The sequence below is a fragment of the Amblyomma americanum genome, chromosome 4, assembly GCF_052857255.1.
Source record: "Amblyomma americanum isolate KBUSLIRL-KWMA chromosome 4, ASM5285725v1, whole genome shotgun sequence".
Lineage (NCBI taxonomy): Eukaryota > Metazoa > Arthropoda > Arachnida > Ixodida > Ixodidae > Amblyomma > Amblyomma americanum.
Window position 1 is genome coordinate 135,660,772 of NC_135500.1, and position 288,358 is coordinate 135,949,129.

Here is a 288,358-nt window from a genome sequence, read left to right on the forward strand (position 1 = left end):
GTGAAGAACGCAATCAAAACAGGTTTTTGCAGTTGGACACCAACGCCCCGAACATGAGAGGCTGAGGTGTCCACTGGCCGAGGGAGCCAGTTGTGCGCCTTTGCTTTCGTGAAAATGAACGGCCTCGATCTACAACGTTGTCAACGGCAATGAACCCAAAGAACGCCGGCGGCTCACTTGGTTTGGTTTTTGGTTGTTTTGTTTTTGAGGAAAGGAAATGGAGCAGTAACTGCCTCAGATATCTCGATGGAAACCCGTACCGCGCTGTAAGTGAAGGGATAAAGGAGGGAGCGGAAGAAGAAAGGAAGAAAGAAGAACTTGAAAATTGGATTCTATAGGCAAGGCGCAGCGGCGGAACACCTGTAACTCGTGCAACTAGTGCTGCATGCGCAGTAGTGACTAGCGACGCTTACCCGAAATGCGCTGCTGATTAGCCTAACGTAGCTTTCGCTGCAAAAAGCTTCACTACGCTTGGTAAAACAGTCGGCGCGTAGGCCGGAGAATGACCTTGAACGACCTTTAGCGTAACCACCTTAGCAGTGTGTTACCATATGTGGTAAGTTATGTTGTCGAACCCTTGACCACTGACCTTGGCCCATGACCTTCAGTTAACTTTTGACCTTTGACATTGGGTGACCTTTGGGTTCACCATTGACCTTAAGAACATACGATGGGGGTGTCGTAAGACCATGTGATACCACCTCATAGCCACATGGTCGTGGGTATACTAGGTGTTTCAGGGAAGGCGACCACTCGTTTTAAAAATAGGGTTTTTGAGATATACAGAAGCTTTTTCCGGCATAGTATGCCAGCGTTAGCGGACGTCAAAAAACAGGCGCATCACCTTTTTAAATAGCTAAGAGATTAACTAAATTCTAATAGTGTACTTTTTAACTATTACCAATTAACACCTGATTGCAATCAGATATTTGTAGCCGGTCGTTATCAGCCATATCAGTTTTTAGAATTTCGAAAACGCCATTACTCTCGCCGCTGTGGCACGACAAGATTTGGCTACATCGTACTAAAATACATGCACTTTCGAAAAGTAAGCAGGCACAGCAAACCCTCCAGTGGTAACTAGTCGAAATAGCCAAATTTTATCGTGCCACAGCGACGAAAGTAATGGCGTTTTCGAAATTCAAATAACTTATATGGCTATTACCAACGGCCGGCTACAAATCTCTAATTACAATCAGGTGCCTATTGGTAGTAGTTAAAAAGTTAACTATTAGAATTCAGTTAATCACTTAGTTAAGATGATTCTTCTGTTTTTTTGACGTCCGCGAACGCTCATATTACTATGCCGCAAATTCCTTCTCGTTACTTCAAAAACGTTATTTTTAAAAATTAGTGATCACCTTCCCTAAAACACCTGGTATATAGAACTGCTGTCGCGAGCGAGTAGCGGAGCTGCCGTGGACGAGCCTCAGACGCTTAGCAAGCGTGCTTGCTTTTCGCTGAATTCCAGGCTTAGCCAAGATGGATGGAAACAACTTTTATTAGACGAAAAAAATTTTCCAGGGTGGTCCCCTGCTGGTCCAGGAGTCCACGGGCTTGTGGACCAGTAGGGGACCACCACTGCCAACATTTATTTTTTTAAAGCGAAAGCTGTACTACTACCCTCCGCAGCTTCTTTGCCGTGTGCGCGAGTTTGACCTTGAACCGAGGAGAAACCACGCTACAGCTATGACGTCACTCAGCCGCCGCCGCCGCCACCGCCACCGCCGCCGAAATCCAGCGCTCGCCTCTGGCCGTCGGCGTTCATTGTGTTCATCCTGCTTGGCGTTGACAACGTTCGACTCCGATGGTTTTGAGGAAAGTCAGTAGACGCCTCAATCGCACTTTGAGGTCGTCGTCATCACGCTTAACACGAACGCTCGATTGCGCGTCCGGCACTGAATTTACAGCCCCTGAACGCTGGACGCTGAGTCGGAGGCCATGCTTCACGGCGTGTTTGCGGCATTTGGAGACAGCTCGTGCCCAGCTTCCACCCTGACATTGTCTCAAACCCAACGGCCGACCCCCAGCGGCGCTATTGTCAGTGGAAGACACGCGCTCGAGCGTTCGCGTTAAACGTGCTGACTGTGGTACGTGGCGGTGCTGAGAGAGATGTGGGCTGCATGCACTATATAGCGTTGACGACGCTGAGGCAGACACGCGGCACAGCAGCAATAGGACGACGCGTTCATTGGGTGGCCAACCTCCCGCGATCAACTATTTAACTGCCATCTGCCAGGGTGGTAGGGTGGGCGCGCAGCTTATCCAGTGTGGGAACCCACTCAACGTTACAGACTCCAAGCCGCGTCTAGTTGCCCGACACACCACAGCTTTCGCTCTGTAACCAGGTTCAGAAGTTGATAAACCGCAGCTAACTTTTATGCGTTTCGCCTCCATCGGAACGCCTGCCCCGCGGCCGTAATGAGACCTGGATCCTATGGCTGAGTAAAACAGAGGCCTAACTACTTAAGTCACCGAAAAATTGGTATTTATACTCGAAATTTATACACAAAATTTTAAATTCTTGCTCTCCGTTCTGCCAGCCAACACCAAAAAAATTCGAATGTCATTTTGCTTACGTCGTAAGGTCGGCCTGTGTGAGGGGAAAAGGCCCCCAGCAGGTTCGAGCGTCCTCCGAGGTGGGGCCCCGGAGGATCCAAGAAAGTCGTCCCAGACCGTGCACGTCCGTAGATGTAACAAAAATGGTTTACTTAATATAGGAGAGCAGTCACTGATGAGTATGGAGCTGTGCGGCCGAGGGTCGAGGAGTGGCTCCGGTGTGAGGTTCCGCGGCCCGTCGCCGGAAAGGCGCCGGGGCCAGGTACCTCGCAGGGTTGTTCTTCCTGCGGCCGGAAGCCGGGCGCGGAGCACCAGCACCGGTGGCGCTGACGACGCACCAGAAAGGTGACGGCCGCCCAGGTCTGGGCACCCGGGCACGGCCAGGAAGGCACCCTTTCACGGCAGGGGGTCCCAGCCACGGGACGGCAGGCACGATCCCACAGCAAGGCCGGCAGGATCTCCGGGCAGGCAGCACCTGCCTGTTCCCGGCACGGCGCCCGCACTCCGAGGCAGCGAGCGACAGGCAGGAGACACGAGACAGCAGGCTCCTGGTTGAGCAGAACTGGGCGAGGACGGCTTCCCCAGGCCTGGTCACCCGGGTTCAGGAAGCCGTTCAGCCGTGACCTCGCCTGCTCCGTTGCCCGAGCTCGTCTCCTCGTGCCGTTCGCGCCGCGCCCCGCGTCTCACTTCCTTTTCTTCACCTTGCTTCTCCCGCCTGAGCGAGCGTCAGGCCGCCGCTAGAGCTGAGGGCGCTGGTGGCGCATCACAAATATGCCCCCCCTTTGAGAAGTTTTTTTTTTTCCGAAAAAAAAAAAAACTTGCACCAAGCACTGGTCGGCGGACTGCACCACACCACACTGAACACTTTCCCACGAGCACCACCGTTCACTGGCTGTCATGTTGCACACACACAAAACACACAACAAAAATGTAACTACACAGGCACCACCAAAGGAAGTTCACACAAAAAGATTGGTTACCCGACCAGTCAATAGAACGTCACAGCGATAGAGTTCTCACAGGGTCATGACCGGCTTAAATAATCTGCATCAACGTTATCAGAGCCTTTAATATGTTCAACCCGGAAAGTATATTCCTGTAGCACCAGACTCCATCGTAGCACACGGCTATTTAAATGCTTCGCCTGCGTCAAGTATTGAAGGGGCTGATGATCTGTCTGGATAGTAAAAGTGCGACCATACAAGAAAATATGAAATTTGCCGACCGCCCAGATTAGTACTAAGCATTCTCGTTCGATGGCGGAATAGTGTGTTTCGCGCTGAAGCAGCTGCCTGCTGGCATACGCCACAGGATGAAGCGTACCGTTGTGTTCTTGCAAAAGAACTGCACCTAGACCCTTCCCAGAGGCGTCGGTACGGAGAATGAACTCCTTTGCGAGATCAGGCGCCCGCACAACTGGTCGGGAGGCAAGAGCTTGTTTCAAGGTTTCGAATGCCTTTTCGCACTCGGGAGTCCAATGCACATGATTACTCTCTGCTTTCCGTGTAAGTTCAACCAAAGGCTGGGCCTTGGCAGCGTAGTGAGGTATTAAGCCCCGGTAGTACCCAGCCAAACCTAGAAAAGACCTAACCTGCTTCTTAGTTTCCGGTTTAGGTGCCTGTTCCAATTTGGTGACAATTGACTCTATTGGGCGAATCACTCCCTCACCCAACAAATGTCCCAAGAAGACCACGCGGCTCATACCAAGCTCGCATTTTTGAGGTTTTACTGTGAGGCCTGCCTGTCTGATACGCCTGAACAATTCTCGGAGAGTATTCAAGTGCTCCTCCCACGTCGAGGTAGCCACCAAGACGTCATCTATGTAATGGACCACAATAGGTAGACCTGCCAGAAGGCTTCTCATAAGGCGGGTAAAAATTGCGGACGCGGTCTTAATTCCAAAGGGCATGAAGGCGAACTGATAGTGGCCTGATTGGGTGGAAAATGCTGTAACTGGCCTGGACGCAGTACTGAGTGGCACTTGCCAATAACCTTTGGTGAGATCTAGTTTTGAAAAAAAAAACGTATTGGTGCCGACCTCGGCAAACATAACAGCAGTCCTTGGAATGGGCTCGCCATCGTCCACCAATATGCTATTAATCCGACGAAAGTCAATGCATGCACGATACGTTTTGTCAGGTTTCTTAACTAAGACAAGTGGAGAGTTGTAAGGGGAATGGGAGCGTTCTACAACCCCAAGCCTCAACATGTCTGCTACCTCCTTCTCGACAACCTCACGCAAAGCAAATGGTAATGGATACTGCGGGGTGTTGACAGGCGCACTCGTCGTTAATTCCAAGTGGCACTCAATTAAATTAGTATGGCCCGGAACCTCTGAAAAAAATGTCGCGGTGAGCCTCCAGCAATCTATCTAGTGCGGCTAACTGCGTCTCATTCAAAGTTTGAGCTCGCTTGATAGCTCCAATCCCAGGACCAGGATTCGCACTGAAGGTTGGCACTGGAGTTTCTGCCTCCACTTCCTCAACGACCACGAACGATGACGCTTGGAGGGCATTCACTGGCTGGCGTTCTTCATAGCGTTTCAACATGTTTATGTGAAACAACTTTTTGCTGGGGCCCACGTCAAGCCAGTAATCGACTTCGTTCTTTTTGCCGGTGACCGCAAAAGGGCCTTTCCAATGCATGATGAGCTTGTTATGAGAAGCGGGTAGAAGGATTAGCGCTCGATCACCAACCTTCAGTTTCCTATTAGAGGCGCGCCTATCGTGGTACATCTTCTGTGACCTCTGCGCCCTCATTAAATTTTGGTGTGCGAGCTGCAGCGTGCCTTCTAGACGCTCCCTCAGATCTAGCACATAACCATACGTTGTCCTGACAGTGTCAGACAGGTTTCCGGCTGTCCAGAGCTCTTTTAGAATGGTAACTGGCCCTCGGACTTGGCGACCGTAGATGAGCTCAAATGGGGAAAACCCCAGGCTAGCTTGCGGTGCTTCTCTGTAGGCGAAGAGCAGTGGAGCAAGATAACGGTCCCATGCCTTGGGGTGTTCTTGGCACAACTTCTGTAGCATGCTCTTCAAGGTCCCATTAAACCGCTCCACAAGCCCGTTGCACATAGGATGGTATGGTGTCGAACTTAAATGTTTTATAGCTAGCAAATCGTTCACTTCTCGCATAAGTGCAGATGTGAAACACGAAGCCCGATCACAAAGGACCTCCAGTGGGAACCCAATACGGGAGAACATCTCGAGAAGGCCTTCCGCCACAGTGGCTGAATCGATGGCAGGAAGGGCTACCGCATCGGGATACCTGGTGGCAAAATCCACCAACGTGAGGATGTATCGGTTCCCTCTAGATGAGGTTGGAGTCAAAGGTCCAATGATGTCCACCGCCACCCGCTCAAAAGGTGTGGAAATAATAGGCATACGTCCTAATGGAGCGTTGCCCAGCTTTCCTTTCGGCACAGTCCGCTGACAGGCGTCGCATGACTTCACAAACCTTTTGATGTCGGCTTGTACCCCTGGTCAGTAGAAGTCACCCAGTACTCTCGCCGTAGTTTTCTTTACACCCTGATGACCGGCAAGAGCACTCTCATGCGCCTGCACAAGGACCTGATGGCGCAAGCTCTTCGGAACCACCGCCTGTTCAATCGTTTTGCCAGGGCACACTTGATACGTCCGGAACAATACGCCGTCAACCACATGGAAGGTGTGGGAGGACTCGGCTTTGCCGGGAAAGGTTGTCCCCAGTTTCTTCCGACACAGGTCTAAGCTAGTGTCCTCTTCTTGTTTCTTGCGGAACGCCAGGCGAGACACGTGGACCGCGCTCTGAGAGAGATCCAAGATAGTCTCCCAAGCTTTCGCCGCCACAGCTGTGCAAGGAGCGTTGGCCTGCGTAGCCGGTGCAGAATTGGTCCCCTGGTCCGCCGAGACTGATGAACAATTATTCGAGTTCTCCAAGAAAGGAACACGTGCACCCGGGACATTGCCAATTAACACGTCGTACAAAGGCGTCGGTAAGCACCTTGCAATAGCCTTGCCCGTAAAGTACGGTGATGTGACGACCACCTCCGCCTCAGGAGCTTCTATGGTGGAACCATCCGCCAAAAGCAATGTCGCTCTTTTCCCAGTATAAGCTGCCTCGGGCACGAGGGCCTGGCGTACGACGATGCTGTTACTTCCAGTGTCCCGTAGCACTGACACTCTTTGTCCAAACACTTCCCCGTGCACCACCGGCATGCTGGCAATCGGTGGAGAGGGTCTGTGAACAGGATCTGCCGCTTGGACATCTAAACGCTCTCTTCCCGGCTGTGAATCCGGGCAAGAACCTTGGGGTGACATGAAACATGCGGATGTCTCCCGGTCACTTGAACTGCAGCGCCGGCATGATTGTAAGTCGTGTCCAGACTTGCGGCAGAATGTGCAATATGGGGCCTTCGGCTTCGAACGGCAATCGGAAGACCTGTGTCCGACCTTCTCGCAGATGAAACATCGAATTTGTGACTTGGGATTAGGAACCGTGATTGTAGGCTTCACTGAACTCTGCTCACTCCGGTCTTTGAAAGTTGCAAGGTTATTCTGTCTCTGAGCCTCCAGGAAATGGTCGGCGGCCTCAACAATCTTTTCAACCTTTTTACAATCCCTTTCTCGTAGAAACAATACTAAACGATTGTGGCAGTTGCTTATAAACTGCTCAGCAACAATCATATCGCGCACCACCTCAAAGGTGCGGCCTTCTCCCCGCATTTCTACCCAGCGGTCAAAGAAACTGAAAAGCCTCGTGGCGTACTGGGAGGCTGTCTCGTCATCGTGAGGCTTGCTCTGCCGAAATCTCTCCCTATAGCCTTCAGCGGTAAAACGAAATCTTCGTAGCAGGGCAAGTTTCGCTTTCTCATAATCCATGGAGTCCTCTGGAGATAGCCGACCAAAGACTCTAAGAGCTTCCCCGCCGAGACAGAGGCTCAAAGCCGTGGCCCACTTCTCCTTCGGCCACCCTTGCCCTGTGGCGACATGTTCAAAACGCTTCAAATACGCGTCCAAATCATCTCGTGCCTCATTAAACGTTGGTATCAGGCCATGTGGGCTAATGGGAAAAACGGTTGAAGCACTACGCTCCGCACTTTCAGTGTTTGGATTAGGAGGAGGATTTTCTCTTTCTGATAGTTTAACTCGAAGCTGTAAATTCTGCGCTTCTCGCTCTAAGTTCTGTGCTTCGAGCTCCAAACGCCGCTTTGTGGCTTCCCGATCCGCAGCTCTCTCCTCTCGTGCCTTGCTCAATCCCTCCTCTACCCACTCGCGCAACTCGCGTCCCTGCAAACCCAGGCGCTCTCCTACCGCGAGAAAATCTGCAGCACTCATTCTGTCTTATGAACTCTGTTAACTGGTAAACGCTGCTCGGCCTGGTCCTGTCGCGGACGCCAAATTTGTGAGGGGAAAAGGCCCCCAGCTGGTTCGAGCGTCCTCCGAGGTGGGGCCCCGGAGGATCCAGAAAAGTCGTCCCAGACCGTGCACGTCCGTAGATGTAACAAAAATGGTTTACTTAATATAGGAGAGCAGTCACTGATGAGTATGGAGCTGTGCGGCCGAGGGTCGAGGAGTGGCTCCGGTGTGAGGTTCCGCGGCCCGTCGCCGGAAAGGCGCCGGGGCCAGGTACCTCCGCAGGGTTGTTCTTCCTGCGGCCGGAAGCCGGGCGCGGAGCACCAGCACCGGTGGCGCTGACGACGCACCAGAAAGGTGACGGCCGCCCAGGTCTGGGCACCCGGGCACGGCCAGGAAGGCACCCTTTCACGGCAGGGGGTCCCAGCCACGGGACGGCAGGCACGATCCCACAGCAAGGCCGGCAGGATCTCCGGGCAGGCAGCACCTGCCTGTTCCCGGCACGGCGCCCGCACTCCGAGGCAGCGAGCGACAGGCAGGAGACACGAGACAGCAGGCTCCTGGTTGAGCAGAACTGGGCGAGGACGGCTTCCCCAGGCCTGGTCACCCGGGTTCAGGAAGCCGTTCAGCCGTGACCTCGCCTGCTCCGTTGCTCGAGCTCGTCTCCTCGTGCCGTTCGCGCCGCGCCCCGCGTCTCACTTCCTTTTCTTCACCTTGCTTCTCCCGCCTGAGCGAGCGTCAGGCCGCCGCTAGAGCTGAGGGCGCTGGTGGCGCATCACAGCCTGGTTGTTTGGCGCCGTCGACTGTTGCAGCGTTGGGGTGTGCCGGAGGAACAGACGTCGTCGGCGTGAACGCTCTAGGCGAAGGATTAGCCCGGCTGGAAGACGCTCCACTGCGGAGCCGCAAGTGCGAAAGAGGGCTTCAGAACAGGTACAAAGCCGGCGGAGTCTCTTCCCAGTCGTTGGACGTTCCCCCAGAGCCGGGTCAGAACACACCGCCAGAGCACGGGCTGGAGTCCTGCTGTCCACGAATCGTTCGATCTCTCTCCCCTCGGCTACACGAGCGCAAAGTTGTTGATGATGATGATGTCCTGAGGCTTAATGGCGCATTGTTGTTAGCCTTACAAAAGAGTGACTAATTATTATTATTATTATTAGCCTATCAAAAGATGGCACATACCCACACTGGGGGATCGGCCAAGAATCGGGTGGCTATTCACCTGAACGCAGTTAACAAAAAGGAAAAGCACGTGGAAGCGCAACACCGGTGAATTCTTCCTCATGAACAGAAAAGGGATGAGAGTTTTGATTTCAGAATTATCAGAATAATAATAAAGAGAGGGATTAAATAATAATGATTAAGTCAAAATGTAATAATTGATAGAAAAAAAAATTGGAACACTTAGCAAGGCAGTCGGTGAGATTCTATCAGGAAATTTAGAACAGCGGTACAAACAGATCTGTGGCTGAACCCAAATGTGGTGGCGCCAAATGATAGCAAGAGCGGGCTGCTCAAACTAAGGTCGAGATGCTGCAAGGGTTCCTCCAGCAACCTTTTTCTCAGAGAGTTGAATTGGCGACAATACAGCGAAAAATGTTCTATAGATTCAGGCTCACGGCAAAATGCACAAAGGGTAGAGAGCGCCAAACCCGACTTGTGTAAATAGAAATTTAGATGGGGGATGCGGCAGCGCAGCCTCGTCAGTGATACTTCAAGCTGCCGAGAGCAACAAATTTTCCTGTTCCAATAATATTTAAGGTGCTCATAATCCGCCGATGTTAAAAGTGATGTGTCTTGCGTGCTTAAAAACGCACGTCGCCGAAATCTAGATGCTGTAATATAGGCTGTAGCCGGGATGATTGGCAACACGGGGCCGCTGAGGGAAGCCTTTGCGAGATTGTCAGCAATCCCATTTACTGTCACACTGCTGTGACCGGGAACCCATACTAAATGAACAAGGCTCAAATGCGGAGGAAGTAGGGATAAGAAAGTTGTTAAAATGGGACCGTCAACATGTGCAGCGAGGGACGAACACAAAGATAAAGAATCAGTAATTACTGTAACTGCTGTAATAGAGGCGTCTAGCTTGCGTAGAGCAAGTACACTGCTAGAAACTGTGCTTGAAAAATAGAGGTGAAATCTGGAAGGCGCAGTGAAAAGGACCAGTCTAAATGCGAGCAAAATATTCCCACACCTGCTTTTTCATTGCATTGCGATGCGTCAGTGGCAATTGCTATATCTGTAGGTAGGGTCCTCAGATGATCTTCTAGTCGACCATTTAGAATACTCGGCGGCAAATGTTTTGCATTTTTTGGGAATATGTCGTCGAAAATAATGTGGATAGCGGGCCAATTGCGAAGCGCAGGAAGGATATCATGAATGTTTACATCTAAAGACTGAAGTAATCTTTGCACAAACACTACTTGAGGGGAATTGAAACGAGACCAGAGGACACCAAAAAAGGAGGCCGGCTGACAATAGAAAATGCTTTGGGAACGGTGGAAATGGGATACATAGATACTGAGGTAAGTTTGCACAGTTAAAAATTGAAGTCGTGATAAGAGAGGCGGAATGCGGGCTTCAAGGTACAGCACATTGGTAGCCCTCAAATTTTGGAAGGCCGAGGCACATCCGAAGTGCTTCTCTCTCTAAAAGGACGACAGGACGAAGTTTATATGTAGCCGAGCCTGAAAACAGCACTGATCCAAATTCTAAAATTGGCCTGACATACATTATGTAGATCATTAATTGCGCATCTCTGCGCATGCCGTACCGGTGGTGACAATCTCCGTAACATGCCCACGGCACGATCCCCTTTCGACGCGACATGATCAATGTGAGGTCGCCAGGTGAGTTTGTTGTCATAAATGACCCCTAGGTATTTTAGGGATTGAACCTGCGGTATTATTTTTAACTGGCAAGTGAGAGAGACCACTACAGGAGTGTATAGAGGGAAAACAAGGGTGGCGCACTTGCCAACATTCAACTTCAGGTGTAATGCGCTCAACCAGTGCTCAAGTGTATTCAAATATGACTGCAACAGACCATACAGGGAATGTATATCCGGCGCAGCAGCAAAAAAACGCAATGTCGTCCGCATAGACGTAAGTGCGTACATGGTGGTGGAAAAGAATTGAGCTCAACAGAATATTAAAGAGCACAGGAGAAAGAACAGCTCCTTGCGGTACACCTCGCGTTTGTCTGTACCTCTCTGAATGAACATCATTATTGACGCAATAGAATTCCCTGTCATAAAGAAATGCAGATATTCATGCAACTATATAATCTGGAAATTGAAGAGACTGTAGCCTATGTATCAGGACTGAGTGTTCTACACTGTCGTAAGCTTTGGCGACGTCTAACGTAACCAAAGCCGCGACCAGACGTTGACGACGAGCAAGGAGAATTCTGCTCTCAAGATCAGCATGTACATTCCATATCGAACACCGTGGCCGGAACCCGAGTTGGCACGGGCGGAATATAGTTTTGCGGTCCACAATGGCTGACACCCGAATTAGTAACACCATTTCTATCAACTTTACCGCGTTCGATGTTAAAGAAATTGGCCTAATATTATCCAATTCATAGCCTCTACCCTGATTTTTTAAGTAAAGGGATCACCTTGGACAGCTTCCACTCAGAAGGTATCCAAGCGTTTTTGAGAAAGTAGTTTATTAGGTGCAATAAGGAGTTGGGAGACTCTTCAAAGAGAATCTTGAGCATCTTTGTAGGAGCAGCAGCTGGCAATCTCTGGACAACTTGTGAAAGCTCTGATAGATTTACTTGTGAGGCATTATCATTTGGCACGACTGGTGCAAACAACAATGGTCGCATAGGTAGTAAAGACGAGAACCGCTTTTGCAGGCCTGTGGCTATTAATTCAACCGCCTGGATAGCTTCTACAGGTGACATAACTAATGACTGAAAATTATGAGAGGACATGAGCTGTTTCCTAGACCGTAGAAAACCGAATAGTGCACGTCGGTTGCCCACCTTTGAAAGATAATCGAAGTGTTCTGAGTCATATTTTTCCTTTGCGCGAGAAACTGTGCGTTTAAAGGTGGCTGCAATAAATTTATAATCACTCCAGTTATTCGGACATTGGTTATGAAGAAGCTTTTTCCATGCTGCCTTCCTCCGCCTGTAATCTCTTGTACAGTCCGCATTCCACCAGTTAGAAGAATTCCCTTTTGTTCGCCTCACCAGGAACTCCGGCTTTTTACGGCTTTCCTCAATAGCCAGACATATGCTTGCTGACTGGTGGACCTCGGCGATGTTAGACACTGGAGCAAGGGCAGAGCGCAACGCCGTCTGAAATCTGTCATAATTTACATGTGACCGCAACTGAGAAGACGCCGGAGTTACACGACATATGATATCAAAATGAATAGGTATATATGGTCACTTGAGCTGCCGCTATCAACAGTCGACCAATTCGTTACGCCAATTCCAGGACTAATGAACGTGAGATCTAAAACAGATTGAGTGTGTGAGCGAAGATGAGTGGTCGATCCTGAATTTAAGCACATCAGGTTGGGATTAGAAACCCAGTCCCAAAGGCGCTTGCCACATGTATTAGTCCTAAAACACCACGACACATGGTGAGAATTGAAGTCCCCAGCCACGAGAACTGGGTTTTTACAGTTAGCGAGTAACAAGTCCAGAGGTCTAACATCCTGGACTCCATTGGGGAAATAACAATTTGCTATTGAAAATGGAGAGCACCCAGGAAGTACAAAGTCTAGTGCCAAAATCGCACAGTCAGGAGACATTTGTTGAAAAGATACCATAGCTCTGTAGCAAAATTTTGAAGAGACTAAAGTTAGTAAACCCCCTCCTCTTGACTGGCGATCTAGGCGAAATGAACGGTAATTTTTTATATGAAAATGTTTGTCGGTTGAAAGCCACGTTTCTTGCAGAATTATGACATCCGGATTTAGCATTAAGAGCCTCATGTCGCAGAAAAGCCGGTGCCGTCGGTGTCGGCAGCGTTGGCCGTGAGCGAAAAATTCCAGAAGCATTAATAAATAAAGGCGAGTAGGAAATTGGTATTAATAAATAAAGCCGAGTAGGAAATTGGTCGAGTTGGGGAATAGAGCCAGGGCCTCCGGAGTACGAGTCGAGCACACTAACCACTCCGCCACGCCAGCTCGATGGTTCGGAAAGAACAGAGGCGCGTCTAGTGAATACGTTGTTGTCTTGGGTGCATTATCTTCCCTTACGGCGTGGTTTGGAGGTCCACCGAGATATGTGTGACAGGCGTTATTACAGCGAGAGCTTTACTGGCTGTGAACATTGCGATTTCGCCGTGGCGGTGCTCCGAGGAGGCACATGACGTCACAACGCGCGCCTCGCCGCGAATAATAATAATAATAATTGGTTTTGGGGGAAAGGAAATGGCGCAGTATCTGTCTCATATATCGTTGGACACCTGAACCGCGCCGTAAGGGAAGGGATAAAGGAGGGAGTGAAAGAAGAAAGGAAGAAAGAGGTGCCGTAGTGGAGGGCTCCGGAATAATTTCGACCACCTGGGGGAACTTTAACGTGCACTGACATCGCACAGCACATGGGCGCCTTAGCGTTTTTCCTCCATAAAGACGCAGCCGCCGCGGTCGGGTTCGAACTCCTCGCCGCGAATATTTTTTTTCTCGCTCCCTGATCACTACTGCGCATGCGCCACTAGTAGCACCGAGCCACAGGAGCCACAGGGGTTCCGCCGCTGCGCAACGCCGCGCCTTTCCTCCAAATCCAACTTTAATAATAATAATTATAACAGTTTTCTCTTTATTCTTTCCCTCCCTACTTTATCCCTTCCTTTACGGCGCGGTTGGTTCGTGTGTCCACCGAGATATGTGAGACGGTTACTGTGGGCCATTTCCTTTCCTCAAAAACCAAACAAAACAAGTGAGCCGACGGCGTTCATCGAGTTCATTGGCGTTGACAACTTTGCAAAGGCCGTTCATTTTCACGAAAGGAAAGGCGCACAACCGGCTCCGTGGGTCAGTGGAGACCTCAATCTCGCTTTCATGTACGTGGCGTTGATGTGCAACTGCAAAAGCCTGCTTTGATTGCTTACCGCACATTGGATAGGCAGCGCGCCCTCCCTGCCCCACTGGGAGGTGGCATGTAGGTAATGGTTGATCGCAAGAGATCGATCACCAGATGAACGCTGCGGCCTAGCTATTGCTGCAGTGCCGCATGTCAACCACAACGCTGTCAGCGCTAATGCATTCAGGCCACATCTCTCTCACCACCGCCACATGTATCGCATCGCGAATGAGGCGTCCGCATATCCAGGGAGCCAGTTATGCGCCCTTCCTTCCTTCAAAGCCATCGCTGCCTAGAACATTGTCAACGCCAACGGCAATGAAGACAGTGAACGCCGACATCTTTAACTTTGGATATCCTGGATTAGCTCAGCTAATCCACATTATTTTTCCTTTCCTTAAAACCAATTTTATTTTTAATTCTCTTGCCTTACGGCGCGGTTCGGCTGTCCACCAATATATGGTTCCTTTCCTTAAATTGACCGGGCAAGGCGTCGTGCCGAACGGACAGTGGCGTTCCGTGGAACCCTCGGCAACGTTGCAACACGTTGTCGCGTCCTGCTCTTAAATACGAAGCTTAAGCGTCCTCCAATTTTCTGGCCACTTTTTGACTTTCCCGTCTTGAAAAAATTGAAAATTGGTTTTTAGGCAAAGGAAATGGCGCAGTATCTGTCTCATCGGCTGACACCTGAGCCGCGCCGTAAGGGAAGGGATAAAGGAGGGAGTGAAAGACGAAAGGAAGAAAGAGGTGCCGTAGTGGAGGGCTCCGGAATAACTTCGACCACCTGGGGATCTTTAACGTGCACTGACATCGCGCAGTACACAGGCGCCTTAGCGTTTCGCCTCCATCGAAACGCAGCCGCCGTGGTCGGGTGGGTTTCGATGGAGGCTAAACGCTAAGGCACCCGTGTGCTGTGCGATGTCAGTGCACGTGAAAGACTTCTTCCCTTTATTCTTCCCTTTATCTTTATTCCAAAGCCCCACAAGCCTATTACTCTAGAAAACATCCGCCCCATTACTCTTACACCCTGTCTAGGCAAGGTCTTCGAGCACATCACCCTAGAAAACATCCGCCCCATTACTCTTACATCCTGTCTAGCCAAGGTCTTCGAGCACATAATTCTTGCTCGGCTAACAACGTACTATATGGAAGATAACCACCTTTTCCCCCCCACAGTATGCTCGGCTTTCGTGCGCATCTATCTGCGCAGGACGCCCTACTTCAAATTACGCATGACGTGCTTGATGATACCATCCTACACCACACTAAAGCAGTTGACCTCACCAAGGCAGTTGACCTCACCAAGGCATTTGACAGAATTCGACACGATGCCATCTTACGGGAGCTGCAGGCTCTACGGGTAGGCCCTAACCTACAATTACGCTCGCGCCTTTCTCTCGGGTCGAACTGCCTCCCTGCACATAGATCAGATTACCAATTTATACACTTGGAGAGCTCGGAACCCCTCAAGGGGCGGTCCTTCCTCCTCTTTTCTTTAACGTTGCTCACATCCCCCTAGCTCACAAACTGTCTCTAAACACACGCCTAAAGCATACCCTGTACGCTGATGATATTACCACATGGACCACTTATGGCTCTCACGGGGAAATTGAGGAAACTCTTCAGTTAGCAGCAGACACCATCTCCTCTCCCGCGTCATCCATCGGGCTCGAATGTTCCCCCTCTAAGTCCCCGCTCTTCCTAATTAGGCCTAAAACTGGCGCTAACTCGCCCACCTAATCGGTTTGAAAGGATCCCCACTCCCCATCACACCTGCCTTACACATCCTTGGCCTCCACTTGCAGGATTCTGGACGAAATGAACACACCCGTAAAAGACTCATGGCCTCCACGCAATCCGTGTTGCACCATCAACGCCGAGTATCCTCCCTTAACAAGGGTTTAGACGAAGCGGACAACATGAAAGTAGTGCATGCATTTACGCTTAGCTGCATTCTATACGTAACCCCATATCTCAAATTGAACTGCATGGAAACCGAACGCGTGAACGCCATGATCCGCCTTGCGACTAAGGCACCTAAACCTACCTCGTAGCACCAACACAGCCAAACTCCTTGCACTAGGCATGCATAACACCATTCAGGAACTAGTTGACGCGCACCTTCAGACACAGTACCTTAAGCTTGCCACGAGCGCCACTGGCCGCCATATACTCTCTTCCCTTCGCATCAACATACCAGCTAACCAGTCAACCCTTATAGCCATCCCTCGACACATCCATACACCTCTCGTTGTGAAACCCCTTCCTCGAAACTCCATCCCGCCCCGCCGTGGTGGCTCAGTGGTTAGGGCGCTCGACTACTTATCCGGAGTTCCCGGGTTCGAACCCGACCGCACGGCTGCGTTTTTACGGAGGCGAAACGCTAAGGCGTCCGTGTGCTGCGCGATGTCAGTGCATGTTAAGATCCCCAGGTGGTCGAAATTATTCCGGCGCCCTCCACTACGGCATCTCTTTCTTCTTTTCTCACTCGAACGGTTACGCAACGACCCAAACACTTACTACGCAGACGCAACTCCCTACCCCTTGAGGCTGAGAGCATTTGCTGCTGTTGTTACTAGAGGGAACCAAGCAGTCACGTCGGCTACGATCCGCACCAAGAGCACGGCCGTGGCCGAAGCGGCAGCCATAGCACTAGCCATACGAGCGGCAGAGGGCAAGAGGCAATCTGCACGTGTTCTCACAGATTCGCAAGAAGCTTGCCGACTGTTTCTCAGGGGCGCCCTCCCTCGGATCGTCCTAGGCATACTAGGAACCAACCTTCGATACGATCACATCATCACATGGTGCCCCGCTCACGAAGGTGTACAGGGGAAACGAACGGGCGGACCGCCTGGATCGAGGACTAATTTTCCGAGCCGCGGACGCATCGACCCGGGAGGAATACCTCACACCTAAGTTGCCGCAAGGTATCCGCGACAGCCAAAGACGCGCCAAGCAGATAATGGCGCCACCCCACCCTAAACTCACACTCTGGCAATCCAGGGACAGGAGTCGCCTACAAAACAACGCATATCCCAACATACACGCGCTCAGAAAAATACACCCGTCCCAATACGATGACTGCTGTCCTTAGTGCGGCGACACACCAACCCTCAAACACATCACTTGGCATTGCAAACAAAGACCAGCAGAGGGAAACTCACCCGTCGTCACACACAACGAATTTGAAAGGTCGTGGGATTCGCGACTCGCCCGGCAGGACCTGGGAAGCCAGCAGGCAACATTGGACCATGCCGAACGAGCAGCTAGAGCCAGTGGGGTCGTGGAATAGGGGCTTCACCCGCAAGAACATCAGTCTGTTGTTGTTGTTGTCCACATACCATGGCACATGCCCACATAGGGGTATTGGCCAAGAATTGGGGGGCACAGAGAGTTTTTGAGGTAAATAATTCCTGGACGAAATTAAAATGAATGGTAAGGACGGAAGAAGTAAACAAAAAGGAACAACGAAATGAAACGGGGAATGCGGAACGCACCCAGGAGATCGAGACTGATGTTAATAGCCAAGTAGTTAAATGGTAATGATAATTGTAAGAATAAAAACAATATTGAAAAATAAAAAAATAACAAGGTAGCCGTCTTGATTCCATTAAAAACTTTTGCACGGCAGTAAAAACAGACTTGTGGCTGTACTCAAGTATGATGGCTCCAAACGACATTAAGACTGGCCTGTTCAAACAAAGGCCAAGCTGTTGTAGAGGTTTCTCTAAAAACCGTCTTCGCATCATGGTGTACCGGCGACAAAAAAAAAAAAAAAGGTCGCAGACGGGATTAAGCGCCAACCCAGACCTGTGCAAATAAATATTTAAGGGTGGGATCCGGCAGCGGAGCCTTGATAGAGATACCTCAACCTGCCGTGAATGGCATGATTGCCTGCTCCACGAATACCTCAGGTGCAGGTAATCATCAGATCTTAAAAGAGATCCAGTTGTTATTCTTAACAAATTTTGTCGCCGGAACCTCGCTGCTGTGATATACGCTGTAGCCGGAACGATAGGTAGCACGGGGCCATTGAGGGACGCCTTTGCCAGGCAGTCCGCAACTTCTTTGGCTGTCAGACCGCTGACCTGGCACCCATATCATATGAACAAGGCTCAAATGCGGAGGCAGTAAGGAATGGAAGGTGCTTAGAATTGGCGAATCTACAGCCGAAGCAAGGGACGAACACAAAGGAAGAGAGTCTGTAATGACAGCCACTTAAGAGAAAGCTGGCTCTACGTTTGCGAAGAGCAAGCACCACCGTCAGAAACTCCGCTTGGAAAATTGGGGTGCAGTCGGGAAGCCGCACAGAAAAAGACCAATATAGAAGCGGGAAATATATTCCCGCCCCTGCCCTTTCATCACATTGGGAGGCGTCATTAGATATATATCGTTAAGGTAATATGTAGGATTTGTAAAATGCCTTCTAATAATCCATTTAAAATGCGGGGAGGCAAATGCTTAGCGTTTTTCGGGAAAATGTCATCACAGAAAATTTCTAGAGTACCCACTGTTTTTTGTCGGGAGGATGTTATACGAAAGAACATTTAAAGGTTCAAGCAATGTTTGTACCATAACTACCGGCGGGGTACGAAATCTAGGCCAGTGGACTCCAAAAAAGGAAGTCGGCTGGCAACAAAAAGAAGACAATGAGCGATGTAAATCTTATTCATATATCCTTAGGTACGTCTGAAGTTAGGAATTGAAATCTAGATGATAAAGGAGGAATACGGGCTTCAAGATAAAGCACGTTATTGGCCACATATTTGGGGAGGCCAAGGCACAACCGAAGCGCTTTCCGCTCCAAAAGAACGAGCGGGCGAGTTTTGTAAGCAGCCGTACCAGAAGACAGCACAGATCCTAATTCTAAAATTGGTCAGACATACAAAACATATATCAGCAAAAGTGCATCTCTCCGCATTCCAGACCGGGGATTACTTAATCTACGCCACATGCACACAGCACGAGCCCCTTTCGCTGCGACATGGTCAATGTGGGAGCGCCATGTGAGGCTGTCATCATAAATGAGACCAAGATATTTTCATGACTTTACTTGAGGAATATTTTGTCGCTGGTAACTGAGAGACAGATGAACAGGATCTTTCATTTGAAAAATAAGTACAGCGCACTTGTTTACATGCAAGGTGAGATGTAAGTCACACAATCAACTTTCAAGCAAATTCAGGTATGATTGCAGGCGCACATAGAGAGATTTAATGTCAGCTGCAGCTGTGAAAAATGAAATGTCGTCCACATAGACGAACGTGCGAATGTTTTGATGGCTGGGAATGGAGCTCATTAGAATATTAAAGAGCACAGGCGACAAGACTGCCCCTTGTGGAACACCTCTGGATTGTTTATATCCCAGAATTCACACCATTTAGTATAAAAAAAACTGTCTGTTTTCAAGGAACGCAGATATCCACGAAAGTAAGTAATTCTGAAACTGCAGAGTATATAATCTTTGCAATAATATGTAGTGTTCTACGGTGTCATAAGCTTTGGCTACATCTAATGTCACCAACGCAGCTTGCATTTTTTTGGTGCCGCGCAAGACGAATGCGACTCTCAAGATCGGTGTGAGCATTCCATATGGAACATATTTGACGGAAACCAATTTGACAGGGACCAAGGATATTATTACGGTCCACAAACTCCGAAACACGTAGGAGTATGACCCTTTCAATTAACTTAACCATGTTTGATGTCAATGAAATGGGTCTAATGTTATCCAGAGAATAGCCACCACCATTGTTTTTAGGTAAAGGGATCATTTTTGCGATTTTCCACTCAGGAGAAATCCATGCATGTTTGAAAAATTAACCAGCTGCAATAAGGATGTAGGGGACTCATCAGATAGGATCCTTAACATTTTTGATGTTACCCTATCAGGGCCAGGAGCAGCAGTTGGTAACCTCAATGCTATCGGGGAAAGCTCGGGAAGGGTAATAGGGAAGGGGGGGGGGGGGGGGCATGCTGAAACTGGTCCACGGACGTCACAAACGCGGAGCGCAAAGGAAGTACAGAGGCGAAACGCTGCTCTAATCCTTTGGCAATTGTCTCAACTGTTTCTATTGCTTCTTGCGTGGTCAAAACACATGAGGGTGAATTTTCTGAAACCGGAATCTTTTTCCGCGATCTTAAGAAACCGAAAAGCGCGCGACGATTTCCTGATTTTGATAGGAAATCAAAATGCTCGGATTCATAATTTTCTTTCGCTTGTGAGACTGTGCGTTTAAAAGTAGCCGTAATGAACTTATAATCATGCCAATTTTTTGGTCACTGATTGTGTAGGAGCTTCTTCTATGCAGCCTTTTTCTGCGTCTGTAATCCCGCGAGCAATCTGCATTCCACCATCTAGCTGAAGTGTTCCCTCTTGGTGTACGTACCAAAAATTCGGACTTATTTCGGCATTCCTCAATGGCCAAGCATATGCCTTTTGCTGTATGTTCTTCAGCAGAATGGAGGAAGAAGACGAAGAAGAGAGCTGTCGGGCTCTGCCAATCTATCAGACTACATACTATTACCACTCCTTTTCCCTTCAAAACTTTCCTGTATCCAGTAATTAACCGCCTGTGTCTTGGCCACTCCCCCGTAGTGGGTATGTGCCAGCAACGTCTGAGGCCTTCCTTCCTTCCTTCCTTCCTTCCTTCCTTCCTTCCTTCCTTCCTTCCTTCCTTCCTTCCTTCCTTCCTTCCTTCCTTCCTTCCTTCCTTCCTTCCTTCCTTCCTTCCTTCCTTCCTTCCTTCCTTCCTTCCTTCCTTCCTTCCTTCCTTCCTTCCTTCCTTCCTTCCTTCCTTCCTTCCTTCCTTCCTTCCTTCCTTCCTTTGCCCGCTCGTCTCTGCCACTCTTTGTGAAGGATTTCTCATCGGTGCTGCACATTTCTGTTCAGATAAGCTGCACTGCTACATCCTGGTATGATTCCTGCGGCGGGTGCGGCTCCGCCGGTGCCGCACCCTGGCTCAACACCTGATTGTTCACCTGGCATTCCGTCAGGCCTAACTCAGCAGGCCATACCTGCTGTGCAAGCCCTACCTGCTGCCTCAAGCCTGGTGTCTTACAACCACTCTTCTGCTCTAGCTGCATCAGGACCAGGATTTCCAGATCCTCATGGACAACGAATTCCTGATGCTTACAACTCAAGCCGTGATCTGCCACTATACCTTCAATCTTCTACTATCATCTACATGGAAACTACTGCGAAGTCCGGAGAAGGGTCTGAGAGATTTATTCCAGTGCCTTCAAAGCGCCGTCGCGGCTCAAAGTGGTCACTTATGAATGCAGATATTCCGCATGTACCTCAAACTCCTAAGCACAACCTTACGGTTGTCATCAAGCCACTGGATTCCGTGTACCGCATTACCTGCGTTAATCCACTGTCATTGAGACAATGTTTAGAATCTGTGGCTCCAGACGGCGTTCTTCAAGTTCGTTCCAACGAGCGCCTAAACCTTCTGGCAGTTGACACCCGTGAAGCGCACGCAACTGAACGCCTCTTGCAAATAACAAGCATAGCTGGAATTGCAGTTCAAGTCTATACGAGCCTCGCCCCAGCAACTGCGGCGTGGGTGTCATTAAGGGTGTCCCCCTGGATCTCTCTCAATCAGATATCTACTCAGCGATGCTACAGAGAGCTCCGATTAAATCCGTCCGCCGACTTGGAAACTCACAAAATATTCGCATTGACAGAATCTGCTCCGCAATACGTGATTCTCGATTATCTGCACGAAATATCGATTTTCAAGTCAACAAGTGAAGGTGACACAGCTCTGCATGAAATATCTCGCGGAGTCCCTCAGGGGCGGGGGGGGGGGGGATATTAAGTCCCACCCTTTACATTATCTCACTTGTTGGCTTGGAAAAATGCTTGCGTCCTACAGTTGAAATCTCCCTTTACGCCGATGACATCTGTATATGGTGTTCCGGACGCAACAGGCGCATTGTGCATGCCCGATTACAGATGGCAATAGGTTGCATATAATCGTTTTTAAGTAAGCGCGGTCTCGTCATGTCGTCAGATAAAAGCTCAGCAATAGCATTTTCGGGGCGCGATCTTTCACGCTACGTGCTGAAAGCTTCTGGTACCCCAATACCATACGTTACAAGCCTTCCTAGCGGTGACATTTGACAGGCCACTGTCATGGTCCGCACATGTACAACAGCTTAAAATCAAGCTCTGCTCTTACGCCTCTATCCTTCCGTATGCTCTCCAGCACCAGAAAAGGATGCTCTACACCTCCATTACTACGGCTCTATGGTGCCCTGTGTGAAGGCCTCCTACGCTACAGTCTCCTAGCTCTTCAGGGTATCTCACAAACAAATATCAAACTCCTTGAAACTATGCAAGCTAAGGCCTTGAGAATCTGCCTCGGTTTTCTCAAGACCACCTCCACAGTGGTTACTCTATCAGAGAGCAGACGTCTATCTGCATCAGTACTACTAATCCAGGAGTTGCTTCGTGCCCAGATGCGGTTCTTGGCTCGTGTACCACACCATCCACTCGCAGCGCACTGCATAGAGGAAGTTTCTGACATTCTCCCACTACAATACAAGCGCCCTGTCACGACCTCCTCCCCACCTTGGAGGTACACAGCATGGTAAATCAAGACAACGGTTTCTGGCATCAAAAGAAAAACAACTACCCCCTGTCCTGCACTTAAATATTTTGCCCTTGAACACATTTATGGATGCTACAGTGCGTACCGTCACATCTACACTGATGGATCTATCACATCCGTCTCATCAGCGATTGACGTCTGGGTTCCGTCAACGCGCACCACAATTTCGGCGCTACTCAGTCATCGCACCTCGACTACTGCTACCGAGCTGGCTGCTCTGTGAGCAGCATTCACTTACATTCTTCAACGACCCCCAACAGCGTGGGCTATTTTCAGTGACTCTCGGGCTGCATTACAATCCATAAAGTCATCAGGATGCCTTCAAGAGCTGATCATCGATGACTTAAACAGATTCCACTCCGAGGCCTGTGAGCTTGGTCATCGTGTTGTGTTGCAGTGGTTACCCGCTCGCTGTGGCCTTGCCGGCAACGATCACGCTGACGGTGCGGCGAGGTCGGCGCATGGCGACACCACCTTGCTCCTACCTATACCGTTTTCTCGCAGTGATGGCGCGAGACTTCTAGCTACAAAATCCTGGCATACGCAACGCTCTTTGTGGTGCGATCCGGAACATCAATACAGACCCCTTCTTCGTATTGACCCCACTTGTGACTTCCGCATGCCACGCAATATAACTAGACGTGATCAAAATTGCCTCCACCGAATTCGCCTGGACGTTGCCTTCACTAAATTCTATTTACATAAAATTGGTACAATAAATAGTTCTCTGTGTCCCACATGTGGTGTGCCTGAGGATCTGCAACATTTGATCTCCCGCTTCAAACGCTTCAACAATCATCGCACGAAACTTTCAAGTGCTTTAGGACTCCGACAGGATGGTCCCGTGCTCATCGAGCATGTCCTTGGACCCTGGAGGAACGCGGCTTCGGGTGTGCGCGGGACAAAGGCATTTTTAGTGTTTTTAAGAGACACGGTGTGGAGTTCGCTGACCTTTCCGCGAACTCGTTGGTCTTGTGTTTGCAAGGGAGGCCGCTGCAGTGGGGTCGGAAGTCGCCAACAAAGGGACCCGTCCCGTCCCGGCCTCCCCTGCTTGCGGCGGACGTCCTTATCTCCTCCGCGCGGTCACGGGCATAACCCGTCTGAAGAAGCCTAACCATGTACAGGTGTCGACAGGTGTGCGTTGTCAAGGGGTTGCTGAGGCTTCGGGAATGCACGAGATACGGCTGAGTATTAGCCGAGTGACCGGAAACCCACTATTACCGTAACGACTGTCTTCTTCTCTTTCGGTGTGTTCTGCAAACAACTTTAGTGATCGTCTCGTCGGAATATGTTAGTCGCGTGTGCGAAAGAGATAGGAAAGTGGTAACGGCTGGACCATGGGTGCCGTGGGTGAGGGTGGTCGCGTTTGTGCTGTTTGTGTATTTTGATTGCAACCTCTCATTTCCCTAATGTTTAATCAGCACTCTTTCCCCAATGTGTGATTAGTTGGCGGAAACCTTATTTTCCTTTCCCTGACCACTGATTGGTGAGGTGTGTCGCTTGTAATCTTATTGGTGGCTGTCCCCGCTAAAGGCGGAGACAGAGGGTTTAAAAACAAGCGCACTGGGTTGAACGGGGGCTGAATTCGTCTGATCAACGGTTTAGTTATGTAGTTTTCTCCTTGCTTTGTTTATTCTCGTTTTATTTATGTTGTAAATAAATAGTTAACCTTCTCCTTGCTTAGAGTAACGTGAATGTTTGCGAATTAGAACCACCGGGTCATCAAGAAACCCCGATTACATCATCAACAAGGTGTTTCCTCTCATCACCACCTGAAAGGGGAAACTCAACTGGCGCAGTGGACAGGATCGCAACGTCTTTCTACTCGAGGCATTGGACGGAAGGTGAGAACAAATGGGTGGACAAGCTAGAGAGCTGTTTGTCCTAAAGTTGAAAATGCGAAGCTGCGTCGAAAGACCGACGTCGAGAGCTTCAGGTTCACGGGTCGAGTTCGAGAGGACGTCGGAGGCTCAAGTCAGCGAGGAGCTGAAGGGCCGGGCAACGACAAGCCATCGAGGGTTCTAGTCAGCGAGTTGCTGAAAAGAACCAGGCATCCACCTCGAAAGGGTTTGAGTCAGTGAGCTGCTGAAAATAACCAAGCGTCCACATCGAACATGTTGAGTACCAAGCGACCAAATAATACGAGGCAGAAGTCAGCGAGCTGCTGAGAGATCCAGGGCTCAAGTCGTCCGCATCGAGGAGCCAGTCGTCATCACTGAGGACGACGAGATCGCCGGGGCAGAGAGCAACCAGTAAGGTAGGAGACCTTTCTGCTTTCTCCGAATTCACCATGTCGGTGTAGTGTTTAGTGCTAGAAACGGTAGCACAGAAAACAGAGATGGCTGCCATACGGCATGATCGGGAGGGCATGATGCGACGCGTTGAGCAGGAGGAGGCAGAAACGCTGAGTGAAATTGACAATTTGAATCTCCAAATTGAGCTGGAAACGAGAAAATTCGCACAAATGCAGAGGAAATTAAGGCAGGGGACGAAAGTCGATAGCGAGGTCTTATTCGCCGCAGTTCAATGTTTTAACTGCATGAAATTTGGGCATTCGATGATTGAGTGTCCAAAAAAGCAAGAACAAGATATTCCCGCTGTGAGAAGAGAGGTGTGCGAGCTAGTAGCTCAGGTGGAGATACCGGCGCCTGATAAACCAAGTTCCCAGTCGGAGATGGCTGTTGATAAGGTCAGTCAACCAGATGGGGTGGACGATCTGGCATGCCGCAACTTGGCATCCGAAGGTCAAAATTCTGAAGCCTGTGTGGATTCAGGGACCGAAATAACAAAACGGGAATGTGTGGTTCTCCAAAGAGCACAAGCTGATCTAACGTTGTGTGGCGTGCCAGAACAGAGCGCTGAAGACATAGAGGCGTTTGTCACACCTGTGAAGCACGCGCTGTCAGAGCGAGCAGATAGAGCTGACCCAGGAGGCGTAGGAGTGGACTTCTCGTAAACAAGAGTTCAGCATTGTGCAAGAGCAGGTCAGAGCTAACTCTGAAGCAGCGGGAACGCGCGAGGAAGAGGTAAATCAGGATCTGATAGCGGACACATTCCTTGCAGGTGATTGTAAGCTGGCTACCAAAGATGAGTTCATTAGCCAGCTGGAGCTTACACTGTGCGCAGCGACAGCAGATGTAGCTGTAGGTGTAGGGAAGTTGATAACACTTGAGACACCCGCGCTGCTAGAGCAGGCAGAAATGGTGCAGCTGCAGGAAGGAAATGAGAAAGCTGATGTCAAAGAGCATTTCAAAATTCCGCACGAATCTGTTAGCGACAAACTTGAGGCTTCAGTAGAGCTTCAGGCTGATCCGCAAGATGCAAATGTTTATGCAGCAGATTGGGAGTTAACAGCGACAGCTGAAGAGAGTTTCACAGCAGGTAGGGAACTCCGAGATTCGGATACTGCATTCATACCTGCAAGTCTAAACATGAAGCATAATACCTCATTGCCAGAAGCGCAGAACCAAGCTGGTCAAGGTAATTGTGGGACAAGAATGCTTGAGGAGATTGTTTTCCTTCATGAGAACATCGGCTGCAAGATCTGCAAACAGCTAGCCTCACCTAAAACCCGATGTGAAGCTGCACGTGAAGCAGCAAATCTGAGACCTAACTTTAGTGTGAGATTCAGAGAACGGGAGAATGCAGACGCGATGACAGCAGCAATCTTTCTGGACTTCAGTGAGCTGGTAAGCTCTGTCGATCTTGAAGAAGGTGACAATGCAGATCCGAAAGCGGCGACAGCCTTTGCAACCGGCGATGTGCCGGATTATTCGAAATGTAGAGCCAATCTGGTTGACAAAGCTAAAAAGAAACATGAGCTTCTGTTTCGAGATGTAGGCGGCTAGAAATCATTTCTGCCAATTTGGTGCACCGATCTGACATGGTGGATTCCGGAATGTGCAGATTGGTGTCCTAACCCTGTGTGCACGGAACGAATTGAGGCTGTGTTGTGTGTGCGCAGTGCTGCTTGGAACCTTGTGGCCGGACTTTTATGTCACACTGACAGCAAGTGTCCACGTGGCATTCTTGGTTGGGAGGTGTGGAGTTCGCTGACCTTTCCGCGAACTCGTTGGTCTTGTGTTCGCAAGGGAAGCCGCTGCAGTGGGGTCGGAAGTCCCCAACAAAGGGACCCGTCCCGTCCCGGCCTGGCCCTGCTTGCGGCGGACGTCCTTATCTCCTCGGCGCGGTCACGGGCATAGCCTGCCTGAATAAGCCTAACCATGAACAGGTGTCGACAGGTGTGCGTTGTCAAGGGGTTGCTGAGGCTTCGGGAATGCACGAGATACGGCTGAGTATTAGCCAAGTGACCGGAAACCCACTATTACTGTAACGACTGTCTTCTTCTCTTTCGGTGTGTTCTGTAAACAACTTTAGTGATCGTCTCATCGGTATATGTTTGTCGCGTGTGCGAAAGAGATAGGAAAGTGGTAACGGCTGGGCCGTGGGTGCCATGGGAGAGGGTGGTTGCGTTTGTGCTGTTTGTGTATTTTGATTGCAACCTCTCATTTCCCTAATGTTTAATCAGCACTCTTTCCCCAATCTGTGATTAGTTGGCGGAAACCTTATTTTCCTTTCCCTGACCACTGATTGGTGAGGTGTGTCGCTTGTAATCTTATTGGTGGCTGTCCCCGCTAAAGGCGGAGACAGAGAGTTTAAAAACAAGCGCACTGGGTTGAACGGGGGCTGAATTCGTCTCATCAACGGTTTAGTCATGTATTTTTCTCCTTGCTTTGTTTCTTCTCGTTTTATTTATATTGTAAATAAATAGTTAACTTTCTCCTTGCTTCGAGTAACGTGAATGTTTGCGAGTAGAACCACCGGGTCATCAAGAAACCCCGATTTCATCATCAACAAGGTGTTTCCTCTCATCACCACCTGAAGGGGGAAACTCAGCTCACGGGTTTTGTGGACATTTCTTGACAATTTTGTGTCTGCGTGTGTGTTTGTGAGTGCGTAAGTGTGCTTGATTTCACCATTCACCCTTTCTTTTTCTCTTTTCCTTTTCTTTTCATCATCCTTTTCTCTACCCTTCTCTTCTTTCACCCTCATCTGGAGTAGCATGCCAGGCCGACAACCAGGCAGACATCTCCTATTCCATTAAATTTCTCTTCCTTCCTTCCTTCCTTCCTTCCTTCCTTCCCTTCCTTCCTTCCTTCCTTCCTTCCTTCCTTCCTTCCTTCCTTCCTTCCTTCCTTCCTTCCTTCCTTCCTTCCTTCCTTCCTTCCTTCCTTCCTTCCTTCCTTCCTTCCTTCCTTCCTTCAGCAGAATTAACCGCTGAACCAAGAGTGGAGCGCAAAGAGGACTGAAACTGGTCATAGCTTTTATATGACCTCAGCTGAGAGCACGCCGGAGTTAAGCGGCAATTAACATCATAAACTATAGGTATGTGATCGCTAGATGTTCCACAATCCACTGTCGACCAATTGAGTACAGGAACACTAGGGCTGGTGAAAGTTAAATCTAACACAGATCGAATTTGTGCGCGGAGAAATGTGGCCTGAATTCATACACGAAAGGTTTTTATCAGTAACCCAAAACTAAAGGCGCTTACCACAGAAATCTGTCCTAAAGCCCCACGACACATGAGAATTAAAATCACCGGCCAAGAGAATTGACTTCTGACAATTAAGAAGCAGGAGATCTAGCAGCTGATATCCTGCACACCGCAAGGAAAATAAACATTTACTAATGAAAACGGATAGCACCCTGGCATTTCAAAGTCTAAAGCCAATAACTCACAGTCTATAATAGAGGACTGAAAAGTAATCTTAACCCTGTGACAAAATTTAGAAGAAACTAGTATGAGTAAGCCCCCTCCTCTTGACGATCTTGTCGAAATGAAGAATAATTTTGCAAATGGAAGTGTTTTTCAGAGGTAAGCCAAGTTTCTTGTAAAATAATTGTCTGGATTATGTTGAGATATAAGGTACAGCAAGTCTGTTGAAGCCGAAAGAACTGACCGACAGTTCCACTGGAGAACTCTTAACACCCCTATGATTGAGAAATCCGGGCAGCAGCAACTGCCTGCCCTAAAATAGTTTCTTTCGGCTTAGAGCCAATCTCTTGCTTTTTTGATTTCGGCTGAGGATGTGAAGAAGAAGGGTCAGACATGGGGGATCCACTGCGTTTGAGGATTTGCGTGTCCGAATCCACAATCTCTGCATCATTAATAATTTGATCATTATCTGAATTAGTGGACCGAGGAAGTGGAGAAACAGCAGTAACTTGATCTTGGGGCTGAGAGTGCTCAGGCAAAGAGTGTTGGGTCATTAACGAAGGCATGGCTGACATGGCAGAAGTCATTCCAATTTGCATGGCCTGGGTAATCTGCGTTGCCAGAGCATTAGATATGCACTCTGTGACAGTGGACACTATCGTGTCAGCTATCTTAGCCATAGAGGTTTCCACAGCAGGCACTATTGCCCGAGAGAAAGACGAATCTAGTGTCACTCCTGAACGGGCTGACACACCTGCATAGCCGTGAGCTCTCTCTTTAATTTCTGATATTGCCTCGCGCCGCGAACAGCGTTTGCGGTCGGTTATGTCTAGAATTTGCAATTCATCATCCTGAGAAGGACAATTCATGGAATTTGCAGCATGAGATCCACCACAAAGGCAACACTTCTCGTTTTGATCAGAGCATAAATTTGCTGGATGGTCATTGCCGCATTTGCAATAGCGCAAGGTGGACTTGCAGCCACGAGCACTATGGCCATATCGCCAGCAATTGCTGCACTGCAGTGACTTAGAGGGAAGGGGATCTACACGGAAGATTAGGGGCCATGCTTTTATTTCTGAGGCGGCAGGCAGTACCCGCAAAAGTGGCAATAACCGTTTCTGTTGGCACCAGCTCATTGTTCGCCTCCCGGCTACAGCGATACACAGCAACAACACCCGCTGCAGAGCGAAGGTCGAGGGTCTCAACTGGAGACAAGAGTCCACACCGCGAACCAAACCTTTTGTACAGGTCAGATGAGATGGAACGAAGCTGTTAAGAAAACAGAACCAAAAGATGAGCAGTTTAGAAGATCCTTTACGCACGACAGGTCTGGTGAACGGCACAGAATCCCGCCACGTTCAAACTGTCTTACCTCGGTGATTGCCTCATAAAGAGAAGTGACCGACTGGAGAGCAGCTCGAACAGGCCCTGGATTGTACCACCATTGTAGCACCACCATCCTTTGGCACCGGCGCCACAGGAATGCCGCGGACGCCGGAGCGTTGAAAAGCTTCTAGAGGCATCTCATGAGGTGGTAGGGAAGCCGACCAGGGGGACCTCCCCTGGCCGGGAGACTGCGTAGACATTACCTGTGATTTAGAAACTCACCGCGTGCGTTATCCACACAAGAGAAAAGGTGCAAAGGCACAGGGGGAAAAGGAAGAAAGGACCAGCAGCCCAATACTTAGCCAATCCCTCTATTTCAATAAAATGTCTGCTATTTCAATAAAATGTGTATTCCTCCTCCTCCTCATTCTTCTTTTCTTCTTTCATTCCTTCCTTCATCCCTTCCCTTACGGTTATGTCTAGATATATGAGAAAGATACTGCGCAATTTCCTTCCCCCAAAACCAATTATTATTATTAGTAGTGGCAGGTTGAAAATTGAAAATTGGTTTTTGGGGAAAGGAAATGGCGCAGTATCTGTCTCGCATATCGGCGGACACCTGAACCGCGCCGTTAGGGAAGGGATAAAGGAGGGAGTGAAAGAAGAAAGGAAGAAAAATGTGCCGTAGTGGAGGGCTGCGGAATAATTTAGACCACCTGGTGGTCTTTAACATGCACTGACATCGCACAGCACACGGGCGCGTTAGCTCTGCTACTGATTCGCAGTTCCCGGGTTCGGCCCCACCGCGGTGGCTCAGTGGTTAGGGCGCTCGACTACTGATCCGGAGTTCCCGGGCTCGAACCCGACCGCGGCGGCTGCGTTTTTATGGAGGAAAAACGCTAAGGCGCCCGTGTGCTGTGCGATGGTCAGTGCACGTTGAAGATCCCCAGGTGGTCGAAATTATTCCGGAGCCCTCCACTACGGCACCTCTCTCTTCCTTTCTTCTTTCACTCCCTCCTTTACCCTTCCCTTACGGCGCGGTTCAGGTGTCCAACGATATATGAGACAGATACTGCGCCATTTCCTTTCCCCCCAAAACCAATTTTTATTATTCCCAGGTTCGAACCCGATCGCGGCGGCAGCGTTTCGATGGAGACGAATAATAATAATAATAATAATAATAATAATAATAATAATAATAATAATAATAATAATAATAATAATAATAATAATAATAATAATAATAATTGGTTTCTGCAGAAAGAAAGAGGTGCCGTAGTGGAGGGCTCCGGAATAATTTCGACAACCTGGGGATCTTTAACGTGCACTGACATCGCACAGCACACGGGCGCCTTAGCATTTTTCCTCCATAAAAACGCAGCCGCCGCGGTCTCGTTCGAAGCGACTTTATAATGTGCACAATTTTGTGCATACCACCTGGAAGGGTCAATTATGACAAGAACTACGTTGGGTACAGATTCATAATCGCGTCGTGATTCGAAAGACAACATTGTGTTATTATTAGTGTGGACTACAGAAAACAACGTGCACTGTAACATGGTTCACTCCAACTTATTTCACTGGAAGCATGATGCTGCCTTGTCTTATTTTCAAAATATTGTTTTATTTAAGAAAGCTTAAGTGCGTTCACATTACGCGTCATCTTCTTTTCAATAAAAATGCAGGATCTTGGGACCTGTTTATGCATTTCCGTTTTCAGTTTCTTGGAATAAAACTATCTAATGATATGCATGGTTCCATACACAGTTTATGAGGAAAGGACACATTCTATCCCTTGTATAATATGCGTCATCGATCCTCGTCCTGTAAGCTTCGATCAAAAGAGAGCATCAATCGCCATTCAATTTACTTGTCATAATCATCGTCATCAATCAAGTTACCCCTTTTGCACGACAAAGATACCTCCCAATTATCGCCGATTAGCCCTGTCCTCCAGCTGCCTGCCATCTTCCTTCAGCAAAATAATAATGCTATAGCGTAAGCACATACATTCCGAAAAAAAAAACAAAAAAAAACTGACGTGTGTCACGAAATTTACTGATAGGTTGAGAGAGGTCCTGTTACCTTGTGACCTCATCACAACCTGCCCACCGTGCCAGGATGCTCACGGGGGAAATAAATTAATGGCCTGTTGAAAGAAGTCGCGGGCCTACCGACGTCATCGCAACTTGCCCATGGAAGAAAGAAGAAAAGCAAGAAAGAGAAGAAACGACAAAAAGAAACACCAAAGTACCAACAATGCAGATCTCTAATTCTACCGCATTCCACTTTTAAGATGCGTTAAGTGTCCCCAATTTTTTTATCTTATCACCCCACCTGCATTTCTGACACGCTTGCTGACATTTCCCTCTCCTCGGAATTCACTGCGTCCCCTGACAGACAATCGGTTAGCTGCATGTTCTCAGCATTACATGTCCGCGGTGTTAGTCTACTACTGAATGATTCCTTCTTGTTAAATGTATACAGATAGAGCTCGTGCATTACAGGCGGCTCCAATTTGAAAGGGAACACATAATCCGAATTCAGTGTATGTTTATCAGAAAAGGGTTGTAGCGCCTAAAAAGACAACACATTAGCAAGCGAGACGGGACAGGCGCTGTTGTACGATTGGCTGCAATGCATATGTTTTTCCCAGAACTCTGCGAACATTGCCGGCGTGAAACATCAGTCCTTCAGGCGGCTCGCCACCCAAACTAGTGAATTCCTGTGTCAAAGGACGTTGCCAGTGTTATCAAAAAGAGTTGAAAGAAAAAACGAAGACAGCAGCATGGCGCTCAGGATTCTGGGTGTATAAGCATCCCGGAAAAAAAAATGCCCCTGTCCCGTCTCGCTTGATAATGTGTTGTCTTTTTCGGCGCTACAATCCTTTTCTGGAAACATGCACCAACTAGCCCCCCAACAGGTATTACTCAATCGATGATTGCTCCATACGCTGCAGGAGAGGAAAACACAATATTTATTTTCTTTGCTCTAAATAGTTTTCCGGATAATCCCCGTGAGAAATTATCAACTGCAGTATAAAGTTAAATTAAATTACATTGGTTGTTGGGGAGAGGAAATGGCGCAGTATCTGCCTCACATCTTGGCGGACACCTGAGCAGCGCCGTAAGGGAAGGGGTATAGGAGGGACTGAGAGAAGAAAGGAAGGAAGAGGTGCGGTAGTGGAGGGCTCCGGAATAATTTCGACCACCTGGGGATCTTTAACGTCCACTGACATCGCACAGCACACGCGCACCTTTTGCGTTTCTCCTCCATAAAACGCAGCCGCCCGCGGTCGGGTTCGAACCCAGGAACTCCGGATCAGTAGTCGAGCGCCCTAACCACTGAGCCACCGCGGCAGAAACCCGTTCTCGTGTGCAGACCGACTGTTCCGTTGCGTATAGGAACTGCGTATACGTATACGCGCAAACGCGGCATTTATAGAGGAGCGTTCGTAATGAGCCATCTGGGATAGATAGAAGGAAAGAGAATACGCATGTATGGAACAACAAATCCGAGGTTATGACGCCAGGATAGTCCTGAGCGCTCAACAACAGGTTCCTGGTATGTGAAGAAAAGCATGGGGGGGGGGGGGGGGGGCGGATAGAATGAGCCGGTTGGCCCCACGAAATCAGTGGGCAGTTTCGAGCAGGGATCTGTGACAGGGAGTGGGAAAGGGTGGTTTTTTTGTGTGACGGCAGTCCCAAGAATTTGTGAGTGTTATAAGAGTATGTAGCGCAGTATCTGCAGCGGCTACTTGCGCTCTTTAGAGAATGCACGATTTTCACCACATTATAAGGAAGTATATTACGGAGAGAATCGAGCATGCTCTAAAGAATGGAGGAAGCCTAAATGCTGTCATTAGTAAATTTATCATTGAAAAAAAATCAAATGTACGCAAGTTGGAGGGCGATGCCATTACCAACATGAATAGTATAATTAAAGTAGCCAGATTTCTACACAGGTCAGTATACAGTATAGCGGCCGTAATCAGGGCGCCAATGACGGAGGCAGTGTAGTGGACGATGTGGACATCCCGCTGGTAACGAAAGAGGAACTAAAGAAATCGTTAAAAGCAATGCAAATGGAAGAAAGCAGCTGGCGAGGACCAGGTAAATGTAGATCTGTCGAAGGACGGTCGGGAGATTGTGCTACAATAACTTACCGCCCTGTATACGCATTGCCACACGACCTCGGGCGTACCGGTATTTTTAAAGTGCGCTAACACTAAATTAACCCATCACGATATCGCAACATCAAGAATTTGAAAAACTACGGACCAAAGAGCTTACTGCAAGGTATACCCACTACCTGCAAGGTGTTTAATAAAGTAATGTTCAATAAAATCAGAGCAACCTTAGACTTCAAACAACCAAAGGATCAGGGTGGCTTTCATAAAAGCAACTCGACGATAGACCATATATATTATCACCATCAATCAGGTGATATAGAAATTGCTTATAATATAACAAACCCCCCCTATATATATATATATATATATATATATATATATATATATATATATATATATATATATATATATATATATATATATATATATATATATATATATATATATATATATCCTTCATAGATTACGAGGGAAAATTTGACTCAGTCGCAACGACAGCAGTGATGCAGCCTTCCTCCTGGAGTGGACGTAATTAGGCTGGTGATGACGGGTTGCAACGGGGGTGCCCGGAGTTTAGCTGTAGATCGCTCGCCACGTGCACGGGTTGGTGAGGAGGGCCCGAACTAGAGCTTCTTGCCTGAGTACGCGCTGCCCTGGCATGATTAGGAAGGGGCGAGTGCGGGAACGCGCACAGGTGGAGTCGCTGCTCCTGAAGATGGTCTTGCGTTGACCCCAGAGGAGGTTTTAGTACGTTTGAGAGCCATATCCCTCGAGCCGTGGGAGGGATGGAGCTGAAACAGGGTCGCAGGTCAAATCACATGTCCCCGCTCCTTCCTTGAAACCGTAGAATATGACACGGACTCAACAGGATGGTGCCTTCCGGAGTGGACTTCGTTATATTGTGAGTGAATCGTATGGATTGTGGCACTGCAATAGCCTATGTTCTACTGTGACTGAATACGTGCATAGATGGCGACTTCTGGAGTGGACTTTCATGTGAACTGTGTGGATTGATTGTGTGCGGGAGAGAATGTGTGCTACTATAAGAAACTGTGCGCATAGCGGGGCAGATGCGACAGGCTTTAGGACATTAATAACATAGAAGGGACGCTACGGTGGAGCAATTGTCGGCAGATAAAGCAAGGCTAACCCCACCTGTAGCATTCAACACCTCAACTCAACTCAACTCAACTCAACAGGATGGTGGCGCTGAGGCGGGGTTGGGTCTGGAAATGCTGTCTGAGTGATGTGTCAGTGAGAATCACGAATGGTAACAAGTCCAGGGTTCTTGCACGTCAGTTTTAATCGTGCGGCAACTGTGGACTATGGTAAGGTACTCTTATGGAAATATTGAAGGTAATGGCCCATCCTTCCGATGCTACGATGCTACGCATTCCGCAGAAAAAAAATAACAATGAAGCACTCACCTGGATAACAGTAACATGACTGTAGCTTTTTTTGTCGTAGCCAACTGACGCCATTTATAAGCAGCCGATAGCGAGCAGCACGTAACTGAATTGGAATATTTTCACTTGTAATTCAGAGAAAACTAAAGGCTCACGTCAAATGGTGCGCGCAGATGATGATACCGACTGGCTTAAGCTTGCTACTCGCTGCAGAGTCTGACGTATAAAATACCTTCTGCGCTCGCACCGAAAACTTTTGAGGGGCATAGGATTGGATTGAAATACATTTATTTCGTCATAAAAGGCGAAATTCAGATGATGGATTGGATTGCAAAACATTTGTTTCGCCAGAAGGAAAAATGCAGATAGTCCGTGCTAGGTGGCTATCAGTTAACGGCTAACAGCGACCTGAGTAGCCCATTCAACAGTCCGTGTTTGAACGCCCAGGTTTCAGCAGACCAACAAGGTCTCGCATTGCTCGAGACTAGGAACTTGTATTAGAGATTCCGGAGGCGGCTCCTCTTCCCATTTCCACAATATGTGATCGTATGGGGCTATTTCGCCACATACTGTACGTTCCGGGTCGTAATCTCCAGGATAGAATCACCGGGAGATGTAGATGATAGTTGCATTGCAAAACGTTTTAGTTCAGTTCAGTTCAGGATAACTTCATTGCCGTCCATGTAGAGGCCCCTCCGCTCCCTAATAATAATAATAATAATAATAATAATAATAATAATAATAATAATAATAATAATAATAATAATAATAATAATAATAATAATAATAATAATAATAACTGGTTTTGGGGGAAAGGAAATGGCGCAGTATCTGTCTCATATATCGTTGGACACCTGAACCGCGCCGTAAGGGAAGGGATAAAGGAGGGAGTGAAAGAGGAAAGGAAGAGAGAGGTGCCGTAGTGGAGGGCTCCGGGATAATTTCGACCACCTGGGGATCTTTAACGTGCACTGACATCGCACAGCACACGGGCGCCTTAGCGTTTTGCCTCCATAAAAACGCAGCCGCCGCGGTCGGGTTCGAACCGCTCCCTCAGTCAGAACATTTATTCAGTGCTGTACCAAACATTCAAATTTCACGCGGTAATTTTTGATGCTCAGCGGCGTGCTCCACGCGGTGGCAGCCGCACAAACTAATAGCGCTTGTCCTGTCTTCCTGGGCTTGATAGTCACCATGTTCTTATAAGCGTACACTGCACACATGACCCCGCATAGCGTACTTACACAGTTCACAGTCGCATAGATAGGAGATTAGGTTATTCATATTATCCAGGTGTACTGAGAAGAAAAAAAAAGATGATCATCAAGAAGTAGCAGACGAAGAAGAAAAAGGCGTCCTCTATAGAAAAATTACCCTGCGGACCATCAAATGTCGGGCTTGACGTCCCGTCTGTTCTCCGTCAGGTAGTTACACGCAGTGACCGAACGCTCCGCGAGTTCTACCTTGAACGATTAATAACTGGACGCCCCACTCCAGTTGTAACCTACACAGTGCTGTGCGCGCGTGTGATTTAATTCCTCTTAAATGAACTAATCACGCGCACAACCTGGACACATTACTTATTGTGTAAATAGTTTGTACATGTTACTTCTCCCCCTGTCCTCTATTCCTGTCCCCTCACCTCTTTCATTTCATTTCTCCATTCTGCCTGCTGTCCTTTATTTCCGCTGCCCCAGCTCAGGTGCTTCAGTATCGATGGCAGATGCCGGGGCTAGCAAAAATCTTTTCCTTCTTTTTTACTATTATTTTTAATAAAATCACCACCACCACCATCAAATGTGCTGCGAGTTTCATCGCGACCGAAACTTACCTCGGCCCGCCCACCCTGTCTAGTCGAGTAACGATCGACTGTGCGACTGCACGCGCCGCCGTGCGATCGAACGACAAGCAACGGAAGAGCTGGTACTATATACTCTGAACAGAAAGGAATAAGAAGGCAGTAAGGTGTCCGCTAGCGCCCTCTCTATTATATAAAAGGAAGTGCGAGAGGAAGCTCGAAAACTGTGCTTATTCTGTCCACAGGTTCAAACTCTTCAGCTGGAACCCACGTAAGCGATTCAGGTTTAAGCTCACCTGGACAACAAAGAAGAAACGTTTTCCGTTCGAAAAAAAAACGACAGAACTGTGTCGAAAATACGAAAAAACATCCTGTAGTTTTGTCGTAACGACAAATGTTTCCGTTATTCGGTTGTATTTCTCTGTAGTACTGTAGATTTTCTCTAGTACTTTTCTGTAGTAACTACACAAAATGATCTCGTTAGTACAAAAATCTCTGTTGCTACTACAAGTTTTCGGTAAAAAGCATTACAGAAAATCTGTTGCGAGGACAAAAAAAATTCTGTTGTGTTTTTAGACTGCGATTTACAAGCGTAGATCTTAGCCTCCAAGAACGCATTGGTCGCAGTGAGAGAGAGTGCCAGTAGGGCAATTAACGGATTAACCTGCAAATTTTTATCCAAAACGAGGCTATAAATTTTGCGTTAGCAGCCGCTGAATGCCGCGCAAGTCTTCTGTACCTTTTTTTGGAAAGGCGCCGGTATTTATTACCATTTATTATTAGATGAAAAGACCCACTTTATGCACTAATACTGCGGTTACGAACATTCCACGCATACAAACCGGCTGGCGTTCTTATTAACGTTTCCGGCTGTTTCCTGACCTATTCGCGTTCAGATTGAATTCCGTGCGCCTCTCTCTCTCTCTCTCTCTCTCTCCTCTTTGCACCATATCATAACAACACGAGTCTCCATGGGATAATGATAACAACTATAATGATGACAGGAAAGCATACTTTTCCCCCAAAGAATAAATACTTGAAGCTCCGCCTTAAGATTACGGCGCGATTACGTTAATGGCTCCCTTCAGCGGTCTGGAGTCCTCTTTGCGTATCACTTCACCTGAGATCTGCCTACATGTTCATATATGCGGAACTGGTCATTCTCTATACTCTGCATTCATAGGTCGCAGGGATTTCTCATACCGCTCCTGTTAAGGGATGCGCCACTGCCCCGACAGGTATAGCTGTTTCGTGAAGCTTGTGAGGCCCAGAACCTCCAATCATTAATTTAACTGCCACCTACCATGATGGGCAAGTTGTGATGACGTCACAAAGTCACGTGACCAAGAAGGCAGGAGGGCCATATGCTTTTAACGCGATAGCGTTAAAGGTCCCGGTTACCCATAAAATCCGGGGTCGGCGTTGTAAGCGAAAAATCCCAAGTATGACTGGCAGGTGGTCCCCAGAGAGCAACCTAGGAGGCAGGTGGGCCACCTAAATCAGTCACGTGACCTTGCGGCGTCATCAAAACCTGCCCACCGGATAGTGAGCAAGCTGCCCACGGTGACAGGTGGTAGTTTAATCTGTCGCTCGGGAAGGTGAGCTTGGGCCGCACAAGGCCCCACCGCTGCAGGTGCACCTGCCATCGCAGGGCAGTGGCGCATTGCTTAACCGCTGCACAACTGCACCAGGAGAGGTGTGAGCACTCCCAGGTATTCAATTCAATTCGATTCGAGGTTTATTTGGTTCCTAGTAGAGTACAAAAGGGCAAAACGACTGTTTGAACCCTTAGCCAACGGCTAGAAAATGGGTCCAAGTCAGACGTGTAATTAAACAGGCGTTGTATATATGTAAAGGTATACAAACCAAAATATTCAAATTGTAAGAGGAAGAGGTACACATGTATTCACAACGGATAATATTGCATTCATGGGTAGGAGTATAAGTATATCTACATGGGAAATACACGTGATAACTGAAAACACTTATCCAGGATGTCATAATTTTTAAACATCAGAAATCAAGGAAAATAAATGTTTCTTCACTAGTGCGAAGAAATTGTGTGCAGTTTTCACTTCCAGTGGCAAGCTATTCCATATTTTTGTGCCCCTAAATTGAAGTCGCCAATCTATGTACACATTGTTTGTCGAGGGGTAAATTAAAGTTACCCTCCAACGCATTTCTGGTGGTGCAGGGTGTGGAGCAGAATAATGACGCATGGAAAGGATGGTTGTGTCAGAGGACAGCATTCAAGGTAAGGCCATATTTTTTTTCGCGAAGTATGTCAAAGGGTAATGCGCGCAATTTATGAAACCATAACCATTACTTATGAAACCATGGGTGGTCATAGCTTGAGTTTGTAATTATTCGCAAAGCTCTTTTTTGTAGCTGCCTTAGTGGTTGAAGATATGTTGTGTATCTCCATCCCCAATAGTCTATACAATATGACAAGTGGTTTTGAATAAATGCAAAATTTAACATTCTTAACACCTTATCGTCAAGATAATTTCTTGCTTGTAGTAGCGTATTAGCGTATAAGCGATAGCGTATAAGCCAGATGATAGCTTCGCGCAGAATGAGTTGATGTGCGCTTGCCACTTCAAGTGGTTGTCGATTATTATGCAAAGGTGCTTGAATGACCCAACCCTTTCAAGTTCGCAATTGTTCATTTTTATTTTAATATCTGAGGTGAATGATCTTCGCTGGGAGTGGGATTACCATGTATTTAATGTTTTCATTCACAGTGAGTTTATTTTGCGAAATCCATCGAGACAGGTTAGATAGTTCTGGATTGGTTTTGGTTTCAATTTCTTCCATATTGTCACCTGTGACTGCGAGAGCTGTGTTGTCTGCGTACATGAGTGTGTCTGCTGAATGAATGACTTGTGGTAGATCATATACGTATAATGAGAAGTTTAGTGGCCCAAGTACCGACCGCTGGGGTACCCCTGTGTGCAGCAGTGGGGGGGATGATATCACATTATTAATCGCAACTAGCTGGTGACGCTGTCTGATGTAGCTGGAGAAAAAATTTATAAGCCCGGCAACGGAAGCCATAATGCTGCAGTTTATTTAATAGGATACTGTGCTCAACTGTATCGAACGCCATTTGTGGCCAAGAAAAATAACAGCAAAAAGTTTGTTGCTATTTAGCGCAGAATTGATCAGTTTTGTGAGTGTAAGGACAGCGGTCGGAGTAGAAAATGTTGGCCGAAAGCCATGTTGCTGATGGCATATTACCTTATGTTTTTCCAAAAACTTGTGCATGCGAGTCGAAAGTATTTTTTCAAATATGTTGTCGATGATACTGAGTACTGATATCGGGCGTTAACATAAAGGGTCTGAAGATTCACCATCTTTAAATATTGGTACAACTTTGGTCGTTTTTAAGGGGTAAAGGATATGTTGAACTGAGTAATGTGTGATTAAAGATATTACCCAAAATTGGTCCCAATATGTAAATATTTTCTTTAATTATACGCACCGTTATTCTATCTATACCGGGAGCTTTGTTACCAGATAATTTTGACAGGGGCGAACACTAAATCGTCCAGTTCAATTTCATGAACGTAGAAACTGTTGCTTACGGGACTTGATAAGCACACATCAGTATTAGGACAGCTACGGCTTGCTGCTAATGAAGGGCCTATGCTGGTAAAGTAAGAATTGAAGTTTTTACGGTACCACTGGTTATATTTGTAGGGTAGTATACGTTTCATTTGAGGGTTACTTACAACTTCTTTTACAATTTGCCATACGTTTTTGGGATCACCTTTGGCACGCTCTATCAGCTGGGCACAGTACTCCTTTTTTCTAGCTCGCAGCATGGTAACAGATTTATTACAAAATATATTGAACTGGCCTGGTAATATTTATTGTGCTTGCGTTGTTTCCACTTGTGGTGCCAAAATTCTTTTCTCTTAAGTGCTTCACGAATATAATTAGCCCTCCAAGGACAGATTGGGACATTGTACGTATGACCGTGATGATACACTAAGGCTGCTGTTAATAATCGCGTGAGAAAGCATTTCAATTAAGTTCGATAGCTCTGTATTTACGTCTCTGTGGCATATGATACTCATGGTCATCGATAATATACTATTCCGTACTAAGGTGGGGTCTATTTTTGCTGAAAGTCAAGAGTCCAGCAAGTTCTTTACCAGTAGGTTTAAACGGTTTGTTATTTTATAAGCCCTACTGCGCTAACTAGCTGTCGAACCTCGAACCTCGGACATCGATGTTCCGCTCCCTTTCGCGCGCTATCGAATCGGAGGCTGTCGCAAGTTGTGACAGCTTGACAGGGCTCGGCAGTTAACGCTGGGCTGTACGGCTGGACCGGCAAAATTGTTCAATTTCGCTTACTTTGCCTCTTTGAATGTCTTCTTCGGCGCACCAAGCGCTGAGCGCTTTCGCCGCCCCTTTCGCGGGCCGTCCCAAGTCGGAAGGAGCGAGAGTGATCACGTGACAGGCGCGATTCTCTCTCTCTCTCGAACCTTTTCCCCACCCCGCCGCACTCTCGACAAACCGCCTCCTCCTCGTGGCAGCTCTCACCAGCGGCCGCTCGGCGGCAGCGGCAGCGGCGAGCAACGCTGCGCCAGTGACAGTGAACATGATGCCGTGCAGTTCGTGCTCTCTCGCCAGCTAGCAGCGCCTCCCAATGTGTCCCCAGCGCTTGTGTCGATGCACTGTTCGCCATGGTGGGTTCCTGATCGACGTTCGAAGCCGGAGTTACCGCTGATCGGCCCGAAAACACGCAACTGACGACGCGCGCCATGGATGTAGTCGGCGAGGACCAAGCGCTGCAGGCGGTCTTGGGTAAGTTCGCCTCCGCTGCCGCCGCCGCTCGCTCGCTCGCCTCCGTTGCCGCCTTTCCCCTCGCCCTCGCGTGCCCTTTCGCTCTCTCTCTCCGCCTTCTCTCTCACTCGTAACTCCGCAACTCGGCTTATCCTCCTACCTGTTGCATGTTGTTATTGCACTCTCGGCGGGGACCTCTCGATTTCCGGGGGGGAAGGAAGAGAAATGCCGGGGTTCTTTTTATCGTGCTTGCTTTTAATTCGGGCGCCCGCGAATGTTGTTCCTGTTCGCTTGGTTGCGCGTCCGTGCGCGCGCCCGTGAATCCGACGTCCGTTTCGGAAAAGTTTTCCCGAGTACCGCGCGGCTCGCGTCGCATAAACTTCCCACTTGATTCCGAACCGATGATGTCCCGGAGGTTCCGTGCGCGAATCGTCCGGCCGTTTTCGCAGCTTAATTTACCATCTCCCACGAGCGCGCTGGCCTGCGGAAGGCGTCAGCGTTTGCATGAAAAGGGGAGGGCCTCTCTATGCCGGTGCTTGCGAGCGTCGCGCCGATGTCAGCCGGTCGGCGCGGCTGGTTAGGCCTAGCGCCCGCTCTCGGCCAACATTCACGGTCATTCACATTCTTCGGCGGCAGAGGCCACCGCCGCGGTGCTGCTCGCGCCGCCGCTGCCGCTAGGCCGTGTGCCTCCTGCCTTGACTGCGTTCAGGGAACCAACGGTTTCATTCTTTCGAAGTGCTCGCGCGCGCGAAAGTACGCACCCAATTCTGCATCCGTACGTGACTGAAACACAAATCCCTACATTGCGCAGCTGCATCCTCGGATTTGAGTGATATACACGCGTTGACAAGAGCACACAGGACACTTCGCGCTGCGTCTGACTGTTCTCAACCACGCTTCTGTTGCGGTAAACGGGCGCTTTTGAACTGCTGAACGTGGCACGGCGTGTCTAAAGCAACCGTGGAATGTCAGTAACTGGTTTCTTGTTCACATCAACTGCGCCTCGAGGGAGTGACGCGCGGACAGAAAGAAGACGATGAAGAAGGGTGGCCGTGGGGCGGATGCGCCGTGTAATGTAACCACTGGGACTCGGATCGCACCGCGTGCCTTGCCGCCATCGCCACTTCCGGAAGCCGTACACCTTGTTGTCATACAGCGACGAGCGCGTGTCCCGAGCTGTGACGCAACGGACTCCTACGTCGAACCAACGTGACGGCTCACGTTCTACGACAACAGGATGAAATCGATAGGGAAGTTCTTCTCAAAGGGTGGAGGGCTCGTTTGCTTACGGAGAGTAGAAACGTGGTACGCGTTGGGCGGGATGTGGACGGTGTAAGTAGCAAGGCTGAATATGGCGTCGTGGCTCCATTGTGCGAAGGGGTGTCATATTGTCTATGCATTTACCATCGTGCTGTGCAACTTCACCGTTTGGAGACGGGGGTAAATGCGAACAACAGCGTACGTCTCACCCCTGATGAAATGCAAGCTGCCGCCATTCAGTACAAGGTTGACGCAGCTGTTACGCATAACACAGCTGGGTTTGACACGTGCTCTGGCATGATCGCGCCTTGCCACCCTGAATGCTGTCCGTGCAGTTAGCTGCGTGCTATATGCTCGCTTTAGCTTTCCAATAGCTGGCTGCAGTTCGTAGTTTATACATACTTCTGCCTTCTACTCTGGTAACAATTATAACTTTAAATGTGCTGTTGTCAGGGTCGCCGGTATACTACTTGGGGAAATCGTCACATTGACTGACGCCGCGAATTCTTGCGCTTAGCTCGCCATTTCGTGCCCGTGAAAGTTGTGTATTAATACGGCATGCAGCGTAAATTTACGCAGTCACGCCTAGACTCTCTCTGGTTATAATGTTTTTTTTTTTTTTGCTATAGGTGGGTGGGAATGACTTCGGAACAACGGGACGTGCTTCGTTTCCATTTCACTGCGCCTGTATGCGCAACTGAAGCAGCACCTTTCATTCAAACCACAGCGACTTTTTATTTCAACCCGAAGACACCGCTGTTTGCTTCTCGCATTGTTTTCTTGATTCCGTGCGAAAGACCTGCACCGTCATTGGGGATCTTGGTCAGCGGTGCAAGAGAGCGCTTTAGGAAAACATCGTGTCATCTATCGAAAAAGAAAGAACACAATGTAATGTGCGCACGGCGCGTGTGATCGCGGGTCACGCATGTTCTGCGAAGCCCCCGCGTCGGTTCTTCACGCTTTCAAAGCGAGGTGCAACTCGCCTGTCCTGGCCTCCTATCGCTGTTATTCTCGATCTGTACGCGACATATGCATTGACCCTGGCAGCGCGATTAGTATCCCGGATTTCGCGTTCTGAGATGGGCAGGGTTGGCAGAAGAACAAAGTCAAAAGAAGGGAGCGCACAATGGTTGAGTCTCGAAAACGCCTCGGGCTCATCTTAGAACGAGAGCCCGATCTGGCAAGCGCTGTGGTGGTGGCGCGCAGGAGATTTTATGACCGCCATGTTTCTTTCGGGGGGGGGGGGGGGGGGGGGGGGGTCGATTTGTCGCGACCAACCGTGCGGCCAGCAGCAGGATGTGCGTATAAAAAGTGGCGGCCCATAGGAAGAACCAACCGTCCGGTTCGTTCGACTCGTAGCTGTGACGTCAGCAGCAGGCTGCGAGGGAGGAGGAAATGCCGGGGGAAGAGGAAAGAGAAGAGCAAGCCGTGCGAAGGCAACGAAAGAGAGGAGGAGGAGGAGGAGGAGGAGGAGGAGGAGGAGGAGGGAGAGGTCAGCTGAGGGGAAAATCGTAATTGGCGGCCGCGGTGGCCAGCCAGGCCGGGTTTCGCAAGGGATTAGCAATGGCGCACAGAGGAAGATAACTCATGCACCTCGCGTTCGCTGTTCGATCGAAGTCGCCTGTTCTTTGCCTGTATTTTATATATATATATATATATATATACACACACCTGCTCACCCGATGGCTCATGCTGCCGTCTCGCGTGTGTATGTCTAGAGCGCGATGTGTGGCCCTGCTCGGTTTCAATTTAAAGAGAAAAAAAAGAGAAAAGAACGCGAAACTTAGAGTTCGACGCTGTGTCGCCTTGAATCAAGCTGTGACTTTTAGCGAGAGATAGAGAGGTGAGGTTTAATGAAGAACAGAGATTTTAGCTGGCGTCTGAAAAGTGCTGACATGCTGCTCTGTGTCGATGAGGGGCTTTGGGAGATAAAAGCAGTAGGAGTAGGATACAGAAAAAAGATTACATAAAAAATAAGCGCTCATTGGATTGTGGCGAGCGCACGTCGAAGGGGGTACAATGTCCTCCGGATGGGCTGGCAACTGCTTCAGCGTAGGGTGAATATATGACAAGGGGTGGTAAAAGAAGGTTTTAAATTTTGTCAGTGAGTACAATGTCCTCCAGACAGGAGAATGAAGGGAGCAATGCGCGCTGCTGCAGCGAGGGGGGGGGGGGGGGGGGGGAGGAAGAAGAAGTTAAAGCACGGTTCATCGATAGTGGCACTTGTGCGGCGGTCTTCATCCTGTGCTCGTGAGATGCTAGCTGGTCTGCGTAAGCTCACAATTCTGACAAAATGGGGTGCACTGTTTCAATGGAGCCGCAGCTGTCACAGTAGAGACTGTTCGCCTGACTTAAGCGGTATCGGCAGCTGTTTGTGTGTGTTAGACAAGAATATTTTGTTTTCTCTGCAGTACACCGCCTTGTTACCCCTTTAGGTTCCATAACTATTTCGCGCTCCACATGTGAACATTTTAGCCACGTTTTAAACATATCCAACTTCTTCGGACATAAATTTTGAAAACTGGAAAATTGCAAGAGATTGTTATGCAAATATCGAAGATAATAGTCCATTCTTCTGATATGTAGCAAAATATTTCTTTTAAAGTGTTTCCATCGATCGCTTCGAACAGTTAAGACTTCCATAGAAAACCAATAGGGAACACTTTTGACGATAGCAAAAACATTAATAGAAAAAAGAAACAAGACTGCCTTCGGGTGATCTGCGGATGTATTGATTGTTGTAGTGAAATCTTTTATTATCTGAAAAAATTGCGTTCATAAACGGTTCAAAAATGCTTTTGCCCAGAATCGTTGGGCATGTAAGTTTTTGTGACAGCCTTTCAGCTTCTCACAATTTCTTTCGAACTCTCATTAAAACCAGCAGTGTTTAAGCCTCAACACTGGACTGTATATACAACAACCTTGCATTTGCCACATTGTGGCCGCAGTTACTGTTGCGCCGCTAACCTGTGCTGCTATTGCTACTGCTACTATACTGCTCCATCCGTGCATTCAAGAACAATGAAAACATACATAACTTGGCAACGACACTGGTGTACTACCTCATTACAATTTATGTTCCGTAGCAGGTCGCACTTTGACCTCATGCGGTTTCTTCAGTTTATTAAGCACAGTGGGCATTTTCTTCACCTTTACTTCGTTCCCGACTGATGCTCTACTATTTACAATTCTTCGTCAACTATTCCCCGTGAATACTACTCTCGGGTTGAATTGTGAACCGTGTTGTGTGCTGCAGCCTGTTGTATACCTGTGTCGTGGAGTGTACCATGTCGTCAGTCCTTGTGCACCTTTGCTTACCGCACTTGCTGTGCGAAAAACTGGCTACTTTTTTTGATGCACTTGTGGACGTTAGCTCTCAATTTCTGCAGTTTCTGCACTTCACCTCGTATCATTTCTCTTTTTACTCTGTAATTCTAAAGTCTCTCTTTTTTTTTTAATGCGGGCAAGCCTGCGACAATTTCTGCGAACATCCGAATACGCCACTCAGTCGCTTGGGTCTGCTGAATCCGTACGTATATTTTTTTCTCAGGTACAGCTTGCCGTAACATAAAAGGGAATGCTTTTATAGCTTGCATTCAATGATTTCTCTTGAAATGTGAATGAGAAACTTACATTTGTCTTTTTGTATGTAGTTTCCTCAGGAACGCGTAACCCTTTCAAGCGAATTTTCATGTTAGGTGCAGAAGTTAGAAGTAAATTTCTCTCCCGAATGTCAGCCAAGTGTTTCCTTACGTGAAGAAGGATGGAAAGTCGGGCTAGTTGGTAACAGTTCATGGTGGGTGGAACAGCGCGAACAGACGATAGACAGCGCTTGTCTGTGTCTTTTCTTCTCGTCTATCGTCTGTTCGCGCTGTTCCACCCACCATGAATTTCCTTACGTACTGCTGTATACATGCACACATACTCTTTCCTTCAACGGCCTCGTCTGTGACTCACGGGCTATGAGTACTTTATTTTCGTGCGCGAAGCCATCATCAGCGAGTCCTCGAATCCGAACTGCCTTGTACTTCCTCCTCGAAAATCTCCCATCATTGTGACGTCATTAGTGGGTGCAAAATGGCACGCCGCGTATAGGCGGTTGTTGTCCGTGTGCACCCTGTGCGAGTCGAGGCTCGCAGACGAATTAGCAGCCCGATGCTGTCACGGTTTTGTTGACCCGCGTGGCCTTCATCGTCCTACGTACGTCACAGGTCGGTTAGTGACGTCATACGTGCAGCTCCTTGCAGTTGTAGAAGCTATGGTTTTATTTGAAGGACAGTAATACCGCTGGCTGCGAACGTCTGCTCCGCAGGTGGCGGAAATAAAAGGGGCGGGGTAGAGGAATGAGCACATAAAATAACGATACGAAGAATAGTAAGACTAGATAGCAGACAGGAATGTATTTAGAGCCGTATAGAGTAAATTCAGGCACACAACACTCGCATGAAGAAGGTAAAGCGAGAATAATTTGTCGTGCGCATGCGCCGTGTAAACAAAGTGAAATTTTATCGGGCAGCAGTTCTTTCATGCCGAAACAAATGACGCGTCCGTATACCGGCGGCTTTATACTGGGAAGCGTCGAACTTTCATGGCTGCTGACAGTGCGCGATTTAATTAGAAACAAACACGCATCAACTGAGCCACCCGCCGCGGTGGCTCAGTGGTTAGGGCGCTCGACTACTGATCGGGAGTTCCCGAGTTCGAACACGACCGCGGCGGCCGCGTTTTTATGGAGGAAAAACGCTAAGGCGCCCGTGTGCTGTGCGATGTCAATGCACGTTAAGATCCCCAGGTGGTCGAAATTATTCCGTAGCCCTCCACTACGGCAACCCTTTCTTCTTTCACTCCCTCCTTTATCCCTTCCCTTACGGCGCGGTTCAGGTGTCCAAGGATATATGAGACAGATACTGCGCCATTTCCTTTTCCAAAAAACCAGTTATTATTATTATTATTATTATTATTATTATTATTATTATTATTATTATTATTATTATTATTATTATTATTATTATTAAACTGGGCCGGCCCGTGTCCATATCTTGAAGCGTGCCGCGCCGCTTGTTGATGTAATGTTACGAAATCGAGGTTAAAGCGCTACCCACAGATGCTTGGAACGGGACTCCGTAACGGCAACGGCGCGACCTCTGACTATTTTTGCTTTACATCAAATTTACAGTACAGTTTTCGGTCCAGTTTCGTCCTTTGCCGGATTTTCTGTTGAAACGCAGCCGTGTAAGCCTCGCTCAACACTTGAACATGCCATAATACTTCGAGCTGTCGGTGCAGCTATAGAATCTTCTGGCCAATGAGTCGCTCGCATAAGCTTTAGAAAACAGTTAGCTACAAATTGTGGGTCGCAGTCTGCAAAGATTTCGCGAGCCATGTATCGTTGGAAGTGAAGCGCGAAAGTGCCCGTGCTCCTGATAATTCGGAGCTCGTTTTTAAGAGAGCCCCAGAGGTGTCCGCTGCGTCGGACTTTGCAGTGTTTCCCCCGGCTCTAGCAAATGAGCGATTTCAGAAAAGACCGTGCAAGGGGTGGATGGTCGACATCTTGGATTTGCCAAATATGTGTCATTGAATATATTACAATATAAAGGAATATTATATAGTATAATATTATATAATACAATATAATAAATTCATTGATTACTGCAAGGAAGGGATCTGCAATTATATTTGTCCACAAAAAGATTTTTGAAGCACAAAAATTCCTGATCACGAAGGTGTAGACTCCTATGCTTACGCACACTGCTGTTTTCGTTAATTCTGGTTGCAAGTAACTCATAATATATTGCATCGAGATGCCTGAAACGTTATTACAAGTCTATGACTGCTTCAGTCTGCGCCCAGTTATTTTTGGCGATTTCTATGCTTTTTTCCTTAAAATTCGCAGACCTGACGCACGGAAAGTTTTTTTTTTTTGCTATATATGGAGGCTTTTTTTTATCCTAAAGAAGAAATAAGCTATAACTTGAAACGTATGGTTGGTTGGTTGGTGTTTTGGTGAAAGGAATTGGCGCAGTATCTGTCTCATATATCGTTGGACACCTGAACCGCGCCGTAAGGGAAGGGATAAAGGAGGGAGTGAAAGAAGAAAGGAAGAAGAGGTGCCGTAGTCGAGGGCTCGGGAATAATTTCGACCACCTGGGTATTTTTAACGGGCACTGACATCCTTGAAACGTTTAACGGCAGAGTTTCATTAAGAAGAGAGCTAAACCGATGCTATTTACACCTGCGTGAATTTGACTGCGGAAATAAAGATAAAAGTCAGTGGTTCTGTCTCGCGTGAAGCACAGTAACTGAGCTCCCTTTACTACACTTGATGCTGACTGGAACGAAGAATCAGTTCGAGTAGAATTTCGCGCTTGTAATGAAGCAACCTCGACTTGACTAAGTAAGCCAGCGAGTGGCCCCTTGAAAGTACTCACAATCGCTAATTATATTACCCGCGGAAGATGCGTCGACCATTGTCCTTTGATACTTTTGTACTGATCATGAAATTTTTGCGTAACGTTTACGGGAGGGATCGACCGAGCTTCATATGCCGCCTACAGTGACCGCTCCGCGGTGCCGCGTCGACGCCTCCAGGGAGCACGGCCTTCGAGATTAGTGCAAATCAGTTCACACGTAACCTCAGAGACCACCGGTTTCGCGGTCCTATACCATAACCCCAGAAGCGTACAACATATTATGAATACACGTAATAATAATAGTAATTGGTTTTTGGGGAAAGAAAATGGCGCAGTATCTGTCTCATATATCGGCGGACACCTGAACCGCGCCGCAAGGGAAGGGATAAATTCGAACCCGACCGCGGCGGCTGCGTTTTTATGGAGGAAAAACGCTAAGGCGCCCGTGTGCTGTGCGATGTCAGTGCACGTTAAAGATCCGCAGGTGGTCGAAATTATTCCGGAGCCCTCCACTACGGCACCTAATTCTTCCTTTCTTCTTTCACTCCCTCTCTTATCCCTTCCCTTACGGCGCGGTTCAGGTGTCCAACGATATATTAGACAGATACTGCGCCATTTCCTTTCCCACAAAATCCAATTATTATTATTATTAAGGGATAAAGGAGGGAGCGAAAGAAGAAAGGAATACTGTATCATTGACTGTATCATTGCGTTCTTTCGTTCGCTTTGACATCGCGTCAATGAACTTTGGCGGTGGTTTTTATACGTTGAGGACTTTACCGGATAAAGAAAGCAACAACATCATCGCCAACAACGAAAACAAAATGCAGGGGACGTAAACAAGCAAACAAACAAAAACACGCTGTACACAAACATAAAGCAGCACTGTAGGGAGGTGGCTGAACGAAACTACCGCGCGAAGCTACTGCAGCCCTTTAATCAAGTTAATATGGGTTTGGCTGCCGCGGCATCTGTGACGAAACTAAATATTACGTGCTCCCTTTGCAAGCAGTTCGGTGTGGAAGTGATTTGATTATGGTTGTAATACAGTAATTGTTGTTATCTCGTCGTGACAAGCACTGTCTTTATACCCACCAGCTGCAGCTAAAAGCTGCCGTCACGTCAATTTTCTAGCTCAAGCGTGCTTAGCGCGAGCAACCCACGTCTAATTCGATACGCCAGTGATGGAGTCTTTGGGTGCATCTTTTGTTTGTTCGGTGATTTGTTTGTTGTTTCTCTGTTTGAAGATATAAATCTCGCACAACGATCGCTCCGACACAGAGGTAGTCCAACGTTCTAAAGACCACTACGCGTTAGACCAACTCATTATTATTAAATAATGTAGGGAGCTCCTATCGAAACTAATGTCAGGGGAGAAATGGTTTTGCACAGAAGTCGCTGGTACAATTTGGATAAATCGTTATGCATTTAGAAAAAGCAAACTAATAATAGAGTATAACTGAAGCAGAATTTTGGTTTAGCCCTTCAGTTTTTTGCAAGCATTTCTCTAAATTTACTTTCCACTCCGCATATCCTGCCATTTCGACCCTGCGTACCAACTGGTGGTCCGCATTTACGCAACCTGTTCCCTTTAGGCACTGCTCCAATTTTGGAACCCGTGAGCTACCTAATAAATAAGTAAATTGCAGAATTAAAAAAATTATAACTTTATTCTCACAACTGCGTTACGGTTGATAGATGTCACAGTTCGCTAAATTGCGCCTATTATTTAAAGTGGAGAATGGCCACCCCCAGTTTGATTAGGTTTGCCGTTTATTAAAAAAAAATAAAGACAAGGCTGGGAGTTCTCGTTCAAGCTGCGTAAAAGTTTTTGTTTATGGTGGAATTGAAGACCCACATTAAATATGACGTTTGCACGCGCCTTTTATTTCCTGAACAAAACTCAAGCGGTACTTTCGTATATCCTACGTAATGGTTTCGTGTATATATTGTGTAACCTGAGATGAGTTTATCAGTGATATCACACACATTTTTTGCACTTAATGTGTAAAGTGAAGTTCCTATTGAACGAATGTCACTTGAAGGATCTTTTCAGTCAAACCACCCAATCCCCCGCCGTAACATCGTAGCATCCGAATGCAGGTGTGTATCAGTTGTACGGATTTCAGCGAGCTGCAACTTTTAGTTCAGCGAACGTTTTGAAAACTTTGAAGTATTGCTTCCAAGTTTGAGAAGTCCTCATTTCGGCAGACTCGCGGAAATTTTCGTCCACGAAACTACGAGCACTGCGCCTTCGAAACGCGCAGCTTGAGAAAGTTAGTCGTCCACACTTTCTCTCGCGAAACTGTGCGACGTCATATCAGAACTCTGTTTCCGGTCAGTTGGTCAAATGGTCATGTTGACTTTGCAGCGTAAAACAAACAGTGACACGAAACCTGAACGAAACCTGAACAAGTCGGCGCCGGTCTTTGTCGTTCGTGTGTCTTGTATCTCGGTTTGGTTTATTTATTTATTTAATTATTTATTTATTTAGATCATACTGTTAGCCTCATCAGAGGCTGTTACAGGAAGGGGCGAAACTGAAGACCAAAAAAAATACAGGTACAAATGCAGGCATAGGGACTTAAACAAATTGAGAAAAGATATTGCCTCCACACAACAAGACAGCATTTCGAGTGACAAGGCTGCAGTACATGCTAGGAAGCATTCGGGTTTGAAATAAAAAGGTACGATGCCACAAGTGCACAAGGCAAACTGCGAAACAAAGAAGGTGTTTCTGGAAAATATTCAAACAGTAAAAATTACACTAATGAAAATGCTATATAAATAAAAAAATTCAGTCTCAGCGTACCGTATAAGCTTCAGGAGCTGCAAGGTGGTATGGTTCGCACCTGACTTCTGGCGATAGCCGTACGTGGCTGCCAAAGCACTTGATTTAGTCGGTGTCAAAGCTCCACAATAATTTCAGCAAAAGAAAGGCGCTAATTAACGCATACCTGCGGAAAGTGAAAAGCTTTGTCATTCAACAGGGTTTCATTCTGGAAAAGGTGCCACAAGCGTTGAAGAACTCGAATAGTTTACGACGGTTGACAGGATTACATGCTGCAGATGAGCAGAAAAAAAAAACTGCAGATTATCAGGTATCTTAAAAATGCACATTACGCGCGTGGAGTTTGAAGTATTTTGAAGTAAATGCCTTATGCGGACGTTTAGAACGCTGGATATTTACTTCTTTTCATCGTAATAAACCGCACTGGAATTCAGTGAATTTTCACTTACGCGAACATTTCATCAAGGTCCCCTGAAATTCGTCAAGTGGTATTTCACTCTATTCCCATCATGGCGCTGCATATGAAGGAATCCAACAGTGATCGAAACCATGGGGGCTAGAGTTGATTTATAAAATTAATGCTTTAAATTCCTTAATCCTAAGATTTGCAGCGATTCATTCTTTCATAAGCAGTTTCTGGGCTACATCGTAGATCTATCTTTGACAGTCACAATTAGGTGAATTTTACTTTTAAATACATCAAATTCTTCGCACAGTGCTGGCAGCTATGCTCAGTGTGGCCTTTTCTGTGCGCGCATTTCAGTGCGGAATTTAGAGCTCAGCTCCAGCACATGGAAATCAGAGCGGTGAGCGTGTGAGCTTCGCCCGCAGTGCGATGGTTCGCTACCACGGCGTGTTTGAGCCTGTGAGGCAGGCGTGAGACTTCTGCTTTCGAGTGTACTCGTGGAGACAGCGGCCGCCGTAACTCAGTTAACAGAGCACAGTACGCGGCATGCGGAAGTCGTGGCCCCATCCAATATGGCAAGGAAACACTCTCCAAGGGCGGCGTCTGCTGGCCTGAGATCAACTGCGCAACGACGACACCCTGGTTCTATATGCGTCCCTTCTGCCTTGGCATGCCTCGGGAACTCCTTGCTGCTAATCACCGGCGACACATGACTCCCTGATACAACTGACATATATCCTAACGCTGCTATAGCAAATGACTTCGCCTCTATGGCCTGGGTTATACGAGAAGACAACCCTTCCTTCTCAGGCGCTTATGCCTGCCACCTATACCTCAGGGTACCTCTCTTCATGCGGAACTCCTCGCGATTAGGGGAGCGTTGTCGGGGTAGCTATCTCGTTGCAGGCTTCATGGGAATCGGCGAGGATACGGACAGATTCAGTACCTAGCTGTGCAAGCTACGGACAGATTCAGTACCTAGCTGTGCAAGGAATCGGCGAGGATACGGACAGATTCAGTACCTAGCTGTGCAAGCTACGGACAGATTCAGTACCTAGCTGTGCAAGCTTGCACAGCTAGGTACTGAATCTGTCCGTAGCTTGCACAGCTAGGTACTGAATCTGTCCGTATCCTTGCCGATTCCCATGAAGCCTTCAACGAGATTGCTACCCGGGGTTCGGCAGACGCAACTGCCACAAGCATCCAGCGCGTCCTCCAACGCCACGAACGCGCGACCGAAACCGTCGTCATTAAACGGACTCCAGGTCACACGGACGAGTCAGGGGGCAATGCGGCAGCACGGCTGCTTCGGCAGGTCCACGTTTACCTGCCCGCCCTCCTTGCCTCATCCTTACTTGACCTTGGGCGTGGAATACACCACTTGCCTTGATGCACCACACACGGACCTGTCTTCGCAGCCTCAGTCATCGTCGAATGCAGGCGGCCACGTCTGCCTCACTTATTACGCGCAACACCCCTTTCACGCGATGTCAAGAGGTCTTTTTCAATAAGCTCCTCGCCCATGCGGCGTAATACGCGTCCCGTATTCTGGCTCGCTGGCGTCGCTACACAGAGGAAATGATCACGTGTCCTCACTGCACGACGCTAACGCGCGGTGGCATAGCCCACCTCCTGCGGGACTGCCCTGGCTTCGCCACCGGGCGTTCCGAGATCCGGCCCCACCGTCTGAACTATCGCTCCCTTCTAGTAACTGATTCCGATCCCCAAATGGTATTTGCTAGATATGGCTTCCTTAGTGGCCTGATCAGAGCAGTGTGAAGTGAGCGCCGACCGCCAAAACTGAAGGCTTTGTCTACTCCTCGTTACCCCCCATTCGCCTTCTTTACCCAATGGAGGACTTTCAACTCGATGCACGCGGGCGCCTTTTGCGTTTCGCCTCCCTCGAAACGCGGCCGCCGAGACCGGGTTTGTCTGTGCTGTGCGGTTTAGTGTATGTTTCTTTTAAAAAAAAAAACGTGCGCTGTTAAACGTGTAGGTGCCCACTAGGACGCCCCTGTCTCTCTTTTAATACGTTCGCTTTAGAAGGGTCTGCGCAGGCGGTAACGGCCAGCGCCGCCGGTCAGTAGTCAGTGGCAGGTGGCAACCTGCCCACCGAGCTACTAACGTACGTAGTATGCTACCTCGAGTTAGTATATATGTATACTACTTCGGATATTACGAAGTTTAGTGTGCCACCTAGGATATGACGACCTTTCCTATGCTAACCTCGGACATTACGAGCATTAATGTGTTAACCTCCGATATAACAAACTTTCGTGTGTTACCTCGGATATAACGAACCTAAGTATGCCACTTCGCATATAACGAGCTTCCGTGTCTGCACCTCGGATGTAACGAACTTCGTTGTATCTGACGTCGGATACAACGAACCCAAGCGTACCACGTCGGATATAACGAACTTTAGTGTGCTAACCTCGGATATAATGAATGTTTGGCTGCTAACGGATTCAAACGAATCACCGAGGATTGCCTGTTTTTTGATGCTTCCAAACCCTCAGCTGTATGGTAAATTACACCCGGAAGTCTAATCCTAGATGTACGCACTGTAGTACCATTGCAGATCTAGTCCACTTAGTATGGACCTGCCCTTCCTGGTTTGGTCTATAGGGGTTTAACGTGCCAAAGCGACTCAGGCTACTAGAGACGCAGTAGTGAAGGGCTCCGGGAATTTCGACCACCTGGGGTTCTTTAACGTGCACTGACATAGCACAGTACACGGGCCTCTAGAATTTCGCCTCCATCGAAATTCTACCGCCGCGGCCGGGATCGAACCCGCGTCTTTCGGGCCGGCAGCCGAGCGCCATAACTACTCAGCCACCGCGGCGGCTCCGGACCTGCCCTTCCTATAACAACCCGAATAGAAATGTAGAATCCTGGGATACCTTATTACTCGACCACGATGCGTTAGAGCAACGTAATTAGCCATCGGACTCGCTCTGACCGCCGCCGAACCCCAAGGGATTCCGGCTGACGGTTATGAGAGTGGATGGGGGTTCAGGCTAAATACTTTAGGCTAAAGGCCAAAGCTGGTAAAGACTCAGCTTAAGTGAATGGGGGTTCAGGCTTCTCCCCAGTCATTCTTGACGGGTGCGAATAAAAGTTATTTCTCTCTTTCTCCGCTCCCTTATCCCTTCCCTCACGGCGCGGTTGGGGTGCACACCGAGAAGAGAGACTGTTGCTGCGCCTTTAATTTCCTCAAAGCCAATTTTTTTTATTCTACCGCATACAAAACTTCAGTCTTATTCGTGCTCCGTAAAATAAAAAAAAATGGTTTTTGAGTAAATGAAAGGCGCAGAAACAGTCTCACTTCTCTGTGGGCACCTCAACCGCGCTGTGAGGGGATGAAGGAAGGTGAGAGTGAATGAAGAAAGAGAGAAAGAAGTGCTATAGGGGAAGGTGGTATTGGTAATAACTATTTGTCGAATATTTTAGATGACGAAGCGTGAGTGGTGTCCCCCGTCCAGGATTTCACTTTTACGGTCGGTCTGCAAGCCCACCATCTGCAGGATAGCCGTGCCCGTGGTGGTGCTGCTAAATATCTCCGGCTGTGCCATGCCAACTGCCTCTGCGTATTCTTCCCGGCTATTATGCACCCCCGTGGCGAGGAGTTTCTCCGTAGAGGTGCACATCGGGAGTCCTAGGGCTATCTTGATGCATGTTCCGATGAGGGAGTCCATTTTCCTCTTTTCTTTCGTCCGCTCTTAGATTTAGGAAGCGTGTGGCATAACACACTCGACTAAAGACCTAAGCTTGTATTAACTTTAGTAGGCTTGTGGAAGGTGATCCACATTTATTGGATGTCCCGGTAGCCGCGGCTGGTAAGCCGGCGGAGCGGGCTGTTAACGTTGCTGGTTAGGCCGGTTGCTGAAAACGTTCTGTACTGCGCGAGCGAGGTCGCGGTCCCAGCTTCATCTTCATCAGCTCCCTGGCGATGCCAGCGCCGCTGCAGGCTTTTCTCTTTACGGCCTCTACCCCTGAGGGATATTCTAAAGATGCTTAGGACTTGCGACGTGAAGGGACAAAATCTATTTGTTAGCCTTTAGTCGCGGAGGCTGCGGCCCCCTTTCCTCCAGGCCTGCGTGCCGGGGACGGGGAGTAGTAAGGGGTCTCCATTTCCGCTGGAAATAAAAGTTGTCATCCATCCATCCATACTTCGTCCAGGACTACGTTGGAGGCTGCTGCCGCTCGGACCGTGATGACCAGGTTCCTCTGGTCGTCGAGTTCAGAACTGGACACCGCCTCCTATTTGTTGCTTGTTTGTTTGTTTTTTACATTCTCAAACTGTGTGATATAAGCTTGGTTGTTCTCCGCATAGTGGGCATGCGTTCTGATATACCATTGGATGTAAAACTAAGCTGAGGGTACGTGTTTGTCTGCAAGCGTCGAATGGTGATTTCTTCTTTCGTCAAGGACTTCTGTGGTTGTCGCTATTTCATTCTCGCTAATTTAAATACTGTAATATATCATAGTACCTGATCAGCCCCTGACTTTCATTGGAGTGCCCTCTCGCAATGCCCGGCCTGCAGTCCTCGAGCGGCGGAGTGTGCCATTGTTGCCTTGTAGGGTCTCGTGTCCAGGGGCCCAGGTTGTTGCTGTTTCTGTCACCTTGCAAGTGCGACTGTTAAGAGCATACATAGGCGGCAACTTAGAGCATACATAGGCGACAACCATCCCCTCAGTTCGTTCACTTGTTCCACCCCACCCACTGCCCTACATACTCTACCACCTGCGGAGCCAGCGCCTCCGCACTCTGTTACTACATCTGGGCATGCCCATCATCCCCTCTGTGTACCGCCCATTCACACAACCACAAAACCTACTGGGAGTCTGCCCTTCTGGCTACACGAGCTGGTGAACAGCGCAAGCTGTTTGACCGGGCAAGGCTGGAGGGGAAGGCCAGAGGACTCTTGGACTGGGGAGCCTTCCCGGGGAGGTTTCAATGTTTATTGTTAAATAAAGGTTGTCATCCTCCTCCTCCTTTCCGCAGTATATTTGGCGTTTTTCTTTAGATTCCTTCTCTCATATAATTCCTACATACCTATTCTGAAACTGTCATGGTCATTAGGTTCTGGCTGGTATTGTTTGTATTGATGGCTATAGCTATTGCGATTTCCTCCGCTTCTGCCTGAGTTTCCCGCATTGTGGTACTTGTTCCTGTGTTTTTTAGCTCGTTATTTATGACTGTTATTGCCAACGCATTTTCGCCCTGATGTTCGGCTGCGTCCGTATATAAAATGTGCGGTGTGGTTTCATACGTTTCTGTAGGCACTTAGCCCTATCTTTCCTTCATCATCATCATAAGAACTTTATTATCAGAACGTTGGGACAGCCGAGTTGCTGGACATATCAGTAGGGTCATCGGTAAAGTGCAGGCTAGAGCGTGCCAAACTGAGAAGCCGTGCTCGACTTAAGGCCGTTACACCCCCGGGTTACCTTGCTACCTCAACTTATCTCACACGGCATGAGCAGACCTTCATTTATAAGATCATCGCCAATGCCGCCTACACGTCAAACATCTCCCGTAAACGGCTTACCCGCCCTCGCTGGCATCATGGGGCAATGTAGACGTCGTGAAGTGGCCGTATACTGCAGCTGCATGTGCCGTGCTGATCTGTACCACCTAGTTTGACATTGCTCCAGAATTCCACAAGGGACGCGACAACCTCTTCACCAAGCATGATTTTCCCATCGACGACGAGGAATTTCGTGCATTGACCAGAGCCGGAGCGAACGGCATATAGGAAGATATTGGCAGATATGCTAAGATAAGCTGCCTCTCCAAAGCAGTGTACAGCGTGGCTCGGCCACCCAAGACGTCCCACCATGTCCTATACTTTCCCAATACCCCAACAAGCAGCCTCTTGCCTCCTTTTCAAAATCATTCACTCATTCATCATCAGAACTAATGAGTTCATTTCCACATCAGCTCCACATGACGGGGAGGGGGTGCAACGGGCGAGTCCATTACGCAAAAAGCATGGACGTGGACTCGGCCTCGTGCGAAGTTTAGGATTGCAGTTTTGGAATAGGATACATAGCGGACTTTTGTGTTGATGATGGCGAGAACAGTGGCGTCTTCCCTTCGCTCTACGTGGTATCCGGGGCGCATATTGTAAGGCTTTGCTGCTATCTTGATATCCTTCCGAATTTCTCGTGGTATGTCTTCCTTGTTGTATCTGGTGGCTATAGCTCTGTCTGTACGCCTATCGATTTGAGCATGTTCCTTTCTGCGTGTGTTTCTGCTAGTCTTTCTCGTTGGCTGATTAGATGTTTCACCACTACTCTTCAGTATAGCCCTGATGAAGCTGCCAGAGAAAGTGAGCCACATAGGTGTAGTAAAACGTGCCTTATACGCAGGTGATTAGAGTGCAGGGTTCCTGAATAATTTCGACCACCTGGGGATCTTTAACATGCACTGACATCGCACAGCACTCGGGCGTCTAGTGTTTGTGAGCGCCGGGCCCTTAACAGTCGGTCCAATCATACCTCCCTGCACGTACTCTTTTCGAGGCAATAAAAGTCTTTCACCACCACCACGTATGCGTTTCGCCTCCATCGAAACGCGGCCGCCGCGGCGCGGTTCATTACCTCACTGCAGGAATGCGTGCGTGTTTTACCGTGCTTGGCTTCCATACGTAAACGCAGCTGGTAGTGTCACTAAACAAACCTTTATGCGCTGTTTGCGTTACGTCAGTAGTGAGAACTCACGTAGCAACAACAGTGACTCAGCGTATCGGAGCGAGCATTTGTTTTGATTTTAATTTCCATGCGGCAGTGTCACCCGCACCGGGGGAAGGCCACGGCCGGTCTGGAATGGAAAGGCGCCCTTGGGTTGTTCGATGTCAGTGCACGTTAAAGATCCCGATGTATCCGAAATTTTAATGCGGAACCATTATATCGCTCGCCAGCAGCGAACCCCGGCGGCGTTGCCCAAGAAAAGTGGTACCATAACCTCGTGACTTCACCATGGTCTCGCATGCCGTCAGCAGTAGACCATAAGATAGGAATGGGTGGTCATAGGCAATGAAGCATACATTAGAGGAGACAGTACTAGTTAGTGTTAGGTAGTTATAATGGTAGTTTTGGAATTATAAATCATGTTACTAAATGATGAGGGTCATTAATGTCAATGGCGGCATTGATAAAGGCCTTTGTGGTAAAGGCCTTTTGGTCAACGCGCACTTTAAGGTGGAGGCCTTCTAGCTGAATGGCTTCAGGGTAAGTGCATTTAGGTCAAAAGCCTTTGGGGTAAATGCGTTTAGGTCAAAGGCCTTCAGGGTTAATACATCTCAGCCACCATGGCCGCGGCCAATAAGCGGCGCAGCTTCGGCGGGTCAGGAAGCTCCGCCCCCGGCGGTGAGCCCTGAGTAGGAGCCCCGACCTTTCAGCGCGCAAAAAGTGACGAGCGGAGAGGGAAAAGTGCGAAGACGCTGAAATTCAATTTCAGACTACATATAAATCAGCTTCTGCAAAGCGCATCAAACCAATTTTTGCTACAGGATATTAGTGAAGCGGCGTCCTTTAACATTCAAGGCATACCGCAACTTTATTAGGGCCCCGTTAAGTTCCCAGCGCAAGTTCCATTACTAGTTCCATTAGGAGAAAAGTCGGTGCCATGTGCGTTAGTGCGGGTGTAATTAAGTACCAGCGATGACAAGAAAAATAGGGTGACGTCATCAAGCGGCCGTGTTACGCACACAACAAGCCGAGTGCCGGCATTTCATACAGTCCTGTACATATTCATGGCCGCCGCGGCGGCTCAGTGTTTATGGCGCTCGGCTGCTGGCCCGAGAGACGCGGGTTCGATCCCGGCCGCGGCGGTCGAATTTCAGTGGAGGCGAAATTCTAGAGGCCCGTGTAATGTGCGATGTCAGTGCATGTTAAAGAATCCCTATGTAGTCGAAATTTCCGGAGCCCTTCACTACGGCGGCCCTCATAGCCTGAATCGCTTTGGGACGTTAAACCCCCATAAACCAAACCAAACTTATTATTCGTCTATATACATATACTCGCCACTGGCCGACCTCGGTCTGACGTCATTTTACCCGACAAAATTCGTACCAAAATTGTTACTCAACGTTTTGTCGACAGCGTTCCGGGCGGTGTCATACGTTTGTCGATGCATATAGCTTACATGAGCTAGTCAAGATGGAGGCTACCCTGCGACAGGGATTCGAACCTGCGGCATGCGCGCCTTCAGTTGTATGCCTTCCCGGACTCTTTACCCCTTCATTTAAGGCCCGGAAGTTTTACTGCACTGCTAGCTTTCTGTAACGCGATAACATCTGGCGGACTCTTTAGATTTTGTATGTGGAGCTGCAAGTTCCCCCGCTTACGGCGGAAGCCTCTGCAGTTCCACTGCCACTCATCAGTTTGCTGGCGGGGAGCCATGATGTTGCGCAGCGGTTATCTATACTGGCTGTAGATAGGCAACAGACGAAGGCGTGCCTCCAGTTCACATAGTTTTTTCTATAACTCGTTGGAATGACATTGTTACCTGATTTTGGAACAGCCTGAATTCGTTGGTTAAGGCAACCACCCTATTCCTCCTTCCCTTCTCCGTTCCTTTCATATTACCCCTTCCCTTAAGGCGGGGTTGAGGTGTCCACCGAGATGTGAGACAGGTACTGCGCCATTTCCTTTTTTGTTCCTCATGCAGTGTGTCGATGACGAAGGCAGGTAGAAGCCTGTACGGTGGTTGAGGGCGATAGCGAGAACCTGTATGGGTGCGGTTTGACTGAATCGGCTACTGAAAACTCGTTTAACTAAGAAGAGTTTAAAACTAGTTGTCGAACGGGTGGCCAATAGTTGACTGCCATTATGTGCAGTGATAATGTGTTATTGCGGCGAATTTTTTATGCATTTCGATGTACTGAGTTAGCGCATAAAGGCGGGCCGCATGTGGATGGGATGTCTAGTGTAGCCTCTGCCGCAGCTACTGCCGCTATTGCGCTGCCTCCGGGATTGGCCCGGGGCTTATTAGCGCGCGCCTTTCCTTTCTATTTTTGCTCTCCTATCCTTTAACTCTCCCACTTTCAGCACGCGGCAGCGAGCGTGGCTCGGCTTGAGCCAGTAGGCAGGCCCGTACACTTTCCTTTTCTCTCTTCCTATCTGCAGCAGCAGCAGTCAGTGTACTAGTTATGTGGTTATGTGGTTAACCATGATGACGTCATTGTATAGTAATGATCATAAATAATAAACATAATATTCACACGCAATAAATCATTGCAAAGAGGAAGTTAGCCTAATTAACACTAATTTCAGATTAATTACCGTAATTAATCAGTTTATATGTATGTTTTTATAGCAACGGATAACTAGAAGTGCTAAACATGTGACGTGACATTGAGCTTCACCTTGAAACAAAATTTATCAAAATGTACGAATAACAATGGGTGAACGAATGATGTCATATCCGGTATAACACAACGTAAGTCATGTGACATAGCATGACGTCAGTCGGCGCGTTGAACAGACGCCTACCGATGCTGCTCTCGCCACAGACGGTGGTGACGTAGACGGGAATGAAGACTCAGTCGCTTCGATGAACGTCGGTGTTGGCAGCAATTGTCCGGAACGTACTCAACGGTACAGACGCCAAGCAGCCTCTAGTTGCCCGATACACCAGAACTTTCGCTGTCAAACCAGGTTCAACAGTAGTTAAACCATACCTAAATTTTCCGCACACTCGCGTCCCGTAAACTTTTGGTCGCGGTTGTGCCTGAGGGGCAGAAACGTGGAGGCTAATGAAGAAAGTTGAACTTAGAGGACAACGCAGCGAGGTAAGGAAAGGAAAATGGTAGGTGTAACGTTAAAGGGGGGTGCTAGGCTGAAGAATCAACTTTTGAACTGCTGTGCGAATTTCGATAAAACTTTCAGGGATAGTTTAGCTTCTTGTCATTAAACAATATTCTAAATTTAATTACAATAGCACAAGAAGGAAAAAAAAAGCTTATAGGTGCCGTATAGAGCAATTTGGTCTGTCAGTCTAGGAAAATGGTCATTTAGAACATAGTGGTGATATCGTTACGTGGCGGCAGGCCGGTGAATGAGACGAGATGACAGGTGGTAACAGCATGGTTTTAATGACGGACGACCTGGCGCGAGCACTCCTGCCCGCCCCACTATACAGTTCGTCGTCTTCTAGTCCCTCACAATATAAGAGTTTGTGATTAGATACCTTCTAGGTTGTTTACAGTGCAGGTTTTCGCGATGTAGTTTGGAGATGATAGTTTTCCTAACGGCTTTTTTTTTTTTCCTCCAGAAAAGTGCAGACTGAGAAAAAAAGGTTCTTTCAGTTCATGCTGTTTAGTTTTGTGGCCAAAAATAATCAATGTGCCCCGCTGCGTAGGTTGGGCCCTCCTCTTCCAACACGACAGTGCTCTGTGGCAATTGCAGTTTAGGTTTAGAGCTGTCTAGCGCCCCTGTCAGCATTCATCAAATGCTTTCCTTGGCCGTTTGGTTGGTTTTAAAGATAAACAAACAGCCAGCGCCGAACAGAGTCATAACGAGGTTTGGCTTAGCGAGACTCCGATTGGCGCGAAAACAGAGTTGGAAGGTCACGGACTGTGTTTTCGCCAATCGAATCTTCTGCTTCGGTTGCCCAGCCAATCCGCAGTTGTCACGGCCAAAAATGTTTCCGTTTTCAGTTTTTCTCGAGTGGTCGGATGTACTCTCTACGGTACATCTTCCATGACTGCAAGGCGCGAAAAACAAACTTTCTAATGTGGTGGTGGTGTAAACTTTATTAAAGCAAAGGTGTTCAGCTCATTGGGGCTCTGGGCCTCCGCACGGCCCCACCCGCGATCAAACATTCAGGCGATGGCGGATTATGACGTAGATGGCGCTGCTCGTGGCTATCTTCTGCCGATATAGTCGTCGGTTTGGAGTGCGGCCTCCCAGTCCTCCCTGCAGTGTTGAATGCTGCGAGTCCATCGGTGGAGGATCCGGCGGGCAGTCCGGAAGGATGTGGGTACGGGTGACCTTTGGGGATGTGCATTCATTCCGTGTTTGGTTTCGTGCCTGCTCGCATCTTCATAAAAAAAAAATGGCTTCCGGTTGAGCATTGCTAAGCACGAAATATTATGCGAAAGCAAGGTGGGAAAAATCCTAGTTAATTATGTTCTAGTCGAAATGAAGAAGAAGAAAGGGACATGGGCAGGGCATGTAATGCGAGGGCAAGATAACCGGTGGATATAAGTATAATAAGGGTAACGGAGTGGATGCCAAGAGAAGGCAAGTGTAGCAGGGGGTGGCAGAAAGATAGGTGGGCTGATGAGATTAGGAAGCTTGCGGAGATACGGTGGTCGCAGCCGGCACAGGACAGAGTTAACTGGAAAGAAATGTGAGAGGCCTTTGCCCTACAGTGGGCGCAGTTAAGATGATTGTGGTTATGGTGATTGCAGAAATGCTTTCTAACTGCAATTGGCTCGCCGCTAGCAGATGCACAGATATTTTTTGAATGCAGAAATATATTATTGGCCTGACTTCGCACTTTACGCGTTCGCGTCCGGATTCTGAGCCCGCTGCGAGTTTGTTGCTGATTGGGTGTCTCGCTGCCAGCATCGATTTTAAATTTCAATCTTCATTGACTTCTATACATGTGAGCTGCTTATGGCTCGAATATTCGAAAATTCTTCTTTCCGGAAATATATTTTACTGTTGCACAATGTACCATTTTACAAAGCCCACTACGCATGCGCGCGCTAACCGGAAGCAGCCAAGCCGCCGTCTTCATCATCATCATCTGCCTGACTGTCCCCACTGCAGGAAAAAGGCTTCTCCCATGTCTCTCCAGTTAACCCTGTCATTTGCCAGCTTCGCCACCGTATCCCCGCAAACCTCTTAATCTCATCCGCCCACCTAACTTTCTTCAGCCCCCTGCTACGCTTGCCTTCTCTTGGAATCCACTCCGTTATCCTTAAGGACCATCGCTTATCTTGCCTTCGCATTACATGCCCTGCCCAAGCCCATTTCTTCCTCTTGGTTCCGACTAGGAAGTCATTAACCCGCGTTTTTTCCGTCACCCACTCGGCCCGGTTCCGGTCTCTTAATGTTACGCCAATCATTTTTCTTTCCATAGCTCGCTGCGTTGAACTTGAGCTGAACCCTTTTCGTAAGCCTCCATGTTTCTGTCCCGTAGGTGAGTACCGGTAAGATACAGCTGCTGTATACTTTCTCTTGAGGGACATTGGCAAACTGCTATTCATGATCTGAGAGAACCTGCCATATGCGTCTCATCACATTCCTATTCTTATAGTTATTTCCGTCCCATGATCCGGATCAGCGGTCACTATAGATATACCTGTCCTAAGTGTATTACTTTATACCACTACCAGCACCTCGCTACCAATTGTAAACTGCTGTTCGCTTGCGAAACTGTTTAACATTACTTTGGTTTTCTGCGGGTTAACTTTAAGACCCACTGTTCTGCTGTGCCTGTCTGCTGGAAGTGGTAAAGGAATACGTCTCCTTGGGGCAGGTAGTGACGGCTGATCCGGACAATGACATCCTATTCGAAATCAAGAGGAAGAAATAGGCTTGGGCAGGGCATGTAATGCGAAGGCAAGATAACCGCTGGTCCTTAAGGGTAAGGAAGTGGATTCCAAAAGAAAGCAAGCGTAGCAGGGGGCGGCTGACGGTTAGGTGGGCGGATGAGATTAAGAAGTTTGCAGGTATATGGTGGGCGCAGCTGGTAATGGACAGGGTTAATTGGAGAGACATGGGAGAGGCCTTTGCCCTGCAGTGGTTGTAGTCAGGGTGATGATGAGGATGAGATTCGCTTGCAGTAGCTATCCTTCGCGGCGTGTAGTTGATTCAAATAAAGTAATCGAAGGCATAACTACGGGGGTTTTTCTGCGGTCGGTGCGGGCCACACCAGGTGTGTGCTCTGAGAGGCGGAGCATCTGCTTAACTTGTCTCTCGAGCCTCTGGATTTGAAGTGTTACAGGTGGCGATTAAACGCGCTTGCCCCTCACATTCTCATGTTTTGCTAGAAAAAACATTCGTGCACATGCCGGTGCATTCTTTTTCACGTGTTCAGATGATGTTTGCGTTTCATTGCCGCTTTCATTTCCTGATAATTTTTCTCAGCGTCAATCCAGGCTGTCGGCCGTGTAAATTGAAAATTGTTTTTTTGAGAAAAGAAAATGGCAAAGTAATTGTCTCCCATTTCGGTTCGTCACGTCACTAAGCGATTTTTTTTCTAGTTTTTTGTTTGTGCTCCTTTATGTACGCAAAAATAAACGACGCAACCCTTATAAAAATGGTGTATAGACAGTCTATAGACTTCTGATTGACTCTATTGCCTTCCTATAGATATATCGTTTTGTGTATTCATAGTCTATAGACAAATGTCTACTAAAAGTGTATGGCCATAAATCTATAGATTGTCTATAGACTATATATAGGATTTGTATTGCCTATGGACTATTCTTTAGGGTTTGTCTATAGAGAGTCTATGTACTTTATAGACAGAACTCTATGGACAGTCTATAGACTGTCCAAATAAATTTTTGTACGGGAAGCTTGCTTTTCTGCTGTTTCTTACAGAAACAAACGTAACTGTATAAAATCAATGAGCAGATTTTTTTCGCCATAATAATCTGTCATATTGCACAGAACAACTGCCACATTGAAGCTGCAGAACGGTCATAATTGTGCATGGTTACGATCGTACTTGTTTGCAACGTGCCAGCAGTTACCAGCCTTTTTCTCTCGCGCTGTGTACTGTCCATTAAGGAATGCTACCGCCAACGTGAGTGGCCAGGGTTAACGGCGGCAGTTCTGCCACGGTAGGCAGGTGGCAACCTGCCTACCGGCGCATATGGCAACTAAATTAATGATTTGGCGCGATATAATGCTCGGGAAGAGCAACCAGGTCTCTGTCTGTCTGTCTGTCTGTCTGTCTGTCTGTCTGTCTGTCTGTCTGTCTGTCTGTCTGTTGTTGTTGTTGTTGTTGTTGTTGTTGTTGTTGTTGTTGTTGTTGTTGTTGTTGTTGTTGTTGTTGTTGTTGTTGTTGTTGTTGCTGCTGCCAGGAAGAAAGAAAAGGAAAGTGCACAGGCCTGCTCACTGGCTCAAGCCGAGCCACAATCGCTACCACGTGCAGATAGAAGGAGAGTTGAAAGATGGGATAGAAAGACAGGATAGTAAAGACGCTCGGTATAAAGACCCAGGCCGATACCGGAGGCAGTGCAACACCGGGCCAACCGGTGGCGGAAGTGAAGCAACCTTCAAACTCTCCGCCACATTTCCAAAAATAAGTCCAATTGGGACCCGTATCAGATATTGTACGGGGTCCGGACATTCGCTCCCCCAGGATCTCACACTTCCCACCGGTGGCTGCGTTTTAAACAGTCACCTCAGAGGCGCATTGCTTAACTGCTGCACTGCTTCGCCATGAGTGGTATGAGGACTGTCCGCGATCTATGTATGTAAAGTAGAGAATGACAATGACAAATGACCAAAAGATTGCTTGCGCGGGAGGGATCTCTAATAATAATTAATAAATGGTTTTTGGGGAAAGGAAATGGCGCAGTATCTGTCTCATATATCGGCGGACACCCGAACCGCGCCGTAAGGGAAGGGATAAAGGAGGGAATAAAAGAAGAAAGGAAGAAAGAGGTGCCGTAGTGGAGGGCTCCGGAATAATTTCGACCACCTGGGGATCTTTAACGTGCACTGACATCGCAAAAGCACACGGGCGCCTTAGCGTTTTGCCTCCATAAAAACGCAGCCGCCGCGGTCGGATCTCTAATGTTTTCGCATTGCACTCTTAAGGGTCGGTTAAACGCTATGTGACGATGATAAATGAAAGAACAGTATCTGTGACTGTGAAGTAGGTCCACTCCGCGTACAGGTCGACCCCCCCCCCCTCCCTCCCTCTGTTTTCAGATGGACGTTAAAAACAAAAAAAAACGTTGAATAATAGCGGCATTATAGCGTAACCCCGATTTTTAAAAGGAAATGTGCCTTCTGAAAACGTGGTCTCATAATAGGCTAAGGTAACTCGCTGCACGAAAATTAACGGCTGTTTTGTGCTTCTTCCAAAGAGGTGTTCTCAGTGTAAACCGCTTTAACGTTTGTTGTTCTTAAAGCGGCTTAATTAATAATTGGTTTAATAATTGGTTTTTTTGGGGGAAAGGAAATGGCGCAGTATCTGTCTCATATATCGTTGGGCACCTGAACCGCGCCGTAAGGGAAGGGATGAAGGAGGGAGTGAAAGAAGAAAGAGAAATAGGAGCCGTAGTGGAGGGCTCCGGCATAATTTCGACCACCTGGGGATCTTTAACGTGCACTGACATCGCACAGCACACGGGCGCCTTAGCGTTTTTCCTAAGGCGCCCGTGTGCTGTGCGATGTCAGCGCACGTTAAAGATCCCCAGGTGGTCGAAATTATGCTTAATTTGTGGATAAGAAATTTGTGGATAAGTTCAGTAACAACGTTTAGGAACCGAGAGGCCAAATCACTGCATGTTATTGACCAATACGTGTATATCAGTCGTTGCCCTCGGTAACGACGCCGTGCTTTAAGGCTCTTGTGAGCTGTGATGTTGAATTAATATTTTCCCGGTGAACAAAGGCAGGCAGATCTTGCACGGACACCGAAGTGCTGCGCAGGATATGCACGCGGAAAATACGCAGCAAAATAAATGTAAGAAATTAAAAAAATCAATATTTAATTTCGCAAATAGCATTAAGTGCACCTGTCATTTTTCATTTTATTTATGAAAATTGTGACCAAGAAAATCGGGAATTACGCTTTCCACAAAAATTAGCGCTCATAGTAAATAGTCTTTTGCTGCAAATAATGAACGGAAAAAAAATTGTGTAACTTTTAGCGTAATAGCCCGATTTGTACCCGAATTAAATCATTGAGATTTCGGGGCGGTTTCTTTCATTGCCGGGTTGAAAAGCACAGGTGAAATAACGGGTCCCTGCGGTGAGGGGAAAGGGGGCGGAGGGGCTGCCGTCGGGGCCTATGATTCGGAGGGTCCTGTCTGTAAGAAACTCTCTGATGTAGTTGAACATGCGGACGCATGGACGAATGTCTGCCAGGTTGGTGACAACTGCGGAGTGTGCGACGTTATCAAAGGCCTTTTAGATGTCCACACCAGCCGAAACTCGAAGCTGTAAGAAAGTCTCTGTGTAGTTGAACATGCGGACGCCTGGGCGAGTGTCTGCCTGGTTGGTGACAATTGCGGAGTGTGCGACGTTATCAAAGGCCTTTTAGATGTCCACACCCGCCTAAACTCGACGCTGTGCGCTGCTTGGGAAGGGGTACAAATCATTGTAGATTTGCCGTCCGATATCTTGTGTGCATACGTGGACGCAGAAACCGACCATAGTGGGAGCGATGCAATGATTGGTATGCAGGTTCCATTCGAGGCGGGTAAGGGCCATCTTTTCCATCAGCTTCCCTAGGTAGGGAGTCATGGATATAGGTCGGAGGTTATGATAAGCGTAGAGGATTTTCAGGGTTTTGGAATCATAATTACGTGTGCCTCTTTCCATGCAGCGAGAATTTTCCCAAATCGCCAAGCAGTATTAGTGATCCAAATAAATTCATCTAGTTTCGGGTCGGGAAGGTTTAGGCGTATACCATAGGTAATTTTATTGTGGACGGGTGGTGTGTTCCGCTTAAGAGAGCGTAGAGCAGACTGAAGTCTTACTAAAATGGTCTTAGCCAGTGTATAGCCTTTTTATAGACTATTACCTTCCTGTAAATATTTGTTTTTGTCTATTCATAGTCTATAGACTGTCTATAGACAAAAGTCTACTAAAAGTGTATGGCCATAAACCTATAGATTGTCTATAGACTGCTCTTTAGGGTTTGCCTATAGAGAGTTTATAGATTTTATAGACAGAAGTCTATGGACAGTCTACAGACTGTCAAAAAAGGCTTTAGTAAGGGAGATCAGCGAACGCGAAGTCGGAATTTCTTCCTTGCTCGTTTTCTTCGTCGTTCGTGTAAGAATATCTTGCAGAGCTGGAAGATAGAGGGTGCGTAAAATTGTTTTCGGATTTGCTCAGCCAGCTCTTCTTGAGAGATGGAGAGCGCCAGCTGTAGCTTTTAAGGGTGCGCATAATGTGCCAGACTTTTGGTGTGTGGACTTCATCGATGAAGAAGAAGAAGAAGTCTTTGTTGAGTAACACAAACAAAATGTATACACAGATATTTGGACCGATAGCCAATGAGGCTAGTAAGCGGTCCAATACAAAATAACATATAGGACAGCAATCACAAACACATTGAAGAAAAACTAACTTTGTAGCCTTGCTTCCATTCCCAAAAAATGTTTCTTGCATGTCAGTTTGAAATTCCTAGCTTGCTTTATTTCAATTGGCAACGAGTTCCAAATTTTCGCTCCTGTAAATTCTATTCGTCTTTCTCCGTACGCATTATGGCCAATTGGAAGGTTAAAATTGCCATTGCTGGCTTGTCTAGTGTTGCGGACGGGAATACTGAATGCACCAAGAGGTAAGGGGTAGTTGGTATTTATAATATTATTAACCATAAGAGCTATTTTGTAATCGCGTAGGGTTGTGAATGACATGATTTGCATTGCGTCAAAAATGTTATTTTTAGAACTATTCGAAGAAGGTAATCCCATGGTTTTCAAGGCACGTTTTTGTAGTCTTAGCAATGGTGTTAAATACGTTTTGTATGTGATTCCCCATGATTCACTGCAATAACTGAGATGACTGTGACATAATGAAAAATACAGTGATCTAAGAATAGCAGGTGGAAAGTGCCGCCGTGCCTTAGCCAAGGTAAAACAACCGTACGCAATCTTTTTACACACATTGTGCACCTGTTCCTTCCAAGACAAGTGGTAGTCAAACATGACCCCAAAATATTTAAAAGAAGACACACTATCAATAACATTGTTGTCAGCACATATAGAAAAATCACTTGATTCAATACACTTTTGTTTTGAACGAAAAATAACATATTTAGTTTTTTCAGTGTTTAAAGTTAGATGATTATTACGAAACCAGGTCGAAATACGTTGGAGTTCATTGTTAATAGGATTTTCTATTGACTCAAGTGAGTTGCCAGTAAAGATAAGTGCAGTGTCATCCGCATACATCAAAATTTGAGAACACTGTATTGCATTGGGGAGGTCATTAATAAAGATTGAAAATAAAAGCGGTCCCAGAACTGACCCCTGGGGTACACCACACGTGACAGTTTGGTATGCAGACTTGAACTGTTTGAGGACAACTTGCTGCTGTCGTGAAGAAAGATAACTTTTAAAGAATTCAAGTGCCCCGCTACGCACACCATATGCTTCCAGTTTCATTAAAAGAATGGAGTGTGAGACTGTGTCGAAAGCTTTTTTGATGTCTATAAATACGCTTACAGCAACATTATGATTATGAAGAGCAGATAAGATAAGCTGTGATAGAGTAACTACATCCGTGGACGTGGACCTGCTAGAAACAAATCCGTGTTGCTGAGGACAAATAATATGATTAGCATCAAGAAAGGTTTTCAGTTGGAAAGCAATTAATTTTTCAAAAATTGTATTGACGACACTCAGTACAGATATTGGCCTGTAACTAGACGGGTTGTTAGGGTCACCAGTTTTAAATATCGGAACAACTTTTGCAACTTTTAAAGTATCGGGGTATAAGCTAAAGTGTATCGCGTGATTGAATATTCTGCACAAAGGAACACAAAACAAATCAATGTTGTCCTTGATTACCTTAGCCATTATGCCGTCTGGCCCGGCCGCTTTATTCGTGGGCATGTTCGCCACAACACTTGCAACTTCATCGCTAGTAATGTTCGAGAAACTGAATTCATTATTAATACATCGAGGTACGCCGGATGCCACTGAAGCTAAGGGAGTAGGTTGCGCACTGTTCTGACCGTAGGTTGTGAAGAACTGATTAAACTGGTCTGCAGTCTCTATTGACAAGTTGTCAGGAACGATCTGTTTTCTTTTAACTGTTCCCATAACTTCTCCTACAATCTTCCATACTTGCTTAGTGTCATTTCCTTGACGATTAACCAAATTAGTATAATACAATTTCTTTGATTTTCTCATCAGCGCCACGGATTTGTTTCTGTAATACTTAAACTGTTTCAAGTAATAAGCATTTGTTCTGTTGTTTTTGAGCTTATTGTAGTATGAATCCTTTTTTTTTCAATACTGTGAGTATTTCCTCAGTAATCCAAGGACATATGGCATGTTTATAGTTGCGCCGAGAAAACTTCAGCGTAGACTTAGTAATTGCATCGGAAACAGCAGATACGAAGTTAGCAAATTCAGTGTGAACTTCACTGTGACACAGATTTTCGAAATGAATAGATTCGAGCAAACGCCTGACATGCGCGTAGTCCACCCGTGAAAATACATTGGTATGGGTAGGGCAAGTACAATCGATACCCGACCGTGGCAAGAACAGAAAAGTTGAACAGTGATCAGCTATGTTTTGGTTACAAACACCAGCACAGGCATCCATATCACGGTTACATAAGATGTGATCAATAATTGTTGCAGACTGATGTGTAATTCTAGTGGGCACATTGATAACGTTCTTGAGGTTGAACGATTCCAGTAAGAAAATATAATCTGGACAGTCATCCTTTGATAAGTCGATATTGAAATCACCAACTATTGCTAACTGATTATTAAAAGACATCAGAGGAACCAGAATGGACTCCATATCAGATATGAACTGACTTGTGCACGTGTTTGGCGGACGATATACCACGCCTATTACGACGTCTGTCTTAAGGCGAATAAAAAGTGCTTCCGTGGTTTTAGAGCTCAGAGAGGAATCCGAGAGTTGTTGATAATCTATGCCGTTTTTTATAAAAAGAGCAACGCCACCCCCTCGTGCGGTGCTATCGCAGAGATCAAGCCAGTTGTTGATGGCTAGTTGGTCAGCGTAACCTTTGGCTACTTGCGTTAGGTCAGCGACTTTTCTTTTCCAGTGCGTGGCTATAGATCTACGTTTTGCGCCAAGCTTTTATGGCCCGGCGACGTTGAATCCATAGCCCGAGGAGGTGAATGTCAATGTATGTATAGTCGGGAGAGCGGTGAATATGACGGGTGTGTTAAGAAACGGCCTCCATAATGGCGCTATACACCAGTCTTCGTGGTCCTCGATTGAAATGGATAAGGAGCCGTGGGCCGGCCGAGCCTTGGGCCGGTTATCAAGCGTAGTGGGAGGTAAATGTGGTCCGGCTGGCCGGGAGGTTCGCTGGGAAGTACGGGTTACTTGAAGAATAGAGCGATCGCTCCCCATCGTATGGCCCGTATTATTCAATGAAGCGTCGAGGTCGTTGCGAATTCAGGAAAGGTCGCGGTTTGTGTCATATTTTGCCCCACCTCCTGGACGTGTGGCATGGACGTGTCATTCAGGAGGGTAACGTGAGGAACACTGGTAAAACCGTCGAGTTTTCGCCCCGAGGCTGAGGTCGCATCCCTATGCAGGATGTGGGCTGTTGAAGTCGCCAAGAAGGCCGAAAATAGCAGCGGTATTAGAGGCAGGGAGAGCCGTGTTAAAAGGCGGGACGCTGGTTTTAGAGTCAGAGGAAGTCCAGTGGCAGTTTAAAATCGAGATACGAATGAGTCCCCGCCGCGGTGGCTCAGTGGTTAGGGCGCTCGACTACTGATCCGGAGTTCCCGGGTTCGAACCCGACCGCGGCGGCTGCGTTTTTATGGAGGCAAAACGCTAAGGCGCCCGTGTGCTGTGCGATGTCAGTGCACGTTAAAGATCCCCAGGTGGTCGAAATTATTTCGGAGCCCTCCACTACGGCACCTATTCTTCTTTTCTTTCACTCCCTCCTTTATCCCTTCCCTTATGGCGCGGTTCAGCTGTCCAACGATATATGAGACAGATACTGCGCTATTTCCTTTCCCCAAAAACCAATTATTATTATTATTATTATAGATACGAATGACCTGATTGGTGGAATGTGTGAGGACGTGTCCCATCTTCCCGTATGAAAACGGGAAAAGAAGCTGAGACACGGACTACACGAAGTGTCGCACGCCATTCGGCGCGCTGCGGCGTTGGCACAGCTAGGCAAGGCAGCACGGTTGTGACTGCCGCCGCCCGAGCATTCTGAGGCAGCGTGGAACAGAGCGGCTTGCAGAGGGCGGTTGCCTGCGTCGGGACCCGCTCGCCTTGACCATGCCGCCGCCGCCGATGATCGAGTCTCGGCGGCTGGCGAGAGATCGGCCCACCGCTCTCTTTTTCTCGCTTGGCTGGCTGCCCCGATATTTTTTCTCCTGCCGCAGACGCGTCGGCAGTAGCGACGCTGACGTGCGCATCTACGCACGCGCAGTGGAACAAACAGCTCCCTTTATATCGCGCGGGCGGTGTCTGGTCGCCCGCGGCGGACATAACGCGCGCTTTTGAAAAGGCCAGACGCCCAGCCGCACCGGGCCTTTCTTGCACCCCTTCAATCGCGGATACACCTCCCCCTCACTGCCGCTCGTTCTCTGTTGTCATACGAGCCGTCGCGCGCATCGTGGCATTGAAAACTGCCCGAAGAGCGCTCTGGGCCGCCGCCGTAATGGACGGAAGGAAACGAGCATGCTACTATACTCTCCGAAATGGTCTTGGCTAGAGTCCCATAACTCCTAAAAAAAAAAAGTTAACAATGTGCGCCTGTTTGCGTCGGGTACCGTGTGGAGTGAAGATGACTGTAGGGTGGCTGCAGCGACTGTGGCAACCAGGGGAAACATTTAATCATGGCGCGCTTGCCTTTACAAGGACTCTATGTAAGCTCATCCGGGTGGCCGTTTATGTGACCTACGTGGAGAGCCGTATATAGTAACAAAAACAACCGCACACACACACAAAAAAAGAAAAATACGGACGGAGTGATGGCGGTTTCTGGCCTTATCGATAAGAAGAACGGGTCGGTACTTTCAGTGATGTTTTATTGGGGGCTCGCCGTAGCACAATGTTGTATTCCATTTTAACGCGGTAGCATTAAGGCCCCGTTACCAAGAAAATCGGGCGTCGGCGTTGTCGGCGTTGTGAGTGAAAATTGCGAGCATGGCTCCGGCAGGTGGTACCCAGAGAGCAACCTAGGAGGCAGGTGTGACACCTAGGTCACGTGAGCTTGCGGCATCATCACAACCTGCCCACCGGATGGCGATCAAACTGCCAACAATGGCAGGCGGCAGTTAATGAGATTATTCGCTCGGAGACAGAAACCTGGATCGCACAAGGCCCACCGCTTGGAGCACCAAGCATCGCAGGGCAGTGACGCATTGGTTAACCGCTGCACCACTGCGCCAGCAGTGACATGATGACTCCCTGGGATCTGTGGATGTAAAGGAGGGAAGGACTTTCATACATGGGGACTATACTTATTACGCAATCGCGTCATACCCTTAAGGCGGAGCCTAAGTGTCCCTCCCAGTTTTTTTTTTTTTTGTGTCCGGCTGTCATTCGAACACTCGCGTACAGCGCGCGACTCGTACACGCTTGAGCAGTACGCTTCAGTAGTGTGGGCTGATGTGTAAGTATGCGCTGACGTCTTCCGTGCTGCATGAGCTGTTCTTCGCCCACTTGACCTTCTTCCGTCGGGTCATGGCTTGCCGGCGTTCGTCTGCTTCTGGGGTTAGCGAGGAACTTGACATTCACTAAATTTCCAAAACGTTATTCCGTCCTTACCTTTTTCCGCGGTACAAAACCGCGTTTCGCTAATGGTATATTCGTAGGTAAATATTTTTTCGCGTCTCACCAAGGTGCGTGACCGCTCGTAGCAGAGTTGCAGTTCTCAGAAATAACCCGGTTTCTAATGGACACGCATTGCATGGCTTGGAACAATGAAGCTCAGTGAAATTCTTCATGACTAGTACGTCAGAGCTGGTTGTGACAAATTGCGAAGACAAAATAAAGAAAGCATAGTCTGCTCAATTTTTGTCGTAACCTAGAATGCTATTCGCATATTTCGAATGAATTAATGAATTAATTCACGCTGAAAACACGACTGCTGATGGTTTGGGCCCAGCATCCTAGTTTGATAAAAATTTGGGAACCTTCTTAACCGCTTTCTTGAGAAAGAAAATGCGATAGCTATAGGTTGCCTGCTATTATGTCTACAGTGATGGTTTGGTTTTGGTTTATGGTTTAATGGTGTATGGGGGGGGGGGGGGGGGTAACGTTCCAAAGCGACTCAGGCTATGCGAGACGCGGTAGTGAAGGGCTTCAGAAAGATCGACCTCCAGGGGTTCTTTAACGTGCACTGACATGGTACAATACACGGTCCTGTAGAATTTCAGCAGCCGAGCGCCATAACCACGTCGGCAGTGATGGTTTGGTTTATGTGGCTTAACGACCCAAAGCGACTCAAGCTATGAGGGACGACGTAGTGGTGGGCTCCAGAATAATTTCGACCACCTGGGGTTCCTTAGCGTGCAGTGACATCGCACAATGCATGGACCTCTAGCATTTGGCCTTCATCGAAATGTGACCGCCGCTGCCGGGATCGAACTCGCGTCCTTCGGGTCAGCAGCCGAGCACCATAACCACTGAGCTACCTCGGCGGCTCGGTGTCTGCGATGAGTGTCTGACGTTCTTGTGATTTTCCTGCCGAAACTCCGGTTGGAACCGGTTTCATTGCCCTTATATGGTGTGCAGTCATCACCTTCTAGAACGTTCGAGTACCTTCCATTCCATTATCATCTGAAATTATATGACTCCGATCCACTAATCCACCTTAATAAATTTTCTGGAGGAGGCCTACTTCCAAAATTTCGGGGGTTCTTTGAAATTTTTGGAAGCGGCCCAACTTCCAACTTTTGGAAGTCCACCTGCCACGGCGGGCAGGTTGCTCACAATCCGGAGGCCAGGTTGCCGCCTGCCACAATGGTAAGTTGTGATGACGTCACAAAGTTACGTGACCTCACTGGACCAATCAGTATGGCCCATTAGAGAATATTGTGATGACGCCACAGGATCACGTGACCTCTCCCGACCAGTCATGGATTCTCGTTATGGAGAAAATAAGAAGCTGCATGACGACAACCTAAATGCTATCGCATTAGTGATGGCAGCAACTAGTCACTGCCCTCTCCTCCTACAGCGTACGAAATGTCGAAGCTTGGATTATTATTATTATTATTATTCTATGAGCTAGGGCGATGGCTCTTTTACTGCGAATATAAGCTGTTCCATTGTCGCAGTTCGAAAATGGCGCCGTGTGTCTGTACCTTAGGAGAGGGAACCACCCGCAGCCGCCTCCCCATTCCATTCCCGCCCCGCCCAGATTCGCACTCCAGAGGCGCCATCCACCACCCATACGCCCAACCATACCCTGTAAAAGCACCACCCGCCACCAATCCACCTGACTCCACCCTCCACGAGACCTTCACACACGCAGCAGCTGTACGAATATGCACGAGCCACCTTCCACCCAACCCCGCTGGAAGGGGGGGCACCGCCACCCTTTACTCACGTCCCTACTCCACCACCACCCTCCAGCAGCGCCACCTGCCTCTGCACACTCGCACCCTCCAGAAACGGCTGTCTAGTGGTAGAGCATCCGCCTCGCATGCGGGAGGTGCTGGGTTCAATCGGAAATGCTGCCAGGTTCCCAACGGTTTCACATTGGGTATGAGACACGGTGTAACAGCATTTGTTAAAGTAAGAGCGTCAAAGTAATCATCAAGATTAAATCCACCTGCTTTCGCAGAATTGTCGCATCAGATGTCTGATATCGTCCTGGATTTTTTTTTATTTAGCAAATATCTTCTCTGTCACTTAAGGCTGCATGAATGAAGCTTTCAGGCGACTGTCGATATCTTTGAACACGAAGCTGACCGAAAAATTGTTCGAATAAACCGGAAGTTCGAATTATCGGTATTCCGCTTGTAAGTCTCCACTTGGCCTGATTTTTTTTTTTTACTTTCTCAGCACACTCTCTCGGCTCATTGCGAAATGGTGGTGCCTGGCATTTGAATGAGGCCTTCAGGCTACAGGCCTACGGTCTACAGCTATTTAATCACACGTGATTGTGTTGGGCTATTTCGAGGCCTTCATTGTCGTCTTTTGACTTCGTTTTACAAGCTTTTGCTGTTTCTTTTTATACGAAAAGCAAGTGGTGGATATGTTTTCGCGGCGCTAATTAACGTACGTGAAGTCCGGACTGCATTCGTTAACGGACCTCATATGGTCTTGGTCGTACAGATATGTTCCACAGGGACAGCAGTGAGGAAAGCCTGTCACCTTTCCAGCCTATCTCTCTCTCTCTCGAAGTTTTTATGAAACACGCTTATACAACGTCACGTTTTGTTGCTAAAACCACCTCTGTTTCTCTGAACTGGTTTAGCCGTACAAGACGCTGTTTCAAAGTGAAGCTGTGTCCGCTGCGTTCTGCCCAGTGCTCTCCGCCTTACGGCGAATCTGGAAAGGGCTAACGCTGTTACATAATCGCTTGGCCCGCACGACCGCGTCGACTTAGCTAAGCCCGTGTTTTTTTATATATATTTTGACCGCGGAGCTTCTTAAACATGGCGGCACCAGAACAGATTTTATTCGCACCGCTTTCGGTATTCATCCTTTTCTTTTTCTTTTTTAATTCACGCTTTTTTTTCCTTCTCGATGACCCCTAGAAGCCAGCCGTCGTCTGCACGCGTCGGTTTCGCGTTCCATCTTAACTTCACTCCGCACCACACCGGTAAGCCGGCCGCCGTTTTCATGATCTCCTTTTCCATTTCTTTTCTTTGTTATTTTTCAAGTTCATAAGCTCATTTCAAGCGGCGCGTCGTCTTTTTGCGTCGTTATGCTGTGCTGCAGACGTGGCACGTGCTCACTCGGCGAGGTGGCCATACGGATCTCGCCTGTCGATAGGCAAAGAGGCGCCCTTTGCTTTTTCTCTCCCCCTTGCCTCCTCTCGCACTGTGGCGCCTTCCGACTCAACCCGTGCCGTTCGAGCGAGCCTCTGCTCATCGCCGCGTTACATCGCGGGAGACTGCGGCGACCTGCGAGACCGCATAATGCGTTGGGAGCCCGATAGGGCAGGCACATACCCGGGCCGCGCTGCCGATGTGTGACCGGTTTCTTTTTCCTTTCGCTTTATCTCTCTCTCTCCCCTTTCTTCTTGCCACCGCATCGGATCTCAGACAGGAGTAGCGGCAGTGCGAGGGAGCAGGTCCGACGGGTCGCCGTTTCGGCGCTGGAAAAAAACTCTCTCGAACATTCTCGCTATGCGATGCAAGAAACGCCGCCGCGTGCGCGGCGATAATTTCATGTTTCCGCGACTCCACCGCCGACGATCTGGAGAAAAGATGGCGGCAACGGGGCACAGTCGTGCCCGGAATGAAAGCGCTGTAACGGTCACTACTCGCTCAGATTCCCATTCCCTCCGTCCACTCTCTCTTCCTCTCACCCAGTCTCCTCCTACCCCCCCCCCCCCTCTTCTTTTTTTTTTTGGCCAACTCCATGCTGTTTTTCCAGTCCAAAGCCATCACAAACGCAGCATTTGTGCGGTGCAATTACTTTGCTAGTGTCGCTGCCTGTGCGATTAGGCAGAGAGAGCGATGATGCAAAAACGCACCTGTGCTGTTCGATGTCAGTGCACGTTAACGGACATAAGGTGGTCGAAATAATTACCCCCACTGTAGGGTGACATTTTTATTGTTCCATTCTTTCAATCCACGGAAGCAGGAAAGCTCAGGAGAGACCCTCCCTATCGCGATTTCGCAAGGACTGCTGGGAGTCTTTGACCGACGTCGCACACAGTAGCGGCAGTAACAATAGTTGATTACTTTGCCATGAAGGATTCGATCTTGTTTTTGTTTACCCTGCGGTGAACTAGATGTTTGTAGCCTCTCGAAGTGGAACTTTGTCCACACCCGGAAGACGTCAAGGTCAAACCTAAGTGAGCTGCAAAAACGCTAATCTGAGTGCAAATGTGGTAAGGGCGATAACGAAAAGTAAGCACGCGGAAGAGGTGAAGGAGTGTGGGAAAGGGTGGCGGAGCAAGAAGGCGAGAAACCGGAGCCGTGCCAGTGAATATCTAATGCGAAGCTATTGAGAGGCTCGAGCAATGCACGGATGTCGACCGCGCAGAGTGAAATCGCGTATGGACAAGCAGCACGCAGGAGGAAGGAAATCAGACGTGGCTGAGACGAGAGCTTTATAGCGCTTTATGTGCTTTCCACGAGCGCGCTTCGATGCCCCGCGCCGCATTCAAATGCAGCCGCAGAAACCGAATGGACATGGGCGGAATAGGGCGGTTAGCGGCTATCAGCACCCAGTGATCTCATGCGGGAGGAAGGGTATACGCCAGTACTGTTGCTTGTTTCAGAGACCGCAGTCACCCGCCGCGGTGGCTCAGTGGTTAGGGCGCTCGGCTACTGATCCGGAGTTCCCGGGTTCGAACCCGACCGCGGCGGCTGCGTTTTTATGGAGGAAAAACGCTAAGGCGCCCGTGTGCTGTGCGATGTCAGTGCACGTTAAAGATCCCCAGGTGGTCGAAATTATTCCGGAGCCCTCCACTACGACACCTTCTTCCTTTCCTCTTTCACTCCCTCCCTCATCCCTTCCCTTACGGCGCGGTTCAGGTGTCCAACGATATATGAGACAGATACTGCGCCATTTCCTTTCCCCTCAAAAAACCAATTATTATTAGACCGCAGTCTGTCGTTGAAGCGCTGCTGGTTAAAAGAATCTCAGCGAGGCTGGTCTATAGCTGTTAGATCGCGGCTGCAGGTGAAACGATTTTACAAGGACAGGCTGGAACCCAGGCTTTTTTCTTAAAAGCGCTTGATCCGCGTCGTAAAGCGGTAGAAAAAAAAAAGTACCCTAATAACTCTGAAGTCGTTTTGACTGTAAAATATGCGGCGAGTTCTTGGTTGGATATTTTGCGGGGAGTAAATCGTGGTCATTGACGGATTGACTATGGAGAATATAGATACCAAAAAATACAAACATATTTGTTTGCGGCGCCTAAATAACGGTTCGGCCCCATCGTCGATGAATGGCTGCCTCTCCGTTGATGGCGTGTTGTTGTTGTTGTTAGCCTATCAAAAGATCAAAAGATAGGCTAACTAAAGATAGGTTGATGACTTGCACCGATTGAAATCTTATTTTTTCGTGTTTTTTTTTCTTTGTTGTCCTCTTCGTAGAGACCCTTCGATCCTCTTTATTGTCCGTCATCGCAGTCTTGTGGATTTCTTTTCTTTTTTTTGTATTCTTCAGTTTTACTGACCATTTTGTAGTTTCTTTCATTATTTCTTTTTTTTTGATAGGGGGAGGCAGCCTGCACAGCGCAAAAATAAATTGTATTCTAGTGGTTACTGCAGGATCTTAGGCAAATTAACTATCTAGACAACTGCTTTTTTTGTTCTTGTGGTTCGGTCTTGTCTCTAGGACACCGGTTATACGAGCGTTTCATTTTATGCAATACGATAAATTCAACGCAGTTTAATTTACACGTCAGTTAGAACAGGCGTACTTAATACTTACAGATATGTACGAAGAAGACAACCAGCCTCAGAAATGGTGGCATGTAGTTATTACTGCGTTTTAATTATACAGATTCATTAATTAATATCCAACGTTGTGTGTGCAGGGTGCGACTGTGTCTGCGAGCTGAACGCCAAAAAGTATATGCGCGTACGGGCGAAATCTTTGGACGTTACTTATAGTATTCGAGTAGACTTACATAGCGGAGATGCAAGGGCATAAAAAGTGTCCTCAAATGTGTGTGAACTGCGTGCTTCGGTACGCTGCCACGCAAGAAAAAAAATAAACGGAGTGTTACAGCAGCAGAACCACCCGTGTTATTGCGAGAGTACGCCTGGAATCCAATTGCGTTCTCTTGCGACAGCAGCATGCAGCAATGCGGTTGACCTAGACGTTCCCACGGATTTTTTTTTTTTTTCTCTGATGACCCTTCTTGGAAAAACACATAAGTATTGCGCATACGCGTTTCATCTCCATTCCGACGGTGAGGTACCAATCAATCTTCTTGCTTATTATGTCAAAACACACGCGCAAAGAAAAATAATCGAACGTAGTATTTCTTTTCCACTCGAGTCTCCTCTTGACAGTCTCAGCTAGGAAAAAAAAGAGATGAAGAGCAAAACGAACCAGTTGATTGCATTGAAGAGATAATAATGTTCAGGCTTTGTCTTCATTCCTTTCTTTTCTTTGAACCCCCCCCCCCTTCCCCCTTTATTCATAAGTTCATACGCACGCGCATACAAAAAGAATCCAACACGCGTATTTCTTTTCAACTCGCGTTACCCTTTGACTATCGGAATTATTTCGAAGTTTTGGTCTTCGTTCCTTTATTCTTTCCTCCTCCTCCTCCTCCTCCTCCTCCTCCTCCTCCTCCTCCTCCTCCTCCTCCTCCTCCCCCACAAGCCTCTTCCTCTTTCCATCGCTTTCCCTCCACCGAAGGGCGGAGCCTCTCGCTGCGGTGCAGGCGGTTGGCTTCTCCGCATGACGCCCGCGTTCTGGGAGGAAGCGCGCATTGACGGAGTCTCTTCGGAGGGGGTGTGGCATCGCGTAAACGATTTTTTCCCGAATCGCGCGGGAAGGCGCCCGAGGGCGGTGCTTGCGTCCAAGCGCCTGGGTGTTGGCCGGCGGGCGTCTGCGGCTCGCTTTCGTAAGCGCGAAGTATTTAGAAGGCGGGGTAAAGCAAGCACGTTTCAGCCAAGCTCTTGTAAAGGCTCGTCCGAAAACGGTTCGCCACCGATCGTCGAGTCAGAAAGTCAAGGAAACAATGCGCCGCCACTAATAGATCCGGAAGTCGAACCTTACACCTATCGGCTTCGACACCGATGCTATAACAGTTGGCCAACGAGCCCTCATAGCAGCGTCTCTTTTGCGTCATGAGAGCGGTAGAACGTGTTGATTAAAGGGAAAATTAATTCAACGTGGCAGAGAGCGCTTTCATACTTGTTGGGAATTTTCGCGCGCTGGAACATTTCTCTCGAACCGCAGCCGTAGTAAAGCCAATCAGGCCGACTGATGAGTCTGAATTGTTTTCTTAAGGTGTGTAATAAACGCCTGTTCTTTTGTCTCCACCTCTGCACGCTGCTGTCCAGCATTTTGTAACGAAAGAACTGTAGCGCAACCAAGACGAACACAAGAAAGGGCACACAGGACTGACGCTAAACTTCATCTAACTTTATTCACTGGCAGCGCAGCAAATATAAGGAAAAACCAGATCACGTGCGGATACCAGTTCGCACACACCACTATCAACAGAACCGTTCAAGGTATGCCATCTGCGATTTGTATAGATTCACAGACGTATCGCTAACACAATATACACCTCTCTTCCTTATATGAAATGCCTCCAGTAGTTCCCTTGCCCTAGCATCTTTGCTTCTAAGTAAGTTGTTCTAAACTATCCAGCATCTCGGTAACTTTTTTTTTCCGCAGTCGTGAGGCTTTTACCAGCGTGTTGTAGTCCGAGCACACGTTTTTGAGTTAAGTCTTGTAAGTCGTGTCCGCGTAACCACAAGTACGCCGTGAAAGGTAGTTCTCCTAACGACTGCGAAGATTCTGACTATATATAATTATAATTGGTTTTGGGGGAAAGGAAATGGCGCAGTATCTGTCTCATATATCGTTGGACATCTGAACCGCGCCGTAAGGGAAGGGATAAAGGAGGGAGTGAAGGAAGAAAGAGGTGCCGTAGTGGAGGGCTCCGGAATAATTTCGACCACCTGGGGATCTTTAACGTGCACTGACATCGCACAGCCAGCTCCGTATTCACAGTCCACCAAGGAAGGTTACCTTAGCAAGGAGGCGGGTTTTGCTTGAAACGAGACACTCGGGGCCGTTAAATTGCGCCCTGGCGAAGAAACTACGGCTTTCGAAGGAATAATTAAGCGCCCAGGCAACGAACGGGACCCTGCTGGGAGTGCGATTGGTTCGTCACTCGGTGCGATTGTTTGTCACTTTTCATACCCGCGTACGACGGCAATGTGCGCGGACCGCTTCCTCCCTCTTGAATGAGCTCGCTGGAAAGCGCTGTGGCGAAGCCAGATCAATAATAGAGAGATGCACTGGGAAAAGAATTGCAAGCAGGTATCTGAAAAAAAATATATATTGAAAGAGTGAAGGCACCCTGGAGCTACAACAATACGGAACTTAAAGTATGACTATACTTTAAGGTGGCTCAGTGTTTAACGCGATTTCAGTGCGCGTGAAAGATCCCCAGGGGGTCGAAATTATTCTGGAGCCCTGCACTACGACACCTCTCTCTTCCTTTCTTCTTTCACTCCCTCCTTTATCCCTTCCCTTACGGCGCGGTTCAGGTGTCCAACGATATATGAGACAGATACTGCGCCATTTCCTTTACCCTCCCCTCCCCTCCCCCCCCCCAAAAAAAAAAAAAGAAACAATTATTATTATGGCGCTCGGCTGCTGACCCGAAAGAGGCGGGTTCGATCCCGGCCGCGGCGGTCACATTTCGATGGAGGCGAAATTCTAGAGGCCTGTGTACTGTGCGATGTCAGTGCACGTTAAAGAACCCCAGGTGGTAAAAATTATTCCGGAGCCCTCCACTACGACACCTCTCTCTTCCTTTCTTCTTTCACTCCCTCCTTTATCCCTTCTCTTACGGCGCGGTTCAGGTGTCCAACGATATATGAGACAGATATTGCGCCATTTCCTTTGCACCCCAGCCCCCCGCAGAAAAAAACAATTATTATTATGGCGCTCGGCTGCTGACCCGAAAGAGGCGGGTTCGATCCCGGCCGCGGCGGTCACATTTCGATGGAGGCGAAATTATAGAGGCCCGTGTACTGTGCGATGTCAGTGCACGTTAAAGAACCCCAGATGGGCGAAATTTCCGGAGCCCTCCACTACGGCGTCCCTCATAGCCTGAGTCGCTCTGGGACGTTAAACCCCCATAAACCAAACCAAACTATTAGCACTGAGGTGATGGCTACTTCAGAGGCCAGACCCCCCCACTCCAACATACGAGGGGCCGCATTTTTCACAGCCGTTCGCGGGTTATAGCGATGCCTGATTTGCCAGCACTTCCGCTACCGCATATACAGCGCTATCACGATTACCAAAAGTGGTGGGCGCGGGCCACACTCTGAGCACGAATACGCCTATAGGGAGTAGAAAGGGAATAAGCTGTCTTCTAGCGCAATCCCCTCTTTAAAAGGGAGTGGGCTATAGGGGACAACTTACTCCCTTTCTAGTCCTTTCTGTTTAGAGTGGCAGCTGTCTAACATTCTTTCATGATAGCTAGACCCCTGTTTTTACAAGGCTTGGATGGTTAAACCATGTTTTGATAGCTGAGACAGGCAGAATGGGTAGGTTATAAACGCGCAAATTTTCACGTTCCTTGTACAGTCGTCGGACAGGTAGCCATATAGAAAGCAGGACGTGCGGAATTCCGGCCATTCTTTCGTGGATTCTGCGTACACCGAGGTTTAACGGGTCACGGGGCTGCGTTAAACCGAGTTATTTGTATACTGAAAAAATATGCGCAGTAACACGAGGACTAAGCCGAGAAAAACAAGGGCTAGCGCTAATTCACAACTTAAGTTTATTCCAAAAACACACACACACACACACACACACACACACACACACACACACACACACACACACACACATATATATATATATATATATATATATATATATATATATATATATATATATATATATATATATATATATATATATATATATATATATATATATATATATATATATATATATATATATACGGGAAAAAACAAAACAACATAAGAACAAGGCAATCATGATGAACATTCATCATGATCGTGACGATCATGAGTTGTTTGTAACTGTCGGTTTTCGCTCGGCGCTAGCGAAACAGGGGTAACCGGGCCGCTAGCCAACGGTGCTCCCTCCCCCCCCCCCCCCCCCCTCGCAAGGGGAGTGTGACAATAGCGCCCTCTTGGTCTCGCCGGGCACGTGACCGATCTGATGTAACGCTAGACGAACGCGTGCGATCGATCGAGCTCGGCTTCCACGTCGGCGCCGGTGTTTCTTGTCTGTGGCGACGCGTGCTATACGGCCCCTGCCAGCATTCGCTCCCTTCTCCTCACCCACCATTCGTTCCTCCTCTCCCACCACTTCCAAGCTCTGTACTTTTAGCCGACGCGGAGACGTTACCGAAAAAAACAATAGCAAAACAGTTATTTAGTTTCACAAGAAGCGATGTATGAGCTCTAAGCCAAATTGTATGCTCCATGTAACCGACTGGGATGCGATGTTCTATGCATGCTGCGCCATCTTGCTGCGTAATATTTATTAAGTGATTGGGCTTGGGCAGGACTTGTAATGCGCGGGGAAGATAACCGCTGGTCCTTAAGGGTAACGGAGTGTATTCCAAGAGAAGGCAAGCGTAGCAGGGGGCGGCAGAAAGTTAGGTGGGCGGATGAGATTAAAAAGTTTGCGGGCATAGGGTGGGCACAGCTGGTAAAGGACAGGGTTAATTGGAGAGACATGGGAGAGGCCTTTGCCTGCAGTGGGCGTAGTCAGGCTGATGATGATGATGATGAGGATGATTTATTAAGTGCAGGTCGTATGTATCTATCCTCTTATTCGATGCCCTGTCACAGCGCGTTAAGTGTGGCTGGGTGGCAGCTGCCGAAGCAGAGGGCTGGGCCAAGAATGATACCGTGACCATTACAACGACAAAGGCGGGCACCTTCCATGGGCACATGATTGATGTGTAGGGGACAATGCGCCGTCATATGCGACCGTCAGAAAGTGCACAGCAATGTTGATGAACGGCAGGGTGTTATTGTAACACGACCCACAGGTCCGTGGCACTTTTGCCATTGCGGAAATCTGCTGCATATTGCGCAAGACTTGGTTATGACTCCTCGCCGTATGCGACAGTCTAGCGGTTTTCTGCGGAATGGTCCAATAATGCTGAATTCGTGTAGGTCACCTTTCACGAGGATTTATGCATCGCCATGGTCTGTCTACATATGGTGCCCAGATAATCGACACCTGAATTGAAAAAAACAAAATCGCGTGCAATGTTGTCATATCCAAGCCCAGGAAATCTGGACAGCGTTTGTGAGCTGCCACCTCGTATTTAGAGGCCCGTGCATTGTGCGACGTCAGTGCACGTTAAAGAACCCCAGGTGGTCGAAAATATCCGGCGCCCTCCACTACTGCGCCTTTCATAGCTTGAGTCGCTTGGTAACGTTAAACCCCATAAACCAAACCAAGCTAAACTAATCACTGTTTAGGACAGCAGCGAAGCCCATCACGACAGGAACGTCTCTGCGACAAGTGTAGCAGAGCGTACAGCTTTCTTCATATTTATTTTTTGTTTTTACCGATTAATGGGCTTCATTTTGGGACCCCTTCACAACTCCAACTTTAGGAGCTCACTTCGCACGTAGTATATGGAGGCTAATACACATCACTCAGACGGACTAATTGAGTGCCGCTATCAGCGAGTGCACTTCACGTCGTGCAGTGTCACTTTTTAGCGCGGTGCTATAAGACTATGCAGAAATTCACTCGGAGCTGACGTGGCTGTGGGCAGGTAAAGCGAGCACGTGCTCAAATCTTTTAAGATTGTGCAGAAATTTACGAGCTATACTATTTTCTTCAGAACTAAAGCACCTCCTAGACGCGCCTTTTTACCAACAAAGGCAGTTGTTACAACTTTGTCCACATAATATACTGCATAATATAATACATAATATACACCGGGAAGCATATCCTGCAGCCGGGCAAGTGAAATGGCGCAATATGATGTTCAAGCATTGCAGAGACATGCCCACATAGATGTACACTGGATTACCGGATGCGTGCTGCGATCACGTATTGCTGCGGTGCCGGGTGGGACGCACACCTGCCACTGATGTTACAGGTCGCTCAATATGAGAGGGAACATGCGAGTAAGTGGCTGCGACGCTTCGCGAAGCGCTGCCGCCAAAAGCCGACGAGAATCGGCGCCAAAGACGCATGCGCAGTAAGCTTGGCCGGCTGCTCTTGTCGCGCATGCGCGTGGTGCCGCCCATTCTCTCCGGCTTTTGGCGGCAGCGCTTCGCGAAGCGCAGCGGCCGCCCACTCACGTGTTCTCTTTTATATTAGGCGGCACTGTACGTCGACGCTGATACCTCTCCGCTGTGCTGAACTCCCCCATGTCCAGCAACACGTTCCGAAGTATTCTAGCATCCTCGTTGTTCAGGCGGGCTCTATTGAGCTCTCGAAGCAGAGCTGCATCGAGCCAGCTCTGTAGTCGTGTGTTCTGCAGTCTGACAATCTGCGGTGAACCTCCGCCCATATTCAGGACCGCCGCACAGAATTCCTCCAAGACAAAAATAAAAAATAGTCCGTTTTTTAAACTCTCTTGTTACCTAAACAAGAAGCTAATCACAAGTCAGGCACGCATCCAAAGGGGGGTCCCTCCCCCCCCTCGAGCAGTGTTCTTGTTATGCACAGGCCCTGCCCGCCCCCCCCCCCCCCCCCCACCCCGGGTTTCGCCCTATACAACTGCCTTGGGCCCCTCCCGAAAAAATTTCTGGCTACGTGCCTGTCACAAGTGAAAATACAGTCTCAAGAACTTTGATGCATCTTGCTTGTTTAATACGGTCAAACATTAAACAGATTATTTCATTTACTGTTGGAATTGGTGAGCGCGGCAGCACAGGACGCCGCTGACGCCGCGCACCATGGCCCATAGTTAGCAACTACTCTTTTTTTTATTATTGTATCCTATACTATAGCCGAACGAATTGGGATCGTCAAACTCGCTGCGGGGCGAGGCGTGAAGGTATTCTTCACGTTGCCCGCCTGACAGACGCGTGTTATGCGTCACTGCAATGGTGGTGGTGGTAGTGGTTTTATTAAAAATAATAGTAAAAAGGAAGGAAAAGATTTTTGCTAGCCCCGGCATCTGCCATCGATACTGAAGCACCTGAGCTGGGGCAACGGAAATAAAGGACAGCAGGCAGAATGGAGAAATGAAATTAAAGAGGTGAGGGGACAGGAATAGAGGACAGGGGGAGAAGTAATATACACACAAACTATTTACACAATAAGAATTTTCGATTTTCTTCGCTAGAAAGTCATATATATACGTGTGCGGTAACGCTAGGAGAGTTACTGGACGCCAGTCGAGCAGTCCAGCTTGGCTTAATATTTATATTTAGCGTTCCTTTAAATGGAAGGTAGGCCACTCTTGTATCAACTGGTTGTGACTGTCTTTAGAAAATTGTGGTCAAGCAGTAAGCTTTTACTTTACGTGATACGGACAAGTCTGTACAGTCAGGGTCAAAAGTATCTGGATCGCGTGTTACTCAAACAAAGCCGGTAGCTCTGCTATCAGTTGGTGGCTGGAGACCACGCTTGTGGAGGTGAAAGGGTAAGTTTTATTCTCTCATCTCCACAAGTGTGATCTCCAGCCACCGGTTAATAGTAGAGCTATCGGCTTCGTTTGAGCAACACGTGATCCAGAGACTTTTGACCTCGACTGTTCGCGATGGGCGCTTGGCCTTGGCGAAGAATAAGTCTGCATTATTACGTATCACCATGCAGACGTATCATAACAATATCTCGTAGGTATAAGCCGAGTTTATTTGCATATCGCTGTAGCAGTTGTCCCAAGCCTACTTTACAGCGTATTGCTTCTAGCGCTGTGACCGTCGCCTTGTAAGAAAGTTATTTCGTCAACGGCCACGGGCCTGCGCCACAATTATTATGTGGGTGTCAGGCTAAGGCATTGTGTTTGGATGTTTTGATGTAACGTAATTACACGTAGCATGTAACGTAATTCATCTAGGATCACGGCGCTAAAGTCTGTATTATGTGCTATTGTCGCTTATGAAAACGGTGACAGGGTCGTCTTTGTGACGTTCGGGGCTATTTCCACCGGAAAGCACATGGTAACCACACACGACTATGTGTTACGTCGTTGACAAACCCTCGGAGCCAGGAAATGAGCTGAGCGCGCTTACGGATTAGCTGTAGTATAATTTTGTCGCGTTGTGGTTAAGTATACGGCTTCGCGAGAAAGTCTCCGCTCTAACTTCGCTGTTTCCGGCTACGTCTTGGATGATTACGTGCTGTAGCGTACTTGGTACAGCGCTACCATGTAATCAGGTTATGTTAAAACACACCGTTAACAGTGTAAGACTCAATACGGAAGGCGTTGAAGGAGCTTCTAACGGCAAGTAGTTCTCCAGGCATACGTTGGTGTGACAATCCCGAAACGCCTACGGCGGTTTCCAACACGCGTTGCAGTCGTAATTATTTCAACAATGAAATGCGGGGCGGCCGAAATGAAAAAATAAAAGCAACAGGTAAGGCGACGTAAAAACGCATACAAGAAGGGCACACACGACGCTCAGTTCTGAACGTCAACAAAAAACCGTGCGGAATAATTGCGGTGCTCGAGAAAAGCGTTATTTCCCATGCTGGCACGTCCTTCTCTGCTAATTGTTACCGCTCTTAATGGAAATTCGTGGAAGTGCGTCAAGAGTGGCGGTAGGTTGAAGAAATTCTGTCGAAGGTCGATGGGGACTCGCAGCAGATTGTGGGGGGCGCTAGGCATAAACTACTAGGAAGTGCCCTTCAGCCGCCTGCACCTCCCCGTTGTTAGTTACTCTGCCATTATGACTTACTAACGTATCATGCGCAAATGTTTCCGCCAAATCTAAAGGCGCCACTTTATTTAACGGGATCTCACTCAGCTTACCACGTACCCTGGCGGTGCACGGTTGTGCTTGCATAAGAACTTGGAGTCTTGTTTTGCGCTTTTAATTTTTCCAGAAGTTTGATTTTCCGCAAAACCGCTCAATGAAGGAATCGAGTGTTGTAATTCAAATGCCGCAATTCTAGGTGCTGCACACCAAACATAAAGAGGCAAAAATGGAGTAAGCTGTCCTTTTTACTCCCATATAGGGATGTTCGTGTTTAGAGCGTGCGAGGCTGTATACTCTAGGAAGGCCAAATGACCGCTACGCTGATATCCGTTACGGTCGTTACTTCGTTGTTTAAAGTGATATGGTGGTTTCAAGGGGGCTACTGTTTCTCGAACTTAATCCGCTGTGGTCATATCTCTTGGGCTACATACAGTAACGGCATAGACAGAAAAAAAAACTTCAAAAATTTTCAGAGCTCTTCATTCAGGTTCTTCCAAAGATGACGCGGAGTTATCTCGTTGCATGCGTTTGTTTTTTGTGTTGTAGTTTGGCCAGCCGTTTCCCAGAGGATTTAGCAGATTCGTGCGTCGATATGCTTACACCGGCAGTACCTGTGGCAAGTCGTGAAACAGTCGTGAATGTCTTACGAGTTGCAATACGAGCCATGGCCGAAACACGTACACAGGGTGGGTGAACTGTGTCCGCACTTGCTGCGTGTTGATTGTTCTGCATTGCTTTGATTGCAGCGCGCAAAGTGTATTCGCATAAACCTTTCAACTGCTTACACCTTGCGCTTATAGCGCGCTTACATTTCGGGCTGCGTTGCGCTACCCAGTAAGCCGCTTCTGTGTAATGTGGCAATCGGAAATTCCGCTGATGCTCTTCACTTTGTGTTCTTATCTATCTTATCTTTCTTATCTTATCTTATATATCTTATCTTATCGTTCTTATCTTTCTTGTGTTCTTATCTATCTCTCTTCTCTACGGGAAGTCTCATACCAAGGGGATGAAAGGTGCTGAAGTATATATACCCATACTGTAACTGCCCCGCCTTGTAAAGCCTATAGCCTTTTCCCTCTCTGGCCTTCCCATCCATCGCAACACTTCAGCTCTTTTTTTTTTTAAGCCATCTTGTGGCTGTATTTTTCTCGCCCTTCTCTTTGTTCTTCTTTATTGCGTTTTCCTCTTCTAAAAACCTGTTGCAAAAAATTTCGTGTGCTCTTGATTTGCTTTCTTGTCCCCTCCTCTTTATTTTTGTTGTTGAGGGGGGGGGGGGAAGGTGTTTGTATAGAAACAGCGGCGTTCTTGCTTCGGTAATCATCGCCTCCATTGTCTTGCGGTCGTTGTTAGGACACTGAAGAAGCGAATCAGAGCGTGTGTAAGCGCGAGCTAGAAGACGCTCTTTGGCAGAAGAAAAAAAACAAACAAGGAAGTCATGTTTGTTTCCCAGAATTGTCACTCCCCCCCCTCTCCCCGCTCCTTCAACTTTTTCTTTTTTTTTTTTTGGATGGAAAAAGAGGGGGGGGGGGGGGGTCTAATGGACAAGAGGAGCCGAGTGGGAAGCAACACCAACATTTAACGTGTAACAGCCCGCTTTTACTTTTACCAGTTATTTCTTGTTTACCGTTTACCTGGGAGGGAATAATAATAATAATAATAATAATAATAATAATAATTGTTTTTCTTAGGGGGGGAGGAAATGGCGCAGTATTTGTCTCATATATCGTTGGACACCTGAACCGCGCCGTAAGGGAAGCGATAAAGGAGGGAGTGAAAGAGGAAATAATAATAATAATAATAAAGGTGTCCAACGATACATGAGACAAATACTGCGCCATTTCCTTCCCCCCTAAGAAAAACAATTATTATTATTATTATTATTATTATTATTATTATTATTATTATTATTATTATTATTATTATTATTATTATTAAGAGGAAAGGAAGAATTAGGTGCCGTAGTGGAGGGCTCCGGAGTAATTTCGACCACCCGGGGATCTTTAACGTGCACCGACATCGCACAGCACACGGGCGCCTTAGCGTTTTTCCTCCATAAAAACGCAGCCGCCGCGGTCGGGTTCGAACCCGGGAACTCCGGATCAGTAGTCGAGCGCCCTAACCACTGAGCCACCGCGGCGGGTAAGAAGGGAATACAAAAGAGCGAATTAAAACTGATTCGAAACCGCGAATGCAATGTCTCGGATCCGTTCTTCGAGGAGATATTTAAGGGGCCTTCTGTCGAAGCACCTTTCGTCGACAGCTGCTGTTAATTCATTTGATCCCCTCTTCGAGTTGTCATATGTCGTACTGAAAGTTACAGGGGCAGCACCCCTTCGCCGTCAGTCGAGCTGCCGATAATTCAAACTCGTTTAATTCGACCTCACGCTTGGGTCCCGTGAACATCGCGATTTCTCTTTTTCATGAATGCTCCCCTTAATTCGAACTGCGCCTACTTCGAACACATTTTGGGTCGCCTTCGTTCGAGTTCCGATCGTCGAGAGCCGACTGTAGTCTGCTGTCAGAAGTTGGAGTTAAATTACACTCTAAACACGAATACACCTGTATGGGAGTAAAAAGGGAGTAAGGTGTTCCTTTCTTCCTTTCTACAAAAGGGGGTGCGCTAGAGGATGGTTTACTCTTCACTCCTTTCTGTTTAGAGTGTAGTTCGGATCAACTGCAGTCCACTTTCAAAAATAAAAGCGTAGCGCAAAAAAAGACGAGGACTCAGAAAGACAGACACGCGTACAGTCCACTGCACTGATCTCGTGTTCTTTTTCTTTTGTGAAACCCGCTGCGGTGGCTCAGTGGTTAGGGCGCTCCACTACTGATCCGGAGTTCCCGGGTTCGAACCCGACCGCGGCGGCTGCGTTTTTATGGAGGAAAAACGCTAAGGCGCCCGCGTGCTGTGCGATGTCAGTGCACGTTAAAGATCCCCAGGTGGTCGAAATTATTCCGGAGCCCTCCACTACGGCACCTCCTTCTTCCTTTCTTCTTTCACTCCCTTCCTTATCCCTTCCCTTACGGCGCGGTTCAGGTGTCCAACTATATATGAGACAGATATTGCGCCATTTCCTTTCCCCAAAAACCAATTATTTTCTTTTGTGACGCACTCTCGAGAGTGCTGTTGCTTATCCCGTGCTGACGTATCGGCCGATTGTGGAATTTATTGCCTAATGGGTACCTCTAACGAGCGCTAATCTCTAGGGCGTACGCAGTTAAGCAAGGGAAATGGAAATTACATGAAGCGACAGACATGATTGCTTGAGGGATCTTTGAAGTGGTCATAATTCCGATTTGTGTTTAATTTGTGGCTGTGGTTTCTTGTTACTTTTTGCAACTGACACGTGTTTGCACGCTTCTTACGAGTCATTTACAAGGATATATTTAGGGCCCTTTATTTTCGGGTTTTATTTTCTAAATATCGGTCGCTATTTTTTAGTTCACATTTGGGTACAAATCTGGGTTATTCAGTCAACATTTCTATAATCGGGGTTGTTTGGGCTATTTTTTTTTTCTAAGAAAGGTAATTAAAGATTAACGCTCGTTCGTACCTGGAACCTAAAGTGTTCTATTTTAGTTCACCGTGTTCCTGAACAAATGGTATTTTGCACCAAGAAGCTGTTTAAGGAATCGGATATTACTTTTTTTTTGCTCAGTTATAATTATTTCGTCTCTTTTGTTGTCATCCCCGTGGCCAGCTCATTCGGCTCTTTGCTAGGCCAGCCCTCTACACCGTAAACAATTTGATTCAGCATCGACGTTTCCTAGCAAGTCGTTTGTGGGTAGCGCCTACAGAGTGATGCCGAAGGCATGCCCGTATACAGTGGCCGCATTCTCTTTTCCTGGTTCAAGAAGGTACTTTTTGAGTTTATTCTCGCATTAAGCTACGCTTGGAATAACAGGCTCAGAAGATCTTGTAAATAATTAATAGTTACAGATAGCACAGCTCGAAATTAAGTACAATGCAACCGCCAGTTTCTGTGCGGTGTCTTTAGCTTTGTTCCCTGGCAAACTACATTGTCTTGAAGGGCCATTTTCGGATTTTCGGGTTTGACCCGACTATCAAAAATCTGCTGGAGGGGGGGGGGGCAGGAATCGGGTAAAACCGAGTTTTAGCCTGATGTCCTGACTTTATGAAACTCTGCTGCATTTAGTTTCATATCTAAGCTCTTAATGGTATCGCCCAGGTAAATTACCTATGCAAATTGTGCGGGTTTAAATAGAGCATGCAATGTATGCAGACGGTCGGCCGCCGACTTGTGCAGCCCATTCCTTTGCGTGTAGCCCATCATCGCATCACCAACATTCTGGTTATTGAAATTCGTAGCATTTTTATTTCGTAAATTTTGTGTAAATTTTATCTCTTGCAATAACGCGCATCTCATTAACCTTTTTTTTTTTTACAAAAAGGTTCCCTATTATGCGAGTAAATACGTTAACTCTCTTGTAGTGACCGTCTCTGCTAAGTCAAAATCAAAAGCGTCGCGCTGCCCAGGTCTCTTTTTCTTGATGACATTTAACTTGACTGCAGGTGTTTTGCATAAGTGTGTGTTACTTGTTTATTTCCTTATTGTCACAATCCTCTTCATTTATTCTTTAAATTTTTTTCCCCGTGTTTGTAACGCACGCCGTGGTGTTTAGAAATGGCGTCGTTCTAGTAACAAGAATTGTCGGGATAGCTGGTTCATATATACTGAACGAAAAGGGTAAACTGCGCAAAAGGGTTAAGGCGACAGAAAGGAACACACAAGACACTTGGTTCAGGCGACAGAAAGGAACACACACGACACTTAACGCAGTAAGTGTCGTGTGTGTTCCTTTATGTCGCCTTAACCCTTTCGCGCAGTTTACCCTTTTCATTCAGTGGTGGTGGTAGTGGTTTTATTAAAAATAATAGTAAAAAGGAAGGAAAAGATTTTTGCTAGCCCCGGCATCTGCCATCGATACTGAAGCACCTGAGCTGGGGCAGCGGAAATAAAGGACAGCAGGCAGAATGGAGAAATGAAATGAAAGAGGTGAGGGGACAGGAATAGAGGACAGGGGGAGAAGTAATATGTACAAACTATTTACACAATAAGTAATGTGTCCAGGTTGTGCGCGTGATTGGTTCATTTAAGAGGAATTAAATCACACACGCGCACAGCACTGTGTAGGTTACAACTGGAGTGGGGCGTACAGTTATTAATCGTTCAAGGTAGAACTCGCGGAGCGTTCGGTCACTGCGTGTAACTACCTGACGGAGAACAGACGGGACGTCAAGCCCGTGTGTTCGAGGAATGCACAGAGGCTCACCAAAGTTCGCTCACGAGTGCGCGCACTGCCCTGCGGCCACAATAGCGTCTTGATGGAGTCTGGTAGTATGCCCTGCGCCCTATAGGCCGCGAGCATATCGCGACGAGCATCGGCGAACGCGGAGCAGCGAAGGAGCAGATGTTCTAGTGTTTCCACTGCACCGCATCCGTCACACACATCACTCGTCGCGATTCCGTGACGCACCTGTCGTTCCCCGGGCCACACGCAGCCAATACGCGCGCGGAGGATCATTGCACGTTGCGACCGTGTAAGTGCGCGACAGCCGGTGACAGTGTCGATGCGCTCACCTCCCGCGATGCGTGGGTCGGGGTGCTGCTTTCGGAGATGGTTTTCATTCAGTCGTTCCAGTATTTGAGCTTTTGTCGGTTGCGGGCTTGGTTCCTACTATTTATGCTGTCACGTTTAGATATTTGCTTGCTTTTTTGTCTGCTCGATTCCTGCGCCGAGCGAAATATCGTTGCTACCAACTGGCTGCTCGTTCCCGCATTTTCAGTTTTACCAGTTTCACTTGTTTCATTCTCAAAGCTGTTTAATGAGTGCTGTAGAGGTCTGTGTCTCGACCGAAGGCAGCCGCATGACCATTAATTGAGAAAGTTGCCACATAAATGGCTCAAGTTCACAGATTGAGTCCAGTCCAGCGCGATAGAATGTTTATACGACGGGGCGTGGCGATGCGCCTCTAACCTCTTCTCTTTGTTGCGGTAAAGGCGCTGCCTACAGCAAAGTTGTGCTCACATAGAAACACGATGCCCTTTCTTTTCAGTCCCGCTGCGTTGATGTCTTATGACTTGACTTTTGTGACTAAACCGAAAAGGGTGACGCGTTCTCTGGGGCTGTAAAGTGTCCAATAAACAGCTCTCACTGTATAAGAGTTCGTTATACGGGAAATAAAAGCTTTTCCGCGACGTAGCCTTAGTTCACTCCGTGACGCTTAACAGAGCGAAGAGAGTTATCAAAGCGCCGGACATGCGTTAGCAGGCCGGTGTTACGTTTTCTTCATATATACTAAAGCTGCTTGACAGTTCGTTCCTTCCTTTCCCGGTCCTTTTTTTTCTGGTTGGTTTTCTTTGGGACATTTTTTTTTCCTCCTCATACCAGTAGCAGTATGTTTTATTTCGCCGAGGATATTTTTGCTTTCTGCATTTGCGTGTAAATTGAGTACTAGGCAGAACCGAAAGTGGTTGTACTGGCGTAGTTGCGTTTCCTTCGCTTTTTTTGTTTTGTTTTTGACATGGATATAGAAAGAGAAATCGGAGCCCGGCAGCGGCACCGGCTACTCTCCTTTTCCCGATAAGAGAAGAAACCATGCTGGAATTGGCGACACACGTCCACACAAAACGCGGCTGCAATGTTAGCACATCAGAAGTGCCAACATAAGATAGCAAAAAATGTACTATATTAGTAATTATATGCCCTAGCCACTGTAAACTGTACGGAACCCAAAAATACTGTAAATTAAGGAGAAACAATAAGCAACAACAATAACAGTAAACATAATGCATCAGACACATTATATTAATACATAAAATTGATTACCAGGGAACCCATAAGCATGTAACAATCAAGAAAACGCCCGAGAGCATGTGCCGAGACAAAGAAGAATAGAAATAACTTAAACAACATGTATAGTAATTCCAAAGGATGCCGCTGTCGTCAAGAAAATATTTCGATAGAATTGCGGCGCTTCTGTAGAGCACGCGTCGGCCATGAACCTAATAGTTTTTGGAGACTGAAAAGTATTTTATCAGGGGTAGCCTGGGCCTTCTTCAGTCGTGTCCTAAAATTGCCGTGCTCTGGACAATCCAATAATAGATTAGTAGTTACATTAAGTAGAACGTGTTGTCGGGCTAGTTGGTTCAATACTTCAGACATGGTAGTTGCGCGAAACACACACACACACACGACAGGGTACACGCAACCCTGTCGTGTGTGTGTGTGTGTGTGTGTGTGTGTGTGTGTGTGTGTGTGTGTGTGTGTGTGTGTGTGTGTGTGTGTGTGTGTGTGTGTGTGTGTGTGTGTGTGTGTGTGTGTGTGTGTGTGTGTGTGTGTGTGTGTGTGTGTGTGTGTGTGTGTGTGTGTGTGTGTGTGTGTGTGTGTGTGTGTGTGTGTGTGTGTGTGTGTGTGTGTGTGTGTGTGTGTGTGTGTGTGTGTGTGTGTGTGTGTGTGTGTGTGTGTGTGTGTGTGTGTGTGTGTGTGTGTGTGTGTGTGTGTGTGTGTGTGTGTGTGTGTGTGTGTGTGTGTGTGTGTGTGTGTGTGTGTGTGTGTGTGTGTGTGTGTGTGTGTGTGTGTGTGTGTGTGTGTGTGTGTGTGTGTGTGTGTGTTTCGTGCAACTACCATGTCTGAGGGATTCGTTACATCATCGTCATCGCTACTACATGCACGTCATGTGCTCTCTGCGTGGCCACTTCTATGTAGAAAAATGTCTCGTGTAGGCTGTTCCCAATTGTAAGCGGCGATTGAGAGTTTCCAGACTTCTTTTCGGTGATAGCTGGATCATAAACCGTAACAGGGGTCTATTCAGTAAAGGTTAGAAGTTGCATAACTTGGCTTCAGCCACATCTTTTCGCTCATAACATCTCGCGCGGTGTTTAAAAGACGGCGAATTTCACAACCCGAGAATGGCAGGTTAAACTTATACATAGTAGTATTGGCATTTGATTGCTGGGCGCTGCATCTGCCTCATTGTTTCCTGGAATAAAACAATGAATGTGCGGAAGGAGGCGGTTAAAATACGTTCTGATTACGGAGGCGGAGTTTAAGTGAGAAGAAAACCGTACGTTGTGTTCGGGGCCGGTGCCGTATATTTGTGGGCGCACACACACACTGACATGAACATGCCCCCATATACAACACATACGTCCCCTGGTAGTCGACGACGGGCGGTCAGTATTCGATATGGCTTGGTGCCGGGCATTTTGACTAATGAGGTTCACTTAGCGAGGGAGGCAGACAAGCTACGCTCACACACATCGGCTGCCATCACTTTCGGCACGTATGCGCCAGGAACGAGAGAGGTGCGGAGGATATATGTACGCCCTTTGGTCTTCCGCACCGTGGACGACGAAGTCTTTTTAGCCCTGCGCGTCGCCGTATCGACCTGTTCCACATGACAGTCGCGCATTTCAGCAACCGAGTTGTCTCCCTCAATCTCGTCATTATGCTAAATGGTGGGCGCGATGGACGTAAGATTAAAAGCAAAGCAAGAACACAAAGCACAGGGCACAGGTAAACGAGCAAGCATCTGCGAACGATTGGAAACAGCCACAGTTGTTCGCGGACGCGCCGCCTAAATTGAAAGCAGCAGCAGCAACAGCTTTTGTAAGGAGGTGGGGGGAGGGGGGGGAGGGGGAGCACGCCGCTAAAGCTTGTGGCGATAGTTTAGTCGGACGGGGAGTTTTTGCGCAGAAAAGGACACGCGTTTAGTTGTACGGGCAGCTTCGAAAGCGACTCATTTGCATTGCATGAAACACCTTCGCACTCACACAGGCGCGCACGCCGCAAAATGCAAATTTAAGCACGCCCCCTTACCTCCTCTTGCACACAGCACTGTCGAGCGCGTATGCGGACACACGCGGGTCCACTCTTTAGTAGATGGGCGTCGCGGGCATCCGATGCACGCTGCCCACGTTGACAAAACACGAGAAAAAAAAAATTAAAGGAAGCAGATTTAAAGCGCCGAAATTGTGGCTGAAGGAAGGGAGACTGCCAACTCGTATAGCCGTTTTCTGCTAAGGCTGGAAAGACAAAAGCTCCCGGTGGGAGGTGTCGAGGGTTGGGTGCCACGTGGGTTATAGTGGGGTTGGAGTGCTGCTGCTGGGCTGCTCTGCTCTCTGCCGTGAGCGCTTCAGGCCTGCTTCAGCGGCGGCGACGGCATGGGGCGGAATTGAAAAATCGAAAGCAATCATCGCTTTAGGAGAAGAATTGCTATTCTCATCTGCAACAGGCGTCCGCTGCGTTCGGCTTTCCGAGGGCATTTCGGCGGCGGCGTCAATATGACTCGGTGTAGACGCACGCACGCACGCACGCACGCACAAGTACATGCGGAATAACGAGCGAGGAGACACGCGTGTTTTGTGACGCGACGACGTCCCTGTGTGCTTTTCCGCGCACAGAGCGTCGCGTTCACTTTCCTCGCCCTTCGGGTATCGCCCTCCCCCGTCCTCCTCCTCCTTCGTGTTGTGCGCGGCGTCAAACATGTCCCCACCCCCTGTATATCCGTCAGCGCATCGCCTGCCTCTTTTGGAAGCGACCGTCGCATTGTGTGGCCCCATGAATAAATGCATGTTCGATGGACTCCGCCGGGTGTTGCCGCTCTTATCTAAAGCGATCGCGATCTATGACGCTCGCTGCTCTCAGCACGAAAAAAAAAAATGCTGTCCGAAGAGCGCCCTATGCAGGCCCTGCCGACGTGGAATGGAGTGTATAAAAATTAAAACCGTGTTCGCATGAAAAAAACAAAAAAGAATGAAAAGTGAGGGTATGTGAAGTCACGCGCTGTTCTGTCATCGGGAGTCTGATCAGCGTAATAACAGTGCCTCCCTTCAGTACGACTAGTCTATTCGTGAACGGGAAAAGGGAAAAAAAAAAAGAACGAGCTTTTGGAGGACATTACAGCGCAGTGCCAAGATGGAGAAATGCGGGAGGTCAGCGGCTCTTCTGCAGCAAAGGTGTCGTTTGAGGGGCTAAAAAACAAAGAAAAAAAGACAAAACAATACGAATGATTAAGAGAGACGATACTATACTGTTCTCGGTTTAGAATGTACGCGAAGGAGGCTTCCAAATAACCTGTTTCTAGTCTCGATCTAGACAGGGAGCATTCCTTTGTTACCGCGTGCCCCTTCTTTAAGAATGCCCTTTAAACCTATTTCGACGAGCGGTAACGCTTACAAATGAGCTATAGGTTAGCTTATGCGGGGACTAACGTTATTTGCTAGTACACGCGTTTTTATTTCGAGTGCTCTTGTGTGTGCTAGGAACCGCTCAAAAGGCACGATAAGATCAGACCATACGCCATCTTGAGTAAACTGAACGTTCGGTGACATCGCGAAAACTTTACAGATAGCAGAGCAGGTACACGCGCCCCTACACCGGGCCCTTGTCATGGAGCTGTGGCGCCGCCTAGTAGGGCGTGATTTAACACGGCTGTTTTCGGATATAACATCTGCAGTGAAGCTCCACCCACACATTCAGAGTCGACACACAGAATTCTTCCGCGAAAAAAAAGTAGTTCGTTGTTGAAGCTTCTCTTGCTACCTAAACAAGAAGCCAATCACAAGACGAAATTATAAGATAAAAAAATTCTGATGCCTCTGGCATCGGCGGCTGCGTTTTTATGGAGGAAAAACGCTAAGGCGCCCGTGTGCTGTGCGATGTCAGTGCACGTTAAAGATCCCCAGGTGGTCGAAATTATTCCGGAGCCCTCCACTACGGCACCTTCTTCTTCCTTTCCTCTTTCACTCCCTCCCTTATCCCTTCCCTTACGGCGCGGTTCAGGTGTCCAACGATATATGAGGCAGATACTGCGCCATTTCCTTTCCCGAAAAAACCAATTATTATTATGCCTCTGGCTTGTTTAGTACCAGAAGACGAAATTATAAGATCAATAATTCTGATGCATCTGCTTGTTTATATAGTCAAACGTTTTGAGGACGCGCACTCTTAACAGCTGTTGTTTTTTTTTGTTGTTGTATTTTACGTTACAGTTATTACTGCGAATTGTGGGAAGGAGGCGGCGGAAGCTATTTTAGGATCTGGTGCTTTGCTGATCGGCCGATCACGAACGTCAAAAAGAGCCTTTTTTTTTTTTAAGTCCAGCTCTGTGTGCCTTTCGATTTGGTTGGTGGGTAACAACTTTATTCAAAAGTCCTGCAGGGCTTTCGCCGACGGGGCCTTAGGTCTCCCACGTGGTGACGTCTAGGTGTTGCCTCGCCGTCGCCTCGCGGGCCTGCTGGACGGCCCAGAGTTGGTCACCGAGGCTGGGGCTGCGCAAGGCAGCGAGCGGCCCACCGCGGCGGGAGGGTTCCGGAGTTGGCACCGTCAGGGTTTTTGCTACAGTCCCAGAGCATGTGGGGTAAAGTTGCTATAGCAGTGTGGCAGACCTTGCATATATTCGTCGGGTATGTTCCGGGGTAGAGTCTGTGGTATTGCGCCGGGTTGCCTATTGATTCACCTCAATCATTCAGGTCGCTATTACGAGGGTCGTCGAATCATTTAAAATGAACGGCCATCATTGCCCAGGATCGCTTTAAAGAGAGCGCGCTCATGGACGCACAGTCGGTGAAGAATGTGAAGCAGGAGCAGGATGACTGGGAACGCACGGCACGTGCTTTGCACAATAGCGCACGTTTGCTTCCGTCGATTATCCTCTCATGGTTAAATGGCTTCCTGCCTAACTAGCTAAAATTTGCGTGCTGATTTTTTTGCCGATCCCCCAGTGTGGGTATGCGCCATCCGGCTTCTGGGCAGCTGCAGCGGCGACCGAATCGATCTAGTAGTAGAGCACCCATGTACAGGGTGTTTCACCTAAGACTTTATACAATTTTTACATATTGCTGTCAGCGGTGTAGCGCATCAGAATACATCTAAAGTGCTAACTGGCAGGCTGGTAAACTAATTCTGAATAGTTAGCGTTTTATCTATTACTGTTAGGCTCCTTAACTATTGAGAGCTGTGTAGCCTACCGTAACTAATATCTATATCAGTTTTTTTTGTAATGTCGAAAAAGCGGTTACCCTCTGCGCTGTGGCCCGACAATTTTTTACTACATCGCGCCAAAATACATGCGGTTTCGCGAAGCTTGTAGGCAAAGCAACCTCTCCAGTGCACGTAACTCGTCGAAATACCCGAAATCTGGCGGCTCCAGAAATGTTTTGCAGTCCTATAACGAAAAGAAACGGGAAAAGGAACGGATGCAGTAATTCAGCAAAGGTTTGTTTGCATAACTCGCAGACATCGATACACATACGCACTTATCGATCGCACGCTCGGTGGCACGGTCAACTCCGCGCCGGGACTGGTGCACATTTCTGGAACGCTCCGAAGGTTGATTATGAAACGTGTCGGCTGAACGAGTTTTAGCTTTGTTCCAAGTGTCGAAGGAAAAAAAAAAGGAGCCCTCAGTCGAAGCATCCTGGTATCTATAGTTGCGCTCCCCGGTTACTTGGGGCCCTGAGTCGTGCGGTCGGAAACCTTTTTCTCGTCCCCTCAATCCTCACAACAGCTGCTGGTGGCATCTAGATCTTGGAAGAGAAAAGTAGGCCCGGAGAATGACCTTGAACCGCCTTCAGCCCAAACACGTTAGTCGTGTATGACCATATGTGGTGCAGTTATGGTGTCGAACCCTTGACCCATGACCTTTTATTTGACCTTTGACATTGGGTGACCTTTGGGTTCACCTTTGACCTTAAGAACATCCAATGGGGTGATGTGAAACCACGTGATGACATCCGATTGGGGTGTCGTAAGACCATGTGATGCCACGTCATAGCCACGTGGTCGTGTCCATGGGTATATATAGAACGGCTGTCGCGAGCGTGCAGCGAAGCTGTCATGGACGAGCCTCAGACGCCTAGCGAGCGTCCTTTGCTCTTCGCTGAATTCCAGGGTTAGCCAAGTTAAGCCGCTGCCAGTTACCTGCCCCAGTTTGCCCAGGTGACCCTTTCCTGCCGCATTTTTGCGAGGGGCGCGAGTGATTCCTCCTCTCCCTCCTCCTTTCTTTCCCAGAAGGCCGCGCGTCGTCGGCTGCTGACTCCTCGCGTAGAGAAGCGGCGGGTGTCGCAACAGGTCGAGCCGCGGCTGACAGCCTCGTCGGCGCTGACAGCTCGTCTCCGGAAACGCAAAAGAGAAGGCGCTGGCCCGCGCGCGCGCGCCGCGAGCTTCCCGCGCGTGCACTGGTGGGCGGCGGGCATTGTCAGAGCTGGTGAGACAAGGTCGCCGCCGCCCATGCAACGCAGGCGCGTGTGTTTTACCTGGCTACCGCTGCGTCGCTGTGTCGCGAGGGGGAAGCTAGCTACCCTCCCAAAGGGTCGGCGTGCAGAAGACAGTGCGACGCGCCGTTCTCAAAAGAGGCACGCGCTGGAAAGTACGACAGTAATAATAATAATTAATAATAATTGGTTTTTTGGGGAAAGGAAATGGCGCAGTATCTGTCTCATATATCGTTGGACACCTGAACCGCGCCGTGAGGGAAGGGATAAAGGAGGGAGTGAAAGTAGAAAGGAAGAGAGAGGTGCCGTAGTGGAGGGCTCCGGAATAATTTCGACCACCTGGGGATCTTTAACGTGCACTGACATCGCACAGCACACGGGCGCCTTAGCGTTTTTCCTCCATAAAAACGCAGCCGCCGCGGTCGGGTTCGAACCCGGGAACTCCGGATCAGTAGTCGAGCGTCCTAACCACTGCGCCACCGCGGCGGGTAAAGTACGACAGTGGAACGCACTAATTGCGCTGCTGCGTGTTTATGAGGTGCGCACTTTGCACAAAACCGACGTTCAATGATCGTTTTGTTATTATTTTTTTTTTGAGGGGATGTTTTCATTGGCGTATCCCTCTAGCGGCCAGCAGTGGAACTACGCCTGGAATGCCGGGCCTGACTACCTCGACCGCGGCGGCTGCGTTTCGATGAAGGCGAAACGCAAAAGGCGCCCGCGTGCTGTGCGATGTCAGTGCACGTTAAAGATATCCGGGTGGTCGAAATTATTCCGAAACCATATAATGCAGCACCTCTTTCTTCCTTTCTTCTGACAGTCCCTCCGTTACCCTTCCCTTAAGGCGCGGTTCAGGTGTCCGCCGGGATGTGAGACATATACTACGCCATTTCCTTTTCTCAGAAACCAATTTTGCTGCGTTTTTATGGAGGCAAAACGCTAAAGCACCAACTCGATGGACACTTCCTACGCGTACCGGCGGAGCGCCTACGCGCACGGGCGTACGCTGGATCCTGTCTGCGCATGCGCAAAGCGCGACGCGCGCGCAGGCGCGAGCAGGGGCAGATATCTGTCCATGTCAGATATCCGCGCCTGAGCGCGCGCGCTTGCGCGCGCGTCGGATGCGGGGTCCGGTTTACAATAGGAGGACTACGGGGCTCTCGGGGACTCTTTTCTTCGTGTCTTGAGGCTCTTTCAGGTTCCTGGAAGTCTTCGCGGTTTAGGTTGTCCTTTCAGCGCCCCCCAAATCCCCTTTCATCACGCTTGAAATTCCTTCGGTCGGCTCGAGAGAGGGAACGCGCCAGCCAAGGGAGCATGGAGGTGGATGCCTTTTTTCGACGCCCGTCGCGGCGCGGCGCTGGGCGCGTAGGCGCTCCGCCGTACGCCTAGGATGTGTGCATCGAGTTGGGGCTTAAGGCGCCCGTGTGCTGTGCGATGTCAGCGCCCGTTAAAGATCCCCAGGTGGTCGAAATTATTCCGGAGCCCTCCACTACGGCACCTCTTTCTTTCACTCCCTCCTTTATCTCTTCCCTTACGGCGCGGTTCAGGTGTCCAACGATATATGAAACAGATACTGCGCCATTTCCTTTCCCCCAAAACCAATTATTATTATTATTATTATTATTATTATTATTATTATTATTATTATTATTATTATTATTATTATTATTATTATTATCACCCCCTCGCATGATTTCACCGCGAGAATTCTTTTAACGCGAACGCGATAGCGTTATATGAAGCTCGTGCCGCAGAAAAGCCGGCGTCGACGTTGTTGACCGTTGGCGTTGTAACACGAGAATCTCCAAATAAAAAAAAAGTGAGCGGGAACTGAGGCAGCGATCGAATATCGAGCGTTAACACACCTAACATAGGTCACCGGTTCGAATCCCTGCCGTGAGCTAGACTCTAACTTAACTAGTAAATCTATGCTGCACGAAACGCGAAATCGTATGCCACCACACCCGAACACAATGCGAGGAATGGTTGAGCCGCACCGCAATATTCATATCAAGATTCGTAAAGACGTGGAACTTGGGGTAGAAAGGTCGCCGGTTCAAATCTCCGCTGCGAGCTAGGCTCTAACTTAACTAGCACGTTTATGCTGCACGACTGAATATTATGACACATCCGGAACATGCTGCGGCAAACGGTTGGCCCACAAATTTTACACAAATGTCGGCACTAAGGGACCCGACTTTGCGCGTGTCAGACGGGGACATATTTATACCGGATCGACATAGTATTTTAGTTTCGAGTTGAGGTGCTCGGGCAGCACGCTGCCACCTGTCACTATTTTATTCCATTATGTAACCACCTCGGTTATATAGCAACCACTGGGTTACGATTTGCGTCATAACGCATGACGCTGAGACCCGAGCGCTCTAATACAATGTCGCTGCTGTGAAAACAACCATCTTAGATTCTATCCGTGGAATCAGATGCTCGAAACGCGACCAGTCGAGCTAACGCTCTCAAAAGCCTGTGGAGACACGGAGAATTGAACCCAGGCTTTTCAGATCGAGAGGCGAGCACGCGCAGAACACGCTACGAGAGCTCGTTGGTTCGAACTGAATAAAAAGTGGACCTAATAAATTCGTTGCGGTCTTTGGCTTTTTGAACTGATGCAAACATGAGTAATTTTGAGTATGCGAATTTTTAAGGGGGACCTGATAGCAATCGCATGCTACGCTATGAATCATTTCAATTGACTGCCATCAGCTGTGGGTCCCACGGGATCTGCTGACCTATCAAAGCCAGGCAGATTTAGCGACCCGCCTTGCGAATACAAACTCATCACCGCCTCGGCTCCTTCATTTGGACAATTTTACCCTCCTTTCATCAAGAAACGAACTCCTCCGGCGCCGCACACGTGCTCTCATCCCTCCGTGTGCGGTAACCCTCCCCCGCGGTCTTACCGGTGCAGAGAAGGTTGCGCTTAGGAGGATCCGGGTCGGGGTTGCCCTCACACCAGCCATAACTCGGAAGTGGCCTCAGTACCGAGAATTGTTTCCTCGGCCAGGGTGTCCGATATGTCACCACGAGGACATTGAGGCCGACATTCATCACTTACTGTGGGACTGCCCAGCTCTCAAGCCTACAAGGATCCGGCACCTGATGGTAGCGGGTCTTTCACAAAGCAACCCTGCTTCATACATTGCCTGGACGCAGGGACCGTACCATCGTTATCTACTGGGCTTCATCAAATCAGCTAACCTTTTTTCATTCATTTAATGTCTACTGCATCATTCATCACACCTTCACCCATCATTGATGCCCTGGGACAATAAATTTCGCTTAAAATAAAAGCTGTGGCAACGCAGCGCCATGCATGTTGTTGCGATGAAAGTAAATGCGAATAGATTGCGCTGAGGTACGATAGGTGGCGCTATGACCCTGTTCGGTTTGAGTTTGGGTTTATGGAGTTCTACGTTCCAAAGCGACTCAGGCTACGAGGGACGCCGTAGTGGAGGGCTTCGGTGATTTCGTCGACCTGGAGTTCTTTAACGTCCACTGACATCGCACAGGTGTTGTCAATTTTAATTAGGCGGGCCGGCAGACGAAACCTTTGGAGACGTCGACTGGTCCGAACGTGGAGCCCGGTGATAGCACGGCGGTTTAATTCGATAGGTTGCAGCGTGAGTGCAACCCATCGCGACCTATTCGGTCTTTAGACGGGCAGGCAGCGGTGACCGGACCTGTGTGCGTCACGACACCTGTATTTCATTTCCTGACCTTTAATGGCTCATAAAACGCCCGTTTTCAGTGAAAGTACCTTCTTCGTTGTCAGAACGCGTTAACCTTTCACCCCGCGTATGCTAAAACTTCGTCTATTAATTGGATATAAACCTGTGTTAATTGCCTGCCGTTCTATTAGCAGCAGCTTTCCAGAGCCCTCATCCGGCTTTACATCTTCACAGTATATATCCTAGAGCGTAGCAGCAAGCAACTACAGTGGAAACCCGCATATATCGAACCCGACGGGGTCGCGAAATGGTTCGATATATCGATAATTCGTTATATAAAAAGTGGCGGTTGGTAAGGTTACTTGTAATTATACAAACAAAAATACACTGTACCTAAACTTATGATGTGCTTTTTGCAGTGGCATGCCGCCTGCCGGCGTGCTGACGCACCACTCGCTAGGCATTACTAAGCTTGACCTGTTTTGCATCGCAGCCTCAGCGGACGGTTCTTTGGAACTAGCCACTGTATTTCATAAGTTGTCTAATCGCGTTACCAGTGCACTTTAAGCAGAGAAATGGCTCGTTAAAATGAAGGTACAACTGGTTCCCGCAAAGCCATCGGCAAGCTAAGCACGCCGTTAGGCTTTATAATTATGTTCGCATCATGCACCGCATCACAGCAGTGGGGAGTGGAAGAGATCGAAGGTCACCCTCATGCACACCCCGCGTTCACCTCGTCACGTGGTTTCACAGCGCTGCCAGAAGGTGCCCCAAGGCCCGGCAGCTGACCCGTCTCCGCGCGCGAGGAGTAATCCAAGTAGTAACCGAGAAAGTAGCCGTTAGGAGAAGCTTCACTTGCAGGGACGCTGCGCGCTGTTCGAAATATCGAACATCGAGCGAAAGAGTGGTTCGATATACGGCGCGACTTTCTATATGCTTTTACACAAGATTTTCAAGGGGATAATCTGTGTTCGATGTAGCCGGTAATTCGAAATATCCGGGTTTGATATATCCTGGCTCGACTGCAGTTTACTCCAATGAGCAGAAATGTTTACGATAAAACAACACTTTGGTATCGGAACTCGACTGTCTAATGGCGCAGCGATAGGGTCGCATGGTACATAGTTTTCTGCAGGCACCTTAGCTGCAGAACATGCAGGAAACAGCAAGAACCCGCTCTTCAAATCTAACTCCGCCGTAATGCCATTATTCCAGTCGTTGGTGCGCGCAGAGAAATATTATTTTTATTTCATTTTCTTAGCCCGCCCTTACGAATGTTCGTGTCTTTGTGCTTCACTTACTTTTTGTTCCGCCTGGGGGGTGGGGGGGGGGGGGGGGGGGTTAAAAGGCTAGCAAAAAGTACCTCCTTCAGGGAGCAATTCCTGAGAGGCAGTAATTACTTTTTGGCAGGAGTGTCTTTTTCGCCCGAGAAAAGGCGACACCAAGCAAGGCAGATGACGCACTAGGCAGATGACGTCATTTATATTCTGTTTGCTTTTTTTGTTTTGAGAGTATTAGAAATGTCCGCTTAAATGCTCCGGTATGGCCTTGGTGCCACCTTGCCACTACCTTGTTGGGTTTAACCTCGTTCGTGGTCTGGCAGGAACATTCTGATTCAGGTAAATAATGGCGTTGAATACTATCGCACGAACTTACGTTAAGGTGCCCACTGTCGGTAGCACACGTACCTGAGCACAGCCTCACATGCAAGAGCACAGCGCGGCCTGCTCTCTTAACTCTGCTATGTTCACCATGGTTTTCGTTCTTTTTTTTTTAATGAAAGAAGAAAACAGAAAACCTTTCGTGAACCCCAGGCAGTGCTAAGACTGGCAGCACTCATTTCAGCTTCATCCTTCTTCAGTAGGTCCTTCCAATCTTGAGTGTTTCAAAGTTTTGGTTTGGTGTTGTCCTGCGCTGGCCATGTCTTATATTGCTTGCATGACGTCTACGGTGCAGGGTCACATGACATGACATTGCCGGTGTCGCATGGTCACTTCCTGTCTGTGCATGCTCATTTCGGTTTGCGTCACATATCACTTCCTCGGGCGTTGTATAGATTCTCGTTCCGCTGCGATCCTCGTATTTTCCTTCCTCGTATTCTTTCGTTTTTGTGCTACCCCCAGTAGCAGTTCGCACTGCTGAGGTGTCGAAAGAGAGAGAAAGAAAAAAGCGTCCTAAGCCAAGCGAAAAGAGAGTCGTCACTTTTGCTTGCTCCAGTTGCCGCCAGAGCCGATTTCTGACTGTGTCGACTGCAAGTCGAAAAAAGAACGATGGAAAGAAGAAAGAGAGCTGTCCCCGAAGCGAAGCAGACGAAGCGTGCGGCGCGCACCCATGCGTCTGCGTTAATAATGCCTGACGGCGGGGAAGAGACAGAAGAGGGAAGAAAAAAAGAAAATATGCGCAGTCACACCGGGGGGGGGGGGGGGGGGGGGGGGGGGACAGCTGCGTCGAAACAAAGGCAAAGAAAGGAGGTGAACGCGTTGTGTGTGTGTGTGCATTCACGGGAAGCAATGAAGCAGAACGAACATCGTCGTAAAACGTTGTCCCGTTAGCGGCCGACTTCGGTACGCGGGTCGCAAGGCCGCGCGCTCTTCTTTTCAACGAGAAACCAAACTCTGCCTTTCTCTCCTCCTCCTCCTCTTTTGGCGAGACCATCCTGCTGCAACAGCTGTTCGCGAGAAACTACCTCGCCACACACTTTCTTTTCCGCGATCGCCGAGCAGCAGTGCGTCCTCTGGGTCTCCTTCACTCCGCTAATTCCGGTGTTTGTTTTTTTCCTCGCCAACTTTGTGCGCGCGTGTCGGGAGCAGCAGGCTTTCGTCAAGTGTCGCCGCAGCTCGTTAGAGGGCGCTTCGAGGCTCGGCGAGCGCATTGCCGTGTCCAATATCGGTCGAGCCTGTCTTTTTTTTTTTTTTCTTGGTCTGAGGAAAAACTTGGAGGCGTGAAAGTGTGAGTTCAAGCGAACAGTCGTTACGATCGAACGGTCGTTCGCTGGATGAAAAATAACTAAACATGTGGACACGCCTCTGTGCTGTCGTTTATACTGGCTGCTGCACTGGGACTTCGACGCTCTGCAGGCCTGACAAGGCGCGGACACGCCTCCTAGATCTGGCCCGAAAGCCGTGCGACGCGGCCTGTTGTGAGCTCGGGGGATTCGAGAAGGCGTACCGCGTTTTACAACAGCTCACTGATGGCTGTCAATGATGCGATGCTTTTACTAAAACAGCGCTAGCTGTTACTGGGAGGTCAGACGAAACCTCGTCGTTTTCCGGGAAATGTGAAGCCGTCCACGCTGTGACGTCTGCGCGCGGCGGATCAGCTGCCCTGTGACTCGTGGCTCGAGCTCTGCCATGGCTCATGGCGCGTGGATTGTCAGCATTATGTGTGCGTGGGCACTATGTGAAGATTCTGCTATGTGAACTATGTGAATATCCGGAGTTGGACTCCGTGTCGGATGTTGCCAGAAGCGAAGGGTCCCGTTTTAGTCTGCGACTTTGGGATCCTCGTCTGCACTATTATTGTTGATCGTATTGAGTATTACGTGTCATATTAAGAGACTGAAGCTAAAAAGAATATGTCGGAAGGATCTTGACGCACTAGTTCGCGATACCGAGAAGAGGAGAGAGAGAGAGAGAGAAACGTTTAATGCATAGAATGTCGGCCAGGTCCTCATTCCAGGAGCGCGATGGCTTTTGCCGCCGCTCTTGCCCGGTTCACTCGCGAAAGCTGGTCCTCCGAATGTGAGCTGGACAGCGCCGCATTCCAGTCCTCAGTTATTGAGTTATTGAACCTTGGTATAGCTGGGCTTTTCTGGCATGCCCATACCGTATGGTATTAGTCAGACACTTCACCGCAAAAGGCGTAGTGCGGATCATACGAATTTGGAAACCTGTAGCTGAATTTGACAGGACTTATATAGGTATTCGATTGCAATTTTCTTAAAACGACCCCTTGCTACGTGTTTAGATTTTTGTGTGGTTCAGCGTATACTTTCCTCTTTAATCTCATATGTTGGAGTAGATCCCTGTAGCTTAACAGTGGTTCAGAATAATTATGTTCTTGCGAACTACGGTGCCAGAATCGGGCAGTATGGGCCCGCGAATCCGAAGCCTGTAAAGCTGTAAAGCTTTCCTTTGCAGCCTTACGGCTGCGCTTGGGTGAATGCCAATGAGTAATTACTCCCCCATTACTAATCCGAGGCCACCGTGCGCGATAAGAGAGAGTGGAGTCAGGATGGTGCCAATTGGTTGTCTGAGCCCAATTTCATTGGTGGCTGTACGCTTAACCGCTTTGTCCATCTGTAACATCGTAGTGAGCCCAGGGTTAAGCGACCAGCTGCCCCTAGGGTTCGCAGCATCCTTCACGGTCAGATTTATTTTTTTTTTTACATACCTCTAGAGCAGATATGTTTTGCAGACTGGATTACACAACGTTTAGCACACGCGAGACTGCCGATTGCTAAACGAAATACTGGCCGAGACGTTTTCGTGTGTTTTCTTTTTTCTTACTGTCCGATAGAATCACAGACGGGATGTCTGTATGAATAATAATAATAATAATTGGTTTTTGGGGAAAGGAAATGGCGCAGTATCTGTCTCATATATCGTTGGACACCTGAACCGCGCCGTAAGGGAAGGGATAAAGGAGGGAGTGAAAGAAGAAAGGAAGAGAGAGGTGCCGTAGTGGAGGGCTCCGGAATAATTTCGACCACCTGGGGATGTTTAACGTGCACTGACATCGCACAGCACACGGGCGCCTTAGCGTTTTTCCTCCATAAAAACGCAGCCGCCGCGGTCGGGTTCGAACTCGGGTACTCCGGATCAGTAGTCGAGCGCCCTAACCACTGAGCCACCGCGGCGGGGCAAGTGTCTGTATGAATGAGCGAGTTACTCATGATGATCCACGTCTCGGTTGAGGAGCGGATACATTGACTACTGAGCGTATTTAGCTTCGAGTTCCACACGTGTTTTTTGTACGTTTATGCTTTTATGGCCGACGGTACAGAATGTGCATTTTCTGGTAACTCATGCACCACGAAAAAAAATAGCTATACTTCGTGAGGGCTACGCGCATAGTACGATAACACCGTGTGAGAAAAAGGGAACTCGCGTGAGCTAGTTTTGTACGCTGCTACTTAAGTAGTCGTTCAGCGCGGTCAAGACAGTCCTGCCGCCGCGGTGGCTCAGTGGTTATGGTACTCGGCTGCTGGCCCAAGAGACGAGGGCTCGATCCCGGCCGCGGCGGTCGGATTTAGATGGAGGCCAAATTCTAGAGGCCCGTGTGCTGTGCGATATCAGTGCACGTTAAAGAACCCCAGGGGGCCCTCCACCACGGCGTTCCTCATAGCTTGAGTCGCTCTGGGAGGTTAAACCCCATAAACCAAACCGTTTATTTTTTTCGCGTGCACATCTGCGTAGTTTGTTTTGGTTTTTTTGCGAAAAAAGTTCAGCGCCTGTGTCATCCGTGCACTTTTTTTTTTTACTGTTCTTGTTAGCACTTAACATTTTTTTTTTGTACCTGGAAGCTCACTTCACCGGCGTGCCTCTTTGCCGTGAAGCCTATCTCCTACTACTGGCGTCGCTAGTCTTTCGTACGCATGCAAATGGACAGAGACACGGACACACGCGTACATACGCTGGGACCAGGCAGCGCAGCTGCTAGGCGTTCTGGTACTGTTTAACGTTTAACGTTTGTCGTGATGTTTAGCGTCTATTATTGACATATTAGTGACTGTACGTTGTTTTCAGTACGTCGACTGTTCTGCTGGTTGTAACAAAAAGAAAAAGAAATAAAGTGCCGGTATGGTAGTGGTGGTGAAACTTCATTACCAGTGGGTGCAGTTGAGCGATGTGAAGCCCTCCCCCGCTTAAACGACGGCTGATATCCCTTGGGCAGCGGCGGCGTCTTCAGCCAGCTGGAGGAGGTTGACTGTGTCTCTCTACAGCGCTGAGCATTAGGCCTCCCAATGGTCAGAGCTGGTAATGAAGTGACTCGCGGGTAGGGACAGCGCGCAGTTCCAGATCGTATGATTTATATCGGCTTTGCTATCACAATTTTTGCATTTGTCTGAGTAGAGTCCTTCCGAATGGAGTGTGGAAACAAGAAATACAGCGGCACAGACTAACGACGTATACTTCTGATGGGTGACAATTGCTCAGGTTAAAAAAAAAAAAAGAACGACCTCTAGCTATGCTCGTCGCGATATGCTCGCGGCCTATAGGGCGCAGGGCATACTACCAGACTCCATCAAGACGCTATTGTGGCCGCAGGGCAGTGCGCGCACTCGTGAGCGAACTTTGGTGAGCCTCTGTGCATTCCTCGAACACACGGGCTTGACGTCCCGTCTGTTCTCCGTCAGGTAGTTACACGCAGTGACCGAACGCTCCGCGAGTTCTACCTTGAACGATTAATAACTGGACGCCCCACTCCAGTTGTAACCAACACAGGGCTGTGCGCGTGTGTGATTTAATTCCTCTAAAATGAACTAATCACGCGCACAACCTGGACACATTTCTTATTATGTAAATAGTTTGTACATATTACTTCTCCCCCTATCCTCTCTTCCTGTCCCCTCACCTCTTTCATTTCATTTCTCCATTCTGCTTGTTGTCCTTTATTTCCGCTGCCTCAGCTCAGGTGCTTCAGTATCGATGGCAGATGCCGAAGATAGCAAAAATGTTTTCCTTCCTTTTTACTATTATTTTTAATAAAACCACTACCACCACCACCTCTAGCTAAAAGCGGGGAATAGGGCTACTCGTGGTAAAAGAAAACGCACATCAACCACCTAAACAGTGCCAAGCTTGATGTATCTGGCTTAAAAAAAAAACAATTAAAAGAGCGCTCGATCTGACGCTGGTACCGAAGAGCTTAGTGCATGTCCGAGGTTATAATGCATGCCTCGAGACTCGAGAGCGGTGTAGAGCTCGATAAATCTTTTCGTGAAACTGGGCGTGCATGCATAGTGATAAGGAAAATGAGGTAAAAGCAGCAGTATGGGCCGGATTATATCTCGTTTGAAAACGGTGCACGACTGTCGCAGCATGGAAAAAGAAAGGTGGTACAGGCGCTAATCCACGACTAAACTAGTTTCATTGAACCAGGCGTGTATAATTGGAGTGCACAGCTCGGAAAACAGAAATATAAATTAGGCAAGAGGTTTTTCGAAGGCCTAACGCTTCCAACAATCTTATATGTTCTTTGCTATCGTTTGGAAGCCATTGCGTATTGTGTGGGAGCCTTCGTTTGAGAACGCTTGAAGCAATACCCTGACGCAGCCTTGAAAATTAAAAATTGAAAATGGTTTTTGAAGAAAGGAAATGGCGCAGTATCTGTCTCATATATCGTTGGACACCTGAACCGCGCCGTAAATGAAGGGATACAGGAGGGAGTGAAAGAAGAAAGAGGTGCCGTAGTGGAGGGCTCCGGAATAATTTCGACCACCTGGGTATCTTTAACGTGCACTGACATGGCAAAGCACACGGGCGCCTTTTGCGTTTGGCCTGCATCGAAACGTGGCCTGGTTCGAGCCCCGGAACTCCGGCTCAGTAGCCGAGCGCCCTAACCACTGATCCACCGCGGCCTTCTGATTTATTTTGGATAGAAAATTACTGGTTAATGTAGCGGCTCCTGTTGGCTTTACGTAGAACATTAAATGAACGTATTTGTTTGTGCAGGTTCGAGAACGATGTTTCCATACAGAGTACTTCTCGTTAGGTTTGTTGCATACTAGCTTCGTAACAGAGACAAAAATTGGCTGTCGGTTGGGTACACGGACATTTTTGGTACACTTACTCTTTGGTACCGGGACACTGCCCGGATTTTTAACCGAAAGCTTCACTAAGCTAGATGAAGCGGATTTCGCTGTGCGTTGCCGGTTGACCTTCAAGTGACCCGGAGGTAAACTGTGGCTATAGGCCTTACCATGTGTGGTCCATCATGGTGTTGCACCACTTGAGTTTTGACCTTTCGTTCACCGGTAGAGGGTGGTAGAGGGCGGTAGAATAGGTCGCAGCGTTCACTGGGTGACCAACCTCTTGCGATGAATCATTAATTTAACTGCCACCTGCCAGGGTGGCGGGGTGGGCGCTCTGCCTGACCAGTGTGCGGAACGCACTCAACGTTGCAAGACGCCAAGCCGCGTCTACTTGCCCGATACGCCACAGCTTTCGCTCTCTAACCACGTTCAGCAGCAGTTACACCATAGCTAATTTTTTAGGTGCGCGGATTTGCCGTGTGCACGTGATACCGGAGGCACAACGAAACGAGGCAGGTGATCCTTCTGGTCGGCTTTCCCAGCGGAAAACCGCTTGTGAAAATTTCCCTTCGGCCTTTCAGACGCCTTTAATAGTGGTCAGAATGAAAGATGATGATGATGGATTTTTATGGCGCAAGGGCGACTATGGCCAAAGAGCGCCATGGCACAAGGTATTTTTCGATTACTCAAGGTGGGTCAAAGACCCATTTCCCAAGCATTTCACCCTAAATAAGCCGAGCACCAGGCCAGGGGAAAGCTTGTACCCATTGTATCGCCGGTGGGTACCCGGCGGCACTGGGGATCGAACCCCGCACCTCCCGTATGCGAGGCGGATGCTCGACCACTCGGCTACCGCTGCGGTGGTCAGAATGAAAGAGACCGCAAACACACTGGTCATTATCGGCATAAAGCGAGCGTAGCATCAGCATGCCGAAACAAGGCCTTCGGCCGAACTCTCCGCTTTCGCCACGACTCGTTCTCGGGACAGTGGACGGGGCGCGATCGACCCCCACCCCGAGGGAAGGCGAAAGGAGAGGCTCGTGCCGAGAGAGTGGCGCGCGTCCTCTTGCACTACCTGGGGATGCGACCACGAGGGGTGGCGCGCCAGCGCGGAGACAGAAAGAAAGCGGGCGAGGCGGAAACGAGAGCGGCCAGCCCGTCGACGCCGCCCGCGCCGTGAACGGCACTCGGCCGCTGGGACAAGTCGCGGGACGAGCGCGACGCCGGCCAGCGGGGATTAGCGGCGGCCATCGGCCACCATGTGGAGGTCTGGGCGTGCCCTGGGTCCCTGAGCACCCGTCGCCCCCGGTGTTTGGGTTTGTCTCCACGGGTCAGTGTCGCCCCCTGCTCCAGAAGCAGCAGCTGCCGCCGCCACTGCGGCCCGTGGTATGTGCTCGCCGCAGCCGCACGAAGGTGAGTCGCCGTGACCGGTGCCCTGACCGGTGCCGGGACCGGTGCCGGGACCGGTGCCGTCGTTGCAGGGACGCGTTTTCGCCTAACGTGCTCCTTGGGGTAACGCCAATGGTTCCTTAAGGTACCGGACTGCATTCCAAGAGGAGAAGATCGTAGGAGGGTAAGTCAGGTAGGCGGATGGGATTAGGAAGTTTGCGGGGATTAGTTAGCCGCAGTTGGCGCGAGACAGGGTTGATTGGTCGGTTGGGGGAGCCGTTGCCCTCCAGTGGACGTACTTATATGGCTGATGCTGCTGATAATGATAGATGATGATGATGATGATGATGATGATGATGTCACCAAATAGTCGGGTTGACCTAGCCCCGTAGACACTTGGCTAGCGCAGTTAAGGATTGGCCGGTTGACTCTTCTTTAAAGTTTAATGGGAAGTCCTCTAAAAAACACTCCTTCCTTTTTCAATGATGAGAGTAGCGGGAGGAGATGTTGACGGCATCGGCCGGTGATCTGAAAATCATGACTGAGATAACTGCTCTTATCTATCTGGCTTCTGTTTTTAAGAGAGAAGATCAATAGGCTACGAGCACTCGTATCAATGAAGAGCGATGAACCATGAAAGTCGGCTTGTTACCTGTGTACTGGCCGTGTCCGTCCTGGTCTTGAGTGTGTCTGCAAGCCTCTTGAAGCGGCTGGTAGTTTGTCGTTGTGCCGTTTGTACTTGTTGTCGTTAAGTTAATCGCAGGGCACACGAGGTCCAACTTGTAATTGAGCATAGACAGCCCCAACTAATTCCACGTCTTGGAATGAACGAAACGTTGGGCGCCATAAAAAGGTGGCTTTAATATGATGAGAAGTGAGGACTCATATCTTCTTCCGCGCGTGTGGTACGCTTGAGGGGTGCTTCCGTGGTATTTTGTCGGAACACTTGCGCTGTGCAGACGCCGCTGGACAGATAAAGTGCTTGCGGTGCTTCAAGAGTTCCACCGGTCAACGCACTTCTTCGAGTGACATGCCCTCCAGTCATCTGGTGAGGTCCGCTATGTGAAGCGTAGGTACTGACAGGTGACAGTCAAGTTCAGAAGAAACTTTCCTTGTTTCGTGTGTCGCTGAGAAAAGCGCGGACACGAGATGTTTGCATCGTCAAGTGCAAGAAGACAGGCATCCGGTGGCGCTTGGGCTTGGTGATAGGTGCCCCTCAACTCAAGGAGGCTTCGTCGCCACAAACGCGGCTCGCGTGCATCTCCTACAGGCGGGTGCAACTCAGGAACAAAGCGGCTTTTCCTCGTCAAAGGACCCCCTTCTAGTCAATGGCGTCGGCCGACTCTCATCAGTCTGCTAGCATGACAATGCAGGGAGGCGCGACAGCGCAGAGAGGGTACTAACCCCGCCAATGGAGGGGGGAGGGGACTATCCCATTTCATCTGCCACTCCGTGCATTGTCGCGCTAGTAGGCTGATGAGAGTCGACTGACGCCATTGGCTTTGAGGGGGTCCCTTGACGGGGAAAATCCGCTTTGTTCTTGAGTTGTATCCGACTATAGATAATCATAGTTGTCGCTCACTCCTAGCGCAATAGCTCCGCTCTGACGCGGTCACTCGGCTTGTCCTAAGCTGTAGCGCCTTGGAATTACAGTATACCTTTGCTGGCCGGGCATAGCGCACGCGAGGTTTTGCAAAAAAAAAAAAATGCATCGACAGGCAAGCCTGTTGGGGCAGCTTGGAATCTGAAAGGCAGCGCATTGTTGGCACTTGGGAAAGTTGTAGCACTGCAGTTGTAAACAACTGAATCGAAGCAGCAAGACAAATGTTGCGCGCTTAGGGCAGCCCACAGATTTCCTGCGGCGATTACAATGCAGGGAGTGGCAGATGAAAGGGGATAGTCCCCCCCCCCCCCCCCCCCCCGCTTTGTCGAGGATACTCCTGCCTCTGCGTTGTCATGCCACTCACTGCATTGCCGTGCTACTCCCACTAGAAGGTTCATGAGAATCGGCTGACGCAGTTGGCTGCAAGGAGGTCTTTTGACGGGAAAAAGCCGCTTTTTTCTTGACCTGTATCCGACTATTGTCAAGCATATATAGACAAACACAGTTGTGCCGAACTATAGTATTGTGCATACGATGCTTGTCTTAGCGGAAGAGGTTTACACATTTGCGGGGTAATCAAACAGCATCGAAATATGGCTGGCTGTCTTCAATTCAGTCACAACTGATACTGCGTGTTTTGAAGAACCGGAGATTTTCACGGTCCGGCTAACGACTCACATACCTTCATTTCGCGTTATGCCAGTGTTAGGTTTTTGCTCGAAAAGAAGCTCGCGCGTGGCTCTCGCTTTTGCAGCGCATAAAAGCGCGCGCTAATGCGGGTGAAGACTCAGCGGTGGCTCAGTGGTTAGAGCGCTCGGCTACTGATCCGGAGTTCCCGGGTTCGAACCCGACCGCGGCGGCTGCGTTTTTATGGAGGAAAAACGTTAAGGCGCCCGTGTGCTGTGCGATGTCAGTGCACGTTAAAGATCCCCAGGTGGTCGAAATTATTCCGGAGCCCTCCACTACGGACCTATTCGTTCCTATCTTCTTTCACTCCCTCCTTTATCCCTTCCCTTACGGCGCGGTTCAGGTGTCCAACGATATATGAGACAGATACTGCGCCATTTCCTTTCCCCCAAAAACCTATTATTATTATTATTATTATTATTATTATTATTATTATTATTATTATTATTATTATTATTATTATTATACCCTACTAGCGCAAATATTAGTCCAAATGCTACACCAGCAGTCGCTTCTGGCTTCTGGCTTGCGCGCAGGCGAAAATGCTGCTGAGCTCTGTTTGTGCGAATATCGATGCTGCATTACCAATTTGTTATCGCTTCAGAACTTGGAGGGAAGTCGGCAACCATATTCCAATCGGCTTACGAAGAGCGTTTTTCGAGGAGACGCGAGAAAGACTGAAGCTAAAATGAAACGTGGAACTTTCGCGTATACTACAGCAATTGGAGACCAGCAAGGGACTTGCCGAGCCGAACGGAACAGGCGGACATGAAGGCACTGCCGTTGTGTTGAGGTCTGGGGAATTTATAGCCCGCACGGTGCGTGACAATGCAGACCGAGGTGTCAACTTCACTTCTATGTAAACGTGATGCTGTAGGCAATTTTCCTTTAACTGTGCTGCTGGAGATCTCAGCACTCGCAGGGCGCGTTGTCTGCACGTCTTTTAGCCCTTTAGGTACAGAAAGTTACTCCAACACCGCCACCATTAATCGGCAGAATGGCGGCTCGGCTACTGATCCGGAGTGCCCGGGCTCGAATCCGACCGCGGCGGCCGCGTTTCGATGGAGGCGAACTATAATAATTGGTTTTGGGGGAAAGGAAATGGCGCAGTATCTGTCTCATATATCGTTGGACACCTGAACCGCGCCGTAAGGGAAGGGATAAGGAAGGGAGTGAAAGAAGAAAAGAAGGAAGAGGTGCCCTTACGGCGCGGTTCAGGTGTCCAACGATATATGAGACAGATACTGCGTCATTTCCTTTCCACCAAAAACCAATTATTATTTAAGATAAGCGTCTAACGATGTTCGACACAGGCAGTGTTTGGCAGCTAATAATAATTATAATAATAATTGGTTTTTGGTGGAAAGGAAATGGCGCAGTATCTGTCTCATATATCGTTGGACACCTGAACCGCGCCGTAAGGGAAGGGATAAAGGAGGGAGTGAAAGAAGAGAGAAACAAATAGGTCCGTAGTGGAGGGCTCCGGAATAATTTCGACCACCTGGGGATCTTTAACGTGCACTGACATCGCACAGCACACGGGCGCCTTAGCGTTTTTCCTCCATAAAAACGCAGCCGCCGCGGTCGGGTTCGAACCCGGGAACTCCGGATCAGTAGTCGAGCGCCCTAACCACTGAGCCACTGCGGCGGGGCGTTTGGCAGCTCTCGACGACGGTTTCGGTGCCATAATCTGAAATCGTTGTCATCCCTTTTACTTCGTACCTACAAATCCGCCCTTCATCCCCCCAAGTGTACACCCACTGAGAGACTTCTACAGCCAGGGATACACAATACGACGACGGAACTGGTGGCAGCCTATCGTGTGGCTCAGTACGAGCGTCTATCAAGAACCCCAGCGGTAAGAAGTACACTGCGAGAATTTCAGATTGGATACGAATCCACACACAGTCCCGTAGGCCAGCTCCCCACCGATATACAGAAACAGCTCTTTATTAATCCCATCCCCCAAAACATGCACCCTGAACACCACGCCGCAAGGCGGAAAACGCGGGAAAAAGCACTACACAAGAACTCTTCTCAGCTCCAGGAGACAGTCTACGTCGATGTCGCGGAGTATTCTGACCAGGAAGCAGCTTTCGCGATAGGGATAGTCATCAATTCGGGAAACCCCCTTGCAGCGGCCACTGTTTAGGTCAAGCACGTGGAGGAGGCCGAGGAGGCGGCTGTCGCCCTGGCCATCGCCTCATCGGAAGCTGAATATATTCTCAGCGATTCCAAGACAGCCGTGCGAACTTTTGCGAAAGGCAGAGTCAACGCTACCACCATGTCTATTTTTGAGAGGCAGTCCAATCCAGCACCTAGCCGCCAGATTCAAATTATCTGGGTGCCTGCGCACTCGTCCCACCCGGGGAACGAAGCAGCCCACGATTTTGTCCAAAGATTCGTCAACCGGGCTGTGGCCTGCCCAAACCTGAGGTCGGCCAGGGAGCGCAGGATCACGTATCGCGACGTAACTATGCACTATCGTAATGATAGACTTAAATACCCACCCCCCGATAAGTCTTTGACCAAACCTCAGCAGGTGGCCTGGAGACAACTCCAGACAAACACTTTCCATAACCCTTATGAAAACTTCATTAGGTATCCGGGAGTATTCTCGCCCCAGCGTAAGCTATGTGGTCAAGATAAGGCCGACATAGTTCATATACTGCATGAATTTCCACGGGACGCACCGCCGATAGGACAATGCAGCGGCAACCCGATCGCGGCGGCTGCGTTTTTTCCTCCATAAAACGCTAAGGCGCCCGTGTGCTGTGCGATGTCAGTGCACGTTAAAGATCCCCAGTTGGTCGAAATTATTCCGGAGCCCTCCACTACGGCACCTCTTTCTTTCTTTCTTTCTTCTTTCACTCCCTCCTTTATCCCTTCCCTTACGGCGCGGTTCAGGTGTCCAACGATATACGAGACAGATACTGCGCCATTTCCTTTCCCCAAAAACCAATTATTATTATTATTATTATTATTATTTTTACTACTATTATTAACTTGGCAACCCGGATATTTTACGCTCTCGCTTGCCGCGGAGTCTCCAGTACTACCAGCGTATAATCTAAACAGATACAGCCTTTGTCAAAAGTTTAGAGCCCAGGGGTTTTGCGTCTAGGCCATGTAATGAGCTCCTGTATAACATTCAGAGAGCATCTACCCATCGTAATGGGCAGGGCTAGAAATCTTCTTAGCTTCAGGAGGTGTGGGACGCTGGGGGTGCATTACTAACCACACGGTGTGACTGAGAACCAAACCCCGTGGGCTCTAAACTTCTGACAAAGGCTGCACCTGGGTATTGCAGGAAAATGATGCATCTTTGTGACGCCACAGCTTAGATAAACATGGTCGCTGCGCCACTAGTAAAATGACGGCGCTTATGCTACGTTGTTAACTAAACGTGATCCAGGCGAGTAGAATGCAGGAGCTTCGTGGGCTCACGTGTTGTTCATTTGGATGTATAATGGGGTGATGAAATATCCACTGCTCGCACCGTAAGAGACGGCCTAGCGTTTATTGCCTCCTTCTCCTCCTTCTTTTTATCTTTCTACCCTCCCGGTCCTCCTTTCCATATCGTACGTTCACGTGGTAACAATGATGGTGTCCACGTTAATGCCAGTCGCGCAACCGACTCGTGCTCGATTCCTTCAATTTTCCTCTAGCCACTACTATTACCGTAACTGCCCCCAATGTGCCGGACACGTGAACAGGCGCAGCGATAGAAAATTGAGGAGGACAAGCCTGCTTGCAGAATGTTGCGTAAGGTATTTTGCTTAATGTTATCAGCGCAGTCATTTTTTAAGCTGTCTTTGCCGCAGTGCTCGAATGCGATGCAAAGAAGCTTGCATGCGCAATGACGGACGTCGACGTTCTTGTCATTCTAGTTCATTTTCGCCTTATTGACTTCTCCCTTAAGACCGCAGTTGCTTGCTTAATTCTGCCTTTTGTAATATGGTAACATGAGTAATTCATTTCAACAGAAAAAAAAGATGCCGACCAAAGGTTTGTGTCAAAACAAGACGTTTCGGCTTCCATACGGAAGCCTTGTTCACTGAAATTTATTCTAGAAGAGCGACGCTTAAACACGCTTCGATAATCGTCCCAGGCATATTGCGTAGGCTGGCGGGAGATTGCCGGTGTTACGACTAAACCTTTTTTGAGTAGTCTGAATCACCAAGGACTCGAGATGCTGGCATGAAAGCCAGTTCTTTTCTTTGGCGATAATAGAAGCCCCTTCCCGGCAAATATCATGACACTGTAATACCGACAATCTCGTAACACCGGTAATGGTAACACCGCCAGTTTCCCGCCAACCTATGCAAGATGCCTGGGACGATTATTAAAGCGCATTTAAGCGTTGCTCTTCTAGAGCAAATTTCGGTTAACAAGGCTTCCACATGGAAGCCGAAACGTCTTGTTTTGACACAAACCTTTCGTCGGCGTCTTCTTTTTTCTGTTGAAATGAATTACTTACTACCCGACCAGACGAGATTTCGTCAGACCTTAGATTTCATGTTAACATGAACATCGTTCCTTTTTTTTTTCTCCCCTTGCAGGCCGGACTGACCTCGGCGGCATTGACAACGAGGCCCTCGACTTCAGTCAGCTCGAAGACTACCTCAACAACGACAACATGTGAGCGCTGGTTCATCCTTTCTGTCCCTGGCAGTATAGCTTAAGAGCACACACACAGGAGCTGCGTCCCCGTCATTGGGAGTTGAATGCGAAATGGTGTCTAGTTTTTCAGGCTAGGCAAGGTCCCCAGCTCCTAGTGGCTGGTGTAGCTATAGCACAACCGTATCGCTGTTGTTACGCGTTGGCAAGTTAGATTAAGGATGCTTAAGCGACTCATAGAACAGCATCTGTTAAGATCTGTTTTGTAAAGATGTTGGTGAACAAACAGAAAATGCATCAAGTACAAAAAAAAGGGGGGGGGGGACGCAGCACCAAATATCCGAATGATGTGGGTATACTGGAACCCCTTTTAGATTCGGGGGTACCAGTTGGGTGGGGGGGGGGGGGGGGGGTGATACGGAGGTACTGCGTATCCCTTTTTTTTTCTGAAGTTACCCAGCTTTCCCGAACCGTTCGAGAGACTCCCGAATTTTGGCCGAACCTCCCGATTGTACGAACGCGATCTTATTTCTCTCGAGAAGTGTCCCCGACTTTGTGCGGAATAACTTTCCGCGAAAAGACTCGGTGCATGATATGTAGCCGAATCGCAATCGCTATAGCACGTGCTTGTCATCTGGCCGAAGCGACAGTCGCCGCAGAGACTACAGCTGCCGGCTAATTTTTCAGGCTTCGAAAATTTAGACATTCGTATTTTTATGACGAGCAGCCAGCTTTTCTGTCGCATTAATGCTTATGATCTATTTTTAGAAACAAGCGTAGTCCGAAAGTTCGGGTTTCTAATAAACAGCGTGTTCCCAGAGCTGTTCCCGCGATGTGGCAGCCGCCATGCTGTATTTTCTGTTGATTTGACGCGTTTCTATGAGCTTTTATGGCGCTTTTCCGGACTGTCCGTCGTCTTCATCGTGATCGTCGGGACGTGTTACGAGAAAGTGAAAGGCAGGCCGAAAGGGTTTGACTCCGGCGGCACGATGACCGCCAGAAGGCGTCAGAGAACTCACATCAGATAAAAGTAACAATGTAGTGAGTGTGCTGCAGCGGCGCCTTACGAAATTCGCGAGGTTACGCGGAATGCAGTCTGCAAGTCTGGCGCCCACTTTTGAGCGCTATTCTTTTTGGGACTGACGAAATGCATCGCTCTGTCGTGCAAACTAGACGCCGAGCGAGGACTGCAGCGCTCGCGGCCAGCCCTCTTTTGCGTGCATCGTGCGTGATAGAATGGAGTAGCAGGGTGTTTCAAAAATCGTCCTCTGTGAGTTATCGCGGCGACCTACGAGTCTTGTTCGCTGCCGTTCCTACCCCTCGCGAAACGGTCTGCAGCATGCTAACAACATAGAATATTCGAAATGTGTGTGGAATGCCACTAATGATTATGGGATTGGACATGTGACGCGTTTCATCCCGTTTTAGACCGCTGTTGTTTACCAGCTTCCATTGGCATGTGAAAAATTTACACAGGGCAGACGGGGTGCTTCATTGCTTCATTACCTCCCATCTTAAGAACACGAAAATACTGTATCCAGTTTTGCTTACATCTATCGGTACATTGTAAGAGATGTTGAAAGTGTTCGCCGCAGTTTGAAAAAAAAAAAAAAGACCGCTCTGTCACGGTGTCGCAGCCAGGTGATAAGTTATTGAAGCATTTCATATAATAAAAAAGAAACAACACCGCCTGCATCAACAATCCATTATTCATTCAAAGGCAGGAGGAAACAAGATATTCGTCTGCTACAACGGGCGACCTTGGCAGCGTGCCAGACGCTACCGCGCCTGTAGGGGCGCGACGTGTTCATGTCTTTCTGAGAGCACAGGCTGTGACAATTCGCATGGCGAAATTGGCAGCGCGCCAAGAAGCTGCGGGGCCAGTTGCAGCGTGGTGTGTTCTTGTAAAGTTTGTTTGCCGTCACACTATAGAGCTGACGCTCAAAAATTCGCGTTATAAACTCGCAACCTTCCTTCGTGTTTTGTTTATATTGTCACTTTTTGTTTTAGAGATGGCAGACGGCGTGGGAAGAGATGCGCTCAAATTTCGCATTACCGACTGCCGTAACCGTTTGTCAAGTTTGTCATTTTTTGTGTTTTGTTGCACTCATCGCATGTTCCTTTGTGTGCGTGTATAATTGATGTTTCGGGCTATCACACCCTCACTTGAGAAACAGCGCTGGCCTTATTTGTGTGAGTCGACCTCTCTGTTCCCGTCCTCCTATTTTGCACTTAATTCAGTCGCCTCCGTTTCAGTTAACTGCACCTGCTCTATTTTGTGACGCTGGCAGGTCCAGGCGCTCCCGTAGCGTTGGGAAAGGGGACGCGATCGCTTAATTTACGCACCGCTGCAGACGCAATGATCGCACTCGTCGACGCACGGCTGCAGTGACAGGAAACCACCGAGGCAAAATTGGGAAGGGAGTAGTAGGGGGGGTGACCCCTTTTTTCCCTATGCTCCTGCAGCTACTTCCAGGAAGAGCTGGTGAGCGGCGGAGAGCCACCGACGTCGGGAAAGAGGCCCTGCCTGCCCACACTACCGCCGCCGCCACCTTCGGCTGGCTCCGGCCTCGGCTCGCTGGGACCGCGCGACGTGCTGCCTTCGGTGGCCGCACTGCTGCAGAGCGCGCTTTCCCAGGCGGAGTCGACAGCAGCCGCCAGTGCTCCGCAGCCAACGGCAAACTCCAGCGCAGCGCACGGGTAAGCGAGTACGCTGTACTTCGTCAGGGAGTCTGTTTAGTGGAGGTATGGACTAGTGTTTAGTGCACGGCGGGTTAGCCGGCTGCCTGCTGCTGACACGCAGTGGCTTGGTGGGGGCGCGCACCTGCTCCTGCCCGGTGGCAGGTGCGCATGCGCAGTGGTAAACCGTGTGGTCGGGTCCTACGCTCGCGTTAGTACGTCTTCGCTAAACTAAAACGCTCTGAGAGAGTGTTTCCTGTCCGCTTACAACTCTGTTACTTGGGAAAGCTTTAGCATAGCGCATACCGTCTCCCCTCATCGCTAACCACGGTTGCCAGCCACTAGAGATTTAGCCTGCAGCAGACGTACTAGTGGAGACGTATTCCGGTTCTGGAAATACTTTAGTTTGAGCTAGTTGGTTGTAACCAGTCGCTCAAATGCGAAATGGCGCGAAGACACGAGGGCGAACAGAGACACGACTGGCGCTACCTACCAAATAAGTTTACATTTCGGATAACGCCACTAGTAAACCACACAGGAATGCGCAAATACAGTAAAAAAGAGGGTGAAAGGATAAGATGCACTCGCAAGGTAACATAAGCAGGGATTGAAATGTGGGTAACGATCCGTAAAAAAAAGAACAATTTCTTGATCTGAAAGTGACACGGAAACCAAGAAACCAAACAAAAAATAAGTTTGCCGCCCACAGTAAATGGAGAGCGCGAGGAGCGAGGCGATGGTCTACACTCCCTACAAGTTATTTCAAGCTCGTGTGGCAAAATTAGCCCCTAATTTAATTCTTCATCAGCCTGACTACGCCCACTGCATGGCAAAGAACTCTCCCATGTCTCTCCAATTAACCCTGTCCTTTGCCATCTGCCCCCACCGTATGCCCGCAAACTTCTTAATCTCATCCGCCCACCTAACCTTCTGCCGCCCCCTGCTACGCTTGCCTTCTCTTGGAATCCACTCCGTTACCCTTAAGGACCGTCGGTTACCTTGTCTTCGCATTACATGCCCTGCCCAAGCCTATTTCTTCCTCTTGATTTCGACTAGGACGTCATTAACCAGCGTTTGTTCTCTCACCCACTCTGCCCGCTTCCGGTCTTTTAACGTTACACCTATCATTTTTCTTTTCAAAGCTCGCTGCGTTATCCTTAGCTTGAGCTGAACCCTTTTCGTTAGCCTCCACGTTTCTGCCCCGTAGGTGAGTACCCGTAAGATACAGCTGTTGCATACTTTTCTCTTGAGGGATACTGGTAAACTGCCATTTATGATCTGAGAGAACCTGCCGTATACTCTCCACCCCATTCTTATACTTCTGGTTAATTCCCTCTCATAATCCGGATCAGCAATCACTACCTGTCCTAAGTATACATATTCGTTTACAAGTTCCAGCACCTCGCTACCAATTGTGAACTGCTGTTACCGTGTTGCTGAAGATGAGCTAGAGACAAATGCCGCAGCCTTAGAAGATTGTGGCAAGGCAGCTGGTGATTGTCCGGAGTTTCCGCAGTTGCGAGGGGCGCCTCCATCTTTTCGTTTTCAAAAATGAATTCAAGAATTATGTCTGTAAACGAGAGGCATTAGCAGGAAAAAATTACAAATTGTTCATTTCCTCTCCTTTATCCATAACGGTGGCCCAGCGGCTGTGCCCTCCTGCGACAGCGAGCGCGATGTCTTGGGTTTGACTCCGGCCGCGGCAGCCGCATTTCCGTATAGGTGAAATGCAAATGACGTTCATCAAATGACGTTTTCGGTGCGCAGCAAAAAATCCCAGTTGGTCGAAGTTAGTCCGGGGCTGTCAACTGCAGCGCGCCTCGTCGTCCTGTTGTCAGTTCGTCGTGAAATTTTCCTGCGCTGTGGACTCTTTCCCTGGACACTGACCACGTCTAGGGCACTCATAGCTTTGAAGCGAAGAGCTTCACTACGCTATGGTAAAGCAGTCGGCGCATTGCCCAGAGAATGACCTTGAACGACCTTCAGCCCAACCACGTTATATCCGTGTATGGTCATATGTGGTACAGTTACGGTGTCGAACCCTTGACCCCTGGCCTTGACCCATGACCTTTAACATTTGACATTGGGTGACCTTTCGGTTCAGCTTTGACCTTAAGAACATCCAATGGGATGATGTGAAGCCACGTAACATACGATGGGGGTGTCGTAAGACCATGTGGTACCACGTCATATCCACGTGGTCGTGCGTATATATAGACCAGTTGTTGCGAGCGTGTAGCGAAGCTGCCATGAACAAGCCTCAGACGCTTAGCAAGCGTGCTTGCTTTTCGCTAAATTCCAGGGTTAGCCAAGTTAAGCCGCTGCCAGTTTTTCTCCCGTGATCGCTGCGAATGAGATTAGTGCACGCCCAGTTCTTGGTCGGCTTTGCCTGAAGCGCTCTCAGGTGAAGTGGTCATGTGATGGGCCCAGTTTGACCTCCTTTATAACAGCATGTTCGTTCTTGTTTTCTCCGTTCACGACCGACGACGACGATGATGATGATGCTGACCCGTTTGTAGCGGGCAGCTACAAGCGCTGCACTGCGCGTACTTGCGCACCCTAGCGAACAAACTGCGTTGTATTTTGGTGGGCGGGAAAAGTCGCGAAAACTTTTTAATGCCACCCTGAAAAGGACGGGTTCATTGAGTAGACAGTCAAAGTCAAGCAGTAGCTCCCGACTGTTCTCTCATTCATACTTTTTAAAAATTAAAATCAAATCATAAGAGAAGTCGCACATGTGGTGAAAGTGCTGATTATAGTAACCAGCCATGGAAGAAGTATTACGAACAGTAGCAATAAAAATAGCCCTCACGTTCAGGCTGGTCATCCTGCTTCCTTTAAAAAAACGTAATCACTTTCATTTTCGTGTGTGGTGTTGCCGTTCTGTAAAGGCTTCGCATTTCCTAACCACGGTGAATAGCCGGCTGCAGCAGTTGCAGCGCCCAACGATGTGTCTGCCCCATCAACCTCGCGCAGGCACGGTTAGTTGCGTGCAGCTTGCTGGTGGGCTGTGTTTCAACTACGAGTAGTTGGGTACATCGCCGTCACCACGGCAGAAACCGGATTTCGCGCGCGTTTTTCCACGTACTAAAATTTTCGCAATACCGTTACCAAAATTGTGACTTTCGGAGTTGGTTCCGGCATATGCAACAACGATCACCTTCGATATTAGACCTTCAGCTGTTGAAAAGTTGTTAAATTAATCTCAGCTATTTAATCAGTTAGAGATAATTAAAAAATAATTCCTCCTGGTTACTCTAGGCAAGCGCTACCTCTAATGGCTGGTTGTCTAACCCTCAAAATGTGCATTTTACTAAATTATTGGCTTGCGTAGCGTGGGCTATCGTGGAAGGAACGCTAATGAGAGATCGTGATATGAAACTGAGCGAGTCTGTAAATTGTCCCTTCATCTGAAGCTTTCTCATAATAATTCTAAAACCGCCAGATGTTGCAATCTCTACTAGAGTAGCACGCCGAGAACACAGGCGCTTCCTCGCTTTGAAGGTAGGCTTCGCCACAGTTAATGTAGTATTGCGGCAAAGCTAGCTTGCGGTTTTGAACGCCGCGCTCATGTCGGGCATTTTCACGACGGATCTGTAAGATACTTCGTCAATATAGAAACGGCAACCTCAGTCGTAGTATGTCGTAACTGAGAAATCCCGGGTTCGCCTCCTCACCAATAAGAATATTTCAGGTGGGAGGGAACGGGTCGACCGGTGCAGCTGTCGATGTCACTTTCTAACAAAACTTTGCGACTAAATCTTTGTGCTCGTGCCCGCCATAGATCATATACATCCTTTACTTATTAACATTTCGTCATTAACATTTCTGGGGGAACTGTTCATAGGTAGTATAAAAGCATGAGCCCAAGGTAACAACGCAAATCACTGTTTATCTTGTAACAGCATTATTCGCGCAAAGTTTATTGAAGCTACCTGCTGGCGCTCGTGCGCATAATCTCACGACTGCTGAGTCTGGTCTTTCGAAAATGTTACTTCGGCATTATTTTAATGTTGTTTAATTTTTATATAAAAGTTTAGTGATGTTAGTAATACTTTATATAACAGTTATATTAACGTTAGAGATGTTAGAGAAAAAATGACATTCAGAACATTGTCCAAACATTTGATGACAACAAGGAAATAATATTGTTATAGCGTTTCTGTGCTATCTGTAAAGGGCAGTCGTTGCAGTCCTAAAACGCACTTGTTAAACACCGAACACGACACACAACAAACCAGTTTACTTTAAAGCATTCATTTTATTGTTCATGGAGAACGCATGGTATAAACATTGTTCTCTTTACGACGACTCCGGATAGTGCTTCTGCGAGAACTGCTGGCGACAACGCCATAACAGGAAGGCGAGCGGAAGCAGTTGCGTTACATATGGTTGCCCAGGGCGGCCCTGGTTGGCTGGGAAGCCTTGTGGTGTGAGTCTCACGACGTTGCTAATCTCGAGGGAATTCTTCGCAGAATTCAGTGACCAATATATGCTGTGAAATATTTTTACTGATTGCTTGCTCCTACTATGCAACAGCTACAATGACCATGTCACTGTACGAGTTACAATTTGTGTCCCACTTTTTACTCAGTAAATTTTAAATAAATGAATTTTATTAACAACCACCAAAAATTGGATTGAGTTGTTTCTAGTTTCTTTTGAAACTGCAGGCATTTTGTTACAGATGTGTATTTCCATCCGGAGTTTGGCCTCAACAGTTGATCTGTTTTACTCACATGTCCATTCGGTCCCGCTACCAGGAACGGAAGCCAGCAACACCAGCTTCCTGAAAGTCCACCAGACAGTGGTTCTGAGCCGCCTTTTTCTCCACCCGGAGATGGTAAGTGTGGACATCTCTTCATTTCATTTCTTTTTTGGAAAACACAAGAAAAAGAAACGCCATGTGCATTCATATCAGCGACTGCTCACTAGGTGTTATGTTGCTGTGTCCAACTTTCTTGTTTTTGAGTGTGCAATGTATTTTGCTCACCCGGACCAAACATAATAAGCTGGTGGTGGCCAACTCACTCCACAAATGTCCGTGTCTTAGAGCCACGGGTGTTTAGTGGAATTTACTATTTATGAGCTTCGATTCGACTGCAAGAGCAGATGTTTCTTGGGACATACAGCTGTTTCGTTGTTTGTTGTTCAAGCATACAAGGGCATCATTTAAACATGCATTGTTCTTCATACACCACTCAGCAGTTCGATGTTATGGAGAGGCTAGCAACATAAGTTGTCAACAGCATAGTGAAAGATGCAATTTCTGCTGCTTGACCTCTGTACAGCATATCCAGCAGAATGATTGTTTCAAGAATAGCGCCGTAAAGTAAAACCAGTATTTTCATTGAAAGTGCAGAATGTGAAAGGAATATTTGTCTAGATCAATTTATTTATGTACTGCCTGACATTATACCTGTTAAGATGTTTGGCCATTGCATATAATGGAAAATTTTGAAATGAAGCATTAAAAGGATAATGTATTTTCATAGTTGAAAAGTTTTTGAATAAACATAGGTAATAGATTTGTTGTACCCTACAAAGTTTGACAGTGCGTACCATGCAGTTATAGCCTAAAATTTACTCTACAAAATGTGTGTATGAAAACATGTAGTCATATATAGCAGTGCAAGCACAAAAAGCAAAACATTAGATTGGGCTTGGTAGACAGCATGTGAGAATGCAACTCAACTTTTTGCACTAAAGGGGAGCAAAAATGGTAAGATGGCCATTTTATGCCAGTGCATGAGTTTCTTACTACACCTCATACATACTCCTCTAGAGCACACTCACTGTACAAATGAAATCTTATGTATCTGTCACTATTTACCTGGTCACTTCAGTCTAAAATCATCAATAAATCAATGGCAATAATGCAGGTATTTATGATTACATTTACTAGTGTGAAAATAGTCAGTAATACTGCTTACAGCTGTGTTCATCGTGAGAATCGGAACCACACTTCCCTAAAAAGATTTCCAGTTTTACTTGACCTTAGAGCTTGCACTCAGGTATGGGTGCATATTTTTGAGCACGCATTCATTATTGGTACCACAGCAGCACAAGGTAAAGTTGAAACACCTTGAAAGACTCTTTGCCAGAAGGCTACGTGAGAGCTCATCTCACTTTCTTTGTTTGGCAGTCAACATGACATACTGCAATAGCAAGGCAGTGTTTTCTTGCATTGCATAACTTCAGGAATGCAGCTGCAGCTAAAAGAGGTAGGTGGTTGGATGTGGCCTTTGTAGTGAAAGCTTTCCCTTTCACTAAGTAACCCTGTAGTATCATGTGCATTGTGGAATGATTGGTGACCTCTATAGCTGCTGCAGGGATGACATGCTGCAAATCCTGAACTCATGCTTCAGATGCTCCTGCCTGCTTTTGGGGTGGGGGGAACTAAGATTGAGGTTAGGAATGGCAGATTTGGCTAGCATCAGTTGCAGTATTGAAGGCATCTCGAAGTAAAAATATATTTGCTAGTTTTCAGAAGCTTTCCTTGCTGACACCCAATCACAAGTGTCTGATGCCACATGCAAACAATTACTGCCATTCCTAATCGTTGCAACTCGTTTGTCTTGAAATGGTTGTTTCCAGCAGCGGACGGGTCGAAGGTGACAGGTGGTAACCACGCAATGCAGTCATCACCCAGCCAGAGGCAGGCAGCCTCTCATCATTCTTCGCTACATGGTGCCTACCATCTGGCCTCAGCTGCTACTGCAGTCCCTCAGCACCAGCCGCCACACCATGCTACGGTACCCCCCCTCCTCTCCCCTGTGTGCCTCGCTTGCTGTTTGAACTTTCCTGCAGTACTGCAGTACTTGTGCATACTGACAGCACAGCATAATATTCATCTAGATTTCACCAGTGGTTGGATGATGAGCATAAATAGAAAAGCGAGGATAAGGTGGTTGCGAGATGGAGTCCAGACCAATTATCTCCACTGTGAGATGATATAAACAAGGCGCAGTTATGTTTTGTACAAATTTAACTGTGTGCCACAACAATAAACATTTTTAGAAATCTCCTATTTTATTTGTCGAGATGATTGGAAAGGGAAATCTGCTGCTGCATGCACTTTACGAGTCTGATCGAAATTGCTGATAGGTGGACTATCGAGTAGTGCTGGGGTACAAGTTAACTGTGTTGAGACAGTGCATGAGAATGGACAGAATGTATAGCAACCTAAGAGCTGTTCCCCCTCCCCTTCCTTCATTTTTTTTTTCAAGTTTTTCAGCTCTAAGAACTGTCTGTAAAAAACGTGGCCAAGCCATGCATTGCCTTTAGTATGGATGAGTGCTGCCCATAACTGCTCATTTCCATAGTGTTGCAATATTACAAATGCCTCAAGGTTGTAGATACCTCTTGCAGTCTTTGGCTACTGTGCCATTGGTGCTTTGATTTTTGTATAGTTTCAAGTTGTTTCAGTACTGCTTCACTCATCTCTTATGTTCATGTTGTGAAGTGATTCGGCTGTTTTGTATGTTGTGCCTTACTACAAATGTTGGAATTCATGCGGAAACATCAGAGGCAATATTTTATCTAGCCTGTCACAAACTTGCAGTGTGAGAAGCAGGCACACTTATGTGAATTCTTTCCTTTTGCCTTGCTTTCCTCTGGATCTCTGCCTCTGCCAGCAGGCCACTGGGGGCTTCCAGCCCAGGGACCCAAGCAGCGGAGGCCTTGGCTTGCAGCTTCTGCCGGGGAACCCCACTGACAGCGAGCAGCAGTTATTAAATGCACTACCCGGCATCCTAAGCTTGCCTTCTCAACAAGGCCCTATGACGCCACTTTACAAAAGGTGCAATTCCTGTTCTTCACAGAAAATTTGTTTTTCTGCAGACTGAATACATGCAAAAATGAAGTGGTGTCCAAGACTGGATCGCCTGCTTTGAAATCTTAATTGAAATGTACAAAGCTGCATGTGATCATGAGTGCAACCTGACTGCCAACCACTTACTGATATCCTCAGTGTGTCCAACTTAGGTCTGGATGCTGTACGATTAAAGAGAATGTACTTCATATGTCTGAGGTATATCTCGGCCATCCTCATTACACTACCAACTGAAATTTAAAGTTGCCTTTTGATTACTTTTAGAAATTTCATGTGGATATGTCAGAATCTCGAAGAAATGGTTATCTTGGCACAATATGCTTGAAACAGGTACAATATATGCCTTTGGTGTACTTTTTCAACGTTTTAAGATAACCAAGTTCAAGTCAATGAGTTCATTTTCGCTCTCAGCGCAACACAAACGGGACACAAGACGAAGGCACAAGGACGAAGGTGTCCCGTTCGTGTTGCGCTGAGAGCGAAAATGAACACTTACCAACTCGCCCAAATTTCCGCCTTGCTCAAGTCAATGAGCACTTATTGTATATACATGTACTCAGCATTCAGTAATTATGGCATGTACGGCGATGCCAACTGCTCCTGTTTTCACTGCTATCATTTATGTGTGCAGCAATTTGAAATGAATTCTTCACACAAAAAACAAAGAGAAGTATTTCTTGGTTACAGTCATTGAAAAGGCTACGACTGCTGTCAGTAATGATTTTTGATGGTGAGCGAGAAAATTAGCTGTTGGTAGTTTTTATCACAGTGTTTTGCATTGTGTGTGCTTAGCCAATAAATACGAAGTGGTTAAATGGTTGGTGGTCTTCACTTTGCAGATTGTTCCTGCCAGGAGCACACATGCATGATATGGAAGACCTCAGGTGAGTCACTGTCTTCACTCATGCACCTTAAAAAAATTCTTTGGACATTTTCCATCGTGTAAGAGAGAGAGAGAGAGAGGTATATTTAAAGAGAACAGTGGAGAGGTCAAGCCTGGGGGGCCATTAGTTGGGCCACTACTCCGCACAGGGGATGGGGAGAAGAAAAAAGAAGGTTATGATGGGTGATGAGTGATGATGTGTATAAAGGAGAGATGGGAGTATATACAGGCACAGCAGGAGCTCACCTAATCACTGTCATGAATTGAGGCTCTTGTTTCACAAAAAAATGAAGTACAAGGTCCTCTGAGAGTAGCCTGCTTTTAAACATGCCAAGGAGGTGGCCAGCAGCACTCTTTCGTGCACATACACAGGGCGTACTGCGATAACATGGTTCATAATCTAAGTGATATGACAATAACAACAGTCTCAAGAGCTCGCAAGTAAAATTAAATGTAGATAGCACTGCATGAAAGTGACTAATAGTCTCAGTCTATAGGCTTGCCTGATTACGTTGAATGCCACAAGTGGTATCTTGGAAGCATGCCTGCTGGACAGAGTGCACAAGGAACACGAAGCATTTGCTTGTGAAGTTTTAAAATACCTAATGTTTGAGAAGCTTCCCATATTTCTGAGCAAGCACTGTTTCTTTACTGTTTAAAAAGAAACTAAAGGAACAAAGGGCTGAGAACATCAAACCCACGTGCCAGTTGACTGGGCAGATATTTATGGCATGAATAGAGCAAAGATGTAGTCATATACACCGAAAAGTTGTAGCTCTCTCACCACTTCAGTGCAGACAGTTAAGCAGCTGCTAACTGAGGGACGCGGACTTTGGTATGCTGCAAGTGCATGCACATCTCCACAGATGCTGCCACTGGTTTTTAAATTGCATGAAGTTGCAGTTGAATAACTGAAGTGAGTTGCGAAGCAAAATTTATTTAACAACCCATTTCAATGTATGCCACTCCATGCAGCATTGTAGTGTTGCTGTGTGCCCAGACACACAGCAACACAGATGTGTTTCTTCTTGTGTGTGGTTGGCAAGCAACAGCAGTAAACTGAGCTGTGGAGGTAGCCACAGGTCTGTGAATCATGGTTACCTGTAAATTATTTTTGTGGTACTGTACTGGAGCCCCGTCTTTATTCTTAGCAGTTAGCATTTGCAGTACAGTCACTGGCAGACACCAGTTTTTGTAGCACACTGTTTGCAGAACTTACGTGTATGCCAAATATGAATGTGATGGAGCCGAATTATTTTAACTATACACAGCGCCCCTATTCAGTGCATCCTAACACTGTGTTCTCTTTTTTTTTTCTTTCCCCTCTGCCTCGATTATACACCATCGTGGTGCACAGCAGTCGAGATGACTTCATGTGCGAACAAGTGCCAGACTGCCCTGGGAGCTCGTCCCACAAGCGGAGGAGATTGTCTGACTCGGGTCAGTCCAATGGCCTCATTCAAGTCAAGCAGGAACCAGGTACCATGCCAAACCTGCGTGTCTGGTGCTGGAATGAATTTGATACCATCTTTCATGTGTTCACATATTGTGTATCAATGATGGCTGGCAGACACAACTCTCATGATTGCAAGGAGTCAAAGTTACAGCTGAGCACAGCAGGCCATGCGTTTTGGAACAAAAGAATGTGACACATGCTAATGCAAATGGCATTTTTTTGCTGTTAAAACAGTGCTGGTTATAGGAATTCATGAAGAGCAGTTCCTTGGAAGACCTGTGAGAAGGAATTAAAGATGTTTGAACAACAAGCAGGGTTGTGATTGAATGTTTGCCAAAGTAATTCAGAGGCTGAATGGAACAAGCTCACAGGAGACAACATTAATTCTGTGAGGTCATGTTTCACTAACGAAGAGTAGACCTGTGGCAGACATTAACACATGCTGAGTTTCTCCAGCTGACGTGTTCCTCCAGCACTAGCCTCGCTTATGCCGCTTTGCAGTGCTGGTGCTGTGCCAGTAGCTGCTCTTAATAGCTAACGTAACTAAACCAGAAGCGATTGCATGCTGATTGTGTTGGAAAACAGAAGCTGAGGGAATGTGAAAGTGGCACGTCCTAAGCACTATATAACTTCCAGGAAAGAAATCGCTGTGACCTTGTGGGTACTGTATGTTTTTAGAGTAGTATACTGACGCATCGTAAATGAACACTAGCAGAGCTTTGCTAATGTTTCGACTGTGGACCAGGCTTTGTGAGAGTAACTCTGAATAGCACAACATGAAAGCTTCAGGCTACCTTCTGCGGCTGAATGAAGTTTTTTACCTCTGATTGAAAACATCTTCAGCTATGTCTAGCCTTTAACTTATTGCCCATTTACTTTACAGCTGGATCAGCAGCAGCTGTGGCAGCAGCAGCAGCGACGGCCGGCCCAGTCACATCGTCCATGCCCTATCTAGAGGATGAGGGCAGCTATGATGCCACCACAGGTGGTGGATCACTTGATGGGTCCGGCTTCGTAGACACCAACATGCAGTGCATCAAATTTCATCCCTTCCAGCCAGCCACATGGCACACACTTGCCAACAGGACATGCCAAGAGTTGTGCGTATACAAGAAACTTCTCCCTTTTATGTTTTTCAAGACAGCTGTGACTTTATTGCCGAGTCGGGAACTATTTTCATAACCAGTTTATGGGCGGCGTATTTGCCCCCCCCCCCCCCCCCCTCAAGTATGTGTTCTTGCTCGGAATAAAGATCTCTATATCTATTTTAAAAAATTACTTCTGCTGAGACTCGGTCTCATTTCGTAGTTGTTAATTGCCAATAGTAATGCAAGGAAATTATGTTATAACCAGTATTTGTTAGGTAATTCTCAAAAATATTGGTTACATTTGAAGGAGAGTGGTTAATTACAATGCCACACTAATAACACTGCATAATGTTGTACAGGCTGGCAGTGCTAAGCTCTGAAATATTTACAGTGACTTTCGCTCAAAGGGGTATGAGTTTCAGCATGGTAACACAGTATGGTTATGTGACACCACTGACACTCATGACTTGGAGAAAACATTACCGCAATTTTTATTTTGTTACTTTGGATGCGAACATGGGCACATCAGGAGATACTTTACCATGACAAACTGCAGCACGTTGCCTGAGCAGAGGATTGTCAGCACCAACGCAGCCCCATCCCATCACATTAGCAAACAGATTGTGGCCTGCTTGACAGGTTCATGCAGAGTGTAGTGAAGGCTTGTAGAGCAGTGACAAATTATAAAACACTACTGCAACACAAGAAGTGAGAGATCATTGAAGCTTTCACTATTTTCAGGAAAGGGCATGACTGTGAAAACAAGCTGTTGATAGCCCTGTTTCCGGGCGAAACCACCTATATCTTGATAGATGATCCATGCACTAGTGGCATCGAGTCATTTCTTATGTTGTTTTTATTGTGTTTTTTTTAGTCGTCATGTATTTGATCATCTGATCACCTGTTAGGAGCCCCAGTTTTGTATTAAGCATTTCCTTACTCTGTTGAGTGACAGTCATTATTTTTCAGTAAACCAAATTTATAATTATTGAAGAGTAGTCAATTTTACACTTGTTGGGGATCCAAAAAACAGTCGAAAGTTTCATAGCATCAGTCAGTGCATCTAAAGGTAGTCTTTGCAATGAAAAAGATGTCTTTTGTTGAAAATCCTAGCTTATATGAATATTTGGCCACATTTAGACATATTTAGACATAGTAAGTTAAACTTCTCTCTAGTCTCCTTTCCAGTACGTGTTTTTGTCACTCATGCATAACATGCTTTTGGTTGCAGACCACCTGTGATGTTCCAAGCAGATGCCGACAAGGGCTTCAACTACAGCAATGCAGACGATGCATTTGTATGCCAGAAAAAGAACCACTTCCAGGTCACGGTACAGGTGAAGGCTGATGGAGACCCTGCTTATGTCAAGACCCACGAGGGACAAATGCACCGAATAGATGCCTTTTACCTGCATTTCTATGGTGTCAAGGTTTGTACTGTGCTTATGTCACAAAGCTCCCAAACTTTGTGGAAGTAGTCAGGAACAAGAGAAAAACCTAGAGTATAAGTTTCATTACAATGTAGCAACCTTGAAAAACCCTCAGAGCTGTCCTTGAAACAGATGCCACCATTTTGCTCAGGATTTTTGGAAAAACGGGGAAATGGGGAGCTTTCATCCACCCCTATCTTCGTTTTCTGCCTCAGGAAAGAGGTCAACATGACACAAAATTATGAAGCGAGCAATTCCTTCACCGACAAGTGTTGAGCAAGCAGAAGACTCAGCAGCAAGCAATCGCTGCATTGTACTGAAGTAGCAAAGCCAGCTTCGAATGATGTGACACGAACTGCACAAGCACAGTAGATGGTAGACCATAAACCGGATTAGAGGCAATGGTCACAGGGGAAAAAAATCAATGCATTGTTTTGTGACTGTTTTGCATAGAAGACACACACTATGTGGAGAGGCTATGGCTGCATCAACTGGAGGTGTGGGCCTACATGAGCTTTCATATTTCAAGATTGCACCAATGGCTCGGAAAGTTTTCCGAGTATAGGGCTATGCTTGCAGAAAACAGAGGAAGCCTAGTGTGTGATATCCTAGGGCTGTCATTTATTGCAGCATGCTTTCGTGAGTGTTAACTCTTAGTGCTTTACTAGTATGGCCTTCCATGCAGTGTCCTTTGTGATATAAATATGAAAGGTCAGCTTTGGTGAATTACTTTTTCAGTTTTTAGCTAAACAATCAATGCTGTTACTCAGGGCACCTATTGTTCACTTTTAAAAGCCTATTTTCTATTTTTGTGAGCCGAAATGTCTGCCGATTTTGAAATTTCTTGGTGGCTAGACTTCTGGGTCATACTTCTTACCTACCATAAACTGTCGTTCTTTCATCGAATTGCTGGACACTACTTTAGTTTTCACTAAAAATAATTTTTTAGCCTAGCTTTTTGCCGTGCCTGGTCAGAAACCTCTATCATTTGGTGTACTGCAACCTCTTGGCTCCTTAGCACAACAATACGATCAGCTAAGGCGCCCGTGTGCTATGTGATGTCAGTGCACGTTAAAGATCCCCAGGTGGTCGAAATTATTCCGGAGCCCTCCACTATGGCACCTCTTTCTTCCTTTCTTCTTTCACTCCCTCCTTTATCCCTTCCCTTTCGGGGCCGTTCAGGTGTCCGCTGATATATGAAACAGATACTGCGCCATTTCCTTTCCCCAAAAACCAATTATATATTTAAACTCCGAAGGTATTCCTATTAACAATTGAACCTTTGCTATCTAATGGTCTGAATAATTGAAATAAAAAGGTTTTCTGTCCCTGTGTGGATATCTTATCTTCTCTGATCTGTATTTGCCTGACTCTTAATAACTGTGCCCAAAAATCTGTTGACGTTGCCCAAAAGGCTATAGCAGATTAGAAACCCAACAGTGCTTAGCATTTGTGCACTACTGACACATCCTGCTCATTTCCAAACCTCTTGCTTAGGACTGTTTAAGTGGCAGTGCATTCCACTAGAGCTCTGAAGACTGTGGCACTAAATGGGAAAACAAACGATTCATTACTAAGGAGCGTAGTGCATAGCATAAGTTGCTTTTGGAACCAAATTAAAATGCATGAGCCTGCCAAGTGGCCTCAGTGTGGCCACTGCTGCTACCGCATGCAGACAGAAGAGCTGAAATAAAGAAGGGAGAAAATCAAAAGAGAGACAGTGTCAGCAAAGCCAGGTTTTGGGGAGGGAAAAAAAAAAAAACTGTGGCTATATATCAAGAACAACAGTTTTTCTGCATTTCAGTCCATCACTAACAATTTTGTGTCTCACTGAGAGTGAACATATCTTTTGTACTTGAACCACTCTGCACATCACCTCACTTCGTGAAAACTCTCAGTAAACTTCTTGGAGCACATGTACCCAGGTGCCATTTTATTCACACTGTTGCCTTGGCCTTGTCAACATTAAGTCTATTAAAGAGGCTGTTCTTAAGTTTAACTGCATATATTTAGAAAGAACTTTTTGTTTCCTTTAAGTTCAGATTATTCTTCATGAGTACAATACATGACTGTATTTGAGTTCAGATTATGTATTCATGCAAGTGTACAACAAGCTGACTTACCTGCAACATATTCTTTGATTATGCAGATGGAGTCCCCATCACAAACCATCAAGGTGGAGCAGTCACAATCTGATCGCAGCAAAAAGCCCTTCTTCCCTCTTCCGTAAGTAGACTGTGTCAATGGGGGAAAATAGAAAGCTAGCTACAGGGCTAGGGAGTGTAGCAGAAGACACCAGACATACTTAATTATTAATGCATAGGTGTCAAATGGCAAGTGCCAAAAAATGATTTCACAAATCTTGAGGCATTTTCGGTGAGTGTGTTTGCCAAAGTGTTGCCAGTATTGTCACTGCTACATTTATGTATTTTGTTAAACATACGATGTCTGACATGATATTGAAAAAAACCTAGTTCTCATTTTATATTTCTCATAAAAATCTACAGTACTTGTTTACATTATGTTTTGCACATTAGTTACTGAAAGGTACTTAAAGAGCACGTTGATACATTAATCACAAAGGTTTGAGTAATGTGCAAGACTGTGCACATCGTAGTGATCATACTCTCTGCTCTTTAATAATGCCAAGCTAATTGTATGCTTAATGTTTCATGTGTGTAGAGTAACTAACTCCTTGTAAGAATGACAGCACTGTGAGCATTTCGCAAGCACAGTACACCTGTTTGCACTGCTACAGGGTAGACCTGAGCAAGAACCAAGTGGTGAAGCGCACAATAGGTCGCCTGCACTTTAGCGAGACCACATCCAACAACATGCGGAAGAAAGGGAAGCCCAACCCTGACCAGCGTTACTTCTACCTGGTGGTCAGCCTCTGTGCACATAGCGGTGATGCCAGCTATCCGATTGCATCACAAGCGTCTGAGCGCATTATTGTACGGGTAAGTTTGCTTTTTTGCCAAAAACTCCAGATGTCAACGACGCAACACTGTTGTTATGGTGCTGAAGTGACAGTTCTTATTAGGTCTGAAAAGGTATTTTTTCGAACAAACACACTGCAGGCCTCAAATCCTGGCCAGTTCGAAAATGACATGGAGCTGTCCTGGCAAAGAGGACTGGCACCGGACTCCATCTTTCATACGGTAAGAGCTGTAAACCTTAAATAGTGCTAACAGGCTACAGATGTGTAAATCTGCAGTTGATGGAACTACAATTTGGTGAAATGTTGCACGCAATGCAAACATCAATAGAATGTCTATTAAATTCTTGTGCTGCATCTTTTGAACTCAAGACACACCATTTTGTGCACAATGTGGTTGTTATCAAAACAGCTTCTTTCAAATCATGTGCTCTTCTTTCCTTGTTGCAGGGCCGGGTAGGGATAAACACTGACAAGCCTGATGAGCACCTGGTTGTTCATGGAAATGTGAGGCTGACAGGCCACATTGTGCAGCCGTCTGATGAACGGGCAAAGTCGGATGTCGTCGAGGTGAGCCGTGCTATTAGCAATGGTGAAAACTGAAATGTATACCTGTGCACCACAGGTGTGTTGTACCTGCTGCAAAAGCAAGACACGGTGCTTTTGCACAAACTCCCGTGGGCTTTGTTCAAGTTAACAGTGGCATGCCTTCCACACAAAACACATTCGAGTTGTGCATATCACTGCATTATCAAGGTACCACAGTACTGGCGTGTCTACAGTTTTGACGTAATGTACCGGTGAGCTGCGGAGATGAGATGCTGAGAGGACAACTTCATTCAATTTTTTTTCAATTGATGGTATGGTGCTTTGTTTTTTGGCTATGTTGATGTTCAATCAGGAGCAGTTGACTCATTTATTTCTAGAAAAACTGGATTTAGAAGTAGAACTTTTTTCTACCCACCACTTACCAAGCATTCAAACTCGTGACATCAAGACCAATAAGGGCTTTATGATCACAGTTAGGAAGTGAATGTCAGTTTAGCCTAGCCTTTTCGTGTACAAAAATCAGTCACGACATCATCACGGTTTTCTTTCAAAAATGGCAAAACCTGTATTTAATTTCCATCCTTTTCTAGCTTATAAAAAGTCTGTTTTCAGTGAAAGTAGCCCGTTTATCAAAAGAACATGGTAATCTGTCGGTACAGGGCAAACTTCTATTTGCCTGCAGTGTCCCCCTAAAAAAGCCGTGCTAACTAGCACACACTAGCTGGAATGATGGTTTCACATTTGTGGTTAGTTATGTCCTGTCAAGAAGATCATAGCACATGTCATGATGAAATTTTAGCTGCCCTAGCATGGAGGTAATCATCTGAAATGAACTCTTATGAAAACAGATCACTCACGTATTATGCACTCCTGTTACATTATGTTTAGTGCTTAAGTTTCGGTTTATGTTTTATGGGGTTTAACATCCCGAAGTGACTCAGGCTGTGAGGGATGCTGTAGTGGAAGGCTCCAGATGATTTTAATGACACGCACTGACATCGCACAGTACCTGGGTGTCTAGCACTTCGCCTCCATCGAAATGCGACCGCCACTACCGGGATTGAACTTGCATTTTTCAGTTCAGCTGCCGAGCGCCATAAACACCGAGTCACCACGGCGACTTTTGGGTCTTAAATGTTTTTTTCATGCATTGCTACAGATAGGTCATATTCAGTGCAGCATACGGCATGACTTCTGCAACCCAGAGAGTATTTCATAGATCACAGCAGTATATTGCGCTGATTTATAGCATGATTTATACCTTGCACATCCCACTAGTGCTCACTGCATTGCAAAGTTAGCTACAGCTATAGCTCAAGCATTGCAGGTCACGTTGAATGCTGTTGCACAGTCATGAACAAAAGTTAATGAGATGCGAGTTTGCAGGGAGAAATTTATTTTTGCGCAGGTCGGTAAAGCAGGTCAGTCAAGATCATAGAAAGATGATGGGACACAAGTGTTTGATATGCAAGAACAAATAGCAGCTGACTGTCAAGCGATGCAACGCAGAAATATATCTTTTTCCATGTTGTTGTATCTAGTAAGCTTTTGTCTATGTCTGTACATGTGGTCTGATGCAGTGGAGGCAAGTAATAATTATTTGAACTACTCTCTGTATTGGTGAAGCTCATGCATAACCTAATGTGGCGAGCTACAAAGGTCCATTCTGTCCTATAATTTAAGTTTTTCATGTCTTACCAGTCACTGTAGTTTCTGTTGAGCTATATTTTAATTAATAGTTCTTTCTTCATTTCTGTATTGTCTGTTTATCTAATTGTGTTTACAGCTCGACACAAAGGACCAGCTAAAAAATGTGGCGAAGATGCGTATTGTCCGCTACCGCTACATACCCGAGTTTGTGGACCAGGCGGGCCTTTCAGAAGCAACGGACACAGGCGTCTTAGCACAAGAAGTTCAACAGATCCTTCCTGATGCTGTTCGGGAAGGTGGTGACGTGGTGCTGTCCAATGGTGACTGCATCGAGAACTTCCTAGTTGTCAACAAGGTCAGCCATAGTTGTACGCCTTTCTTCAGTCCTTGTTTCCTTGTACACTGCTATCAGGATGTGCTCTGCGCTCCTGTATGTTTGGAGAAACTAGCTGCCATTACTGGAAAGCTAGTTTGACCAATAAAGCTGCAAGTAATGATTGTACACCTCCTGAAATGCATATTCGGGAAATCTATAAGTGACAGCAGTCATTCTGCAACTTGGATAGAAAGGTTTTTGACAAAATACTGGAAAAAAAGACAACTTGTTGCAGGTGGGATTTGGAATGACGGCATATAATGATGTGTGCATAATATCTCACTTGTACCTTTATTTTTGTTTCACAAAAGAGTATTCTATTACGAATTATAAATAGAACATGACTTAAAACAAGATATGAATCATCAGATTACTTCTTGTTAAACAAGCAAAGTGATGTGGTGGTTAACTTTATAAAGAATAATCCAATTATGTTTTAGGTTATTCCTATAACGCTCAAACTATGAAAATGCTCAGAGTTCTGAACTTGAGTTTGCAGGAGTGTGAAAAGAGGCCACATTTGTCAAGTTCTGTCAATATTTTTTTACTGAATTTCTTCACGTCGAAGTGCTGAAAACCAGAAGGCGCAAAGGGAGGAACCACACACGGGGTGCTCCATTTCCCTAGTCTTTACTTTGTCACGTTTTTAACACTCCGACATAAAGAATATGTGAAACCAGCTAGCTTGACAATATACATTCACAAAAACTTGGACCTTCTTAAACACATTTTTAAAGAAAATACAGAGCCTTTACGTTGCCTCCTATGATGTTTGCAATGAATGTTTAATGCTCTTCTTGCGATTTTCCTGCCAAAACTCTGGTTAAAACCAGTGCCATTGCCTTTATATGGTATGCGTGAGTCATCACCTTCTAGAATGGTTCAGTACATTCAGTTGGATTATCATATGAGATTATACTAATCTAGCCAACTGATACACCTTAATCTATTTTCTGGAGTGGGCCTACTTCTAGAATTTCAGGGGTCATTTGGAATTTTTGAGAGTGGGCCAACTTCCAAATTTTTGGGGGTCCACCTGACAAGGTGAGCAGGTATTTCTCACAATCCGGTGGCTGCCACAGTAGGCAGGTTGTTATGACATCACAGTCACGGGACCTGTCTCGACCAATCAGGATGGCCCATCAGGGCAGGTTGCAATGACATCACAAGGTCATGTGATTTCTCTAGACCAGGCAGGATGGTCCATCGTGGCAGGTTGCGATTCCATCACAAGGTCACGTGGCTTTTCTCGGCCATTCAGGGAATTTTGTTACAGAGAAACCAGAAACTGCATGATGACATCCTAAGTGCTATTGCTTTAACAGTTGCATGCACATACCTTTGCTCATGCAAGAGATTAATAATAAAAGCCAAAACTGTTCAATTACTTGGACGGAAATTCTGCGGTGAACCGTCACCGTAAATGTCATTATAGGCATGCATTTTAGATTTACTTCTTATATCATTACTTTTCCTTGTTTAAGTTCAACTCGGACTGCAGTCTCCTTTTATTAAACCTTTCTATTACTCTAGGCATACTATAGTGGGATTCTGCTGTAATTTCATCTGTGACGTGACTGCAGTAGTTTCGTTCTATTTCCTGTTTTTGCAGCTTTTTTTTGGAGGTTACACAGTTCTGTATGGTCATCTGTACGATCCCTTGTATTTCGTTTATTCTGCAGGAGCGAATTTTCATGGAGAATGTTGGAGCTGTCAAGGAGCTCTGCAAGGTGACCGACAATCTCGAGACCCGCATTGATGAACTGGAGAGGATAAATCGCAAACTCAGCAAGATCAAGCGGTTTGACAGTATCAAGTCCTGTTCCAGCAGCAACAGCACTGTTATCAGGTCAGTTGCCTGATAACAGCATTTGTTAACCATTCTTTAGGCGAATTAGAACTCTTGTGTGGGCTAGCTAGTACATGAGATTTAGGCCTATGCTCTCAGTTCTGAGAGTACACTCAGTTATATTTCATATATTCAGTATAGGAAAGGTATGCCACACGCATAAACGGGGGATTAATATATAAGTACTATTCATTGAGTTTTAATGCATACTTCCACTTGCTCTTGCCTTTTTTTTTCTATCTGCACAGTCGTGGGTCGTTCCCTTCAAGGAGGAGTGCGTTGAAAGACAGGAAAAGTCCTGAAAAACCTTTCTGCAGCAACAGATTCGTTCAAGGGACCATAATCATTCTCATACTTGTCATGGCATTCTGGTAAGTAGCAAGCCCTGCCCTGTCACATCTAAAAGTACTTTAATCATTTACTCGAAGACCATAGTGAACCATTTTTCGAAGTGGTTCATGCAGCTGGAACAGCATTTTAGGAAACCAAACAGGAATTTTTCACCCTGTAGTTCGGCCAAAAGGCAGAAGAAAGAAATGCAACTTTTTTTTTTTTAACGAAATGCTCGCATGCTTGTGAAAGCAATTTAAAGGGATGCTGAGGTCAACTTTATGCAATTTTTGTTATTAGTAACACTCGATTCTATGGCTCTTTCTGGCTATGTTGATGTTTGTCTTCAGCAGCAAAAGCCGCATTTGTTGCTGGGAAGATTGGATTTAAAAATTTTCCCACCTCCTCTCAGTTAAAAGTTGTGGTGTCAAGAACGAAAGGGACTTTATGAACACGTTTTCGGGGCAGATGACATCGCAGCCTGGCCTCAGAGATGCGTGCACAAATAACTGTCTTGTTGTCACCGCAGCTCGCCTGTGAAAACGCCTGATAGTGGCAGTACCTCTACTTCATCTTTTTTATGTTATCCAGCTTGTAAAAGCTCCGTTTTCGCTGAGAGTGGCCTCCTTGTGATTGGAATGTGGTAATCTACTGACACTGTCCAACTTAAGTTTGTCCTCAGTGTCTGTTCAAGCTAGGGGAACCTGAAGCTCTTTCTGTGACCCTTTTCTTCAAACTGTTTTCAACTTTTTATCCTTTATGGACTCTGTAGCATTGGCATGGTCTTTGTTGCACTGCTAAAGTGTCGCTATTGACCAGTTCTCATGCTCAAGAGTTGGGGAAAGAATTCTTATAAGTGCACCATCATAGCCTGATAGTCCCTCACGGCCTGAGTCGCTTTGGGACGTTAAACCCCCTAAACTAGAAAATAGAAAGGATGTGGAATGGTGACATGCAATGGTAGCATGCCTCACTGGCAGTACTGAATGAAAAAAGTGAGATCTTCAGGGGTGGAGAAATGGGCAATTTTTAAGGAAAACTGCTTCAGGTCCCATTTAACATTGCGTACAATTAATGCTTTGCTTAGTGGTATAGCTTTGTCCCAATACATACTAGCTGTGCCTATGGAGTATTCAATGAAAAGTTAAATATGTTAGTTTTAAATCTTAATTTATGTGATGGGTCTTCTTGGCTGCCTTGGCAATTTTTCGATGCCACATTCTCACATTAGTGTCTACAGCAGTATAGTTGCAATTACCTTAATTCCATCTCATCCTAGCTGTCTCATACTGACTCTACAATATGACGCAATATCACTGGCCATTCTCAAAGGAGCCACGGCCTTAATTGCAAGCAGAAGACTGAAATGCTAGTTTATAAAGGTTCTGTCGGTGACCCGGTATCTACCATGCTTTTACGACATCCCACTCTCATGTCGCTTGGTTGAAAATTAAATTTGCGTGCGATTTTCGAAGTTTCCTTTATCGTCTCACCTCCTCTATTTGGGCACTACACAAGAGAGCAAATGAGCCAGCTGTCTGCTCATTTTCGATCTTACCTAGGGCTTCCTGCATCTGTTTTATAATTGTTATATTTACAGTTTAGTACAGTTTAGATGTGTGGCACATATACCCATCTCTCATCTATGTGCCCACCAATTGTAGGATATGGCAGCCTTTTTGACAGCTGTGCGTGCTTTTGAAGCTTAAAACATAATTATGCAATGATTCTTTTGCAGCTTGGTTGCCATGGCAACACTGTATATTCTTGAATGGCAGCGAAGAACAGTTCTGGTTGCTAGCAGTCGTCACACGTGAGTACATGCAATACCGCACTCCATTGCTGAGAAATTCGTGTTGCGAATATTCAATGGCCGCTTAACCCCGTCTCAGTGGCATAGGGATGAGTGGTCATGTTGGAAGTAGTGCACATGTTTGGAACCATTTTTAAACATTTTGGAGGCCGCAGTTACTCTTATTTATGCATTTCTTGCACGTGTGAATGTTTTCAGGGTGGCAGTGAATAGCAGCAGCCAAGCTGAGCAAGGCACAAAAGGGCACAGAAACTCTGTGGACAATGCGACTAAGTACAAAGATCCTGCAGATTCAACCAAAGTTCTGCATGATGACAGTGGTAAGAAAAAGTATCTGCATAGTTATGATGAATTCAGAAGAAGGTAGTGTTCTTAACATGCAGCTGCATGGGCAGTTTGGTTTTAACTGTTCAAAGAAAATCGCCCTTGGTTAAGTTTAAGCCGCAAAACAAAGTTGGTGATAGAAAATAATGTCTTCCCCGACATATAGTATAGCAACACATGCCTGCATTTTAGCTGAGAGATACTGACACATTTGTGAACATATTTTAGGGCTGTAGTTGGTCTTAGGTCTAATAGCGCATATGGAGCACTACTGCTGACAGTAGCAGATTTTGTGATGTAGACAACAGAAATAGATGCACCAACCGTGTGAGGTACACACGTGGACTTCACAGAATAGTTTATCAAAATACTGAAGAGCTAGACCAGTGTGGGTACTATCAAAAGGCGGCAGAGAAAAAATTGAGGTAGGTTCCCATGATATCTCAAGTTATGAATACCTGGAACTTTAGCATATACCGGAATAAACATCCCACATGGCAACATGGCATGCCTGCCTTGTCACATGTTTTATCATGACCAAATTGCTGTTTTACACAGACAATCCTATGTGCATCAGCAATTGAATATTAGCATGATTATCCTTTTTTTATGTTCCAATTGGAGCAAAACATTGGGCGAATTTTTGTGCATTATGTACTTAAGCTACATCATATGCAGAAATAAAGTTTTCTGGGTGGAAACAGTCAGTGTTCTACCTCCTGCATGCACTGAAGGTGAGAAAATGGGCAAAAAATTTAGCTTTTGGAAATCTGAAGCATTTTAGCCTTCTGTCACTTTTTGGCAGTATTGGGAAAACCAGCTGACATCTGGTAAAATGCAGAACCAGGACTGTACTTGAACAGTTTTCATTACTGTGCATTACTGCTCCAAAATGCAATTTGTGCTACTTTAAAGTACAAAAAGAATATGCTGTAGCTGCTCACAACCTACATCAAAGCTCTGTTTTGCCTACTGCAAAAATTCTCCAAAACGCACTTTTTTCTCCTCCTGGGATGGCTCCGAGACACACTTTGTCAATTCCACCCATGATTACACCATTCTTGCATAACCCTAAGAATTATTTATGCTCCATTATGGTTGTTTGCTCTCAATAAGAGCTCATGGTGTCACAATTTTGAATTTTTAGCCGGCTTGCAGTGCTGCTGTGTTGTGTAATAAAGCATTGGCTGCTTTTTAATGCGATAGCATTAACGGCCTCGTTCAACAGAAAAAATTCAGGGGGGCACTTTGTTGACCTAAAGTGCGGTGAGGCGAAAGCCTTTAGTGCGGTGCTTTTGTTGCTGATTTGTGGTGAATTAAAGACTACAAAAAGCGTTTAGGCGGCATCCTTCCAGATCGGCGCACAGGAGGCATCTGGCAAGATTGCCTGGAAAGCGCTCCTCTCGAACGATGGTCACTGAATGACGTCACGCTCATCAGCCACAAGGCTTTATCATTTTCTCTGCGATGCCACCAGACTTATCTCGATTGATCGCAGCTGCGTGCAACTGCTTCCACATTGGAGGACGCTGAAGCTTCATGTTTAAGATTGGGATGTGACAGCGTGTTGCAGGGTTGCCAAGGACCAAGTAGTTCATGGAACTGGAATCCCCATTTCGCCCGCCCCATTACATACATGAGGAATGGCCCCCTGGCAACCACCCCATGCAGATGTTGTGGATGATAGGCCCAAGCCCCCCCACCATTACTTACACAGGTGGACAATTTAAGGAAAAGAAATGACACCTGTCTCACATATCTTGGTGGACAGGGAACTGCATTTGATTGACAGCTATAGTGTGACAATTTGTGGACCATTGAGGGACAAACCATGAGCCATTAAAGGCTTTGCCTTAAAATCCAGGTTGTCAATGTCAGTGCTGTCAGGGTCCGCTTGTGAGCAAAAAATCACAGGCATGGCTATGAAAGGTGGTCCCCAGAGAACAACCTATTCAACCTTATTCATAATGACATGGTACTTGGTAGCTATATGGTGGTTAATGGTAGTTAATAGATTTTTACTTGCCGATCGAAGCAAAGCTTTATATGGGCTATGGGATATGCCATATTGGTGGACTCTGGAATAATTTCATCCAGCGGAGACTTTAATGTGCTCCAAAATCCCAATACGTCAGCATTTTTGCTTTCCTGTGTGTTAAATTGTAGCTATGCTTGAAATTACATAGCATGAGCTCATCAGAACACCTTTGCAGTTTGCGCATGAAAATTCATGCAGATATGATAATGTGAAGCCTATGACCAGTAGTTTTCGCAACCACAACTCGTTAAAACAAGGGTTGTTTTCCTTGTCCACAAGCAACTTAAGGGACGAAGACAGAAATATGACCAGTAGAAGAGACGTGTAGCAAACAGCATAGAAACGTGCTGTTCACATTTTACAGCTTGTTTTCTATTCTGTGCCACTTACTGTTTACAGCAGAAGCACTGGGCTTTTCTCCACAGACATGTCATTTTCTGTAGCCATTGCTGCAGTAAGGTTTGCAATAATAATTTGCTAAGTCGTCTAGCTGCAGAGTCGTAGCAAACACTGCTACCATTTTCTAGGTCATGAGTCCATACCGTTGCAGAGCTTTTGCACAGTGCATTTGCTGCAGTGTTCTGTGCTCAGATAATATCCTTGATGTTGTGAGCTCTTTAGTGTAATGCTGGACTTAAGTTCCAGTGTGGGTCATATTCCATTCATATAACCTATACTTCCACTATTCTGTGCAGAGTCCAAACTCCCACCCACAACAAGACGAAAAGGAACAGACTCTAATAATGCAGTTCCCATACCCTCTGATTCACCACCAGTGCCAGGACCTCGATGGACGCAATCACCGACCACACCGACACCACCTATGGCCACAACTGTAGTGCCTATTCTGCAACCTAAGGTGAGGCATATGTCTGCTTGTGTCACATGCGTCCTGAGAATAGAAGGATTAAAAAAAAATGTGTAGTGCATATAATAGCAAGCCCGCTGTGGCACTTCTTAAATAGAAACTAAGCATGCGACGCTAAGAAACTAGACCTCTCCCGGCCTATGTCATCGCCTCATGTGGGGCTATTCTGATCGGCATAGCGTGTGAATTCTGTCAGCATGGTTCAGCAGGTGCAACACATACCAAGGCAACTCTAAACAGGAAAAGAATGACAGCGGAGGGATGCTCGACATGGGAAAAAACAGTTCAGGGATGAAAGTAGCTGATTTTTCCCATCGGGCCACACCCCTTTGACATTACATTGCTTATAACAGAGAGAGGTCTACTCATAAAGCAACATAGCAGTGCTAAGCAGAATAATTTCTTTAATTGAACTTGATGCACCTGCTATTCAAACACACATTTTTGTTCTCACACCCTGGGTACTAGTTCTGAGCATCAGCCATTCATGTGTGTGACAAAAACTTGCTCTAGGTTCACCCACAAACACAGCACTTAAAAGAAAAAATTAAAACTATATGCAGCTGCCCATAATTGCTGAATGTTTCGGACTACTTTTATTCGCGTGAAGTTCACCAAAAGTAACCCAAATGTTTTGCCTAATGGAAAATATGAATGCAAATGCATATATACATAACAAAAATGTTTGTTCAAAGAGTAGGCAGAGAAGTTGAAGCTTGCACAAAGAAAACATGGTGGGGATACTGCAATGGCTGACTGACATTTATGCTTAGCTCTTCCACATGACACATTCATTCCCATTTAGCATACTAGCACTAGCACAAGACATCAGTGTCTATCTCTACCGGATAATCACTAGGCGCTTGGTGAAAACTGGTGATCTGTGTCTGGCTAACCCAGTTGTTGTGATGTGTCAAGATGACCGCCAAACTCTATTTCAGGTTATCGGCACACCTCCGGATTGCTTGGATGGTGTGCTGGGATCGTGCAGTGCACATTGCTGCGTGCCCGCTATTCCAGAGTCCCAGGACAGCAATGCTCAAAGGGTGGGGCCTGCAGCTGCAAGTGCCACTGAAGCCCCTAAGTCTGCAGGTATGCAGTGTGTGTTTGTGCAGCAAACAGAGATGCATTAGTCTTGAGGTGTGGTGTTGATTCGCGCACAGTACAGAGTCCTGCCATTTGGCATTTCTTCGTAACCTTCAAATTATAGATGACATTACATTTCTAAGTAATTCAGTATAGAAATTGCAGTGCATAATTGAGGATCCAAAATTATGTGAAGTAGGATAGTAGGCTTAAAAATGGATGTGAAGAAAATAAGCGTGGTGATCAACAGTGTGGGAACTAGGAAACACAGTTCATAACAGGCAGTGTGGTATTGGAGGTAATTAGGGAGTTGTGCCAGGGAATGACACTGGCGTTAACTAAACTGGAGCTCGTTAAAGCCTATAACCAGCTTTTTTTCCAGTCTTCTTTACTTTTGTGTCCGAGTAGGCAATAAAATAAGCCAAACTTAAAAGTCTCTTTTGCAACAAAGAGGATGAAGCAGTATGCCACGACAAACACATGTCTGTTGCTTGCAGACAAGGCAAACAACAACAGCGCACCAGAGTCGCCAGAACTGTCCAAGGCGAGGCAGCCTTTGGACGACCAGCCTTTGCTGGACCACCTGGCCGACACCGGCAGCGGCCGGGTGTTTGTGGATGTGCAAGACAACAGCGCCCAGTGGGGGAAAGGAGGGGTGGTGCCCACTGCCCTTGTGCCACCCACACAGCCTTCCCTCGAACTGGGCTCCTTGGCAACGATCGTGGAAACCGATCGCGTCCAGGATGCGGAAGTAAAACGCGCTGAACACACTGACAATGGCGCTGACAGCATCGATGCACTCGCCTCCTCCCATCGCCGTTCCAAGGCCATGAGCAGCAGGAAAGGTGTGCTCATCGCTCCTTTCTTTGTCTGCTTTGTTTCATATTTATCCTTTGTCTTAGTGCATACTGGCAACTCACTTTGCATTATAAACATTGCTTTGAATGAAGGCACTGGTAAAAGCATTAAGAAATCTATTGATAAGGCTCACATCAAAATAATGCAGTCAAATGCCTTCATAAAGAAGCACTCCAGATCTCCAGTATCCTTCGTTATACAGGTCCCTTCATTGTAAAGGTCATGCACCGTATTTTATGCAATAGAGCAAGCTAAGCACATTCAGAAAAAGAAAATCTTTATTTAACATATGAATTATGCCTAATGCAAGAAGTCCCTGATTTTTTTTTTTTTGACACCTCTGGTCATGCGCCGTATTGTATGCAATAGAGTAAACTAAGCACGTTTAGCAAAAGAAAATCTTTATTTAAAATATGAATTAAAAAGATGCCTAATGAAAGAAGTCCCTAATTTTTTTTTTTCTGATACCTCATCCAATGGAATGTGCAACTGCAGCTGACCTTATCACATGGAAATTCGTGGCATGCTCCACATGGCTGGCGAAGCGTTCCATTTCAAAGACTTGGTGAACGTTTATCATAGTTGACAGGTCAACCTTGTGTTCGAGGTTTAGCAAAATTCGTTGCAGCACTCCTGTGTGGTAGTGTGCCTTGGCAGACCATATTGTGCTTTGATCTAACGGCTACTAGAGGGAAGAGCAATTTTGTGCCAAACGTGCTCCAGCACTGGGAACTTGTTATGTGCTGCACAACTGTTGACAAGGGGAATGTTGCGGTTCTGCAGCCCTATCATTTTCTCCACTTGTAAAAGGCAGTTTAAATTCTCCCCCACAGTCTTTACTGTGGACCGGTGCTCTCTATGTGCATTGCAGCTCAGTGGTGGCTGTGGAGGGCAATGGCAGCTCCGCTACATGTTCGTTGTAAAGCAACAAATCAGCCGTCAGGGACGCATCAGTTCCTTCGTTGTACAGACAAATTCATTGTAGTGGTCTTCGTTGTAGAGGCTTTCACAGTATGTATGTAAAAAAAGATAAAGAATTTGGCCGGGACATACTTAATCTTTCGTTATATAGGTCATTTTGTTGCAGAAGCGTTCTACTGTATTGCTATTGGTGTAGGACTATCCTGCACCAGCACAGGGCGCTGCAAGTTTCAGAGTCACTTTGATAACTTTTTGTGCAGAAGGAACAGGACGTTATGGCTATTTTTGCAGAGCAGAGCCATGCTTCGCAATGTTCCAGTAATTATTGTGCAGAGTTAAAATCTCTGATTCTGTCTAACTGCTTACCCAGGGGGCCACCCAGTAGTTCAGTCTCTTCGACTGCTCGAGCTGAACGTGACACTTGGCCAAGAGTACTGCAACACGCTGCAGTGTGTCCTTGGATCAGGTCCAACCTTCAGCTATTTGGTGCCTCTGTCCCGCTATATGCCTCTACAGTACGTCACTCTGCAGTTCAGGTAGGTTGGTGCACAATGACAATGAATGCAGTGAATGTCGGCAGTGTGTTTCTTTTAGTATTTATGGCTGTTCAAAAACTTTGACCCAAAGCTAGCTGCTCTAAATGGCTGGATCAAGGACCATAGTTGAATTTGTTGCATAGTACGGGCCTACTTTAGAGAGCAGTTTTCAGTACCTATGTCAGTAAAACTTTTTGACCCAAAGCTAGCTGTTCTAAATGGCTGGATCAAGGACCCTAGTTGAATTTGTTGCATAGTATGGGCCTACTTTAGAGAGCAGTTTTCAGTACCTCTGTCAGCACTGATTCTGGCAATTTATACCTTTAACTTCCTCATCTGCTGTTACATGGTATGGCAGCAAAGTTTTTCACTTGCGACACAGGTGCCCTTTGCACCAGTTGGTGCTGGTAAGTTGTACATTATCCTGCTTTGGCTTGCACAGCCTGTATATATGTTTTCATAACTGTAGTGCTTTACTAACAGCTTATATGCTCCACTGAGGTACATGTAATTTTTACTTTCAGAGTGGTGAAATTTTCTTTTTGTTTCTTTTTGCGACCACAGGTGTATCACATTATTCTTTCTTTGTGCTGAGCATTTGTATAGCATACTGTCCTGCAGTGGGTGCTGATCCCATTTAGCCTTTTCCTTTGAATATCCACTTGCATGTGCTTAGTGCACCAAGCTAAAGATGTCAAGATGTTAGCTGTGAATAAATGTTCACCCTGTTACATGAACAGCTGATCTGACATGTACTGTCAGCATTCAATGAAACAAACATAATTGAAACAAAAATGAAAATACAGAAATAATAACTTCTGGAGAGAAAATACAGGCAGAGCCCATTACTTAACACTTCCGTATAGTGGCCGTCATAACAGAGAAGTGAATATCAAGCACTCTAGATTTCAGTCTCCCTCATCTCAGGTCCTCTCGTTTTGTTGTTTGCATTGACTCTGTCTTGTTCACGTTTCATTTCACACTGACAGTACATGTTGCATGCAGCCTCACAGGCCCACACAAGATGGCGAGCTGCAGCCCTCCAGAGAAGCAGCTGGCTTGCCCAGCCCCTCTGCCAGGTCTGGAAACCCGTCCCATGGCTTCATTTTTGCCCCATGACAGGAACCACTGGTCCGAGGTGAGTGGGACACTCTTGCGTGTAAATACAGTCAAACCCACTTATAACGGCCACACATATAAGAAACGCTTGCTTATGGTGAACTCTTGCTGTTCTACCATCAAAATATACATTAGGGCAACGGCAATTCATCTCGGATATAACGAACAACTGTGGCAGCACAACTATATAGTGAAGGAAGAGGCACTGTAAACTTGGCCCTGAAGTTGAAAAACTCGTGCTTCCAGCCAGCACTGAGAGCGAGGAGCATCTCTCAGCCCCCACTACATCACCACAGAAAGAAAATAAGAAGGCGGCATTGAGACTGTCTGCCAGTCAAGCTTGCGCCGATCGCCTGCAAAGTGCACCGGCTAAGCATCCAAAGTGGAAGCAGAAGCTACTCTGCATGGCTTTGCATCAAGTAATGGCAGTTTGAATGCCTTGCTGGCCATTCTGTGGCATGCACTGCCTGTCCGTTCAGCTCCACCCTTTGAGCTGTAATCATGTACCGGCAGTGACAGATAGCATGCAGTGTAGCTGGTACATTATGCGCGAACATGCACTGCGCTGCTTTCGTCGCTGCGTGTGATCAGGAAGACAGATGACGCTGTCGAAAACAGGCGTGATCAGACTCGCGTAGATTTATAGCAACATGTTGGTGCTTAGCTGGCTGAAAGTACTTGGATGACTACATTCGTGCAGAGACATCGCAGAGCCGTGCCTTGAGGGAGCCTTTGCAGGCAAAGTACGAGCACTCCCCGACTACTAGGAATCTGATTATTGTGGTTGGCCTGGCACCAGCTGCCGTGGACACTGCCGTGTACCCCGTCCCTGTATGAGATTTTTGGCAGTCTCAGCAAGGAGAATATGACCGGCCTAGAGAGCCTGAAAAATGACATGGTAGGCTCTGCTTTCAGACGCAGATGCACATGAAGCAGCTTTTACAAAATTAATGCCACTTTTCGCAGACTTCATAACCTTGGCTGTTTTAGGGGTTGTCCACTTACTGTATACATCGGATACAATGAACGCAATCTGCGTGACTGCTAGGTTCGTTAGAAGTGTGCTCGACTGTACTATAAATGACTTGGTTTGCGTGATGACCTTGCAATTTTCACAAATGGCCCACAAGAAACAGCCAGCTTCTGTTGAAGATGGGGTGATTTTGCAAAATTCATTGCAGTCATCTCACGAAATTCGGTGTCCACCGATTATTACAAAGTTGCAGCATGGAATGACTCTTAATTGTTGGCTGTTGAGGAATGAGCTCTCTCTTTACACATGGATAATGTTGTTATATGATTTACTATAACTGCTTGTCTGACAAGCTCAAGATGCGTTGCATTAACACGCGTGCTCCTCCAAGCGCATGCACTATGCTGGAATGGAAACGATAAATAAAAGGAAAAGGTTATTTTTGTAAACAAAAAAAAATTGCAGGCCTGCTACTGTGGTTTGCCAGTACCTCATGAGCACCTCAACACACGACAGAACGTGCAGCAGACAATGCAGGCCAGATATCACTTTGCAACATTGGTGATCACTAGTCTAGCAGCCTGTTCACAAATAAATTAAAAAATTTGTCTTGAAAATATCAGCTGCGCTCAGTGAACCCATTTCAAGGAACTGTAATCTGACATGTGGCCAATAAACAGCAATAAGCAGTTTGTTCAGACATTGGGTGTCATGGCCCCTTTAATGAGTGCCGTGAATAATGCAGTGCTCTGAAACTGCATCCTTAATTTCACGTGCAGGAAGCTGCCCCATCGTGGAGGGTACCAATCGGACTTTTCCTTCAAAGCAGCTACAACTTCAGAATTCTCAAGCAAGGCGAGCACTTCGAACAGGTAAAATGCGATTGAAGTTGCTGTGGAACAAGTGGCGCAATGTAACTATAAAAGAAATTGCCATTGCAGAGACGACTAGTGCCAAAGTGTCAGTTAGACTGACTTGAAATTTCCTTCATTGCTGCCACTGTCCCTTTGTATTTCCTCTTCCATGCTGACTTTAAAGACAGGCATTACCGGTGTTTTTACATTACAGAGTTATGATGTGATACTAAGCTCAATGTCATCAATTGCCTGTAACCTAGTGAGTTTCATTATATACTTGAAACTGCAGTTAACTCCTGATAATTCAAACTAGAAGCGAACCAAGAATGCGCTTGACCTTGACAGTAATCAAGCGTCTCGTCATACAAACCAGAAGTTCAAATTAAGAGATTTTGGAATTAGCCCACTGTGCTACTATGCTTCCTCAACAGTTTCAAAGCTTTCGGCCACACCTATACAATCTTCTATCTCTGCTTAAAAAGCGTCTGGCTCACATTCTGTACTTTATGATAGTTTTCAAAGCATCCAAAAATGCGCCAGTAGTATAGCTAGAATGGCACAGTGAATTGCAATGGCTCTGTCTCTCTCACTGCAGCCCTGCAGCCTGCCAAAGAGCAAGGCTGGCGAGTTGTTCTGGGACTACAGCGTCACATTCCACAGGCACTGTGAAAAGTGAAGACAACACAATGCTTCCCGTGACTCGTTCCCACCTGAGAGCACAGTTGGGCATCTGTGCTCTGACATGGAGAATTGGGGGTGCTTGCAAACGCTAAGCCCATCACCGCACGAAGCGACAGTGGGCTGTGGTGCACAAATGACCAGGCCAGCTACAGATGGTCTCCTGACCACAGATTCATCATCCCAAGTCACCAGGCCCCAGCACCTTCTGGCTCAACCAGCTGTGCGTGCCTGTGCTGAACTTTGAAGTGCCGTCATTGTAAATAAGACTGAAGCAACCGTGCTGGAAGGTTGCGTTGTCCATATACATTCCGTCCAGACTAGCCGCACGGCGCTTGACAGGTTTCGTGGCATAAGCAGCTGCAGATCTGCATAAGAAAAAAAACTTCCTCTGTTTTTACTCACAGATGGAACGGGCACATAAGTGGCACTGCGGCCGCAGTAGTTGCACAGCTCAGCGTTGTTTCCATCCTCAGAATATGTCTGCGTGTTGCTAAAGGATGTGATGTGATGTCAGAGATTATTGCACAGATTGATGTGCAGTTTTTATGTCCTCCTGTGCCCACAGTCAGTAATTCTTTTGGACTTGGCAGTAGTTGCTGCACTAGTTCCAGAAAGTTCAGCTGCGATGCTGCGTGCCTGCAGCTTCGGTACAGGCACTGCAAATGCAGATGGACACCAGTGCTCTGTGGCCACTTCCAAAACGAACTAACTAACGTGAACCCTGTTTAGAAGCTTGACAGTCTGGGCGAGTTGGTTATGCATAAAGATACTTCTGTAGTGCAGACATAGCGAAGGGTGTGTTGTCGAGAGGACACCCACAGAAGACGATAAGATGTAGAGCTTGTGTGCCTTCTTGCCTTCACGTATTTTGCCATTTCTGCACTTGTCGCGAGCCTCGTTGTCTGCGTGATATGACATTGCTGCCGTTCCACATGTGGCTGTGTGGTATGTGCCTGTTACTGTACTTATCTGCATGTACAATCAACCCTCTTTAACTTAAAAAAAAAAAATGGATAGCATTTGCAGTGTAGCAGTCATGCATTGTTGAAGCTTATAAGCCTTCTATCTAGCAGTGTTTCACAATGCAAACTCCGCTGCACACACCAGGCACGCAATTATAAAAGGACTGCAATATAGCAGCATGGCAGCACAAGAAACGGCCGACAGCGAGCATGCCATTAACCAGACGCGGCAGTGGTGCTGCCATCACTACTACCTGTGAGAAGGAAGGTCGGAGGCATTCACTCGGCACCACGTGTTTATGCTTTCTTCATTAATTCTCCATCGCAGCTGGGCTGGCAGCAGCAGCAGCCTGCATCAACTGGGAAGTCCAGAGTGCACAAAGTACAGAGTGGCAGTGAAGGGCGCACCAGCATAAACTCGCTTGCTGGATTGCAGCATGACTTACGATCCATGCAAACCTTCAGCTCCTGGCCCTTCCAAGTTTCCACACCTCACATTTCGAGACATCCGAATGTTGTTGCGAAAGCGTTTTGAAAAAGGAGACGACAAATGCACCGAGAGCCGTTGATGCGTATTGTGCAACACAAAAAGCTTTTGACTTGGCTGGTACATCGAGGTATGAGAGTTCAGAGTTAACGGGGTTCACTAGTTATGAAAGTTCTGCATTCGACGTTCACTCGTGCCTGTTCACTCTATACTGCAGTTAATAATGCATGTATTCCAAGCCTATTTGTTGTGTATGCCAGGAGCTGTGGGGTTTTTGAGAGTCGCAACAATGCTGCAGTTATTCTAGTAGAGTTAGTGCATTACCAACAAAAGCCCAAAACCATATCTTTGGCTATCACGAGTCAGGTGGCTGGGGTTTACATGCTCATTACCAGCCTTGAAATGCATGGTCGGCGTTTTCATTGCTGCCTTGCCACACTTACACTGCAAAGAGTGCAAGCCAAGTTACAACTTGCGCTGAACTAGGCATGCTTTTTGAAGACCAAACAGGCCAGCACTAGGAGCACATACAGCACTATAAAAAGAAAATTGGTGCAGAAGTGCTGCAGTCCTTGAACTGGTGCAGTGAATGCAGCCAAGCCGAAGGGACTTAATGACTCAGCAGAATTTTTACTCATTTTAAATGAAGGCAGAACATGTTTCACTGCACTGCCAAGCTTCAAAGCTTTAGCAATGCTCAAAGCTATTCCACAGCACAAAACTTACTCACCTCACAAAAGTCGAGTAGGTGAGAACAAAGGAAATGCAATGTTGTGCAGCTACTGTAGGCAGGCTGTTCAGAGTCTATTAATAATAGCCTGTAGAGGTGCTGACAAGGCCAGATTTAAAGAAAGATCTGCAGTTAGGCAAGTCACAAAATGCTGCCAGTTGTGCGTGGCTATGATCTCTCTCTTCATGGTTTGCTCCAAGGGAAAAAAAAATGGCAGTATTTTTCCCCTGTTGTGTGGTAGACCTGGCATTCCTCTTGACCGGGGCTAGTTCATGTGTGTGCCATTGCAAAAGCCACAAATGCACATCCTTTCTTGTTCATTGTATAGCACAGTGCAATATGCCACGCCACATGTAACTCTCGCATGGGGGCAGGAGCTTGTTGGAAAATCTGCATGCACAGTTCGCGCATATGTTGTGTGGACAAACACAGCTTTGGATGTTGGAAACGGAAATGTGCGTTGTTAGTGTAAAAGAAAAAGAACATATGCTTGTGCCTCGTTCACTGGATGGCCTCTTCTTTCCTGCTCCAACATATGTGCACCCGTGAACACAGGTTATACTTTTTGGGACTGTTTTACCCATCACCGGACATATTTACATTTATGCGCGACATGACATTAGACATAGCACCTCACTGGACCAAATTGCTTATCCCTCTGTATGTGCACCCTGCCAAAATTAGCAATAATTTCACAGCATACTTTTTAATGGCCTGTGGTAAGCGGAAGCAATAATGATGTCATAAATGCTTTTTGCTGGCCTATGGAGATGGTTTGCAATAATGAAGTCGCTAGTTTTCTTCACCAAGTAAATGTCCAATCAACAAAGGCAGTTTTCTGTACCAGGGATTAGGAACGGATGGCAGAGAGCTTGGTCATTTAATCAATGTTAGTGCACTCAATGACTATGCGACACCAGACTGGCGTTGCCAACAAGTACACCCAACAAGTTTTACACTGTAGAAAAGCCTTCTTGGTCTCCGGCTCGCGTTTGCTGTGATAGTGCCTGGACCCTTGGTTTATTGCTGTTAGGGTGCCTTAACGCCTGTGCACCTCGTCAGCAAGGGTGCCGACAACTACGCCAGTTTGCTTCCTGGATGCAGTTCCATGTCAGGCGTGGAAGTCTTGGTTAAGGTTAAAATTCAGAACTCCACACTGCAGCTCTGTGCTGTACATATGGCTCCTATCGTCCACATGTAACTCTTCCCAGTGATCACGCAACCACCATGAACATGCAGCATGTCTCATGCAATCTTTGTTGTTATCAAGTGGGATGTGTATTTGTAAAACACCTCTCGGAAAGCGCATGGATTAGTTAAAAGGAAAAGCGGTAGCAGTCCTGCAGTAGGAGGACACCTGGACCATACCCTTAAGAAAGGGAGCCAAGAGTGAAAGAGGCAGATTCAAAATAATAGACGTTAACACTTGCTCTTTGGGAAATGCCCTACAGGCTCAAAGTGTTGCCACACATTGTTTTTGCATCAGTAGGCTTCAGCACAATGAAGACCTGCAGTCTCTTTTTAGTGTGTAGCACATCTAGCCACAATCGACGATGGCAGTCCAAATCGTGGTCTAAAACCTCTCTCAGTTTTGAGAAAAGGAAAGGCACATAGCTAGTTCAGTTTGTCCGTGGACAGCTCAAGTGCACCAGGAATGCCGACTAAAAGCTTGGTAACTCAAGTCTTTTAGTCAGGGCTCCTGGCGCTTGAGGCGTCCTCAGAAAAAGTGAAGCAGCTATGCACCTTTCCTTTTCTCAAAAACCAGAGAGGTTTTACACCACGAATAGGATTAGACTGGAAATAAGACTGTCTTGTTTACTTCGTGCAAGCTGCCCCTGCTCTCTCTCTCTCCTGGGCGATGGGCCCCATCCCATCCATTGTACACCTTAGCCGGCGAAAAGGCGGAATGGCCTCGTAGAATGGCGGTGCACTTCGCATCGCTATGGATGAAGCCGGGCCGTTCGGCGCAGGTTCGCCGGGCTCGGCGCGCTGAACAACGGTTACAAATGCAGCGCGAACGTGAGTCTACAGATTCTGAAGTTGCGGCTAAACGGCAGAACCTAGAAGCACAAAGAATGAGGAAACGCGCCGAGCATGCTCAGGAAACGGCTCAACACAAGAAATGTCGTCATGGAACGAAAGCCACAGCAAAGAGAAACAAACGTGCGGTCGAACCTCTAGAGCAACGAGCTGCAGTGCTGGAGCACCTACTTCGCATTTGATTAACTATGCAAATTGGCTGTAATTTTTTTTTTTTTGCCACATCCAGTTCTCTCCAGCCAATAGGTGAGTAGTGAAAGCAATAACTGGAAAAATTACTGGTCAATGTAAAACTTCCAGCAGTGGCTCCTTAACCCGTTCGTTTCCAAAGAAAAGACAGCGATTCTCAGTCCTCTCCTTGAAATATTTGCTTTAAATATGCATCAAGAGAGTGCGCCACATGCTTGGCTGGTAATTTTTGAATAATAGTTTTACACCACATGACACTAGTTGCTCACCACTTTCGAAAATGTACAGCAGGAAAAAAATTTTCTCACTAACTCTTTGGAACGTGACCATAGCGTTGCAGGAAGACTGAAGTTTCAGGGGCTCGGAAATTCATGCGCTGCTTTTTGGAGGTGAATGGCATCCTAAACTTTTATACTGAAAGCAGCGAGTGTGACTTAATATGTAAGGTGAGGATTAGGACTCGGACTCTGAGCCCAGCACTTAAGACATAGCTTGGGCTTCAGCTTGAAAATCCAAAAGCTTTCAGGGAAATAAAGTTGTGTCAATATGATGTATTTCGCTTTTTACAAGTTACATATTCTACCAAAGAGCAACTAAGAATGTGCTGTACCAAGAAAAAAGTTTGTCTCATCAAAAAGATTGTTCACGTGGCTGTCTTGCCCGAGTGCAAGAGCACCGGAAACCAGCTGCAGCTCCATCCCAAATGCATCTAGAGGCTTCTCATTGGAACCATTTTGATCACCAAATACCTCCGAATCATTGCATAGCAGAAAGCCTCACGCAAATATTTAGTACACAAAACCCAGCCAAAAACAGCAAAAGTTGTCGAGATTGCCATAAATGCTACTTCGCACTCCACACACTCGACTACTTCAATATTTCTTCACACGAAAGATATTTACTTGCTCTAGATTTAAGATTGTCTTAAAGCCAAATAAAATTAAGTTCCTCATAAAATTCCTCACTTCCGACCTTTTCAACGCAAGTTATTGCAAATCCTTTCCAGCAACCCAGGTCGTGCTGTGACCTCATGGACAGACCGTGGAAGCGAATGGGTTAATAAATGCTTCAGTCTACAACCAAACCTTAGTCATTAGCCAGACAACAGCGCTACTAATGTTATGTCCATCAGCATGTGAAGTTCACACCAAAATGTACCGGCTTGCACCATAGAAGTGGTACTCGGCTGTAAAACAAATTGAAAGACCCAGTTTCACACAACCGCACAAGAGACACAGGCGTGTCAGCTGGCTTTATTGAGGACTAAAGGTAACAATTTTTTTTTTTAATTTAGAGTGGCAGGATCACTTTGATCAAAGCAAGCCTTGGAGACTCAAGTACCTAAACCTTGCTTTTGTCAGCAACTCCAATAGAATCCATCCTCAAAACTTGTATTCTGTATTTTTTTTTTCAAAGATGAACATACATTTACATGATGGCCGGTTGAAAATAAAAATAAGTACAAATAAAAACAGGAAAATTCATTTTCCAGAGAGACAGGTACAGTTTTGATAATGTACATCCAGTCACAATAATACTATATAAATGAGGAACCTACTGCCACTTGTTCTTCAGCTTTCTTTGACACACTGTGGTAGTGGTAACACACAAAGCTTTATGTACAGGGAACCCGTGGGCGAAGGTGCAGGCAGCACACAGTTTTTAAGTAGCGAGACACCAAAACGTGTGTGTGACAGGTTTACTCTCAAAGAAACTCTATGTGCACACATATATAAGCACAAATTCTCAATGTTTCAAAACAAGACAACAAGAACAACAACTATTCTACAACACAGGGGTAGGTAGGATCTCTCTCCTCTGACACATGTGACTCAACTGCAAAATCTCTGCAAGCAACCAGTCGGGTGACTGCATTCAACTAGCTGCATTCATCTAGCTGAAGTCCCTGTCCGGGAGGGCCAGTGGTGCCACCAGGGTCCACAGGTAGAGTGCAGAGCACATCCAGCTAGACGCCATCTTGACCCACATGGAGGCATTGTTCTCAATCAGGTTCTTGGGATCATCACTTGGCCTGAAACACCACCAGAGCCACAATTGGCATGAGGAATTTGAGAGCAGTCAATAATTTGCAATATCAATGTTTGCTACATTGATGTTTTACCATATTACAGCAAGAACTGAGACCATGGGCCGCATTCCTAGTCTGCGTCATAAAAAAAAAGAGTCATAATCTACCGCAGCGGCCGCACCTGATTGGTCAAAACGCCGGAAGCGGATGTCGGTTCAGTTGCGACTGTGAGCGGCGGCAGGATGTCGGCGTGTTGCGGTTGCCGCAAGGAAGCGTCCAATGGCGCTTTTGCTCTTTTCTGACACATGAAACACTACCAATTCGAGAGAAGAAACATTCAGCCACAAGTTTAGTTGCCCATCGGATTCCACTGTAAAGGGGCAATATGAAAACTGTTTTATTTGCCCAATGGACTTCGACAAATAGAAACAATAGTTCAGATACTCTCTTCTGCACTGTAAAGGCTGGGGGTGTACTTAAAGGAGAAAATATTGTACGCAATATGCACGTCTTTTCAGTGACAGAAGGTGGCCGCTACAGCCGTCGATCGTCTGTGGTAAATAAAAGGCAGCTAGCTCATTCGTTTAACAGGGCGCTTTACATTTATCTTGAGGCTAAAAGGGAACGAATAGGAAAATTTGTGGCATGCACTCACTCACTGCACAATGCGCGCTTCTTGCCGTGCTGAACCAAGACGCTGTGACGAATTGCTGTCCGCAACATCACTGAACGTAAGTTGGCGTTGTCATCGGACGGTTGTGCAGACGGTAATTTACGTTTTCCATACCTTGCAAAAACCGCGAGATGCCGCTGTGAAGTTTTTAATTTTTCTGCAGCAAATAAATAAAAAGGATGAGATAAAAAAATCTTGCTTTGTTTCTCTTCATAATTGCGTTGGGAGACTTCGCAGACAAACTACTCATGGATTCGCCATGGTGCGAAGCGCAGACATGCCCACACTGACACCTGAAAACTAACTTGGAAGCTAACTCGCGAGCTCAAGGTAAAGCCGCACCACCGCGGCTATCGAGAGCCGTAAGGGACGCCGAAAAACCACCTCTGGCATGTCAAAAGTGTCGGTGTAGCAGCGAGTCGCTGACGACTCACCATTCGTGCGCATGAGCAGTTTCACGCTGGCAGACATTACGCACAATCATGATGCAGGACGCTTCAAAAGCTAATAGAGAGTTCTATAATAGGAAATGCACGTTTGCGCGCAGTAAACGCAAGTATTTTGCAGGTCATTATGCTTTATGTTACATCATTCAGCATACACAGACGGAATAACTACGGTGATAGTGGCGCTATCCGGTTTCAATGAAGAGAACAATTTCTACAACAAACTAGTGCTCGTTAGGCCTAGAAGCTACTGAATCGTCCAGTGAAACAGAAAACAGGCCAAGTGTATCGTTCATCCAATTTGTTATATGCAAGATAAGACTAAGCAAAAGTCCTGTACCCTGTTTATAGCCAGTTCACGTGCCAAAAAACGCAGTAACACCGAAGAGTTCACTTCGAAGCGAGAGGCTCCGCTTCAGAGCGCGCCGCCATGTTGGCTGTCCTTGAGCATCTGCTGCTAGAGGAGCGTACGCTATGTGTCTGACGTCACCGCCCGATTTCTTCGACCCTTTTCGCTGCATCCGAACCACCACATCCACTAGCGGTGTTTCGACCAATCAGGTTCGGCCGCTGCAGCAGATTATGACCCTTTTTATTATGACACAAACCCGGAATACGGACCCATCACTGTCGCCTTTGTGCCAACAAGTAGTTGTGATCATTTGTGAAAAAGAACGGCATGTTGCATCTAGCCCAGTTTCATCCACATTACAAGTATCTTTGCATTCAAAGCATCTTCAATATTTTTAAAAGTTCAGACTCTTCAGGTGAATCACTAACACCAAAGAGTGGTGCGGTAACCTTATGATAGCTTCATAGAAATATCCAAAGTCGCTTTTAGAAGCAGGACAAAAAAAAAAAAAGGAACCAGAAAGACGCATGTTCAAAATGGAGGAACAACTCACTGGAACCAGTTGGTCAGAGTCATCATGACGTAGAGCGATGACAGAGCAAACATGAAGTGGAAGAATGACCAGCTGTAGGCCACCCCTTCATCTTCATTGTCCCACACCTTGGCCTCGGCATCACCGCCAGCACTCTCATCTGTGCCAAGGCAATATGTCTCTCTAAACAATGCAACACTACGAGGACAAAGCACAGTGCCAAAAACGCCGACACTTTGAAGCGCAGAAAAAAAGAGAAGTGAAGTGACCGAAAATTACAAGTGTTTACAGTTAATAACCAAGAACCACAGCACGAAAATAAAACTAATCATGCAAGCAATGGTATCTGACTCAGCTCATTTTGCACGGAAAACAAATGAAGTAAGAGTTATGCTGTTTCGTATAATTGCTGCACAGTATGTGGAACAGGACGATGGCACAGCTTGGTTGCAGAGCCTAGAAACTAAAAGCATGCACTTGCCTCTCATGTTAATAATAACAAATAAAGGAATGAAAGCGAAAGCAACAAAGCACCCCTCTCCTTCAACAAAAAATTTGGAGAGCTAAGCTTACTGGCTTAGCACACTAATCAGCGAAAGCTGTTACAGCTTTGGTTTGAACATTTAGCCCTGTATTTGGCCATGAAATCATCAGCCATAAGAGAAAGCCTAGCCGTGCTCGTGCGACTCAGCGAAATCTGATCTGGCCATCTGTCGCCTCCCACCCTCTCTCATTTCCCTCTCCCCATAAATGTGGAGAGGAAGATTTCCCTTTCCACTTTTCCACCAGCCAACCGTGGCAGGTGGCAACCGAATTTATTTAAATTTGCTTAAATTAATTTCCACAGATTAAGTTAAATCAATTTGATAAGTAATTAAGGTTAAAAGTGTAGCACACAAAAGACGAGGACTCGGGAAGAGAGTCCTCTGTCTCTGTGTCTGCCTTTCTGAGTCCTTGTCCCTTTTGCGCTACGCTTTTACCCTTGAAATATGAACCAACAAGCCCAAGCGTCTACCCTTCGTAATAAAGGTCTTGCAGCTGACGCTATAAATTCCACGGTAGAACGCAGGGCTACATAAATGGGTGAACCAAAGCTATAACGGCTTTCAGTGTAAAAAGAATTCTGGGGACCAGCTCGAACAAGAGTAATGCAGTGCTTCCCCCGTGCAAGTGAGGCTGGTAAGAGAAAGATGAAGACAGGAAGGCAGACGCACAAGTTTCGGCTAGTGAATGAACACGGGCTTTACCTTCATTCCCCACAAGTGCTGTGGACTCTGCCCAAGTGTAGGAGAGGTAAAAAAGAGAAGAAGAAGGTGGAGAACAAGACATCAGTGAGGTGACGTGCAGGTGTCCAATGTGACTACATACTACTACACCCCCTTGAAAAAGAAAAAAAAAAATGAGGGGCAAAACCAATAGAGCTGCCTCCCTCCCTTACACTCTTTCTCTTAGGGGAAGCCCTCAAAGAGCAACTTGAAAGAAGGGAAACACAGCCAACTACGCTTGTAATGCTTGCACTTTTGGGACCCCAGTTACACACGAAACTGTCACATCCTCTTAAAACTGCCACATGCCTCTTTTTATCACAGGTACAGAGAGGGTTGCACTCGTGCTGTTGCCACTGCTTCCACTGAACCACCACAGGGTCCCACTGGAACCCTGTCTACTTGTGTCCTGTTCTGTACTCAGCTGTATACATTCAGGCTCATGCACTCTCTCTCGAGAAAATGAGGCAGAAAAACCCCAGAAAAACTTTCTGCAACTAGCCTGTGGCCTACACCTGTTTTCTGTTTCTCAAATCCAGCTTGGTAAGCAGCTAGCCTTTGCAAAAAAAATAATGCTGACAGAATCTAGTGAAATAATTCAGCATATCAACAATTTCACAACTGACTGAAACTTTGGGTTCTATGAAAGCATAAAGGTGATGAAATAAGCATAACTGAGGATTTTGCCAGAAAACATTCATTAAGCATTCCCAACAAACATTTTCAGCAGTTCTGTAAGAACCGTTCAGTTGCGGGTTTTATTTAGCCTATTCTATGCCAACTGCACTTTCGTGACACACGACACCTGTCTGATACTATTAGGTAAAGATGCTTGTAGTTCGTGTTAAAAAAAAAAATTGTTGCTGCAGTTTATCCCTGCTCTTTTCAGACTTTCTTAGAAAGCCTACATGTATAAACTTGAGTAGGCTATCTGCTTTTTTTTTTTTTTAAATCAGTCACATGAAACAACACAACAGAGCCGCAAGGACCTACTGGCAACTTGCTCCTGCGGGGTGCTAGTCCATCACATGGCACTGCTAGAGTGTGCGTTAACCAGGTATCTTTTGCACTGCATCTGTGAATAACTGCTATATGGAGGCCCCCAAACTTTTCAGGTTACCAGATTTCAGCTTAACGAGTTTGTCTTAGCTTACTGTGTATGTGACTGCCTTTCCACAACACGTTTTATCGCTGTATTTTGTTGTACTTACCTTGTAAAAAAGCAAAGCAAAGCTGAGTAAGCGAAACCCTTTCTAGCCAATGTGCAAAGAGTCTAAGGCAGTCTAAGCAACATAGGCAACAATGCGGTATGTGATGTATAGCGGTTTACCATCCTAAAGCTGCACGCGGGATGCCGTTGTGGAGGGCTTCGGATTATTAATTTCAACCACGCGAGGTTCTTTAAGGTCACTGACATTGCACAGCACATGGGCGTTTCTGCATTGCAAAACGCCACCATTGCAGCCAGGACTTGATCCCGTGGCCTTGGGCTCAGCAGCTAAAGACCAAAGGCACCAAGCCACATTAGCAAGTGCATAGGCAACTACAGAAAGAACTTGTCTTCTGAACTTACATTAGGCAGTGCGCAGCCAGGAGTAAAGCACTAAGAACTATACTGAAACTTCTCACATTTAAACGAGGATATGAAAATAATTCTTTGGCGAACAGCTATAGTACATCATGCTGATGAGTACCTGCTGAACCACGGCAAAAGTAGCAAATTTCATGCTGTAGCGCTTTGTTAACTGCAATATGACAAACGGGAGAGAGGGAGCTCTACAGCCAGCACTGCATTGTGAAGCAAAATACGCAGCACCTGGTAAAGGTAGTAAAGGTAAAGGTAGCAAGCAAAAGCAGGTGCTCCACGTACTTGTTCCGGTCTCCTTGACGAGGATCTTTTCGGACATGGTCAGCTTGCCGACTTGCGAGTTGGACGAGGTGCGGATGCTCGAGTAGAGGACGCACACGAACCACACCACCAGGCCAACGATACTCTGCGTGTCAAACTTGCTGCCCTCTTGGGTCAAGCCCAGTGACGGCTTGCACTGCTTGCCTGGGACGGGGGAATGCAAGAAGGAGAGGCACACTCATCAATGTGCAGGTGCACATTACAGAATGCCAAATCAAGAAACAAACTGAAGGCTTTCCTTAAATGCACTAGATGGAGGTGCATAAGTCTTAAATCTGAAGTAAATCCAACACATACTCGTGTATCATAAAACGCCCTCCAGTGTTCTGATGCGAAGATCACATCACCATGCCTTGAAAATGTGCTTTTTCCCTTGTGGATAAATACAAGCAGGGATAAGGTCTTACAATTCATAAGAAACCAAACAGCCCTTTAAAAAAAATATTTAGCACACAAAACACATCAAAGCACACTTTCCTTACAGCAATGACACTTTTCGGTCATTTATTTGGCTCAGCATTTGCAACCAGGGAATAAAAAAACACAGCGGGAAAACAAAATACGCTTTGCACTGCCTTAGATTCCTTCTGGTTGTATGAGCATGGCTAGGGTCGGGAATGACATTAAAGGACTGAGCATCACTGACATGGCAACAACCTAGAGCGGGGACAAGGATGCCACAAAGCACAAGTGTGCACATGACTAGGCTAACTAAATTACACGAATACATCACTCATTTCCAAAAGGTTTCTGTCACTTCCAACTGCTTAATGCCATCCCATGGCCGAAATGTGACACTTTGCTAAGAATTGTCGCGCATAATCATGTGGCCAATGTGGTTACTATACGGCAGGTCACAAAATGCGCCAACCCTTTATTTGAAGGCAGGGCTCTTTAGCAGTAGCTCCATTTTGCCTCAGCAGCTTTAGATTCAAATTTCAGTTCCAAACTCACGGCAGTGCACTGTAATTACACTAGCAAGGGGAATTCTCTTCTCCTGAAGGTGGTTTAAAGCTCTCAAGCCAAGCGTTGCATCAACAGCTGCATGACATCTAAACATAGCTGCATCAATGCAATGAACTTTGCACACTCTGATGATATTTCTCCTGTTACTGTGACATACCTAGTAATGCAGTCAGCAACTCCACAACTGCTCCCAACTATTGTCACAGTTTCAAATCTCCATTGGAAGTAGACGATTATGCACATGGATGCACAACTTCGCAACAGCAGAAAAAACTACACACACATACCTAGCATAGACAGTCGTCGCCAATATGCATAGAGAAGTTGCTGCTTTTCGTTACCAACACTTCACAGTGTTCATTTACACGGCATAACATCACACTAGATGCTGAACTCAAAGAAACCATAACTACTCCACAGAAACAGTAGCTGATAAAACACTATATACCTGTAAAAAAATTTCACCTGACATCTACGTGCAGTGCAAATTTTAGCAACAGCTGGTGTAAGGTGAAATGGCGATGCCAGTCGGCTGTTTAGTAGTAGCATTTGTGAGTACTAAACATGCACGGACATGAAGGGCAGCTTATCCATCCATCCATATTGCTCCATATGGATATGGGTAGGTCCATCTGTATGGATTACAATTACATCACGAGTAAAGTCTTTGTGTCTGGACAAGTCAGTGATTGGCATCCTGACAAATCGACATGATGGCATTGTCGTAACATGATGCGTGGCTTCACTTCATTCTGACCAATCGAAGTGAGGCACCGCACATAGTGAGTAATGACGACGAAACCAACACTGCAGAAACGGGAACAGTGGCCCTCGTGGCTGTGGGTGTAAAAACCTGCAGTGCAATGCTCAGATATTTCATGTCAAGTTCCATCTCTACTAACAGCAATTCTGTCATTTTAAGTGTAAAGAATAACAAACAATGAAGTTTTCAAGCCACTACTCCTTAGAATTGTACCCTTTAAGTAAAAAAAAAAAATGCGTACAACTCACGAACACAATCACAGTTCTGGCAAAACATCACCCAGACAACATGCCACATATCAGAGACTGGGCTATCAGCCAGAGACTCACTTGTGGAGTTGTTCATGGCAGACCAGGTGAGGTACATGATGTACAAGGTGACAGCAGAGGACTGAAGCAAGCCAGACGAAGGCTGAGCTACAGTGGGAGAAAAGGTGACACCAAGGTGCTCATCTCATATTCACGGATGAAATTCCCAGGACCTAGTTTGCTAATGAATTACACCACCACTTCACCTAAACAAATTCAGTACAGGTTACAACATAAAGCCCATGTAAACTTCCTCTCAGCTTTGGTCACTTTTGTAAATAAAACATTTTTGCACATTGTGTGCTTCAACTGGAGAACCATGCAAACATGAATATACCAGGCAGGCAACTAGGGTTCAAGCATACAGACGAAGACAGTTTGATTACACCTTAATGCAAGTGTGAAAGTGCGCAATGCTCCACCTTGCAGAAGAACAAGCATGCCAATCAAGAGATCTCTCTCCTTTAGGCTAACATCAACACAGTATTATTGCCTGACTAGATAGGTATTTACCCCAAGACAGAACTGGCGACATTATGGTGGCGCCACAAGTTACAGGACTTGCAGCATGAACAAAAGGCTTATCTACACAAATGAAACGATGCAAACAGCCAAATGTGGCATACCCTGTCAAACGCTAGAATGTAGTACTACCCTGCTAATATTTTCTCAGAACACATTTTTCTTGTTAATACTGTTTCCCCTATTTTTGCATTTTGCTGTAATTTTTGCTCCTTTTGTATTGTATTTGGCTGTTTCCTTTTTCTAGCATGTTCAAGAAATGCTAAACATGTTAATCTGCCTCCCCTCTCCTCGCCAAAGGTGCACTAAAGAGCGTTCAGTAAAAATTCGTTTTCACTATCTCGTTTTCAGGGTTTCCATGAATAGTTCAGTTGCAGACAACACAGCCACAAGTCAAGCCCACGGAAACAAAAGTATGCGTGGACTATTTTCTCTTGCAAGACACAACCTTATCACTCTGCGATGGCGAATGAAAATACTATAATTACTCTTTTTGGACACGATGTAAGCAACAGTTAGATAAAACCGCTACATATTTGTGGTTCAGAGAACATATCACCAAAACAACAAACCCTAAGCAAGCGGACTATGTTTTCTCCTCGTCTGCTGCTGCAGGGGTGATGTGCCCGACCGTCTGTTCTGGCTGAAAATACCTAGTCTGATCAACAAGCCGCACATTTTCGAAGATCACTCCGCATATTACTTCGCCAATGGCAGAACGGTAAGCCACCATGCAACTGGCTGAAAAGCCCTCCAAACGTGCTTTTCGCCATGGTACCTCCTAGTCTGCGCAGTGAGTTCAAGCAAACAAAAGGCAGGAGCCAGGACGTTTAATGCAATTACGCAGGATAATAATACGAAATTTTTATGAATGCTTGGAATGTGTAGATCGAGTTCCCGCGATAAAAAGACAAACTCAAAATCCTCTTTAGGGCACCTTTTGGGCTCTTAAGGAGAAAACAAAAGAAATAAAATTTCAGTTAGCACATTGCATGAACAGTAAGATTAATGGCAGTTCTGCTTTGTTCATGTAGCTCTGATAAATTTCCACAACCGGCACAATACAGCAAAAGTGCATTAAACAAATAATGCTGACTTACTTTCCTGGACTTTAGGCAGGATTGAAACCACAGACAGGATGACACAGATAATCAAGTTGAAGCTGATGAAGAATTTCTGAAGTGTGCAGCCTTCTCCCTGCAGAGTTGCAAGAGACATGCAATGAATGAACACTGTTTCAGCACTCAGTTGGTAGCACAATGTCTAATGTATGACAGCCTATTTAGTGTGCCAAGAAGACCACTGTGCTTCCAGCACTGTGTTCTGTTTTTTCCTGCCCAGTCCCTGCATAACAAACAATGCCAACCACAGTTACTCACGTAATTTGTGCCTGTGCATAATTTGCGCACCCCAAACTTTTTACCCGGATTTTTGAAAAAAAACTTTTACTCGAATATTTTGCGCTCCCTGCTGCGCAAGCACACCAGCATGCACGTGGGTCAGGCTTGGGAAGATTGGCACAGCCGCATCACCACGTGCGGCTGCGAAAGGCGAGTGAGTGGTGTCGAGAAAAGTCGGTGATTTGTTTTTAAATTGCTTCCGGTAAGAAAAAGTCAACTGAGCGCCGTTTACCCACTTTGCTCGCATCAGCAGTTGCTTTTCCATATGAACGACTGCGAGAGCAAGCTTGCGGTAACCTCTGAAGCGTGCATATCACCATAATCCGGAACTACCAAACCACTAGCTATTCTGTTCGCTGCTACTCAACCGGGCCGCATGCGAGGGCACCGTTTTATCGCCTTGTATCTCCATTTGCCTCTGACTGCTGCCTTTGTGTTTGTATCGTTCCTCGCGTCCTCATGCCATCACGCGGGGAGATACATAACGTAGGCCTGGGGCGAAGGCGGGAACGGGCTGAGGGGGAAGGGGGTACGGGTTGACTTATATTTGGAGTAAACTTTTTTTTTTTTTGGCCATTGAGGGGCACGGGTTGCAGGGTCAACTTATATGCACCAATATACCACACACATTCCGCACAATGACCTCTGTAGAGCTTTTTAGGACGTGTTTGCGGAATCTCCGCGTAATCTGCTCGCTCCGAATTCATTTTTAGGAAAAAAAAAAGTGCGAAAATTATGCAAGTAAATATATAGTAAAAGCTCGTTAATTTGAACTCAAAGGGGACTGGAAAATAGTCCGAATTAAGTAAAGTTCGAATTATCGAATGGGCGCTAGAATGAGCGGTCATTGCGCCCCTCCGCGCGGCAGAATCCGAAGCAGTCACATCTAGACTTGTTATTGCGAGCTAGGCGCTACTACACGTTTGTGGCGGGCGATTCTGAGAACTAAATTCATGCGGTCCAAATGGCAAATGAAATAAACTGATCAGCCAGTTGCGCGCCAGAAACAAGTACTGGAATGCATTCGCGTGAGCAGCAAGCTTTAGTGTTGGAATATAGGACGCCATTTATGTTCAAAAACATATTTATTTACGGGAAAGGGTTGTCAAAATTAAAAGTAATCAGTGATGTTCATTTGCTTGCGTATCTTCTGCTGAGACTCCATCAGCATCGTTTGCAGCTTGCCGAAGAGCTCCAGTGCAATGTCCGAGTTCTCACTCGAAAAGAAGTAGCGTGCTGCAACATCGAGCGCCGACGCTACTTCACATGCACTACACGCACTTGGCGGTGGCATAGGCTCGTCGCCGCAGTCGGACTCATCACTGTCAGCTATGCTCACCACCTGTGAGCCCTGTGGCGTCTGCTGACAGCATGCTGCCTCATTTATATTGGTGTCATTCAAGGGCTCCAACGTCTCCACACTGCTGTCCACTTAGCCCATGGCACCAACAAAAAGCATGACACCGGCACACGAACCGCCATACCGCATTGTGTACACCACGTGATCGCGACCCAGCTACCACGGCACACCGAAAACCAGGAACGGCTTGCGCCGAAGCATCGGCGGCGTGGGCGAGTGCTCCGGCAGCAAAAACCTGCTTCGGCATGCACCGGAGCACGGGCTCCACCACCTTCATGCACTCGGCTTTTTTTCTTTCCCATTTTGTTTTACACCCCTAGTAGATTTGCAGCGCATTGTACTCGCTATGGGTCAACTTTTACCTACGAGGAGCGCTGTCAGCCAGGAGCTCCTAGATTGAATTAACGATAACGGATGCCAACTTGTTCGAATTATCAGGCGTTTTCCCCCACTGTGCCTGCTGTGCTGGGACCCGGGCATGAGTTCGAATTAACCGTAAGTTCGAATTAACCGAGTTCGAATGAGTTTTTACTGTAGTACTTTGCTGCAAGAACAGTGAGCGAACAGCAGTCATGCAGCCAAATAAAATGCAGTCACAGACGACCAGATAATCAAGTCCTAAGATCTTCAATATCGCCATGTGTAGAAAGCCAAGCAACTTCTGTCGGACAACTTCGAGGCTGCAACAACCCAAACTAGTGCGACTATCTTTAAAACTCATGTTGCGAAGTGCTGGCTGGATGCAATTAAAAGCCGCCAAAACTTAAACCCACATATACGATGCCCCCTTACCTCGGTTTCTTGCAACAACTTAGCTTAGCTTAGCTGGTTTAGAAGTGTTGCACGCGGAGTCCAGGCTCAGATAATGCACTTCGAATCACTCATTTTTTTTTTCTTGTTCCAAAATCTACCTATCGTCTAATGTAAGAAAACAAGAATTATCATGTCTAGGGCCGTTTTTAAAATGTAGGCCAATATTATCTGCTCATTCAGAACTTCAACCAGGTACTTTTTGATTCCCAATGGATGCACAACAACCTTCACTAAAGACAACTTCTGAATTACATTCACCTTGTTGTGCTTTCAATGAAAGCAATGTGATGGCAAATACATATCCACAGAGATTAGCAGAGTTTGCAAAATATGTAATATAACAGGTTCTAATACCCTGTATACGTGCTCATTGAATGTGCCAGAGATGCGAGGCTAGAGTGTGCTTCACTTGCCTGTGTGTAGAAGATGTAGAACAAGACCACCCCAGCAATGGCGAGGGCATAGTGAAGCATGGTGAATGTCAGCAGGGCTGCAGAAACGTAAAAGCAAGGTTAATTACACAAAAGTACCACACGTGCAAAACCAATGTGCATGAGTTTTGCCACAAGAAACAAGAAGCGGAGGTACAGCTGTTCACGTGCTTAACCAAAATGCACAAGACACACCCCTTCTAGTGGCTTAATCAATGGTGGAAATAGCCATCAGCATTTTGGAACAGACTCTGCAGCAGGCACAATGTCAGCTTGAAGCGGCTTCCTCATGTTTTTCGGCAGGCTTCTGGCATTCAGCAAGCAAGACAAACACACAACCTCGCAGTGTTAAATACAAAAGCACCTCTTGACATGAAGGGAAAAAAAAAAAAAGCCATAGAATACTGCACAGTACATAATGTATGGAATAGAAAACTTCCGTGCACAGATATAAGCAGCAACGTAAGCACGCAAACAAAAAAGAAATTTTAGCTGCACACACAGTAGACTGCATTAATTTATCGTTTCTTCTTTTTAGCCTGTCAGATATCTGCAGCTATCCCCTCATTCTAGCTGGAGTCAAAACAGTACTGTCGCTCTCCAAGTTGCCAATGTTTTTCTTCAACATTTCACCTTAGTGTCCTGTAAATGATGCACTGTACTTTCCTCGCCATGTGGCACACCTCGGCTACAGCCTTCCTAAAAGTGGCCATACTTACATGCACTTTTTTTTTCTTTCATGAATACCTTTAGGACGAGCCACAGGGGGGTGGCAAACACATATACATTCCCTGATCCACCAAACGTTGAAACGAAGTATAGAATAATGTGCACAAGCAATAACAGATCTGAAGATAAAGCAAAATACCAATACCAGTGTTGGCGGTAACGCATTGCTTTTTTCGGTAACTTAGTACAGTACTCGTTACCATTCCAGAACTGTACCGGGTATCAAACTTACGTTAACATTTTTTGGTAACGTGAGGTGTAACGTTACTAGTTACTTTTTATTCCAACTGTCCCTCCTTCCGGCCCTTCTTCAGAAAAAAAAAAAAGCGCCTATAGTGACATTGCAAATAAGCAAAATGTACAGCTGCTCTCGACGACCTTTGTTGCATGCCAGAAAACACCTGCCCTTGACAACGCACCCATCACACACTTGCCTTCACCTGCCTCCCCTTCCCAAACCACTCACAAGCACAACTCTTTACAGAGTGGAAGCATGCCCAGCATTTTGGAACATCACATTTTTCAGAACTACTGTAAATTTGTTAAGTTCAGTGATGTTTTCTTTGTGAAGTTACAAGTGATGATGACCTGTCATTATGTGTTTAATGTCACGGTCAGTAAATGGCTTTACCATGTGCCACTGAGTTAGACGCCATCCTGTGTAACTCTAAAGGCAACTCTAGGCCACTATAACATTGCTAAGCTCCTGCACGTTTCTGCTAAGTATTTTCGTTAAATCAGGATGTAAAATCGTTGTTTGGGCTAGAAGTTTTATGTGAAATATGAGCTTTATAAGATTGTCATCGTGAGTTCTTGCAGCGAAGACACACTGATTAAAATTTATGACCATGGAGTAATGGCAAAGTAACATGCGGTACTTTATTTTGTTAACGGTAACGCGTTACCTTTCTTTTTGTAGCTAACGTAGGGCGGTAACGTGCTCCTTTTTGTTTAGTGTAACGAGTAACATATTTTGTTCTTTTTTTTTGTAATGCCTACAACACTGACCAATACTCATTATGGAGTATGATTGTTAAGAAGTTATGAGCATCTATAATTATTAGTGTTATGAGCATCTGTGTATGGACATCACATAGAAAAAACAAAGAACTGCGTGGTTTCAAAAAGAAAATAAATAATTGAAAGTATTGTTCAAACTGTTCGCCAGGCTGCTTTTGGGGTCTGTTAAAAGGGTCCACATTATTACGGGGCAAAAACTGCAGTCAGGTATTGACTGGGTAGATTGCACTGAGATTGTTCTTGTGAGGTGAAGTCCTGGCTGCATTCATTAAACAAGCTTCAAAACATATCAGAACTCCGAAAATACAGGGAACAAAAAATTTTAATTAAACCAGTTTTCCCTATATTAATAAAGAAGTCCAGACTGAATAGCATCAACAAAATGGAAAGTGCACCTTGAAATGAAAACTGAAAGCAGGCACCGAAGGACTGCCTCACTGGCTAAATGCTGTGTATCTCGAAATTCTCTAATTCTGCCTGCTCCATGTATATCTCGTCCAGTAATACCAGAGCTGTGGTGCAGCTTCTGCCAGCAACAAAAAACACAAAAGTATAAGCACAGAATGGAAACACTACAGAATCGCCATGACAGCTCAGCCCAGAATTGGGTTCGATTGCAGCTACCATATTTACGCGCATAATTAGTGCACCCTTAAATTATCACCCAAGTTTACAAAAAAACATTTTTTACTTGCATATTTTATGCACCGCGCTGCGCTAGACCACCATCACGCGTGCGGGCTCTACCCTATGGCTCTACCCAGTAGCACTCGGCTATTCCGCGTGTTTGTTCGGAAGGCTTTTTGAATCTTTTGTGCACTGGGCGTTCATGGTGGTGTCACGAGGCCGCTGTTACAATCGCGGCGGCACCAGCGGCATCGCCACTCGGAACGGCCAGCAGCGCTTCCGGGGAGGATCGGCAGCTGATAGAAGAGCCAACACTGCTGTTTGTTTGGCTGATGCATGTGACTCGACTGCCGGCTACGCTTTTCTTGGTGGCTCTGACGGCTTGTGTTTGGTTGTTCGGTCGTGTCTTGCGATAGGATATCACAACTATACGGCAAGTTTCAAACTGCTTGTCAGCGCCTATCACGGCGCGGAGCGGCGAAGCCAGTGAGAATAACCGCGTGCACACAAGTTTGCCCATAAACGACAATCGTTGTGTCGGCAAACTTGTGTGCACGTGGCTATTCTCGCTGGCTTCGCAAGCTCCGCGCCGTGATAAGGCGCCGACAAGCAGTTTGGTCGACGCTCGCACGGTACTGTTAAAGAAAATTGAAAATATACCTGCGCTCAAAAGACACGGACTGAAAGATAAAGACACACACACACAGCGCTGGACTTACAACTGAATTTTTTATTCGGGAAACACTGCTCTTTATACACATCAGCAGCTGATAAAAATGGAAGATGGTAACACCCGGATGATAAAAAATCGACAAACTGTCACGTCACATGTCCAGTCCTACCTTCCCTTTTGCAAAAATGCCTTTTCCTTTGATAGTAGTGAAAGGGACGTTTACCATATTTTCAATATGGTAAACCAACTCGCCCAACAAGCCACTCTGCTGTTAAAGAATTGTGTGGTGTGATAATTGATTTATTGATTCACGCTTGCTATCCCGGGCGAAGTTGCGAAAGCAAACTTACGGAATCCGGAACTACTGAACAATTGGCTGGGCTGCAAGTGATGACGCTGTGTTAGCGTCTTATTCAGCTTCATGCATGCACCTTCATGCCATCCTGCAAGGGGGGGGGCTTTTCATTTAGAGTGAACTTTTTTCTGGGGGCAGCCAGCGTGGGGTGAAGGTCCGGATGCTGACAAATACGCAGCAACATACACTATACCTATATTGCGCGTTATGACCTTTGTGGAGTTTTTTTCAGTCGCGCTCGCGAAATCCCCGCGTAATTTGCGCACCCCCCTTCTTGGAGCCCTAATTTCTGAATAAAAAGTGCGCTAATTATGCGCGTAAATACGGTACATCTACAGAAGCGTGGTCACAAAACAGACTCACCGCAGTACCATCCCTTGGACTGGGTCTCCTCAAATTTCTCAACCCAGCTGTTGGCCCAGCTGTGGGCGAAGTCTATGATCAGGATCAGCTGGATCAGGATGAACAGGAAGCCTCCAACCATGCCAAAGTACATCCACACTAAAAGACAAGGGGAAAAACCAAAACTGCACTGTGCACTAGTCGACTTGCACGGAGGATCAAATTCCAATGCAAAATAAACAAAAGCAATTGCAAATGGTAAAAATTTCTAAAAAAAATCTGCAACCTTGTCACTGCCCATCCCCACAGTGTATCTGTACATTCACAGATATCCGCGCTCTCTGAGAGAGGCAAAAACGAAGAGGCAAATCAGGGGGCACTCATGTATAGAAAAAAAATTGGTAGTAATAATTTTAAAATACACTATCCTGTGTTTCTTGAAAAACAGGATGCAATACTGTCTGCCGCCTATACTCATAAAGATTACCTGTCATTAGCTGCATAATTTTTTGTGGTAATCATTGGCAGGTGCTGCCGCCAACATGTAACACTCAAGGTTATGACACCAGCATTCATCTGTACATGCACTGAAGGCAAAAGACAAGCACTTAGCCTCCATTACATACTTTACCACAACTAGAGCAAGGAGCTAGCAACTGCACACACCGGCATTCAACCACTAGTGGTGGACAACTGCTTGCATATTTCTTTTCGTTGTCGTTGCGGTGTGAACGCCGTGTCAATGGGCCACTACACAAAAAGAAACAGCTCGGTGCCATCATCGACACAAGCGCTACTGCACAGTATATTTTCTGAAAAATGAAAAGGGGCGTGCGCGCAAGTCACTTTTTACTCACCTTGGCCGAATGTTGCACCATCAGGTATGAAGAATGCACCAACCATGGCCCCAATCAGTACTAGATATTTTAGAGCCCAGAATCTGCAGAATAACAAGAAACAAAAACGGTAAGCCACAAATGGCCAGGCAACAAAATGTCACATTTTAAGCTGTTTTTCTCAACCATTACTGTCCAATATTGAAAGAAAGCTAGCTTAGCACACATGCCCATTAACGACTAAAACATAAAAAAATGGCCAACAGTTACATAGGTGCAAGACATTCTATGACAGCAAAGCAAAAGTGGTGAATATATCTTTATTCATTTTTATTTGCTGTATAATATATTCCATATTCCACAATGTCAATCTTAGCGTGACCAGGCGCAACCGATCGGCTCACAGCGTGGCAAAAACTGCAAGCGCTAGTTCATGCCATTGCGCTTAGAGGATGCCATGAATCTGTGCATTGGCGGTTAGTACATGTTCTGCTTTGCTATGCTGCACACAGAGGGCACCACGAATTCGAACTGGAGGCACAGCCAGCTACGCAGCACAGTGCCGCTCAGCTTTCCTCGTCAGTGCAACCAACAACACAGAACAGGCAAACATGCTTCTAAGTGTTGTCACACTCAATGCTATGCACACGCTGTAACTCTAACAGCGCTGCTAATAGCAATGAGTTCAAGCAAGCATATCCTGTTATGAGCAGGCAAATAGAACAATGCAATTGAGGATGCAAAAGCGGGTACAGTTTTGGTTGATGAAGGCTAAATAGTAATCATTAAACTGGATTTCACTTGAATGACAGCTCCATCAAAGAGACGACCTTACGTGTTTCATTTGCCCAGAACACTATGGTGTAAATCAATAATATACCAGGGAACACTCAGCATCAAAGAACAAAAGCCATCTTTAGTTTGAAGAAAACCTACAAAATTTTTTCCGTGTCCTTTGTTCCGCAAGAAGACTACCCAGCAAACAATGGCATGTGATAACTGAACTAGAGTTTTGGGAGTTTTGGGAGCTTTCACTGTTACCAGATGTCATCTGAAGAAGGAAGAGCAAACACTATTCTGCAATATTTACATGCAGAGCAAGTTGCACACTTTCAACCAGCAATTCCTACTCTTCACTAACATGCACTGAGGTATTGGGAAAGAATCTGACCACTGAGCTACTTTCATGCTCAGTGGTTGAAGCCATGAAAATATAATCTATATTTACAATACACATTGCTGCATATCTCATTGGCTTGGGTTTCAACAATTTTATTACCCCTTCCTGAAGTAGGCATCACAACTGCACACCAATATGACTACGTTCCTCGCCTCTCACATTCAACCCATCGTAGCATAAGATGGCACAAGCTTTTCGGCTTATAGAAGGCGCATGCTTTTCGGATATCCACACATATTTTCTCATTACCTGCTATGCCACCTGAAATTGAATACAGCACAGACACAGCCGCATACAGAAGTTTTCTATTGCAGGATGCACACTTTGTGATAAAATTCTGCACTCTTGTGGTTACAACATCCCATAAATTTTTGTTGTTGACACACATTAAAGTTGCAAAGTGCAGCAGCTGAAACCAGTCGCATCATACCCGTTCTGTATGCCACTTCTTGGATCTTTCGATGACTTCACACCAATCATCATCATGGAGAAGGCAATGAAGAAGAGTGTCAGTGCAAAATGCAACCTGTACACCGCTAGGTATCCAACCGCATTCTTGCAGGCATCTGTACTTTCACAGAGTTGTGGGACCTGCGGGTAACCAGTACAGGGTATTACTTCTTAACGGACAAGGCTACGCACCATGGATCAAATAGCTGCCACACACAAAGTCCAAAGTCTACAATGTAGAGGTTCAAAAACGTTCACAAAGCCCAGAGGTGTGTAAGCATAACAAATGGATCATGAGCTCTCTTAAATTCCTTCTCTTAATTTCCAGTACGCAACACCAGGAAGTGCGATTTACAATAGCTAGTGGTAGCCCGAATTTCCAGTTCACGAAACTAGGAAGTGCAATTTAGGATAGCAAGTGACAGCCCATGGAGTAGTTCTCCAAGAAAAGCACCAGCTGGAAGGTAGCATGCTTGCATGAATTATAACTTCAATATTATCACTTGATTACATATGACACAATTTCAAATTTTATGAAAACACTCATGCATGGCTTGGTATGTTGCACACATGTGCAAACCTTTCATGATGAACAATCATATCTGTATAGCTCCATCACAAGTTCTTGCTGCAGTAAGTGTCATAATAATGTTCACGAGAATAAAATTAGGCTAGGTTGCCTGTGCTGCATTACTGCAGCAATTGATGACCACATCTGCTACACCAACCAATGAGCAATATCCCAGTCCAAACAAGTATACAACGAAGTTTTAAAAATGAGTTTATGCAAAATTTTGAAGAGCAATAAAGAACTCCCCAAGCACCCGCAAGGCCATAACCAAAAGTAATCGAGACAAAATGTGTATAAACCTCACTGGATGCACGTGATTCACACCCTTCCACACCAATCTATCAATACAAGTTCAGCATGCTGATTCTGAACACTAGGAATACATGCTAACAATTTCAGCATTACACATCTCAGTAGCTCTTACCATCCAGATTAAATGAATATGCCCTGCTAGCAACTACATGTGTACAATTAATGATGACTAATGGCAATGCCAATAAACAACACACCCAAGACTTCGTATAAACCTTTTGTTTTGTACACACAGACAGAGAACTAACACAAATGATTTGAGCGCCACACAAAAGAATCAAAGGGAGAGAAAAGCCCACTGACAAAGAGCCACGCTAAGAAGCACAGTGCCTCGAAAACAGGGCCATATGAGCTTTCAGTGCACATGATCAGTCATGTTCTTGTTAGAAATGCACGCTGGTCAGAATAGCTTAGTGTAATTATTTTACTAGTCAACAATATAAACTCCTGTCATACCTTCCATGCGTTATCACGATCAATCAACAGAAAGTCATAACCCAGAAGCTAAATTATCCAGCCCCATACAACCACTAAAAGTTTTGTGAACAGCACGGCAGAACAGGTGGTCAACCTGATTGGGCATTCACTCACTATCTCTTAGATGAACTCTCTCAGAACCCCCACCCTGCAAAACACACAAACCCACAGACACTTACAGGTGCACTAAATAGGATGCTGAGCTCGTCTTTTCACCTTGGGAACTCATTCTACACGCTCCGAGCATTCTTAGAAACTTCGAATTATTGTCCAGTGCGAGCGACTTTCCTAATGGGTTAAACATCCTGGCTCCGGCCTTTAATTTGAACTGACCTCAGTGAGTACGAGGAGTCAACCAACGCGTGGAGCGCCTTCCAGCCAGTCGCGTGGCGGCTTAGCTTTCGCTTTTATTTTGTTTTTAAGGTTTCCGTGAATAAATAGTTTCAGCCGCAGACAACAAAGCCGCAAATTAGCCCCACTGAAATAAAAATATGCATGGGCTCTGCTTTACGTATCGCTGTGCTGATGGCAAAGCACCACACGACTGACTCAAAAGCCACTCCACGTGTTGGTTGACTCCTCCTACTTTCGGAGGAGAATTAAAAAAAAAAAAAGGTGGTACCAAGGACGTTTAATCCTATTTAATAGAGCGATCACCTGCACAGGTCTATAATTCAAAGTTTCTAAGAATGCTCAGAGCACGTAGATCCCATGTTAAAAAGACAAGCTCAGAATTCTCTTTGGTGCACCGTTAAACAACGACAGAAAAGAAAAAGCACAGTCAAGTCAGCCAGCGAGGGAAAGAATGCGGGAAGAGCTACCTTTTCCAGTAGCTGCTCGATCTTGGGGCTCAACATGATGCAGGCCACCACGGTAGTGAGGAGCAGCATCAAGGCATACATGATGCGAGAGGACGTGGAGTTGCGGCAACTCGGACATGCCGAGCAGCACAGGCTGCATGCAGCCGAGCCGCAGCAGCAGGCCAGCTGCACAGTGGAAGAAAACAAGCATGGTCATTCCTTTCCACCGAGTGATGGAAGTAATTGCAATACTTGAACTTAAAGGCACATTGGTTTGTATTGATAGATTACCACATTCTAATAACAGACACTACTTTGAGTGAAAAATGAGCTTTTTCAATCTAGAAAAGGTCAAAAGATGAAATACAAACGTCGCCACCACTGGCCGCTTTAGCAACCGCACTGCACTGTGTCAAGACAGTTTTTGTGCGCAGGTCCCCGAGACCAAGCTACATTGCCATTCACCACATGAAGTCTTTTTAAGTCTGACTGTCAAGAGATCAAAATGAGCGATGAGAAAACGCTACCATCTAGTTTTCCCATCAAGAAATGAGGCTTTTGATGCTGAACAGACAAACATCAACATAGCCAGAAAGAGCCACGAGATTAATTTTCAACAAAAACCGAATTTTGATGGAGCCAGACATTATCTGAACACAGCTATCTGAACACTATCTTAACACAGCCAGGAGGAATAAGGAAACAGCCTGTCGGACAATCTAGATATTGCCCTCTAAGATATATTTAAGATATATGAGATTATGTTAAATGCGACCTATTTTATCTATACTCAGTGTATTTCTTGCTTTGCATTTTTTTTATTTTTCTTGTTCATTTTCTTCATTCTACCACCCACTCCTGCCTACAGCCTTCCTTGAAGGCTGGCAGTATTGATGAAATAAAATGTGAATAGAACAGGATGCAGACAGAATAGAAGAAAGTGGACATGGACTGTGTGCACCTTGCTGACTGTCTTCAATGCATGCATCTTGTTTTGCACTGATTCATTTTCATAGGAAGTAAACAATTCCCAACCTGTAGCTGCTAGCATTACTCCTTCCCCAGTGTTGGCTAGGGGAGTACAAAAAGAGCACCACTACAGATACACTTAGAGGCAGCTCATCTTGAAGTGGAAACATAGGGACACTCTCGGAGTAAGGAATTTGTTGGACTTAACTTATTTGAGTGATTGTGGCACTACATGACATTTGTCAATAGCAGGATGCTCAAGACTTTAGCACTACCTTACAGGGACCATAGTCTCAGAAAAATCAGGAGACAAGAGATTACAGCAGTGCATATAGTACAAATGGCCCCATGAGAATTAACAGTGGTACAGCAGTAAATGCTGTGATGTGAGAAACAAGATGACAAAACAGGAAGGCTCATCCAGCCATCACTGTTCCAAACCCTGTATTCTTCATGCCACGAATATCTGGTATGTCGTTGAAGAGCAAGAATCGAGGAAGCGCCACACCAGGGACTCAATATTCAAACAACAGTTCTAGCCACAAATGAAACAAGGAAGAAGAGAAAAAAAAAAGTATTTGGAAGCTGTTTTAGTGTTTTTGCTGTGTTGCTACATGATGCAACATAAGCTGAAGTGCACAGCTAGTCCATATAGACACAGGAACCCACCATATCAAGCAAATGGCAAAGCACCACACGAGTCAGAACCGTCTAGAATATGCAAAATATGTACTGCAAAGAAAACAAAGGCCACATACGCCACTCAAGCTTCAAACACTTAAGAGCGTTCAGAATACAGTGCTGGTACCTTGGTGGTTTGCATGTAACTTGGGGGCAAAAGTTGCCATGGCATGAGTGGCAACCAAAGCATGTATCCTTGTTATTGGCCACTTGTTTGAAACCACAATTGTAGAGGTGAAATTTACACTTCGTTCCTAAGGTGTGTGCTAGTGAAAATCAGTGATCATCAGCAAATATCACTGAAATATGCCCAGATTGTTATTCGCGTGTCCTGGAGACTTTTGTGCCCAACAGTAAATCTGCACAGTTGCGTTTATGCACTACTACTGTCCTTGAAACCAAGTTACTACATATGGATTTTGCATTTACTGCTTCACAAGACATGCACACACTGCAGAGGTGTCAGAGGACGGCATATCCTGTGAAGCTGTGGCATGTATTCATACTCTTCGGCAGCCTTACGAGACATTGACCAATGCAAGAAGCCCCGCACAGGGCCCATTGCAGCTAGCTGCCTAATACAGGAATTCACCATGGTTTTTACCTCACCTCACAAATCCCTGAATTATACTGCCACTCTCCATGCTTTCCTGCCACGAAACGGGTTATCCGTTCACCAGTTTTTTCCTTTCAGTTTAGACAGTTTGGAGCAAAATTTCACCCTCAAGAAGCAGACCCACTAATGCAAAACAAGCTCTAACAAGCCACGAGGCGGAAGTTGTTGAATTCAGAAACCTTACACATGGGTACAAAATGGCTTAAAGCGGAAGACCATCTGCAGGGCTGCGAAAGCAATATGGGCATGCCAGCGATATGAGTACGCAATATGCCCCGTGACTACGTTATTTCGTGCGTTAATGACAAGTATGCCAAACCATTGAACACTGGGACAATCGCCGTTCATTTCAAGCGCGATGGCGAGCGTTTCTGAGCAGGTCGCCCATGACTCCGTTGGCTTTGCAAGGCATAATGCAATAGATCAGAGCTACATTTCCTTATCTTAAAGCAGTAGAGTTCACTTCCTACGTCTACCCAAGAGCGGAAATTCGGCGTGACGCGTCATGACTCATCCACAGAAACAAGAAGTAAAACTTCCCAGAGCACAACCAGCTTAAACTATGGGAGCCAAGTAGGTACTCTGTTTCACTGAACTTCGCAAACTAGAGAAGTCCATTACGAGAAACACGAGACAGCAATCGAAGCTGCATGTTGCGAATAAAAGAGCCAAAATGTAGGCTCAGGAAGCCTTGATCGCTAACGCAATGTCCGCTCACAAAGAAACAATGGGGCTCGGTTAAACCGTACTCCACAAGCCGAGGTTGTCAAGTGAACGACACATGCCTAACATGGCCCATAGGCTGTCAATAAAGATTCACGCAAAGTTGCTAGCGTTTAAAACAGCCGTACTCACCGAACCGACTGAAAAAAGGCTCATAAACGCTCCCATGGCAGTATGTGACGGTAGCTCAACGAAATAACTTTAAACTGAAACTGTTTTAGCTCCAACCGAAAATCACACAACCGCCAGCTGCACACAAGCAACACAAAGTCACATGATCGAACGTCAAGTTTGGAGAGGCCGGTACTTGACTTTCTGGGCGCTAATTTGGCGTCAAAATGTGAAAAAAATGACCACCTTTTGACGAGCAGATAACCAAACTCGTCTCGTTATTATTAAAAGCTCAATATATACACCTGGAAGTTGGCTTATACAGTATATATACCATCTTTTAAACGCTCTGAACGTGTCGCCCGGCTAGCTCAGTCGGTAGAGCATGAGACTCTTAATCTCAGGGTCGTGGGTTCGAGCCCCACGTTGGGCGCTGTTTTTTTTTTTTTCAAAAAGATTGGTGCAAACACATTCAAAAGATTGGTGCAAACACATTCATTTGCAAAAGTGTGCCTTCGGTATGCAGAGTTAAGCTGTATATGTTGAAACAAGAAACAGTACTCGATAACTCGAGCGGGCGTCCTGCTGAAGTGGTATTTTCAAGGATGACTCTGAAATGGAGATGCTGTTCATTTCTCTCAGACGCCCCCATTTTTGACGTACTATGTCCTGAGTATATACGCAAACCTAATATCTGCCGCCAGGTCGAGCGGTGGGGTCTCTAAAGAAATGCAGGTGCACAGCTCAGAGCAGTTCGCGAGACTACTCTGCATGGCTGGCCTTACTATATACAGGGTCTTCCGTTTTTATGTGCTGGAATTTTCAAAATTCATGAGCGCAAAATTCTGGCCTAATAGAGATCAAACAGCGCCCACAGTGTAGAATGTTATTGCCTAAGTTGTTTAATATCTAAAACATCGGTACTTGCCTGTGTGTGTTGAAATTGGTGGTGGTGGTAGTGGTTTTATTAAAAAATAATAGTTAAAAGGAAGGAAAAGATTTTTGCTAGCCCCGGCATCTGCCATCGATACTGAAGCACCTGAGCTGGGGCAGCGGAAATAAAGGACAGCAGGCAGAATGGAGAAATGAAATTAAAGAGGTGAGGGGACAGGAAGAGAGGATAGGGGGAGAAGTAATATGTACAAACTATTTACACAATAAGAAATGTGTCCAGGTTATGCGCGTGATTAGTTCATTTTAGATGTATTAAATCACACACGCGCACAGCACTGTGTTGGTTACAACTGGAGTGGGGCGTCCAGTTATTAATCGTTCAAGGTAGAACTCGCGGAGCGTTCGGTCACTGCGTGAAACTACCTGACGGAGAACAGACGGGACGTCAAGCCCGTGTGTTCGAGGAATGCACAGGGGCTCACCAAAGTTCGCTCACGAGTGCGCGCACTGCCCTGCGGCCACAATAGCGTCTTGATGGAGTCTGGTAGTATGCCCTGCGCCCTATAGGCCGCGAGCATATCGCGACGAGCATCGGCGAACGCGGAGCAGCGAAGGAGCAGGTGTTCGAGAGTTTCTACTGCACCGCATCCGTCACACACATCACTCGTCGCGGTTCCGTGACGCACCCGTCGTTCCCCGGGCCACACGCAGCCAATGCGCGCGCGAAGGATTGAAATTGGCGAGAAACTGTTTTCAGATGTCGTTTGCCTTGACCTCCGGCAGATGGCGCAGCCTGTGAAATCGGCTGCTTGGCTCTAGTCTGCAACAACTGTACTCGTAATACTAATAATAATAATTGGTTTTTGGGCGGGAAAGGAAATGGCGCAGTATCTGTCCCATATATCGTTGAACACCTGAACCGCGCCGTAAGGGAAGGGATAAAGGAGGGAGTGAAAGAAGAAAGGAAGAGAGAGGTGCCGTAGTGGAGGGCTCCGGAATAATTTCGACCACCTGCACCTGGGGATCTTTAACGTACACTGACATCGTACAGCACACGGGCGCCATAGCCATAAAAACGCTATGGCGCCCGTGTGCTGTGCGATGTCAGTGCACGTTAAAGATCCCCAGGTGGTCGAAATTATTCCGGAGCGCTATGGCGCCCGTGTGCTGTGCGATGTCAGTGCACGTTAAAGATCCCCAGGTGGTCGAAATTATTCCGGAGCCCTCCACTACGGCACCTCTTCCTTTCTTCTTTCACTCCCTCCTTTATCCCTTCCCTTACGGCGCGGTTCAGGTGTCCAACGATATATGAGACAGATACTGCGCCATTTCCTTTCCCCAAAAACCAATTATTATTATTAGCCGAAAGCAGTTTCTCGCTAATTCCACCAGATACAGGCAACTACCGATGTTTATTTAAATTTCAAACAACTTAGGCAATAATATTCTACCTTGTGAGCATTTTGCGCACAGGAATGTTTTAAAATCACAGGAATGTTTTAAAATCCGGCGCATAAAAACGTAAGTCCCTGTATATAGTCTACATAACGCAAAATTGAGGCATTCTTCACCAGACAGTATGAACTGTCCTTGAACATGAACTGAACAGGAACAACCTTGTTATTCCCAGTTCCTTGAGATACCGTGTCTTAAACATTTTGCATGAAGAACATCACGGCATTAACAAGACAGATGAAAATGGTAGCACGTGGATTGTAGCACTACATAAATTGCGCAAAAGCGTACTGGCGCAAAAATACGGAGACAAACACACGCAAGACAGGACTGGCGCCACCAATCTATGTTTTATGCAGTAGATCATCATGCGGGAACGGCATGGCGCCGCAGCAATTAATGAGATTCACACACGTTAAAACGTACGTAGATTGGTTGCTGCCAGTACGCTTTTGCGCAAATTATATCATGCTACAACCAACTAGCTCAAGCGAAAGTCTTCTAGCACGTCAGATTGTGTGGTGGCCTAAGATTGACAAAGAACTAGAGCAGTTTGCCGAGCGATATACATTTCCGACAGTGCGCGCGTCAGTATATACACGCCCTGTACGCGTGTGCACATGGAAGGGAGAGGTGGGGAGAGGGATATATACACTCCCAAAAATAGCATTGTCAAGAGGGCTGGTGGGGAATGAGCCTTTCTCTACATGTGTTCCTTCGGGACGTTAACATAGTTTTATTTTCTTAGCATACTGGTTCATCTGGTTGCAGCGCCCGATTTGTCTTCGTGATAAACGAAAACTTAACTTCTGGAAAATAAGTGTGCCCCGCCGCGGTGACTCAGTGGTTAGGGCGCTCGACTACTGATCCGGAGTTCCCGGGTTCGAACCCGACCGCGGCGGCTGCGTTTTTATGGAGGAAAAACGCTAAGGCGCCCGTGTGCTGTGCGATGTCAGTGCACGTTAAAGATCCCCAGGTGGTCGAAATTATTCTGGAGCCCTCCACTACGGCACGTATTCTTCCTTTCTTCTTTCACTCCCTCCTTTACCCCTTACCTTACGGCGCGGTTCAGGTGTCCAACGATATATGAGACAGATACTGCGCCATTTCCTTTCCCCCAAAACCAATTATTACTATTATTAAAATAAGTGCTATCTAGCACGCACGCGCAAGCAAATTAAGGTGTGCCCAAAACGTGAGTACTATCCCTGCAGCTGGATGAATATGATCAACCCAAGAATCGCTAGTATTAAAACGTTAGCCCTGAACTCTTCCCGGAGAAAAAGTCCAGCTTGCTGTTCTCATAGGGACCCCGGAACAGGGGAGGGGAGGGGGCAGCGCCTTCCTCCCCCCAAACCTCCAGTCTCCAACTGCTTGCACTTGGATCAAGTTTCCGACAACTGAAACACTTCAATTCTAGGACTCTTTTAATGCAAATCGCAGTGGTGGTGGTGGTGGTGGTGGTGGTTGTTGCTATGAAGGGGGGGGAGGGGGTACTGGTCCCGACGTAAGTTGGCCCTTTGGGCATCATTCTTGGGGACCAGGGGAGGGGGTATAGTATGTAGGGGGAGGGGAAGGGGAGGGTCGCCGCCGTCGCATCCTTGGAAGTCCTTGGCAGTTCAGGAGTCGCACCGCCGCATCAACGTCAGCGTCCAACAGGGAGGGGAGTCGCGGTGCACTGGGAGTGTGTGCAAGCACCGGGCGGTGGGAGGGGAGCCTCGGTGCACTGGGAATGTGTGCAAGCACCGGGCAGGGGGAATGAGCATAGGTCCACTAAGATCCATCGCCTCGTGCTGGACGGGGCGAAGGTCTAGAGGAGGATGCTCAGGCCAGTCTCCTCGAGGAAGGAGAGGAGGATCCGATGCGCCAGGAGCTGGCTGCGAGCCGGGAAGAGGAGGTCGTCCGTCCTTCGTGGTAGTCGGGAGACCGAGTGCCCGGTATCCCGACTCCAGTCGTCGCCTGGGGAGATCATGGGTCGGGCACGTCAGCAGGAGGTGACCGAGCGTCCCCGTGTCCCCGCAGGAGGGGCAGGCAGGAAAGGGGGCCCTGCCGCAGACGTACAACCTGGAGGGCGTCCACGTGCACCCGATGTGGAGGCGCAGGAGGAGGGCTCAGTCCCGCCTAAGCAGCTGCTCCGAGAGCCGGCAGGAGGGCTTGTAGGCCGCAATCCTCCGGTCGGGGTGAAGGGCCCGTACCATCTGCATGATGAGGGGGCGGGCAAAGTCATGTTGAGTCACTGCAAAGGATACCGGGGACACATCGGTGTGGGCCAGGTCATTTCCCTCAATGCCGGAGTGGTCCGGCACCCAGTGCAGGGAGATCTGGTGGCCCGCATCCTCCAGGGTCCGCAGGCAGGTCCTTAGCAGGGAGGTAGTGGCCACGTTGTCATGAGGCCTGGACAGCAGCTGGATGGCTGGCCGGGGGTCACAGAGGACCGCGACTGGACCAGGTGGTATGGTCACAAACAGGTCCGCTGCCAGGTGGAGTCCGGTCAGCTCAGCCGCAGTGGAACTGCGCGGGAAGGGCAGCCTGCACGTCCTTGTCGCGTTCAGCTGCGGAGCCACGAGTGCCGCTGCCCCCTGTCCTGTGGCTGGTAGCACCGAGCCATCAGTGAAGGGAAGGGTGGACCCCTTCATCTCATCCAGGAAGGCAGCCGCGGTCTGATTGAGGGCCGCAGCTGGTGTGTGGCGCTTGAACGTGCCTCCGAAGTCCAGGGAGACCTGCAGGGGAGGACGCGTAGGTGGTGGGGGGGGGGGGGGGGAGGGCAGGATGGCTGGCGGGAGGGCCCAGGGACTCCATGTAGGCAGCGGAGAGCATGCCCATCCTGGAGTGGGGGTGTCCCGAGAGACGTGCACGGAGGGCCCTGCCGTCAGGAACATGGTGGAGCCGGTCCGTGTGTGTGAGGCCTCTATGTAAGAGAAAATCACAGTGGGGCTGAGCTACTTGCCTGGCTTCGCATAACGTAAACCAGTCATGTCCCACCAGAAGTCGACTGTCTGACTCGTGTACATGATCATGATTGGCAGAATTTAAACAAACTATGCACAAACGTTTTTAATGCAATTGATCACTCCTCGTGCGTTATATTGCCGTGAATCTTTGCACCGTTTGTTCGTTCGCACTCAAAACCGCCGGCACGCGGCTTTATCATTTTGTTTTGCAATGCGAGATGCGACCAGACTTATCTTCATTGATCGTGGCTGCGTACAAATGCTGCCACATTTTTCCAGATTGTTGTAGTTGCTTTTGGTTCTTTATCTCCAGTGAATGAATGAATGAATGAAAACTTTAATGTACACAGAGAAGGAGCCCCCAAATCCCCGGTCCCGGCACGCAGGCCTGGGACGCGGGTAGGAGATGCTCCGCAAACTAAGGACGCATTACTTCTTCATGGCCTCAGCCGCCAGGCGGGTGGCTTTGCTGGATGGCGGGGTCCTCGCTCCGCAGCGAAGCTTCCCAAGCTTCTCTACTGTTTAAGTCGGCGCACGGGGAATCGGCGCATTCGAAGGTTCCTTGCCAGCTTTAAATTCAGCGCGGCCAAGAACTGCAGGCATTCAGTTCGATGACCGCCGAGTCACTCAGTTCTTAATGGGCGCCAGTCAGCCCCTTTAACGGTTTCTTTTGGAAGCCTTTTCGTCGTCTTCCTAACTGCTGGAGTGTCGTCACCACAACGTGACACTTGCCATCAACCTTCGAACATTGAAAAATAAAAAATAATAAAAATATAAAATTTATTAAATAACGGAGCATTAAATAAATAAATAACACAATAAGCTCGAAGTCTTGCTCCCCACAAAAAAAAAAAAAGTTCCGGAGTCCCTACAGTCGTGCGAAGCCTTTGCCCGGCAGTGGGCGTGGCCAGGCTGATGCTGATGGCGATGATGATGATGGTCCGCTTAACGAAGATAATGTCTCGATCTGTCTTCTCTCTCGATTCCTAGCCGATCCCCCAATGTGGGCATGTGTCATCTTTGAAAGTCGCATAGCTTTCGAAAGTTTTCAAAGCTTTGAAAACTGGGAGTGGAGTAATTGACTAATTTAGTGACGAAGACTCGAATTTGGATTTTAGAAAATGCGATAAAAAACGGAATGAAAAAGCTGTGAATTCACATTCTAGCATAAAAATCTACCTGATGCAATTATATATCCGTGAATAAAATCGCACACTGGTTTCAAGGCATGTCCCTTGACGCTTGCCCCAAAGGAGAGGAGGATCGGAATAGATAGAGGGAGCCCCAGTCGAGCGAGGGGGATCTCCAAGTATGTTCTACAGAGAGAAGCGAACCGCCGGCAAAAGAGGAAAAAGTGATCTATTGACTCTATTTCGCCACAAGACTCACAAAGGTTGGCCAGCGATAACCCTGATCGACATAAATAGAGATTTAGTCGCGGTATTGTGCAGCGCAGGAGGGTCATGGACACTTCACATTTCCTTGAACTGCACATCTGCACACTTCAAGAAAATTCCAGGTGTTGAAAATCCGCTACAGCAAGGAGAGGCTCATGGCTCAAGTAGCGGAGGCGCTGGAACCGTTGGGAGCGTGCTGCAGTCAAGAAGACAGTATTTGGGACGAACGGGACAATAGGTCCCCCAAGGGCAGACTTAGCTAAAAAATCAGCCCTCTTATTAGAACCAATGCCACAGCGCCCAGGGACCCAGTGAAAACTTACTTCTGTAATATGTGGTAGAATAAAAAATCGAAGGGAACGGCTCATAGGAGTATCCCACGATTTTTCGAGCGCTGTCAAGGCGGAAAAGCTGTCTGAAAGTATAATAACCCAAGGAATATTGCAGGGAATCCTTATTAATGGCGACTCAATGGCAGAAACTGGGCGACAAAAATAGGGGTATAGTCAGGGGCCCGAGATGAATAACTCCAATCAAGAGCCATTGAGTAAATGCCAAGGGCTGCCTTTTCATTTTGCTGGGAGGCGTCTGTAAAAACGGCAATATGGTTAGGAAAATTATCCAGATACTCCTCAATAAGCCCATTTAATACGCTGGGAGGCAGATTTCTAGCATTCCCTGGGAGGTTGTCATCAAAGCAGACTACAGTAACAGCGCGGCGGTACTACCGAATTTATTGAAACAGAAACTTTTGACAGCAGTGAATTAGATAACGCAACCTGAGGAAGCTTATACCTAGGCCAAAAAGTACAAAAGAATAGAGATGAGTTCGTAGTAAATACGGGGTTAATCAATCAAGGAACAGGCCCGAAGACATTAAAGACGTCCGCACAGTAAGAAGCTGAATCTGCAAATTTAGATCATGTATCCGCGCCTCCAAGTACAGCGCAGCATTCGCCACTGATTTAGGCAGACTTAACCGAAGGCGCAGAGCGCGTCGCTCCATAACAAACAGGGGTTCAAGCTTGTACCTTGAGAACCCAGAAAAGAGAACAGAGACGAATTCAAGTATTGGCCGCACATAGGCCTTATAAAGAAAGATCAAAGTGTCGCGACGCATACCAAATTTTTTGTTGCTGATCCTAACCAACCAGCCAAGGGCACGCTCACCTTTAAGCACAATGATTCTAATATGGGGCCGCCAGTCTAACTGTGGGTCATATATTATACCTAATTATTTAATCCAATCAACATGAGGGATTAGGATAGAGTGATACGCCAAAGAAATGTAAGGAGGGGATGACTGTGGAAAAACAAGGACTGCACACTTGTTGACATATAAAGTTAACATCAGGCTGTCAAGCCAAACTTTTAGAGCATTTAAATACTCTTGCAACAATTGATACAGGATATGAATAGTTTTGACAGAAGCGAAAAAAGCAATATCATCCGCATACACATAAACTTTGACCTCCTTGTGAATAGGGATATCACGCATTAGTGTGTTAAACAACAACGGCGAAAGAACGGAGCCTTGTGGGACACCTCTGGACTGGGCGTATGTGCTAGAATTTAACGTATCCTTAGAGCAAAAGAAAGATCTGGCCCTTAAGGACTCCCTTATCCACGCAAAGAGGTACGAAGGAGGTTGTAGACCAGCTAGTTTTTGAAGCAAGAAGCTGTGTTAAACGCTGTCATACGCCTTAGCAATATCCAAAGTAACCAGAGCAGATACCTCTTCTTGCTTCATAGCAACCCTAATACGGCTCTCCAAGTCTATGTGCGCGGTCCAAATGGAACACTCACTGCGGAAACCAATCTGTGCCTCACTGAAGCCTTGAAGAGACAGAACCTGATTCGTGAGGCGGCTGAAGACTACCCGTTTTACAAACTTAACCAAATTTGATGTGAGAGCAATCGGCCGAATATTGTAGACATCAAAACTCTTTTTCTGGTCTTTGAGCAATAAAATTATTTTCGCTGTTTTCAAATTTTTTGGAGTCCGGGCTTTCTCCAAAGACGAATTGACAATCGCTCCGTTTCGCTGGGCGTCCCTTCATCGTCCCTGGACGCAGATTCACTCTCTCTTCCCCTCTAACGTCTCCTTTTCCCCCTCTCGGTTTCGCCGGCGCGCCGCGCCGCCAGCAGCAGCAGCTGCTGCGCACCACGTGACCAACCACGTGACCAGCCACGGCGCCGCCACGGAGCTCAAGGGGTGCCACGCTGAAGGCTCGAAGTGCTAGCGTAGTGTAGCTCTGGCTACAAAATCCCCAGGTAGTAGAAATTATTCCGGAGCCCTTCAATATGGCGCATCTTTCTCTCTTTCTCCTCCCTCCCTGCCCTCACGGCGCGGTTGAGGTGTCCGCCGAGAAGTGATACAGTTACTGCGCCTTCCATTTGTAGTAGCAGTACTCATCATCATCATCAACCTCCCCCATGTCTCTCCAAGCAAACCTGTGTTGTAGTAGTACTAAGTGGTTTGTTAAAATATTGCCACAGTGTTAGCCATTTAGTGGCGCCGCCATGCGGTGGGACAGCACCCGCTGGTCTTCTTTGTTTCAGACATGGTAGAGCCGAAATAAGCGATAGCAGGCAGAGTGCATAAATGAAATGAAAGAGGTGAGGGGATAGGAAGAGGATAGGGGGAGAGGTAATATACACAAAAAATATTACACAATAATAAATATGTGCAGGTAAATGAAAATGAAAATTGGTTTTTGGGGAAAAAAAAAGGTACAGTATCTCCCATATCGGCGGACACCTGAACCGCGCCTTAAGGGAAGAGATAAAGGAGGGAGTGAAAGAAGAAAGGAAGAAAGAGGTGCCGTAGTGGCTTAACCGCTGCACCACTGCGTCACGAGGAATATGAAGACTCCCTGGGATCTATATGATTGTAAATAATCACTTGAATGTATGAGAATGAACCAATTACTCTGCCGCATCACACCTTTAAGGCGGAGCTTAAGTGTTTCCTCCCATTTTTTTCTGAATGTCGGGTGTTTGCTTGTGAATTTCACTCATGGGTGCACCCGGAAGCTCACTGGAAAGAACAGTTCATCGCCTGGCCAGCCTGCTTGGCGTCGACAATTCCCGCATCATCGCATCATGGCCTTCCGGTGACCACGAGTCCGTGGTTACAGCTGACAGCGTAGCTAGCCGATTATCAAATTTTCCGCGGAAAATTAATTACCCGTGAATGTGCCGCGATGTGAAACAAATTCGCTTCGTATAGGACAGAGAGCCCCATGTTCTGGTAATATATATATATATATATATATATATATATATATATATATATATATATATATATATATATATATATATATATATATATATATATATATATATATTGCCAAACAGCGCAAGGAGGCGGAACACGGGGAAGAAGGCGCAGGAAAAGCGCTGGCTCACAACTGGGCTTCACTCGAGAAAAATACTCCCTCAAAATGCAAGCACGAAAAATCGCTCAACTTTCGATTCCGTGCTTCAGCTGCTTGAATGCGTCAAGGGTTAAGTTAAACTTTCCTGCCCTCCTACTGATGGGAACGGCGGTTAGCAGTACGAAGAGCACTTCAGGTCTTCGTCCGGCGACACGTTGCCGGTTGGGGCAGCAATTCCAACTTCTTGGCAAACAGACTTATTTATTCAAGACGGGATTGAAATACAAGGTAGTAATGACAAGGCAGTTTAAAGAAAAGGCTGTTAAAAACGGCCGAACTTGAGACTCGGCGCGCTCGTCCAAAGTCATTCTTTACAGCGGGTCTTAACCCCTTCGATAATTGGGCGGAGCTTTAGTAAACCGGCTCTCGCCCAATTTGAACCAATAGCAAAGCAATAGCATCGTATGTACAAGTGGGTGGAGCCCAGGGCTTACAGGTCCAAGTCCAGTGGACCTCGCTCCTCCTGGAACGTGCTGGGCGCGTGACTCCGCGTACGCAGCTCGCTGCATGCGCATTCGATCCACCGATTGCCACGCGTCGGAACAGAAAAGATTAGTGCCGCAGCTCACCCTAAGCGCGGGCGTGACGCCTCGACGTACATTCCTCGATTCCCCCCCCCCCCCCCCCGGGCATGACCGCTCCTGGTAACAGGTGCGGGAGGGGGGTGTCCCATCGGCCCTGTGGGCTTCTCCACTTAACAGGTTACGTGGCGCCTATGTGCGAATCGTGAAAATCGTGGACGCAGGAGCTGCCCCACGTGGGTGCTAAGTGGCACAAGTGACGCGTCGTGTTAACATAAAGCGCGAGACTGCTGCATGCGGTCGCACTTGCGAAGACACCGGCACCATGCGGTTCAGACGGCCGGCGCGGAATGTCTGGCAAGTGCCAAGGTGCACGCAGAGAGCCCGGTTTCCGAAAATATTCCATCGTCTTTTTTGTTGCTTTGCTGCCATTGCACGTGCTCGTTCTGTTTTCAGCCAAATGCGAACACACCGGAGCGGCATGTGCAGCGAACGCACCTCTGCGACTTCTGAAATAACCGCGAGGATACGAACAGCCCCTGGGAATATTACATGTCTCGCCAAGGCGGTTTTTGGGCCTTAATAATAATTAATAATTGGTGTTGGGGGAAAGGAAATGGCGCAGTATCTGTCTCATATATCGTTGGACACCTGAACCGCGCCGTAAGGGAAGGGATAAAGGAGGGAGTGAATGAAGAAAGGAAGAAAGAGGTGCCGTAGTGGAGGGCTCCGGGATAATTTCGACCACCTGGGGATCTTTAACGTGCACTGACATCGCACAGCACACGGGCGCCTTAGCGTTTTTCCTCCATAAAAACGCAGCCTCCGCGGTCGGGTTCGAACCCGGGAACTCCGGATCAGTAGCCGAGCGTTTTGGGCCTTGCCGGTTGACATTTAATTGCGATGCAGCTGCCATAGTTGGAAATCGAAAACGGTTTTGCTCATTGTCTAGAGCTTCGTATATCTCCAAAATACCCATGGAAGTCCCGAACCGTTGGTGGAAAGCAATCTTGTTAAACCAATCGCCAAGTGGCCGCAATATTTTTCATCAGTGGTGTACATTCAATGCGTGACTGGGGAAATCGTCTAAATAAAACCAGCAGAAACTGCGCACAAATCGGTGCATAATTATGTGGATTTGGTGAGGTGAAGGGAGCTTGCTCACAATGAAGCGACGTACGGCAAACTGTCGCGTAAACTTATTACAACACCTTATACTTCGAAACAGATTAATTATTACAAACAAACCAAAACTGTGAGAAAGGAGGTGGGCTGTATAGCGAAGGGCCCCAGATTAACTTTAACTACTTCAGTCTCTTACCTGAGGGCTTTGAAGGTAAACTAATAGATAGACGGCAGTAACTTTTCCTTGCTAGGGGCAACATCTAAGCTAAAACCGGTTGCTTCCACGAAAGCCAGACCTGTATTGTTAGCTTATGGAACACACATGAGCGCACGCCTAAACCGTCTCAACGAGTCTGCCCTTTACTTTGCAAATGATGACTCATTAAAGGTACGCAGTTTTTGTTTCACCCCAGTGTGTCCAACTTTTAAACCAATTTTAACAGCGGCGATTCTATGGCCGTGTTTTCCGCAATAAATTAATCATCAGACCTCCTGCTTCTGCCCTAGCTGGTAAGCAGTAATAAAGAAACTGATCAGGCTCCAGGCCTGTTCGGTAACAAACGAATAAGCAAATAAATTTGCACAGGATCAATACACACCTTATTGGCTATGGAGAGAGAGAGAAAAAAAAACTTTATTTGAGTGCTTTCAAGGGCTTGGCGTCTCGAGGCCTCCGTCGTCTTCACTGCGCTGGCGACTTGAGGCCTCTTCTTAAGCAAGGTTGGGCCCCTATTGCAGGGCTCCACTGAGCCTAGCTACCTCACTTGCGTGCTGCGCTAAAGCCCTTTGGGCCGTGAGCTCGCAGCTGGTGAGCCGACTCTCCATTGCTCCGCACTCGGGTTATTGTGTTGGTGGAATGTTTGGTTGCGTTTGCATTCCCATGTGATGTGGTAGAGTGTGGGTGTGGCCCCGCACCAGGGGCAGGTATCTCTGTACTGCGTCGGGTACATTTTGTTTAGGATGTATAAATTTGGGAAGGAGTTTGCAGTCTGCGCCAAAACGTTGCTTCCTCTTTCGTCAGGGCTTTATGCGGGGGGGGGGGGGGGGGGGGGGGTATTTAGCTCTCGTCCCCCTGTGTAGGTTTGGGATGTCTGTATATCCTCCCTCACACTTGGCTATGGAAAAAATCTGCATACATGCTGTACGTGTCGAGTGGCTTTTGAATGGCAAAAGCAACGCACGTCGAAGGGTGTCCACTTCAAGCGATATCTTCTTTGTCTACAATCCCTAGGCAGCTGTTGTTACCACAAGCTCTAAGCCTTGTGTGAAAGAGCATAATGTAATCGGGGATGCGAACTGAATCAATTCATTTGTAACAGATTTATATGTAGAAAAGAGGGGATTTCAACTCCTCGATTGCCGTCAAATTCACCACACGTACCTGCCTGATACAAGTTGCGGTGAGCATCATGGATTGAGGCCCGCCTCGACGCTTTGTCAGCATCGCACTATACACCTGCAAATTCGGTGGAATTTCAGTAACTTTAGATCCAGGCCACGGCGGCCGCGTTTCGATGGAGGCGAAACGCAAAGGTGTCTGTGTTGTGCGCGATGTCAGTGCACGTTAAAGGTGGTCGATATTATTCCGGAGACCTTTGCTATACGGCACCTGTTTCTTGTTTTCTTCTTTCACTCCTTCCTTTATGCCTCCCCTTATACGGCGCGGTTCAGGTGTCCACCGAGATGTGAGACAGATGCTGTGCCATTTCCTTTCCTCAAAAACCATTTTGAATTTTCAATTACACACCGCTGGTTTTCTAGACAAAAACGGCCGTCCGCGTGAAAAATAAGAAAATAAACCGAAGACCGGCGCGCAATGAAGAAACCTTGCAGAGATACGCGGTGCATTTATATCAGCCAGGTGACAAAAAAAAAAGTTATATCTGATTCGCGGCCATGACAAATCGCAAAATACCCGATATACTGAGCGCAAGTTCCTTTTGAGCAGTCTCATTCAAGGAGTTATAATATAACCAGATCAGCAGATAAATGTCCGTAACTCGAATTCATAGAGTACACGTTGCCGTCACGATAGCATATTGCGCGCTAAGCAAAACAAAACGACACAACGCAGCAAAAAGAGCGCTGATTGCAAAGGCAGTATTACAGGTACTTACATTCGTCACATTTACATTCCTCCTCCTGCACATCTGACGTGTTGATTGGGATGTACCCTTTTATTTCTTTAATTAATTGAGGCTATAAAATTAAAAAGAACCGTTGAGATTAACCTCGCCGTCCTGACTTTCAAGAACCAATAAGTGAAAAAGAAGGAGAGCAACGACCCGTGTGCGGATACGACGCAGACGGCGTGTGCGTTACGGATAGCAGTCCGCATTTGGTCGAGTACAAGCATGCAACATAATCTCCACAGCTTTAGTCGGCGTTGCACGCACCGTGCGCCGCTATTCTCCAAAATTTCACCTCAGAGCGAGGCCCTAAACGTTGCTCTAAACGAACCAACGGCGTGAGTGGGCGGAGCGAAACGTGACGGAGCTCCGAGCTTGGACGCCATTCGGAAGGGCGCTGTGAAGGCGTCCTACGCCGCCGAGGCCCAAGCGACACATCTTTACTCGCGGTGGTGTTTTATGCCTGGACGTGCACAAGAGCCGCAATGGTTTCTGCCACGCCGAAACGTTATGTTTCGCGCATCTGGCGACGCAGAAACAAATGAACAAAGAGACAAATGAACAAAACGTATACCCGTGAAAAGGGGGGGGGGGGGGGGGCAGGTCGAGGCGGCGGTACACAGAGGCGACGGAGTCGAGAGCGACGTCGTCTTCGGCAGCTATAGACAAGGACACGGAGAGCACGAAGAACACATCAGACGCTCGGGATTCAGTCCAGAAGGCGCACGCGAAAGGGGAAGGAATGTAGAAAGGACCATGCGGAGACTTGAGATCCGTAGCCAAAAGCGAGTCGCTAAGCCAGGACGTGGTATACGAAAATAATGTGTGAGCGCGCGCACGTATTTTCTGAGCTGTCTCATTCAAAGAAAATATTGGAACGTAAGCCTTTGCGCACAACGCAGTGAATCTTGAATTAGCTTCCGATAACCAAAGACACATGACATCAAACAGGTTCACGTTTTTCTGAGTACATCAGAGACTCCTGTTCTGTGGACCTGAGCCAATTAAGTTGCTGTATACAAGTGACCGATGAATAGAAGGATGCATCTCGGCTACTTCGCACTAAAATCATCGCAGGTGGCAGACCATGACGACCGCGTTTGGCGTTCATATCAACAGAGTATACTCTGATACCAGCGTCAGAGAAGTCCGCGCCGCTCAAAGATCCGCTAAACAGCAAAGGACAAGATGCGGTTTCCGCTGTTCGCATTATCTGCACTGTATTGGGCCTCAGGAGAACATCTTTAACGTGCTCCCAGTTCCAGTGCACAGTGTAGTTTATATGGAGGCACTGCTTGTCCGGAGACCTCTGCACAACGTCGGTAGAAAGCACACGGCGTCTTTTCGGGGAGGAGCCGGCGTGCAGCGGACCAAGAGGTGTCACAGAAAGAGAAAGAATGAGTGAGGAATAGAGGGAGGGAAAGAGAGAGGAAGGGGAGAAGGAGCAGGATTGATCTCGAGACAGGGATCGAAGCCGCGAGCTCGTACTAAGGGCCTGAACGCCAGAACTCGATAACTCGGTGTGTGGACGAACGAAGAGATAAACACGGAGAGAGGTAATCAGTTTTGATTACCTATAGTAATTTATGCCGCGTCGCGCGGCTTGTCCGCCATATCACCCTCAGCCAGGGTCCCGAGCCTTAGTGCAGTGGAAAGAACGAGAACCAGAGTTTTATATCTATAGAAAATAACCGAATTGGCTAATACTGTGCGTACTAAGGCTATAGCAGTGTTATACCTCTGCGATACCTCTTTCCAAAGCATATTAAGCTGATGCAGCACAACGCACTGTTTTCCTCTGTTGCTAACTATTGTATTTTGATCTGGGGAACAACATTATTTATGAATATCAAACAGTTGCATTTACTTAAAAAGAAAATTGTTCGAAATATTGTTAACGCTTCACGTTTTGAACATACGTAACCGATCTTTGCATCGCTTCGCATCACCCCCCTTCCCCATGTCTTTGAATCTATACTACTGAGGCGGTATAAAACAACTATTAGAAAAAATAATCTATTTATGGTGCACCTGTCGAACTTAAAATGTTAAGAGCTGATGCATGCCACCCGTACTGGTTTCACATGGTTCGTGCCATTGCTCGTACGAATTATGGTCGCCAAATGCTTTCACACACTCTTCCATCCTCATTAAATAAAGCATCTAAATTTGTGTGCACTTAGGTACCGTGAGAGTTGTACTTATTACCAACTGAGAGTTTGTACTTATTATTTGTATTTTCTTTCCAGTATGCTTACTTGCCGTTTTATTTTATTTTCATATTCATGTAATGATCCTGTTATTAACATATATGACACTCTGTATACCATCCTGATGCTGCTGTCAAGTCATTGTAGGGTGCGTCGACCCCTGTCAAGCCTTCTCTCTGGCTTTTTGTCGACGCACCCAACATCCTCAAGATGTTGAATAATATGAATTGAAATTGAAATTGTGGGCTGTCCGCTCGCGAGAAAAGCTTCATATTTTGAGGCACCTTGTCATTCATCTTGTCTCCACCGAAATGCAGGAGCTGTACGATGCTGTATGATACTGTGCTGTGCGATGCCAGTAAAGAACCCCAGGCGGTCGAAATTATTCCGGAGCCCTCCACTGTACGGCCCCTCTTTCTATCTTCTTCTTCACTGCCTTTTCCATTTCTTTCCTGACTTCGCGGTTTAGGTGTACGTGAAGCCAGCAAAATTTACGGGACGGTCAGACATTTGATGCGACAATTTTGCAAAAGCAGTTGGATTTACTCTTGGTGCTTACTTTGATGCTTTCACTATAATGTTTTACACTAAACCGAGGCTTCACACACGCGACATAATTTTGCTGCAGGGTGAAGGTGGATGGAGGTGGACGGTGGGTGGCGCTTCTGGAAGGTGAAGGTGGGTCGAGGGTCGTTGAGGGAGGGAGGTGGCTGGTGAGGGAGGGAGGTGGCTGGTGAGTGATGCTTCTGGTGCAGCTGGATTTCCCACTGCATATTTGGATCCATTTTTGCCGTCGCGTTCTCGTTCCGCTGCACCATGACCTTTAAGATGAGTGACGGCATTGTGGACGGCGGAGGTAGGCGGGTTGCGTGGTGGGCGCTTCTGGAGATACAGTTGGGTGGTAGATGGCGGCTCCGGAGGGTGAAGGTGGACGGGGGTGGGGTGCGGAGGTGGATTAAGGGGGGTGTGGTCAAACAAGGTCAAACCGAATTTAACTGCGTGGTGATATGGCCCAAGCTATGGTCGTATGACCACGTGATCATTTGACTATAACCATAGGGTACCTGAACTTGACATTTGTCATTGACTCGACCTTTACATTTGATTTGAGACAGCGGCCACCACATCGACAATGGCCTTCAATGCCTTACAAGGTCAAACCGAACTTAACTGCTTAGTGGTATGGCACAATCTATGGTAGTATGACCCCGTGATCATATGACTATGACCATTAAGTACATGATATTGACCCTTGACATTTAATTTGAGACAGTGGAGGACATAGGCAGGGGTGGGGTGCAGAGGAGGAGGAGGAGGGGAAGGACTTAGATGGAGCAGGAGAGGCCTGCCTGGTTGTCGGCCTGGAGGTGGACAAAGAGTGGTGGTAGGTAGTGGGTGGCTGGTGCTTCCGGGGGGCGAGTGAAGGCTTCAATCTCCTACAGACAGGGCGCCAGCATTTTCGCATTGTGACACCGGTACTGCTTTCTTAGTAAAATGTTAAAGGTGCACTTAGGTCTCCTTACATGCGGAAATGCGAAAGCTTTTCGAGTTCCATGCATTGCCTCTTCGGTTGCTTACTATGCAATTAATCGTTATTATTGTGTGACTTTTATTTATGTATAAATATTTTTTATTTTAACTTTATTTATTTATTAGATTATTCAATTTTGCTTTATTTATGTTATTTTCATTCCTATTTTATTTCGTAATTTCTATTGTTTTTATTTCAGTTCATTATCGTTTTCATTTTTATTTTTTTTATTTCGCGCTCTGCTGCCTCTCTAGGTCGTTTTAGAGGGGAAAGCTCTACACCTCGGGGTACAACTTTTGATTTCGATGTAGATGAGAAAATGACCTTCAATGACTCAGAAGGTCAAACAGAAAGAACTTAACTGCGTGGTGATATATCCCAAGCTATGGGTGTACGACCACGTGATCATATTACTATGACGATTGGGTATCTGACCTTGACGTTTGACCGTGACCTTTATATTTGATTTGAGGCAGTGGACACCACATTGACAATGATCTTCAGTGCCTCACAAGGTCAAACCGAACTTAACTGCAAAGTGGTATAGCCCAAGCTATGGTACTATGACCGCGTAATCATATGACTACGATCACTGGGTACCTGTCCTTTGCACTTGACTGACATTTGATTAGGGACAGTGGATTCCATGCTTAGCAAAGCTTTCGCTCGTATAACTACGTTCAAGCCACGTTGAACCCCAACCATTTTTTCATACTGACACGACCTTGAAGAGCGGGAGGAGTGGAGCTTTCGCTCTAAAAGCACTGAAGAACTCCGGTGAAACAAAGCACGATTACGATGCTCGGGAATCGTATACATGTAAACGCGCCCCACGCACACAAGCACAGTGCTGCCAAGATCCAACTGTGAAAGCCTCAATTACTTCAATTACTTAAGAGTCACAGGACGGTCACGAGTGTGTAAAGCGAATGTTTGAGCGTTAGCTGTGGTCTGACAGCAAAGGATTTTTCGCGGACACGTTCTGTTTTTGGATCGAGAGCTCCACTACGCCGTGTTTCTCCAAGGTCATCGGGTGTTGCAGTTTGACCTTCAGCAGGAGGAGCGCCAGAGATATGGCTGTGACGTCAGACCACGCGACCCGCCATAGCCGCCGCTTTGACCAACGTTACTAGGGCTGCGTTCCAATACTCTAGACGTATAACAAGACGTCTAGTGTGACGTCTAGGAAGCAGTCTACATGTCCATGTATTGGAACTTGTCTACTGCTCACGCCGCCTTGCGGCATAATAATGTAACTAAAGCTTATGAACAGTTGTACTACTATTTTTCACAAAGTGAGCAATAACGATAATTAAAAACATGTTTTCAACAAGTTTACAGATTTCTTCTGCAATGACTTTGCGCGTAAACCGGACTGGTGGATGTGCCTATCGGTCAGTCTACTTGTAGCAGACGGGGCCGCTCTCCGAAGACGACGGTAAAGAGATATGCGATTATTCTTTTATTATTGATGCTCAACTGTACATGCTCCTCGAACGTGCTCGTTCAGACGGTCCTGTAAACATAAGAAAGAATACGAAAGACTGTAATCAATATGCGCGAAATGCGATACGGCTAATATACACTGCAACAGGAAAACACATACGTGACATTAAACCTGCTGTCTGCCCTACGTGGCACTCGGAGACAGCGAGAGACCTAAATACAGCAGCGATCTTTAATCCTTCAAAGACTAAAATCAATTCGCAACATGCCGGTGTATTTGTTCTGAGAGTGTAGAGATAAAAAAGAATGCACGCGAAAGAGTTTATGCAACTAATACAGCAACAGAAGAACACATTTGTTAACCGTCACGCCAGCCGTCTTAACGCCCGTCGAGGAAACCAACGACAGCGACGAGTATTCTCTAAAATCAAGGTGCTAATTAAGATCCGGCATCGTCAGATGCCGGATCACGTAAACAGACCTACAGCGTCCGCTGCTGTAGCAAAGCTCTCAACTGCACGATTTTCTCCTGCGTGATTCACTGCTAGGAATCGCACGTCCACGAAGATTAATTAGCCACTAGTTTGCGTACCAAATAACATAATAGAATGACTCACATTTTTCCTTTCCTATACTCCGTGTACAGTCCGACGCCCGCAAGAGCACGACTCGCTCATCCGCGTACATCAGCTCCGCCATCTTTAGACAGCAAGTTAGCCTGCATCGATGTGGACTTCGGCGAAGCAGTCTTATGAGACTGCTTCGCCGAGAAATGGAACGCGTCCCAAGATGGCGGCTGTCCGGCTAGACGTCTAAGTAGCCGTCTACTTGGGAGTATTGGAACGCAGCCTAGATTGCCTTGGCTCCGACCGCCGCTTCGCCGGATGTGGTCATGTGATTATGCACGTGACTCGTCGTTCGCTAAGGAGGCAGAGCCGCTCCCGCATGCAGTTTCGACATGGATGAGAGCACGGCGTTTCAAGCGTCTAACCAAGTGTAGCCAAGTATAATGGAGCTTTCACTCTAACTAGGTTTAGAAGAGTTAAATCGCTGCCAATTTTTTTCTCTCGCTGAATCAGACAGCTGGGACTGAATCGGGACTTGCCCAGGACTGCAGTGATAGTCTGCAGTAGATTTTTGAGGTGGGTTTCGAACCAACCACCTCCAGCAGCCGAGGCGGGCCAACCGCCTTCCACTTCTCTGCCTCTTCCCTCTCTCCTCACTTTCTTAAAAGGGGAGAGGGGTTTCCCTCTTTTCAACTCATCACCCGTCGCATTCCACCAATTCCACTCTCCCTTTCTCTCTCACTTTCCGTCTCCCTCCTGTCCCCTAACAATGGACAGGAGGATATCCCTCTCTCTCCACTTATGCCACAGGAGTTGAGTTGAAAACCGGTTATTGGGTTCATGTAAACACCGCAGAGTCGGTTCCGGGAGTCGAGGGAGCGAGTCCAGTCAACTCCGCTGCAAGGGGTGGGTTGACTCGCTCGACCCCAACGGCAGATAGCATGTAAATCGGATCGAGTCGAAGAGTCGGATTAGTGAGAGGGGAGATTATAAATGCGAACCTGTTTTTCGCCTGCGCCGTCGCGACTCGGCGACAGCGGTGTCGTTCCGCGATCTTGGGGGCTACCCTGGCCTCTCGCGTTGCCTGCTCAACGCTTGGTGCCGCTGCAGTTGAACCGGTCTCGGCTCGCTAAATTCGAGTTCATGTAAACGCGTAGTCGTCGAGGTGGGCTGTTCTTGCTCAACTCGATCCCCTAACTCGACCCGCCGCTGTCAGGCTCATGTAAACGTCTAGGGTAGCTCCTGCTCTTAGTAGCATGTTCTTAGGCTTTGTTGACAAGAAGGTAGGTCTGAATTCAGCTGGCCTGTTTCGGAAGGCCTTTCGTTACGTTGATGACTACTTAATCAGCGTCGAGAAATGTGACAGCATCGTGCGCAGGGTAATAGACATAGTGAAGTTGTTTAAGGATAGTGGTATGGGCCTCAAGTTCACGCACGAGGTTCCAAATGAAGGAGAGTTGCAGTTTCTGGACCTTCGAATGATAAAGAAACCAGACCATCTTTGTTGGAGTTACCATCCACGTTTCAACCTACGAATAACGATGCTAAAGTAGACTTACCCCGCGCCTATAGGACGGCCCTACTAATCAAACCACTCCCCAAAAACATGCACCCCTTACACCATGAGGGTAGAAGACAAGCACGAGCCAAAGCCTTACATAAGAAATACAGACAGTGCGCTGCAACACTTTATGTAGATGCGGCAGAATACAAAAATACCAATGCCTTTGCAGTTGTGGTTGTGAACGAGAATGGTGACCACATCGTCTCGGCGACAATCAAAACGAAATCCTCTGAAACGGCAGAAGAGGCGGCTATAGCCCTCGCCCTAGCACATACCCAAGGGAGCATCATCCTCAGCGATTCCAAAATGGGTATCAATAATTTCGCTAAAGGGCGAATTACAAACACCTCCCTTAGAATCCTTAACGCAACCAAATTCTCACCAAATTATTCCGAATTGATATGGGTCCCAGCCCATTCGGGGAATCCGGGGAACGAGGCAGCCCACAATAAAGCCCGAGGTTTCGTCGACCGGGCAGTGGATGAGTCTGGCTCCCTGAATTTCACGAAGGACTCAATGATCACATATCATGATCTCACCAATCATTTTAAACTAGAGAGGAGAATTTTCCCCCCTCCAGACAAAAGACTTACTAAAGAACAAGAGGTTACGTGGCGTCGTCTACAGACGAGATCGATACGCACCCCATCACTCCTCGCGCACATTTATCCAGATCTTTACAACCCAAACTGCAAACACTGTGGCCAACGTGCTACCTACGATCACATCCTGTGGGACTGCAAAATAGAGCCACCTCCGGGTGATCTAGTTACAGCTCCTTCTCTCGAGCGGTGGGAGACCGTGCTGGCTAGCCCTGACCCCAGAACGCAAGTTTTGGCGGTGGAGTGGGCTGACAAAGTCGTCGAGGGCTATGTACAGTACTCACGGATTGAAATAGGACATTCGAAGCGCAAGCCTTGCAGTGCCACGCAGGCATGTGGTAAACCACAGGCCGGCTCGTTGGCGACTGGAAGGAACAATTCTGCTTTGTAGATGTTCTCCCCCTCGCGCCATACCACAATGCACCACCTTGGTTCCATGAGCATCTACGGGCGGCGCTCCATGAAGCGACGGCCACGCGCTCCGAATGTCCTATTTCAATCCGTGAGTACTGTACTCTCGACCACTTAACGCGACCTCTTGCCAAGCTCTTCCCGGCGAATAAAATGTTTTACAATCAATGCCATCCACGTTCCACGAAAAACCTGTTAAATTTTGCGTCAGAACTCTCAAAGCTCATCAAGGATGGAATCGCGGTCTCGTGTTTGAATTCAGCTGCATCAAAGTCTTGCCACCATCGCATCAAGGAAAGTGTCGAGTATCAGGTGGAAAGACTGATTAACAGAGTTTATCCAGATCATGTGATCGGCAGAGCCAGCGACAAGGTTATTCGCTGGGTAAAGGGCCGGGGAAAAAACGACAAAATAGAACACAGCAAACCCGTGGTAGTACCGTATATGTGCCATCTTTTGATAGGCTAACAACAACAACAACAACAACAACAACAACAACAACAACAACAACAACAACAACAACAACAACAACAACAGTACCCTATGTGCATCAACTTTCACACGGGATTAACAAAATTGCTGGCAGGTATGGCATTCGTGTCATGTTTTCGGCTCCCAAGAAACTGTCAACGTTATGTCCCGCGATTCAAGCTAAGGCGGAGCTGGGCGCGTAGAAATGAAAAGGAGGATGTGCTTTGAGACATGTATCACCGTATGTCGCGTGCAAAGTGGGCACAGTGTACAAGATCCCCATGTCGTGCGGAAAAGTGTACATAGGCCAGAGTGGTCGTTGTTTGAATGTGCGGCTGATGGAGCATGCCGGAGATTTCCAAAAAGGTAACACTTCAAACAATATGGTTCTCCATTGTCGTGACTGCAGCAAGCGCAAGAAGAAATGTTCTCCCCTTTTTTCCAAAACATGTGTTCTTTTTCGTCACCGAGATCGTGTAACGAGGGAGATAGTTGAAGCCTATCATATCGCGGAAACTGGGCATACATGTGTTAGCGACCCCTCAGTTGGCTTGTCCGATGGGGAGATAAGTTTTTTGAAAGAGCGACTGAAAACCGCGTGTTAATTTTTTTCCCTGGGTTGGTTTTAGTGTTTGCGTAGTATATATATATAAAAGCCTCTGAATAAAAATTCTTGTAGTTGCGAGTAAGCGCTGTGTCTCCTCTGTGTCGTTATTTATGAGCGTCTGGATTTATGGTGTAAACGAGGCTTAGGTTGGCAAGTGGCGCTGCGGACGCCGACAACGACGCAGGCGTGAAACTGAGGAATAAGCTAACAAGAGTTAACGCTCTAGAATGCGTAAATAGCAACACAACTTCTGCAGTCAATCGAAGAAATCACCCACAGCATATGCACTGTCATAACACAAGGTGTATTCGAAAAGTATGGGCTGTTTTCTTATAATTACATATTGGCGGTTCAGAACAAAATTGTACGAACGCAGCGTCGTCTATTGATTTTTTCCGAAGGCACTGAAGTTATTGTTATGATTCACTACTAGTTTGCCTGTCCGTGAATGCAGACAGCAATGACCGCGAAAATCGTTGCTCCTGCCAAGTTGCGAATAGTGCGTTCTGTGGTTGGATTTTTGTGTGCAAAATGATCATCAGCTGCCCATATTCATCGAGAGTTGTACCCAGATTATTGTTGCGGCTTTACATGGATATATCCTGCTGCACCAGCGCAGACAATGCAGTAGCGCCACTCAACTTCACCAAAACCGAAAAAAAATTTAAAAAAATCTCTTTATTCGAGCCGGAAAATGATGGCTACCGGTTTTTGAGACGCAAACGGTGTTCTTTGGGTTGATTTAATGAAACAAGGGACAACTCATAAGCGGTCAGTTGTTGCATCTCTAATCAACCGTGCCAGGGAAGTATGCAGTGAAGACGCAGCCCTAAACCATGAAGTGAAGACCGTGGAAAATGACTTAAAAAGAAACGGCTACCCGCTTTCCTTCATTCGGAACACGCAAAGAGTGGCTCCATCGAAAAAGCCTACCGCCAGAGTAGACGTTGCACATGTCCCAACAAGCAAGATAAGAGATGAGCGTGTAAACGTGAAAGGCCATCTCCCTCGTGCCAAGTTTCCCGGCGTGACTTACAAAATTGCCCACGCCGACTGTTCATCAGTTTACACAGGCGAAACAGAAGATTTCACGAGAAGCCTGAAAGAACATCAGTACGATGTACGAAAAGGAAAAGTGACAACGAACGCAATCGCGGAGCATGCGCAAGAGACTGGCCATGAGATTAAGTGGGATGAAAAAGATATAGTGACAACGGAAAAGAATGTATCAGCCCGCCGAAATCTCGAGTCACTACTACGCCCAACACAATAAATAAGAATGATGGCACACCGCACCCTATCTACGCAAAATGTCCAAGAACGATACTAACCGCTACAAAAAGCCCGGGACGTCCAGCTGGTTGCTCATTGTGAACAAAAGAGCCGTAGCGCTCCCGAAACGTCATTTTTTTGTGTGTTTGACCTTGACCAGTGAATCTCATCAAGCCATGATTCCTGACCAGACGGTATGCCGTCGAACCCTCGACTACCCTCGGCATCATATGCGCATGCGCAGATGGCACCTTGCGGAAGCGAATCGATACGTGTTGCACCAGTGCCACGAAAACTTCGATGGACACTCGTGTAAACGCAGCTCATTTGCGCTTGGTTGATACGCGCATATATGAGATGTGATCTTGAGGCATTAATGTAAGCGCATTTACGTTGTCAATTAGGGGATGCTAGCTTTGTATATTGTGGAGATCCATCTATACCCGAGCATCTTTATTTTTCTGCAGGCAGGGGCTTCTTTACGCCTGTATTCTTATTCTTATTTTTTTTTTACAGGTAGAGTAGCCAAGAAATGTCGGTAGTTGAGAGCACCACGACTTGACCGTCCTGCTTGAACGCGGCTACAGCACTGCCCGCTTACCCTCCATGCTCGTCACTCGGCCAAAACGAAGGAATCAATGGAGCACACGTATCGCTAAGCTCGCTCAGAGATAAGTCCCTTGATGGTGAGGCCGATGCAGCGGAGAGAGGAGCGTCTCTCACCCTCACTCAGTTCCGGCCTCATTTTTGCAATCGCCCACGCGCCGCTCTTCATTTGGTGAATCGCACAACTTGCGTCGATAAAAAAGTTTTCAGAAATTACTATCCCGGCCGCTTGACCATTTTATGGGCTTGCGTGCGAGAAAGAGAAATTAAGCGGCGAACAAGAACCGTCGTCAGCATTCGGGCACATAGTTTGAGAGACTGTCCATATGGACGAAAATGAAATGTACAACCGATATATTTTGACACTCACCTGTGGGGGTCTGAACTGGAGGGCTGGCGGAAAAGCTTGAAATCAGGCTAGGAACCGCGCATGCAGTAAACTAATGGATAGTTATGCATGTATACATGTAGTATAAACAGAAAGGAGTAAAAAAGGGAGTAATCTGTCTATTTCGCTCCTTGTTATATAAGGGAGTGCGCTAGAAGACAGCTTACTCCCTTTCTACATCCATATGGGTGTATTTGCGTTTAGGCTGAAAACTAAACATTTGGACAGGTTTGCCTGTCTGGTTGGGTTTGAAGGAACAAGAAAACTCCCTGCCGTTTTTGGACGTCCTCGTGTCCCGAAACCACAATACCCTTCAATTCTCCGTATACCGCAAACCAACTCACTCAGGCCGGTATCTCCACTTCTCTTCGAACCACCCGACAGTCCATAAAGTGTCAGTGGTGAAGAAGACGCTGTTCAAAAGAGTTGAGACACACTGCAGCACAGAACTTGACAGAAAAAAAGAACAACGCACGATATTCAAAGAACTCATGAACGGCTACCCAAAAGTCTTTATTCAAAAAACCATTCAACGTCAAAAACACAACATTCGTCAAGAAATCAACGCACAAAGACCAACGCCACCACCAAAATACGTCACTTTACCTTATGTCGGAGGTGTCAGCGAAACTATCGCCCGAATCCTGAAAAAATCGGGTCTCCAGGTTGCGCACAAGCCCACAAACACTGTTGCGCTTTCCCTACCTGTTCCCAAAGACCGGCCGCAGAGAGAAAGAGCCCAAGGCATTGTCTACAAAATTCCATGCGCCGACTGCGACGCAAGCTACATCGGCGAAACCAAAAATTTCAAAGAAAGAATTCGGCAACACAAAAACGACGTCCGCAAATTCGCAAGAGAGCGCAATCCAGTTGCCGAACATTCCGAGGACTCCGACCATAGAATCAACTTCGAAGAAACCCGCATCCTCGGAACCGAAACAAATTACCACAAAAGGCTCCTTCTGGAATCCTGGCATATCCAAACCACCTCGAACAATATCAACCGCACAAAAGGACACCTGCCCCCAGTATATGCCCAGGGACTTCGCTCTTCAACTCAGCGAAAAAAAGTCGCCATTCACCACCTCCCTGCAGTGCCCCAGCGTTAAAGTTTTTGGTTGGAGTTGTGTTTAGGCTGCACCACTGAGGGGCAGATAGCAAGCAGCGAGAACTAGAGGATATTCTACCTGTGATTAAAATGAAGAAATAGACGTGGACAGGGCGTAGGATATGAGCATCCTCCCGCATGCGGGGTTCGATACCCAATGACACCGGGTACTACCGGTGATACAATGTGTACAAGCTTTCCTTGTTCGGTTTCTGCGGAATGAAATGCTCGGCGTATGGGCCTTCGAAACCGCCTCGAGCACAGAAAAATGCCTAGTGCCATGACACGCTTTGGCCAAGGCTGCCCTTGAGCCATTGAAAGTCATCATCATCATTGAGATGCGCAGAGATCCATCTTGACCCGAGCACCTTTATTTTTTCTGCAGGCAGGAGCTTCGTTAAGCCTTTATTCTTATTTTCATTCTTTTTTAACAGAGTAGCCAAGAAATGTCGGAAATTGATAGAGTGATTATTAAAAGAAGCAAAACCTAATAAATGGCGATTTAGAAACGGAAAGTTTGGGAATATTACTGGAATAACGTGGTTGTGGCCGGAGCAAACCGTCAGTTATTGGATGTGACTGGAAAGATGCCTTTTATCCTGCAGTGGAAGACGTCAGAAGTGTGCAGTTGCGTGTCAGAAAGAGAGAGGCCATGAGTGCTGTAATTAAAAAAAAAAATTGCTGCCCGAAGCGTAACTGATTACAACTCAGCTATCGGGCAGCCCGAATGTAAAGGAAAGGAAGCGGAGAGTAGAGACAAACAAACATATAGATTGTGCTAGGCCGATTTCGCTCGCATCTACCAGACCGGTGAGTCAAGGCGTCTAAAAGAGTTGTATACGGTCAAGCCAAGCGCAGATTGCAGCCTGGGGTGGAATCTGTGGTGTGGTGTGTAGACTATTTTTATGAATCCACTGGAGCAGTTTGAATTAATAAACTTGATCGGCCTTAAAGGGACACTGAGGACAACGCTATCAATTTTTTTTTGTCAGTAAAATCCGATAGTTCGGCATTTTGTGGCTTTGTTGCCGCTGGTCCGACAGCGAAAGGTGTACTTATTGCGAAGAGATATATATATATATATATATATCCGCCGCTTTACGTCAATCATATATATATATATATATATATATATATATATATATATATATATATATATATATATATATATATATATATATATATATATATATATATATATATATATATATATATATATATATATACATACTTGAACAACGATCAAACACTTAACCTTCAAGCACGTTTGTCAGCCTCCGAGATCTGAGGTTATTTTCTCCTATTTCATCATCACATTGGCCTCTGGCGGCTACGCGTTCATTTTAATTCTTGCTCTTTTCTACCTGACGACAGCTTTTTTTTCAGAAACAGTGGTGTTTTTGCGTTTAGGAGCTGGTATTCTATACAAGCCAACTACAATTTCGCCTCGGTGTCCCTTCAAGAATGTTATATTTAATGACTAGCGGTTGCGTTCGAAGCGCTCTTTAATTACCAACGTAGTTTTCACACATTCTCAATATTTCCTTTTTTTATTGTTTGAAGCGGTCGTGGTCCTCCAGGGCAAAATGCCGTAACTAAGTTTTGAATAGAAAAGTGAGTGGTATAGGGTTCGTTTTAACAAGGTGAGTAGTACATTTTATATTCTATCATGTCCAGCTTTCTCGGGAAAAAATTTTGAAAACACAGAATATTGTAAGACACTGTTATGGAAATATTGAAGGTAATGGTTCATTACTCCGATATGTAGCAAAATCTTTCTTTTAAATGTTTCCGTCGATCGAGTCGAACTGTTAAAACTGCCATAAAAAAAGCAACGGGGAACGCTTTTCACGATATATAGCAAAAACGAGAATAGAAAAAAAAATACAAGGCTGCCGTCGACTGATCTGCAGATATATATAGTTATAGTGAAATCTTACATTATATGAAAAAATTGCGTTCATAAACGGTTCCCGCTCAAAAATGCTTTTGTCCGGAATTGCTGGGTATGTATATACAGCCGGTAACTCGAGATAGCTATCTCTTTTATTTGTTAACATGAGTATTCCATATCCGGACACTCTGTAAACCACACGCCCAAAAACTCACAAATTTCAGATGAACGGAGTTAGGGGTCTCTTTTATTTGCTGGCTTAAAAATATATATATATATATATATATATATATATATATATATATATATATATATATATATATATATATATATATATATATATATATATGGTTTTACTTATGTTCAAACTGAGCCGGTTACTTTTAAGCCAGCTGGAAATGTTTGAGAGGTGGCTGTTCACTGGTTTTTATAAGTCCTCTTTTGTGGCGCATTATCTCAGGAGAGCAGGGTATTGCTGTTATGCCATTTATGCATAGAATAAATAAGGGGGGTCCTAAGATGGGTCCTTGAGGGACGACGTATTCTATTTTCAATTTTTTAGATGCCAGAGTATCGACGCATACATACAGATACTGCATTAAAAGATATGATTTGATTAAACTCTGCGCCAAATTCTGCGATCAGGTACACATGGACCCGATCGTCTATACTATTAGCGCTTGTGTGACTAACCCTATTGCTCTTTGCTCGTCGCTGACTCGCCAGGCATGTATGCGCCGGTTGAGTTGCAGCAGGAATATCAACTTGCGCCTGCCGTATAAGCTGGAAGCTTGAAATGCATCAGCTGCGTGCCTGTCCCCCCCCCCCCCCCCCCCTTCCCCCCCGCCAGAAACATAAGTGCAATGCAAGATAACTGCAACACCTACCGATGAAACTATCAGCGCTCAGTTATTATTTTCGCTGTTCCAAAGCCTGACACGGTATCTTCTGAAATAAACTCATACACTCATAGAGCTAATGGCGCGCTTGCGATGAAAACCGTCCTCTGATCGCTGGCTGCCTGAAGTTCGCGATGCAACTAAAGGGGGGCTAAGAAAATTCTGGAACCATATAAGCTGGCTGGGTAAAGCGAATCACAGAAAGCAGGAACAGATCCACGATGCCGAGGCAAAATGTCTAGAGAGAGACGACGTTGTGAACTACATTGCATCGGTTTTAGCTCAGTCATTTAGCAACGACGATACGCTAATCTCCCCAAATGAGGGAGCAACACAGGACAACACAATAGAAAACAGAATAGAACTTACCATTCTTAACTGTAAAAAGGCGGAAGCAAATATTCCTGAATGCACGTCCGCAGGGATCGATGAAATTCCAATCAAGCTGATTAATTAACTTGGCTCAAGAGGCAGCGAAACGCTGATAAAATCATTGGAGACGGTCATAGCAAACAAGCAAATTCCGCACAGCTGGAAACAGAGTATAATGAATTTGATTTATAAAGGTAAAGACGATAAGATGAACATAAAATCCTTCCGATAACATCAGTTACATACAGGCTGGCGATGCAGGCGGTGAAATTAAAAATGCATTCATGGGTAGAAAGTAACAGAATACTCGGAAATCTTCAGAACGGGTTCAGAAGGGATAGGCGCTAAGATGATTGCCTGTTCGTGCTTACCCAGTGCATGGAAATAGCTAAGGCGGAAAACAGAACTCTGTATTTAGCCTTCTTGGACATAAGCGGTGAATACGACAACGTGAATAGGGAACTCCTGTGGAACACATTAAAAGATGAAGGTATCGGTCATGAGGTAATTGATGTTCTACAAGAAATATACCAAAAAATCAAGTTGAAATTACATGTGAAGGGATTAAAAGCACAGATGTCAACGTACACAAAGGATTAAGGCAAGGTTGTCCTCTATCACCGCTGCTGTTCATGCTTTATATGATAAGTATAGAAAGAAGGCTACAAGGAAGTAATCTTGGTTATAATCCGTCGTACAGATTAGGCGGAAAGGATATTGAGCAACGACTGCCGGGTTTAATGTATGCGGACGATAGTGTACTGTTAGCAGATAGCCAGGAAGATTTTCAAACCCTGGTGAATTGCTGTGGAGACGAAGGAGGCACTCTAGGTTTCAGTTTTAGCGCAATTAAGTCAGGTGTGATGGTTTTAAACGATACAACTGATCAGGAGCTTACAATACAAGGCCATGAAATACCCCGAGTGGCTGAATACAAATATCTTGGGGGACGGTTAAACGAAGGGCATATGTACACGGAAAAGCACGAACAGTCTCTCATAGCAAAAGGGCGAAGAGATGCCGGGATAATGAAACATATATGGCATTATGGGGTACAACAAATATGAAGTACTGAGAGGTATTTGGAAATTAATAATGGTGCCGGGGCTTCCTTTCGGGAATGCGGTTCTGTGCTTAAGGGCTGAAGTTCAGTCGAGACTAGAAGTAAATCAGAGAACTGTCGGAAGATTAGCGCTAGGTGCCCACGGGAAAACCACAAACGAGGCAGTACAGGGGGATATGGGCTGGACAACGTTCGAAGCACGGCAAGCTCAGAGTAAAGTACTATACGAAGAACGCCTGGGGAAATTGGATGATAGCAGGTGGGCAGGTAAGGTATTTAAATACCTGTACTGAAAGAGCGTTGACACACAGTGGCGGAAACGAACTAGAAAGCTGGCCAGTAAGTTTGCCAGAGACGAGGAAGGAGAAAGAAAGAGCATTAAAAGACAGGTTAAAAAAGTCGAAGGTAAAAATTGGATAGATTCAATGGAAAAGAAGCATAGTGTAGAACGATATCGATACTGGAAACAGCAGATCAGGAAGGAAACGTTTTATGTCGACTCAAGAGGCAGTGCCCTACTCTTTGATGCTAGGTCAGGGTGTCTTAGAACGCGCAGCTACAAACACATGTGCTGTGTGTGGTAAATCTGCAGAAACAATTGGACACCTCGTATACTCAAATGTGATGGTATCCATCCCGATGCTGATGCAGGCACAGCCACTCTTCCTGAAGCCCTAGGGTTTAGAGATAAATATGGTCACGTATATAAATCTGTGGTGGAAATTAGCAGAACGCGATTGGAAGATTGGTGGCTCAAAAGCAGAGAGTTGACATAGGGTTAGAAGTCTAGGAAAGAGTATTTAAAGAAAATGGCGAATTTTAATAACAACTTACTACACAGTTAAAGAAAAAAAAAAAGAAAAAGCCCAGTATGGTGGCAACTGCCACCACCCCGTTTCAAAGATGACGCTCCTACCTTCCATCCATCCATCCATCCATCGTCCTATTTTACCCTATTTCGTCTCGTACACTGCTCCATGGCGTAAATATATAATGTAAATAGCGTGAATATATTTGTCTTGTTCTTTTCCCGAGCCTCCCTGTCTCCTATAAGATATCAGTAGCGACATTGAAGTGTACTATTCTATCCTATTGCTGCCACGAGTTGTTGTGGATCGGGTCAGCAGTGGTTTCCCGCAGGATTACTGTAAGGACGAGCACTTCCTTACTTCCTTACTCCCCCCCCCCCCCCTCACACATACACACAGCGAGGTGGCATCATACCCTTCTTTTTTTTTCCTCACAAACTTGCAAACGGGCCACTTTTTGCGCTGTCGTTCTGCGCGCGGCAGTGGCCCAGCTGAATCCAGTCGGAAGGCCAGTATGGGCTCCGTGCGCTGCAGTTTGGCGCGCGCGAGTGGCGCCACCTGGTTAACAGCGGTGGCGAAAGGCGGACGCAGCCAACGCAGCTCTCTGGTTCAGTTTGCAGTGAGCGAGGCGAGCGGTTAGGTGTTTCGTCCGAAGGCGAAAACAAACTTGGATAATTATGGGTGCTCTACCTACTGCTGTGTTTACTCAATGTCATAACAGCTATAAAAACACTGCAGTCAAAGTACCGAATATATTTAAACGCTTTTCTTGGACATCGTGCATGCTCGCTCATGCACAGAGGGTATGCTGGAAATGAGTGCACTGTGGAATTAAATTCATGAGAGTGAACTGGGAAAGGGTTTACATTGACTGGGGTGTTTAGAACGTGACATCATTGGTAGGAGCTGCTTTATGTCTTTATGTAGATCGAAGGAAATGCGTTCAGTCAGTCACAGGAAATGGTCTACGGTGAAGTTCTTGGAGCTACCATCTGAAGTTTAAGTCTTCGTTTGTTATGCTCATCTGTGGTTCAGCGTGTCAATTTTGTTTCTAGTTTTTTTTTGTGCGTGTGTGTATGCAGTGGGAGCGATGTCGTACTTCTGAGAGTGCTTATGTCGTTTTTCACATTGTTTCACCTAAGCTTTTGTGTATTTATTTGCATCATTTCATTTCTTTCAGTGGTTTAAAATTTTGTATCTTTATTTGCTGCATTTATGAGGTCTCAAATCCTGTTCTAGACGAATAAAAAGAAAAATAGAGAGTGGTTCAACTTTCTCTCTATATATATTTCTTGGATTTCACAACATCACTATACCCTTAATTTTGGGAATTAATCTTTTTATTTTAATTAGGTTTATCGTCTCAATGCAACGAAGACTATAAGGGGCGCCATAGTAGGAGGTTCCAGATAATTACAACCACTTGGAGTTCTTTAACGTGCACTGACATCGCGCAGTACGCGGGCCTCTAGAATTTTGCCTTCACGGAAATGCGACCGCCGCAACCAGGATCGAACACGAGTCATTTGGGTTAGCAGCTGAGCACCATAACCACTGAGCCACCGCGGCGGCCTTTCTATAGTTAAGTATTTACCAAAAGAGAAATACGACCAAAATAATTCATGTAATTGGTGTCTTCATGAAATTCCTGAAATGAATGTCCTGTGGAAGACACTTAGCAAGAAACGCATCGTCTTTTCGTATGCTTAGAGCTATGCTTCTCTGAGAGGAATACACAAAGTAAAGAAGTGTCGATCCTGCAGGATGTAGAGCACTATTATATATGTGTAGTAAGTGTGCGTTTTTCGCATTTCTAGCCGACCATTCACATAGTCGATGTCACAGTGGATGTAAATTACATAGCTGATTTCATTATTTGGGTCAGAGCCTTGTTTCTCAAACTGTAAAGGTACTTAATTAATCTCAATAAGCTCAACTGCGCTGCCAGATATTGCAGTGCCGTCGGGACTGCAACACAATCATGGTTGCTCAGAATCGGTGATCAGCTCAACCTGAAAGCAATTGAAACGAAATGCAGCAGTGGTGGCGTCAAGGCTTTCAATGCGTTGAAATCCGCAGAGAAGAAGGCGTTGACTTAGAATGGCATCGCGGTCAGTGCGCGTCTGCTATGCGGCGCAGGGCCACCACGGCCAGTCTCGAGGGGGGCGCGCGCGCTCTCCCTTCGAGAGACCGGCCGTGACTGAGCGTCCGGTTAACGCGGCGAGTGCCACGAGGCGGCGCTGGCGATGTGGTCGCTGCTGGCGCCACCATACCAGCGCACGGAGCCCATAGCAGCAGCAACAGCTTGGACGGGTGGTGTTGATTTCATACGTTTCGCGCGTGCGCAGCCATAGAACGCTTCAGCTGGGCATTAGAGAATTTTAGCACAACGCTATTACATCAGCGACCGTAAGCCACTGTAAGGCCGCGCTTCATCAACGCGCATATTTTTTTTATTCCTTTAGCTTGTGGTCACTGCGGGCCTCCGGTCTACGTCTCCCCCCCCCCCCCCCCCCCCTCCCCCCGCAAGCAGTGGCAAAGGCGCTGGAGGCACTGGCTGCTTGACAGCACAGCTGTGACGGCCGAAGACACGTGGCTTTGTTAACCACACTAGAGTCACTAAATAAAGTCTTTATTTAGTAACTCTAAACCGCACCAGGAAAGCATGCGAGGCGCACACAACGAGCACATTGTGTCGCTTGGTCTTAGGCAGCATTCACGCTGCGGCACAATGCGGACCACCTGACATTCCTCGATGGGCCCACTTTTTTTTTCTTCTTTTTTTTGGCATTCTCGATAGCACCGAAGCGTCGCGGTTCTCCGCCGTCTGACATTCCTGCGGCGAGCCAGTGGTCTCGCCAATTAGCTAAAAAAAAAAAAACGCTTCATGCTTTGAGAGGCGACGCGCGGGTGCGGCAGGGAAAGGGAAAGCATCAAGCGCTAAGGCCGAGAACTCCCCTCGGAGAGAGGTGTTAAGTGGAAGCCCACTGGGCCGATGGGACCCCCCCCCCCCCCCCCCCCCCGAGCATGACCGCTCCTGGTAACAGGTGCGAGGGGGGGGGGGGGAATCGAGGAATGTACGTCGAGGCGTGACGCCCGCGCTTAGGGTGAGCTGCGGCACTAATCCTTTCTGTTCCGACGCGTGGCAATCGGTGGATCGAATGCGCATGCAGCGAGCTGCGTACGCGGAGTTACGCGCCCAGCACGTTCCAGGAGCAGCGAGGTCCACTGGGCTCGGACCTGTAAGCCCTGGGCTCCGCCCACTTGTGCATACGATGCTATTGCTTTGCTATTGGTTCAAATTGGGCGAGAGCCGGTTTACTAAAGCTCCGCCCAATTATCGAAGGGGTTAAGACCCGCTGTAAAGAATGACTTTGGACGAGCGCGCCGAGTCTCAAGCTCGGCCGTTTTTAACAGCCTTTTTTATCAGCCTTTTCTTTAAACTGCCTTGTCATCACTACCTTGTATTTCAATCCCGTCTTTAATAAATAAGTTTTGCTTTGAGAGGTTGTAATTGCTGCCCCAACCGGCAACGTGTCGCCGGACGAGCGGACGAAGACCCACAGTGCTCTTCGTACTGCTAACCGCCGTTCCCATCAGTAGGAGGGCAGAGAAGTTTAACTAGAGGGTTTTCAAAATGTTTTCTGTATATGTTTCTTTTTCTTTATAGCCAAGCCCCGGGCTCGAAGTTGGGTCCAACCTTCAGGGGCTGTGGCTACCTCCATTGGTTATCGAAGCTTAGGGCGGGCCTCGATATATGACCGCCCTAATTTCTTTGTTTGCAAAAGCTTTGAAACTGCATGTAAAATCATTGGAGGGCAGTCTTGTCTAGTTGAGCTAGAGGCTCCGTGCAGTGGCACGTAATTGTACAGATCTAGACTCTAACCTCGGGTCGATGAGTAAGGTCTTGTCGAGTTTCTCTGTGTGAGATCTTTCAACTTACAGTTGGACTGTCTGTGTGACTCAACTTGTAACGCAGTTTGCCCTTGTACATCCTGTAAATATATTTTATCCTTGTGTTCATCATCTGGCATCAATCATCGTCTGCTCCTTCAACATCGTCGAATTCACGTTCGGAGAGGTCCTGTGGCCCTCCGAAGAAACGCAAAGAACCATCTTTGAATTTACTGCCACTATAGTGTTGCGCACTGGTTGTCACAGTACAAGCTATGTTAAAACGCTCTTCAGTTACCGTGCTACTAAAGGCGCATGCTGTGGTGGCAGTAAAACTTTTTTCAGCAAGAGAACTCGAGGCCCGCAGGCCCCGTGGGTTTCTGCACGAACCCACTCACGGTCTAAACGTTCATGTGGTGTTGGTCCATGACGTATGCGGCCCGACTGACGGTGGTCTTCTGCCTGGCCAGGTCCGCTGACCGCAGTGACGCCGGGCATGATAGGAGGGTTGGGGTAAGGGTGGCTTTCAGGTGGGAGCACAAGGTGCATATCGGGGGTACCGGCATAAGGTTGGCTGGTGTAGGCAGCGTTCGCGTCTGCAGGTGACGCCAGACTGTTCCCTGCTAGTGAGGGATGCGTGGGTTGCCGGGTAGCTCAGCGCGGGAGTTTGCGATGCGACGTCAGCGCACGGTCTAAACTCATCCGGAGCACTGCATCTATACGGCGTCCCTTGGCTCTGAGACGTTACACCTCACAATTTAGTAATGTACAACTCCCATTTCGAGACCACAGCTCTCGCGCCTCCACGCTCTTTGCACTGCAGCGTTGATAAACCTGTTTAGCGCGTAGCGTGATGGAACAAAAACGTGCTGCCCCCATACAATCACATGAGAGACTCCATTCGGGCACGCAGGACTGGATCCATTTCAAACGCGAGCTTCCCAATCCCAAGGATGAACAACGCGTCTGTCAACAACCTTCAGGGTACGAAGAAAACAAAGCATATAGAATACGGAAGCGCCGTAGGAAATACTCCGGGTAGCAAAAGGCACGAAAAAAAAAAATTGGGGCGATCATTTGGATTGATGCGGAGGAAATGCGATAGCGTTCGCATTTTCGACTCCGCTTTTGTAGTAATGAGAGTAACATTAACACTTTCACTGCGTCTTGTATTCATGCTGCGCGGCAACGAATACGGAGTCAAGCGATTAAGCTTGAAAGAGCCCGCGAAAAGCACATGTCTCAGGTCGCCAATGCCATTTCTTGGGGGTTACAAGAAGTTGGCTTCGCCGTGGCTCCCTGCGCATTGCCGCGAAGCACCCAAGAAAATTAACGGTGATCCATCGGTGAGCAAATTCTGCCGGAGAGAGCGTGTTAAAAAGATGCTCAGACATTTCCACGTCGTGAATCTCTCTAGGCGATTTAGACTGTCGGAACTCCAATAACCATTACCTTTCTTTCCAGGTGGCGGGTCTGGTTTCAACTTGCCAATCACAACCTCGTGGTCGGAGTAGCTGCTAATGTATTTTGCATAATCTACTGCTGCTTGACTGAAACGCAATCTGTGCAGGTATTCCGCTGCGTCGATGCGGAGCCTTGAGGAGGCAGTCTTTTTCTGTCATTTTTGTTTATTACGGCTTCTCACTTCCCTCTCCAAAGGAAGGGGAAGCTCTACCGTACTTCGAGCCTCCCGCTAAAAATCGGAGGGAAAATTTCGCTTGCGGAGGCTGCAGTCGGATACAATTCAAGAAAGAAGCGGCAGATGCCCCTGAAAGGAGGCCCTCCAAGCAACGGTGTTGACGGATTTTTATAACGCCACGGCTGATACGAATCCCCTTTTAATCTACCACACCATGCCATGCCGGACTATAGCAGGTACAAGGTGATTATCCACGACGCCATCAGAATCGGTCGACGCCGTTGGTTGGAGGGAATCATCCTCCGAGGATTACTTGCAGTTGTGTCCGACTACAGTTGACCAGGCATGTGGGGAAAACATTTCGGTGAGGGCACAAAAGGAGAGAAGTGCGGCGCAATCGCTTGCTGCAACTGATGCAACTAAAAAAAAAAAAAAATCACGGCCGCGTGTTCCGAGGACGATGCATGACAGCCACCGGGGTATAACACATTTTGTACCAGGGGACGGGGTCAAGGGTCCTCTAAGAGAAACCGACTGTACAAGATAGCGTAAAAATCGAGACAATATACTACGTACCTGAATTGGTGCGTCCTTCCTCGTGGGAAATGAACAAGCAAGAATGATAACAATCTGATGTTTTATTGCTCTCGCCTAGGGTAAAGAAAAGAAAAACTACACCGCAGCTCCCCTGGTGGAAACACAGGGCAACAGAGTAGAGCTCGCCAACGAAGATGAAAACACAGTGTGTCCGACAACGCGCACCGACAGCCTATCTTTTGATAGGCTAACAACAACAACAACGACCAAGCAGCCACAACATGGTGTCACCACATGGCCCTCTGCACCCCGGACAGGTAGTTGTAGTCGGCCAGGTGGCGGAACATGATGCGCGACACCCTCCAGGGTCGCACGAAGCCGCGCGCCCGCGAGGTGATCACGCAGCGGCCGTGGAAGCGCGTGTAACAGCTGTTCAGGGGGAGCGCCGCAATCTCCTTGTCCGCTATCTCCTGCCAACGGGAACAGGGAATTAAGGGGAGAAAAAACAACACGGCAGTCACAGTTATAGGCCTTAACCCGCAGGCACAACCAGATCAGACTCCTTCAATACGTTTAAGGAAAAGATAACGAAAGAATGATAAAGCTGAGTATACGGTTGAGTGCATTAGCAAGAACCCAGCCAGCTTCTATAGCGTTTCACCGCCTGCGGTTCACACGTTCTGCACGAAGGGTACAGAAAAACGAGAAGCAAACTGAAAATTGGTTTTTGGGGAACAACCCGCCGCGGTAGCCCAGTGGATAGGGCGCTCGGCTGCAGATCCGGAGTTCCCGGGTTCGAACCCGACCACGGCGGCTGCGTTTCGATGGAGGCGAAACGCTGAGGCGCCCCGTGTGCTGCGCGATGTCAGTGCACGTTAAAGATCCCCAGGTGGTCGAAATTATTCCGGAGCCCTCCACTACGGCACCTAGTGCACTAGCTGTAGAGTCAAAACTGTCATTAGTAAGCCCCATATACCGGCGCCGCGTTTTGTTTCTTTTTGCGGGGGGGGGGGGGGGGGGGGATGCTAGGAGCTGGCTGAGCACTGCCAAGAGAACGTGGGGGGTGGGTTGAACGAGGAATCATTAGGCAACAATGGGGGCCCTGTCCAATAAAACCAGGTCAGCGCCGTGTCTATGCACTTGTCTCCTCCTCTGTCCCTTGCGCTGCTGAAAAACGCCACACCAACTTGCCCAAGTTTCTACATTAAAACTAGTTAGGACGGCGCAATATTTGAGCTACAGGCCAGACGCAGTTCGGGTGCTGCGAACAATAGGGCATTCGTGTACACAGGGTCGGGACATTACGCGCCAGGAGATAGAGAGAAATCAAGCCGCCACGGCTGACGCGCACCTCAAGAATCTACTTTTCGTTAGGGGTACACGTTCACTTAGGCGGTATTCACGTGACGTCACTGGCGCCATTTTGTTGCCCAGCCACACGATGTGGCCCAGAATAAAAACTTTTAGGCTCCATACTTTTGACAAAGGCCGCTACAGAGGAATTTAATCGATATGCACATCGAGGAAATATTTAATGCTGTAATGTGATGATTCGCACACTCGAACTCAGGCGTCACATTTATCCAAGCAACCCAAACAAATTTTTTTTTTCGCTAACATCGCAAACCATACTGCGGGCTAGAGCACTCCGCCAGTGAGACGTATATCACAATTTCAGTCGCTATGTATAAAATTAAGCCGGCGCCGCTAGCTTTCGCTTAGCGACTGGAGAACCAGCTGTCACGTCCGCGACGGAACGCTATGCCTGTACAACTGCGGTTCGCGTGTTTTGATTTGATTTGCGAGGGTTTACCATACCAAACCGACTCAGGCTATGAGGGACGCCGTAGTGGAGGGCTCCGTAAATTTCGACCACCTGGGGTTCTTTAACGTGCACTGACAACGCACAGTACACGGGCCTCTAAAATTTCGCCTCCATCGAAATTCGACCGCCGCGGCCGGGATCGAACCCGCGTCTTTCGGGACAGTAGCCGAGCGCCATAACCACTGAGCCACCGCGGCGGCGGTCCACGTGTTTTGATGACGTAATCCAGGAGCGGAATCATGCAGGAACCCGGATTTATTCGGTATGCACCGTAAAACATCAATTTCTCGCACTCTGCCCGCCAGGTATGGGTCCCTCCAATCTGAACAGGAACAATGTTTGGACATTCAATTAATGATTACTTCATGTGTGACAAGGACACTATCTTCCGTATTCTAATTAAACTGCCTCCTTGGCATTCTTAACGCGACAGCGTTAAGGAGCTCGTGTCGCAGAAAAGCCGGTGTCGTCGGCCGTGATCGAGCGACAAATGGCGAATCTCGGTGGACACCTGAACCGCGCCGTAAGGGAAGGGATTTTCCTTCCCTTACGGCGCGGTACGGGTGTTCAGCGAGAATTGTGACAGGCGTCATTTCTTTCATTAAAACCAATTTCCATTTAATTTTCCTTCCCTTACGGCCCGGTTCGGGTGTCCATCGAGATATGTGAAACAGGCGTCCTTTCCTTACATTGTCCAATGGGCCACGCGTCGCGTCGAACGGGCGATGGCGTTCCGTGCACCCTTTGGCAACGCTGCGACACGCTGTCGCGTCTCGCTCTTAAAGACGAAGCTTAAGCGTCCTCCAAATTATTTATTTATTTTTTACTTCAGAAGAGAAATAATTATTTTGAGGGACCTCTAAGTTCGGCTGCAGTACTTTGCCGCCATCTCGAGCACGCTCCCTCCCACCTGCGCAGCTGCCGGCTGCACAAACACCGAACGACTACGGCTAGCTTAGCTTCCCTTCGCCAACGCTTCTGCTAGGGGAGGAGGAATCACGCCGCCGCAATAACATAAACACAGATACGAGGACAAACGCTCACTACTACTTCACTGCCTGCGCGGCCATTGTTGACGCGCAGGCCCCGCGCAGGGCTTCCCAAGGAACACCAGCTGGACGTCATGAGAGTCAACAACGGCCACTGCCACCGACGTTTGGCGCGGAAACCTCAGACACAGTTCGCAAGCACTCTCACCTCACAAACGCCAAGTATACGGCTGCTTCAACAACGAATGAATGCAGCCGAAGCCCCAACGAAAGCATTGTTACGCAACCGGCGTACCCGCGAAGCGCCCAACCGTGCCGATAGCGCGAACACGTTGTTTCTGGCGTCGCTGCATCACGCTGCTCTGACACGCGACACGTGCTAATGAGCCACATTATAAAAGAATAAAAAGGAATAACCCGTGCTAATTATATTAAATGTTAACAGACAATACGAAGTAACCGGGAAAGCCACTGTAAGGGCTATGGTGCCTGGCGTAGCTGTGGAGCACAATTTAGCCAAAAATTATCGAGCGCCTCCAGCGAACAGCGACTGCCGGAGTGCCACGCGGGTATTTTGAAATTCCGACAATTCACACGCCACTCGAGCGAGCTCCGCAAAGAAACGCAGCCGATACACGTAGAATACGAAAGGGCCGCCCCCTGGGAGCATTCTTTTTATTGTTACGGACATCGGAGGAATGAAGCGACGGCCGCATACGATACTCGTTCCCGGGAACAACCTTTTTGCTCGCCGTTCGCCCTAGAAAATGAAACGACAAAAACTCGCTCACCGGCGGACGCCCCGCGCCCGGAAAGCGCTGCGCACAGATACGCCCCACTTCGAACGGCGCACTTGAACCTGTTTCGTGAACTAGAAAGATACAAAGCAAGGTAAAAAAAAAAAAAGCGCGCACAGAAGAGCCCTGCGACACGCGGCCTAAACTTGAATGCGTCACACTGCCGCCACATACCGAGCCGAGGGAGCTAAGGTGCATACGCTCCGATACGGCGCCGAGCGCACTGCCGATCAGTTATCGTCGGACAGTGCGCGTTACGGGCTCGGTTTACTTTTATAACGGGCTTTCATAAAATGACGCCTGCGCAGTCGTCTTATTAACATGGCTAAAAAATTCTCCCGCAACACTGAGAAAACTTGGTAGAAACCAAAGGTATGCAGAGATAAACATGCTGGACAAAAAGAAAAAAAAAACAGAAGGAAGGAAGAAATCGCGTTTGCTGTTAGTTGATAAGGCCTTTAGGGAAAGAATAAAGAAAGCGGGCCTTCTAGTGAGCAAAAAATAAATAAATAGTGCCACAGAACCTTCCCACAAAACTCAGGTTCAAGTTGAAACTAGAGGCAAAAAAAAAAGTTTATTGACCCTTCTTGCTTGAAAATTACTGTTGGAGCAGTTTTAGTGGAAGTAGAATCTACAAAATACTCAGACATTACAATAGACAACCAGTCAAAACTTTACACAGTACATGACACGTGTGCTCCAAACCTGCTTCAGCCTGCCATGAACTTGTCCATTTGCGAACACATCTTAGTACTGCTATTTTAAAAATAATGTACTTCGTGATATTTAATTCATTCTCATTTAAATTCCTGCAGTGAGTCATGGGCATTCACTTTCAAAACATACTTAGATTCCATCGTTCATCTGCAGAACAGAGCTGTACGCACAATAACCTTCTCACAATGGCAATCACTGACACCTTCATTATTCTCAGAACTCCGCACACTCCCTTTTCCTCTTGCGTCAGAAATGGTTTGGTTTGGTTTATGGGGGCTTAACATCCCAAAGCGACTCATGCTACGAGGGACGTCGTAGTGAAGGGCTCCGGAAATTCCGACCATCTAGGGTTCTTTAATGTGCACTGACATCGCACAGTACACGGGCGTCTAGAATTTCGCCTCCATCAAAATTCGACCGCCGCGGCTGGAATCGGACCCGGGTCTTTCAGGTCAGTAGCCGAGCGCCATAAGCACTGAGCCACCACAGCGGCTACGCGTCAGAAATGAATGTGTCTTGTTGCAGATGCCATCATTCTTAATACTCATACCCTTACTCATTTCGTTTCGTTGATGGGGTTTAACATCCCAAAGCGACTCAGGCAATGAGGGACGCCGTAGTGGAGGGCTCCAGATAATTTTGACCACCCAGCGCTCTTTAGTGTGCAGTGCTCTTTAGCACCTGGGCCTCTAGCATTCTGCCTGTATCAAAATGCGCCCGTCGTGGCAGGGATCAAACCCACGTCTTATGAATAAGCAGTCGAGCACCATAACCACTGAGCCATCGCAGCGACTCATCCCCTTTCTAATAAGCAGTGTTGTAGGCGTTACTGAAAAAAAGTAACTAAATACGTTACTCGTTACGCTAAGAGAAAATGAACGCGTGACCGCCCTAAGTTGCCCATAAAAAAAGTAATGCGTAACCGTTACCATTACCGAAAAAAAGTACTGCACATTACTTATGGCCATAAATTTTAATTAGTGTGTCTTCGACTTAAGAACTCATGGCAACAATTTTAGCTTCCACGATCGGCCTAACATTTGCGTGTATGAAATGAATGAATGAATGCATTTTGTTCACAAGCCACTGGACAATACGTTAATTTTGAGCTTGGAAAAGCCTGGCTTTCAGTGGCGCTGCAAGATTTCCTTATTAAGCCAACAAAGCATCTGCTAGAGTAAAAACAAGCAAAAGTGACTGAACCTGCCCAACAGGCGGACATCATAAAATATGGTTAGGGTAAATGTTTTGCAAGGACCTCACTTACGGCTGCTGTCATAAGTGGAAACGAAGGTTAGCCACACTTCTTTGCGGTGCTTATGTGTCTCATTTTGTAAAAATCCAGCGAAAGAAATGTTGCTACAGTTAGCCCTCATCCAAACCGAAAAAGAAAAGTGAAGATGGAAAGAATAAAAGTTGAGCAGAAAACAAGACAGAATAAATACTAACGTACCAGTACAATGGCTTTTACCCTGTTCAGTCAGCATGCTATTTATAAAATAGCCAAAATTTTGCCCACTAGAGCAGAATGATAACAGAGGGAGGGGAGGGGGGAGGAGGGCAATGCATTCGATACACAAGAGCAGTTTGTTGACTAACCTTACAATGCATGCAAGTGAGAGTTTATAGGTGTTTTGCATAGTCATTCTCAAGAACAAAAAGTAGGTTCCTTATTTACATGTTCAGTTGGCATGAATACAGATACTGAAATCACTCAATAATGTGGTGCTGCAGTTCTCAAGTAGAGGGAGAACATGTGCAGCTTTTTTTCAAAACTATGCAGATGCGTGGGTCTGTTGTGAAGACATGTAATGGAACTCCTGTAACACCTCAAGAACTACCATGCCCTGTTAAGGTGTGGCCAATAGTACACATTTGGAGTGCTGGAAATACAAAATGAGCTGCACTGTATAGCCCATAAAAAAGCTGGGGCTCATTAGCATTTGACAAACTGCATACCTGCAAAAAAGATACAGTGTATGTGGTACATACATTGAGAGATGGCACATTGACACCCCGGTCAAGACAGCCTAACTCACTACTCATTAACGAGGTGGACGGCTTGCTGACACATTTGTTACCTAGTCACAAGATACGTCTAGCCTCAATGACTTCATGGTTATTCTGCAAATGAACTGCCGAAATGTCCGTAGCCGAAAGATATGGGTAGCCACCTTCACATGCCTATCAATGCACAACCAAGTCTGAACCCCTACCATCCTCGAAAGACCTCCCATGCTCCCGTAATCATACATTAATACATCTGCCAGTTCGGCCCATGTATACCCTTCCGCAAGATGATGGTTTATTGAATACAGTTATCTTGTGAAAGGGTATAGGTGGGCCAAACTGGAAGCTGTATTAATGTACAATTACGGGAGCACTAGAGGCCTTTGAGAATGGTACGGATTCAAACTTTGTTGTGCATTGCAAGGTGGGTGAAGGTTGCTACTCATATCTTCCGGTAACACACATTTGGGCAGTTCATTTTTAGCAGAATAACTAGGAAGTCAATGAGGCTAGGTATATCTTGCGACTAGGGTAAAGAATGTGCCAGCGAGCCGTCCACTGCGCTAACGAGCAGCGAGTTAGGCTGCCTTGATCGAGGCGATTTTCAGGGCCATTCATGAATTTTGATTTTTCTGTATGCTTTTTGATGACTGCGTGTTTTAGGGTGTCACCTGGTGTGGCTACACAATCTCTGTTCGCTTCAAGAAACTTCAGTTGAGAGTTAGCACTTGTCGTGTCTACTTCATGTCCTTGTCTTTCGTGCTGGTAAACTTAAAATTGAAGGAAGGCTTGAATATTTGCTGACAGGGCCGTGAGATTGATGTTGAAGAAAAAAGTTGTGAGAACCAACTCTCGGTTCTTCACTTTCTTCCATTGAATACAACAGGTCGGCCTTGACCAAAAGTATATTCTTCCACTTTCACGCCCTCAGAGCTATGGTCTCCCAGTTTAAGCAGGCACCTCACATTCTTCTGCAGGTTTAACTTCTGTATTTCCTTTAGCTCCACTTCAGCTAGTTTTCTCACAGGGTATTACATTGACAGCCGTCAAGGGCTCCCTTCACTATATCATAGCCTATGATGGAGGAGGAAAACATGGTCATGTGACTGCTTTAAAACATTGTACCAACCATTCAAATTTATCACAAACTAGAGCTCCCGCGGCACAATAACTCCAAATAATCCCACACCTTAAACTAAACTAACTTAGTTTGACTGCATGTAGTATAAAGCAACCCTGCAGTTGTGTTTCCAGGCTAAGTTTGTGACCAGTAAAGTGTGTGGTTTAGGCTGGAAATAAAACCATTTAGAGTATGAATAGATCACCATAGCCTCTGTATTCAGTATAGCCTCAAGAACAAATGAAGAAAATAAGAAGTTCCCACTCATAAAAGGTTATTCTGTTTGGAATGGCTACTGCGTTGCGACATTACTGCTCCAACTATAGGACCTTATGCACAACACAACTTCATCACCAGACCACACACGTCATAGCTCATGGCTTATTTCTGAATGATCACGTTTCACATTAGACATTAAATAAAAGTAGAGCAACTGCAAGACTACTTAGACTATGTGCCAGAGAATACCAAAGTCCACTGATAACTTTCATATCTAATTGCAAAATTTTATAAGGGAATATACTTCCAGCAACAAACAAAATTAAAAATATTTTACAAAGACACTTCAGTTGATACCGTAGACAAGGGTACCACTAGAGGAATAATTGACCGACGGACTGCGAGTTGAACATGCTTTTAAATATTCATCTTTGAATTTTCTGGCTCACAGAAGAAGCATTTTACTGCTACTCCTTACTCAGTGTTTTCATCTTGTCCAACTGCTTTTTTCAAACATGAATAATTAACCAACAAAGGTCTTCATAGTTCCATGCTTATTTCTTTTGTACAAGTCACACCAGTGTACAATACAGTGAAGCCACCATTAAAGCTCTTTCTAATGGTTCTGCTTGCAGTGAAGCCTTGCACTTGCCATGTTTCTCTTTATGATCCTTTCTTAGACTGCAAACCTGGTACTGTGAAAATAAAATTGAAAAAAAAAAGTTTTTGGGGAAAGGAAATGGCCCAGTATCGGTCTCACATATCAGCAGACACCTGTAACTGCACATTAAGGGAAGGGATAAAGGAGGCACTACGAGAAAAAAGGAAAAAAGAGGAGGGCTTCCAAATCATTTGGACCACCTGGGGATCTTTAATGTGCACTGACATCACACAGCACACGGGTGCCTTAGCGTTTCTCCTCCATCCAAACGCAGCTGCCGCGGTTGGGTTCGAACCCGGGTACTCTGGATCAGTAGTCTAGCGCCCTAACCACAGAGTCACCGCGGCGGATCCGTTAAGCAGTAGACTAAAAGCAGACAGCTGAACCAATTAAGCTGAAAGCTAGGCTAGCTCATATTCAGCATGCAGAGGCACAAGTTTACTGTGAGAGTCATATATGGGCTGTTCCCTGCAGTAAATGGCATTGGCATTTCCATCAAAGTGTGTCATAACTGGAAACCTTCATGTTCACCTGCTAGAAGCTTACAATGTTACACAGGTGGGCCTGTGCCACATAGGCAGTTTGGGAGGGGCGGTGAGCACCACTGAGAATTTCATGCCATCCAGGCAAAAAGGTGCTGTCGTTAAGTACAAATATAGTACAGTAGATATAGTATGGATATAGTGTTGTGAAGTATAGTATAACCACTTCGTTCCAGTGGACAGTGAAGAGTCTGAGGCCCGTTTCACATGCTGGGAATTTCACCGTCCAGCACTGCGAATTCGTTCGGTCTGCGGCTGGAGAGGGCCGCCGCTCCTGCCGCAGACGGCTTGCGAACGATTTCCGTCCGGTTGGAATTCATTCGCAGCGTCGGTGCGTTCGCTCTGCGACTGACCAATAGGAAGCGTCCATTGCTTGGCTCCCCGTCAGGCTTGGCTTTGCCCAGCTTTGGCCAGGCTTAGCTTTGGCCATCGTGTACTTTTTGAATAATCCGGAACTGTTTACTTTGATAAAAAGATACGAAATGTTACCTTGTATCTAAAAGTGCGCATGACTGCAACAACATAAACACATTCAATGTTACATTACTGCCGCATTTATTCACAGGTTGGATAAGCAGACATCTAGCAACCCTGTTGTCACAGCCAAATGAATCCGCTGGCTCTGCGTTGCATGTGAAAGCACTGAGCGGCAATTGCATTGCGGCGTCAGCAGCGGGACCGAATTCGCAGTGTCGGTGCGGCAAAATTCGCAGCATGTGAAACGGGCTTGAGAGTTAGCTTTAAAACTAAACGACGGGAAACAACGATCCAGGACATGGCTGCACTCAACTCTGTTGATGCCTAGTGCGGCCAAGCTGTGGTTCTGTCTCTTGTCGGTCTCTAAACAACAAAAATTGTGTCCCTACATGAAATGACTGCACTAATACCAGGAGCAGCTGTAGCTGCTGCCAATAACTGCACATCACTTCCTTAGGCTCTGTGACAGTATGCTTTGAAAGAAATTGCTTCCACATCTTAAATTTTGTTCTGAGTATGCACACAGCTTGAGGGTGAGGGACTAATATGAGATTGTAACACCAGCACACAGCCAATGTAGTAAAAAAAAAAGGGCAAAGCTGAGTGACTCCCTTTACACAGCACCAAGAGGATCTTTCAATCTTGGCAATCTGAATAAGCAAGTACACATAACAGACAAGGCACTCCAAAATTCTGCTTTCGGCGAACTAAGCTGACCGAGGTCTTACTCATCTGCCTGCAAAACTTGGCTATTGATAAAGAATATGAAAAAACTGTTGGTTTTTGGCGTCGAGAACGATAAAAGAAAATAAAACAAGAACAAATGAAATGGAGTGGTGGCATCACGTGACCCAGACACGGCCTGTCGAAAGGATGACTGACGCTTGCCAGCCTGGCTCCAGCGAGGTCAAACTAGGCTTTTTTTTGTTTTTTACGGGGTGGGGGGGTCCGGCACCCACGTGGCCCCCGAACTGCAAGCAAGCGAAACGCAATGAATGGGACGCTGCGTGCCGTGTCGGCCCAGCCTGCTCACATTTTCTCCGTTTACACTGACTTATTCCCAATGAAACTCGATGCCTTTCAAGAGACAAACCCTGATGACGGAGATGAATGCCAAACAGCAAAGCGAGCAGCAGAAGCAGAAGAACGACGGACGGATAACGTTGACACCTCCTCGTCTCACGTGGCGCGCCGCGTCAGCCACAAAGAGCGTCCGCAAAAGGAATAAAGAGAGAAATGAGAGGAGTGCGCACTTTCACACCAATTCTTACCGAATTACAATCGTATCGTCCACTCAACCGCGAGTGGAACTTTGCCATTTCTACGAGCTGTCACGCCCCAAAGATTATGCTTTAACGCGAAAGGCTTCTGTAGATAGGCTTCATTAATACGATTAAAACAACTCCGGAACGACACTTGCTATGCGAATACAGAACAAGATATGCCAGCACCGAATTTACTGCATCGGGAACAAACCTCAGAGAAAAATACGAACAGTTTTACAAACGAAACAACTCGGGCAGGCATAACGCAGCGTCTCTGAAAGAAGTGCCACAGTACCTGCAAGCTTTTCGGCAGGATGTCATTCTTCCTGAGAGAGTTGATGTTTAGCCTCAGGCGTGCGTATTCTTTTACCACTCTTCTTCTCTTGGCATCTCGTGCCATTCGCCAGTCGGTGTACTTGTTTCGACAGGGCAGTAAGCCTCCCAACGGCGTGGCATTCTGCAATGCGCAGGGTGTGTTAGTTTCAAGTGCGTCGCAGCACAAAACGTGCACAGAGCACGCTGCTCGCAATAGTAGGAAAAGAAATGGGCTGCCGGTGTCGATTTACACAGGCGTGGAGACAAGAATTAAGTGAAAAAAAAATGCATTCCGAACTGACAAGGCTACGGTGAAGGGCATGCCCAAATCTCGAGACGCGTCGTACGACGCAAAGTGGAGATAGGGATGAGACGCAGCGCGTCCATGCCCATATCGAGATTTAAATGAATACAGAGGTCAAGCTGAACAAATACGGAACTTGCCTGGCCCGGTAACCTGGCGCCTATCATAAATTTGAAGCTATTGATAACTTTATTCATTGCCATATTGAGAAACGGACTGGGCGTCGAATCAATAAATGACCGACATGTACGCCGCCATCACATGTGCCAAGTGTAGGTCCGCAGACAAATATTACAAAGTAATAAAATATTTAACTTACTATAAAAATGAAATAAATATTTTTATATTATTTAAATTCTAAATCAACACAAAACTTAAAAAAATAAAAATTAAATAAAGGTTTTTAATGACGTCATATGCCAGTCGATATATAGCACGTGACCAGCCACCGTCATTCCTCTTCGCTCTCCGACGGTTGTGTTGGTAAGTTGCGGCTGCTCTTTATCCGTGCTGTTTCGGTATTGGCAAGTGTCATCCGTGTGAAATTCCAAGTGTATTTGGACCGGCTGAAGTTCGTATTGCTTCCTTAATTGATATTTTATCTCGAGGAGTGTATTTTAAAGTGTGTTGAGGCTTGGTAGTTTGTGGGGGTAGCCGGTGAATTGGTCGATGATGGCGTTCACATAGGCCCTGCGCTCTCACGCCGGTTCTTTCGTATCGGCGCTGCTAGGGTACCTACTGCGCCTCTTTCGATCTTGCGTGCGAGTGCAATCTTGCTCATATTGTCGTATTCTACCTAGAGTTCTTTAACTAATTGATTGATTTGAAGCCTCGTGGTAATGAATCCTTGGGTCGCCATTTTGGCCGCACGCCATTCCGACGTGCTTTTGTCTGGAGCCGGCTGCGTTGCGGGGCGTGGAGTCCCGGACCACCGCTGCCGGTGCCGCTTGGCTTCTCGCTAACGTCTGTTCTTGCCTTCGTGGCTGTTCCCTTACCTCCTGCGCAGACAGGGACACGCAAAAACCGCGACCATGGGAAAGGAAAAGACCCACATTAACATCGTCGTCATCGGCCACGTCGATTCCGGAAAGTCTACGACTACCGGGCACCTGATCTACAAATGCGGTGGCATTGACAAGCGTACCATCGAGAAGTTCGAGAAGGAAGCCCAGGAGGTCAGTGCCTCGTTCGATTGCCTTTATCGCTGCCTAACCCTTGCAGTGGTGCAGTGGCGGGCGTCTCGAGTTCGCCATATTGCCCGGCGTGCCGGCCGGCGTGGTCGGGTCGTTAACACATACATGGCCGGATCGTGCGTTTCCTTCTGTGCAGATGGGAAAGGGCTCCTTCAAGTATGCCTGGGTGCTGGACAAGCTCAAGGCAGAGCGCGAGCGTGGTATCACCATCGATATCACCCTGTGGAAGTTCGAGACTCCCAAGTACTATGTGACTGTCATCGACGCCCCGGGACATCGTGATTTCATCAAGAACATGATCACCGGAACGTCGCAGGTTAGCACGAGTCTCCACGCTTTGCCCGTGTTTTCGTAGGCTATTTTTTTCGAGTTTTGAGACGTGCGTTTCGTGGTGTGTGTGTGCAGGCTGACTGTGCTGTGCTGATCGTGGCTGCCGGCACCGGCGAGTTCGAGGCTGGCATCTCCAAGAACGGGCAGACCCGAGAGCACGCCCTGCTGGCCTACACCCTGGGTGTGAAGCAGATGATTGTCGGCGTGAACAAGATGGATACCACCGAGCCGCCCTTCTCCCAGACCCGATTCGAGGAAATCCAGAAGGAAGTGTCTGCCTACATCAAGAAGATCGGCTACAACCCGGCCACCGTGCCCTTCGTGCCCATCTCGGGCTGGAACGGCGACAACATGCTCGAGCCCAGCACGAACATGCCCTGGTACAAGGGGTGGTCCATCGAGCGCAAGTCTGGCAAGTCCGAGGGCAAGACCCTCCTGCAGGCCCTCGACGCCATGGAGCCGCCGACGAGGCCCACGGACAAGCCCCTCAGACTTCCCCTGCAGGACGTCTACAAGATTGGTGGCATCGGCACGGTGCCCGTCGGCCGTGTCGAGACTGGCGTTCTCAAGCCCGGCATGGTCGTCACCTTTGCCCCTGCCAACCTGACCACTGAGGTCAAGTCCGTGGAGATGCACCACGAGGCCCTCGCCGAGGCCGTGCCCGGCGACAACGTCGGCTTCAACGTCAAGAACGTGTCTGTGAAAGAGCTGCGCCGAGGGTATGTGTGCGGAGATTCTAAGGACACTCCACCCAAGGCGACCGAGGAGTTCACCGCCCAGGTTATTGTGCTGAACCACCCCGGCCAGATCGCCAACGGCTACACGCCTGTGCTGGACTGCCACACAGCTCACATTGCCTGCAAGTTCAGGGAGATCAAGGAGAAGTGCGACCGTCGTTCTGGCAAGAAGCTGGAAGGTAGGTTGTGTCGTGCTGTGAGCCCTCTGGGCAGTGGTCCCTGACGGTGTGCCTTGCTTTCTTGCAGATAACCCCAAGTTCATCAAGTCTGGCGATGCCGCCATCATCGACCTGGTGCCCTCCAAGCCCATGTGCGTGGAGACCTTCACCGACTTCCCTCCTCTGGGTCGTTTCGCTGTCCGTGACATGAGGCAAACGGTCGCTGTCGGCGTCATCAAGTCCGTGAAGCCCAAGGAGGCATCTGGTGGCAAGGTCACCAAGGCTGCTGAGAAGGCCCAGAAGAAGAAATAACTATGGCTGCTTGGCAGGGCCTCTGAAGAGCAGCAGCACGCATGCTGGCCCCCAGCTGGGAAAACGCTCCTGGCTCACTTTTTGGTTACCCTGTTTCTCAACCTTTGGTTGCTGTGTCAGTGTCACCGCAAAGAGTTCAGGAGGAAAAAAGTCTGTGCCCCCTACCTGTTGAGATGTTGTCATTGGGTGTTTCTATTTTAAAAGTGACGCAAATAAAGCCAAGCTGTATCGCCCTGACCATGCTGTCCAGTTTCTGACCACAGTAACATGTCTGTATGCCCGTGCAAGGGGCAGGACCTTGCACAAGTGACGCAGAGCAAAAGCATATGAACGCTTGCGTTGCGGTCACTTTTGTGAGCAAAGGTAAAGGAAGGTTAGTAAGATTTAGTTTCGGAAACAAGGCAGCAGTTACCACAGCTGAGACGTACATGCAGCTGTATACGGGATATTCGGGAACAAGGCAGCAGTTACCACAGGTGAGACTTACTACATGCAGCTGTATACGGGACCAAGGCATCAGTCGACGCAGGTGAGACGTACAGCTGTAAAGTGGCGAGGGTAAAGTTCATCGCGCCGTGAAATTAAAATGTGCAGCAGAGAGGGTTTGCATACAGATCGCCATATGCAGTATTTTAATATTGCAAGGCTGGCGTGGAGTCGCGCGGTTGCAGTAAATGGATCGCATTCCACATCGTTCCGTTATTCACCAGGAGGTAGCGTTGGTGTCGCGAAGGCTGAGTCATGTGACGCTAATCCGGAGCACGTGACCTTTCCGGTAGGCGTCTGCTGTGTCGACAGACTGCAAACGCAGTCGGAGCTGTCGAGTGTCGCTGCAGTCTGCCAGTAATGAGTTGTTCCGTTCGCCTTGCAGCGTTATCTTTGCGATAACAGCTGCAGTTCGACGATGGTTATATGGTAACGCTCATTTCCTGTACAGCAGTTGTGTGGAAGGCATCGACTCTGTGCGGACGGTTCTTCGAGCTGCGTCGCTTGAACGGGGAAAACACCATGCGTCTGCTCATCGCCTGCGCTTTGGCGGTGTTTACCTGTGGCGTAAGATTCCCGTCTCGGTTTTCCATTCATTCTCGTTGCTACGAAATGCAGCGCTAGACTTCACGCGCAGGGGTGTTGTGTCTGCGAATTGTCTCGCGGAGTCGGTTGCAGCATGCTGCAACGCATTTTTCGAGGCTTGTGCTGTGTGAACTGTTCCGTCGTAAAATAGCTTTCTTAAAAGGGAAAAAGAAAACAAAACCAAAAAAACCCAGTCCGACTGCTTGCTGCTGCCATTCATCCTACAGTGCCTATTCCGAGCTCATTAAGGTGCATTCATAGAGTTCGCTTTCACGTTGGTTTAAAATATTGCACTTATCTGCTGCACTATGCCATAGCCTCGCTCCAGTTATCGTACCAGCAGGTAGGGAAACTAGCGCGCGGTTTGTGCATGCGATCACATGAATAGCGCCGATCCATTAATTGACAACTGCGTTCTCTGTGCTGACAATCCACCGCACCGGACGCACTTATCAGATGTGGCGGTCATTTTGCCGGACAATGGGTACTTACAATAAAACAATTGGTACAGGGCAGAGTTGGCTCACCCTACTCCTACATATTTTCGCTTGACGCGAGGAGTAAGGGAATTTAGGCATTTCCTTGATGTGTTGCTTGCTTCCTTTCTACACGTCACTGTCTGCGGGCTGAGAAACTAACCATTTGAGGCCATAGATAATAGCCATTCGGCCCCCGTGAATTGTGTGTTATATAAAGAAGAGCGCCTTTGTTTCGTGGCAGCACAGCTGCTAGTTAACGAGTCCTTCACTCTCTGGATCGAGGGATCTTTTCTGTTGTTAGCTTCCAGGTCTTCTCTTAATGCTACAGCCCTTTATGATTTTGCCAAAGTTGTCATGACCAGTCGCAGGCTTTCTATTCGCCTTTTACGAGGCTGACATTTTCTGCACTATTTTTGAATTGGCACAAGTAATTCAAAAACTTGGCTAATTTGTTTGGGAACTGCAGCAAGTACACCTTAGCTTAGTGCAAGTACGTTAACTTGGTGGGCAGCAAATGTCATCTGTGCTTTCTAGTCATTAGTAATCTTTCGTGATTTTGTGCTGGTGTGACCTGTGGAGCTATTGCCAGGAGTGTTGTTGAAGCCTTGACATCTTCATTTGACAGTGCCTATAGTTTCTTGAAGTCTATATATATACTTGTCGTGGCTCATATTTGTGCTGGTGATTTTTATTTGCGACAAACTTTTTGAATATTTTTCGTGGGATATTGGAGGCGAGCAGTTGGCATTTTCTTTCTTAATAAATTCATCTAGTGTTTAACTCAAGTAGTTGCACTGGTAATTGGCTTCTGCAACATTGCTCTCTGCACACATATGAACATATAGCTTGAGTGGCGGCTGTAATATTTTTTTTTTTTTGTGATTTGCCTATGCAATTTAGATTAACATAGAGAATGTCCCCTCCCCCCAGTCTTCCTGCCTGCTTCTTATCTTTGCCCCATTGGAATTTGTGAAACTACGCCAAGTACACAAAGGCAATATCGCACTATCATTGCTTTGCAAACACTGTTTTCTGGTAAACTGATGGGCTGCAACAGCAAATCTACAAAAGCAAACAAGCTTCTAGACAAAGTTTGAAGACGGCTGGAAGAGCTCCACATGCCGAGATAATGGTTTCTATGGCCTGAGACATGTGAAAGAAAACAGCTCGTAGCTGCTCCTTCCTTTCGTTCGTTTGCTAGTGCTACAGACTGGCTCATGAGTGTAGCATAAATTTTTAATTTTTACGAAACTTCAGCATACCACCCGGCCATACCTAGCTTTCGTTTCCACTTCCTGCGTCACAACTATAATCACATCCATGTTGTGTTCACAATTGCATTCTTTTTTCTCTTAATTGTGTTAGCCACCTAACTGTAGCGGTTCAATATAACTTTGTGCTGTTATTGAAAAGCTCTTTAAGGCTACTATAGTAAGGCTATCTGACTATAGTAATGCTTTTTAAAAGCCTTACTATAGTTATATACAGCTTAAGTATGCAGTGAAGATCCACCCTCATCCAGGGCCGCCGCACAGAATTTCTCCACAACAGAAATGTAGTCTGTTGTTAAAACTTGTCTTGTTACCTAAACAGGAAGCTAAACAGAAGAAATTGTAATCTCTGGAATTTTGATGCCTTGCTTGTTTAATGAAGTTAGACGTTAGAAGCTTATTTTGTTTACTGTTGTGATTGGCTAGCGGATTAGTAGAGGATGCCGCGGGCAGCAGCCCAGTGTTAATAACTGCTGCTTTCTTAAGTTGTATCCTGCTGTAGCCCCATTAGACGAAATTCCGTCGGTGACAGTTGTTGTTGAGGCCGAGAGATGGTCCCAAGAAGATGGTGTTGCAGCAGCCGTCATCTAGCCATCGAAGTGGCGAGTGGGACAATGGCATGCACAACAGGTACCAGGAGCAGCCATTTGGTCATAGCGCATAACTGGTGGACCTCCGTATGGTGCCAGTTTTCCTGACTTTCATATCAAAAATGTGATGCAACTGTTCATCGCACAGAGTTCCGGGCGATGTCATAAGATTTCTCACACATAGCGTACTTTTTTTTGCTCATCAAGTTTGAGGCTAGCTTGCTACAGGGATTCCAACCAACTACATATAGTATCGCGATGTACCTCCATTTGTATGCCTTCACCGACATTTGTATCAAAATTGTGACGCAACCGTTTGTCATAGACAGTTCCGGGTGGTGTCATACGATTTCTCGTTGCACATAGAGTGCCTCTCTTAGTCAAGCTGCAGGCTAGCTCGTAACGGGGTTCCAATTGACCACGTAAGTGCCTTTCCCCAACTTTGTTTTCACAGCTGGGACGCAACCGTTCGTCGTAGTGTTCCGGGTGGTGTCATACGATTTCTCGTTGCACATAACATACAGCTGCTAGTCAGGTTGGAGGCTAGCTCGCGACAGGCATTTCAACAGACGGTGTATAAACTCACAATGTGACATTCATGCTGTCACCTTCACAGCATGTGAGCAGTCTTAAGTGCCCTCTGTATTTTTTTGCGTGGAGGCTTTATTCTGCTGTCTTGCAAGACAAGCTGAGTGCCTGAATATTGGAGAGTATTCATCTCCAGTTTGTGACCTGAATTTTGTCATTGGTATGAAAGATTAATCATATGATGATAGGGCTGAAGCTATTTTGTTTCAGTATGTGGTGTTGAAGGTCTGGGGCTGCCGGAGGACAAGGCATAGCTTTTGGTTACGAACCAGTAAAGGTTAATTTTTGTTGCTGGAACTTTAGGTACTTAATTCGATGACGGGTTATTGCACTTTGATGTGATGGAATATGCATGTTTACACTGGTTCTCGTGCTTTGAAGTTTCAGGAACTTGACTTTTCACAGAATGGTGCCATTCAAATTTCAACAGTAGCTGCAGAAAAGTGACTTTGTTTTATTGGTGAACAAAAGATGTAGAGGTGACTATGACTTCCCATTGCACTTCTTTCGAGGCATATATAAAGATTCATTATTCTGGGGTTTATTTTTTAACTAGTGGACACTGTGATATCTATTTTTCTAAAAAAAGAGAATTGGGTGTTCCTGAGCATCTGTTTTTCTGACTGTCCTGTTTTTCTGGCATTTTTGCTGTACACTGTAATAGCTCTGTACCTACGAGAGTGCCATAGGGATGTCAGATACACCTGCTGAGGCGGTTCAGTGGCTGTGGCATTTGGCTGCTAAGCACAAGGTCACAGGATTGAAGCTGGTTTGGTTTGGCTTATGGGCGACTCGGGCTATGAGGGACGCCGTAGTGAAGGGCTGTAGTAATTTCAACCACCTGGGGCTCTTTAACGTGCACTGACATCGCACTGTACACGGGCCTCTAGAATTTCGCCTCCATCGAAATTCGACCTCTGCGGCCGGGATCGAACCCGTATCTTTTGGGCCAGCACAGAGTTCCATAGCCACCGTGGCGGGTCACAGGATTGAATCTCTACCATGGCGGTCGCATTTCAATGAAGGCGGAAAGTGAAAACCATCATGTGCTGTGCAATGTCAGTGCATGTTAAAGGACACCAGGCGGTGTAAATTAATCCCGAGCCCTCCACTGCAGCTGCTCTTTCACTGCCTCTGTCATCCCTACCCTCATGACACAGTTTAGCCGTCCACCCTGGGGGAGACAGTTGCAGCACATGAAATATTTGCATGCAGGGTGCAATGCAGTGGAGTTTCTTTGCATAGCACTAGATGGCGCCTAACTGCCCACTACTGCCTTTCTTGGTTAGCACAACATGCAAGCCACTTTTTGCAGAGGTTTCGTGTTTACTCCATTACAAGAGAGAATGGCATTTTATATTTGAGAAAGTAGTAGTCATTCTTAATTTTCAAAGATGATTATGCTAAGGGAAAGGGCTCCAGTGTTTTTTGTTTTTTTTGATATGCTGTGCAGATGTGGTGGGAATGTGATAACCTCGAATAAGTGCTTCTCCTATCTGCTTGGTTTGCAGCTGTCCTTTCTGCAAACTGTTTTCAAACTTCTTGTTAATTCTCTGCCTACCCACTTTGCTCTTGCATTAAGTTTTCGGCATAAATTTTTTTGGGGGGGCATGTAGCAAATGCCATGCCATGGTGATCTGCTAAGCAACTGCCTTCTTGAGCTGCTTTGTTTGGAGCAGCAAAGGAGTGACCTTTTGCAGCCTTTATGGCAGGGTCTCTTGTCACCTAGAACAATGGACTGCAGCTCTAGTTGTGCTTGTTTCGTTCTGTAGATGCCGCTGGCCAGTGCCACTGCCCCCCAGTGCGTCATGAGGGGTGCCTGTGGAATTGACCCGTTGACAGACAAGGACATGCCCTGTGTCGATCATGGCCCACCCAAAGCTGTCAACAGCAGCTCGTGGGAGGCTCTTCAGGGAGTCTGTCCAGACTTGGTTTCAGGTGTGTACGGCTGTGTCTGTGCAAGGTTAAATCTGTTGTTGCTGGTCAGTACTAGCTATGCATGCATGTTTTGTCATGAAAAGCAGAGATGGCTGATACAGTGGGTGCAGGCTTTCCTTTGGCCTGGTGTTTGGCTTTCTTTGGGTGAAATGTTTGGGGAATGGGTCTCTGACCCCACCTTGAGGAGACGCGAACACCTTGTGCCTTGGCTTTGTTTAGCAGAGGACTGACATACAGTGATAGGGCTGCTGTGACCGTGGGGAAAGCCGTACGCAGTTTCAGTTCGTTCTCACGCGCATGCACAAATGCATGCACACATGCATGCACACAGACACGTGCACAATGTCCAGCAGTGTACTAATGCTCATCCACCTCGTATTTGACAGGTACGGGGTTTGGTCCGTGGTGTCACAGGGTACCCATCAGTTTCCCAATGGACATGAACTTTCTGCTTCTCTGGGCCACAGTGCTCGGAGAATGAATCTTTGATCCCAGACACGTTAGCCGAAGCATCTTTTTGCTAAGCTGCCCTTGTGTTATTAAAGTCGTCATCATTATGATCACTTATGTTATTCACTGCACTCAGTCACTCATGCAACCACTCAATCAGGCACTCACTCAGCCACTACACTGGGTCAGATTGCATTGCATGGGTGTATAGGTCTTGAATTTATGTTTAGGAGGTGTGCCTAAGGATATGCTGTGTTAAACTACTACTGTCATACACTACTTTTTCAAATGTTTGTAAAATGTGTAGTTTTTTTTTTTTTTTCACTGATGAATAACACTGTATCAAAGCGTGCTGCTGTTGCCTTGTACAAGGGGCCCAGTCCCCATCAAGCCACTATCTTTTTGACTGTGCCCTCCAGCATCTATGATGTTAAATAAAGATTTGATTTGGTAAGTGAAAGCTGTAATGTTTACGTGCAGGTCAGTCGAAATTTGCCATCTAGGGCAGCGTGTGATCTACTTCTAGCCCTTCTTTTCTCATGATTGTTAGAACAGAAAACTCGAAGTTACTTCTGTGGCGTCACATGATCATATTCTTGTGGCTGAAGGACGCCTGTATTATTTGCCTTTGAAGTTTATTACATATTTGAATTGCCTTCCTCCTGCATGCAAAATGGGCAACCAAACCGTTGGACCATGTCCACATGCTGGTTTGGCCCGCATCCACAGGAGACCTAGGTTCTTGTCAGCTTAGGGATTTGAATGCAGTACCTCCTGCAGGCAATAAAAGGTACAAAATTTGATTCTCTTTGCAGGAAAAGAGAACTTGTTGTGCTGTGATGATGGTCAGGTTGGCGTTCTCGTCGACAACCTGAATCTCATGCATAGTATGATATCCGGGTGCCCTTCATGCTTCTTCAACTTGGCCCGTGTATTCTGCACTATCACCTGTTCCCCTCAGCAGGAGACTTTTCTTGAGGTAAGACGTTGCTTACTACTTTCAAGATACCTTGTGCATGTTGAGTACTGCTGGTCTGTGCAGATCTAACATTACTCAGAAACTACTTGCTATTGCTCTTGCCTCTTTTATCAATACCTTCTGTGCCATTTTTGCAGTGTGCCAGGAAAGGAATGGGCGGCAAAAAGGAAGTGATCAGCTTTAAGACCTTTCTTTCCTAACGAGAAATGCATTCACTCTCTTGTAAAGAGCTTGTTAATTGCACCATTGTATATTCTCCTGCATTTTTACTTTTGTGGCAAGGTACTAGTGGTTTTTCTTCGCGTGAGGTATTAAAGTGTTTATATTTATTACAAATCTGGATTAGAAACTTATCCACTTGAGTGAAGTGACATGATAGCACTTCTATTCAAACAGTACTGCCACTTCATTTGTTTTCTCTAGTGTTTTTTACTTTTTTGATGCTGTTATGCCTACTGAAAGAAAAAGAATTCTCAATTTATTGTATAATTATAAGGTATTGTTGCAGTTCTGGTCTTTATTCTTTAGTGATAAAAGTGAACTTGGCCAAGAAGGGGAATTGGAGCACAAGTTTGGCTCTCACATTTAACTTAAATTGACAGCTGGCGACTGTTTGGTGTTAATTAATATTTATTCCCTGTGAACCTGATCGACATCTTAAAGACGCTGAGGGTGAATGAAGTTGGCCTATATTGATAGGTTACAGCATTCTGACAACAAATAGAATGCTTGCACTGAAAATGTAGCTTTTATAAAGTGTCGTAGTCAGCGGCAGTTTTCGTGGGCAAACTGCGATTATGCCAGGGCAGTTTCTTTCATTTGATGCTGATCTCTGAGCCTAGGCTGTACCTTAATTCACTTCCAAATAGTAATCACGGAGTCGTTTTTGTTATTCACATCACATGTTTGAATCAGATGGTGGGGGAAAAAAAAAATTTCTTTCCAAGTACTTTTCTCACCGATGTCTTTTGTCGCTGAACAAAAATGGACATGGCTAGCCGAGCAATCTGTCCTTACTAATAACCCAGTTTGGGTGGTGTTGTCCTCAGTGCCCGTATGATGGCACCAGGCTGAGCTCGTGGGTTTAAAAATTAAATATATACTGCTCTTTCATGTATGTGTATGTGTGCACACCTTTCAAGCTTTCCCTGTTAGTTTTCGTTACCCCTTCTCGTCCCCTTTTCCTTTGCCCCCATGCAGAGGTAGATCCTGCTGGCTCTGGTTGGCTTCTCTCTATTTCCTGCTGTAAATGTTTAACCTTTTACTCTCTGAATGAGTGCATATGCCAGTTGCTAGGTTCAGTGTGAGCTACTCTGTAGTATGTATCACTGTATGCATGTTCTGGCATCATGAATGTCTATTATTCTGTGTGCAGGTCACGCAGTTCAACAAGACCAGCAAAGCAGTGGCCGAAGTCAACTACTACATTACCCAGCGTTACGCGGAAGGCTCATTCTCATCATGTTCGGGATTGGATGCTGACATTTTGGGCATACTCTGTGGCAGCTTCAGTACAGACTGTGGCCCCGAGACACTCCTCATGGCTCTAGGGATGCATGATGGGCTGCATTCTCCATTCCAGATTGACTTTGTGTTCACCGGTGAGGACCGTTGTTGGGAATAGACTTTTTTGAGTTGTAGTCGCTGTTGCTTTTTGGTGCATGCCGTTGACTTTGTGCAGCGTTACTGTGTGAGACTCAGTGGCTATGGTATTATTCTGCTGAGTGAAACGCTGCATGGTGATTGCATTTTGAAGGAAGCGACACGAAAATACAAGCGCAGTGAAATTTTGGGGAGCTGCCGCTATTGTGAAGTGATTGATGTTGTAGGGACATTAAAGTGAAAATCAGTGGGAACCAGAAGCTGCACTGGGCTGATTCATTGCCCTCTGGGAATGGTGCCGAAGTTTTCACTGAGCAAAAAGGCAACTACATTGCTGAGAAAATCGCAAATGAATCCCAATGAAATGGCAGTAGCGTTGTGCCACCTTTATGGCGGTGAGTTAAAACTGAACGGCAAATCTCTTGGCCTCTTGGAGAAAACAAACGATAACAAAGCCATTTTTCCCAGTGCTCACTCAGCTCTCGTAACAATACTGGTCGACGGACGACACCGCCATGTGCTTTGTCATTCTTTATGCTAATAGCATCCATGCTATGTTCATGCTGTGTTCCTATTTCAGTAGTATGTTGTTGAAATTGTGGATGCAGTAAGCTCTTGTTGTTGGGAATTTATCCTCTGGGAGGTGCCAGTATATGTTTGTGGCTCTCTTGGAGAGGCTGGATAGAGGGGAAAGCCTGGTTTATAATGGGATTGAAAGAGATATGGAGCAGTTTTAGCTCAAATAGCTGCCTCCCACCCTCTCTGCCCCTCCTATGGTATTGAAGGTTTGTACCATTGCATGGCCGGTCTACCGCTCACCACTGAAGGGGTGCCCTGTTTCGTATTTATGCGCAGATGTTCCTGTCGTTGCACACAACCATACATTCAACCCCATGAATGCCACCTACAAGAAGTGCTCGGAACCAGGGGCACCTGGGCAGGCCCCGTGCACCTGTGCTACATGCAGAGAGTCATGCTCTGTTCCCAACTATCCAATGCCTCATGGGCCTTGGAAGGTGTCTGGCATCAATGGTTACTACCTGGTGCTGGCCATTGTGTATGCCATCTTCTTCGCTGTTGTTGTGACACTCTACTTTGTCAAACGCTCCAGGAAGTCTCAAGCGCTGGGTGGCTGCTTGAATGCGAGTGAGTTGCCTGCTCAGTTAATATCCAGTTGCAGGGTTCCAGAAATGTTCACTGAAGGAAACATGACGCTAGTGTTTGTGGGTTTCTAGAAAGTGGGTCTGCCTTGCCTTTAACCCATTTGCTTCTGAAGCCAGCGATTTGCCAACCGATTAAAAAATTTTTGTTTTAAGTGCACAGTAACAGATAGTGCTGCATGCTTGGCTGCTGATTTTTCTAGTAGTTTTCACATGAGATGGCACTAGTTGCCCGCTAGTTTCGAAAATGGATATAGCAGGAAAAAAATGTTCTCGCTGCTTCTCATGGATAATACCATGGTGTCACTGGAAGGTTGAATTATCAAGACTGAAATTCATGTGCTGTTTTTTTGGCAGTGAGAAGGATGCAGACTGCAAAGACGCTAAAATTTTAGTTGATACTGAAAGTAGGTGGTGCTACTTGATCTGCAATGTAAGAATTAGGACTCGGATTTGTTCGGCACATCAGACCCAACTTGAATGCTGCCTTGGAAAGCTGAAAGCTTGCAAGGAAATATTCAACTTAATCTTACTGCTTATCTGGGGCAGTGACCCGTAGCGCGAGGGGGTCGGGTATATGGCACGCAGTTTGAGTTTTCGTTAGTAGCACCCATTTGTACACAAATAAACTTTTTTTTTTGGACACATGGATCTCTACATATCATGGTGGGAACAGGCACTGCCACGAGGCATATATTACTTGCAGCAAATAGGTCCGTTCCGTATGTAGGTCGATTCCCCCAATTTGGGTGGCCATTTTTGCAAAGGGTCAACTAGCTTCAATAAATGTGACAAAGCTTTAGTGTACTTTCTTTTTTTTTTTTTCATGTAAAGCTGTGCCAAAAGTATTCATCATGTTTGCCTCAAAATTACTGCAAGAAATTTACTATTAGCGTTAAACCATAAAACACTATTCCCACAAGCCTGGTCTTGAGAGCAGAATGAGATCAAAATTTTTCACTCGCAACATTTTCAGTGCAAGTTTATCTCTGATTCTTGCCAGCAACCCAGGTTGTGCTGTGCCTTCGCGGACAGAACTGTGGAAGCGAATGGGTTAATGAATGCGTCATCAGATTTGCTGGCCATGAAGTGCTCAGAATGTAGTGAGCAAGATGTGAAATGAAAAAAGTTCTGGCTGCAATCATTTCAAGCGCTTAGATGGTCAAGAGCAATTCCGTTTCTGCTTAGACGAGTCTGTAATCCGTGGTACAAGCTGAGAGGAGGTTACACAAATAGTTTCATTGCACGAAAGAAAAATGATAAAAGACGGCAGTGAAAAAATAAAGATACCTTTTAAGTTGTGTTGCTTGCCATGGGCTTGGGTTTGGTATTGAGCGCCACCTGTTCACGAGGTCCTTGTCCTGTAAGTTATTTTCCCAGCATGCTTGCCCATGCTAATGTTAGATGGCACAGTGAAAAATTAGTGTTGTGTGTATGTATTATTGCTTGGTTAATCGAAAAGGGATTACACTAACACTCCAGCCTTAACTTGTATGCGATGAACTGTATGTGGGGTTTCTGAAAATCCTTTCATCTGTGTGTTGCTGGAATCAACTAGCATCAGACCTCAGCCTCTTGCAGGCTAAGCATTAGCAGTGTTAGTGTGGAATCTGTGCATTCACTTACACAAAGCAGGAAAAACAAAATCTGGCAATCTGAATAGGTCTATTAGTTCCCTGTCAAAAGTGTTGTTAAAGAACACATTTCCTTGCAGAAGCATTTGATTTGAAATTTAGTGAACGCCTAGAGTTGGCGTGCACCCTTTTTGCCTCGCCTTTTTGCACCATGTACATGCATAACATAACTTTGCATTTGTTGACTATGTACTTGCTTCTAAATATGATGGGACTGTTTATGCCCTGGGAGCTGTACCGCTTAGTCGCTGGGGGTAAATGATATTGGAGTTTGTAGAGTAACTCAGTGCACTAAGGCTTCCAATCCCGGAAAAAAAAACCTGTTGTCTAGCTGAGTGTCTGAAGCCAGCTTGACTTGCAGAAATCAAAATGTCTGCACCCGGGTTCTGAAATTGCGGCGGGGCGAAAAGATGGTTTTGTTGGCCACTGCACGAGAGCTCTATGCTATCGTTGCAACCGATAACCCCTCGTGTTTAGCTGTTACTCTTTCGCACTGTGCATTGCACATTGCCGCCTTCATCAACCTCTATCTATGCCCAGTGGATTCTGAACACGCCTTATCGCAGTGCCCTCTTAAGGTGTGTGAAGTAGTCCCAAAATTTTTTTAGCGTGCTACCACTAGGGTAAAATTGAAAATTGGTTTTTGAGGCAAAGAAATGGCACAGTATCTGTCTGCATCTCGGTACCACCTCAGTGGACACCTGAACCACTCTGTAAGGAAAAGGATAAAGGAGGATTAAGAAATGGTACCCTAGTGGAGGGCTCTAGGATTATTTCGACCATCTGGCGATCTTTAACATGCACTGACATGGCACAGCACAGGGGCGCCTTTTGTGTTTCGCCTTTATCGAGGCCCCGGCAGCCGGGAACTCCGGCTCCCACTAGGGTCCTCAATCACCGATTTCGCCTCTTTGCCTAAAGCCTGACCTTGAAACCGTAGCCTTGAACCAAAAGCGAAATGAAACACAACATGCTAGCACACGTACTTCGTGTTTGGCCAATGAAGCTAAATCTGCTGTCATTTTTTTGAAGCAGCAATAACAGAATGCTCGAATAGATAGCAGGCCTTGTCCTTCAATAATAATAAAAAAAAACTTGTGTGGGACATTTTCTGTACTGGGGCATGGTTGATTTCACATTGTTATCATGCCGCAAAAGGTGACCGTGTGCGGTGCGATGTCAGCAAATGTCACAAGAACCCCAAAGGGTCGATAATCCGGAGCCCTCCACTTCAATGTCCCTCATAATCCACGTGTCGTTTTTGGGCATTAAACCCTACAATTTGTCACAGTTGTCTTGCTTCGAAATTGCATTTGCTAGCAAGCTTTGTGTAGGTAACTGCATTCAACTGGAGAATTAGTGCTGCAAGACGTGAAGTAGTCGGGGGACCATTTTGGCAGTGCCTAACATGTGGTCAGGGCCACACATTTTATGGTACTAGCAAGGCAGATTGCACAGCCACATACTCTCAACGATTAATTAAATGGTTATTTCATTTCAGGTTTTTCGATGTCAGTTCTCCATGCAAATTAGTATTTAATTAAAAATACCCCTTTTGACTTGCCCCTCTGACTTGCTTCTTTTGGGATGTACCCAGGCACCTCAGCTGAGTGTGCCGATGATGCTCCTCTGTATGCAAAGGAGAGTTCGGCATCGAAGGGCGGCCGCTTTCAGAGGGCGATGGTGGCAGGCTTTGCCCGCTGGGGCCAGCTGTGTGCACGCCGGCCATTCACGGTCATTCTGGTGTCAGTGCTTGCTGTGGCCATCTGTTGTGCTGGGCTCATCTTCTTCACCATCCGCACCAACCCTGTGGAGCTGTGGTCTGCACCGGGGAGCAGGGCACGCCTGGAGCGGAACCAGTTCAACGAGGAGTTTGGGTGCGTGTGCTTTTGCGTTAGCTCACGAAGTCTCTCCCTGCTTGAATAGTTACCTAACCAGTTTTGTTAGAAGACAAGTGTGCAGTAACATGCGCTGACTCCAGTCCTCTAATCAGCAATTCTATTAGGGGTCTTCAAATATTTTAAAAAGGTAACGTAAGCAGTTTGGAACATATATTTTCTGATTGTAACTAACAAAAGAAAGCCGAGTAGTACAGATAAAATGCAAGTTGGGATTTATAATGGGCTGCAGATTAAATCCTACTTACAGAGGGTATAGACACATTACACAGGATGTGCAATACAGATTGCAGTGTCGTGTGCCTTGCAGGTAGAACAATGGAACATAAAACTATTGCAAATGAAAAGGTTTGAGGATATTCTATTCGCTGTGATGAGTAATCTCTAGATATTTTTTGTGTCATTCACTTTTAGTGCAACAAGTGCTCCTGTGATCTTTCTTAGTCGCCATCTGGGCTTAGTACAGTCCAACCCGACTACCGTATCGAACTTGATTAGATCGAATTGCCTTTTATATCGAACAAATAAACCAGGTGTGAACTATGTGCTGGGTGCAGACAATTTAGTAAAATAAATTATTTTCCCAGCCAAACTTGAACACTGCGGACTATATACCAGCTGTGGACTGTATGCGAGAAGATTCTGTAATATTTTTGAAGTGAAAAGCGTCACTACGCCAGCTTTTCGAGCCGTCAGCGGGGCCGCAAGTTTGACCTTCAGTGTAGCTAGAGGTCAAACCATGAGCATAACTGGTGGTAGTCAGGTGCAACACGTGGTCCATAAGGTCAAGGTTAAAGTCGAGATAGTTGGTGTAATAGCCGCTAGTGTCGCTGCTGTAGCTGACGTCATGGAGGAGGAGCAAGAAGTCAAGTGGATATAAGCGCGTGTGCGCGCGCTCACTGCCAGACGCCAGGGGCGATGGAGGAAGATGAACATCCTGCCGTAGCCGCGCGCCAAGAAGTTTGTGGAAACCGCCAGTCGCTCGACTACAAACGTAGCCGGGGAGATGCAGTTTGTCTCTATCGACCAGGGTTAACCAGAGCTAAACCACCAGCAATTTTTTTAATATATTATTCTTCATGGTAGCATAAGGTTCTTGTTCTGCAGAAAATCTAGCAGCCACATAGTGATAGTTGGGGAAAAATCCGGGTTGGTTGAAGAGGTGGCTACGTCACACATGGAGTGGTGGATTCAAAATGTGATCAGAACATTAGAAAACTGGGGATTATAAGGTCTCAACATGGCTCGAATGCCATTAGGACATGTAAGTGTATAAGGTAAATGAAATGCACTGAAAAGAAAATTGGGGTAATTATTCGTGAATTAAACCCATGGCTGTGGTTGAGAGTCGGACATGATACCGCTGGGCCACGTAGACGGGCTCGTGCGGCTTGGCTGGGCTTTATATGTATGTCGTGTGGCATTTGGAATAATGGTTGCATTGTGAAAGATGAAAAAGTGTCTGTGTCTGCGTGGGAAGGAGGAACCGCAGGTGTGACCCATTAACGCTTTTGCATCATACCCTTAAAGATGGAGCTTAAGTGTCTCCCCAATTTTTTTTTTTTTGCTATTGAACACCAGCAAAAGCAATTCTCGTGTCCTTGTGTTAGTTACAATCGTGGTCGGGCTGCATTAAGGTAGATAGAGTATGTTGTAAACTTAGTTTGTGATTAGTAGTTTGACTCCATTATGCTGTTTAGATGTGTAAAAGATAAGATGCCTGGATGCAGCGAGCATGCTAATAATTATACTTTGTTGTAGCAAACTGGGCTGACTGAACGTTGGATGACGTCTTCTTTGTGCAGGCCTTTCTACAGGATCGAGCAGGTGGTCATCACCCGTAATGGTGGCCAGTCGTTTCCATACACACTGCATCTGAAAAGGTTCAATTTAACTGTCAATTTTGGCAACGTCTTTGACAAGGAGTTTCTCCATCAGGTGAGAATGTGTACTTTGCAAGAGCTTGCATGACTTATGGCCTGCAGTAGAAGCTCGGCATGCTTGATGCCTCTAGGAATGCAGCTGTGGGAGATCTCACCGTTTGCCACCATTGTCACCTGCCTGCTGGAGTGGTTTTGATGACCACAGGAATGCACATGTTATGAACAGAGGGGACAGTGCTTCACTTTACTTTGTTACAGATTAGAGATTACCGTAATGAACCCACTTTTTTTCCAGAAGAGTTCACATCAGTTTGGGGGGAGGGTTCATTGCGCAGGAAAAAAGTTTCAACAGATTTTTTTTGGAAGGGCCGAAGTTCCATATCATGCCGCTGTCTGTCCTTCCATCACCAACAAACGCACGCGGTCGGACGCGTTCGTGCCGCTGGGGTTTAGCATCGTTCACTTTGACGTGATCCGGCAATTTTGTGGTAGCTGGCGGCAGGCGCTGGCCAATCGCGGCGTGATAACGCGAACATTCTGAACACCGGCCCTGAAGGTCAGGTGCATGTTTTTTACGTGAGGTTAAATAAATGCATGATGAGGGATGCCATAGTGGAGGGCTCCGGAAATTTAGACCACGGGGGGTTCTTGAACGTGCACTGACATGGCACAGTACATAGGCCTCTAGAATTTCGCCTTCATCGAAATTCAAACACCGCGGCCAGGATTGAACCTGCATCTCTTGGGTCAGGAGCAGAGTGTCATAACCACTGAGCCACCGCGGCGGCTGACGTGGGCTACAGAGTTGCAGACTTTTGTTGAGCTTTTTTAACGCTCTGGAGAAAATGGTTCTTTAATGCATTCGGCAGCTATAAATAAAAACTTGAATGTCATATTTTTTAGGTTCTTTATAATGGACGAGAAGTTGGAGAAAGCTGTTGAATCTGTGCAAATCTGTTGATGCACTACACGATCTGTTAGTCTTTGGGTGGGCATCTAGCTGCCTGTCATTTTTTGGCCAGCAGTTCACACGCGCACTTGGCCCTTGTCATTAGCTTGCATGCAGGAAGTCTGCTGCAGTATTTTGTTCACACACTCTGAGTGTGATATTAGTCTGTGTTTCAGTCTCTGAAATCACGCTTGCCTTTAGCAGATCTGTCTTCCTTCTGTTCGTGCGACAGTTCAGAAGGAATCCTTTTTGCCTGCTATTGCAGGTGGCCTCGCTTCAGGAGAAGCTTCTGGGTCTCAGTGTGGAGCATGAAGGGAAAAATATCACCCTTGAGGACATCTGCTTTTCACCACTCAGCAATGGAAAGTGCATGATACAGTCACCCCTCAACTGGTTCCAGAATAATGCCTCCCTTCTGGATCAGGAGTACAATAACAAGACCTACCTAGATCATCTTTACTACTGTTTCAGGTGGGCCGTACTACAGCCAAACCTCGCTACAGCGATCACGGAAATTATGAATTATTGGCTATATCGAACTGTTCCTAATTAATTTTAACAAACACATGCATTTCTTGCTTTATGCATTGAGCGCGGTTTGCCATTAAACGGATATATCGAACTGCCGAGTACCAAGCTGTGTCCGCTTGGTTGGCAGGCGGCAGGCTTTGTCTGCCTACATGGGTGACTGGTGGTGGAGTGGCAAGTGTTTGTGTCGTTCACGCTTTATCTCGCATTTGCCAACAGCGTCATAGAAGATATAGCAGTGAGAACAGCTGGTAGCCAGGTAGCGGCACCCATTTTCACCTCTCGCACTCATCTATACTGCCCCAAAACCAGTGACACGGTCGGTTGTTGTAGCTTTTCAGCAGCCATCCTCTCCTCATGTCGGCTGTTGCGGAGTGGACGGGGTGAAAACGGTGATAGCTTTCGTCCTGGCATCCGATTTTTTACGTGACACTGCTGTAATGCAAGGAAGCGAGCCTAGCTGGTGTTTGACCTGCCGCCGCCGCGTGCTGTAGTGCTGCGCGGTGACGTCAACCTAAGGGATGTTTGTCGCTCTGTTTTCTGCGGCCTCTGCAATCTCCTCGAGCGGCTTCAAAACGACGCTAAAACTGCGGAAAGGGCTTCTCCCGTTTGCCGTTCTTTTGCTGTCTAAATTTAGCTTCTCCAGCGCGAGTTTTTGGTGAAGTTTTCTATTACGAATTTCGGCTGCATCGAACTATTTAAAAATTTTTTACCACTTCGCTATAAGGAGCTTTCACTCTATATAGGAGCCTAGATTGCTACTTACTCTTTTGATTTGCCTGCTTGTCTTTTGGTTTCTGACCTCATGGTTTGAGATGATGTGCTAGAGACAGTATTCTCTGTTTGTTTTTCACCTACCCCTGTCTTTTGCAAACCCCCGTCTTTTGCCTGCCCCTGTTCATTGGTTACTATCGGGTACCATGTCAACTGCGTTGTGTAAGAGAACAAAATGTTGAGGCGTCTTGTCGGTTTTTGAGAAATGTCATTTCAGAGTGCCAAGGTTACAACCCCCTACTTTCTGCAGCTCTCCCCTGTCGCCTATGGATGATGCTTTTGGAGGCGTGCCCTGTCTTGGCCAGTATGGCGGGCCTGTTTTGCCGTTTGTGGGTCTCGGCAGCATTGTTGGTGATCAGTACTCCTCAGCATCTGCCCTGGTCCTCACCATTCTGGTGAACAACAATGTGAATGCGTCGGTTTTGGGACCCGCCATTGCCTGGGAGCGAGAGTAAGTCACCCCGGCTCACTATGCTTCCCAAACATTTTTTTTGCAGATGTTCTTAGTACTGTAATTGTGCTGCAGTGTTCTTCATTAATGCTTGGGAAATAGTGCTGAGCTGCAGTAGATTCGTGATAATTCAAACTGGGGTAATTCATTTTTTTGGTGAATACAGATTTCAAATTTTTGGTTGGCCGGTTATATTTTCAATGCATTTTAAAGCGAGCTGCCATGGTGGCTCAGTGGTTAGGGTGCTCGGCTGCTGACCCCAAAGACACGGCGAGTGCAAACGAGGTCCGAAAAATCGAGCAGTCAGTTGCGGTGCGTCTGAAATTTCAGGCGCTCTTACACATTGGCTCTATGGGCCATGTCGTGTGGTGCCACGAAAAAGTCCGAATAATCAAGCATGTCTGAAAAATCGGGCGTCCGAATTTTGGGTCGTCGACTGTATTACCGTGAAGACTGTCTGCTGTATCTAATGGATTGATATTGACATTTATATATCTTCTTAATTCGCATCATTCTAGATCCTCTTCCTCTAGTTTAGGAGTTCGTTCAAATAATATGTAGCTGGGCTTGGTGATAGTGCTCGTTAGTTTACGAGAAGGATTTTATGAGAAGGAGAACGTTGGTATAATGCACAGCAAGGAGAGCTGAAAATGGCAAATTTGTTTTCATTGCGTACAGATTCATCAAGACTCTCAAGAGCTTCTCCAATCCAAACATGTCAATTGCCTTTCTTTCAGAGGTGAGAATATTATGTTGGACTTCACTTGCTAAGGTGCAAATGCAATGTGCATGCTTGAAGAGATTTCTGAACAAGACATCACATATAACCTAGCTAAATCCTTAATTTGTTGGATTGCTTGTAAATCAAAGATATGAACTGCTTAGGGTATTTCAGTTCATGCCTTTGAAATGTTGATATTCTGCTTTTTGCTGTTACCAAAGGTGATTTATACCAGCATAAGCTTTGTGCAAGCAAATTAAATGTGTGAAGTGAGAACATCGTCTAGTTTAAAAAATGCTGAGGTTGATTGGAAATGTAAAGGGCCCGCATATAAAGTTTGTTTGAATTAACTGGAAGTACAAGCTAGTTAATTCCTGCTTACTCCGAGTCATAAAAACAGAAAATAATTCTGAGATAGGTGAAGTTTCGTGAAACCAAAGTAAGAAAAATTTTGTGTACTGATTATGGGCACTCCAGAATTATGAGCCCTCTGTCTAGCTTCATTTAAAACACAAACTGTGCTATTCAAGCAAAGCAGTTAAGTAGAATAAAAGTGGTGCGACAATGCAACAGTGCGACAATGCAAGAAATATCCCGGTTAAGAGCGCAATTGTCTTGACGTCATAGTGGTGGCAGAGGCCGCTGCAGGCTTGCTGCAGCTTAGCTGACGTTGCCACTCCTGGTGGAGAGGGTTGAAGGAGGGTGCTGCTATTCCTCTCTCTTGTTCTGTCCAGCCATTTTAGTCTGTGAACTCTCCTCACCTAGTGTCTCCCCATAAATTCTCCAAGCCTTGCACCCTGTGGGGAAGGAGGCTGCATGTGTTGGGACTGGAATCGCGCATAGAATAGAGTGGCAACGATGGGTTCATATTGTCGCACGCAGGTGTAGACTTGTCTATGGATTGCTGAGTCACCTGCGGGCTGCTGAGACTGCTGACTGTTTTTCGATAATTCTCAGGGTACACCTCGAGATGTGCATCTCAATTTCATTGTTAAAGTCTCAAGATAAGCGGTGACAAACATTTATTGCACACAATGAAGACTTTCACTTAATTGATAATTCAAGATTCGTAAGGCCAAGCTAATGAGGGCTTATTGTATTATGCTTTCCGAGCCTGCTGAAGGGCTTTTGATGACCACGGGGATATGTTGCAAACAGAGGGGAGTATGGATCGGAGGTCAGGTTGCTTTATCTGCCTTTTGCACTCTTAAAAGAGGTGGAATTATGGCACAGCCTCTGGTTTATGACTATAACTAGGTGGCTTTCTGCCCGGGATAAGTCAGTTGTACTTCTCTCCCCTTTTACGTACAAGCAGCGGGTTGAGTTTTGACTGATGAAGCTTTGACCTTATTCCATATTCCTCATTCTTTTTCTTTCTTGCCTTTCAACAGAGTTCTGTGGAAGATGAGCTGGAAAGAGAAAGCCGGTCTGACGTGTTTACAGTCCTGCTGAGCTACTTTGTCATGTTTGTGTATGTGTCTCTTGCCCTGGGCCAATACCGTTCCTGCAGAACTGCATTGGTGAGTTAAGAAGTCAATTTGAAGTTTGCTGCATAAAAAAGCTTTGCAGTGTACGCTTTTGTGCAGTTTTCTAAGGTCTGCGCAGTTGGCTTCACAGCTATCCTATGAAGTTTGTAGGTGTCTTTTTGCGATGTTGTTGGTTTTGAAAGGACGCAGGTTGCATAAATGCCTACTCTTGGAGTCCACCTTGAGATCTTAGCGTCAAATTCAAGCAATGCCTTTTGCGCTCTACAAAACACAGCTGAGCAGTTGTGGCATGGATACGTGCTAACTAGAAACAAGTGCCTCACTCCAAGGAAGGGAAATGTGCCTAATAGGGCTTAAGGATTTTGCATTACTGTTGAGCGAGATATTTGTTGAAATCATTGACATTTTTTTAGCTGGTTATTTGCTAAGGAGCCATAGCTGATCATAGAGCACTTGGTTTGTCTGAGCCATCAGTTTTTTTTTTTTTTAGCGTATGAAATTCTTCACCTGTTGTTGCTTGCTTAAAATGAGTGAACTGAATTGAAAGCTGGGGCACTGGGAATGCTTCTGCAGTGGCTGGAATCGTCTACAGAATGTCTGCGCTTGTCTTTGAGAGAGAGTGTTTCGTGCTTTAGGTGTCTGCCTTATGACAGGATAGACTGGTATTGGCTCAACCATAATGGTGTAATTGGCGCATATTGTCCTGTGACCACAGGTGGACTCCCAAGTGACTTTAGGCCTGGCCGGTGTGGTGATCGTTCTGGCGTCTGTGGCATCCTCTCTGGGCCTCTTCAGCTACTTTGGTACCCCAGCCACCCTCATCATCATCGAAGTCATCCCGTTCCTCGTGCTCGCTGTTGGTGTTGACAACATCTTCATTCTAGTCCAGGGATTTCAGGTGAGAGGAGCGCTGCACAGGTTTGACGACTTTTTAAGATCTTTCAGAGAGTCGAAGCCAAGCAATTTCTGTTATGCTTTGGCTCAGTGCCTTCCAATGCCTTGATTGTTCGATATTCGGATCTCGTTACGCTAGAATTGTTGTGAGGCAGCCCTGAACACCTAGTGACTTGCAAACGTCCACTTTAGAAACACTAACTGGGAGCTACAGTAATTCTTTGCTCTTTTAACTCTTCAAGGGGGGAAATAGTAGTACAGTAGAACCCCACTATAGTAAACTCAGTTATAGTAAAAACTCGGATATAGTAAATTGAAGCTGCAGTCCCATTTTGTCTTCTATAGACGATTGTACATTTTTTTTTTTGGTTATAGTAAAGAATTTTTTTCGAAGAAACGGCAATAGTATAGAGCGTCGGGCCCTGGCTATTTACTTCCCACTGAATGGTGACATCGCGGCATGTGCGAAGTCTAGGATCGCGAGGCAGATACCGAATGCGCTCTTTGAAGTAGTTCGCCGTCAGGCTGAGAGCCACGAGGAGAAGAGAACTTTTTGAAGACCTTCAGGCGGTGAGGCAAAGCATGTGGCGCGCATGGAAAAAGTAAGGCTGGCTATGAACGTATAAAGACGCGTACGTTCGTAGCATGGCAGCGCCAAGCACGGGGATGCAGCGGCAAGAAGCAGAGGCACAGCGGAACTGCGTAGGCGGTTTGCCGCGCTTGACTTTGACGCGTGCGTTCCTAACTGCTGCCTCTTAAATGACACTTGAGTCACGGAAGACGATGCCGTGATCATGGAAAGCTTTGGTTTTCACAAAGGATCAAACTCTCTATATCTTTGTAGCCATGTTGTATTCGTGTAAATGCAGTACTTCCACAAGGCATAAATGTTGTCGAAAACGTGATAACATGTGATCACTGATAATAAATAATTATCAGATGAAGGGACGATAAGAGCAGGATGTAAGATATTTCTGATTGCTTGTTTCATAAACCAACACTTTGCGCTTAGTAAGCAGCTAGAGAGCATAGTCAAAGCCATGGCATTGCCAACAACTGATACAGTAAAGATTTTTTCTGGTCCGAGCTACTTTACTATAGAGGTGTTCTACTGTATTGAGTTTTAGCTGATGGAGCCTTGTCAGGGAGAAGTTGTTAACACTTTTGAAAAGGCAAAGGGAGAGCCTTGCCAGTGTACTTGAGAGATAAAGAGGAGGCAGGAAGCCAAAAGACAAAACAAAGCAGGGAGCTCAGCCAGAGCTGTTTCTGCTTGGCCAGCTGGCATGGCACAATGGGATATTGGGATCAGAACACAAAGAAAAAAAATTGCTCACATTGAGGTGCATGCACCACCTTTTCAAGGCCTGCAACACGGTCGTGATTTCTCAGAGTAATGATCCAGGGCCTCTGATTGCACTTTAGTTCTGTTAGTGTCAGCTGGCTGTCTAAACTGTTCATGGGCCGGTAGGTCTTTTTTTTTTTTTTTTTCATGCCTACTAAGATCAAGCCAAAGGGGGCACATATTGTGCCGTAGCGGACATTCATTCACTGCACCTGCTTCATGAAAAGTCAACTTTTCTTTGAAAACTAACATTCTTTTAGAAGTACAATAAAATATCACTTGAATGGATTTGTGCATGCTTGTTTTGATGAACCAAAGTATATGTTGGGCATTTAAATTGTCTCCGATGGAATTTATTTCACATTACGGAGCACTCCTTGCACTTATTGTGTACTTAGCTTTTAAAGGGACACTGAGGACGACACCTCCCAAAATTTTTTCTTCAAGTAAAGATCAATTCTGTGGCTCTTTCTTGCTATCTTGATGTTTGTCCAGCAGCAAAAGACTCATTTGTCGCTGAGAAAATTGGATTAACAAATTTCCAACAACTCGAATCAAACTTGTGACGTCCAGACTGAAAAGGAGTACTTGATCACCAAGAACTGCCCCAATGCACCATAGTTTGCTTGTGAGAATGGCTAGTGGTGGCAACACCTGCATTTCATTTTTTTTACTTTTCTAGCCAATGAAAGCTGCTTCTTTGTCATTAAAGTGTGGCAATCTATTGATACAGTTCAACTTCAGTTTTGACCTCATTGTCCATTTAATAAAATGCTGTAATTTTTTGCTGAGCTTTGGCATTCACTGTTGTCACTGTTGTAAAGTGAACAAGTTCTCCCATGCTTTTATGCACCTTTTTGAGGTCTTCCCGGGCAGCCAAAGCCTTCGTTGTCCTCACACTTTAGTGCCTCTTTTGCTGCAACCTGTCTGGCTGCAGCTGTGATTACTAAAGCAAGTGCATGAGCCAGTATGTAACTGCTGAAGCTACAAGCGAGCTATGTAGCTGTGCCAGCATTCTGAACTGGAAGTAGTAGTTCAGTGCTTTCCATAATGTTCGCTGCACTAAAAGCTAAGGTTTGCTGAAATTTGTTCAACTGGAACCCATTTGTATTGGATGCTATGGCCCTTCAGTGGGGGATTTTGGAAAATTTTTTCTTTTTCTTTTTTTGGAAAGTGGACTCAAGTGGTATTTCATTGTACCCTGCTGGTAGTTTGCGGACCACCGCTTGTGCTGTCAAAGTTTGTGTATTGCAGCAAAGAGCTTGAGTGTAAGGTGGGCTGCTGAAGAACTCTAGTAGGACTTTTCTGGGAATGCTGAACAGTCACTGTTGATGTTTGCACAAGCAAGCTGTTGGATGAATGGTTTAAGGGGGGAGGCTGCTCTTAAAGAAAAAAATTTTGTTTCTGCACCAAATTTAATCAAATTGCACACCCATGACTAGTTTTTCATGCTGATTCCAAAAATGTCATTGGTTTCATGATAGGATCAGTAGTTATTGAGATACACTTAATTACACCCTTCTCACTAATAAGAACAATTAAGAGAAAAAACACATTAGAAAGTTTATAAATTGCACTTGGTTGGGTTCTAGAAACAGAAATGAATACAATGTTGGAAACAGTTTTTTAATTTTACTATCATAAGTAGTTTTTAAAGACATTGAAACTCAAGGTACAAATAGTGCCTAACTTGCAATCAGAAACTAGAGCAAATTAAAAAATTTCTGAACCTTAATTACAAATTCTACTCCCAACATTGTGTAGACTACACATATGGCTACTTGCTAAAAAAAGAATTATGGTTCTATCTGCCATAGCTGCTGAGATATGCTAGTTTGGGACATGCTAGAGTCCAAAATTTCCATTTTGAGAAAAACAGCAAAAACAAACGAAGTGGTGTTTATGGCAAAGTACTTCAAATTTATTTATATACTGGCATCAGCAGACACTTAATAACCTCCTGGAAGGTAGTCTGTCTGACCAGAGTTATTAAAATGGCGCTTTTTGAGTGAGCGCTGAAGATTTTCTGCAGATTTGCGCTTCTGCACAGATGCTGTTTTTCTTTGATGATCTTTTTCCCGCATACGCTTGGTTGTCTGGGGGCTAGGCGTTAGGCTGAGCTCTTGCAGTATACGTGCAGCAGTTCTTTCACTCCCTGCATTGAATTTCATCACTGCTTCAGCCACAGCAGCCTGCACTGTGAAGAGAGAGGCATGTCTTTCCTTTCTAGCAAGGGACCATATCATCGAATGCAAGCTCTCATTGTTGTTTTGCGTTTTGCCTCGTTGGCATCGTTCTAGCAGCCTCCTGTCTGAAAGCCTTTGATATACAGGCAGTAAGGCATTGCAGACATGAGGAGGTAGACTGTACCGGTGAGGTGGCATTGCTTCGCCTCTGGCCTCTGCTGCATTCTGCCGGCACCAAGAATCGGGGCCTGTCGGACAGAGGCTGTGGTTTGAAGTGGAGTCGTTAGACGTCACATGATGGTAGGTGGCCATCACAGCTTTATGCGTGGCCTCCACATCACCTGTATGGGATTTGAGTGCCCACGAATAATATGAGCTCAATTTTGCGATTAAATCTTGCGTGAGCTTGCCTCTCCCACCAAGTGATTCTCCAGCAGCACCTTTCTGTTTGGTAACCATGTTGCGCAAAGCAGTGCCCATGCGTTTCTGCACATGGTTTACACAATCCTCCTTATGGATTTCAATATACCCATAGACTTCAGCTTCTTGCAAAGCAGGGAACGTGCGACTGTCCCCGTCAGACAGCACTGTAGTATAACGGAGCTTGTGTTGCTGCAGGGAACGCTGAAATAAAATGAGGGCAGCCTCAACCTCCATTTCACCAGCCTTCTTGCTTGTGTTTTTTTGGCAGATGTGGCTCTGCTTCCACGATGGGTACGTTGGGTCGTCTTCTTTGGGGCCCTGCTCACAGCCGGCGCAAAAATTGCTGAGAACAACAAAGTCAAGAACAAGCCCAGTGAACAGTTCAATCACAGTTCCGACGCCGATGTGCGACGAATGCCCGCGTGTCATCCATGAGCCGTCGAATGACACCGCGATGTTGCCCGGATTCCCGAAATTCAACTCTGTATAAACTTCCCGAACTGCTCGCGCACAGTCGGAAGTCAACTTCTGAGCCGCACGGTCCACCGCGGGCGTCAACTTTGTCTTGACGTATTTCTGCCAAGTTTTCGAATGGAGACCGCGGTGCGATATATTCATCACCGAAAATATATCATTCAACGCGGCACGCTGGTTACTTGTTGACTGCATTGCGCGCGCGGCGAGAATGTTCACCACGAACGGGCTCACTGTCTGGGCGGTCTCCACACGCGGCGAACTCCATCGAGATGACACGTCGCCACAGTTCTCGCATGTCAGGGTCAACTTAACGGCGAGGCCATACTCTCTGTCAGATTTTTCAATCAACACGTCGCCGTTGCATACTTTGCACTTCACTGACGACAGCATCTCGTTCACCAAGCGCAAGCTGACGATGGAGAAGGTGTCGCCGGGTGGGGCAGTTGCGGCGTCTCCCATTGCACCGAAGAATGCTGCCTTTCGCTCTGTTGCTGCCGCTGATGCCATCTCATGAAGTTTCTCCTGGGCTTTTTTGTCCCTTTCTTCTATCTCGGAAGGTTGCAGCATTCGGGTATCGCGACGAACACGGCCGCTGCCCGATGAGGCTTCCGCGACCGGCGGCAACGTTAGGCCTAGCTCGGTCGGCACCTCCCGATCCGCTGGCGGAGGCGTACCCACGGTGCCTGTGGTGTCCGCGGTGCTCGAGGTGACCGTGGCGCTCTTCTTGAGGTTGTTAATGAGCGATTTTTTCCTCTTTTTTCCATATCTGTGCGTCGTGCTGAACTTTGGCGCCGGCGTTGACATCGTCGCGAGAAGCACCAGCGAACACACCTTGACAAAATGGCTACCGCTTGGGCTCAACAGACGCTTCCAGCAGACGACACGAGGCCCTTCAGCCAATCAGATAGCAGCTTTCAGTCACGTGCACCGACTAGCGAATAGCATCGCACGTTGCGACTGCTTTTTGGCGGCATTTTCTCCCTCATCCAATAAGCATAAAGAAGCAGGAACTGCGCGAAATTTAAAACGAAAAGCAGCTCTTCCAAACGAGACCAAGATGGCCGCGATCGCTGCAGTGAAACAATAATAGCATGTCTCGGAAAAAGCCCCGTTATTGCGCGAAAATTTGCCAAGAGCGAGCTCGGATCGAAGTTTTATACTCCTTTTACAGCCCAAATATTGGCTCTAGAGATTAGAAAATTCACAGGGTGGTAGAGAAACAGCTGCAGATTTCGAAAATTACATTTTTGAAAAATCAATTTTTTCGCGATTTTTCCGCTTCTAAGAGCCGTCTCCCCCCTTAAGCCTAATTGAGCCCCAGATGCTTCTATACTATTGCTTAACAGAGTAAAGTTGTAGGCCAGTTGGTGTGACATTGACTAAAAAACTGCAACAGACGCAGGACAGAGGGTTGTCTTACTGCCCTGTGTTGTCTTCTCCCTCTGTCCTGCGTCTGTTGTGGTTTTTTAGTCATAATGTACTATTGCACTTTTTGACCTTAAGGGTCTGGAGTTTGGTCGTTTTCCTGCCATCTGAAGTTTCTTTAGGGTCCGTGTTGAACAAACTTTTAGGCTACGGAAAGATGTTGCCCTTCAGGGAAACCCCCATTTCTTGGCTGGATGGGGAGACCCGATGGAGCCATGCATAATTGAGATTATATATAAATTAATTTACAAATATAACCACCTGCATTCGGAGGCATAAGTGGAATATTTTTTTTTTTTTCAGATTGCTTGTTCATAGCAATAAAATAAGCCCAGTTTATGTTTCCGTTCAGTAGCATGTTCTCTGTGTCGAGGAACTGCTTCTAGCTGCATTTCATTGAACTCCTCGATCTTCCTTGGCTCTCAGCTGAGGATATGTTGCTGATCCCTCATTGTTCTAGGGCCCTGTCTTGCGAGGGCCAAATGTAGTGGTTCTGTCATCACAGCTAGCAGCAACGTAAATTATGTCACATTTGTGTTTTTTTTTGTTGCAGAGAGACGATGGCTCAGAAGATGAACCTGTTGAGGACAAGGTGGCTCGGGTGGTGGGCAATCTGGGGCCGTCTTTGCTTCTGGCTAGCTTCTCCGAGGCTACCTGCTTTTTCTTGGGTAGGGGCTTGTTACATTTACACCTCATCTTTTTTTTTTTCCCGGAAGGCTATACTAATAACGGTGATTTGAAGGTGTGACCAGGTCCGCCTGTGTGCTGTTTCTGCCGCTTCATCAGTATGTAGCTGTGTACACCTCTGTCAAGCCAGTCATAGGCTTTTTGAGTGCACTCCTAACATCCTCGAAGTTGAAATAAAGGTATTTGTATATGAGGTCTTTTTACGAAGTCATTGGTACAAATGTGTATTCCTTTATTCTACAAAGCCAGGGGTCGCAACAGCTGCGATTAAATTTCTAGAATCATTCAGAGCGCAATTTTACCAGTTTTATGCATGTGAGACTCGCATACAGCTTGCGCCTTATAAAGGGTTAACAATATTCTGATCATCATCTAATCTGGTAGTCTCCGCTAATCTTCTAATCCTGTAATTTCTGATCTCTGGACATTTCAGGTGGCCTGAGCACCATGCCAGCTGTGAGGACGTTTGCCCTGTACGCTGGGCTTGCACTTCTTCTCGACTTCGCACTCCAGATGACCTGCTTCGTTGCGCTGCTCACACTAGATGCCCGCAGGCAAAGAGTGAGTCGTTTCCCCCGATTTCACCTTGGCTAAACGGGCAGAGAGATCAGCGGGCAGAAGTTGCCCTAATGAGCTCTTGCCAGCGAAATCCAGCAGTAGTCTCCTCTGTGCAGAGAAAACTAACTGCTTGGTGCTGAAATAAAAAAATCGTGAGGTATACTATGGGCTGCTGTGCTATTACTATGTTGTCTCTCCAGTAAGCATTGGTTGTTCAAAAGCTTAAAAGGTTCGAAGGTATTACAAAGATTTGTTGTTCATAAAATTTGTGCTTTTGCTGGAACAAATTTTACTCCAACCGTTTTGGTAAACATTCTGTTCTGATTTCTTCCTTTCAGTTACAGTGCAGTGGCGTGATGCCTGTGTTTCTTTTTTTTTTTTGCAGAGCCAGCGTCTGGATGTATGCTGCTGCATTTCAGGGTCAAATTCTATTATGATTGAAGATGAATCGTCTGAAGGGTTTTTGTACAGGGGTTTTGCTCACCACTATGCTCCCTTCTTGATGAAGGGTCCTGTACGTCTTATTGTGGTTAGTATTGGGCAGATCTTTTTGTAGTGGTTGTTGCGTGTTTTTTCTTTTTTCTTTCCTTCCTTGTTTCCCATGATGTCAGTGCGCATTAAAGAACCCCCAGGTGGTCGAAATTTCTGGAGCTCTTCATTACAGAGTCCCTCATAGCCTGAGTCTCTTTGGGTTGTTAAACTCCCATAAACCATTATGTGAAGTTAAAATTGTGTTGCACTATAGACCTCAGTCCTGTAGGATTCTTCATCCTGCATAAGCTCTGAAGCGCCTCATATAAAATGTTGGCCTTTGTATTGGATTCTCCATGAAGTTTTCCTCTCATAACAGGAATGGTTTTCCAACAGTTTTGTTGAAACATGGCTTTAATTCGCTCACATTGAAGAGGCGTTAGGCTTGATGTCAGAGGAATTTTTTGGTGTAGTTGCACTAGTGTCAGAAAAGTTCAGCACTTCATGTGTGCACAGACATCAGTAGAAGTTATCTGCCATGTGCATTCAGTCACCAGATATGAAGAAGATTTGTACTTTTCTGCGAGTAATGAGGCATTGAGCACATGAATGTCTGATCCCTATCTGTATGCATGTGTTTATAGCACAAACAGCATCTCACATCTTCTGTATTTTGGCCAGAAAGTAGAAGTGCTTGTCTAGTGGCCTTCTTGTAGAACTAGCTATGGTAAACTCGGATCTAGTACAGTGAAACTGAGGTCCCATTTCGCCTTTCAAGGAGACTGTACATTTTTTTTTCCCTTTAAAATTAAGACTTTTTTCAAGTCAAGGATCGTGAGGCCAGCGTTTGGAGAAAAATGGATACCGAAAACAATAAAACGTTTTTTTTTTTTTAGATAGCTTCACTGCCGAGCTCAAGAGCGCAAGGAAAAGCCAATTTTTTCAATGCCTTGGAGCCGTGAGGCAAAACGTGCAGCGCGCACGGAAGAAAAAGAAAGTAAAGCTGGCTGTGAACGTAGAAAGAAGTCGACGCGCTTTGCTGAGGAAGGAAAGCTAGTGAAAGTGCAGTGATGAGTAGAGAAGGGAATATAAGTGTGAACATTGGAGCACGGCAGTGGCGGCATTGCTTGGGCGGTTTTGCCATGCGTGACTGTGTCGTGTGCGTTTCTCAATTGTTGCCTCATAAATGACTCTGAAGTTGTCGAAGACGATGCCGTGTTCACACAAAGCTCTTGGTTTTTATACGGATTGAAACTGATGTTATATTCATAGCCGCGTTGTATGCGTGCAAATGCAGTACTTCCACAAGACTTAAACGAAATTGAAAACATAACATAAACTGAGAACTGAAAATAAATATTTATCACATAAAGGTTCGATGAGACCAGGATGGAAGGTACTTCTGAGTGTTTCTTTAATAAGCCAACACTTTGTATTTAGTAACTAGCCAGCGAGCATCCTCGGAGTCATGCCATCACCAACTGATGTAGAGTGACTTTACTATAGAGGGGTTCAAGTGTGTGCTTATTTGTTTACGCTGTTTAGTCATCGCGAATTATGAGCCATCTCGGTCAGCTCTTAGTACTTTTTCTGACTGAAATTAAATTGAGCTGCACTCAATTTGTTTGAAAGGATTGTTAGCAGCTTTAGTTAGAAGTTAGTGCTACTTTACAGCTTTGTACAACACATTTTGGGCCTGAATACAGGCACAAAAAACTGGCGCTCGCTGGAAATGTCATTGTTTACCTATGTTTTTCCTTTTGTTTGTTTACTTTTCGTTACAGCTATTGGTGTTTGTCGGATGGACATGCTTGTCATGTGGGGCTCTAACAAACACTAGGATAGGCTTGGATCAAGAGATCTCCATGCCTTTGGTAAGCATTGTTTTGTTCACAGCCTGTAAGCAAGATTATCAGTTCACACATTTGGCAGTGCCTCTCTGCTAATAAGCATTTTGACATGCAATGACTAAGGTAATCAGCTACCTGTCAGGTTAACAGTACTCTGCCATTCATACAAGCCAGTAACAAGACAAGCAGTGTTGGCTAATCAGTGCTGTAGAGAGGATTTTTATCACTTCACTATATAGAGTGGTAGCTAGCAACATTAGTTCGATGTCCTTGCTGTCAGAGTCTAACCATTGTTCAGTAGCAAGGCAGCGGTTGTAGCAAATTATAGAGCACCAGTTTTGTGCCTCGAGCCTTCAAACGAGACTTGCATATATGCTTTTCTGACTAATAATCATCACACACTAGTTGTTTTCAGCATGCAACAATGGACAAATTCACCGTTATCAGTTAACTTATACTAATACTTAGTGCATACTTCTTGCATGTTTCTGTGAACCACATAGTGGCGAGGTACTGCTTTTGAGCTTCGGTTCTTGACTCCAGGCCTGGATTCTGAGAAAACCAAGTTTTTTCACGCACTCTGAGCAGAATAGAGTTGAGCCTTTGCATCTGCTTCATTCATTTGACAGGCATATGTATGCATTCTTTTAGGGGAGCAGCTTTCAAACAGCACTAAAATGGGCATTTTTACCACCGAGATGGAAGTCTAACTGCTGTACCACTCAACTGCCTTCTTTCGCACAGGACTCGTACCTGCAAGACTACTTCCACATGCAGAAAACAGCGCTGGCTGTGGGGCCACCGCTGTACTTTGTGGTGCAGCCGGGCTACAATTACACGCGCTTTGAGGACCAGAGCCTCATCTGCGGCTCACCCGGCTGCAGCTCCCAGTCACTGCAGTCACAGATCAGCCTGGCTGCCATGTACTCCAATGTGTGAGCATGCGTACTACCTTTCTCGTCATCTTGTGGTTACGTGGTACGGCTGTTAGGGCAGAAAACACGCATCTTATACGACCTGCTTGCCATACGTACCAAATTCATTGGCTTTGCAGCATCGACACGAAGTGCCAAATGCACATGTCTGTTGTATTAGTTTCTCGCTTTCGCTTGATTCGCTTGATATTTTACGAAGGTGAGCTTTGGCTTATACACGTTCATTTTCATAGCAGATGTTGGTTTCGTGTTCAGGTGTTTCAACATTGCTAGTCACCATGGCCCCTCCCCCCCCCTTTTAAAAAATTTTTTTTGTGGGCCTGAAATTTGGGCAGGTTGGTCAGTTCACGTGTGCAGTGCAAGCAAACATTGTGAACAGGAGGTTAAAGATTCGGTGGCAATATTTGTACGTTCTTTGTTCTCATAGCTACAAATTTGCTCGGCCTCAATCGTACCGCCTGTGGCAAAAGTTTACAGTCCACCGCGCCATTCACCTAAATGGACTGTTGGACTATAAACTTTTGAAACAAATGGTACATAACTGTTTGTATTCAGAAATAATATATTTGTCTTATTCTTATCTATTTATTTATTAATACTGCAATTTTGGTTTCAGGTTTTTGAAAACGGAAAAAATTGTTTGTGGATGGCCACAATCTTTACTAGTAAAATGTTGCTGTTCATAGGCCAGCGTTTCTGAGAGTGAGCCCGAGCTTTGTCTTCGTACTGATGATCCTCTTCCATTGGCTGTGGCTGCTGATGCATCAAGCTCCAACTTTATTTCTTGGAGCAGGAATGCTATATCAAAAGTCCAAAACAAACATAGTATAATTTGAAGCGAGGCTAAGAAAGCATCGGATATAAGTCTATAAGTTCCATTCGATAACATGTGAAACAGGATGTGATCAGATTAGTCAAGTTTGCGCATAGTATAACGCTATTCTTTGATAGTATTGCTGATACGGAGGCTTTGAAGTGAATAATTTGCTTGTAGATAGTTTCAAATTATAGAAACTGAATTTCACTGTCGTCATTATAATGAATAAAAAAACACTCGAACATAGGACACCATCAGGCTGTGCACAAAATGAGTTTGGTTGGGAATCTACTTGTAGTAGAGCCCGCGAGAGCGTGCGTAATAGAATACGTAATGAAATGAAATCATGACCTGCAACCACATGAAAAATTAATGCTAGTCTTTTGCTTCTTTAGGGACTTGGTGACATCAGCGCCATATGCATTTAGAATAGGATAAGTATATTGCGTTTTGACCAGAAGCATCGCATTTATTTTTTTATTCACAATTGGTCGATTTACCATTATCGGCATGCTTGTTGTTCACTCCCTCTCTGTGTGTGTATGTGTGTCATGGAAGCCTTCTCTTATTCTTCTACCTCCATCTTATAGAAAGGAATGAGAAGGGAAGGGGACATTAATTTTGTCCTTTGTGTAATACACTGTGCAGAGTACAGGTTATCTTCATTTCTTTACAAACGAAGGCTTCTTTCTGACCAAATAAAGGTGCCTTTGAAAATACTATCAAGGTTGCTGAATGGGGTCATCAGCTTGAAGGCCTATTGTTGAGTAAATGCTTTTTTCAAATCTACATTCAAAAGGTTGGAACATCTGCAGACCTTTGGTGATTCTTAGCCAAAGTATTCTTCTCAAAAACAGATTGGACTGCACTGGACTCTCTGCCGCTGTTGTGCATCGCACTTTATCTCTGCCTTGTTCTGGTGGCTTCCTTTAAAATCTCATACATTGCACAGAGTGCCTGTTGTTCCTTCCTTTATGGTGTTCTTGTTTCTTGCTAGAAGTGGACTTCCACGGGGCCCGGCAGTGGGTCACTTTCTTTTGAGCTGCTTCCGAGAATGTGGAGCAAGCCCCAGTGGGTCCCCCTTGAACAAAGGGCATTCATTCCTTTGAAAAGTTGACAGGTTCCTTCAGCTTTTCTTTCTTCCTTCTGCCATTCTTCTCTCCAATTGTGTGCACACCTGTTGCTGTCAGTACTTGCTCTCCATCCAGCTGTGCTTGCAGAGTGACTGACATTTTCACACGTTGCTGAAGGGCTGGGGTGGCATTTCTTCGTGTGGTTGCTAGTATATTTGTACATGTCTCACGTGGTTTTTTTTCTTTATGCATCATAAATGTGTGTGGAAAGCACATATAATTGAGCTAGAGAGTAATTGTAGCCGTAAGTTTGTAGTGCAGTGTGCTGTTCTGAGATTTTTTTTACGGGTGTGCGAATATTCGAAATTTTGAATACGAATCGAATATGTTTGATATTCGTATTTGAAAATTGATATTCGTGAATTTCCAAATATTCGAAAATTCCCGAGTACTCGCCAGCGATCGTATACTGCGCATAGTTTCATAAATTCGACTGTGGCAAAACCACAATATCTAGGCAAATTAGCCGATAATAGAGTTAAAAATTCCAGGAAAACAATACAGAGGTCCTATCCGCTTCCTTCTCCGCCGTTTATCACGCGGACCGACCGCATCCCGACGCCGCAAGGCTTCACCCCGTGAGAAGTTCCCCAAGTGGGCTTTTTCACATGTCACCCGTGCTGCGAACAAGATGGCCGACGGCCCGCTTCGAGCAATCGCAACGGGAAATCGCGTTTTTTTTTTTAATCCTTCTGTAATATGTTACATATTTAATTCCCACATCCGAAGAATGTGTCCCGTCGACTTCATAACTCTCCGAGCGTGACTTCCGCCATACCGTTTTGTAAACTAGCTATGAAACAAAGCCTACTTGCGGAATGCCGCGGGAGCCTCCTAAAGGGGCGCTTCGAGTAGTCACAATAGGGCAAGCGTTCCTGTTAAAATCCCGCCTATTGCATGGTGCATTGTAACCTGCACACCTCTTTAGCGGACGTAACGGCAGGCGTGGCAACAATTGTAAGGCCTCTGTCGCTAGGGTAAAAAAAATAGCCTGGCTGCGTAGTTTCGGTTTCTGAGCTTCACCGCTGCCCCGCGGCAACTTCAAATGTCGGCCCGCGCATTCGCAGATAGTCCGCTCCCAGCTCCGCGCGGCTTATTTCTTTTCCCTTTTTAGAAACCGCTTCGACGCCAGTGTGTGTTCCCCGGCCCCTTGCTTGCATTTGTGTTGTTCTTTCAGCACTCCAAAACGGGTGGCTTGTCACATGCTTACAGGTGTTATCGCGATGGAGCTGCCTTATAAGGCCTTACTGCATCTTCAGCATTCTCGGCAGCATTTTTTTTTATTGTGGGGCGGGGCAATTTTATTAACAGAGGCCTTCGGATGAACCGGGAATTTCTTCCGGTCCCTTGAACTCCGAATGAATGAGGTTTAATAGTCATCATGTTATTTTTTTGTGGCCAGTCTGTCATTTTACAGATTTTGTTTTGCATGACCTCATTATAGTTTGGATACTGTTATGCTGTCTAATCAAGTAGCATACATTTCTGTGCACATCATGTTTTTCTGTATGGTACTGAGGCAGTCTAGTTTTGTTTATTTTAGTTGCAAAGACCGTACACTATTTTGAAAAAAATAAGGGCAACAATGTTTGCTTGCCCAACATTTTCTGAAATTTTTTTTTGTACTGAACAAATATTCGATATTCGAAGCCATTTTTTCTTCATATTCGTATTCGATTCGTATTCAAAAATTTCAATATTCGCACACCCCTACTTTTTTGTTTCTTGTTCATTTTATTCGTTGGCTTTCTTGATAGCATTCCCACTTTCAACCAGTTTTTAGAAACTAGACCTTGCAGGTAAAAACTGGTCCCTAGTGGTGCAGTGATTGCTTGGATAGATGATGGAGCATCTGAACGCAGACCACTGTGGAGCAGATGCAAGAATGAAGTGATGCTGCTTCTTACTTTTCTTTGCCAGCAGAACCTATCTGTTCAGATTAGCCGCCGTGGTGGCTGAGTGGTTATGGCGCTCAGCTGCTGGCCCGAAAGACGCGGGATCAATCCCGGCCGCGGCGGTCGAATTTTGATGGAGGCGAAATTCTGGAGGCCCATGTACTGTGCGATGTCAGTGCACGTTAAAGAACCCCAGGTGGTCGAAATATCCGGAGCCCTTCACTACGGCGTCCCTCATAGCCTGAGTCGCTTTGGGACGTTAAACCCTCATAAAACATAAACCATATCAGTTCAGATTATTGCTAGGAAGTAGTTAGAGGCCTCTGGCATGCCAATACTGAATGCAGCAAGTAGTTTGACCACCTTCTTAAGGTTTCGGTAACACACTCCCTAAAAGATTGTGCAGCATCTTCACAGGTTTTTCACAGGTGCCTTATAGATTATTTCTTTGTCTGTGAGAAAAGTCGCACATGGCTTGGAGGCTGGGCTACCCCAGTGTCCAGTAGCATCAGTGGAGCCTAGGAAAGAATCGTGATGCAGCGTTAGTAGTTTTCAGCATGTTTATATACATATATACAAGGGAAGGAGAAAAGAGATGCTTGTTGTGGCATACATGGCGTATGCCAACAGCCACCGAAACAAAGGTGCATAGGGAATGTTTTTTTTTTTAATTTGTGGTGCTGATCAATGGAAGAATAATACCTTGATTTCTCTGTCGCTTAAAGACAATTATAAAGCAGAAGGAAAAAAAAATCATGCCCCCGGTGGTATCGGAACACCCGATTTCGCGTCCGGTGCTGTCTACGCATGCACCACGCATGTATGTATGCACGCACGCACACACACACACAAACACACACACGCACACACACACGCGCGCGCGCACACACGCACGCGCGCGCGCACACGCACACGCGCGCACACACGCGCGCGCACACACAGACAGACAGACACAGACAGACAGAGAGAGAGACACAGACAAAGACAGACAGAGAGAGAAAGAGACACACAGACAAAGACAGACAGAGAGAGGGAGAGAGAGGATTTTCATGCTGTTAGAGTCGTCCTTTTGCGGTAACTTAGCACTGCTTTGAATGGCCTATTTTCTTTGACAGGACTAAAATTAGCGAGCCTCCATTTTCCTGGATAGATGACTACTTCACATGGACCAAGACTCCTGCATGTTGTGAAATGGACAATGCCACGATGGCCTTTTGCCCACGCAACCACACCAGTAAGCCCCTTTTGCTACGTGAGACTCCTTCAAGCAACGGTTTTGATTGCATTCTTGAATTTCGTAGAAACTGTGGGCCTTGTGGCAGCACTTGAGGTTACAGGTGTTGTGTGTTACAGCAAAGGCGTTGGTATGAACTGTCTGTCATTGTTAGTAAGTTCTGGCTAATGGCTGAGGCATAGGTGTTAAGCATTGCCTTCTTTTCAACTTGCCACATAAGCAAGCGATGCTAATCAAGCATTGCTTTTCACAGTTGCTTGAAAAGACACTATAGTTGGCAGTTGAGGTGTGCGTGACTCACCATTGTGGAAGTTGGTCGTATTAATGCTTATGCATTTTAGGATGCAAAAGATGGGTTAATGTTTGTTTTTCAACTGTCTCTCCGATGTGCTTTGGTGAGTGCAGATAAAGATGGGCCACTACGCCGACGTGTGAGATGCTTTGAGTGAACTATGTCAAATATTAATGAAGTGCTTCTTTTGGTGTATTACATGCTTCATTTTTCTACATCTTCTACAGTTCATTCAAAAGGAAAATGCTCGCTGCAAGGGCTCAGTGATCAGTGTGTTTGGCGGTTGAGCCCGGGAACGTGGGATCAGTCTTAGCTGGCGTGGCTGTGTTTCGATGAAGGTGAAACATAAGACACCCTTTTGTTGTGCAATGTTGGTGCGCGTTAATTAAAGAACCTCAGGTGTCCAAAAGATATCCAGAGCCCTCCACTATGGCACCTCTTTCTTGCTTTCTCTTTTCATTCCCTCCTTCATACCTTTTCTCACAGTTGGGTTCAGGTTTCCAATGAGAAGTGAGACAGCTACTGCGCTTTTCATTTCCTCAAAACCAGTTTTGATTTTTTCATTGTGCAGTGAAAAAACAAAATAAGATCATTTGGAGTTGATCCGATTCTCTAGGATAGTTGCTGCCTCATCACCACCTGTTGTGTAATATGCGTGGTATTAATTTTCTGTGGTGCTGATATATGTAAAACACTGGCACGTGGTTGTTTGCATGTGCATTGTATGCCAAGTTTGTTACTGCATTAATTTTGTTACAAGTTTTATCATTAATTGCTCAGATTTGGAGGTGTGCATTGTATTTTCAATCCCTCCTGCAATAGTGCTTGTTGGGTCTTGGTTTGCTGTGCACTCGAAAATGGTTGTTGTGCTCTTTCCATAACCACTTTCCAATTTGAAGGTTTCTTTTTTTTTTTTTTCCCCCAAATATCGGAATAATTTTCTATTAATTATTTTTCTAGGGCCCAAGTCATGTGTGCCCTGCTTGTCAAAGCAGCCGCATCAGGAGCGCCCAGTGGGAGGTACATTCTCAAGGTTCCTTCTGGATTTCTTGGATGACAACCCCGATGCCAACTGTCCCAAGGGGTACGTTTTGTAGACTCCCCCACACAGAGAACCCATCCAAAGGTGTCTTTTAATTGTGGTTGATTAATTGATGCATTTTTAATTGTGATCTGCTGCTGCGGTTCATTTGCTGTGGTGCCTGGCTTCTGGGCTCAAGCTTGAGAGTTCGATCTTGCCCACAGTGGTTGCATTCTGACAGAGGCAAACTTCAGAACATTTTGTTTTCCCTCACCACTTGATTCAAACATGTGATGTAGTAATGAAAAATTACACAGAGCTCTTAAGATAACTTACATGCTTTTAATGCAAAAGCATTGTTTTCTATTTTTATTTCCTTTTATTTATTTTAAAATTGTTTCTCCCCCTTTCTAATGACACCTGCCCGTTAGCATACAGTTGTAAGTCAAAGGATATCCTATGGTTCACCTTAGTTCGCCAAGAAGCAACGCAGTTTTGGGACCTCTTGGTCGCATGCTCGCCTCGCAGTGCGAAAGTCCTGTGTTCAGTTCCCCCGACGTTCGGAAGAAATTTATCTTTCTTTGATACCAAGGTGATGTCATCTGGGATTTTTGGGCCAGTGCCGCTGGTCAACTCTGATGCTGGGTTTCATTGCCGATGAGCCATATACTTATTCCTTTCGCATTAAAAAAAAATGCAGTGATTGCATTTTGGAAGTGTGTAGTATTGCAACCTAGACTTGGAGGCTTTAGAGAGGGAAAATGATTGATGTCATGATTGCAGTTTGCTTGTGAGAATGACCGGTGGTAGCAGTACCTAGGTACATCCAGTTTTTTTGCCTTTTGTAGATTATGAAAGCTCCATTTTCAATGGAACTAGCCTCTTTGTCATGAGAAGACAGATATAGGCCAACTGTAATCTGTCCTCAATGTCTCTTTAAACAGTCGTTTTTCTCTCGGGTTGCAGATTTAACAAAATGGGGCAAAAATTTGGATGTGCATTCAGAATATACCCTACCTTACAACCATCACAGTTGAGGCAAAGAAGGTTTTCTGTGATGTTTTGAACATATGGCATCAAGCAAAGGAATAGCTAACATTGATGCTCACATGAGTGTAGCTGTATGCCTACACGGGTAACTAGTTGTAGCTATTCCTTTTGTCGACATCTTCATCTATCTTGCTGATTTCCCCTAAAACACTCTGGAATGATGTGTGGCTTGTGTGGTAGGAGCTAAGAGCATTAGACAGTTGAACTGGAGAAGTGCTCATTAGAGTAGAGGTGGCATGATGTCCATTTTTTTTTTTTGTGTTGCTAGGTGTCAATGACCTGCCTGTAGTAAGTTGTCAATGACCTGTCAACGACCTGTCAATGTAGCTGTCAATGACCTACTTGTGATGGCAGCTTTTCTCAGCAGTGATTTTAATATGGCAAAACGTTGGCCTGCAAAAGCAGCTGTTTGAAATCGTACTCAGTAGAAAAAGGAGAAAGGCCTAGATTTAGTTGAAACAACTTCATTTCAAGGTATTTTTCATTTCATTATTCCTTATACTCCACAGCTGTGCAGGTAACCCCTCCACATACAGTAGTCTTTATCATTTGTCTGCTGGTATGGTGTGGGTTGTTGTAAATACTCTAGGCTATGTAAACTATGAGTTACAATATATTTCTCTTACCTTTCTTTTTTTCCACAACTAGGGGTCACGCAGCCTATGCAAATGCTGTGCAAATCTACAACAAGAACAGCTCACAGGTTGGAGGTGAGGAACCTTGCCTTTTGGTATCCACGTTGTCTATGATTTATCATTCTTTTTCTTGTGTTCAGAAAACTGATTCATGGCCTTTTAAGTGGCATAATCTAGAGGCGCCAGCTGAACCTGCTTAGCCCTAAAACAAGAAATGACATGAGTGATGTAACTGTGATAAATGCAGCAGGGCAGGGCACCCTTCCACTTCATTTTAAATTTGAAACCACTTACATAAGCATTGCTGGTCAAAGAAGTGGATGAGATGTTATAGTGCACTAACTTAGTCAGGGTCCATTCGAGGGATAAAACAATAAATTCTTCCCTGGATAAAGCAATCTTTTATACTTTTGTTATTTGGGTGCAGTCAGTTGCCAAATTCAGTGATTTTGTTTACTGAAATACGGCCGGGTGAACCTTTAGTTTGCATCGGTTTTAGCATCTGATGTCTGGAGGGCAGCCCTGGCACACCTCATCATTTGTAGTGAACTATTGCATGCTCCGGAAAATGGGTCCTGTGTGCAGGAGAATATACTCTGGCTGCAGTTACAGCTGAGAAAAACTTGTTCTGTGCACCCAGTTCATGCCACCATTGTGTGCGTACGTTGTGACTGTCCTCAGCCTCCCTGCCTTTCTTTTGAAATCTTCTGCAGCTACGCAGTTCATGACCTACCACACAGCCCTGGCAAACTCTGAGGACTTCACCCTTGCACTCAAAATGGCACGGTTTGTGGCTGACAATGTCACGGATGAACTGCAGGCTTTCTCTTCGGCGCATAATGCGACAGTGTTTCCCTACAGGTTTGTGCTTATTTTTGCTTGTCGCATGCTTTTCTTGCTGAACTTATGTTATACTACTTGTCTGCAGCTTTTTACATCTTTGTGTGCAATATTCATAAATATATATAAGTGTACGTAAATGCATGCAAATGTGGTGTGCAGCAGTTGTGATGGTTGGCGCACAGCATTTATATCTCCATTTTGACAGCCTGTGGAGGTGTTAATGATGACATCTCCATAGTGCCTTCCTGATACACTGAACACAATTAGGCAAGGTCCCGTTTGCATTTTAATTTTTGTCAGCTTTATCCTGAAGGCTACAGTGAATTTTGCCTGATCAGTGCAAACATCAGCTGATTGTTCGATTACATGAATCTTCTGCAGAAAGTCAGAGCCATATGCTCTCTTAGTTAACGCAACTTGTGGCTCGAATTAATTTTTCTGCGCCAGGATCTTACTGCCAGATTTCTTTTCAAAAGCAGGACCTTTTGAGCACTGGGCCATATCGGGCATAATTCCAGATGGTGCTTAGGTAGTTGAATTTTGACAGCACTGAAATGCAAGAGCTCGGAGAAGTTGCTGAACGGTGCATAGTTCAACTGATTCGTGTTCGTTCCAGCTGATGTACTCTCTCTGTCTGTGTGCCGAGATTCACTTGTGTTTCTGTCGTCATTCTTGTGCGCTTGCAGCATATTCCACGTGTTCTACGAGCAGTACCTGACCATAGAGGCAGAGTCGGCGGTGCACCTGAGCATCTCGCTGGTGGGCATCTTCGGCATCACTTTCCTGCTGCTGGACCTGAACCTGAAAGCGGCCGCCATCGTCTGCCTCACCATAATCATGATTCTTGTGGACCTGCTGGGCATCATGTACTTCTGGGACATTGCGCTCAATGCTGTCTCGCTTGTCAACCTGGTCATGGTGAGTGCTTGGAATGCTGATTGACGGGGCGGCCACCTGCCTGGGTTGCTGCACTAGTTGAGATGCTTCAAAAACATGAAAACTAAAATAAGGCATTCAAAATATAGCCTTATAAATAAGGCATAATACATATTTTTATAAAAATTAAGACATTTATTGGCTAACATCAAGGATCGTGTGCCTGAAAAGCTGCGTGTAAGGAAAATGCCATATTTGTATACCAATCCACTCGCGTAAGAACCCACTGGCACTTTTATTTTTTTATTTTTATAAGCCCTTTCTAACATATGTCATTATGAGGGGGGTGACAAACCTGATGAAGTTGGCAGAGCGCCAAGATGTTGTGTGCCCTTGACAGAAGCGCCGCTGGTGTGCAGTGGTGGCTTGCTCAGCGTGCGCTGCTGTTGGCCCGGTTGCGCCACTGTATGCATAGAAAGCCGACCATTGCTTTGAGCATCGTCTCGAGAGGAGAGTAGCATTTTAAACCAGGACGCTATAAAGCATAAACACTGAAATGCTATGAAGGAAGCAGGACCTTCAGACCACCAATTGATTTGGCGAGCTTGAGATCGGGAGTCAAAATGCCTTGCCCCTCACCACACCAGAGGCTTGAACATTTGCATTACACACTCGTAACCATCCTGCGAGTTTTTTTTAACCTCGCATAAAAAATGCGCATCTGACCTTCAGAGTTCAGCACGTATGCTTAATCTTGCCGCGATTGGCCGGTGATTCCGGGTATCACAAAATTGTCTGATCACTCCGAGATACAGCAAACGCCTTTCAGAGTGAATGATGCTAAACACTGGTGTCACGAATGGATCTGACCACATGCTTTTGTTTATGATGGATCGATGGACGGACTGGTAAGCACGTGGGCGGGCGGGTAGGCAGGCAGACATATGTTATGAAATTTTGACTCTTCCAAAAAATGTCTTTAAATTCTTTTTTCCCGTGTAATGAACCCTCCCCCCAAATTGATGTCAACTTTTGTGAAAAAATAAAGGTGGGGGGGGGTCATTATGCAAGTACTATCGGCAAGAAATGAAGCGGGAACAAGACAATTGAGACCCAAGCAGCAAAATAAGAACCTCTTAGCCAGGGGAAGCTCCATACTAGCTCAGATTATTTTAACTTCGACGGTGCGAAGACTCCTCTTCAGAAGTGTTAATCAACCTCACTTGTATTTTCACTCCAGGAGGTAATAGTATGTTGGTGTTTTTTTTTGTTGCTACCTCAATTTTCTTGTTCGCGTTTCATTCCTTGCTGATAGTACATACATCGTATTGCTTGAATAATTGTCGTACTTAGTGGCAAATGTGGTCATAGCTCGCTTTTACAAGGCTATCACAATAACAAAGAACTGGAACGGACAGTAGTGATGAAAATGCCTTGCAATTAAAGAGCACCTGTGCATCAAATGTTATTTTGAACGAAACGAAACGGAACTTTCATTTACGAGAGAAGAAAGGGTGTGTGGTTGCCATTTTTTTTATTTGCTTGATATTCTTGTGTGCCATTGCCTCTTGCTAGGACAGTTAAATCTGCAATTACTTTTGCTGACAAAAAACAAAACAAAACGTGTACTAATATCTAGCGTCACAAGGAAGCAAACTGTCTTGATAACCGTATTCATAATTTTCTTGGCTTTCTTTGATAACATACAATCCTCTTCTGGTGTACATCTTAGAATCTTTGGAGCCACTCGTGGGCATACTGGAGTGGGCAAGTTAAGATACTTTTGTGAACTTTTAATAAGTCAGCATATTTGTAGTAAGTTTGTATATATAATTAGTTGGTATATTTGTAATTAGTTCACATATTTGCATAAAGGAAATTTTAATGCTGGATTCTACAAGAGCATGTGCATTGTCATAGTATATACATGATGCAAAAGCCTCCTTTCTGCATTTTAACTTTGAATGTTAAAGCATGCATAGTGTGGGAAAAAAATATCAACCTCCTAACGGACACATTTTTTTCCGAAAATGGTACCAAAATGGTCAATTAGTGTACCCATGCTGCCAAAAAAATGCTTTGGACAAGCCCTACTCTTACACTGGACATAGCGTGCTGGAAAACTCATGACAAGCTAGGCTTGTCATAAGCTTGAAATGAGTCTGCTTATGGCGAGCCTTGGTTGTCCTTGAGCCGCCGCGGTGGCTGAGTGGTTATGGCGCTCGGCTGCTGGCCCGAAAGACGCGGGTTTGATCTCGGCCGCGGCGGTCGAATTTCGATGGAGGCGAAATTCTAGAGGCCCGTGTGCTGTGCGATGTCAGTGCACGTCAAAGAACCCCAGGTGGTCGAAATTTCCGGAGCCCTTCACTACGGCGTCCCTCATAGCCTGAGTCGCTTTGGGACGTTAAACCCCCCTAAAACCCTAAACCCTTGGTTGTCCAGGTCTGCTAGGGGGTAAACTAGGTAGTTCTATTAAACCTAATTGACATCTTTCCAGGTTGAACATGCATGAAACAATAGGGGTTTGAAGTTCTTCCTTTTTAGATCTGGGCCAGTATGTTTATCCACATTGTTGGGGCACTGTCGCACTTAAGTTTCGATTTTGTCTCAATGCAGGCGGTCGGCATATCCGTGGAGTTCTGCTCCCACATTGTCCGGGCATTCCTTGTGAGTGGGCAGACCTGCCGTGTGATGCGGTCGCAAGAATCTCTCGCCACTATGGGCAGCTCTGTGAGTAGTTCGCTCGCAGACAGCACTTCGGTTTTTCTCGATGTGGTGTGGAGGCTTCGCTTTTATATGTGGCTGATGTAGCCCATGCTCTGTGTTGCATGCTGCTTTCTTCGGCTTCTTTTTTTTTTTTTTGCTATCACCAGTTAGGGGATAAATGTGATTGCACGGTGGTAAAATGTTGCCGTATATGTGTTTAAATGTTTCAGTATTGGTGAGAAGTAGCTTCCATGGCAATTTATTCTTCCCATTTAATGCCTGGGCTGTTTAACTTCAAAAGTGCATGTCAGTTTTTTTTAGTCATCGGTTTGTTTGGCATGAATAAGTCAGATTTTCATTCCTTTACCCAGTCTGTAGGAAGTTGAAACACGTACCGCAGAGCTGGCCCTGGTGTATTGATTGGTAACATTATTCGCTAGCTTCGCAAGCACATAAGATTTGGAAGCATCAGTGGTGATGTAAAGTCTATGCTGGTTGCTGCCATACTTTTGGGCATGCTGGTGATAGCTGTGTGACTTTTTTTTCTGGAAAGCATAGTACCAAAGGAATGTGGTGTATCTCTCATTTGAACTGCTGAACAAGCCAACTATTTTCAGTGTGCAGTAGGCATGTGCATCAGGCATGCAACTGATGTCAGATCCCCTCATGCTTAAGTTGTGCTATTTGAACATTCAAGCTGTGAAACTTATCCAGGCTTGTAAGCAGTGACAGTGCCATTGGGGGGCGAGGGGTGGCGACCGCCACCCCAAAGTTTGCTGGGCCACCCCAAAAATTTGCTGGGCCACCCCAAAGTTGTGGCCACACCAAATCCACAAAGGCATCATGCCTGCCAAAAATTTAATCCCCCTCCTTTGCACCACCCTGCTACAAATTTTCCGATGCTGTTCCTGCTTGCAAGGTTGTGGAACGACTAATTTACTGAACCTTTTCTTGTGCCTGCATTATCGGCTGCTGAGCAATGCTCCTATTGCTCCCCACTGGTTGTAAATGACAATACCAACCACTTATGATTGTATATTCGTAGGTGCTGTCGGGCATTACGCTGACCAAGTTTGGTGGCGTCCTGGTCCTAGCCTTTTCCAAGTCTCAGCTGTTCCGGGTGTTCTACTTCCGCATGTACCTGTCCATCGTGCTGGTGGGCGCTGCACACGGGCTAGTCTTCCTGCCCGTCCTACTGAGTTACATAGGTGCGTAGGGGGCAAGTTGAGTAGTTTGTGTATGCATGCATGTGTACATGGTGGTGAATTAGGCACAACCGTCCAGAGTCTGCAGCGCTTGAATCAATGCCACATTGTGCGCAATCCCTTGTCATCCCTCCTTGCAATGTGTCGTAGGGCTGGCTTGTGTTGTATCATCTAAGATCGTTGGCCGATTCACTCGTTTGGAAGCAGAGGAGAAAATGTCCTGAAATGCATTTTCGTTAAAATATGCACTGGGTCTAGCTAAGTTTTTCAGCATAACTACTAACAGTGCTAAGAGGAGGGGGAACTTGTGATACATCAAAACTGCGGCCGCGGTGAAGTGCGTTTTAGAATTTTCCTTCTTAGAACTCTGTGGCTAAAATTAACTGACTTATTAGCTGCCTGGTAGGATTGTCCAGAGAGCACAGGAAGTCTGATGCAGACTTGCAGGTTGTGTACACTTCTTTGACGAAGGCATTTCAGTCCTAAGGAAGTTATAAACTTCAAGACCATTGGTTAAGTTCACGGAGATGAGGAGACGTTTAACTCCTTAGTTGCTTTAAACCTTGAGAAATGAATAAGATGTGGAGGGCGCCTGTATCCTTGAGTGTGTGCGTTAAATTTTTAAACTTCTGTTGAAATGCCATTGCAGCTTTTGCACTAGTGCTGCAGCTATTGCCGCTTGTTCACCTTATGATTCACCTTATGAAGGGGTGTGATGAGAAGTGAAGGAGCTTTGTTTAGTGCATATTTAAGTTTGTTCACCACAGTGCTTTGCAGGTTTGCAGTTACAGGTACTGACAGATTTTCTAGGCTCGGTGGGACCCGATTCACTGAGATAAAATCGGCTTGAAGAATATCGCCACTTTTGCACTCTGCCACATTTTGTTTCGCTCACAAATGATATTAGCTTATATTTAAGCCTTGCTGGTGCTCCCGTCATGTTAGGATCGCATACGTTTGTGGTACTTCACACGCTATTTCGTTCGCATGCCCCAGAGGTCATATTACAAACCATGCCACCGCTCTGTACAAACATGCTGTGCTCAAGACAAGGACAGAGTCCTTTTCCAGGGCAACGATGGCGTGGTGGGCTGAGAGAGATGCATGGGGAGAGGGAACATGTGGGAAGCGACAGTTTTGGCGATGCTTCCCTTATTTCCATTGCATTCAGTCGACGAGCGGTGATGGTGGTGTCTGAGCCGCGACACACTGTGGTGGTTTGGTGTGGTGTTATCAGCGCATTCGCATGCTGGTCTTTGTAGGCTGTGTTTCTTGCACTGCCATTGCTACATCGGACCACGGTGTTCGGGGTGTCATAAAGAAGAGCACTATGTGCTGTTGGCTTGAATTGCAAAAATGAATTACGTAAATTTTCATGCTTATCAGTACCCAACCACGTGCATATTGAATCCAGGATGATGCATTCCTTGATGGCAATGAGTTTGCCTGTTCACGACTTACATAGTCTGAAAAATTGAACTTGCGGTCTTGGCAGAGTTGTGGATATGTACTATCGCGCTCAATATGACTTGCAACGTCAAGCAGCGTGGCCGGAGCGCTCCCCGGAAGCATGGTGGAGCCGACAAGCGATGCGCTTGAAACGAAAGGGAAAGAATTTTGCTGTTCCACCGCTCAGTCTTCTCCCCTGTGCCATCTGGGCTTGGCAGTACCACAGCGGTATCGCATCACCGGCACTTGCGTGACGAATGCAAGGCGTATGTCACGGTTGATTTTATTTCATTCCTTTGCATTTTCATTCCTTTTCATTCCTTTGCAATTCCGTTGCATTTTGTGAGTGGGTTCATTACGTAAGTATATACAGTAATTGCAAGCGGGAACTATATTCCACTGCATAGAAAGAGCGTGTATTTCTGCTCCATAGCTCCTGCCTCATTGCCAGAAAAAGTTGGCGCAGATCGTTGTACAAGCATTGTGTTTTTTGCAGTGTTTTTATTAACTTTGGACTGTCAGCTTCACAATTCATTTTTTTTTTGTTTCAGGGCCATTCAAATCGAAGCCTGCTTCATCAGCACCTCACTGAATGTCCAGTGCCTTGATGATCTGTGTAGCCTCATCTTGCCACCTGCACGGAGAATAGGTTTTTATTGTACAGAAGATGTGTGTAGATTAGGTTCTTGTTGCCTCAGAGAGGATTCTGCTGTTGCAACTATTTTGCCATTGTTTGCCTGAATACTTGTTCCTTTTATTTCCTGACGTAACATTTTTATTACGTGGATCTCATCCACTAATGACACTTTTTAAAGTTAGTTTATATAAGAAGATGCCTGTGTGACACTTTTGCCTGACCAGGGAAATTAAAATGCAGTGGTATGTTTTGTGTACAGATACTTAAGAGTGTACAGATAGTGTTTGCACTTTTTCACTATGGAAAATGAAACTAGCATGTGTGCCTAAGACACTGAGTCCAAACCCAGATGTTAGGTTGAGCATTGCTAAATTATGTGCTGAGGAGAGAATCTGATTCTTTTTTTACACAGTTAAGTCTGTACTCAATTAAATCTACTTGGTTATGTAATCTCAGGTCTTCTGAATAGCATACCTGCTCGCATTGTGTTTTATGCAATAAAATTGTTGAACTGTTATTCTTGGGCTTGTACCTCTGCCAAAGGCCAATTTCTCCTTGCAATTGGAGCTGGTAAGTGCGGTGCTGCTAGTGCCATGCACACTCACAGTTTGCCATCGCCTGTTACCTTGCATCTGCATGCTGTCACGATACACATGTTGCCCTGTCACCATTATGGGTAGGTTGGATGTTGCTCTGCTGGCTCCTCGGTCTGTTCTCTTACTGCGTAGCTGACGTGACGGCGAGAGTTGGAGGCATCTATGCAGATCCATCGGTTTGCCTCACTCGAGCAGCCGCATAAGCGCACAGAGTACGAAAGTGGCGCATTTTGAACAACTTTTTGGTACCCTCTGAATCTAAATTAGCGAGGTTCGACTGTATGTATTTGATTAACAGAAAACGCTTCAGCATAAAAAAATAAAAAAATCGCAATCCTTATTACTAGCAGTGAAGGCATATATGGAAAAAACCCTACTTATATAACTGTTTTTCGACCTGTATCCTGTCCATTACGGGACTAATTGTGTGCTTCTGTGAAAATATAACTCATTTATTTATTTTTTTATTTGGTGTTGGCGAGATACTTTTCTTTTCACCTGTGA

General features: G+C 46.7%; 6 protein-coding genes, 1 long non-coding RNA gene and 1 other non-coding gene across 20 annotated transcripts; 4 read left to right on the plus strand and 4 right to left on the minus strand.

Annotated features, from left to right (window-relative positions):
• Positions 1–41,484: 41,484 nt before the first annotated feature.
• LOC144128387 (uncharacterized) lies at positions 41,485–161,026 on the plus strand. 8 transcript variants are annotated; one of them, XM_077661751.1, is made up of 26 exons: positions 41,485–41,757; positions 123,150–123,228; positions 125,674–125,907; positions 130,650–130,729; positions 132,484–132,641; positions 133,524–133,687; positions 134,560–134,604; positions 135,961–136,082; positions 136,943–137,159; positions 138,379–138,577; positions 140,727–140,803; positions 141,336–141,537; positions 141,658–141,738; positions 141,966–142,085; positions 143,851–144,069; positions 145,773–145,939; positions 146,188–146,310; positions 148,008–148,082; positions 148,281–148,402; positions 151,140–151,303; positions 152,254–152,404; positions 152,896–153,243; positions 154,548–154,713; positions 155,719–155,851; positions 157,585–157,677; positions 158,258–161,026. In XM_077661751.1, exons 1-26 carry the CDS (start codon positions 41,715–41,717, stop codon positions 158,336–158,338), a joined length of 3,663 nt encoding a protein of 1,220 aa, XP_077517877.1. In that variant the 5' UTR covers positions 41,485–41,714; the 3' UTR covers positions 158,339–161,026. The 8 variants fall into 8 exon arrangements, with proteins under 8 accessions (XP_077517877.1, XP_077517880.1, XP_077517884.1 ...); XM_077661754.1 differs by having other exon boundaries at positions 132,487–132,641; XM_077661758.1 differs by having other exon boundaries at positions 41,489–41,757; positions 135,964–136,043.
• Positions 161,027–163,962: 2,936 nt separating this feature from the next.
• Serinc (serine incorporator TMS1) lies at positions 163,963–188,153 on the minus strand. Of its 4 annotated transcripts, none has more exons than XM_077661760.1 (12): positions 188,014–188,153; positions 184,914–185,078; positions 182,713–182,873; positions 181,124–181,206; positions 180,288–180,425; positions 176,503–176,579; positions 173,617–173,713; positions 172,016–172,102; positions 169,919–170,101; positions 168,031–168,057; positions 166,805–166,943; positions 163,963–164,783 (listed from the first exon to the last, which is right to left on the minus strand). In XM_077661760.1, the coding sequence occupies exons 1-12, from the start codon at positions 188,047–188,049 to the stop codon at positions 164,645–164,647; spliced, it is 1,332 nt and encodes a 443-aa protein (XP_077517886.1). In that variant the 5' UTR covers positions 188,050–188,153; the 3' UTR covers positions 163,963–164,644. The 4 variants fall into 4 exon arrangements, with proteins under 4 accessions (XP_077517886.1, XP_077517888.1, XP_077517889.1 ...); XM_077661761.1 differs by having other exon boundaries at positions 164,434–164,783; positions 173,617–173,709; positions 176,499–176,579; XM_077661762.1 differs by lacking the exon at positions 168,031–168,057.
• Positions 188,154–188,352: 199 nt separating this feature from the next.
• TRNAK-CUU (transfer RNA lysine (anticodon CUU)) lies at positions 188,353–188,425 on the plus strand. The gene has a single exon. It is a non-coding gene; the product is annotated as a tRNA-Lys (tRNA).
• Positions 188,426–207,089: 18,664 nt separating this feature from the next.
• Positions 207,090–207,845, minus strand: LOC144128395 (uncharacterized). Its single transcript, XR_013313778.1, has 2 exons — positions 207,709–207,845; positions 207,090–207,161 (listed from the first exon to the last, which is right to left on the minus strand). It is a non-coding gene; the product is annotated as an uncharacterized LOC144128395 (long non-coding RNA).
• An 18,031-nt stretch (positions 207,846–225,876) lies between these two features.
• Positions 225,877–237,310, minus strand: mRpS14 (mitochondrial ribosomal protein S14). Of its 2 annotated transcripts, none has more exons than XM_077661765.1 (4): positions 237,175–237,310; positions 236,711–236,872; positions 226,075–226,263; positions 225,877–226,025 (listed from the first exon to the last, which is right to left on the minus strand). In XM_077661765.1, the coding sequence occupies exons 1-3, from the start codon at positions 237,235–237,237 to the stop codon at positions 226,081–226,083; spliced, it is 408 nt and encodes a 135-aa protein (XP_077517891.1). In that variant the 5' UTR covers positions 237,238–237,310; the 3' UTR covers positions 225,877–226,025; positions 226,075–226,080. The 2 variants fall into 2 exon arrangements, with proteins under 2 accessions (XP_077517891.1, XP_077517890.1); XM_077661764.1 differs by having other exon boundaries at positions 225,877–226,018; positions 226,057–226,263.
• A 142-nt stretch (positions 237,311–237,452) lies between these two features.
• eEF1alpha1 (eukaryotic translation elongation factor 1 alpha 1) lies at positions 237,453–240,002 on the plus strand. 2 transcript variants are annotated; one of them, XM_077661766.1, is made up of 5 exons: positions 237,453–237,517; positions 238,041–238,209; positions 238,364–238,543; positions 238,633–239,473; positions 239,541–240,002. In XM_077661766.1, exons 2-5 carry the CDS (start codon positions 238,066–238,068, stop codon positions 239,762–239,764), a joined length of 1,389 nt encoding a protein of 462 aa, XP_077517892.1. In that variant the 5' UTR covers positions 237,453–237,517; positions 238,041–238,065; the 3' UTR covers positions 239,765–240,002. The 2 variants fall into 2 exon arrangements, with proteins under 2 accessions (XP_077517892.1, XP_077517893.1); XM_077661767.1 differs by lacking the exon at positions 237,453–237,517 and adding an exon at positions 237,583–237,605.
• Positions 240,003–240,537: 535 nt separating this feature from the next.
• Positions 240,538–287,775, plus strand: LOC144128393 (NPC intracellular cholesterol transporter 1-like). Its single transcript, XM_077661768.1, has 25 exons — positions 240,538–240,817; positions 245,536–245,701; positions 246,967–247,130; positions 248,506–248,731; positions 249,588–249,878; positions 253,124–253,403; positions 255,230–255,362; positions 256,522–256,727; positions 257,809–258,009; positions 258,688–258,748; positions 260,122–260,250; positions 260,933–261,115; positions 267,518–267,632; positions 268,085–268,212; positions 268,595–268,738; positions 270,465–270,554; positions 271,275–271,465; positions 276,426–276,544; positions 277,797–277,920; positions 279,556–279,617; positions 280,256–280,403; positions 281,072–281,303; positions 283,878–283,991; positions 285,013–285,175; positions 287,173–287,775. Exons 1-25 carry the CDS (start codon positions 240,677–240,679, stop codon positions 287,211–287,213), a joined length of 3,852 nt encoding a protein of 1,283 aa, XP_077517894.1. The 5' UTR covers positions 240,538–240,676; the 3' UTR covers positions 287,214–287,775.
• LOC144128394 (uncharacterized) lies at positions 264,310–266,486 on the minus strand. The gene has a single exon (XM_077661769.1). The coding sequence runs from the start codon at positions 266,341–266,343 to the stop codon at positions 264,403–264,405; it is 1,941 nt and encodes a 646-aa protein (XP_077517895.1). The 5' UTR covers positions 266,344–266,486; the 3' UTR covers positions 264,310–264,402.
• Positions 287,776–288,358: the final 583 nt, after the last annotated feature.

Excerpts from the sequence above, each read along its gene's own strand:
- LOC144128387 (XM_077661751.1), top strand. The coding sequence starts at position 41,715 with ATGGATGTAGTCGGCGAGGACCAAGCGCTGCAGGCGGTCTTGG. Across the intron at positions 132,642-133,523 it reads AGCCGCCACACCATGCTACG|CAGGCCACTGGGGGCTTCCA; the intron begins GTACCCCCCCTC and ends TGCCTCTGCCAG. Across the intron at positions 146,311-148,007 it reads ATACTTGTCATGGCATTCTG|CTTGGTTGCCATGGCAACAC; the intron begins GTAAGTAGCAAG and ends ATTCTTTTGCAG.
- Serinc (XM_077661760.1), bottom strand. The coding sequence starts at position 188,049 with ATGGGAGCGTTTATGAGCCTTTTTTCAGTCGGTTCG. Across the intron at positions 185,079-188,013 it reads GCCTTTTTTCAGTCGGTTCG|CTGGCCTGCTGCTGCGGCTC; the intron begins GTGAGTACGGCT and ends TCCACTGTGCAG. Across the intron at positions 176,580-180,287 it reads GTCCAAGGGATGGTACTGCG|CCCTGCTGACATTCACCATG; the intron begins GTGAGTCTGTTT and ends ACGTTTCTGCAG.
- mRpS14 (XM_077661765.1), bottom strand. The coding sequence starts at position 237,237 with ATGGCAATGAATAAAGTTATCAATAGCTTCAAATTTATGATAGGCGCC. Across the intron at positions 236,873-237,174 it reads GCGCCAGGTTACCGGGCCAG|AATGCCACGCCGTTGGGAGG; the intron begins GCAAGTTCCGTA and ends TGCGCATTGCAG. Across the intron at positions 226,264-236,710 it reads TCCTGCCGAAAAGCTTGCAG|GAGATAGCGGACAAGGAGAT; the intron begins GTACTGTGGCAC and ends TCCCGTTGGCAG.
- eEF1alpha1 (XM_077661766.1), top strand. The coding sequence starts at position 238,066 with ATGGGAAAGGAAAAGACCCACATTAACATCGTCGTCATCGGCCACGTC. Across the intron at positions 238,210-238,363 it reads TCGAGAAGGAAGCCCAGGAG|ATGGGAAAGGGCTCCTTCAA; the intron begins GTCAGTGCCTCG and ends CCTTCTGTGCAG. Across the intron at positions 239,474-239,540 it reads TTCTGGCAAGAAGCTGGAAG|ATAACCCCAAGTTCATCAAG; the intron begins GTAGGTTGTGTC and ends GCTTTCTTGCAG.
- LOC144128393 (XM_077661768.1), top strand. The coding sequence starts at position 240,677 with ATGGTAACGCTCATTTCCTGTACAGCAGTTGTGTGGAAGGCATCGACT. Across the intron at positions 245,702-246,966 it reads CTGTCCAGACTTGGTTTCAG|GAAAAGAGAACTTGTTGTGC; the intron begins GTGTGTACGGCT and ends TTCTCTTTGCAG. Across the intron at positions 268,213-268,594 it reads TAGATGCCCGCAGGCAAAGA|AGCCAGCGTCTGGATGTATG; the intron begins GTGAGTCGTTTC and ends TTTTTTTTGCAG.
- LOC144128394 (XM_077661769.1), bottom strand. The coding sequence starts at position 266,343 with ATGTCAACGCCGGCGCCAAAGTTCAGCACGACGCACAGATATGGAAAA.